The sequence below is a fragment of the Uranotaenia lowii genome, chromosome 1, assembly GCF_029784155.1.
Source record: "Uranotaenia lowii strain MFRU-FL chromosome 1, ASM2978415v1, whole genome shotgun sequence".
Classification (NCBI taxonomy): Eukaryota; Metazoa; Arthropoda; class Insecta; order Diptera; family Culicidae; genus Uranotaenia; species Uranotaenia lowii.
The window spans coordinates 214,744,565-215,032,922 of record NC_073691.1 but is presented as its reverse complement, the minus strand read 5'-3'; the positions used below and the strand labels follow the sequence as shown (position 1 = coordinate 215,032,922).

Below are 288,358 nucleotides of genomic sequence, written 5' to 3'. Positions count from 1 at the left end.
ACGGGCCTGTTTTGGTCACTTTTGTCATTTTTGTGATTTTTGGCATTTTTCTCATTTTGGTCAATTTTGTCACTTTAGTCATTTTTGTCATTATTATCATTTTTGTCTATTTGTCATTTTTGTCATTTATGTAATTTTATCATTTTCTGTGATTTTTGACATTTTTGTCAATTTTGCAAGTTTAGTTAGTTTTGTCATTTTTGTTATTTATGCCCTTTCTACCATTTCTGTAATTTTTGTCATTTTTGGCAATTTTATATTTTTTTAAATTTTTGTCATTTTTGTCATTTTAAGCTTTTTTAAGATTTGTTTTCATTTTCGCCATTTTTGACATTTTTGTCATTTATGTTATTTTTGTAGTTTTTGTCATTTTTGTGATTTTATAATTTTTTGTCATTATTGTGATTTTATCATTTTCGTCATTTTTGGGATTTTTGGCATTTTTCTCATTTTGTCAATTTTGTCACTTTAGTCTTCTTTGTCATTTATGTCCATTCTACCATTTTTGTGATTTTTGTGATGTTTGTCATTTTTGTCAATTTTGTAACTTTAGTATTTTTGTCATTTTTGTCATTTTTTCCATTTTTGTCGATTTTTTTCACTCTAGTCAATTTTGTCACTTTAGTCATTTTTGTCATTTCTTCATTTTTGTCATTTATGTTATTTTTGACATTATTGTCATTCTTGTCCTTTCTGTAATTTTCGTAATTTTTTTCAATTTTGTCGATTTTTCCATTTTTGCTATTTCTTTCATAGAATCATTTATGTCATTCTTTTGTCATTTTTGTCATTTCTGTAACTATTGTCATTTTTTTTTGTAATTAGGGCTTGTGATATAGCTCAGTTGGCAAGTCTGTTGTCTCCTGAGCCGATGTCCGCGAGTTCGAGCCCAAGAGTAAACATCGAACACAGTTGTACCGGATAAGTTTTTCAATAACGATCCGCCAACTGCAACGTTGATAATGTCGCGAATTCCTTATAGATGGTAAAACGATCGAAATCGAATAAAAAAAAATGTAATTTTTGAATTTGCATTTGCATTTTTGCAAAAAAAAAATGTAATTTTTGCATTTTGTCAGTTTTGTCATGTTTATTAATTTTGTCATTTTTGTAATTTTTGTTATTTTTGTCATTTTTGTCATTTGTTTGAACTTTGTCGATTCTGAAATGGGTTACTGGAATTTCGATAGAGCACCAGCACCCTCGATTGAACAATTTTAATCAAACGGATTAATATTGGTTTTTTTGCATAACATGCCTGCCAGCTCAGGGGGTCGTTGGATAGATTATACATACATACAAACATTGTTTGAATTTTGTCGATTTTTCAATTTTCTTCAGGGTGTCATTTTTGTTTTTTTGGTTATGTTTGTCATGTTTATCATATTTATGAATTTTGTCGATTTCGTCTATTTTTTAAATTTTGTCTTTTCTGTATGTTTTGTATTTTTTTTTTTATTTTTGTTATTATTTCCATATTTATAAATTTTGCCAATTTCTTCAATTTTGTCATTTTGGAAGAAGGAAGAGGAAAAAAAATCAATTTTCTTGAGATAAAAATCATTTTAATTGTGCAGCCCAGTTTTGCAAAAGCGTCGAAAACAAAGGGTACCAAAATTCAAACTAATACACACAAATACACAGACATCGTGCAAGAGGAAGAATGACTATGTCGGTTAAAATCCTTTTTTAAAAAACAAATTAGAATTAGACAGACATCATTAGAACTCGTCGAGTTGATTCGATATGTTTCTATGTATAAAGGTGTATCTAAGACCCATAATTAATTATCTCCGATAGGAAACTATTTCTAAAGAGAGCCTTACCCAATGGACGAGTGTCGTTTATTTAAAAATTTCAAACAAATATGAATTTCTTTTCTCAAGTTCGCAAGTGAAAAACCATAACTTAAATATCAACAATCAACAATTTACTTTGTACTAATATCACTTAGCCTTTTTGGTATCCTTAAAGCGGGGGTAAGGAAACTGTTCTATTTTTTTCTTGTCTCGTATAAAACAGCTAACAGGTAACTTGAAGAGCAAAAAAACACGTAGCCTCGATCCGGCAACTACCCTCAGTTTTATCGTTGTGCAGCGCGCCTTCAAGTTTCCGGAATGGAAAACGCCGCGATCACTTTTCCCTTTCCTGGTGCTGCTGCCGATTTCACAACCGATTGATGATGATGTGGATGGTGGTGTTGTTGTTTGGCATGATGATAGTGGGGTGGTGGCCGGTGGAACTTGTGGAAGTTCGGATGGGTCCTCTTGGCTCGCAGCGATTGTAGTCCCAATGGGCGGCTCAGCTTGATCAGCTTCTTGGGCGGCGATGATCCTCCACCGAGTGGTGCCAGTGGCGGATGGATGAAGGGTTTCTTCACAACAACAGTACTCGCGTGAGGTTTCTGTTGAAGAACTGCCGGTGGAGGTTTTTTCCGGAAGTTAACGGGGTACCTGTGGTGAGGATATTTCTTGCGATGCTCTGTGAAGTGGAGATCAGTTTGCGGGAAAAGGGAAGGGGAGGGCGAGGGGTTTTTCGGATTGGAATGTGGACGAGGGTTGTGGGTGTAAAAAAGTATGTCCGAAGGTCTTGATTAGTCTTTATTGTCCGGTAGTGGAGTTCAGTTTGTAGATATCTTTAGTAAATTGCTGTTAAGATCGATTTACATATGTACAAGTTCATTGTCACCTTGGCAAATCCGGTCTCAATGTGGTGGCGATTGTGGTGATTGTTTTGCGGTATCTATTCCAGGCGACGGTCTTAGAGAGAGAACCGGTTCTTGAGTTATTCCAATCAGTTGGGCTTGGGGCAGTTAAACAGAGCTCCCAGGAGTCGTTGGTTAGTATGTAGAATGTCGATCCAGATATTTACAGCGGGAAACTTTACGTCGAACGTCAAAAGTGGTAGTAATTACATAACTTCAGGTGTCGTAATGAATATTTACAAGTTGCGGACATCAGTCGCCTATTCAGTTAAATATTCTACAAAACAGTTCAACTCACTTGAGTCAGTTGGGTAAGCGATGGCGGGAAATATTTCTATAACTATGGGGATTTCCTTTACTAGAAACATTGGTTATATGAATATTGCTTGTCAATATTAACTTGAGATGACTATCAAAATTAAAAAGCAGAGCCATCAAAATGGGTAACAAATCGTTTACGCATTTTTATCAGTCGGTTTCTTGTTTGAATAAAAAAAAGTTATAAACTGCTGTCAATAAAATAGGACTACATTTATTAAAAAAAAAACTTGAAATGTAAACGATTCTCTGGAAATAGAATAGAAGTGGATGAACAGAATGTAGTTTCTTAAGCCACTTCCAGCAATTGAATCCATGTCAAACTGAAACGAGGGGAGGTATTTACATAGTTTTTTTTCCTCGCTTACAAAAGCGCGCACCTTCTTCGATCGAAGATTGCTTCGCTTGGAGCAATTATTGCACCACTAAATAGTAGGATTAGACATAGTAGGCGCTTAGCTCGCTACTATGTTCCTGCGTCGTCGAATCGAAGCAACCCAAGAAGATTCGAATCTCATCCGATCAATCGGCCTACTGCGCTATTAGAATAAAAAAAGAGGCTTGGTAATCTGCCCGAGGACCGCGTGAAGATTTTTACTTTATTGATCGGTCGGACATCGGAAGATAAATATTGCAAAGGCGCGCGCGCGCTTCTCCTCATATTACCTGAGCCCGAGATAGCCATCTGTCACAAACAGTGTACCTCAACATGGGGGCATGTTTGAAGTTTATTGAAAAGAAGAAAAATTGACCAACAATCTATAAGGTAACCACCAACAATCTTTCTAAATCAACCTACCCCTGATGCTGGTGGAATGTGACGCTAATTGGAAATTGCGCTTGCGAAAAATTCTTCATCCATAAATTTAACCCCAGGAGCTTTGTGACCTTGTCTTGTTGCGAACACATGACGGAAGCTGTTTGACATTTATGGAAAAGTGAAAGATTCCTCTCGTAACGGTAAACCGTGTAGTGCAAAATGTGGAGAATTCACTTTCTGGAGGGACCGATGACTTGATTTCATTTTTCAGCTAGCTATTTCAAATGAGAAATGTTTTTGAGAAACATTCTGTATCTCATAAACAGGTCAATATTTCTTTCAGCTAACTTGTAACCAAAATTTGAGTGTCCGTACTTACGAGTGTAAGAAACATTTAGAATATTTACTCAGCTGTTCAGTGATATGTTGGTGAACAAACTCTATGAGTTCCGCAGTTGTAAAGCCAAAATGGCTGAATTGGGAATTCTATATACGGTAACACCTCCTTTATAAACACCTTGGGTCGATACACGATGATTCCCTTTTGGGTGGACAGTTCGCAGGTCCTGTTTACAAAATTTGACGAACAAGAAATGAGGTGCGGCAAAATTTTTCGTGTGGGTGAACGTTCAAGAAATTTAACTAAAAACTCAGATTAAGGATAGCAAAAAAACCAATTCCAATTTTGTGAACTAAATTAACGCATTTTTTGGTTTCTTGGCTGATATCTCTCCGGGAATGTACAAAAAGTTGAAAGTTCTTGAAAAGTTTGAAAAGAACGTTCATTTTTTTAATTGTTTTAACATGTTTTTAAAACCCATTTTTCAACATATTTCTTTTGATCCCACCTTGTATTGAATATTCTGGGGCAGAATTTCTACTTGAATCAAAAAATTACACCAAATATCCAAATGTGGAAGCCTTTAAAGAATTCAAATGTGCCGGATCGAAAGTCCGAAACTTCTGGTGTAATTTTGATCGGAAGCTGTAAACAAATGCGCATACTTGTACGACGACCCTATTCAGGGACAGAAAATCCAATATAGGAAAATTATCCGGTAAACCAGTACTGTTAGAAAAGGCCGAACCCTTTTTCTCGTTCTTAAATTTTGTAAACAGGACCTGCGAACTTTCACCACAAAAGGGAATTACGTCACCATAAATCGACCCATGGTTGAGTGAAACAAATCAATAAAAAAAAATAGTCGAACTTGCTATATTTATAGTTGAGTGCATGAAAGCAAACATACATTTATAGCTGAATCTATTTCATGCATAGAGCTGAATGCATTGAAACAATCAGACAATTCAACTTCAATATATTATATTTATAGTCGAATTAACTTATTTCATATTCAACCGATAATCAATCAGAAATACAGTTGAAATTAAATGGTACATTATTGACAAAACTATATGCTTCTCTCCTTGATTCGAGAGTATTTTTTCGCAGAATCTGTCCAAATTGAATAGAAAAAAATGCGTCATTCATGGAAAATTGTTTGTTGTTTTATGAATTCCAGGAACTGAACCGTATTCGTGACTAAGTCGCTTCCACTATTCCGAAGTTAGCGTTGAGTCAGTTCACTCACCATAGTTGAAAAATAAAACAAATTTCGGTCTTCGTTTGTTTATGCTCTAATTTGACAACTAACAATAATTTATTACATCATTAAAAAACGGCAATTGATAAAACTTATATCCTATACCGCGTTGATCGGCTCTCTCGCTACGTGCACTCGTTTGTTTTGTTTTGTACAATTCTAAAATCCTAGGTATCTCATCATCGAAATACTATTTTCTGTTTTAAATTACGCTTATACGCACAGCTAGAATATCGTTAATCAGTAATTACAGGATAATAAATACAGCGGGATGGGCGGAATTGCTTCATTGCTAAACACAAAACTTAAACGAAAAAAAAAATAAAATAAAATAAAAATTGTAATGGAGGGGGGACAAATTTGATATGGCATCAAATTCGACGCTCGATCCGGATCAAGCTTCGGCTACCTGACACTTCCTAATACCTAGCGACTATTTGATTTATGTATAAATGTATTCGTTCGTCCCTTTCGCTACATGACGTTGTGGTTGGTTTTTTCTTCTTCTATGTATTGATCTTAGGAGAAATCAATTCTGTTAAGAATGGAAAAATACACTGCAGTTACAAAGACTGTAAAAATGGCCAACTTTTACAGTTCCTGTTTTGTTTTTGTTCCGAAATTTAGGTGATACGTCCTGTAAATTTTGGTTCAAAAAAGTATTTGATGCTCGAAACAGTCACTGACTTAGAAGTATCTTAGATTCCTGAAAACAGAAGTATACGCATCTGAAGAAAAAATGGGAAAAATTGGGTAAGGAAATACCAGAAAAAAGAACATCATTATTTTTAGATTACATTTCGTGCTAAGGTGGTTGGGAGATCTTTGGATGCACACCGATAAACAGTTAGTGATCCTACTACGTAGTATGCATATCTATAGATGTTGTATGTGTGTAAAAGTGCTGCGCATGCTAGTCAAAAACATAAAAAACGGTCGATTTCCACCGACTTGTTATTCACGTACACGCTCAAAAAAACATGCTAGGATTTGGGTTGAGGATTGGCTGTTGGTTTTCGATGGGTTCATCCACACTCAGTGGTCTTTGTTGTTCTTTTTGTTGCTGTTGTTGATGGTGGTTGTTGTGCTGGTGTTTGTCTGCTATTGTTACATGTTTGGTTGCTGCTAATTCGTTCATCTTTCGGGTTTTTTGGGAAGTTCGGGTTGGGTTTCGGGTGGGTAGTTTAGTACAGCACTATAAAACACAAAAATCACACGCACACAAATGGGAAATCAATTACACATATCGTTATTTACATGGATTGTTTGGGAGTGTTATATATGTTAAAGTGATTGCAAACTTTTCAGTTCATTTGTTAAAATTTCCAGCGATAAATTAATCAAAACTATCTATTGAGTTAAATTCAGATTGAAAATTCTTACTGCCTGTTTTGATTCCTTTTCTAATTGGACTTCGTTTTTCCGCATTCAAAACATTCAACCTTCGAAGGTTATTGAGGAAATCTAAAACTATGTTAACTATTCATTTAAGCAAATTGTTTCGGCACACATTCTACAGCATTTTTACGATCATGCGCTTGTTTTGTATGTTTTTTTTTTCGTTTCGTTTTGTTTGGAATTGCATTCATTCATTCATTTGTTATTACTGTTTCTTACATACCGCAGGCAAAGGCACAAAAGTCAAGCAATCAAAAAACAAAACAACAACGACAGTGGCGGTGGTTTGAGTTCGAGGCGCCGCCGACTGTGTTTTTTACGATCATGCGCTTGATAGTTTCCCACGTGGTGGGAAGCGCGTGCCAATAAACAGTCAGTTATGAGAGCCGTTTTGGCCAGACAACTTTAATTGGTATCGCTAGCATTCATATTTTTTTGTTTATTATTATTTTTTGATAGGCAGCTACCACCGCCAACGTCGGTGTCCAAAATTGCCTTAGGATTAAGAGAAAAAAACAGAGAAAATCACACATGCATTAACTACTTACTGGTAGAAGCAGATAGGTATCATTAGAATGTTAGAACGCGAACCGCAAAACTGTTCTTTAGTAAGCCCAATCCCAAAACATTGCTCGATTCGTTTCCATGCGGCAGCAGCGTAGGAGGCCATGAGATTTTGGTTAGTTGAGGCTCGCTCGCTCGCTCGCTGTTACCATAGTAGCGCCCCTAAAGCAATACACACAAACGAGTGTTGTGTTAATTCATAATACCGGCCCAAAGCACGTGGTAGTTATTAGATGGTGGTAAAATCGGTATTATTGTAGGCACTCGAAGTTCAACTTTTTTTTCTACAGAACACTCCACTTCTAGACCACATCATCATCCGAAGGCTTACTTTGAGGCGTGTTCGGAGGCACAAAACCATAGCCGGAAGCGCCGACGATCACTCCACTCGACTCCATTGGGCCGTCAGTTGGGGGCGGGGGGAATACGACTGGTCCTGGTGGTTGAAAGGGGCAAAAATAACAATCATAAACCGGTACGGTATCATATCTCTGGTTTTGAGAGGTGTTGTTCATTTTCCTAATCCCATACGCCTGCTTCGGTTGACCGCACATTCTGTTCAAGCTTTCAATGTTTCAAACACTGACCAATGGTTTTTAACCCTCCATTCTGTTCAGAACAATCCTTATGAGAGTGTTCTTGGGAAATTTTTCTATACAAAATCACTCCTTTAACCAATTAAAGTACCGTTTGGCAAGACGCTTCAGGCCTTTTACGATCTTTCTGCTCTATTCTGCTGAAAGTGACAGCCTTTCTTGGGTCCATGGAAAGAACGCGACACCCCCACGTGCACTCACAGTGTCATTCTTCCATTCAAAAGTGTCTTTAGAAACACGTTTAACAAGTAAACAATGAATGGAGTCCCTCGAACTGAAGAAATTGTAGGTATACATACCTCGGTTCTGTCGTGGATCACGACCGGTCGTCCCGGCCAAGCTGTTGGTGGTGGTGAAGTCTGGTCCGGTGCCGAATCCAGTCGAGCCTCCGAAAGCGGTTGGGCCGCCGAAGTCTCCCGTTAGTGTGCTCAGGCCGAAAGCGGGCAGCTGGGAACCGCCGTACCGCTGTGCCACCGTCAGAGCCAGGGATGCGACCAGGGCGATGCAGGCTGCCAGCTGCAAAAAAATAAGATTTTTTACTGGTCATTTTATGGGAATAAGAATGGGGCAATAGTGAACAGCTATTGACACACGAGACAGAAAGTTGTGACAAAAATATTTTTAGAACGGTCTACTTGTTGATTTTGATGGTAAATTTTTTTGATATTTTAAAAACAGAAAAAAACTAAATTATCGGTCACTCTGCCTAGGTACAGACTATATACAGCTTAACAGCTCTGGAACTAGCAAACATTTGTGATTTGGGGTTCGGTTTAATTGACCGATAGCTATAGGCAAGACTTCTAGCACAGGTTCTAGCTTCTTGACAAATTTGCTAGACATTTCAGCGGTCCACACATAGATTTATGCTTATTCATAATGCTGGTATGAGCATTGACTTCCCCGATGACCCTTAACCGCTTGTTTGGAATTTTGTGGAGAGTTTTGACAGCGTTTGCAAACTTTTTCATCACTCACCAGTCATTTTTTGTGTACAATTTTTTTTTTCTTCTATCAGAGCTGAAGTCGGAAATCAAGAAAATCAAGGAAAAAAAGGAATTAAAAAAAAATAAGAAAATTAAAAAAAATCAAGAAAACTAATGAAATCAAGGATTTTGAAAAAACTATAAAATTAAGAAAATAGACAAAATCAGGAAAATCAAGACAATCAAGAAAATCAATAACCTTAAGACAAACAACAAAATCAACAAAAATCAAGAAAATCAATAAAATCAAGACAAACAGAGAAATCGAGAAAACCTAAAAAATTAAAATAATCAAGAAAATCAAAAAAACTAGATAATAAAGAAAATAATGAAAAGCGCTGTGCTGAAGCCGAAAATCAAGAAAATAAAGGAATTCAAGAAAATCAATGAAATCAAGAGAATCGAAAAACTCAAGAAAATCAAGCAAATGAAAAAAAAATCTAGAAAATGAAGAAAATCAAGAAAACTAGATTGATTTTCTTTATTTTCTAGATTTTTTTTCATTTTCTTGATTTTCTTGAGTTTGTCGATTTTCTTGATTTCATTGATTTTTTTGGATTTTATTATTTTCTTGATTTTCGGCTTCAGCGGAAGGAATCAGGAAAATAAAGAAAATCAATAAACTCAGGACATTCAAGAAAATAAATAAAAATCTAAAAAATAAAGAAAATCAAAAAAAAAATAGAAAATTAGGAAAATCCAGTAAATCAAAAAAAAAATAAGAAAAACAAAAAAAAATAAGGACTATCTAAAAATTAAAATAAATCTAAGAAAACATGAAAATCGAGAAAACTAAAAATTTTTTTAAAAAATCAAGAAAATAACAGAACATAAAAAAACAAAAAAACATCAAGAAAATAAGTTAAATCAAGAAAATAAAAAAAATAAAAAAAAAATAAATTGAGAATATAATGAAACGCATATAATAATCAAGAAAATCAAGGAAATAATAAAAATCAATAATATCAAGAAAATCAAGAAAATAAAAAAAAATAAAAAATATGAAGAAAATCAATAAACTCAAGACAATTACTAAAATCAACAAAAATAAACAAAATCAAGACAATCAAAGAAATCAATAAAATCTATAAACTCAAAAAAATCAAGAAAACCAAATACTCAGAAATTAAAAAAAAATGAAAAAAACAAGAAAATCAAAAAAAAATAAAGAAAATAATAAAATTAAGAACAAAACAACTAAGATAATCAAGGAAATCATAAAAATCAAGAAAATCAAAAATTTGAAAAAATTAATAAATTCAGGAAAACCAACCAAAATCAAGAAAATAGACAATAAAAGTAAAGACAATAAAGAAGATCGAGAAAATAAAAAAATCTAAAAATCCAGAGAATCGGAAAATCAAGAAAAAAAAACAAAAAAAATCAAAATAAACAAAAATCTAGAAAATCAAAAAATAATAATAATAATGAATTCAGAACAATCAAGAAAATCAAAATGAATCGAAAAAATCGGAAAATAAAAAATATCAAAAAAATCAAGAAAATCAAGAACATCAAAAATATAAAAATAGGAAGTAAGGAAAATCAAGAAAATAAAAAAAAATAAATAAAAAACATAAGAAAATTAAAAAAAAACTTATATAATCAAGAAAATCAAGAAAATCAAAGAAAAACTAAGAATAATTTTCTTAATAATAATAAAAAAAAGAAATTAAAAAAAACTAAGGTAATCAAGAAAAAAGAAAAAAAATCAAAATATCAAGGAAATCAATAAACTCAGGAAAATCAACAAAAATCAAGACAATCAACGAAATAAAGAAAATCAAGAAAATCAATGAACAATCAAGAAAATCTAGATAATCGAGAAAATAAAAAAAAAAACTTGAAAATTAAGAAAATATACAAAAACAGGAAAATAATCCAAATTCCAAAAAAAACCAAGAAAAACATGAAAAATGAGAAAATCTAGGAAATCAAGAAAATAATGAAAATAAAGAAATTAAAAAAAAGTGTTCTATCGGATAGGCTGGCTCGAGTCTGGTAACCCAGGCAAACTGGGTTCGATTCCCAGTATCTGCAAGAAAATTCTTGTGTTCGAATTACCTGTACTACTTACCGGGCATACAGGTTATCTAAAGAGACTATTGCAAACGGAGGGGATTGCCAACCATTCATTGATGGTCTCTGGAGGTTGGATGCCTTCCCTCGACGAACACTCTATGGGGCAGTTCCATACAATGAGGCGGCAAAAAGTATGATTGGGTGTTTTGAAAATTTTGAATGAAAATTACTATTTTAACTAGAAACAACTAACTTAAAATAAATTCTTACAAAAAATTTGTATAAATACCGGGTTTTGGACTAATTTATCATTAAATGATAAATAACATCAAGACATTTCATGAAACTCAAGAGAAAAATGTGTGAAATGATTGATCAATCATGAGAAACATTTTTTTTTTTGACAAATCAACATCAACTTTGTTAAATTTATACTCATTAATGGGTAAAAATTACCCATTTGCATGATATGTTCAACTTTATTTGACTATAACTAAAAAAACGGTGCTTTAAGGTGCTTGGAATCTCTTTCATTGTATTTTTAGGACCTTAAACTAGATCTTGATAGTGAAAAGAGCATGGGGAAATGCGGGGATTTTTTTTTGGCAAGGCTTTAAAGTTTTTGACTTTTGAAAAAGAAAAATTATTTACTCATTTTTATCATAGATCAATTTAGTGTGTAAAAATGTTTAATGGTTCAAATGATAGCTTTTAATATAAGCTCTCAATTTAAGAAAATTAAATTTAAGAAAAAAATGTTTTCCATAGAAATAAATGTTATTCAAATTTTTTTCTTTATCATATAAATTTTTCAATTTTTCAAAATCTGATGTCTGTGGTGCGTTCAGTTTTCAAGATAATGAGTTGAAAAATGGGAACATCTTAGTCAAATATTAAGTTATTAACTAGTAAAAATAAAAAAGCGATCCAATAAAGTTCAGTTTTTGACTTTTTGCCGCCTCAAACCCCATAGTGGAACCTTCGGCCGTGGAAGCCCAAGAAGTCAATCCAAAAGCCAAACCACACAGACATAGGCTGGACCTTGCTACAATTATTAATTTTTTTTAGTGTCACCAATCAACAATCAACTCAATCAGCAACATAGAAATCGATTAGTAAGTATAAATTAAATTGTTCGAAAAACCAACTTTATTCATTGTTAAAATACGGAGATTTCATATATTCAAGTTGCTCGACAGTCTACGATTTACATTGAAATAAAGTGTCCATCACGTCGAAATTCAATTCATATATAAATTAGTTGACCAAATGATAAATGTTCCGTAACGTAGGTAACGTTAGGTAAGAATTAGGCTTGTTTATATCTCCCAACCCTAATAACTACACTAGCGCAAGTATTATTAGCACAGGAATTTTCCTTAGGATAGTGTTATATAGATTGCTTCATTCGAAATACAGCCAGCAAATAGAGTACATCGTTCTTCCTTCAAATAAAGAGTTTCTGTACAAGAAAATAACGCTTATCAACAGGGTCACACAATAGCTTCGTTCAATAGGGTACACGCGCTTTTCAAATTCAAAAGCTTTTGGATATGGCGGATGTCTTAAGCGCTTAACTCCCAGGTAGTCATTGGACCAAAAACGGAGACAGGTCCATCCTGGTCACGGCACCAAAATTATGTTGGGTCAATGTCCAATTTCCGACCTGTGACATTAACTTCCACTAACTGATCACTTCGGGTCACGGTTTAATGATTAGAATGCTTTCCGGGTCACCATAGGGGGAAACACATTTGACTCTTTTTCAACTATTTATTGGAGAAACAATTTTCTTGTACAGAAACTCTTTATTTGAAGGAAGAACGATGTACTCTATTTGCTGGCTGTATTTCGAATGAAGCAATCTATATAACATTATCCTAAGGAAAATTCCTGTGCTAATAATACTTGCGCTAGTGTAGTTATTAGGGTTGGGAGATATAAACAAGCCTAATTCTTACCTAACGTTACCTACGTTACGAAACACAGTGTTACAGTTGCTCTGAAAGATAGCTGAAAGCGATATATTTTATAAATATGGATTATGAATGGATTGTCCAATTTGAATGATCTAATTTGAAGAACCGTTCATTGAAATCTAGCGTCAAACTGTCATTACCCTAAATGGCTAGAAAATCTGTTCATTATTAGGGGATTTCTTCGCCCCTCAGAAACTACTCTTCGTTTATTGTTTTCACAAGATTGAAACTAATTTAATCGAAAACTATTACAGAGCGATTGTTGTTTTTTTTTGTGGTTGTATCCACATAGGGGAGAACTGTACAAGACGCACCAGCGAGGTAAAATGGCCCATGCCATTTTTTCTCAAAAATACAATAACCTTTGGGTCCGAATGGTGTTTTTCTTCATTTTCATTGTAGCAAATGAGCTTTTTCATCATTTTTTAGATGAAAAGTTCACAAAAACGACTTTAATTCTTAGAAACAGAAGGATTAATAGACTCTGCCTAAAACTTGTTATTTTTTATGGTTGATATATAAGGTTTTATGGTAAACCAGTCTGCGCTATCTGATCCAACTGCAGCTTTTCATTATAACACTCGTATTCACTTTCGAATGACTATTAGTATTTTATCATATTTCACTAACTTCCCACAAATTTTTACTTAAATTAATTATATCAAAATTGGGGCAGAATGCCTGCAAAACCACGTGTTTTAGGCTCAAATTTTGAATGCTGTTAACTTTTGAGAAAAACCAAATGTCAAAACAAAATGTCTTTCTTTTTATTTGCTAACTCCCAAATTACGATAAGTATGTATAGTTATAACAAATTTCGTCCTTGTTGGAGTTAAAAAGGTGCACCAATATTTGACTCGAAAAAATTATCTGCCGCCATGTTTGCCGTGATATCAGCCAAGAAATTGGAATTCGTTGCCTACCTGAAGGCCTTTGACCTATAAGGATATAAAAAAGTGAATTTTGAACAGCAAAATTTTCGTTAAATTAAGCAATAATAAATGATTTTTTGCCAAAGTATGGTTAGTTTGCAAAAATAAGATGAACATGTAATAAAAAAATTGATGTTTGAATTACTGTATTCCGTATAACCATTGTTCCATTTCTCACCAGCCATCCAGTATGGTGCGTTCTGTCCACTAGTTTTGGCGTTCTACCCCGTGACTTGTTTTCTGGCTGTTTAAGATTTTCACAAAAATGTTACCAAAATCGTGTTTTCAACATATTATTTCTTTTTGATAAGATGTAAATGTGATCACTAAATCGTCGTGAACTTTCAATTTGGTTCATAGATGATGGGTATCGCTGTAAATAGCGATTATGCTTAACTGGTGCGTCTTGTACAGTTCTCCCCTAATTACATTGGACGAAAAAAAATTGATGACCGCATATTCTGATCGTGTTTTCCGAGCTTCTAAACCAATAAACAAATCGAAACAACATTGGAGCCTAATTATTTTTTTTTTCGTTGAAAGTGATTTGCTTCTTCTCTCTTCCTAAGGTGAAACATCATTCGTCCTTGTGGAAGGGCCAGAACAGCGCCGGCTGGCTTCCAATGTCGTCGCCGGACACACCTCCTCAGAGCACCGGCGTCGTTTTTACCGTATAGGTACATATGCGTAAATCACCCGATTCGAGCATGAATTGGCGTTTCTCTCGCTTCAAATCCGATTTGAATGCTGCTGCGCTGTCGAAACCGGACCAGCAGCGGCGTGAATGATCCGATTTCGAACGAGTAGTTTTTCAATCAACGAGTGTGCGTATCGATCAATCGATAACCAATCGATTAAGCCGACCGCCCAATGTGGCATAATGAGGTGTTTACATTAACATTTTGATGTACCATCGATCATCGATCATTAGCCGGGTATAATTTCATGTTTGCCGATGTCGATCGGTTAATTTAGGGTTTTCGAAAAGACCACGATGGAAATTTGAATGGGGGAAAAATCCCTTCGTTGGTCAAGGTTATGGTAAACAACACCCACATTTTGTTACTATCATACAGCAAATGGTTCCAAGCCTCATTAGGCACTGTTGTAATAATAAAGGATCGAGGGCCCTTAGGACAAATGTAACCGACTAGCGGATACCTTCTAGTTGTAATTAATCACCAACAATCATCACCCGATCGTGTGTATCAGCTGCCACGATCAAGCACCGCTAGTCTTCCCTATAAGTGAGCCTCGCACAATTAACAGTTGATCCGTTTTTTTCTGAACTAGCTGCCTACAAGCCAAAGTTCAACGAGCCTCCATAGCTGATCGGCCAAATCGCCCGACCCGAATCAAATCGTCGAATGGATTGATAAATAATTCATTCAACCAACTGCGGCGCGGCACTGCACCTCAAGTGACAGGTCAAAATCTCAGCTCAGCGTGCCATGACCGCCGCCGGCTTGCTATGGTTCGCGATCAATAAGGTACCTGTAGCTTGATTCGGCGACGAATGGCATGCGTGCGTGTCGCACATGTTTTTGTTTTTGTTGTTGTTGTTGTTAGACTGTCGTGTCTCGATAGCGGTATCCGTGCACTTCCTTCCCGTCACCGACTTGTGTTGTGTGTGTCTTGTTGGCCTTGATCGTGAATTTTGTTATGTGCTTCCTTCTTTGGTGATTTGCTGGCACACCTGGCGCGGAATCGACGGTAGATTTATTGACTTTTAATTTTTAATTCCGTTAATCGTTAATCAACGACTCTCGATCGTGAAACCAGTTTTTGAAAGTTTATCTAAGCTGATAGGGAAGCCAAAAGGGGGGAATTTTGAGTCAAAATTTGGCTAATTAGTGAGCTTATGCGCTTTCTATTCAATATGGAAATTGACAGAAAGAAGCGCGATTCTGCTAATTTTGAATAAGTTCAGCTATCAATATCAATAAAAAAAATTTAAGATCCTGGGCTTAAAATAAATCTAATAATTAAATTCGAAAACAAAATTGCTGAAACTGAAATCTGCTAAAAGAAATATTTACAAATCGCAAAGCAAGACACATTTAGTATCAAGCATAATTTACCACCTGTCGTAATACGCAGGTGAAAATGACGCCGCACTTGGCGTCTGGTAGTAGGTAAGTATTGAAATTACGCAACGCGACGAGACTTAAGTTCGGTTAAAAATTCGGTTGATTCGTGCTGGTTCACCAGCGGATTAATGATCGGTTTGCTGCGAAGAAGGATCTCGCAACTGTTGCTGAAATGTTGACACCTTCCATCGATCGAAGCAGGCGCCTGCGCGAAAGAAGAAAAAAATGCCGAAAAAACGTATCGTTTACACAGACCGTTTAATGCTTGGTAGTAGGCTGTTTTTTCCTTCCCTGTACTGTGTAATTGAAGGTGAAGTTGAGAGGGTTTAAAATGCTCTATTGGTAATTTTTTTTTACTTAGTCAATTTCAAACTGAATTCTGTTAGGAAAATCTGAATTTATCCGAACAATTTGTTAGGAGTATCAAAACTACGTTACTATCTCAATCAATATTTCAAATTTCTATAGATTTTTGCAAGCATATAATGTTATTTTACATTCATAAGAAACCTATAAAACCTCATGTAAGGTACACCGGGGTAAGTGTGGACGGGTTTTCGTATAGTTCCACTTAAAAAAATCATTAAAAAATCAGCAGTGGAGCAATTTTGAAAAATTGACGTTCAATGTGATGCAGAACATGTTGTTTACAAAAGCTGAAGAGATGAGCTCGATAGAAGCAAAGCGAAAAAAGTTATCACGTAAATCGTAATGGACGGCTGGTGTCTTCACTTACCCCGCTTTATGGGGTAAGTGTGGACGGTAGATTTTCCCTTTGATTTCTCAGGAATTTTTCAAAAAAATTGTGTTTTCTTGGTTGAATACGTTACTTTATTGCTCGAACCGTCCAAAATTTTGAAAAAAGTTCATGATACTATAATTATAGTGTGTAATTTATGTTACAACACACGAGATCCGATTTTATCAAAAACACAGAACAAATAAGTACTTTACTCAAATTTTCATGATCCGAATGCTAAATATAGCTGAATAATACAACTCATAAAGGATGAAGGACAGAAAATTGAAAAAATGTGTAAACATCAAGTCTTTTTAAAGCCGTCCACACTTACCCCAAGTAGGGGTTGGAGACAAAATTTTAGTTTTTTGTAAATAAACTCTTTTTTCTTAATTTTTAACCGCCGTTTCTTTTCCTAACTGGTTGTTTGGAATGTAAGGATTGTTTCAATGTAGAGTTTTTCATCGAGAGCCAGCTAGTTTAGGAGAAATTTGAAATTGAAAAAGATGCACATCAACTTGACATCGTAGTTGAAAATAGAAAATTCCGAAAAAGTCGCTGTAAACATCCGTTATTGTCTGAATCGTATCTTTTTCACAGTTATTGGATAGATTACAAGTAAATTGAACATTCTGCATCAAAAGTTTGAAAAAATAGTGCACAGTATTGTTTTTATAGCCATCGTCCACACTTACCCCGGTGTACCTTATTTTGTTTTAGTGGTAATAATTGCTCCAATAAACTCCTCCAACATTTTTAAAGAAGAAGACTTTAAAAACTTTTTCAAAAGATCTCAATAGACCTCAAAAGGGCGTTAACCCTCATCCGTCCCTGAAATTTTCACCCGATTTCTATCAATCGATTTTTACAATCGATTTTAACAAAATTTATAGTTTTGGAAACCCCGTAATGTAACTCAAATATGTTTCCCAGACAATTTTCACCTACAACACTTCAGTTTTCCGTTATTCTAAGAAAAAAATCTGAAAAAAATTGTTACGGAACGCAAAAAAAATCACTTAGTATCCAAGAAAGCTGAACTTAGAAGCTATGCGGTGCACATAAAGATATATTTTGATTTTTTTTTTAAAGATTACGACCACGAAAAATGTAAAAATTTGTGTAAAAACATACTTTTCAATCTATGAACCGTTAAGATTGTTAAAGTCACACAAGATAAATTTTGAAAACTGGATTGAAAAATGGACATAATTTGGCACATTTTTGCATTTTTAGATTGTTAAAATACGAAGAACAGAATTTTTGATTATTTACAAATGTAACTGTTTTTTGAACTTTTTGTCAATTTGCAATTTCTCATATTTTCTAAGACTGAAATTTAACTTTGCACTGGATTTTGAGTCAACTTTTCAATCCTTTTTTTTCAAAATTTATCTGGTATGACTTTGACAATTTTGACGGTTTATTGATTGAATAGTACGGTTTTTACACCACTTTTTTACATTTTTGTGGTCATGATCTTAGAAAAAAATATCCTTATGGGCAACGTATAGTTTCTAACTTCAACTTTCTTGGACACTAAGTGATTTTTTTTAGCATTCGGTAGCTGATCATAGTTTTTTTCCCGAAATATATTTCTTCGGATTTTTTCTTAAACTTTGAATAACGGAAAACTGAACTGTGTTGTAGATGAATATTGTCTGAGAAAATATTTGAGTTACATTACGACGCTTCTAAAACTATAAAGTCTGTGAAAATCGGTTGAGATACAAGAGAGATATTGCGATTTTAAACGAGAATTGTCAAATTGGTCTGATATGACAGTTTTTTTCAGGCTGCGTCCATAAAAGCTTTGAAAAAACTTCCAAATAATCTTTATAAAGAGAGAGAACTTTGAATTTTCCAAAGGTTGTACTCCATTTACCCGAAAACCATTGCCCAGAATGAAAAATCCCCAGAATCCAGAAATCGCCAGAAAGAACTATTCCCCAGAATTTTTTTCCCCAGACGAACCATTCCCCAGAAAAATTTTCGCCAGAATGTACCATTTCCCAGAAATTTTTTCACCAGAATGAACCATGTACCAGAAATTTTTTCGCCAGAAGAACCATTTCCCAGAAAATTGAAAACATTTATCCTTACTAGAGAATTATTAAAAAAAAAAGGAATTGTTACAAAAAAATGGTGTTTCATAACTTTATTCTTTTGCGGCAAAGACGCAACCAACGAGGATGAAGGGGCTGAGGCGGCACAAAGCCGCCGAAGCTCCCAAATCCGAGGAGGCCGCCGACCCGCCGTCGGAAGCGGCGGCCCTAAGACATTGGTCTAGGTCTGCCGGGGCTTTCTAGGTCTGCGTGAAAGCTAGGGGTGATCCCTTAGTCCCGTCCGCCACGCGACAGCGTGAAGGACAAAACGTCTTTCAAGTTCGAACGCGCAGCGTGAGGAGTCAGATACCAAAACGGTTTTTTAAAGGACCATGGTAAGCATTGAATCAATTAAAATACCTAAACCATAAACAAAGCACAATATTGGTTCTAAAATAAATTTGTTTGGAAAATTTCAAAGTCGTAGTTTCATTTAAAAAATCATTTTGAAAAAATTAATTTCGAATCATCTGAAATATACAAGAATTCATTAGAAAAAAAAAACAAATAAAAATACTAGGGGAAAGAATCTGGGATTTGTGCCATTCTGGTAAATGTTCCATTCTGGGGAAAAAAATTCTGGGAAATGGTCCATTCTGGGGAGAAAAATCCTGGTAAATGGTGCATTCTGGGGAATTTTTTTCTGGGAAATGGTTCATTCTGGGGTTTGATTTCGGGTATTTGTCATTCTCGGAAAAATTCATTCTGGGCAATGGTTTTCGGGTAAATGGGATACAATCTTTTCCAAATAGCGCTTGTAAAGAAAAAAAAGCTAAAAAAGACATTCGTCAGCTTATATAAAATACAAACAGGCTGTCAAAAACCTTTAAAAAGCTACAAATATAAAAGAAGGCTTTAAAGACACACATTAATTTCAGTATAAGTTGACTAGCATTTAGAAACAATAGATTCACGTAAAAATAAGTATTTTTGTAATGAGAATTGATAATCTAGAAACTTATTTTGACAAATCCGATTTTAAACATTTTCGTTGTATAAAGTATTTAAAATTATTTCTTGCAAACCTCTTGAAAAGGGACTTTTTCATGCTTAAGTAGTGTATTATAGATGTTTATAAAGCTTAATAGCACAGTTTTAAAGCGACCTACCAGTTTCTTTTAGAACTTGATTTTTTCCTAGGACATATATGCTAATTACAGAGACATCGATTGCCAGCCTTTTGCCCCAAACGCCCCTTCTCATAAAGTCACCCGCAATGGATCACAGCGATCGATCAAGAATTTCTGCATGCCACCCAGATGTGAGTTGCATAATTTTCAATTGCAACAGCATCATCGACTGTTGTTGGCTGTCTGGCTTTCTGGTCGATCGGCCGGCCCTGGTCTGTCCCAGAATGAGGGAGATCACTTCGTTTAATAAACCTACCAACCGCATCGAGGCAAGCCATGTGTTTAAAAGGTGGAAAAATTAAATCCATCAACGGCATGGCAACCATTGATTGAGGTGAACCCTCAGCAGAATCTCAGCAAGCTATGCGGTATTTTCTCCCGTTTAATTATCTTCTAATTCAAGCGGACACATGCGATTGTAAGTACTCATTTAGGATTTGTCTTGTCTTACAGACTCCATTAAAATAATTTATTTTGAAAAACCATATCGTTCGCCTAGAAAAGTGAAGCACACAAACCCCTCAATCACTGATCCAAAATCACGCTTTTTTACCTTCTCTTTGCAGCCGTTGCCGGCCACACCGGTATGGAAACTGGTTATCGATAACCATAAATCATAGAATTTGGAATTAGTTCCTGATTGATTCCGGCTGATCAACTGCGAAAGGTCGCTCTTTTGATAGTATCAACAACGACAATTGATTCCGGACGCCTTTCGGACTGTTTTACGTAATTTATGGCTCTCTTAATTACCATGAAAACCGCTCGCTTTGTTTTCCAGTGAATCTCCAATGTGTGCGATGATTGAATGTCATAGATTTGCAAATCAGCATCTCGATGATAGCACCATTCAAAAGGTGCCGAAAATCAAGGTAAGTTTTTTCCCCTTATTTTTCCATCCGATTCGAAGGTGCTATTCGAAAACAATGAGCGAAATATAGAGCGTCGATTCGCCGATTCGTTGGCTACAAAATTTATTACAAAGGTATTATAACCTGTCCGGCAGCAGATCTGTCGTCTTTATGACCACACGGCGGCATTATGGCGGTCATAAATGACATTCCGAAAGCTGGCTACTGCTAGCTAGTTGTGAAAAGTCGCAACTCATGATCATTGCATAAAATTTGAAACCTAGCTGTGCGATCATCGCTTTGAGCTTTTTAAGATCAGGTGTTGTTTGACGTCGATCTTTACCTTAAATAAACCGCGGTTGCGTCACAGCTCTGTGAACAAATTTGCCCACTTTGACAGTTTTAATCAAGGTGAACCTTGAACGTCCTCCGAATTAATAACTGCTATTAAAGACACCGATCATTATGATTTTACTTAAACAAAATTATTATCCGATCCGCTGATTCTCAGCAGGAATGGATGTCAAATAATTGAAGAAACTAATCTCACCAAACTCGGGTGTTTGTTCCCAAGCCAGTTATGTGAAAACAAACTTCTAAAACAAGACGTATAATTACAAGCAATTGTGCATTTTCCTAAAGCCATAAGTCGAATCACTTCAAGACCTAGACTAGACTGCTCGACGAACAGCCGGGTGAGAAAATTATCTTCTTACTTCTTTTATCATCTAGTGGTGCTGCTTTATTAGGGAAAAACTCCCCATTTAGAAGGTAGTTGATTTTTCCTACCCAACCAATCCAATCGTACCAAATGCTAGTTCAAGTTCACTGGGTAACAGTGTTAGGGGGTAAAGGTTGAAAAATATTATTTAGCAATAAAGCAGTAGCGCGAGATTCGTTCGATTGTTTGTTTGTTTATTTCCCGGATGAGTTAGTTGGTTTTCCATAAACTGGCTGGGAACTTGGCATTTGGGACAACTCGAATATACATATCCACATACATACCAGTATGTATGAATAGATTGCTCAAATGAAGATTGAACTTGAGGGAAAATGGTATAATATGAATATCAGACCATAGTTGCCTCTTCGATTCCAGGTAATACGGGGAAGTTTTGAAATAAGAGCGACCCCATTATCGCTTAAATAATGCCAAGTTCGACTCATCAGAACATAAGCTTTAAAAAAAAACAAATATAGCTGAAGCTTCTGATTGGTCCGATAAAAAAAACGAAATCGCCAGTTGAGGATTTCTGTCGAATCTGGGACTTCGATTAGATTTGTACAAAAATTATAATTTGATACAGTAAAGGCAAAGCTGCCGGTTCATAACTTCGTTTCGTCTCGTCAGCTACTGACTGCGCTGATACCTATTTTGGAAATCTGCCGAAATATTAAGTCAGACTACCGCAACCTCCATTTACCGATCAGGAGGTGCTGAACGTTATCAGTACGCTCGATCCATCGAAAGGACCAGGGCCAGATTAAACTTCATCGTCGTTGGTTTCGAGAATAGCTGTTTTTTTTTGCAATACAACCAACCACACGCTTTGTCGATCTCAGAAGGTGTTTTTCCTGGTCGTTGAAAAATTGCATTAATTTCTCCAATTCATTAGTCTGGAATTGCTCATCATGTGAAAAACTACCGGTCAGTATCAATTCTCTGCTGCTTTTCAATAGTACTTGAACCCTTTATGTGCGTAAGGCTTTACTCAGCGGCTACTCGGATACTTGCCGAGGTTCAGCACGGGTTTATCCGGAAAAGGTCGACGTTTACCAACTTCATGTGCTATGCCAGTGAATTGCATCATGCAACTGATAAAAAACTGCAGGTGGACTGCATGGTCGTGCTGGAGAAAGGGCTGGTTTCGATATGCCTTCTGGCGTTCCAAAGGGAAGTCACTTAGGATCGCTTATCTTAGTGATTTTCATAATCGACCTAGCAACTTTTCTTCAATCACCAAAACTACTGTTCGCAGATGATTTGAAAACCTACATGATCGTTGACTCGAGAGTCCGCTTGAAAGAGTTGTCACCATTAAGGATCTAGGATTAACCTTTGATCAGAAGCTCTCGTTTAATCAGCATATCACGAAAACAACAGCTAAAGCTTCCGCTGTGTTTGGATTCCTGAGACGAAATAATTTGAGCTTTGAGGATCCACACGCTCTCAAGACAGTGTTTGGACACCCTACCACCCTGTTCATATTGAACGAATCGAACGACTTCTGAAAAAAATTCTTTTAAAATTCACTGTGTCAACTGCCCTGGCGAAACCCAGGCCTTGGTTATATAGACTGTTCCGATAATTATAGATAGACTTTAAAAAACCGTCATTTCAAACAATGTAGTATGTAGTGTGCAACCAAATTTTGGCTGCGTACTGCTGTTTACATCCAAGTGACGTAAGCGTTGTCATTTTTTGTCGTTTTCGTGTAGAAATCTGAAAATGCGAGGCCTTACTTCCGAGAAAAGGAGACGGATTGTGCAGAAATTGGGCACTGCGAGTTGTCTTTCAATCAGAAAACTAGCTAAGGAAGAAGGGGTGAGTCAGAGCAGTTCAAACCGCGTTGAGAAAGCATGGAGAACTGTGTATTTTCGCAAATTCCTCGAGACGCGGTAGGAAACCTGGCCTTGCTAACCCTAAAATGGACAAGAAAATCAAGGATTACTACAAACGTCATCCTTCGACATTAGTAAGGGTGGGGCTGAGAAACTAGGTACCTCATCGACTAACATTATGCGTGCCGAAGAGAGAATTGAACTTCAGATCCATCGCAAGCAGAAGCAGCATAAAAAAGCACAAATACAATGAATGGCAAAATTTACGAGCAGGAATGTTTACAAAAAAGGTTGCTACCCTTAATCAAACAGCATTACAATCCTACTATCTTTTGGCCTGATCTCGCTTCGTGTCACTACTCTAAGGATGTATTGAAGTGGTATGAAGTCAAAAAGGTCACATGTTTAACGAAAGACACGAACCCATCAAACTGTCCAGAGAATCGTCTAATTTATTGACGAATGCAAATCTTAGGAAATACATGAAACCAGCAGAGAGTGTTGAAAAATTTGAAAAAGATTGTTCTAAAGTGGTCAAAATGGTCGGAGAAAGCGCTTTGCAGAATCCAGCTTCTGCAAAGTGCTTTCTCCGACCAGTGTTAAGTGTAGTAGTGTTAAGAGAAAAGTAAGAGAACTCGCCTACCCTACAAAAACTTATGCTAAATGAATTGAATTATAAATTGAAAGAAAACACTATTTTGCAGTATAATTGAGAATGAAATGTTTTAAAAGAAACATTGTTTAATTTTTTTGTTTAGAAGTTTTTATAATTTTCGGAACAGTCTATAGCTATCTCTTCGGCGTATGTAAATGCCACTATTATTAAGAATGAAGGAAATATCGTTTATGTACAGAACAAAAATAAGTTGTCCTAAATGTGAGCCTTGTGGTACACCTGAAGCAATTTGAATTGTATAATTAGATTTCTTTTATCATTTGTTGTCTGTTCGTTAAACAGAATTCAAGCCATTCCGGGAGTTTCATTTTTTTTTGCGTCACAAATACAGAGCACACAAAATTATAACCGCCCAAGAAATATTTAAAGAAAGCAGTGTCGAGAGTTAGAATAAACACATTCCAGAACTAAAATAAACTTTTTTTATTGTATTTTAAGGCCTATGTTTGATTATGCTATAAGGTTTCTGGGACGTTTGAAGATTTTATTATGTTTGATTTTTATTTTATTATTGAATGCACTGATACCTTGAATCTAAAACGTGCAAAAATGAAAAAAAATCATCATTGAGTGTTCACCAGAATGTCATAATTTTATTCCAACAGGTATACACATACAATAGATGATTTGCAGAATTTTGAAGTTACGTTTATCAATTTTAACTTTCAGGTTTGTATGGGTAAATTGAACATTTTCAACTGAAAACTCTGAAACCGAGCCATCCAATCATTTTTGTGCTGATTTATAAATTCTTTGAATAAAATTTTCTACTGAACAACTTTGTCCAAAAGCGTTACTTAGTGTCTCTTCTGATAATCGAGTTATTGCCAGTTCACCATATTTTCGAACTTAGATCGTCTTGTTAAAAAAAACTCCATTTTTAGCCCCGCCATGAAAGCACAAGCAACTTTCTAGGATTACATGCTTTCAAAGTGAAAATTTTCAATGCAGAATAGAACAAATATCAACGACAAATTGAACTTTTCTTTTGAATCAATAGATTTTTCGTGATTGAGACGTCACAGTCCGTACCGATACTAAAGCAGGATTGCCTTGACACTACCTCCTTCAAAGTTTCGTGATAATCACCATGTTTTATTTACACGAAAGTTTAAAATTAATGCAATATTTTACCTAAATTCAGAAAAATGGGATAAATGTTTTGAAGCTATGTTTGATGTGGTTGCTTCATCCAAATTTATGGAAAATATTGACGACTTTCAGTCAAAAAGATTGACTTTGTTTGACATAAACATGTTATATACCAACAAAGACACTTCGAAACTGTGAAATACAGAATAATGCCCTCCACGCGTACACATGAAATGATGATTCATTTTTAAGCTCACTGAAGGCTGTGACTAAGCTACCCATCAAGGATTCAAATTCATCATCAGACATTGAACTTTCTTAGAACAGTCAAATAAATCGCTGTCACCCCAAACCTGATTGTGCAGGGATGCAATTTTACGACATTAGTTATCTAGTTGTTATTCCGCCGAACTCCGAAACATTCGCGTGCTTGTCAATGAGAGGCTATGCACTTGTCGCATCGATGACAGTTTCCAACCGATCGCACCACTTTGCCAACATGGCCGTCAAAACGGAAGCCGCCGCCATCAGTCAGTCGGTGTGCAAATTGTCAAGTCAGCGGACTCGACCGTCAAGGCGGCATCAACAAAATCCGATTGCCGATGATAAGTGGAATCGCATCGCATCGCAGCACAGCTGGACTTGACCCAGTAAGAAACGTTTACGACGATGATCGCGCCGTCGTCGTGGATGGATCGATATAATTCTATTCGGGTTTGGCTGGCCGCCGGTTGCGTTCTCGGCTGGCCTCCGCCCCAGTTTCGGGGGCGTATTCCGATCGTTTTTCCACGAACACGGTAGCTGCTGTGTGGCTTGTTTGTTTATTATTACAATTAACTTCTTGGGCGAGATAGGCCCATCGAGATCGCTCAATGACAGCCAGCACTCGTTGAGTTTAATAGGGGAAATATAATCGCGGTAAGTAGCGTTCTTGCACACATAGTTTGCGCTGTTCCACGGTCCAGTGGCCACAGCCACCTCGGAGCATATACGTAGGTATGACTTGGCCACCCCACCACCAAGACACTTCAATTAATAAAGTCGTTTTGGAAGGTGGAATTTAAAAGCAATTCCAGTGAGGTAGGGAATGCCGATTAGTCCCTGTCACCAATTCGCTGACAATCCCTTGATCTATCAAGAGCTTACATGCAGTTGTTACAAACGACAGTCTCTAAGTGTCTAACCAGCAGCGGTAGATCGATCAATCAGCGACTCATTCCGTCAGCTGTTGAGTTTTTCACACTTCCGAATTGCGACAGGCAAATTGCTCACCTTATTCGATGGAACGCACCCACGCTAATTACAAATCTCCGCACAGGGTGAGATAAAAAAAAAACAAACCCCGCTAGCTAAGTTCTAGAGTAGTTACAAGATCAACGCGATCTAACACAGCGAAAACATGGCGTTTGCAACGCTCGGTGGCACCTGTCAAGTTTTCAATGTGCAAAAATTAATCAGCGTGCGTAAGTCGGGTGGCTCGCTGTTGCACTGCTTGTGGTCTCCTCAAGTCGGAAACGAAACAACTCACACAGCGTTGGTTTTACGACTTCAAATAAACAGCTGCCCACCGCATAGCCCGGCGACGTCGGAAGTCAAGGATTTTTTGAGCCATTTATGGTACGGCGGCATTTATGAGAATTCCAGTGCGAAAATTTCCGTTATTTCCTACCACGACGAAGCTGGCGATTAGGTTCTAATTCAATTATCGCTAAGTAGGCGTCGCACCGGTGACAGTTGAATTCTTGACCGCCACCTTGGATCGAAAAGAATTCTCACGAAAATTGAACCCCCCAACGCCTGCTTAATAAATCATCTCCTTGTTAGCGCAGCAACGCAGGCAACGGTCATAAAGCATCTCGGTCTGATTTATAGATCAAAGTCACCCTTGACGCAACCTCTTCAGCACGAAACCAAACAACATTGTTGACAGTCGCCACCATGCGGAATCCAATTAATTCAGTTCCTATTTGACTAACTACAGGAAAAAAGTGCAAGCGGATCAACCGCTTCTGAACCGACCTGTAACGGCAGCTGACTGGAATGCGGTAAGGCTTTTACCCCCACGCGCAACTACCTTCCATACATATGAATATGGGGTCGGCAGCACTTAGCAACACGCTTAGGACACAAGCTAGGTAGTTAATCTAAGAACTATCCTCACCTGCCCTCCGCTCACTTTCCGATACAAGTAACCACCTACCAAGTACATACGTTACCATTGGAAACAGATCTGAGCAGCCTTGATATAGTTATGCGCGGCCAACTTCGACCGCAAGTATTTCAATTTTTCACCCATAACACCATAAACCAAACTGGGGTAGGACCTCTCTTAGTGCATACCTATAGCATACAACAGGAGAGAGAGGAGTGATCGGGTTAATTACCATAGCAACCAACAAGCAACCAAGTGCCAACTGCCTCGTCGTTGTTGATGAATACCTACACTGTAATTGTCGATTACTTCAATCAATTCGTTCAGATGCAAAACTAAGCTCTGTGCGCTTGGAAGGCAACTTTTTCTCACGGAGTCAGTTAACTCGAATGGTAGGTCAGCGTGAACCCCGTTGAACCGGGAAGATTCTACTCTCCGTAGGCACACCGTAGGTATGTAGCACGAATGATGCACTCGGCTGCTGCTCGAAATGCCACATTTAATTCGGAGTTTAATGATATTCAACAATTTCCACGCTTCAACGAACGGATCGAACCACACAATTGTAAGTATATGTGTGATGCCATCCATCTAGGGTGCCGCAGGGAAGTTGGCCCGTTCAATTCGACGGTACTTACTAATTAAGATCGAAATCAGTGACGTTATCCGATCCGATGACAAAATCCATCTGTTTGTTTTGCGGTACCGATCGAAGCAGGCTGCGCGGTTGATTTATTCCGCAACGGACTAAGCGAACGAAACCATTTTTCGATTAATTGGAGTAACTAAACTGTCAGTAATTGTTGTTTGTGTTGTGTTTAGTTTCTTGGCTGTAGGGAATGTTCCGTTACGGTAATGATGATGGGTACTTATTCTCCTTTCAGCGCTAATTGATGGTAGGTTTGGCGTGGTAATGGCTGCTATTATTTGCACGTTCGTGATCAAATTATCCTCTCGAGTGAATCATTTTGGTTTATCTAGATCTATTACAGAACACTTGACCAAGTCGTTGAACCAACCCCTAAAAATGCCTTTTTCAACTATCGTCAACTTTCGACCGCGATCAATTGATCCGGTCAAGTTCTTTACCAAGTTCTCGGTCCAAACTGGAATCATGAAAAAAAATCAACTTAAAAATGAACTGACAGTGGGCAAACCAGTCTTGCGACCAACCTAGGTTGTCCAACATTTCAATCTCTTACAGCTGGTACAGCGTACGCACATTTTCCGCAAATAGAAACGCGGCTGATCAACGCGCGTCACTGATCGATTGCGGTAGTCGTTAAGAAAAAGTCGTAGTATAGGAGGTAATTGATCGCACGCGTTCACATACGGAAACCAACAAAACTTCCGATAGTTAGTTACGATGTAAAATCCTATTTGCTTTGGAATCTACCGATTATTACCATCATCATCATCCGGATAATGGACCCTTTTTCATGGTTTGATCATTGTAAAAGGGCTTAAAATCGTTAAGCCCTACGCTAACGCGCCGGGCGTTCGTCGTTAAAACGCAACCAAATAATTTCGTCGCCTTCTGTGATTGATGAGCTGCGAGACTACTTTATCGACTTGGCTGGGCACCGGAATAAGCGACGAACCTTACTTTTCCGTTTTTTTCTTGGTGAATAAACACATGAAGATGGATGGTTCCTTCAAACCGACGACCGCAACGACCGCGGCTCGAGGTTGCGGAACAGATTTTTATTATTAGTACCTACTGTTTGTTGTTGGTTTTAATTAAAACCAAGTAGGCAACGACCGTCGTCGTCACACAGAACCATATGGTAGTATTGCCGGTCATCATCAAAACTTCGCTCATCCGTTTAGGCGTAGGTATGTTTTCCGTGGCAGTCGAATCGACGGACGTCCCAGATGGTTTAATTAAGGGTGCGTGGTTAAAAGGTTCATGTAAATTCGACATTGACACTGAAATCCGAAGATGGCGTGCAATTCGGCAAGGGACTAGCTACAATCACGCGATCACACTTGCTATCACCCGATCTCAGTTCATCAAAAGTTAAAACGAAAACGGAAATCTTTACGCGTGACAGATGATGCTCGTGAATCAAAATCAGATCACACATCGAACGGCGGCTGAAGAAAACCTCGCAGGAAAGCTGTCACCTAATCACTAAGACTTTAACGATGTGGAAGCTCATGAAAATTCAATCAAGCCGGTTTTGTTTCCGAGAAATGAGTGAGAGAGAGAGAGATAGTTTTTCTTTGAAAAACGAGTTTCTCTAACTTTCAGGTCACTTTGTCTTGTTGTTTTTAATGTCGATTTAAAAAAAGACCCATGTTTCTGGATAGGAATAGAAAATACTTGACTAACCAATTTATCAATGTCGACTCAGTGTGATTCTTGTTGATACTATGGATGTTTTTTGTGGTTGGGTCCAAGGTCACAATCATGTGCACTGGTTGACTGTATAAGTAACGATCAACGAAGTTTCATTTATCAACGAAGTTTGGTTTTTGCTCTATTTCGGAGCTCCGTGTGTCAGTTTAGAAATTTTTTTGAGTAGGCTGTGGTTGAAAAAGAACGTTGTTGACAGATGCTCCGGAAAAAATTGAAAATTTCTAGACAAATATGAAACTTTTGAAGCATTATAAAGCTAACGGCGTTCACAAGCATGGAGGTTCAGCTTATCAAGAATATTCAAGCTTCGGAAGATTCGATTGAAATTCGATTCGATTAGATTGGAAGATCTGGACTTACTGTAACGGATCCTCAAACAACTGACTTTTCATTGGTGAGTTCGTTCCGGGTTGTTCTTCCATAAGATCCAGCGTGACAAGTGGAAAATAACTAAATCGTTCTAAATGAAGTTTTCCAGATTGCCCTTTTTCATCTAGGTTTGCCCGAATATTTAATACAAAATTTGGAAACCGTCCGGCCCGGAAAATTGTGTTGTGAAATTTAGTAATTTCTGGATTTTGACAAAATTTGCCCGGATTTTTGGTCTTCAGTTTGGAAATCAAACGGCCGGATTTTATCAGGTTTTTATATAAAATTGCTCGGATTTGTCCGGCCCGGATGAGTGCTGAAAAAATTCTAGCAATCTTATTCTAAATCCCTTGTTTTTTAAACGTAGGTAGGTATTCACGGTACAAGGGCTTAGATTTTTCGTCATTTTTTCTACTTTGGGGTAGATAGAAAGTTAACCAAAATTCCAAAAATTACATAAGAAGACCACTGAAACATCAAAATATTGATTTAAAGTCAGTAAGCGTAAAGCGAAAATATTGAACTTTTATTTCGACTTTGAAAGCACATTGTAGGCAAGATTTCCGAAATCACATAAAAATCTATTAATTCACAGAATTTGAACCAATTTTCACTACAGAACTTTAGAAATATTCACAGATTTCACAGAATTTTAAAATTTTGGACGGTTTTTTAACTCAATTTTTTATGTCAATATTATTCTTAAACAAATGTAAAAAAAAGACGCAATTTAACATGACTTTGGAATGAAATTAATGGAAAAAGCATCACAGAAAACCGCCACAGAAATTTTGGGTAAAATCACAGAAATCCAGAATTTTTTTCGTCAAAACACAGATTTTCTTTTTCGGCAACCTTGATTGTAGGAAATACTTTAAGTCGTTTATATATTTGCATCAATACAGCTATTTGTTTTTTTATTTGTAGATATGTATAATTCAACAATATATTTATGTATTTATGTAATACTCGATGGTTTGGAGGCTATTCAGCAAAGTTAACAATAATCATATTTTAAAGTAGACAAAGAAGTAGGAGGCTAAGTATAGTAATAATGAACAAAAATTGTATACACTCTAAGTATATCCGAATATTTGAAAACTTTCTTAACTCTAAAATATTGTTAAAAATTTCTATTAAACTAAATACAAAAACAAGCCTTTCTATCAATTGAAGGCTCTCTAAAGGAACTAATAAGAGCTAGGAAAATAATCTTCATGATTCACCGTAACACTAATCAAAAGTGTCTCTCAATTTATCCCTTTCACTCTAACTCCAACGAAAATTATTTTGCCAGGATGCAGAGTTAACCACGGTCTCAAAGCGCAATTCTATATCTTTCATCCCTTTCTCTATTTTTCCTACTATCTATTGACTACTAGGACGTGGCCGGCGCCGTTATTAATGTTCAAAGAAGAGCATCAGTTTTGTACATTGAGAATAAGCCGGTCAATCACGGAGTAGCAATCATTGGCCAAGTGGAACTTGTGTTCTACTGAGCCCCGCCAGCGATTGTGGAACTCGAAGTGATTATTATCATAATTTGATTTTGGAATAAAGAATGTATACAATTTCTATAATCATACATTTCGGTTGTCATGGTTCAAGCTAAGGAGAGCTAAGCTATTTCGGAGCTCGTGTATCAGTTTGAATTTTACAGCGCCTACTGCGTCATCGCTATGATTTTTATATTTCTTAGATTTTGCTTTTAGACTTCAACAGATGATTTGTCTTTAAACAAACCGTTCTTCTGTGAAAATTAACTTACACAGCTCAACTAAATTCGAAATTTAGTTTACAGTTACAACTCGGATCAATTGCAAGAGCAGTTGTAATAAAAAAAATAGCCCTCCCTTAGCGTTGTTTCTCCGTGAATGTACTTTCAATTCAATCGAACACCACCCAAACCAACAACGTCATTGAACGGATTGAATTATTTTGTTTTGTACATTTTGACAACCCATTAATGGGTGTCATAAATAAAAAGAAAACGAAAACTGTTCACCACACGGTTCCAAACCAGATGCCGTGAATTCGCAGGTGAAATGTCTACGCGAGCTCTCTCGCATTTGGCGCACCCATTTCCATAGTAACTACTGTATGTTCGCGAATACACGAAGATACGAAAACGCTTACTTTGTTTTTCGTTGATGTTTTTGCCATTTGTTTATCTTCTATGCCCTAACCAATTATCACCTACAGTTATGTCGACAGAATGTAAAACATTGATTTGTTCGTTTTATTTTGGGGTGAGTAATTTTCCATGAACAGCGTTTTTATGTTCAAGAGGGTTATTATGTTTAGGGCTGAGGCATCCATCACTCGAGCATATTTTTTTCCGTGCGTCAAAAGGGCGTTTAGTCTTCTGAAAGCTGTTGCCTTGGGAGGGAAACAATGGCAACACTGGGAATTTACATTGAAGTAATAAATTTATGAAAATCGTTCAATCATTCCGTTTTGTCACAAACCTTTTATTTTACTCGTTTTTTTTTAAATGACCTAGTTAGTTTTTGATATTATTTTATTCTAGAATAAGCGGCTGCATCATGTACAAAAGTCACTAGAGTAGTATGACGCAAATAAGGTCCAAGTGTTGCCCAAGGACGTGAACCCTAGCAAAATGTTAGAGTTTTATAGAGGAATGGGACAGTGCCATAGCATCTGTTTACACTTTTTTTTAATAAACGGTCTGCATCCACAACTGAATAATGACAGACTAAGTAGCTATATGTGCAACATGTTAAATATAAATCTGTTATTTTTAAGCCATAAAACAGGTGAATAAAACTGTCGATCAAAATGATAATTGAATGAATCAAATTTGTATCTTTTGATTTGAAGAGCGACGTTATCGTTAAATGTTATCAAAGGTGAATTAACGAAGATAGGGGAACACAGATAGAAAGCAGAGTAGCGATTAATTCCATTCGTTCAAACCCAGTCAAGTTGATTGTCATTATTTTACTACATTTTTCTGAGAAAAACGGTCAACGGAAACTGAACCAATCCTCGAGTCATTACGTTTTTTTTTATCAATTCTACCCTGCGGTCAACCGGACCTTCCACTAAAACTTGAGCAGAAAAAAAACCATCAATGCAATTCCACATGAAAGTGAAATGTGCAGCTTAACTGTCACTTGTGGTAGGTAATAGGGGATGGATGTGTGTCTTTCTTTGCTCATATAAGAAACGACTTTGTTTTTTTTTTTCTCATTTCTATCTCGATCATCGGCACAGTTCGACATGTGTAGTAAGTGTGCAATGTGCATGTTGCATGGTAAAAAGTCTTAACAAACTGGTCTTCCTCTCAAAGTAACGACTAGGCTAGGCTAGGCCTAGTGCCACTCTTAAATAAGCCAGCCAGGCAAACAGGTCTGTGGGCTATGAGAGCAAAACTTCCGCGAGGATAATCATCTTCAGACGGCAGACCATCACGATCAATACGATCGAGCGAGCGATCTTCCACGATTCGAGTCGCTTTCTTTCGGTTGGATGCGTTTTGAAGAGCAGCTGTAAACGCCGATTATGATAACAATTTGTACCGAGCGACCAGCTCAGCTGGCTTACGTAAGTGCCCTATGATGCTAACTGACTCTCTTTGTGGCTTTTGGATGCACCCGTTTATCATCATCCGATGAAGGTAAACAATGAACATAATGCTGCTAAACCACTTATGATGGTAGGACGTCAACTAATATAAAAAAGTGGGCCCTAAACATCGAAATTGTGGTTTAGGTAAACAAAAGCTTTTCCACATCAAGTTACATTGTTGTTTCGAGAAACTTGCAGTTTATGACGATTAGGAAATCTTTTCGGTCACGAGCTACCGTATAAAAGCATTCGAAATCCACGCCTACTTCGCCAACTATTTACTGATCAAACAACAAGTTTAGTTCAAAAGTATTTTCATATATGATATATCCAACTTTTCCACTTCCACTTGGCAAGACAACCATCGAAAATTATCCAAACAATTTTAGTTTAGTGTTGTCCAGTTTGAGGAAAAAAAAATGGGGAAAAACTATGGAACCTAACTTTATTTTAAAATCAGTAGTAGGCGTTGATCAATATGTGAATTTTACAAAAACTGTCATAAAGTGTAACCATGAAATGGATCAAAATTTAAAATCCAGCATCAGGACTAAATTTCGAGTTTTCAGTAGTTCTGAGTTCCGAATTTCGAATTCCACGCTCTAAGTTCAAAAATCTTTGTTCTGAGTTTTGGGTATGAGAATTTCTGAATTTTGACTACTGAGTCATGAGCTCTAGGATATGAGTTCTGAGTTGTAAGTTTGGAACTCATTTGGAGCTGTATTATGAGATCTGATTTCTGAATTCCAAGTATTGTGTTTAGAATTTCTAAGATTTCACTTCTGAGTTCTGGGTATGATATTTGAGTTCTGAGTTCTGAGTACAGAGTTCTGATATCTAAGTTTATGGGTTCTGGGTTCAAAGTTTATAGTATCGATTTCATGATTTCCAAGTTCTGAGTAATGAGTTCTGAGTTTTGCATTAGAAGATTTGAATTTTGAGTTCAGAGCATTGAGTTCTGAGTTCTGTCTGCATTGGAAGATCTGATTTCTGAGTTCTGAATTTCGTGTTCTGAGTTCTCAGATATCAGTTCTGAGTTCCTTATAAAAGATTCAAGTTCTGAGATGTTTTCTAATTCAAGTTCTAAATTTTGAGTTCTGAGTTTTAAAGTTTAGAGTTTCAAGTTTTTGAGTTCTGAGTTCGAAGTTCTAAGTTATGAATTCTGATTTCTGAGTACTAATGATTGAGTTCTGCATTACGAGATCTGATGTCTAGAGTTTTTAGTTTCGTATTTTTTGTTCTGAGTTCTAAGTTCTGAGTTTTGAGTTCTGAGCTCTGAGAATTGTATTCTAAGATTCTAATTTTGAGGTCTGTGTTGTGAGTTTTGCGATCAGAGTTTGGAGATTTCTGAGTTCTGAATTCTAAGTTTTGAGTTCTGAATTCGAAGTTTAGAGTTCCAAGTTCTAAGTTCTGAGTTCTGAGAGCTGTATTCTGAGCTTCTAATTTTGAGGTCTGTTTTGTGAGTTTTGAGACCAGAGTTTAGAGAGTTCTGAGTTCTGGATTCCAAGTTTTGAGTTCTGAGTTCGAAGTTTAGAGTTCCAAGTTTTTGAGTTCTAGGTTCAGAGCTCTGAGAATTGTATTCTGGGGTTCTAATTTTAAGGTCTGTGCTGCGAGTTTTGAGATCAGAGTTTGGAGATTTCTGAGTTCTGAATTCTGAGTTCTGAGTTCGAAGTTTAGAGTTCCAAGTTTTTGAGTTCTAAGTTCTGAGTTCTGAGAGCTGAATTCTGAGGTTCTAATTTTGAGGTCTGAGTTGTGAGTTTTGAAATCAGAGTTTTGAAGAGTTATGAGTTCTGGATTCTAAGTTTTGAGTTCTGAGATCGAAGTTAAGAGTTTAGAGTTTTTGAATTCTAAGTTCAGAGCTCTGAGAATTGTATTCTGGGGTTCTAATTTTAAGGTCTGTGTTGTGAGTTTTGAGATCAGAGTTTGGAGATTTCTGAGTTCTGAATTCTAAGTTTTGAGTTCTGAGTTCGAAGTTTAGAGTTTCAAGTTTTTGAGTTCTAAGTTCTGAGTTCAGAGAGCTGTATTCTAAGGTTCTAATTTTGAGTTCTGAGTTGTGAGTTTTGAAATCAGAGTTTTGAAGAGTTATGAGTTCTGGATTCTAAGTTTTGAGTTCTGAGATCGAAGTTAAGAGTTTAGAGTATTTGAATTCTAAGTTCTAAATTCTGAAAATCATGTTCTGAGATCTAAGTTCAAAGTTATGAGTTGAAATTTACGTTCTGGAATTCTAATTTATGAGTTTTTAGTATTGAATCTTGAGTTGCATGTTCTGAGTTCTGAATTCAAAGTTCTTAGTTACGAGTTCCATATTTAAAGATCAGAGTTTGAAGTTCTAAATTCTTAGAATCATATTCTGAAATCTAGGTTCAAAGATGAGTTGAAATTTATATACCAAGTTCTGAGTTTTTAGTTTTGAGTTCTGAGCTTGAAGTTCTGACTTCTGAGTACTGTGTTATAAATTCATATTCATCGTTCTAATTTTGAATTTTCAATTCTGAATTCTATGTTCTGAGTTTTCTATGATATGAGTTCTGAGTTCTGGATTCTAAGTTTTGAGTTCTGAGTTCAAAGTTAAGAATTTTCGAGTTCTAAGTTCTGAGTTCTGAGAACTGTGTTCTGAGGTTCTAATTTTGAGGTCTGAATTGTAAGTTGTGAAAGTTGTGAAATCCGAGCTCAAAGCTTGATTTCTATTAACGAATTTTTAGTTCTGAGTCTTGAGTTATGAGTTGTATGTTCTGAGTTCTACGTTCTAAGTTAAGATCAGAGTTTTGAGCTTTGAATTCTGAGAATCATGTTCTAAGATCTAAGTTCAAAATTATGAGTTGAAACTCATATTCCGGTGTTCCAAGTCCGTAGTACTAAGTTCTTAGTTTTCAGTTCTGAACTTGAAGTTCTGAGTTCTGAATTTTCAGATTATGGTTTTGAGAATGAAGTTCTGAGTATAGGATTCTCAGTTTTGAATTATTAGTTCTCGATGAAAGTTTTGAGTACTAAGTTCATATTCTTGCGTTTTGAGTTATAAATTCAAAATTCTGGGTCTCAAGTTCTGATTTAAAATTTTAAGTTCTGAGTTATGAACTCTGTGATTTGATTTTTAGGTTCCGAGTCTAGGTTTTCACTTCCAAATTCTGAGTTCTAAGTCATTCATTAGTTTGGACATCAGAATTCTGAGATCTGAGATAAGAGTTCTAAGTTTTTTAGTTCTGAAATTAGAATGTAGAATTCAGATCCCAGAATTAAAAATTTAAACACTCAAAGTACCGGTAACATAACTTAAAAATCGTAAATAATAATTTTAAGTGATTTCATTTTTAAAAATAAATTTGAGTTCAAAATTTTGAATTCAGTATTTATTATCAAAATTATGGATTCCAAATTCAAATTTTGATTTATTAATTTGGAGTTTAATGGTCAAGATTCAAAATTCTGGATTCAGCATTCACAAATCAAAGTTCAGAATTCAGATTTCGGATTTCAAAATTCTGTATTAGACTTGTTATTCGTTGAGATAAATTTCACAAAATATTCATAGTTGTTATGAGCTCCTTTCAATACAAGCCCCGATATTTTGACTTTAAAAATAGAGCCATATCTCTCCATCATTATCATGATACCATTCAGTTATAAATAAATTTATTTAAACCTTTCTCACTCAGATCACCGTTGAACCACTCAGTTGTCATTTATATCAAACGACTGTTTGTTTTTCCAACCCCAATCACATCCATTATCATTAAGCCCCCCACACAATTAATACGACACATTATCACCACCCCTTGATGTCTAATTACAGTTTTCAATCCATCACTTTATTAGACCTGTCACTTCTCTTTCTGTCGATCGGTGTTAAAAAATTCGTACGAAAAATCACTTTAAATTTTCAACTTACAACTTTCATTTTGAGCTGAATTGTTGATTCGAACACACACTAACTAAAACAAATCACAGCAACCGTTGATGGCGTTGAGGACTGCTGATGGCAACACTGCTTAATCCTTGTGTGTAATCCAAGCAGGCGACAGGAAACGGCAGGAACGCTGCAACAAATGAGAAACCGGATCAAACCCAAAACCCGAAAAGACAGCACGGTTTAAACACACGGAACCGAAACTCACGCCACGAAAAAGGAAAAAGAAGGATTATTTCCGAACGAATCGAACGTTCTTCACTTCAGGAAATCCAAACGATGCAAGCACTGGACGTTAAATGACTAGCGGGCAGCCGACGATGGTTGATTTTATATTTTTTAAATGAAAATTCTTCGATGATGCGGATCTTTTTTCCGTTCGCTACTGCTGCGAGTTTTTCCCGCATCGGATCGACGACGGGTGGTGTAGGCGAGATCAATCGATCACACTCCGGCTGGAAGTCTCTCTTCGCGCGCGCGCGCCTAAAGCTTCCCTCAAACGTGAGAGCGCGAGCGTGAAGTTGAGCTTCTCTGGGGCGGCTAGCCGATTAGCGAAAGGTACGAGTTTGGAAATGATCGTTTTTTCCATTGTTGTGATGATGATCAGGAAATGTGCGATCGACTAACAACGAGAGTAATAGGAACTAATTAATCAATCAAAGTATCTATATGGAAAACAATCCCCATTTGGTTGAAAGTTTTTCCGAGAAAACCTTCCAATTGATAGTAGCAAGGATAATCATCCTCGTTAGGAATAACAATTTTATACGGTAGGTATCGTCGTCAGTCGGGTTGAAGTTATCGGTGGAAAACTCCTCTAAAGCTCGCTCAGAAACCTCTCTGTTATTCTCTCTGGCTCAGTGGACTGAAAACAACCCTTAAACCGAGAGAGTTTTCTCTATCCCCCGAGCACGTGTTGAGAACTTCGGAAGCTAAAGAATACCGATCTGTGGCGTACGTGACTGATTTGAAGCCACGCCGCCACTTGAAGCGGCTACTTGCTTTTAGTAGGTAGTTAGGTATGCATGCATCCAATAGTGACCATTCTAAATTTGTTTTATTCGCTTTGGTGCATAGTAGGCTTTTCCAGTTAGCTAAGAACTTTGCATTAAACATTACAATTTCTGGGTCCATTTCGCGCAATCGAGTAGGCGCTGGACTACATTCATACATTATGGCGCACCAACCAATTGATCGCGCCATTGTGCACCGCCAACTACTTGAATTGCAGTTTTCCCTTCCACTTCTGATACATACAGGCTGATGTTGCACATTCAGCAGAACTCGGTAGGTTTTGAAGTCTCCTGCCTACCTTAGACCGAAGAACCTTTTCAAGACCATTCCGCGTCGCCCGGACGGCGTGTTGTTATTGAGATTAAAACCGGAAAAGTGGCGGCCAACATGGATTTGTTTGGACGCTGTAATTGCCGTCGTCGTTGTTGTTATTGTTGTTTCCGATGCGGATCGTTACAACCAACCTGAACCAACCACCAACTATCGCAGTCAACATGCCGACAGCAGACGTTGGCCAACAGACGGACGTCAAATGAACTTGGGCCGTCGTGTTCTAAGGGATCTTTTTTTTTTATTTCGCACTTTGACAGTAGATCATATCCTTGTTAACTAGCAACAACAATACCGGCCACTACTCGGTGGTTGGCAGACGGTCAATGAATCAGAAAAAAAAATTACATTTGCGTTTAACAAATGCTTAACTTGTGTTAACGCTTCTAGAAGATTTTCATGAAAATACAGTAAATCATCCAGACAGCGTGAACAACCACTTTGGTGATTCATCAGAACCAACTCATATTCGTTTCAACAATCAGCAAAACTCAGCTACAACTGATTTGTTAAAGATACGAAGGGCGCAACTCGCAAGAAACATTTTCCGAGCAGTCGTGATTAAGTTTATTCAAAAAATTATGAGAATATTATTCAAAATCTTATTTGCACCATATTTAGATTATATTTCTTTTGTATGGCAAAGTTAAGTAGTGCTTTAAACTTTTTGATATTCAGCGCCTCAATAACTATATCATTAACCTGATATTTATTCATCAAGAAGTCAATGTGTAAAAAAACATTATTTCTTCCAAGAGAAATATACCATTTTTTGAAAGAGTGGGCGTGTACTAAACGGTCAGCACATGTTTTTTTTCGTGCGGAAAATTGCATTACAATTTAAAGAAAAAGCTAATAATTTAGATGTTTTTAAAAACCAAATTCAATTATGGATTGTTAAAAATAAGCGAATAAAGTTTTTTTTTCAGAAAGTTGCGCATGTGAAACATGCACAGTAGGGTGTCCCAAAATAGCATAACTTCTGGAAATCTGGGGGCTCAACCTCCAAATGGTATATTAGGATGTGGAGAACAAACTTTTGTATGGGGTCGACTAAAAAAATCATGTTTAGAGGTTCCGCAAGCGCAATCTTTGAAAAAAGACCATTTTAAAAATATTTGATTTTAAACAAACTCTGGGTTCAAAAATTTTCAAAAAATTTATATATTTAATATTAATAATTAGGTATTCAACTGACCAAAATCTGTACCTAGCGTAAAATTTTTTTGATACGAATGCCATCAAAAGATGCGACCAAAATACAATCTTTGAACAGCCATAACTTTTTTGTTTTCAGTCCAATCGAGTTGCAGTCTTCAGGTGAAATGTTAGTCTTAATTGAAATTTTAATAAAATAAACATAATCAGGCATTCGATGGGTAAAGAAAAAAATGTTATATGAAAAACCAGTTTTTTGTGCTTCTTCAGAACACTGTGTCTCAGAATCCCTTTCACACTTGAGCTTCAGTGCAACCCCTTCCTGTTGTCCGATTCCGCTCAAATTTGGCATATGGCCTTCTGATGATTCCCTCAAACCATCAAAGTCTTTTTTTGCAAGTATTTTGATTTTAAAGTAGGTATTTATTAAGACAAATTTGATAAATTAAATTAAAAAATATCCCAAATTGTGATTTTTATTACGGATTCAACCGAGAATAGCTCTTCACACGATGATACAAACAACAAGCTTTGTTCAGCAAAGTTTAGATGCACAAAAATCCGCATCTTTTGATGGTATTGGTATCATAAGTATTTTACGCTTGGTATAAATTTTGGTTAGTTGAATACCCAATTTTTGGATCAAAACATTTTTTTTTTTCATTAAAATAGCTTGCTTATTTTCCATTTCGAAACAAATTTGGTTCATTTTTCATTTTCTACGTGTAGTATTTAATCCACACAAAATTTAAAAAAAATATATATATAAATTGTGTGAGAATTTATTTAAAATCAAATATTTTGAAAGTGGTGTTTTTTCAAAGATTGCGCTTGCGGAACCTCTAAACATGATTTTTTTTAGTCGGCCCCATACAAAAGTTTGTTCTCCACATCCTAATCTACCATTTGGAGGTTGAACCCCCAGATTCCCAGAAGTTATGCAATTTCGGGACACCCTAAAGCACAGTAACCGTTCGTGAGCTGCCGAAAGAAATCGTCGATATTTTGTTTGCTTATGAAAATTGTTAGAAATTACAAAATATCTATTCAAGTAGAAATAATATGCAAAGTAACGAAAAAACCAAAATGTTTTTCAAAGAAAGAAAATTGAGTAGTCCTTTGGCCGCAAGTTTCGCAATTAGCCATCAATTAAAGCGAAAATAGTGTTGTGGAGTAGAAGGGTAGCAAGCTGAATTGAAGAAGCATCCGGAGGAACTTTATGGATGCTTGTGGGGTTGCATTTGCACCTGCTTTTAAATGTGATTCTTTCATATTATCAAACATGGCATCCTATTCAAGAGATTTCGCGAGGGTGGTATTTTCAAGAGATTTCGCGAAGGTGATGACAAACTATAATGAAAATGTTAGTCTTAATGATTGCTGCGATTTATTCAAATTTTCGGGAGAAAAGTTGTAAGCTTCGTTTGCTTGAAGACGTGTTTGACAGCTGCTCTGAACTGAACTGAAAAAGTTTCAAGTGAGATCAATCCATATTATATTTTTTCTGATTTCAACTTAACATTCTCAACATCACTTTATAATAATAAGAAACGTTTGGCAGGGAGCTCCGCTTCATTCCTCCCTTTTTCCTGTATCTTTTGCGTTTTTCATCACATGGATGGCCCGGCCGTAGTATAATCTGCAATGCATGTTCTATTAGACCGCTGCAAAAATTGAAGTATTGCTCCCTTTTTTCGATGCTCTTCGGGACACAAAGCATAAATGTAAAATTTCAGATGATTTGGTTGATTCTTCAATTAGCGCAACGCGTTTCAATTTTGTATGGAAATTTGTATGGGAGAAGAAATTTCTGCATATAAATTCAGCCAGAAAATTGAAATAAGCTTGAAATCATGTTTGACTTTAATTATTGGTTTTGTCTATTCTTGAGCTTCGTTTTTCGGTAACAAGAAAAGAAGTTAAGTAATTCATGATAAAAGTTATAAACTTTTCTAAATAAAAAAAACCGAATCCATTGAAAGGTGTTCGAAAATGGCAGTCTTTGCCTTCTAGGGCTTTCAATAATTTCATAAAATATTTTGGCAAAGGTTATTTAAATCAACAATCTCATTGGCTATGTAAAGCAGATTTTTGTGATTTTTTATTTTCATCCTACAGTAATAACTTTAAAATATGCAGTCAAGACTCTAAAATAATAAAAAAAAACATCTTTAAAAACACGTTTTTTTTGCATAACATCGAATATCTTTTCTAGGTTACATAAAAGGTTTGTGGTTTGTGTTCATGAATTGTACTACAAGCATCAAGGAATAATAATCATTCAAAGTTAAATTTTTGAATAAAACATTTTGTTTTCCCATACAAAATTAAAACTAATTCAGGACTCAATGAATCGCTTCCAAATATTTTATTGATATTATCAATAATCAAACCAACCAAAAAAAGTCACGGAAGGTGCAAAAATTTATAAACTGAAAATTCCCATATGTTTTTACCGGAATGAGCGATATCGGGCTTTTCGGGGGTAATAATTTAACGGCACTGTTAGTTGGACAAGACGTATAATATTCCACAGAAAATGAAATTAAAAACTACAGCGCGACGGTTCGGATCAACTGTAGAACGTTTATTTCTTTTAGACGGTACGAGACACATAACAAAGGGACAAAAATGCGGTTGTTCTGCTAGACGGTTTATTCTATTCTACCTAGGTTTGGTATGAGATGCTTCAAGTGGCGCCAAATTAAGGCAGCTAATTTTGGAGCGCGAGAGACTGACCGGTTGTTTGATGAATGACGGTGTTCGATAATCGAGATTTTAGATGGTTGGATTTTTGTTCAAACACCATACAAAGCTTGCAGCGATCTTATGTTCTATGTATCAAATACTGTGTAGAGAAGAAAAGCGAGGAATGTTAGAAGAAGAAGGAAAGAAATATAACAATTGTTTAGTGAAATTCATTGAAAAAATATAAATCACAACTGCATAAAATTGCAGATTGCGGTTTTCGTTTTTCTTTTAACCCTCATCCGTCCCAGAAATGTTTACCCGTTACAGTCCGTGCAGTGTCAATTTGACACTCCTGATTCCTGACTATAACCGATAAATCTCTCTTGTTTTTATCTTACGCAATTACACCACTAGAATCGATATGAAATTGCCTTTCTGGTAAATATGAATTGATTGCGAAAATCATTCATGAATATACTTAAAATCCAGTGAAAAGTTGAATTTAAGAGCAAGATAATCTGAGAAATTGCAAATTGGCAAAAGTTTCAAAACTACAGCTACCTTTGAAAATTCGTCAAAAATTCTGTGTTTTTTTAAATCTAAAGATGCGAAAAAAAAGTCGAATTACGTCAAGTTCCCAATACTTTTTTCAAAATTCATCTTGTAAGACTTAAACAATTTTGACGGATCATTGGTTCAAAAGTACGGTTTTTACACCTTTTTTTAAATTTTTGTGGTCATGATTTTAAAATTTAAAAAAAAATCCTTGTGTGAACGTATAGCTTCTTACTTAATCTTTTTTGGAAACTAAGTGATTTTTTAGCAGTCCGTAAGCTGATCTACAGTCTTTTTTCCGATGCATATTTTTTCGGATTTTTTTCTTAGACTTTGAATAACGGAAAACTGAAGTGTTGTAGGTGAATAATGTCTGGGAAACATATTTGAGTTACATTACGAAGTTTATAAAACTATAAATTTTGTAAAAATGGGTTTAGAAACAAGAGAGATATAACGGTGTCAAGCGAGGAGTGTCAAATCGACACTTAATGTCTGATTCGGGAGATTTTTATTGGGGCTTTTGGAGTGCGTCCATAAAAAAAGCAATGATGCAAAATTAAAAATTTCAAGAATTTATTGAGGGTCCTCGAAGATATTTTTCCATTTGGATGTACCCGAATAAAGTTGCAAGCCTTCAAATTACCAATAGTGTCATATTGACACCCAAGAGCGGGTTAGGGTTCAACATAATCCGGAATGAGCAGGGTTGTACCAAAATCGTGCTTAGACATACTGGGTGTTAAGTGCCAAAAACTCAGAAACAAGTAAGAAATCTCTTTTCTTTTTCTGTAGAAATGTAAGCAGTGAGAAGTATTCAAAGTGTGAAAAAACAGAACTGTTTTTCAGCATTGCTAGCAACTTAAGACTTTTGGATTTAAAATCCCTATAAGGCTTGGATTTTTTTGGCTTTAGAATCAGGGGAACTCAGAAGTTTTCAAAACCGTCACAGATTATTGGATTCCAGAGAAACCCGTAACCATTAAAAAGTTTTCAACTTTAGAACCGAGTCGGTCAAAACATTTTTTACACTCAATACAGACTTAACCAGAAAAATTATCCATTATCGTTTGAGCTAATAAATATCTACAATGATTCAATCATTGTTTTTGCTCATATTCTAATTCTGTTGAAAAATTGCGATCGAGACTTCCCGTACCGACTCGGGTCGAAAGACCTACCAGCCACTGGTGGGTCAAACATACATACATACATACATACATATTCTAATTCTGTTGAAAAATGTTGCAAATGTGGTCCTCAAAACACGAATTCTATCATTCAACATTTCATGAGTTTCTGACAGGTTTTCAACTGTCGTTTTCCCGCAGCTTCCTGTTTCTTATCCTACTGTTTAGATCGCATTCGAAATCACCAAAGCAGCATTCGAAATCAGGAAGTCGTTCTGTCAATCACATGCAATCCAAATAAATAATGATATATTTCACGCCTACTGAGAATTACTGATCGTTCTCACTTTTATTCTTCCTGTTTCCAGAAACACGAAAAAAAATCGAGATTCATTCGAGTAAGCAACGAAAAAAAAAACCTTTAAAATGTATATCATAAAAAAGCGTCTAAAAACAACGGTATCTGACAGACTAGCGGTTCTTGAAGCCCCATAGGGTACCGCAGCACCACCGTGACTAATTACGCGTTCGTAACAAACGCAAATTGGTTAATTTCGATTAGCAGCATCATGCAGCTCACTCGCAGACAGGATACTCGATACTTGATACTCACTCACTCACCAACAAATGTGAACGAAGGTGGAAGGAACTGAAAGCACCTGCACAAAAAAGTCTGGCTACTTGGATTGGATAGTGTGTTCCTTTAGCAGTTTTGTTTGCCCACACATAACATCGGGTCTTTGACGACGACCCCTTGGGGTTGAGCCAGAACGGACAGGGAAGAAAAAAAAGGTTATAATTGGTTTCTGACGGATTAGTATCTAGCAGGGGTGCTAGTCGAGAGTGCTGTCCAGCGAAACATTTTTTATTGACTTGAAATACTGGTTTTTGTTTTTTATTATTTGTTTATAGGAGAGCATGGCGTTTTTTTTTTCGTTCACTTTCAGTTTCGTGGAACAGCGAAACAAATATGGAAGTACCCCGATCGTACACTACATGGGTACACGCTTTGTTATTTTTTGCTCCATATAGTAGGAGCCTGCATACAGAAGTAGATATAGAGTGAGTAGAAGTATCCCTAAGAGGAGTGATGAAACTGGTTCTAACGGTCGAGCGAGATATGTAGCTTTCAGAATCCGGAGACTTCCTGTACTTTGGGGGCCCGAGACTAATGAACTTAAGAAGTGGTTGGCATTCAAGAGAATAACTCAACAACGAGATAAATTCGCCAATTGAACCGGTCTATCTGTAAAGCGGGCAGCTGCTGGCTGAAAAAAAAACATGACATGTTGGGAGGAATAGGAAGAACGTTTATCGTTTACATTTGTTCATTTCTTAAGTTAAAAACACGGAACATGACAATGCCATTTAGATTGAAAAATTTGCTTTACACATTTTGGAAGTCTTAGGAAAGAAATCATTCTATTATCGAATTAGTATTTTGAAAAATTTTCCTAACTTACAAAACTTATTCTACTGTTATTCTGTTGGCAAGTACAAGGAAACAAAAAAAAGTAAAGGGAAAAATACCACAGCAGTGTAATTTTTTTTAAGGGTGGTGTTCATCTCTGTTAATGAGGCGTTAGTATGTTCGACCGCCCGACTCACTAACATTGATCAAGCCTAATTACTTCTTTATCTTAACTCTTATCGAAATGCAGTCTTAGGATGAAATATTTCTCATGGTTTAGGCTTAAAGAAAAGCTGTATTCCAAAGAAATCGGTCAAAAGGAACCAAATTTATTGATGAAAAACAGGTTTTTCTTGTTTCTCCCGAACAAAATATCTCAATATCCCATACAAACTTAAGGCTCGTTGATCGACTCCTTCCCGTGATCCGATCTGACCCAAATTTTGCATGAGACCTCGTAGTAGGTCTAGGATCAATTTGAGCCTGCAGCGCATAACATTTACAGGTTTGAAATTTCCCATATAAATGTGGGCCAGTCTATTGCGCATGCTAACCGCAGCGCAGCTTCCAAACAGGAGAATAATCCTCTCTACTTGCATTCGTCACGTTACTCTAACGCTTTAACCATTTCGGAAACCTGGAAGGCAACGTACAGCAGCATGTGACCCATCTGGATATAATACATTCCTAAAGTTGCTGGCATTGATGCAGAAAACAAATCCTCCAAAACTACAGAAAAATCATACTGTAGGCTTGGATCAGCTCACGCGTGCTATCTGCAGCGTAGCTCTACACCTCGGGAGTAACGCTCTCGACATCCAGCTTCTTTCAACCGATGCGGGCTAGTCCACCATCAGGAGCTTTCGGACCTGACCAATCCTGGTTACAGGTCCCGAGAGTCCTCCTCCCGGCCGTCGGAAATGAACTCATGCTGATAACCGCAGCGTGACTCGTGACGATATCGAGAGTAACCCTATCGAACCCCGACATTCTGGACTCGAACTCCAGTGACACCTTCTGGCTGACCTGCAGCATCTCGCGGCCTCTGCACTGGCGATCCTCTACGCTGGTGGTCCTCTGAGCTTGGATCAGTTCATAATTGCTGACCACAACGCACACCAAAGCACGAGAGTAACCCTCTCGGCTATGAACACCACCCAATTAATCCGGGGTGTTGCTGCAGCTGGACCTGTCCATCTCTGCGCAGTCCGGTTGTAGATCCCGAGACTCCTCCCGGCCGTCGGATGTGAGCTCACGCTTGCTAACCGCAGCGTGGCTCGTGACGGCATTGAAAGCAACCCTCTCGGTCTACGAACCTCCCCGGACTCGAGCTCTGACGGAGACTCCTGGCTGGCCTGGAACATCTCGCAGGCTCGCCCGACTGCGGTGGTTCTTTGGCAAGTGGTTGGCACCTCGATAACCGCAAGTATTAATAAACTTGAGTGTACCCCTCTCACTAACTCGTTTATACAAAATCCAGACGTATCTGGGTCCATAACTTGTTTAAAACGCAGGTTCAGTGTTTGTAATAGAGTTAATCTTTATTCAGTTTCGTTCGTCTAGTCACTATAATATCACTCATTACACTAGCGATAGCTATTTGTCACTTTCCATTTCTCACCGGGGAAGTACGCATTTCTCAATGAGTATTCCGATTGATCTATTCATTCTTATCTGCCAACACTGCAGTTTGAGTAGAATTGCTTTACAGTGTGATGATGTAAACATTTGTACCACCAGTCAGCAGAAATCATAAATGATCAATTGCTATTGTTCTCCATAGACGAATTGACCAAAACAAATGGAGAACCAAAACAATGTGTTCTGGTTCAACGACGGTGCAGCAGAATGTTCTACTACCAGGATTCGATTTTCCCTGGAAGATTCCTCTCTACTTTTCGTCACTGTTATGGACAAGTTAGTGCTGATATGCGTACTAGACTGATTCGATTTGGGGTCATTTTTTAATGTCTCAAGCCCTGAGGATTCAGAAGCTCCATTTAAGTCCAAAACTCAGCCATGTTTCTCGCAGAATGTTCAAGAAACTTTAACATGAGTAAATTTCAACTTTTAGGTTTGTATGGGAAAATTTGATATATTGTTCTGAAAACTCAACATCATTTTTGTTTCTACTGTTTTGTCATTTTCGTCATATTTTTCATGTTTGTCATTTTAGTCGTTTTTATATTATCTTTTATGTCATTTTTGTCATTTTTGCCATATTTGTTCTTTTTGTCATTTTTGTCATTTTTTATCATTTCTATTATTATTGTCATTTTTGTCATATTTGTCATTTTTGACATTTCTGTAATTTTGTGTAATTTTTGTAATTTCTGTCATTTCTGTACTTTTTGTATTTTTTTTTGTCATTTATGTCACCTTTGTCATTGTTGTCATTTTTTCTTTGTTCGAAGAAAAAACTTCTAAACTTTCTGGCGTTTAGTTGTACATATTTAAAATGTTTTATTTCGAAAGTCCAAAAATGTGACGCTTGCAGTACCTGCTAGTTTCATCCAGAACGACGGCGCCGAGCGGTAAAAATTTACCAGTCAAGATCAAATTCCTCTACTCACAAAGTCAAAGTCAGCCGTCCGTCCATCAGACAGTGCAGTGGCCGATGTTGACGATGGGCCTACGATCTGATGCCTGTCAACGGACTATTAAAACGAAACCCTCGGCAAACAAAGAGAACAGAATAAAATATTTAAGGCACACACGCGTGTAATGCCATATTCGTTTTCATCTGGTGGAAAGATGGTTGTGCACCAACTGCTGTCATCTTCATATAAAAAAAACGCTTTGACAGCACTTGGTGCACTACCGGTGCACCACCAGGATGAAAACGAATATGGCATAAGTAATCTGGTTTCGCAAAAATCCGTGCCTAAAGCCGCTTGCTGCGATCCATCAGCGAATAAATATGTACCGAAATGTGGCGGATCGCACATGGCAAGAGTCTATAGGTAGGCTGGCAGCTAGCAGCATAAACAAAACAAACCATCCGGACCTTCGCTTTCGTCGATCCATGGTAGATTTGCACATAAAAATCGCCATCGCGTGACCTTGCTTCGTCTCCGCGACTAAATTTTTTGTCTGTTTTTCAGTTCTCAACTTCAGGTCTTTTGTTGGATACCTCACAAGTAAACCTTCCCACCGTTGCGTCCGCCAATTTGGCCTACCCTCGCTTGTCTGAGCGACATCTTGGAAATACCATGAGAACTGGGACCGGAATTGAGCTCAGAATAGGCAGCTCCCGAAACCAATAATCGTTCGAACACTTCTCAATCCCGGAATTGAATGTCTTGCAAATGAAATTATTGCTTCCCCATGAGCTGGACTTCACATGCTGTGAGTTGCGAAATTCTTTGCTACATTTAAGATTCCGGTTACTAACTGGATTCCTCTTAATTAGGGCTATAAAAACTACTCTACATGATCAATGAGATCAGCGCAGTGAATCCGAAGCCGGTTTGATATCAGGAAAATCGAGTGTACCACTAAAATATGGCTTGAGCAGTTTTTTTCCATACAAAAAAATTATTAAATAGTATAATTTCAATGGAACAAAAAACTCAAAAATTTTAATCGTTCGTAAAAGTCATAAGTCGTATTGAAAATTCACCACCAGATGTTTAACGGACCCATCAACTAAGCAACTTGCTTCAGGATCTAAATAGGCAGTAAAGGAGCTAGCATTATTTGAACCGAACAATCATCATATAGTCAGTAGGAACTTTTCGCCACCAGGTGACCGATCTTGAACTTGAGTGAGCAGCACGAGCCACAAAGTTCGACGCCGATGCCTACAACTTTCAAAGCACACAGCACACGTTACCATAGAGATTGGATGCCGTGTGTCTGTTAACTTTAAGAAACGTTAACAGCACCATGTGTCTCCCTTGAAAACGAACTGCGCAGGTTCCGTTTCGTTATAAGGATAGATGGCACGCTGCAAAATAATAACATTTTTCAAGTCTTGGCCATCTTGATCCATTTTGGTTTTTTTTCTTTTACCATTCTTCTCATTTGTGTCATTTTCGTCATATTTATCATTGTTCGTCAGTTTTTCTTTGACATTTTTGAAATTTTAATATTTTTTAACATTTTTGTTCTGTTGTCAATTTTTTATCATTTTTGTCTTTTTTGTCATTTTTGTCATTTTTGTCATTCTAATCTTTCTTGTCATTTTTGTAATTTTTGTCATTTTTGTCATTTTTGTTATTTTTGTCATTTTTGTCATTTTTGTTATTTTTGTCATTTTTGTCATTTTTGTCATTTTTGTCATTTTTGTCATTTTTGTCATTTTTGTCATTTTTGTCATTTTTGTCATTTTTGTCATTTTTGTCATTTTTGTCATTTTTGTCATTTTTGTCATTTTTGTCATTTTTGTCATTTTTGTCATTTATGTCATTTTTGTCATTTTTGTCATTTTTGTCATTTTTGTCATTTTTGTCATTTTTGTCATTTTTGTCATTTTTGTCATTTTTGTCATTTTTGTCATTTTTGTCATTTTTGTCATTTTTGTCATTTTTGTCATTTTTGTCATTTTTGTCATTTTTGTCATTTTTGTCATTTTTGTCATTTTTGTCATTTTTGTCATTTTTGTCATTTCTGTCGTTTTTGTCTTTTTTTTCATTGTTTGTCAATTTCTTAATTTTTTGTAAATTTTTGTCATTTTTGTCATTTTTTTCATTTTTGTCATTTTTGCATTCTTGTAATTTTTGTCATTTTGTATTTTATTTATTTTTTGTTTTTTTTTTTGTTTTTAGTAGTTTTTGTCATTTTTGTCATTTTTTCATCGTTATCATTTTTGTAATTTTATCAGTTTTGTCATTTTTCGCATTTATATATGTTTTTTATGAAGAACGCATCCCTGTAATATCTTTAATTTTGTTCAATACGATTGAAAAGCGATTCCATATTGATTGTTTAAGGAAGTATTGAATTATTAGTAGTTGTAAAACATGATGTTACGTTTTGTTGAGTTTTATTGTCAATTGAAAAACCATAAAACTTCCCTTGAATGAATTTAACTTATTTTTCAAAGGGGATTAAGTATTAACATTTATTAGCATCTTCTAAGGATAGTTGAGACCAAAATCACTCTATTAGTCTTAGTTTGATGTGAAATTACTTAATAACATTTGACAACGACTGACGACGTTTTTAAAATTAAACCTAACATAGAACTTCATTCCTTTCGATTGTTCTGTTGAGTTATACATGACAACTCGACTTAACAATTTAATCGATTCGGAAATACTTAAATCGCACCTCTTAACAATCACGTAACAGAAGGAGGCATTAAAATTGCTGATGACTTATTTAACGCTCGAACAATTCTCACTCCTTCTATTCTTGTAAGCAAACAAAAAAATAACTCAGTTTGGCAAAACAAAAAGAGACTGGCAGGTCTAAAAAGCCAAAGTAAATTCAAAAGAAGGAGTCGTACGCTCATCAGGAATGAAAAGGGAAAGGATCTACCGGTTCTACACTAGTGAGCTGATCGAACTTCTTCAATACGTATTCCATGGGTCAGTGAACTTTCTTTTCCATCCATCCAATTCGCCCTTGAACACGGCCAAGTTTTCCGATCGTAGCAGGCCGCCCAGCAGAAGTTTTCCGTATTGGTCATGCTTAATTAAATGTGACAGATAAAGTATGCGGCGGCGCCGGCCAAAAAACAAACCAAGTAATAGCAGGCTGTGACGGTTGAAGCGTGCACAAGTTATGTATTCTAAGTGAACCGATAGCGAGGGGCGAGTCTGTTTACTAGCTGTGAACTGCAGGAACGATTTAAAATTGCAATTCAGTTTTTCGCGAATCGATGCGGTTGAAAATTGAAAACCGGCGTCGCCCAGCGATATGATCGAGACCGCCCACGAGGAGTGCCATTTCCCTAATCGGTTAATGTTGGCTGTTGATGAATACGATGATTGCTATAGAATTGGCTCTAGGAAGAAATGGTAGAGCCGAAAATTGACAGGCAGCCGTAATTTAAATAGAGTGGTATGCCAAAAAAACCGTCCACGTGGATCTCAAAGGCATGATTCTTTCCAATTCGCTAGACCTCCAAACAATTTAATTGTTGTTTGGTAAAAATGTTAAATATCGACTATTTTTTTTAAATTCAACTAACTCTTCAAAATTCACTGATGCGTTATGATGGACCGGCATTGAATCGAGTGCTCGAACGAACAGAATTCAAAGTCAGGCAGATTCAATCAAAATCTCCATCCTAAATTGACAAAAAAAAAAATCTCCCATCATGCCAATGATGATGGCTTATTGGTCACAGCACATAAGCCACATGGTTGTCGACCATATGCCTAAAGCACGATGCGTTGCTGACTTCTAACGGATGTTTCCCTCCATTCTAAAAAATACCCACAACAATGATGCTTTGCTTTAACGGTTCACTAGATCGAGCCCGTTTTGAGCAATCTGTCACCTTCAGCTTTAGGCAGTGAGTAGTTGACACAAACTTGCATCGACACAAACTTGCATAGGCCTGTGTCTTGTTACAGTTTTTTTCATCTTCGAGTAGGCTAATTTATTAACGGAAATGTTCTTTTTTGACGCCCTGTCCACCACAACACAACGTCCATTCACATTTGTGGGCTTTTGCTTCACGACTTCAGTGTAAGTTCAGTCAGTTAGCCAGCCGCAGGGTCGATTATGATCTGGGTTGTGCCCCATGCGCGTTACGATCTCCGGTCACCGAATCTAGTCGGCGGCGTCGTGACCATCATCATCGCTGCGGTTCCGATTGGTCTGTGTGTATGTGTTTAAAGCGAGTTAATGTTTATTCTTAAGTATATAAAAATAAAACACTATAAAACTGAACGCCATTTGCTACGATGACTAAGAAGTTCTTAATTGCTGATAGCGTGTACCCCTACTATATGTAGTAGGCTGCATTTTCCTATGTTGCTATGGCAGCAACTATTTATGCCATGCCTTTTGCCTTAGTCGTATAGTCGGAACAACCGGCCTGCTGGGATCTGGTTGAAAGGGTTGGATGATGGTAACTGGGCTCATTCAGAATTTTGCTGCTGGTTACTAAGAAGTTCTATATGAATGGTTTGCGTGCACAATTCAGGGTAGACAATTTATTGATTCTTGGTTTCAAGTGCAATGCCGCGTCACGGTTCTGACTGGAAACGTTGCTTGTGTTTGTGCGTGACTTGTGTATGTGTGACTCTGTGCAGAAGTCACAGACGCCTTTTGCGATCATGGAAGCGTGAATGTTTCCGCATTTTATCCTCGATCGTTCGAAGAACGATGAACTGCACGATTTTTTTTCATTTAATGTTGAGCCCCATACTAGCACGATTTGTAATCACAGATAAAAAGCTACAGATGTTCTTGTAAGAAGCACGCGACTCGATGAATGAATTCATAGTAACTAACAGTGAAGCTGTAACTATTTTACATGAGTAGGTGTTCCTGTGTAGGAAAGATGATACATTTGACTATCTTAATTATTTTATACGAAAATGATCAAACAAACAATTTTATTCGGCCACCTTATCTTGATACAACACGCAGCAGTGTAACCGTACTCACTGAATCCATCAACTTAATCGCCTAAAGCTCCACCGCCCACCACCCCCATAGGCTTTGCTTGCGTGCCTATTCTAATCAAATTCGCGCCACTTAATCGCAATGGGAATATCGGAGACAGGTGGCTTGGAGGCTGCTTCATTGTGGAAAACAATTAGCGAGGTAGCCTTCTTATGATATTTCGCCCCCTTTCATTTCCTAACACGCAAAATCACCGTTCCTCAAACAACGACGGACAGATGTTGTGTCTACTCAACTGATGGAGACATTAAAGTTTTTTTTTCTCGTTTCTTGCACCAGGTCATCGAGTCGTTTGTTAACTCGATCCCAGAACCTTTGATTGTCAACACACTGAAATCACTCTTCTTCTCAGTGGAATAATTTGACTTCGAAGCATGACTTTGGTTCTTGATGGTTTTTCAATGAGCGACGAATTTATAAAGGGGTTGTTATACAATTAAGGTGAAGGTGGCTACTGTATAATTTAAGCAGCCTAACTATTTCTTACCTGATTATCAACAATGAAAGTATTTGAACATTGCGTTTCATTCATAACATCTCATGAACTAATAATATTTTTGTGATTAAAAAATAGGGATATATCCCGGAATCAAATCTTGGGGTTTGAATTGAGTTGAATTTTGACCAGCCAGAAGGTCCCATGTGAAATTTTAGCTCATTTGGTTGACTCTAATGTGTCTCTAAACGACGCTCAAGTTAATATGAAAATTTAACACTATTTGCTCTAGCTAAACTGCTAAATCCACTTTTGAATCCAACTTTTATGATTTCTTGTTGAGATTCATCTCATCGAAGCAATCGATGAGATGAATAGCAACACACGCATGGTGGTGTTTTTATAAATAAACAATAAGGAAATGTAACCATGAGATGGTTTTAGTATAAATAGAACATCATGCATTGTAATAAAGTTTTCCTAGTTCTACCACCAACCTGAACAAGTCTCTCCTTTCCACTGCCCAAGTGCTGCATCAACATTTCTCAACAAATTTGATTTTCTTTATCAAGACGTAATGTCACTCATTTCCTTTCAAGACCATGAAATGATCAGAATAACAAAAAAAATGATTAAGAAAGACGAGAATTATTTCACTCTCAAACGTTAGCGATAAGAATTCCTTTGCTGTTTGAAAAAAAAAAGACTAATCAGTTTTGGTAGTACACCCTTTAGATGGTCATACCCAAGGTCTTTTGATACACTAGGTTCTCCGACTTTCACAGTAAGTAGGCGAGGAGTGAGCGGGGCTCTCAATGAGTTTGTTTATTTTTTGCTCAGCTTTTCGGTGGTTTGTTGGTAAACAAACTTCATGAGTTCCGTATAGTTGCATAGCCTACATAGCCAAAATGGCTGAATCGGGATTTCGATATTCGGTAACACCTCCTGAATATATACACACCTTGGGCATACCTTTTTCCTACCCTTAATAATGTTTATGTCGTAATGGCGATCTTGAAGTCGATTACACCTTCGCATCGGAAGGCCTTTCCAAGTTGATGAAAGAAGATCATGTGTTTAAGTGGAAATGGGAGGGCATAAGCACTAGAAAATGCTCCAAATGAATGTCACAATCTGATATTGCTCGAGGAGGACCTGCGTACACTCGGAGTATTCGAGCGACGAGTGTTAAGAACCATCTTTGGCGGCGTACAGGAGAACGGAGTGTGGAGGCGAAGGATGAACCACGAGCTCGCGCGACTCTACGGCGAACCCAGTATCCAGAAGGTGGTGAAAGCTGGCCGGAAACGCTGGGCAGGACATGTTGCGAGAATGCCGGACGGCTGTCCTGCAAAACAGGTGTTCGCTACGAATCCGGTAGGAACAAGACAAGCGGGGGCGCAACGAGCGAGGTGGTTAGACCAAGTGGAGCGTGATCTGGCGAACGTGGGGTGCCCGAGAAATTGGAGAACGGTTGCTATGAACCGAGTGAATTTTAGGAATTATGTTCGTCAAGTTATGTCGTGAGACGGAATACTATGTAAATAAAATAAAAAATGAATGTCACAATCTAAGAGTCGTTCTACACTGTCTAGCTACTCCTCGTGAACGCGGCTTCACAACTTTAAAGGCCTTGACATAGTCTAATCAAATCATACTCTTTCAGGACTTTACGCTAGGCCCCATGTTGTACTAATCCTCAGATGTCGCAGTACAAGAGCTTTGATAGAAAGTCATTTGATCCCACCCGTAATCGCGATTAAGCTTTCCTTTTGATGTGGAGGTCACAAAGGCACCTTTAGCATCTACTTCAGCATACTCTTCTTGGTCACTGGATGCCTAACTTCTCCAAAGACGGCTTTCCGACATCTTCGCATTTTTTTATTTTCATCCCTTAGTATGGTTCATCTTTTAAACAACGACATCTTCGCGCAATGCATCGAGGTTCTATTTATCCCCACAACCCCTCCACCGAATGACCCAATACCTGCTGCGGACTGCAACTATTTTACAAGGCCATCAAACTCTGGTCGAAAAAATGACATATTTGATACATTTAGTAACTGACAAGCTCACTTTTAGCTATCAATAAACATTCAACTTTTAAAAAAATCGACAGTTAAAATAAAAGTTTGACATGAGCAATTAAAAAATTAAGCAGAAATAGCATATTTGGGTTTCGAATCGACAGACGAAGAAAGCCATAAAATTTCTTTTCCGTTCTACAGAAAGACACAAATTTGATCTTCAACAGTTTTATTATATGTACTAACCGAAAACAGAACAAGAAACTGGGCGAGTTGGAATGAAATTGTTCTAGATAAAAATATTGCCAAAAGGCTATATGAAATTTTTTTTTTGTTCTTAAAACATAACTAAAAACTCATCGAATACTTCACTTAATGCTTGTGAAACCGTTTAAATTATGTCAAATACTTGTCGTTTTATTGCATTTTATTATCTACTGAAAATTGCACATCTTGATAATTAAACTTTGATCATTTTCTAACAGAAACTCAAATAACCATTTATGTTTTTTTTAGTTTTAATGCTTTAAACGTTTTTAGATGAAGTATTAGGCATTTGTATGTTTCATTGTACAATAGCGGGAAAATGGAAAAAAATCCACGAACATTGTCCAACTGTAACAATATATAGTACATCTAACTTAACAATCATACTTACGTTAGCTGGTAGCGGACGACATCAACAGGCAGGCGTCATAGTCGGTGACTGTTCAAAGCTCTATTAAGTTGAATTTAGAACTTCTCGCAAGCAAAACCTCACAAAAACTGCGTGCGTAATTTGATATTCGGCATTTGGAATCTCTCGACAATTTTTCACTTATCTTTAAAGCACGAAACTCTTAAACCTGTGTCACTTTATGGCAATCCAACGCAACTCATTTGTTCGATACGCCTTTCAACATCACCGGCACTAGGTCTACGCAGTCGTTCCTGCAAACAGTCGTTTGCTAGCTCCAACAGCTGCCGACCAACAACGCTCCAAAGAGGAAGCTGTTCAGGTTCAATCTTCCTGTCAACCATAGCTTCCCAATCGGCATCACGGGCCGTGACCCGTTCTAGCAAATCGGGCTCATCGCTCTGGGAAAGTATTGCGTGCAGTACTGCTTCACCCGTAGCAACCTCAGCTATCACCACCCCAAATGAGTATATGTCCAAAGCAGGAGTAACGGTGCGTCGGAGGGCTTCCGGTGCTAAATATGGTCCCGTCCCCACAACTCCGGTTGTCGTTAGGCTGCTGATTGATTTAATTAAACCAAAATCACACAACTTAGCTATTTCTCCGTGAAGCAGAATATTTCTTAGCGTCACATCCCGATGAATTATGTTAACGGCAGGGTCGTGTAGGAATTTTATAGCCCGAGAAATCCCCAGAAGGTAGTTCAGTCTTCTGGCAACTGGCACTGGAAATCGTTTTTCGTTTGATTGTCTCAACAAATCCTCCAGCGTACCATCCGGTAGATATTCGTACACTAAACTGAGTTGATCATCATTTGAGTAGCCGAGTAACCGGACAATGTTCGGATGTTGATTTCGGGTCAGAAGGTCAAGTTCTCGATTATATTTTTCCTCGTATTTGTAGTTCGATGGAAAAAGTCGTTTGATGGCCGCTACAGGAATGTCTTCGGTGAGGTGTAATCCCAAGAAAACTTGACCGAAACCTCCGGATCCTAGAAGTCGCCCATTTGGGTTATTCCAAGCTCTGTTTGTGAATGGTCGACTGTCAAAGTTGGCAGTTGCCGATTGTAGATAGGCAAAACGGAATTGGATTGGAGTGTCCAGCTCAGCGCTAATAGTTGAAGAAAATTCTATCAAATTAGAACTGGACACTGGTTGAGGTTGTCCGAAAAATGATAGATTGGGTAAATCATTTGCTGATGCTTGATCAGGCCCGTTTAGCAAAGACGAAAGTGCTGGACCGTCAAAGGAACTGAAATTAAAAAATTATTAGAATGATTCACTAGAATCAAAACTCCAAGTTCTACTCACCGGTTCGTATTCGAAGATCCCTCCTCTTGGTCCTCACTTATCGATTCCAGTCGTTCACTACGACTTATGCTTTCGTTTCGATTGATACTGTGTTCACTGCTGTTACGGCCATTCGTAACGGTGCTTTCGCTACCGCTTGATTCGTTATTTGACGAGGACATCGAATCGCGATTCATGGAAGCTTGATTCGGCCCACTCAAGAGCCCGCTTAAATCAGGCAGCGGTGAATCATTTTTAGTGTCCGATAAAGTAGACGGAATACGACCATCGAGTATAGAATCCGGAGGAATCTCGTTGGGGAAATTTACAATGTCTTCACGTTTGGGTGTCGACGGACGATTTAAATTGTTTTCAAGCGTAAGTGATTGCATTCCGTTTTGCAACTGGGAAGAATTTGGGTAGGAGATCCGATCCAGATCTTTCTCCAGGAGCTCTTGAAGGACTAGTTCCGTATCGACTTCAGCTGCCGGACCTTTTGATGGTCTAACCGGGCGAGCTATTTTCAAAAAGTTATCCGCTATGTAATCGGCTGCTCTGAACAATTCCGCCGTTATCAAGAGTTGATAGAGATGGTTCAAAGTCGGCCTTTTTCTCCCCGAAGTTCCCCATTCTTCGAAAAGCAGTAAGATTGGTGAACTTCCTTGTCGGGTAGCTACCTCTTTAAGGTCTCTGGAATAGAATTAAAAATTTAAAAAACTACCCGATTTTTTTTTTAAGAAACATGACTCACTCCTCATGTTGACCGGTGTAGCGCAGCTGATAGCTCCGGGGTGGTTGACCGATGTCGTCCAAGTTTCGCGGGATCAGCTCCATGAGCGTGTGTAAATCACTCTTTAAGATTCCGGCCACGGAATCCAGCTCGAAGAGAATCCTTCGAAGTTCGGTATCCGCTTTATACTGCGGCATTGTAAATAGTTACCGATAACAATCAACAGGTCGAATATGCTGGCACTTAATCGTCGATAACAAACGTCATTGCAAGGAGCGATACTTTAAACTACGGCTTATTTTATTAGGCACTTGATGAAATTATAAAACAACTTAAACTCTTACAAAAATGGATAAACTGGCACGCGAACGCGATAAAAACCGAAAACGAATGGATTTTGTTTTGACTGAAACAATTTCAAAAACAAAACTTTCTCTGAAGGTGTAAGGCATAACTGGTCGAAATTCTGTGTGTGTTATAATAAGTTTGTAGACTATCGAATGCCGAACAATCAATAAATTAAAATGGCTCGGGAGCTTCCAATAAACTATACAAATCAAATTTAAAATTTGTGTAAGCCATTTGAATAAAACTCAAAAGCTCATAAGGCATTTCTAACTTGATTTTTCGAGAGTGTGATCCATTTATTTCAAACTCAGCTATTACAAAAAAAACAGCAAAAAAACACACAAACAAACAAAAATATATATATATAAACATGACGATTCACATTATCATGATGAGATTAAAAACCAATTTAAAAATCGATAAACAAGCGAAATAAGAAAAAAAAACAATATAACAATAATTTCCGAAAACTCAAAAAAACCCAAAAAAAAAAAATTAAAAGACTGGGAACAATTCGACCATATCGGTAAGTTTTTGTCATTAATGTTATTTTTGTCATTTAAGTATTTTCCTCATTTTTGTAATTTTCTTTTTTTGCATTTATTTAGGACCTTTTTTGGCATTCGGGTCCTGTAATTTTTGTAATTGTTGTAATTTTTGTATTTTTTATAATTTTTGTAATTTTTGTAATTTTTGTCATTTTTGTCATTTTTGTAATTTTTGTCATTTTTGTAATTTTTGCCATTGTTGATTTTTGTCATTTGTGTCATTTTTGTCAATTTTGTCATTTTTGTCAATTTTGTCATTTTTGTCATTTTTGTCATTTTTGTCATTTTTGTCATTTTTGTCAATTTTGTCATTTTTGTCATTTTTGTCATTTTTGTCGTTTTTGTCATTTTTGTTATTTTTGTCATTTTTGTCATTTTTGTCATTTTTGTCATTTTTGTCATTTTTGTCATTTTTGTCATTTTTGTCATTTTTGTCATTTTTGTCATTTTTGTCATTTTTGTCATTTTTGTCATTTTTGTCATTTTTGTCATTTTTGTCATTTTTGTCATTTTTGTCATTTTTGTCATTTTTGTCATTTTTGTCATTTTTGTCATTTTTGTCATTTTTGTCATTTTTGTTATTTTTGTCATTTTTGTCATTTTTGTCATTTTTGTCATTTTTGTCATTTTTGTCATTTTTGTCATTTTTGTCATTTTTGTCATTTTTGTCATTTTTGTCATTTTTGTCATTTTTGTCATTTTTGTCATTTTTGTCATTTTTGTCATTTTTGTCATTTTTGTCATTTTTGTCATTTTTGTCATTTTGTCATTTTTGTCATTTTTGTCATTTTTGTCATTTTTGTCGTTTTTGTAATTTTTGTCATTTTTGTCATTTTGTCATTTTTGTCGTTTTTGTCATTTTTGTCATTTTTGTCATTTTTGTCATTTTTGTCATTTTTGTCATTTTTGTCATTTTTGTCATTTTAGTCATTTTTGTCATTTTTGTCATTTTTGTCATTTTTGTCATTTTTGTCATTTATTTTTGTCATTTTTGTCATTTTTGTCATTTTTGTCATTTTTGTCATTTTTGTCATTTTTGTCATTTTTGTCATTTTTGTCATTTTTGTCATTTTTGTCATTTTTGTCATTTTTGTCATTTTTGTCATTTTTGTCATTTTTGTCATTTTTGTCATTTTTGTCATTTTTGTCATTTTTGTCATTTTTGTCATTTTTGTCATTTTTGTCATTTTTGTCATTTTTGTCATTTTTGTCATTTTTGTCATTTTTGTCATTTTTGTCATTTTTGTCATTTTTGTCATTTTTGTCATTTTTGTCATTTTTGTCATTTTTGTCATTTTTGTCATTTTTGTCATTTTTGTCATTTTTGTCATTTTTGTCATTTTTGTCATTTTTGTCATTTTTGTCATTTTTGTCATTTTTGTCATTTTTGTCATTTTTGTCATTTTTGTCATTTTTGTCATTTTTGTCATTTTTTGTCATTTTTGTCATTTTTGTCATTTTTGTCATTTTTGTCATTTTTGTCATTTTTGTCATTTTTGTCATTTTTGTCATTTTTGTCATTTTTGTCATTTTTGTCATTTTTGTCATTTTTGTCATTTTTGTCATTTTTGTCATTTTTGTCATTTTTGTCATTTTTGTCATTTTTGTCATTTTTGTCATTTTTGTCATTTTTGTCATTTTTGTCATTTTTGTCATTTTTGTCATTTTTGTCATTTTTGTCATTTTTGTCATTTTTGTCATTTTTGTCATTTTTGTCATTTTTGTCATTTTTGTCATTTTTGTCATTTTTGTCATTTTTGTCATTTTTGTCATTTTTGTCATTTTTGTCATTTTTGTCATTTTTGTCATTTTTGTCATTTTTGTCATTTTTGTCATTTTTGTCATTTTTGTCATTTTTGTCATTTTTGTCATTTTTGTCATTTTTGTCATTTTTGTCATTTTTGTCATTTTTGTCATTTTTGTCATTTTTGTCATTTTTGTCATTTTTGTCATTTTTGTCATTTTTGTCATTTTTGTCATTTTTGTCATTTTTGTCATTTTTGTCATTTTTGTCATTTTTGTCATTTTTGTCATTTTTGTCATTTTTGTCATTTTTGTCATTTTTGTCATTTTTGTCATTTTTGTCATTTTTGTCATTTTTGTCATTTTTGTCATTTTTGTCATTTTTGTCATTTTTGTCATTTTTGTCATTTTTGTCATTTTTGTCATTTTTGTCATTTTTGTCATTTTTGTCATTTTTGTCATTTTTGTCATTTTTGTCATTTTTGTCATTTTTGTCATTTTTGTCATTTTTGTCATTTTTGTCATTTTTGTCATTTTTGTCATTTTTGTCATTTTTGTCATTTTTGTCATTTTTGTCATTTTTGTCATTTTTGTCATTTTTGTCATTTTTGTCATTTTTGTCATTTTTGTCATTTTTGTCATTTTTGTCATTTTTGTCATTTTTGTCATTTTTGTCATTTTTGTCATTTTTGTCATTTTTGTCATTTTTGTCATTTTTGTCATTTTTGTCATTTTTGTCATTTTTGTCATTTTTGTCATTTTTGTCATTTTTGTCATTTTTGTCATTTTTGTCATTTTTGTCATTTTTGTCATTTTTGTCATTTTTGTCATTTTTGTCATTTTTGTCATTTTTGTCATTTTTGTCATTTTTGTCATTTTTGTCATTTTTGTCATTTTTGTCATTTTTGTCATTTTTGTCATTTTTGTCATTTTTGTCATTTTTGTCATTTTTGTCATTTTTGTCATTTTTGTCATTTTTGTCATTTTTGTCATTTTTGTCATTTTTGTCATTTTTGTCATTTTTGTCATTTTTGTCATTTTTGTCATTTTTGTCATTTTTGTCATTTTTGTCATTTTTGTCATTTTTGTCATTTTTGTCATTTTTGTCATTTTTGTCATTTTTGTCATTTTTGTCATTTTTGTCATTTTTGTCATTTTTGTCATTTTTGTCATTTTTGTCATTTTTGTCATTTTTGTCATTTTTGTCATTTTTGTCATTTTTGTCATTTTTGTCATTTTTGTCATTTTTGTCATTTTTGTCATTTTTGTCATTTTTGTCATTTTTGTCATTTTTGTCATTTTTGTCATTTTTGTCATTTTTGTCATTTTTGTCATTTTTGTCATTTTTGTCATTTTTGTCATTTTTGTCATTTTTGTCATTTTTGTCATTTTTGTCATTTTTGTCATTTTTGTCATTTTTGTCATTTTTGTCATTTTTGTCATTTTTGCTTTTTTGTCATTTTTGTCATTTTTGTCATTTTTGTCATTTTTGTCATTTTTGTCATTTTTGTCATTTTTGTCATTTTTGTCATTTTTGTCATTTTTGTCATTTTTGTCATTTTTGTCATTTTTGTCATTTTTGTCATTTTTGTAATTTTTGTCATTTTTGTCATTTTTGTCATTTTTGTCATTTTTGTCATTTTTGTCATTTTTGTAATTTTTGTCATTTTTGTCATTTTTGTCATTTTTGTCATTTTTGTCATTTTTGTCATTTTTGTCATTTTTGTCATTTTTGTCATTTTTGTCATTTTTGTCATTTTTGTCATTTTTGTCATTTTTGTCATTTTTGTCATTTTTGTCATTTTTGTCATTTTTGTCATTTTTGTCATTTTTGTCATTTTCGTCATTTTTGTCATTTTTGTCATTTTTGTCATTTTTGTCATTTTTGTCATTCTTGTCGCTTTTGTCATTTTTGTCATTTTTGTCATTTTTGTCATTTTTGTCATTTTTGTCATTTTTGTCATTTTTGTCATTTTTGTCATTTTTGTCATTTTTGTCATTTTTGACGTTTTTGTCATTTTTGTCATTTTTGTCATTTTTGTCATTTTTGTCATTTTTGTCATTTTTGTCATTTTTGTCATTTTTGTCATTTTTGTCATTTTTGTCATTTTTGTCATTTTTGTCATTTTTGTCATTTTTGTCATTTTTGTCATTTTTGTCATTTTTGTCATTTTTGTCATTTTTGTCATTTTTGTCATTTTTGTCATTTTTGTTATTTTGGTCATTTTTGTCATTTTTGTCATTTTTGTCATTTTTGTCATTTTTGTCATTTTTGTCATTTTTGTCATTTTTGTCATTTTTGTCATTTTTGTCATTTTTGTCATTTTTGTCATTTTTGTCATTTTTGTCATTTTTGTCATTTTTGTCATTTTTGTCTTTTATGTCATTTTTGTCATTTTTGTCATTTTTGTCATTTTTGTCATTTTTGTCATTTTTGTCATTTTTGTCTTTTATGTCATTTTTGTCATTTTTGTCATTTTTGTAATTTTTGTCATTTTTGTCGTTTTTGTCATTTTTGTCATTTTTGTCATTTTTGTCATTTTTGTCTTTTTGTCATTTTTGTCATTTTTGTCATTTTTGTCATTTTTGTCATTTTTGTCATTTTTGTCATTTTTGTCATTTTTGTCATTTTTGTCATTTTTGTCATTTTTGTCATTTTTGTCATTTTTGTCATTTTTGTCATTTTTGTCATTTTTGTCATTTTTGTCATTTTTGTCATTTTTGTCATTTTTGTCATTTTTGTCATTTTTGTCATTTTTGTCATTTTTGTCATTTTTGTCATTTTTGTCATTTTTGTCATTTTTGTCATTTTTGTCATTTTTGTCATTTTTGTCATTTTTGTCATTTTTGTCATTTTTGTCATTTTTGTCATTTTTGTCATTTTTGTCATTTTTGTCATTTTTGTCATTTTTGTCATTTTTGTCATTTTTGTCATTTTTGTCATTTTTGTCATTTTTGTCATTTTTGTCATTTTTGTCATTTTTGTCATTTTTGTCATTTTTGTCATTTTTGTCATTTTTGTCATTTTTGTCATTTTTGTCATTTTTGTCATTTTTGTCATTTTTGTCATTTTTGTCATTTTTGTCATTTTTGTCATTTTTGTCATTTTTGTCATTTTTGTCATTTTTGTCATTTTTGTCATTTTTGTCATTTTTGTCATTTTTGTTATTTTTGTTATTTTTGTCATTTTTGTCATTTTTGTCATTTTTGTCATTTTTGTCATTTTTGTCATTTTTGTCATTTTTGTCATTTTTGTCATTTTTGTCATTTTTGTCATTTTTGTCATTTTTGTCATTTTTGTCATTTTTGTCATTCTTGTCATTTTTGTCATTTTTGTCATTTTTGTCATTTTTGTCATTTTTGTCATTTTTGTCATTTTTGTCATTTTTGTCATTTTTGTCATTTTTGTCATTTTTGTCATTTTTGTCATTTTTGTCATTTTTGTCATTTTTGTCATTTTTGACGTTTTTGTCATTTTTGTCATTTTTGTCATTTTTGTCATTTTTGTCATTTTTGTCATTTTTGTCATTTTTGTCATTTTTGTCATTTTTGTCATTTTTGTCATTTTTGTCATTTTTGTCATTTTTGTTATTTTTGTCATTTTTGTCATTTTTGTCATTTTTGTCATTTTTGTCATTTTTGTCATTTTTGTCATTTTTGTCATTTTTGTCTTTTATGTCATTTTTGTCATTTTTGTCATTTTTGTCATTTTTGTCATTTTTGTCATTTTTGTCAGTTTTGTCTTTTATGTCATTTTTGTCATTTTTGTCATTTTTGTCATTTTTGTCATTTTTGTCATTTTTGTCATTTTTGTCATTTTTGTCATTTTTGTCTTTTATGTCATTTTTGTCATTTTTGTAATTTTTGTAATTTTTGTAATTTTTGTCATTTTTGTCGTTTTTGTCATTTTTGTCATTTTTGTCATTTTTGTCATTTTTGTCATTTTTGTCATTTTTGTCATTTTTGTCATTTTTGTCATTTTTGTCATTTTTGTCATTTTTGTCATTTTTGTCATTTTTGTCAATTTGGTCATTTTTGTCATTTTTGTCATTTTTGTCATTTTTGTCATTTTTGTCATTTTTGTCATTTTTGTCATTTTTGTAATTTTTGTCATTTTTGTCATTTTTGTCATTTTTGTCATTTTTGTCATTTTTGTCATTTTTGTCATTTTTGTCATTTTTGTCATTTTTGTCATTTTTGTCATTTTTGTCATTTTTGTCATTTTTGTCATTTTTGTCATTTTTGTCATTTTTGTCATTTTTGTCATTTTTGTCATTTTTGTCATTTTTGTCATTTTTGTCATTTTTGTCATTTTTGTCATTTTGGTCATTTTTGTCATTTTTGTCATTTTTGTCATTTTTGTCATTTTTGTCATTCTTGTCATTTTTGTCATTTTTGTCATTTTTGTCATTTTTGTCATTTTTGTCATTTTTGTCATTTTTGTCATTTTTGTCATTTTTGTCATTTTTGTCATTTTTGTCATTTTTGACGTTTTTGTCATTTTTGTCATTTTTGTCATTTTTGTCATTTTTGTCATTTTTGTCATTTTTGTCATTTTTGTCATTTTTGTTATTTTTGTCATTTTTGTCATTTTTGTCATTTTTGTCATTTTTGTCATTTTTGTCATTTTTGTCATTTTTGTCATTTTTGTCATTTTTGTCATTTTTGTCATTTTTGTCATTTTTGTCATTTTTGTCATTTTTGTCATTTTTGTCATTTTTGTCATTTTTGTCATTTTTGTCATTTTTGTCATTTTTGTCATTTTTGTCATTTTTGTCATTTTTGTCATTTTTGTCATTTTTGTCATTTTTGTCATTTTTGTCATTTTTGTCATTTTTGTCATTTTTGTCATTTTTGTCATTTTTGTCATTTTTGTCATTTTTGTCATTTTTGTCATTTTTGTCTTTTATGTCATTTTTGTCATTTTTTAATTTTTGTAATTTTTGTCATTTTTGTCGTTTTTGTCATTTTTGTCATTTTTGTCATTTTTGTCATTTTTGTCATTTTTGTCATTTTTGTCATTTTTGTCATTTTTGTCATTTTTGTCATTTTTGTCATTTTTGTCATTTTTGTCATTTTTGTCATTTTTGTCATTTTTGTCATTTTTGTCATTTTTGTCATTTTTGTCATTTTTGTCATTTTTGTCATTTTTGTCATTTTTGTCATTTTTGTCATTTTTGTCATTTTTGTCATTTTTGTCATTTTTGTCATTTTTGTCATTTTTGTCATTTTTGTCATTTTTGTCATTTTTGTCATTTTTGTCATTTTTGTCATTTTTGTCATTTTTGTCATTTTTGTCATTTTTGTCATTTTTGTCATTTTTGTCATTTTTGTCATTTTTGTCATTTTTGTCATTTTTGTCATTTTTGTCATTTTTGTCATTTTTGTCATTTTTGTCATTTTTGTCATTTTTGTCATTTTTGTCATTTTTGTCATTTTTGTCATTTTTGTCATTTTTGTCATTTTTGTCATTTTTGTCATTTTTGTCATTTTTGTCATTTTTGTCATTTTTGTCATTTTTGTCATTTTTGTCATTTTTGTCATTTTTGTCATTTTTGTCATTTTTGTCTTTTATGTCATTTTTGTCATTTTTGTAATTTTTGTCATTATTGTCATTATTGTCAGTTCTTGCCGTTCGTTGAATCGTCAAACTTAGTTTTTTTTACCAACGATATGATTATAGCTTTTCTTTTCTTAAAATATAAATTAAAAAAAATCTTGTATTAAAGCCCATTTACTGACTGTTTCAAAATGATTTAGAAAGTAATCCTGTTTTCCATGCTATTTTTTGTTTTCAAATTTGTTGAACTCTCCTACTATTCTACTTTTTCGACCAGTTTTGTCAAACCCATTGAATCGAACTGTCAAATCAGCTGATGAATGTTTACCGATGCAGCGTTGAATAAGGTTTTCGGGAACGTTTTTGCCGCACGCCGTTTTTACAATTTTTCGGTTTATTTGTTAATAAATGTCGTTTAAAGTGAACTAACAGATCCTACGAACAACCGGAGTGTTTCGTTGAAATAATAGTAGCAAATAGTCGACATAATTACTAGTAAGATGGAGCGAAACTATCGGGAAGATCAGTGCAACGAGATCGAAGCGCTCGATTCGATATACTGCGGTGAGCTGGAGGTTTTGGTTTCGGAACCTTTGCATAGGTTCAAACTGCCCATCCGAACCATCGATTATTCCTGTGGTGGTGGTGGCGGCGGCGAAGACGAGGAAGAGCAGGAAGATGATGGCCTAAACTGCATGCTCGTATTTTCATACACCGACAAATATCCGGACACTGCCCCGCTTGTTGAGATTGAAGACCCGGAAAATTTCCGGGACGGTTACGAAGAGGAGCTTCTGGCACATATTGAGGCTACGGTTAGTGTTGCTTCTATTTACTACTTGTTTAAATGTTGGAAATGATTATTTTTAATTGCAGATTCAGGAAAATATCGGAATTGAGATGATTTTTTCGTTGGTAAGTTCCGCTCAGGAATGGCTAAACTGCAAGTACGACCAGCTAAAGAGTGACGCCGAGAACGAGAAGGAAGAGGCAAAACGCCGGCAGGAGGAAATAGAACGCAAAAAGTTCGAGGGCACCCGAGTGACGGTGGAAACGTTCATGACCTGGAAGACCAAGTTCGAGCTCGAGATGGGCATCACGGAGCGGAAGGAGAAAACGGCCGGCGAGGCACGCAAACTGACCGGCAAAGAACTGTTCCTGCGAGACAACACGCTGAACGAGTCTGATCTCAAGTTCCTCATGGATGCAGGAGAACCGATCGAGAATGTGCGCATCGACGAATCGCTCTTCCAGAACATCGACGACCTGGAGCTGGACTCGGACGATGACGAGGACGACGAGGACTTCGTGCCAGATGAGAAGTGAGCTCCCATGATGGTACTCGAGCTCCGCCGTTGGAAAATGTTGTATTGTTTTTGAGAAACAAGAAACCTCTACTATATTTGCTTAATATGACGACTAAGCAGCAGTCGGAAAATATACATTTAGATGGTACGCTTCCTAATTGTTTTGTTTGGTTTATTCTTAATTTGTGAAATGAGTAAAAAATCATCAAATATGATAAACTCAGGGTGCATTTTGCAAGCGAGTTTTAAAATTCATTTCTTGATGGTGAAAATTGTTTCTATTTATAGTTAAGGCGATTTTGCAAAAACATACCTAATTGCTGATTAAGGATTTTGGGAGTTTTCAAGATTTATGGTTTCAAGGATTGATATTATTGCATTATGCAACATTTTTGTTCTTTTCGTCAAATATGTTATTTCGATCGATTTCGCTTTTTTGTCGATTTGTATTTTTTTTTGTTTTATGTCTTCCTGTGTCATGTTATTCTTCTCTTATCTCTCTTAGGATAAAAATGTCTTTAATAATTTCTTCAAAACTATGATAGGCCTCAGTAAAGATAATTTACTTTTACGATAAAAAGTCGATGTAGTGAATTTCTGCTTGTAAGTTGAACGCTGAAGTTGCATACATTCAGGCGGAAATCGTGTGTTCAAGACTTATTTCAGACACAGTATTTGAATATCGCCTGTATTTAGTTAAGTAATAACTAAACTGTTACAGAATTGTATCTTTTTTATTTTAACACGGTGGTGAAATAAAAAAACTGATTTTTTCGTTCTTGGGTACAGTTTTTTCTCCGTGTCGCAAAGTGTTAACGTAGCTGAACTTTTTCCAGGGTTGACGTTTTTCCATTCTGCTTTCATCTCGTGGCCGTTGCCGTGTCATCAAAATCCTTCAAAATCTTCAAAATCACCGAGCTGCTCGAGCCGCAGTCTGTTAAGAAAAAGCGAAAATTGTGGTCGTGTCGTAATTTAGCTGGTCCGCGACCGTTTTCTTGATCATTCGAAGGGTGTCGCGATTTTAGGTTTTGGGAATAAGTGCACAAATTTTAACGTTCTATGCTTAGGAAGTAGTGATTCAAAGATTTCAAATCGTAGTAGGACATCTAGGTAGAATCCCTGCAAAACCGGCACCATGGGACTGTTGCGATACATCCGGAACCGGATCATCAATTTTCTGGTATTCTTCTTCATTGTGGTTCTGTTACCCGGATTGCCACCGAAAACGACATTCCCGTTCGAAGGGTTTACGTAAGTACATCAATTATTACCATTTTGCATCATTTAGGAAAAAAACATGAACATGACGATACAGATCTTAAAATTCAGAATTGCCCAACTTGCACGAACGAATGCCACTGTTCTCTGTCCTTGTCAAGCTAATGGATAGACACGTCTTAACCTTGTCGTGCTGTACTGTTTACACCCGACCCGAGCGAATGCCATCTTCAGATTTGTTTTATGAACTGTTGAGTTTTTTTTTACCATCGGCTTTGAACTTGATATATGACGTACATTGTTAATTTTGCAATTTTACTATCTAATCGACTTTGGAGAAATTCTCGTTAATGGCTTGATATGATATGACTGTTTCTAATTTTCTAATAGGTTCTTTACAAAATGTCCAAAATCTTTTCTGAAAATTATTAAATTGAAACAAATTCCCTAGAAACATAAAATTTTTATATCTTTCGAAAGTGATTTTGGTAAAAAAATAAAAAAGGATTTAAATCCTGTTGAACGGTTTTTTTTTTAACTAAAATTGTCCAATTCAGAAATTTAATGTTCTAAAATCTCCTATCTCAGTCACTTCAGGTTTATAATTTCTGCTCTAAAGATTTACAAAAATAAATATTAAAATTAATTTTCAATTTTTTTTTATCCGTCAACAGCATCACTCCCCCGAAGGAGCTTAAAGGTGCCCTGGAACCGAACAATCACCTGGACAATGCCGAGCGACTGTTCGTGAACAAGCTGCTGGGACCGGAAGCGCTGCTGGTGCGTGGCAAGGATCTCTACACCACCATCAACGGGGGCGAGATCGTGCGCATCAACGGCCAACACATCACACACGTGGCAAAAGTGGGACGCGCTTGCGGTCAGTTCTGGCATTGAAATATTCTAATGCTAAGCTTGTCTAATTTTGTATGTGGTTTTCTTTCTTATAGAATCAATATATGAGCCAGAAATATGCGGAAGGCCGCTCGGAATTGCTTTTGACACTCAGGGTGATAACCTGATCGTTGCTGATGCGTACTACGGTATTTGGTCAGTCAGTCTGGTCAATGGAGATAAAATCCAGCTCGTTTCGCCAGATCTCGTCCTAGATGGCAAAGGAGTTAACCGCAAGGCACGTCTTTTCAACAGTGTTGCTGTTGCCAAAAATGGAGACATTTTCTGGACCGAATCTTCTTCCGATTTCGATCTACATGATGGAGTCTATACGATCTTCGGTAATCCATCTGGTCGTTTGTTCCGCTTTGATAGGAAAACAAAAAAGAACACGCTTTTGATTGACCGCTTGTATTTCGCCAATGGAGTTGTGCTGAGTCCGAACGAAGATTTTGTGGTGGTTTCCGAAACCATGACAGCTTCGCTACGTCGTTACTATCTAACTGGACCCAAAGCTGGTACCGAAGACATTTTCGTTGATGGACTTCCAGGTCTTACCGATAACCTGATTGCCGACGAAGAAGGAATTTGGACACCTTTGGTGTTGACAATTGATGAAGAATCTCCGTCCGTCACTCGTCTGTTATCTAGAGTACCTTTGATTCGTAAGTTCCTAGCCCGTATGTTGTTTGTTGCCGAAATGCCGTTCAAACTGATCCATCAAGTCATGCCCAATGAGCACACCAAACGATTGCTTTACACTATCGGTAACTTCGCAATGACGGAATTCATGAATCCTCCACGCACCACGATCGTTCGATTGGACTGGTCAGGAAACATCGTCGGTTCGCTGCATGGTTTTGACCAATCGGTGGCCTCGATTTCGCACGTGGCTGAGCTGGGTGACTATCTTTACCTTGGCTCGCCATACAACCCCTACTTGGCCCGTGTCAAGCTTCCTAAAGTGCCAAAGGTTCGTGTGCAGAGTGTACGATACGAACCAGTCGAATCTGCTCCAACCAAGAAACCGGAAACTGTAACTACACCTAAACCTGTTACTACTACCACTACAACAACAACGACTACACCGAAACCAACTACTACAACAACCACAACTACAACACCGAAACCAACGACTACCACCACAACCACCAAGAAGCCCGGTAAGTAATTTTTGAAAAAAAAAATTATCACAATTAATATAATTTGAGGAGCTTGGATCGGAGGCAAATATGAGCACGGAAGTCACTTTCAAAAAGCGCACATCGAATCAACAGATTCAGAATATTCGGTAGAAAATGTAATTCAATTGAAATCTTTTATCGAACCTATTTTTTTCTCCTAGCTACTACAACTACCACCACACCAAAACCAACCACAACAACCGCCACCACGACAACCACACCGAAACCCACTACGACGACACCAAAACCCACAACGACAACCCCGAAACCCACGACTACGACCGCACCTCCTAAACCGACCACCGAGAAACCTGCTGCCGCACCCGTAAAGCAAGAAACGAAACCCAAACCCGCAGCTGATGCCCCAAAACCACAACCCACAACCACCACCCCACCACCATCTAAACCGGCACCGATCCACGAAACTATCCCCAACGATACTCCCAAACCGAAGCAAGAGAAGCTTAAGGTCATCAAAAAGGGTGGTGAACAGGGCGAGCTATAAGGTCGTCTTCTAGAGGAAGGTGGGTAGGTTTTAGTCAGTATCCCGTAATTTTTTCAACTACGCACAACGGACATTCACTCAAACTTGAAACTTGTCGACTAAACTCTCATTCCATTCTCTTCAGCAAAACTACTGTACTGTAATCTTTACTTTTATTGGTAGATCTCTAAGTAAGTAGAAACTATGAAATTTTCAGACATTAGGTGGTAAAAGTGCAGCTTCTTGGCATTGTGCCGTATTTATATTCCAACGAGAGAAATTCGTACTGCTAGTTCTAAAAACTATTTAATCTATTTCTAAAAAAAATCTATAAATCTATTGAAATTATTTTCTGTTATTAAAGATTTGTCTAACGTAAACTTTCGTTAACACCATTAACCTTAGATTTATAACAGTTGGCATTAATTTGAGATTCCTTTTGATCCTCGAACAAAAAACGAACACGAAATACATCATTAAAATATCCTTTCAAGAGGGTAACAGATTATCGGGAAATTATTTCTCTCATAACTGTAAGGCGCTAGGTGAATTGATTAAACAAATATGAAAGTGGTGGGAAATTCCGAGTTGCAAAAACACAAACTATGAATGTAGGGGTAAAAATCGTAATAAATAAAAACAAATAAGAGCACTTCTTTATTCTTGTTAGGCAAAAATAAAACCAAGGCTATTAGGTACTGTATCGATATGGTAAGTTGCCAACCCAACACTGCATTCGCGATATAAGGATTTTTTCTATTTTGCAATTTTACCGATTCAAGTCAAAAGTCAGGAAAATGGTTTAGCATCGATCGCTTTTGCTAAGCTGTAGTGGTTAAAAATAAACAAACAAAAAAATAAAGTTGAAGCGCGACTGATTGATCCGAAACGTCATATGGGCAGTTCTCAATAACTTAAAATTTCCATTATGTGTTGCGGCCGTTATGGTATGATGACGATTGGAAGTTGGAACGAACAATTCGAAGAACGATTAGTGCCTACTGAATTTCGAGAAGCAGTTGCTTTGGCTTTAGAAAAATATGAAAGATTGAAATTGAAAAACCTTGCAGCTCTATAGACATGAAGAAGTAAAGTCACACTGGAAACAAGAAAACCTGACGAGCAAACGTAGCGCACAGTTACCAAGACCATGCGAGTTTTTTGTACTACAATTGACGAACTACAATTTTAACACCGAATTCACAAAATGTTAATCAGCCTGATGATTTGTTATGACCGATAAGACTGGGACTGTGAGGGCGTTATTCAGTTAAAAAATTACCGAAGCTTCGGTAAAATTCAACGAACAAACTGTAAAAAGTAAATCTATTAAGCATGAGGATTTCGAGCGTTCGATAATTTCTACCGAAATTTTGTTATTTTTTACAAAATCCTTTTTTTAATGAACATTTACAGTTTTTACGGACCGTTCGGTAAAACTAAAAATCCATTATCAAGATTAGATTTATGTATTGAACGAACATGTTTGTCTTTTTGTTGACCGTATTTGCACTGAATTTTATGGAAATTATTTTCTCCTTTATTCTATCCGTAGGTACATTCGGGTTAAAACTTTAGTATTTATATTTTTTTTAAATAATTTTTGGTATTAACCTCTTGTGAAAAATGAGTAATAAGTTGTGTATGTGTGTTTTTATTTTGCGAGCGTGCATTTGTTTGTAAACAACCCGGCTTATCAGTTGAGAGAACTTTTTTTATAAAATATTCCTACAGGTTCGAACTATTAGCATTATGGCCAGTTCGGGTTCCTCAATCCGGAGCACCGTATACGTTTCCAATCTACCTTTCGATCTAACAAACATAGACGTGCGGAGGATATTCGAACAGTACGGTCAAATTGCAAGGTAGGTGGCGATAGAATAATGTTCTCGACTCACCATGCTCAGCACTCTCTTTTCTAGGGTAACCATACTGAAGGAACGTGAAAGTCGCAAAAGTAAAGGAGTTGCTTTCATTATGTTTGGTTCTACGAAAGAAGCTGACCAATGTTGTGCTGCCGTAAATAATACCGAAGTGAGTTCCCTTTTGGTAGTTTTCTCGTTTTGATTAATAACAACTTAAAAAATATTTTAGATGTTCGGACGCACGCTGAAGGTCAGTATTGCCAAAGACAATGGGAAGGGTGAGGAGTTCGGCAAACGGAGAGATTATCCGGATAAAAGCCGTTGTTATGAGTGCGGCGAAGAGGGACATATGAGCTACAACTGTCCCAAGAATGTTCTGGGCGACAAATCACCTCCACGGAAGGTGGGAAAGTCGAGGAACGTTGACCGAAGCAAAAGGTATGCCGACGCTGCAATTGATTCCTCGGAATGGGATTGCAATGATGGCGAGGATGATAGATTACGTAGAATTACTGAAGGACAAAATGCTTCAGCTGCTGTTAAAAGGAAGAAGTACAAACAGAGTGCGTACTTCAGTGACGATGAAGAATTGGATGATTAAATAGTAAGCACATTGAACATACTCTTCTATTTTTTTTCTTCCGAAACAACACCATTCACGGTGAAATTTATCAGCGTTCAAAATTCACAAGTCAAATATAAATTCCGTGAAAATAGTACATCATTTTCCCACAGGCAAATAATTACGAAATGCCCCAATAAGCGGAATTCGAGATTCGATTGGTTTAACCCTAATTCGCTCTTGAGTGTAAGTTTGACACTATTGGAAGTTTGGCGGCTTGAAATTTTGCATCATTGCTTTTTATGGAAGCACCCTGAAAGCCCAGACAACAAAAAACTCCACAATCAGACCTTGAGTTACAATTTGACTCTCCTCGTTTAAAATTGCTCTTGTTTCTCAACCGATTTTTACAAAATTTGTAGTTTTGAAAATGTCTTAACGCAGCGCAAATATGCTTATTAGACAATATTCAGCTACAAGACTTCAGTTTTCCGTTATTCAAAATCAAAGAGAAAAAAATTCCGAAAATTAATGCTTCGGAAAAAGACTGTAACCCACCTTTGTTGGTGTACGTGAAATCGGCAGTGTCAACAGAAAACATCAAGCTGTCAAAAATCCATTACAGCTGGTATTTGTTTTCGTTTGATTTCGAAAATTGAAACAAATTTACTTTAGTTGATCATTGTCTAGTAAATAATATGAATATTTTAACATGAATTTATGTATTATGTTGAATTGTGAAGATTTCAGATTTATTTTGCTTGGTAGATTCGCCTCTGGCTCTGATGATAACTGCAATACCGGCTGATTCTGGGCGGTCTATGTTTGCTGCTGCTAGACTGCAGTTACCCCAGCTTGAAGGTTCCGGTATTTTGAACGTTTATTCCTCGCAAATCTCATCTTCGTTCGAGTACCTATTTCCGTTTCCAGATTACAAAAGAAAAATTCTTGGAAGTAAAATTGGCGAAGTCAGATCGCGGAAGTCGGGGGAGTAAATTTTCCTAACAGACCGAAACGAACGAAATTCAAGCTCCCATACGAGTGTAGTCTCGAACTAACGTTTTTGAAGGGCAACGGGTGGGAATCCGGGACTTGGCGCAACCGAGCATCGTCACCCTAAGGCACAGCTCGAAGCAGAGTAGCTTCGATGCAGCTGAACGATTCTTGCTGTGGAGACCAACTTATAGGACCCTCCCGAACAAGAAAACTTTTCGGTTTGGGCGATTCCACCAGATCTTTGGGTTGGCCTTTTTGCACTCGGATTTGCTGCTCTTTTTCGTCATCGCCTGGAACCGATTGCAGCAAGCCTTCTGGGCACATTTCTTCTTGGGAGCGTTGTTTGCTTTGAAACGTGCCATCCAGGTGAAATTCTCCGCCTCTGTTGGAAACGGCACTGGTATTGAATCCGGAACAAGTTTCGGTTCTTCGGGATAATAAAGAGAAAAAACAGCTCGAACGCAATTTTTGCGGTATAGAAATAAACCAACCAGCTGATATTTGTTTACATCGGGAAGCACGTGCTGTCAAAATTCATGATAGTATTGGTGAGAGCGCAAGCAACACCGAATATTTTCAGAGTGTTCCACCGTCCACTTTATGGTGCACTACCAGTGGACTACTCATCCTGAAAACGAGCATGAAAACAGCAAAAAGTGCACTACCGGTAGTGCCCCGGTGCACCACCACACGAAAACAAATTCTCTATTAGTGTCCAAAAAGCTGGAAATGTAGCAGATATTGTGAGTGTTAATGAACACACCATCTACGGCTCTCCTACCCGATAGGCTTTGTCGAGCTTTCTCATCTCTCTCGTCTTCTGTTCATTCACTCTCAGTTCACACATACAACCGGGAGACGCCGCCAATTGAATACGCGTCTCCCATTCCCAGTGAAATACGACGTTGAATTCCCACAATGGCGATCCTGCCATAAGACGAACACCTGGAATTTTCTGATCCGCATTTTTTGTGTAGAGGGGAGATGTGTAGCAGATAATTGCGAGTGTTCATGAACACACCATCTATGGCTCTCCTACCCGATAGGCTTTGTCGAGTTTTCTCATCAGTCTCGTCTTCTGCTCACTCACTCTCAGTTCACACACACAACCGGGAGACGTCGCCAGTTGAATACGAGTCATCTTTGAGACAAATCGTGCGTCTCCCGGACGAGAGAGATTAGAAAGTTCGGCAAAGCCTATTGGGTAGGAGAGCCGTAGATGGTGTGTTCATTAACACTCACAATATCTGCTACACTTCCAGCTTTTTGGACACAAAGTAAAAAAAAACTACAGTTTTTTTCCGAAGCATGAATTTTCGGATTTTTTTTCTCTTAGGCTTTGAATAATTGAAAACTGAAGTCTTGTAGCTGAATATTGGGGCTTATTTTGCGACGCGAGTGACGTGACTCACGAAATTTCACTTCTTCGTCCTGACCCAAAAAAATCATTCAGAAAAGATATTTGTGTATCGATGAGCTCTGAAGACCAATAACAGCTCATTCGAACGAAAAATTTTAGGTTAGAGACGCTGTTTAAGCCAGCAAAACGATATGAAATTTCGTAAGTCACGTCACTCGCGTCGCAGAATAAGCCCCATTGTCTAATAAGCATATTTGTGCTGCGTTTAGACATTTTCAAAAGTATTAGTTTTGTAAAAATCGGTTGGGAAACAAGAGAGATATATTGGTTTTAGTCAGGAGTGTCAAATTGACACTCCAGGGATTGTAACGGGTAAACATTTCAGAGACGGATGAGGGTTAAAAATATACATATATTCATAAAAATAAAACATCATGGCGTGATATTACGTTTGGGAAATCAATTCAACCATCCTTTTTTTTTATAATTTTAATCTTTATTTCAGCAACAAAACTGCAGTTTTAGTTCTTTCTGGTTTTTTTTCTTCAAATATACATTTTTCCACTTTTTATCTTCTTTGATCGTGTTTCTTCCTATCTCGTGTTCAATATTTTCACGTTTTCTTTTTTGTTGGTTTTATTTTCAGTTTTAATTTCGTACAACTTAACCACTATATTGTATTTCTGTTTTTTGCTTTCTCCTTTTTTTTTGTTTTCTTCGGATACAACAACAAATAAAAGGTAAATCAATATCAAAAAGTAAAACAACAACTTAACAACACTAGAGGAACCAAAACAATCATCCATCTGTATATCTTTCGTTCTCTATATATAATTAATTTATGTACTGTTATTGTGTTTGCTTTTGTGTTGTAATCTTTCGCCTTTTTTTTCTCTATGTCTTGTCTTCCGCTTCCATTTGCTTTCTGATAAGTTCCGACTTATTGGTTTAATTTTTCTTATGGTAGATAATTCACGTAACATCAACTTATACTGCCTAACATGAAAAAAGTCTTTGTGGTAAATTCTGTTTGCTTGCTTGCTTGCGTGACAGCTGCAGAGTCTGCGCGGGTTGTTGTTTTTTTGTTTTCTCGAGATTATTGATTTTTAGTTTTGTAGCCGTTTTTTTTTGTTTGAAATTTGAACTGTAAATGTGATTTCACCGATTTGTTTGTCAGTTTTTATGGTTGGATGCGAGCATGCTTTAGGGTCACGAATTTTGTGTATTGTTCAAATAGATTTCGACTTTCTATATCTCATCAAATTTGCATCATCGGTGTTTCGATTATTTTTGTGTTACACTGTTGAACGCCTCCGGTAATTATCAGTAGTTATTGTTTTTTTTACTGTTTTTGGTTTTATTTATTTGCACCTATATTTTTTATACAAATTCTACAACTTAGTAAATTAAATAACATGATGTTTTTCTATCGGATTTTATTACATTGTTTCATTTTTTTAGGTTTCAGTTTGTGTACTATCATTTATACGCAAGGAGAAGGGATTTGCTTTAAGCTTTTGATGCTGCATCATATGTTGGCTATTTTTGCTTAGGAGTTGTTTCAATACTCAACCAGAGCCGCCAGGGAGGAGGGAGTTTGGTAAATTTTGTCTGTGTAGGTAAGTTTTTCTTCTTCTTTAAACTTAAAGCTTCGTTCCTTACGCAATCCATCCTTTTAACTATTATTTCTTTAGTTTGCTATTCATTTCGCCTACTCTGATAAGCTTAACTATTTATGTGTTTGGTATGCAAGTGTATGTGTATGTTTTTGGTTTACAATATGTTTTTGCTTTTCCATTTTCCTATAAGTTGTCAGTCAAATCCTTTCACGCGCCCGGTTGAATTTCTTGTTTGTTTAACAGGGCTTAATCTATGTTTAGTTTAGACTTTTTCCATCTGAGGAATAGTGTCACTTGTATGACATTGTCTCTCAAAAAATGGGGGACCGGAAACAATTCGATGTTTTTGTTTGTAAGTTCAGGGAGGCAGGGTTCGATTCAACTAATTAATTCTACAGCTTCTTCTTGATTCTATTGAGGGAATAACATAAACATTTCAAAGAGCAAGAGTTCATTTGATCTACCTATCTAAAGATGAGATAAGAGAATTCGAGTGTAAACAGGGATACTTCCTATACAAATAGATTCTGATTTGGGGGCTTTTGAATCAATGGAGAGATTTCTTTCTTTAAGGGTGTCTTCATATTTGATTCGAATAGAGAGGGAAGGGAACAAGAGATCCAGAGAGTGAAGAAAGATAGCAGAGAGCGGGAAAGTCAATTTTTAAAGTGATTTGATTGTTTCTTTCGACAGGATTTTTCTTTTGTTTCTGAACTCAGTTTGATGTCTTATTGCATAAGCTAACTTTCCGCTCACTCTCTCCTATTGTTTTGCTTTACTTCATCAAAGTCAATGTCAAGTTCGAATTTTTGTAAGTATTTCATTATTCTTGTCTTTCCTAAAGAGGCTTCTGGTATAAAAACTGATATGTTGTTCCATATAAGATTCATATTCCTAAGTCGCTCGTTTAGATGCATTCTCAACTCTCTTGGTTTGTATGTTTTAATTTGATAGTATAGTTGTTTTGGCTGTAGGAAAGAAAATCTAAAATACTTATAAAAACAAGTTAATGAAGTTGAGTGGTTTGTAACTAAAGAGATTCTGGTATTCTATCATTTTGCTCTCTAATTGAAATCTGTAACAAAAGCCTTTTTTTTAATGCTTCAGTTCATGACTATGACCATCTTTTATATAGCCAAAAATGATAAAACGTGCTTACAGTATGCAAACCAAGTTTTTCCACTGCTTACCAATTAAAAAGGATCCGGAAGGTTGTCAAGCCGATGCCATGGAAGGTCGTCAAACCGGAAAGCCAAGTGGATATCGTCGGACTGGGACCAACCGGAGGCGTCAGGCCTCACGAAAGCCAGCGAGGTGGAAGGAAAGTTTCGAGCCGCAGGAAGAGCGTCGAGACTAGAGCCAGGGAAGGTCGTTGTGCCAGATTCATTGGGAAACCACTGGAAGGTCGTCGAACCAGTGCCATAGAAGGTCGTCGAGCTGCAACAAGAAGGACTAGAGCGTCGTGCAAATGAAGGCGACGATTGAGATCCGGTGCGACCGTTGAAGAGGAGCAGCCCCATTACCAGAAGCCACCGGAGGCAGTTAGAAGACTGCAGGAAGGCGTATTGAGATTCTCTCATCAAAGCAATCGTTGAGATGAATAACATCACACACATAGTGGTGTTTATCAGGAGTAAACAAATTATGATATGAACCATGAAAATGGTGAAATGATGAAAGTGGATGAAATTCTATAATCAGGTTCCAAGTTCAACCACACGAGAATGAACCCGCTGCCCGAAATGCTTCGTCAACAGATACTCTGAGTTAAGCTATCGAGGAGCTTTTCAAAGTGAAAAATGCGGAGTGCGAAATCGTCTTAAAAAAAGACTTGAAGATTGAAGTGAGCCAAAGACAACTTTTCATGGGCCTGTGATGACTGGAATAAGGTGATTGGGTCAAACGGATCGAAATTTATAATATTTGGGTCTTATGGTATCACAAGAAAATGGCGACTAATTAGTGAATGTTAGAAAAAAGGAGTGTTTGAAGCCACGACTCCATGTGAGTATCTTCAAAAACATTCATTTTTGAACCAACTGAGTATGTCTGAATTTCTTTTACAGGTAGAGTCTTGGTGTGGGGATTAATTACTACATCCTGTGTTGTAGAACTTGAGTTCATCGATAATATCGTAACCAAGGTGATTATTTTGGACATTTAGAAAAGAAAAACTATCAGTTCCTGCATAAAAAGTTATTGTTAGGATGCCGTTATACATTACAACAAAAAAAGATTTGTGAAAAATAGTTTTGCAGTGGTTCAAGTAAAAGTGTATCAGGTGTTCAAACAAATTTCCTTGGAGGCCCAGCATTAAAACAAACTAACAAGCATTCAGCAATTGTGGCAGGTAAGATCAAGCGAAAGGAACACAATCAATTTAAAACAAACAAAAAAATATTTCAAATGATTGGTCACGTTTGAAGAATATTTGACTTATGAGCAGACTGCAGTTTTTAATGAAAAAAAAAAAAAGATTGTAACCAGTGATGGTTTGAATCATTTGACTTAATTTTGAATCATTTGCTTATAACTTCTTTTGAAAACATTTTTCCCAGAAATGATGTTCTAAACTTTAGTAGAACTAGATCTTAGCTGCAACTTTTGTGACCAACACAAACCTGTATCTCTTATGCCTTATGAATGAGAAATCGAAAAGTTTAAATTTTTGAGCAATGATCGTAATCACAATCATTTGGATTAGCGGGTTGGATTAAATCCTACAATTCATACCACATTGAAGATACATATTTATGACATACAAGAAAGTTGTAGCTTAGATCTGTATCTACTAAAGTTTAGAACATCATTTCATGGAAAAATGTTTTCAAAAGAAGTTATAACCAAATGATTCAAAAATAAGTCAAATGATTCAAACCATCACTGATTGTAACATTTACTTTCTTCGTTTTCCAAATTTCGGTATCGTAATTCAAAGTTATTTTTTTTCGAAAACATTTCTGATCTATCCAATTGTAACAATTTCTAACATTCCTTGTTAGACCTGTTCCCTAGAGTATTTCAAGTCATTCGTAGGGAATCTCAGTTTAGAGTTGAGAAATAAGTCGTAGAGGAACCATGAAAGCACACAAAAGAAATCCTGTTTGCAGTCATGTTTAGTTGTGTGTTTGTGTTCGTGTGCTTGTGTGTATGTTATGTCTGTGTTTTCATGGAGAACTGTTATTGTGTGTGTATGTTTAAGTACTCATGGATACTTGGTCTGGGCTTAAGGACATTTACGATTTATTGTTCAATTTCAAGTTGTTCTTTTTACAATTTTTTTTTCACATAGGGAAGTATTACTTTACTGAGTGTGTTTGTGTTCTATCGTTTTTCTTGCAGTATGTTTCGAATGCCATCGATCTTTTTGTTCTTTTTTGAGAAGATAAAATAGCAGAGTTTTGGTTTGCTTCTGTCCAATTTATTTTTTTGCGAGTGTAAAAGTTGTGTGTGCTCTTTCATTAGTAAGTAACGGAGTTTTTTTTTATGTTTCTCATTCAAGTGCAAGAAGAAGATATTCATTTCTGGCAAAAAGAAACAAACAGTTTAATTTATGTGGTGACCTTAGTTTTGAGTTGAATAGTTGTTAACGTTTGAATTTGAAAGTTTCGTGTATTCAAATTGTCGGTAGGGTCGCTCTCGATAGAATAAAATGATCCTCTTAAGTGGTCGGTTCAAGTTTTTTTTTGTATTCTTGGAAAAAAATATTGCAGAGAAGATTGTTTGCTTCCGATACAAAAACTTATTCTTCCGAAATAGTTTTCTGGCTTGAGTTGGTAGTCAAAATAATCCGGCGGTTTCAAGTTTATGTTTTTCGATTTTTTTTTTCGTTTAGATTTTACTTACACATTGGTTGGTCGTAAGTCTCAAGAAATTTTAGAATTTGGGATTTCGTGTTGGCTTAAAGTGTTAGTGATTGTGTAAATATGTTGTTCTAGCTTTTTCTTATTTTCTGTAGAAACAAAGGCGGGAAGTTAATTTTTCTCCAATCCAAAACATAATTAACTAACTATGATTCTTAGAACATAAAAAAGAACAAACTTGAACGATATTTTTATCATAGATCGATTAAACTAGAACACTTGCCATGCCAGTTTGATTTTCACATTGAAGAAACTGGTAGCTTTATCGAGTTATTTTTCGTATCAAGTTCAATTAAAAATACGGTAGTTTTTGTTTTGCGTTTTTTGACGATTTTTGTTTTGTTTCGCTTAGTCTTAGTATTCTTAAATTTGTGCTCAAAAACAATTTGCTTGCTTAAAGATTTGATCTGGTTGTGATGTCCAGTTTTTTTTGGTATTTCAAAGATATTTTACAAGTGTAGTTCCTCTTCGTAAACTGCTCTGTACTAATCTCAAACTCACATGTGTCACGATTGGACACCTCAATCAATCAATCAATCATCGTCCGCAAATTTCAACGATAGGTTTTTACTTTGGTTATAGGAAAAAATCATCTCGCGGTGCAACATTTCACCAAAACGATTTGCGCCTAGCGACAGTTGTTTTTTTTGTTTGTTTAAATTCTTTTCAAACACCTTTTTGGAAAAGATGCGTCCAACAAAGAGTCACGGGGATTGTTGTTTTACAATGTTATTTTTTTTTCTTTTATTAAATTCGATTCCGTTTTCGGAGAGTTGAACATTTCTGCTGAATTTACCGAGCGAAAGAGTGAGAGAACTTTAATAATGAGAAGAAATAACATCCATTAAAGTCGAAGAAAAACAGTTTCGGTTACAATCTAAACAATGTCCATCTGTATTTTAGTTTTAAGTATTTTTCCTTACTTTTTTTTTGGCTCGGACGCTTGCAAGAGGCCAACCGCAATAACAAGTGTGCTTGTGTTTGTTTGTTTTCTTTCGGTAGCGTTTCAAATTTCATTCCATAATAAGGATTTCGCTTATGGGTTCCTTGCATTGCAAAGACTGTTTCTATGATGGCTGCGCGTTTTTTGAACACCTATATTTCACTTCTTCACTGTTTGGATTTTCCTCATATGCACTACAATCATTCGAACCTTGCTTTCGTTTGTACCCATTTTAATTTCTCAGTTTGTCTCTTTGTGTCTTTGTTGTCTTTTTTTTTCTTTTCTATTTACATTGTTTGCTTATATGCTAGTTGAATTTTTCTTCTGCTTCCATATTTTGGTTTGCTTTCTTCATTCTCAGTTTTAAGCCAAACTGTTCATCGGGGTCGCTTCTTATTTGGTAGGGTCCGTTGATAAACCTAGTTACGGCTTAGATTATCTGTCCATTATTTTTATTTCATCACAATCGTCTTTATTAGTATGATTAAGAGTAGTCAATGATGAATATAAATAAGTAAGGTGTGTTGTGGATGTGTGTAAGTTGGTGAAAGTGGGTTTTCACCATTACAGTTGTTTTCGCAGTGAAGAGATAAATATCATTTCTCTTATCTGATGCGCTCGTGTGTATTTGTTTTGTGTTTATCTTACTTTGCTTTGAGTTTCTGAGAGTGGTAGTGTTTTTTTTAGTAGTGTGCCCTTCGCGTTTTAGCTCATTTAGACGTACCATTCTTTTATGTCTTTGGAGTTTCGATTCTTGGATTTCTGTGATTGACCCATTCCACTGGATTGCATGCTGCCCCTATCGCTTCCACTGTATCCCATGTTTCCACCGCCGCCCATGCCCATATTTCCCCCTCCACCTCCTCCCATACCTCCGCCACCACCACCTCCTCCTCCATTGTTTCCTCCCATTCCGTTGCCTCCGTTGTGATAGTGTCGCAAAGATCCATTCAACGGTAGCGTACTTCCGCCATTGTGATGACCATTTCCTGCCATGGCACCTCCACCATTTCCGTTGCCATTGTAGTGTGGAGGTTGCTGGTGATGCGGTTGCTGTTGGTGTGTGTTGTAATGGGAGTTGTGTGCATTGGCGTGTGCTCCTCCCAACAGAGCTGCACTGGGTCCCTGTCCGTAGAGTCCACTCTTGTCGTGTTCCGTTTTGTACGATCGATCCCCGTTGGACTTGATCCACAACACAAGTAAAATGACTAGAATCACTGCTATCAATGCACCTGCTACGATTCCGATGATCATTGCCGTTCGTTCCTCTGCTTCCGAATTGATTCGTCCACTCTTATGTTTGGGTACCCTTGTCGGTGAATATGCCGGCGGATGATTAAATGGAGGTTCTGGTTCTGGATTTGGAGGCTCCATGACCTTCACTGGCGGTGGTCTTCTACCACCACTCGGCTTCTCATCGGTTTCAACATCATCGTCATCCGGTTCAGGTCGTCTAACATCGATAACCTCATCGTCTTCGGTTGTCGATGGTGTTTGAGGATACGTCGTTTCTCGAATATGATCCCTATCTCGATCGCGGTAGCTAACCGTCGTTTCTGAAGGTGTTTGTTGCTGTGTAGTCGAACCATAGGTGCTAGAGCCAGCCGTCGACCCTGTAGTGAAGGTCGTCCTACTGCTAGTTCCACCAGTCGTTCCACTCGTACTGCCCGTAGTGGTACCCATCGAAACAGTTGTTCCATAGCTGGTTGAACTACTTCCTCCACTACTGCTACTGCTACCGTAGCTACTACTGCTTCCATATGCCGTCGTTCCACTGCTGGTCGTATCTATCTCCCGAGTTGTTTCGCTCGGTTGATACGTATCCGATCGACCCTGTGTCGTCAGCGTAGTCGTTCCGTCCGTTTTCCTATCGAAGTCGATCGTGGTGTACGTCATCTCGGGACTCGTTTCTGAAATAAATTACATTAATGAACATGACCTAACCTAACCTATATGACTGCCACCCGACTAACCTGAGCTCTTGGCCGTCGACGTGGTAAACACCTCCGTTACTTCACCCGAACCTGACCCATGTATGCAGTCCTCATCGTCGCACAGCTTTCCGTCGTCCTTCTTGCGGCCACCTTTGCCACCCTGTGGAGTCGTTTGCTTTGTCGGTGGCACGTAGACCGGCGTAATGAGATCATCGCCGCTCCCGTTCTCGAAGGGCGGTGTGCACTCATCCTCGTCGTCTCCCCGGCAGCCAGATCCTGCTCCGCTGAAGATCAGATCGTCCATCACACCCGGATAGCCGCTTGCCGGTGTCTTGAAAGCATCCGAAGAATTCTTTAATTAACATTCACGATAGCGCCACGGTTCGATCAGCCGGGGTGAGACAGACGAACCGTGCCCATTAGAAATACATTCATATTGGTACAATGTGTGGAAAATGAGAGGTTACGCGATAGTGTGAGATATTCGATAGATAAGCGAAAGGAGGAAGAGTGATAGTGTGCGCGATTCACAAGGCGTATTTGGAAGGGAAGATGTGCGTTAAAAGATGATAAAACCTATTGTTTAAACACTACAAATGAGTTTTGTAAACCATACGGCAATGAAGCTGTGAATGAATTGAAATTCCTGAAAAAATCGAAACTCTTACTGTTTGAGGATTTTCAGTTCATTCATAAGACGCTGTTTTTGACTTTAAAACCAAACAAATGGAATGGTAATGAGTTTTGTGTGCATGATTAGAAGGAGTTTCATGGGACTTGTGTTGAGTGCTATTGTTTGTTTTGTGCTGTGCTTCGAAGAATTTATAATTAATTTTTTGATTCTCGTTGTGTGCGTGTGTTTCCGTAGGTTTTTTGGTGTGTAGCTGTTCGAAATTTGTTATTGTTGTAGGTTGAGCTGACGTGAGGTTTCTTGGGTTTTATAGCATTGAAAACGTGGGGTGAAATTCGGAAGGGGTTTTTAATTGACGAAAGTTGATTGCAGCTGGTTTACAAATTATAAATAAAAAACAATCATGCAACTTAGTTTCTTTTATCTGTTCTTTTATTACTCTCAGCTGGTTTTTCTTCGGTTAGAATTTTTCTAAAACAACACAAAAGCAGAAATATATACAGAAATCAAATGTGCTTGAATATTGTTCTTTAACTTTGAAGCGGTCTAAATAAACAGATGTTTTTCGTTGGGGTTTGTCGACTTTTGTCATCATTTTTTCCGGAATGTGGGTCGTCGAAACAGCTCTATATTGAAAGTTATTTAACCCGTTTGTGTGCAAAAAGTTAGAAATCTGTGCAGAATACGAGAACACACTCATCTAATCGATAAAGGTTTTACTGAATCACTCGCAAACAGGACAGCACAAAACAAACATTTAGAACGTTTTGAAAAAGAAAATCAAATAATTGAAAAATTACAATTTAGCATGATATTCATGTTGTGCCATCGTAGTGTGAACGTTGTTAGCTCAAAATGGAAGCCACAGTATTCGCTAAATTCAACTGGTAATAACGTTAAGATTTAATACTATACAAAAAATCAAAATTGTTTCACAGCTAGGTTCGAAACTTGTGTTGAAAGTTTCCACTCGATGGCACAAACTTCTGAACAAAACGATCAGAAATCAAGGGTTTTCTTCGAAAGAAAAAAAAAAACAATCAATAGATATTAAGAAGTTCAAGAGAATTTAAAAAAGAAAAAAACGAGCGATTTGTTTGTCATTGATATTTTTTGGTTGAAAAATTGCTTTTTGTTTAAAATTCTAACCTGCTGCATTCTTTGGTCATTTCTATCTAAAACGCCAGTTACCAATTGCACATCACCCCGCACGTTAATGTGCGGGTCACGTTCAGCCGCCAGGTCCAGCACCCGGAGTCGATTGACGGACAGTCCGGCAATGACCCCACCGAAGGGGCGCTCGATACGCGATCGGCCATTGCGCGAGATCTTACCGCCAACCTGAATGTTAGCCATCGAGGTGAACACGGTTGATTGATGGCCTGTGGGTTGGAAAAAAACCTATGTTAGCTTTGAACCCACTTCAAGAAGTTAGCACTTGGTTACCCGAGGGAAATAGTGTTTGGACGTTGTAGTCATCAATCTGGAGTGACGCATTAGCCCCGGACCGAGTAAATCGTACAACGTGATAATTATTGTCATTAACCTTGACACCAATTTCGCCCAACGGAAGATCGTTCGAACCAACGTTATAGACCATGAACACATTTCCTTCGACCTGGTGATGAAAAAAATAATTTAAAAATAATTCTAAACAGTACATTGATAAATTATAATTACAATTTCCATTTCAATGTAATCCTGTGTCGTGGAGCTTTCAATTCGTAGAAGCACAGCATCTGTTTTGGTAGTCACGAATCCAAGAGCAATGTTATCTTCCTCAGTGTCCGGTTGCCGACCGGGTGGAAAGCTGTACTGAATCAACCCTTTGTTGTTTCCAAACTCGTAAGAAATAGATTCTAGGGAAAAAACAATGTTAAAATCAATGATAACTTATTCCACAGGACGAAGACATACCGTCATAACAAGTTGGTCCAGTAAACGAGGTCATGTCACATTCACAGGCGTAGGCGTTCCATTGCTGCACACAAACCCCCCGATTGGCACAGGCATTCTGGCTACACTTGGTCGGTCCCTCACAGCCGGACACCACCAGCGAAGATGGCACCACAGCGTCCTCTGTCAAACTGGGTGAAGTATCCGCCAAATCTACCGATGCCATGCAACCTTCGAAGCCGATCCTCGATGCGATGCTCGACGGTAGTCTTGTATACATATCCTTGAATACACCTCCCACATACAGAATTCCTTCCAACTCCAGGTGCATATTGTTGCCGCTTGCCGTGTAGATCTCGATCGATTCATCCACCGCCAAAGTGTGTGTCTTGGGTCCCGGCCGTCGAATGCTAACCGAATGCCAGCGGTTGTCGTTCATGTGAATCCTTGCCTTGTCACGGATGGTAATCGGTCCATCACCCAAATCGAACACATAGTGGATGTGTCCATTGACCAGCTCCACGGCCAGGAAGTCGTTTCGTTTGCCTCCGTTGTAGAACAGCAACCCGTTCGGTTCGAGCGTTTTAAATCGGAAGTCAATGAAAACGGACGAGTAGGCCTTCAGCATCGGAAGACCTACGTACGAGTGCTTTGAGCGGTAAGTTGCCGGTTGATAGGGAGATCCGGGTGGGGAATTCACGAACCGGGCCGTCAACTTGAAGGATGTTGTCGGCAGAGCTGATAGTTCCGGTCCAAGCGTTTTTACCAAATCGACGTAACTGTGGGAAAGAAATGTAATTAGACTTTATCGGAATTTGTAAATCGAATGGCTAGCAAACGCATGCTAAAGTTGCGATTCCAAGTTTCGGTCTAATTTGCGACAAAACGCTTAGAAAGATTAGGAAACACAATTCAAATTAGTGATCCTAAATCTTATACATAAAGATGAGTCAGCTTGAAATTTGGTGTAGTAATGTCATTGGACACGAGAAAGGTCGTGGTAATAGTTTTGGACCCCTCCCACCCAAGAAAAGGGCCCCTCCAATACAACTTTTGTTTTTATTCCTCACGAACCAAAAGTCGTGGCACCCATTTTGTTTTCCTTTGGCGGGGTTGTTTTCACCATCATTATGGACCAGGCATTAGGAACGACTAAAGAGGCTACATAAACAAAGAGGCGTCATGTTTCGATTGGAATTTTGGAATAACTGACAGTGTCATTCCAATCGAGCAAAACCAAGTAGTCTTAAAGGCAGCCGGACAGCAGGGTTGCAAACTTTTTTTTTGGAAGGAATCAGCCGGCACTTTTTTGAATGTAGTCTCTTTAGAAACGACCACCCCGAGTTTACGTGTACTGGATAGCGAATCGAAGCTAGCTAAGCATTACAAATTTGAAAGGGAAAATTTTGGTGGGGTATTTTTGTTCCTTCTGCTGTGGTTCCAGTACAAAATATTTGGATGCAATAATGATCCTACATTTTGGATTAAAGAACACAACTATCCTGTTAGGAATATATTTACTAGAATTTGCTTGGAATAAATGTTTTCTATGTGCGAAATAGTTTTGGCTCCCAAATCCCTTCCACAAAAAGGTTAAGGCCTGCGGTTACTTCAATCTCAATGTTGACTTTTAAAACTTCAATTAACAATCCATGAAATTCAGTTTGGAAACCTACGTTATGGTGGCAGAAATTTGGCCAATCTGCATTACCAGCAAAATATATCACGGTTTGAATGGAGTTTACAGTAGACTTTCCGAAAACAGATAAATTAATCGACCTTTCATTAGATCTCCTGAATTTTGTTATTACTCTCTGGAGCCACCATTAACAAAAAAGTGACAGAAATAAATTGTTTCATAAAAGTTTATTCAGTTGTTTTTTCGTTATCGATTCGATTTTAATCGTTTAACATTTTCATATCATTAGTAACTTAATATTTTACGTTCTATGATCCAAGCATCGTTTCTACTCTCTGGAGCCACAAGCAACAAAACCGAAAAGCCAACGAATTTTTACTTCACTTTACTTTTTCCGTTCAAGTTTCAGGGCTACTCACCGGTGACCATTGTACACGAATCCCTGCAGCTGACCGACGAAGTTGGGCATCGCCGCCGTCATCTGGATTTCCTCCTCCGCATGAAACAACCCACCCAGATGCAGAGACTTCACCTCCAGGGTGCTGTGTCGGCCCAGGATTGCTTCCGCTAGTTTTTTTTGTTGTCGTTGGAGCGCATTTCGATATCGTTGTTGTTTTTGGTAAGTGATGCGATGTGTATGCATGTGAGTGTTGATGTTGTATGTGTGATGCATTTTATCGAGTGGATAATGTGTGTGTGTGCACGTGACAAGTTTAGATTGATTGTTTTCGATTTCGAACCGAACGAGCGGTTTTGTTTGCAAATTGCGATGCGATGTTGAGTTGTTTTTTTTCCGTTGCAGCATCATCGAACGTCGCGCGAATACATATGGTTTTGTTGATGGGGGTACATTGATGATGTGGACACAATGACGAAATACAATGGATTGTTGTTGTTGTTGTGCGGGATGAAGAGAAGAACAAGAGAGAATAAGAAGAGAAAGAAGAAGAGGACACATTCTAGTAAAAAACGATTGGTTTCGTTTCTCTCTCCTCTCGGTTGTGTAATTGTGATGCGAGAGCTGATGCTAGTTTTTTTTAATTGTTGGTTATAATAGAATATAAAAGTATACTTGGACTGTATTGTTAAATATATATGTAGGCAATCTTGAAAACAGGGGAGCATTTTTTTTTTGTTTCGGTTGCTATTGTTCTGTTTGATTCAGCCGGATCGGGTGAAGAAGTGGGTGGTGATGGTGGGAGGATGAATAAGATTGGTTACGGTGGACTTTTGAAACGCCATATATCTGAAATTTGTCTATGTTTGAAAAAAATTCATTTCAAATGTGCTGCATAACAATACATGCAATACATAATATTCAGAAGGAAAGCATCTAGGAAAGTGGAAGTTATACATTGAAATCTCGCTAAGTTGTGTTAAAGTTCATATCTTCATATTAAAATGAAGTGTATAAATATTAACTTTTTTCCATTTTATTTCAGTTAATGTCCCAAAAACGCCAAAAATGATACCAAGGAGCCATCCGTTTTTGGATATCGTTGGTTTCATTAAAAAGTCTCAGTAGCGGAAACTGTGATTAAATCAATCCATGCAATATGTTTATTATTCTAGAATGAAACACCACTTGGTTATCAAACGGGTAGAGGAAATCTACAGCTACCATCTCGTTACGAGCGCATGAAATGTGGTTTAACCTACTTCTCAAGAATCAAAATTGTTTCGGAAACCGAGAAAAGAGAATCCAATTTGTGCAATCAACTTTAGCATGAAAACACCTTCTTGAATCGAAACTTAGAACGTTTTGACCCTTGCTCAGCAAGGCAAACTGATTCAACTGGCTAGAGAGTCGCTGGCAAGTCGCCGCTAACTGGGAATATTGGGACTAAGCGAAATCTGTTGGTTCAACACTGAAGACTAAACAACGTGATTGGATAAATTCCTGACGTTTGGAGCTTCCAACCTAGGGCATATTCGAAGAACAGTGATCTGACATCAAAATATCTTTTATCAAGACTAACCATGAAACTCTTGATAAATAAAACGTCGATACAAGGACATTAAGTTAGTGACTTTTCAAAAAGGCTTCGTTAAAAAAGAAAAGGATTATAAGATTGGTCTCAGCCCCGATTGATTTCACCGAAGAGATTTCAAGATGGTCCACAGAAACTTTAATTGCTGTTGTGTATGAATAATTGAACGACAGTCGCTTAAGACCGGAAATGTAAACAATTTTTGATGGTTGCACTTATCAAGTACACCATATTGTTTTTTAGAACAATTGTTGTGCACGTGTAAAAAAAATGTTTGAAAAAAAAGGTCAGACTATCATGGAGATTCATTTCATCAGAAAAACGGTAACTTTCTTTTCTCCGTAGTGTTTGCGTGATTAGAAACCGATCAGCTGCCGGTTTTTCCACCGTTCTCTGGTTCTCCATACCTTAATCTTATATTATGTATTATCAAATAATTGTTCTTACATTACAGACGCAACCTTGTCAATGGCCACTTCGGAGAAAAAGTCCAGGCGCTCCTAAGCGCTAGAGATGAAAATTGAAATCCTCGACTGCCTTGCTTAAGACGAAACTTAGGCAGTGGTTAACAGAAAGTTCGCACTGAATTACGCTTTAGTGAAACGAAAAAAAGAATCCGTGATGCAATGGCAACTGGAACTGATATGTCGGCTAAAAATCGTTCCATAGTCGAAAAAAATGGAAAAGGCACTTGTTTGTGGATCGAGGAACATAACCTAAAGAGGGTTCCTGTTGTTCATCCAACAGTAGCCATCTTCGAGTGACTGAATCAAGTCGTTTAACGCTAGTGCCGGTTGGTTCGCTGGTTTTCTTGAGCGATGTTCTCTCCATAATATAAAGCTCCGGGAACAAAGCGCTTCAGCAGATGAAACCGCTGCAAGAAATTATCCAACAGAATTGGCTTCCATAATTTGGGAGGGAGGCTTCAATGCCCACCAGATTTTTAACGCATGTGAATCGGGTCTGTTCTGGAAACGCATACCGACCAGAACGCGGATTTAAAGCTGCGAAGGAAAGACTGTCGCTCTCTTTTTTTAGCTAATGCATCGGGAGACCATCTTTTTAAGCCACTTCTGATCAATCGTTCTTTGCGTCCTCGTACCTTGAAGAGCATGGATTTTGATCAGCTTCCGGTACATTGACTAACTAACCAAAAACCAGGGATCACGCAAACCGATTTTAGACAGTGGTTCGAAGAAATGTTCCTCAAGTCAAGAGACAAATCACTCACTCGAATGTGAAAGTGGTGTTTTTACCATCAAACACAACATTGTTGATCTAGCCCCTTGACCAGGGCATCATTGCAAGCTTCAAGAAGCTGTACATAGGCAGGACGATGCGATTTATTTAGAAAATGATAAAAAAAGCATCCGACATTGACCGTTCAAGAAGAATCTTTCACTATGAAAGAATGCTTGGAGCAAATTGGAGCGGTTCTACTAGACACCAGACCATCAACTCTTAAGGCTTGATGGCGTTCTCGACCGAATTTCAGCATGTAAACCACAGGTCGGAAATCATTTTCCTGGTTTATGTCATCGGTGGTGAAGGTTTCGACGATATGCCTGAAGAGGATGTTTTTGAATTGTTACAGGAACCAGTTCTTGAGGATGAGGATCTAAAAGAGATGTTACAAAACTGATCCAGAAGAAATCGCTGATGAAGAAAACTATTTTTTAGAAAACGATTCTGTCCCAAAAAGAGCTAAGGCGTTCTATAAAGATGTTCAATATTGCATGGCAAGGTACAGGGAACTTCGAAAACCATGAACAATTGATAAGTTGTCATGAAAATTTCCTTTTTTTTTCTATAAATAAGCTGTAGTTAGCTGTGCTAAGCTATCATGAAAACAACTAAAATTGATTTCAAAACGCCTCCGTACCAATCTCAACGATCATATATGGATAGATGTAGGATGGATGCGAATTCAAAACGAGTGGGAGTTGGATCGAAACTGATTGTGAACATAAGGCCGAACAAAGTGTTTCACATCAGCACATGATGCACTAGAAAGCTTGCGAACATTGTGGTTTTTTTTCATCATCAGGTGTCTGCTGTTCAAAGTAACAAACTAAACGGGAGTTCGGGGGGAGTGGTTGGTGACTAATTTGAAGGACTGATGAGAGAAGAAATGGCGTTCTGAATGGGGAAGCTCACGATTGGTGATTTCAGACAGTTTCGATGTGATGATAGAGGGGTGTCAGCGGTGAGGGAAAATCAAACAATCTATTCACAGCCAAAAAGCATGGTGCTCTTATTACTTTTTTAGATTTTTTTTTCATTTGCTACAGTTTGCCAAACATTTCTGGTCGGAAACTAATTTTTCGCCTCTGATTGCTTCTGATTTCAATCGCCATATCATCATAACAATAATAATAAACGGTGAAAATGGTGTCGACGAGTGCTGATTTTTGCTTGAATCTATTTTTTTCAGCTAAACTTTCAGATGCTAGAGCAAATACTATAAAACGGTGCTTTCATTTGAACGTTTATAAATATTTTTTTATTGGTTGGAAGTGAGGGTTGTGAGGGGAGTTGTGTGCGAGTCAGTGCGGTCAGTGAATATAAAAAAATATAGACGGGATCTAATTTTGCACGCGAACAGCATTTTTTCGGTTTGTGAGTGCAGGTGGTGCCCATTTTTCTTCAATCTAATCTATTAGTAACGGTGCACGAAAGCTGATAATATTATGGGGAATCAAATCTCGGTAATTTGAAACATTAGCCTGATTTGGAACATCCATCGTCTTGTTTTATTCGAACTGATGATTGGCAGTGCTGCCAGATGATTTACCTAGATTTGATTGAACAGATTGCATTTTTTAAACGAATGAAAATGTGAATAAACATACAATAGACATCTCTGGCGGAAATGGAATCACCTGGAAAGGGTTCGGGAGGGCAGAAACGAAAAATTGTTCTAATGAAACTAATCGCTTAACAATTGAAAAGGATTTTTTTTAATGTGTATTTTTCATCATCTAAACAGCGCACAAAAGTTTGTGATTGCATTGTCGGTTTCATCTCTAGTTGTTTGTACCCATTGAGTAAGCTCGTGTGTTTCTAATTTGGACAAGGGCTGCCAGCGAAAGGATTGACTTGAAACTACTAGGTACGCGACAAGATACGATTGATTGCTTCCGGCTTGAGGGAAGGTGCTTTAATACACACGCGCGGTTCCAAAATCAAGCTCAATATACAAAAACCAAACATTTGATAAACTAAAAAAATAAATCAAAACTCATTCGGATTCGATCAACGAGAATGCGAGAATAATGGGGGGTTCCTGATTGATGCTTTTTTTTAGTTCAATGTTTCCAATGAATTGAGGACTTTAAGCGGGTTGGGCTTTTCGATACTTGATGTTTTTTCTTTGGTTCAGTGTTCTGTTGGGGTCTTTGGTGATGAAAGTTCCAATCATTTGGGGGCCTTATTACTATTGAACACAAATGTGAATCTAGTGGCTGTTGTGAGATGCTTATTGATACATTTTTTGAATATTTTCAATGCATTCGGTGGTGATGCTGTGGGTTTGTTGGGTTCTGTATAACTGCAAATACAGTATCTTTTTTTAAGAAGCATGCATTGGTTTAGCTGGACCGGGGTAAATATAATTTTGGACATGCTTGTAAAGCCGCATTCAATTCCGAATAATACTAACTGAAATCATACGAAAATCAAAAGAAATATTAGAGAAAACAAGTTGAACAAAAGAAGATTTTGATAAGATTAGCATTGGCATTATTTAAATTGATTTAGGAGTTTTAATGAAGATTCATTATCTGACATAACAATCTGAAATCAGATAGAGTAATCGTTTGACACCCTTTGTTGAGAAGTGCATCGAAGATTGTGAATGTTCCTATCTGTTTTAGTTTTAGAATAATGTTTAAATTTTATATGATTTCGGACTTATCATGTGTCATCTTTTGTTCAACAATGAGAATAAAGATAGTAAAAAATGAGCATAATAAATGAATTCAAATGCAAGCTGGGTTTCAATTGACAAAGACAATAAAAATCGACCAACACAAAATAACATCAATCGAATGAACGAAAATGAGAAAATTTAAGAAACTATGAATGCAATATCCAGACCTAGGATATTGTTTGTAAAGAGAAACTCAACGGAGGAAGGTTAAAGAAGGGATCATCATATGGGAGCATTATTTCCCAACGACAAAACAAACAAACTATATCTTACTTAGAATAATACTCAATCATAATAACCATACCAATAATAAGAATAATAATTTAATAATAATAATACTTTTTTTTAATTTTTTTTTTGGTGCAAATAAATTAGCGCCCTGACGTTCGATTTGATTGATTTGTTGAGAATTGTTTCTTTTTTCTGGGTTTTTTTTCGTTTCCCGAAACCGTTTTTGGAGCTGTCCGGACCGCGGACCGAATCGCGATAGACGTTCTCAACTTTCGCTTCCAATCGAAGGATTTCCGAGCACTTCCGTTCGATTACAATGGAAAAGGGGTTTTGTTCTATTTTCGTTTTTTTTTATATGTTGGTATGTGTGTGTTGGTGTTTCATCTAGGGGGAAAATTCGTGTGATTCGCGTGACTAAAGTCGTTTTACAGAATTTGTTCAATATGGATACTTGTGGGGAACTTTGGTTACAAAAATAAAAACGAACTTTATGATGGTCAAGTCACTGTTATTAGTCCACTATGCTTGTGGTGCGGCTGTATGACGTATTTAAAAACAAAATCAACATGATGATGGTTTTGATACATTGATGAGAAAGGTGATTTGGCGATGATTAAATGGTTGATTTGACTTAAACACACGCAGAATTCTGCAAACGCAAAAAAATGAGCAGAAGTAGACAATGACCTTTCAAACTTTTTATTATAGGTCAGAAAGTGTGACATCATCTCAGAAAAAAAGGTTGTGCAATTTCCAAAAACTGTTATTTAAAAAAAACGGAGAGTTGCTGAGTAGCGCCAACCGAAGTTATAGGCGACTGTTATGCGAATGCGAAGTAGGCGTTGACCTTTTGGCAATGAATGAGCTTTTTCTCATTTCGCTGAGTTCTAAAAAAAGTTGAATTTCAAATATTTCAACCAATTATATGTTTTTAATCCTCAATTATGCTAAAGGTATTTTTGACTAAAACAGTGTTTGTTTCTTCTTTTTTTTAGATCGAACTAATCATCGTTGAGCGTTTAAAGACCCCCCCGAGCCCGTGTTGAGTTTTTCCCCCACCGGAAATAAATCCATAGCCATATTGTTGTGAACAGTTCCAATTAAAATTACGGCAACAATCAATTTGTGCCTCCATTGCACCGTTAAATTGCGTATGCAGCGGATTGCAAAAATTTATCGCCGATTGATGCTAAACCGTGTGGTAAGTACCAACCAGTTAAATTTTTGTGTTTTTCTTCCGTGTTGGATTTCAATTTTCCCAAACCTTTTTTTTCCGATGTAGAATTTAAAACGGCCCGCGTGTTGTTGAGAGCAGTGTAAAGCAAATGATAATCATGCTCTTTCTGGCGCTGGAGGCTGGGCTGGGCGAATGTGGAATTGGTTTTTCCCTTCGATTGGATTCGTAATGATGTAAATTGACTCTGACACTGCTGCTAGGTTCGACTCGGAACCGATTTATTTGTTTATCGTATAGATTATCAGGTTTTTTTTTTGTATTTTTAACAACCAGGTGAAAATTTTCAAACGACACACTGACACTTTAACACATGATGGATAATGATTTTTAACTGTAAAAAAGTCAACATTTGCATTAAAGGCATCAACTCCAAAAAGAGGGTTCTGTATTTTCCGTTTCTCCAGCGAAAGCTTTTAAGAAACAACACAGCTAGGGCATCGAACATACCAAAGAAGAAGAAAAAAGCTCGTCACAACAATGCCAATGGTGGATGCAGGTAATAAAATATAATCTCGTTGAATAAAATTAGCTGAAATTGCTCCTTCTGCCATCAAAGATTCTTTCTCGTTGGATGGTTGAAAACGAGAGTTGTCCTTGGAGTTTTTTCCTCTCTTTTCGTTTCTCATCGTTTCGTCAGGTTCAATCATGGCAAAGGAAGCGCATCGCTTGGCTCTGAGACATTACTTTTCCCCATAATTGGCCCTGATGGAGCCATTATTAAGAGGGGTGATTTTTTTTTATTAGTTACTTCTTGTGTGTATTGACACATTTTATGGCTGGCTGCCGCCCGTGCCGGGTTTAATCGAAATTCGATTTCGCACGTTAAGAATTTCGGAATATGAACGCTCTCTACGGTTTAGGATACATTTTGACGCTTTTCTTCTACTCGGCAATTTTCTTGGAATGTCCGAAATTGGGTTTTATCCTAGTCATATTCAGATTCGGAATCAAAAGGCTAACAAGCTTCTTACGGTTTTACTTCTGTTTTTCGGTAGCGTTTTCACAGAGTTTTAACCTGTTGCGTTTATTCATGTTCTTCGGCACCAATTGAACGTTGTTCATAGTAAAGCTTCATTTTAATTTTCTCTTCCACTCTAGTTCCAGACTTCGCCATCTCGCTGTAGCAGAGTGCTTATACAGCAGATACCCGATTTTTTCACGCATCGTAGTAAAACAACTCATGCTTCTAATGACAATTTCCCATAGTGCACTACATAGGTGCAACGTTCATAGTAAGCCAAAATGCTAAAATGATCATAGGGAGAGGGATATTCGCCTCTATTTTGGTTTTGTTCTAGTATGACAGTTGTTTTAAAATCACGAGTTCGAAGTAGGCCTTGGTTTAGTTAGCAGCGAACAATGTTTTATCCTGCCAAAATTCCTGAAATTTATTTTATGTTTTTGTTTGTGATAAAATATGAAAAATTAAATGATACTGTTAAGTTCAGTGCATAGTTGGGAGTAGCTTACCATCCATCAGTTTTGAAAACAAACCGGGTATGTGAAAATCTTAAGAGGAAGCCGCACTTTCCATGGATACTGCCAGAACATTCGGCAATTATAAGATGCACAAAGATATGCGAAAAATCTATCAGAAGCTAAAAAGCTAAAAGCTGCGGAATTATCAGGAGCTAAGTATCTTTATATCTTTTTAAACTTTGATATTTTTCGGTTGATGGAACAGTCAGGGCTTTTTTTTTCTTAAATGTTGCTCGAAAATTTTGCTACCTTATATTTTTTTACGTCTGAAGATTAGTGAAGAATGACAATCATAAATTTCATTTGTGAATAAACTAGTTATTTTACTACACAGCTAAAAAAGGTAACGATGGACGATGTAATTTCTTAAGATGATCTATTATTAGGGTATTCTGTTGCAATAATTCATCTGAACGATGTACACAATGCGATCACGTCGTTTAATGTAATATCACCAACTTCGCATCAAGCAGTCAATGTTTTCCTGAATTGACGTTGAAATTTTATTCATTTCAAAAAGAATGAAAAGAACTGCAGGCCTCATGTGTATTTTTTTGACTTGTAAGTACGATCAAAATTAAATAAAAATGTAAGCAAACCCACAGCTGTCACAAAATTGAACGACGCATTAGACATTTTTCCTGAACGTAAAGTGCAATGTATTCATTCAATTCAGCTGGTAAGAATGGCAAACAATATACTAAATAAATAGTTTGTTTTAAATTCAAAAACGTGTTTTGGTAGATGATTTGAGCGAAATGCTCCCGTTTTTTATTATATCAGCACAAATTCTTATGTTGTTTGAAAACAACATTGTGCATTCCATTGAGATTCATTGGTACATCTCTATTTTGTGTCACATATAATTTTCTTATTCTCTATTTATAGGATGCGTGATAAGGAACTGCAGCAATAACTAGAGAATTTATCAAATTCGGAAGATGGACGAAGGATATATACAAGTCATCGATGGGCCCAAGACAACAGGTAGCTCGAAGTCAAGTCGTAAGAAACTTCTTGACGTAGAGTTGCTCAAAAAAATCTTATACTCAGCCAAAGTGATCTTTAATTTGGCTTTCAAAGTAGTAATCTCATAGAATTGACGCCCTACGAGTTTTATTCCTATTTTTTTAACTTGATATCAAACAAAAAGTTGTTGATGAAAGTGATTTGTATGTCATGCAAAAGAATATTGCCAACACATTTCCATGCACACATCTGAATTAGATAAATTTGTTGGCTTTCTTGTCTATAGTTCAGTCATAAATTGCTCAAATGTACGTTCTTATTGGAATGCGTCCTTTGGATATGAACCAATAAGGTCAGCCATGTGTTTGAAAGATTTCGAACGCATTCGATCAAATCTCCACTTTACAAATAATGACGAGATTCTATCTAAACATCATCCACAATTTGATCGACTAGCCAAAGTTCGACCACTGATTTAACTTTTTCAACGAACGTTTCGGTCAATTACCCTTTGGACAGAAGCTTTCAGCAGATTAAAAAATGTGTGCCATGAATATGAGCTCCTATATAAAGCAATATTTACCAAATAAACCCTAAAATGGGGGTTTTAATTATTATTTGTGGAACGGATGAATTCGCTCACAAATTCGAAATTTGCACTGGATCTGGTTCAAAACCTTTACCCTGAGAAGAACCAGATTTAGGTGAAGTTGGAAACGTGGTAGTGCGATTGTGTCGGAACGTTCCAAGATATATGAACCACGTAATGTATGTGCGCACTCAAAGTCTACGAAATTGTCAGCTAATGGGTAAGCAAAAAATGATGCAAAAGGACATTCCGAGAGGCTTTTTCTGAGAAAGAACGTATAACATTGAAGGGACCGATGTCAGTGTTGTTGGATGAAAGGACAACAAACCGGCCACTTTGCTGTCTTCTTACGTTGAAGCAGAGCCAGTTGGTACTTTAAGTCGATTTGATAAGAAGCAGCTTATTCGTTTGATTGGTAGATTTAATTCAAGAGTAGCAAATGGACCAGACGTTTTTTTTTTTAAATTATTTTTTGGATATGGTAAACTGGCATGTCTACAAGAAGGTTGTGCTTCGAAACCAGCAAAATACCAAGATACTAATGCTATAGAAATTCAGGTTTGAATTGGCTGAAAGTTTGTGTAAGATTGGTGAAATCTCTCCAAAAAAAGGATGTCCAAGGAAGGATCTGCCTCTCAAACGATTACGTCGTGATCCATTCAATCCTGTCCGCCTCAAAAGGTAAAATTTGAACAAACTTCTCACTTGGAAATTTGCAAAAAAAAAAACAAGCAAGCAAGATGTAAATATGCCAATTGCCAAGGTTTATCGAAAGATTTAGCGATAAATGCAAATTATCACTTTGCGATTCTACCACCAACGACTTTTTTATCGTTATCATAACCCATATACAAGTACCATCGAATAAATTTTCAATTCGATAGTATAAAAAACAATTATCTAGTTTTATTTTTGAAACATTTCCATAAAAGAAACCATTAATCTCCGTGGAGTGCACCATTTTGTTTAAAACAACATACTAAAATTATATAAAAAATATAAACATTTGTCTTGGTTTTTTTTTAATATAATGAAGACTATTCGATAATTCAAAAAAAATGTTTGCAGAAAAAAGTCAACCATTAAAGGATTGAGAATTAAACAGCAGTTTGTCATTTTTATCAAAATTTTAAATTTAGGCACTGGGAAAAAATATTCCAAAAATTTTCTAAAGCATCAGTTTTAACTTTAATCCCCAACCAATAAGGTAGAAACTTGCAAGTAGTAAAAAGTTTGAAAATTTCATTTTTCACTAACTTATTCCTTCGTTCATATCTGCGTGATAATCATCAAGTTTAAAAATAATGTTGATATCTACATATATTTTGTTTTGATCAAATTGAAATTGGAAGTATGAGATTCTCAAAATTGTACAGTGAGATCGTAATGATTGTTCCCAGCAATCTGTCATTTGGTTCATTGGACAATGTTTATTTTGTCGGACCAATCACGAAGTGCAGCTAACATATATTTTCAAAAATCAGGGAACTGGTGAAATAAAAATCAGGCAAAATCAGGCTACATAAGTAAATTCCTCTAAAAGTGATGACCTTTTTTTTTTTTTGGTCATCACTCTACATTTTTACTGTGTTGTGGGCCTACTTGGTTGCATAATTCTACTGAATCAAAGCGAAAGATTCCTTTTCATTCCCTTTTAAAGATATGAATTAATGGGAATCTTTCGATTGGTTTCATTCAGCCACATTTTCGCTTTTTAACTTCAGTAATGGTACCTAATTTAGTTCCTTACTACCCATTTTTCATCACATTCGCAAAAATCAGGCAAAATCAGGCATTTTTTGAAAAATCAGGGAAATTCAATGGCTTTTCAGGTTGTCAGGCAGAGCCTCGAAAAATCAGGCAATCCCTGAAAAATCAGGCATATTGGCATCTCTGAGTGCAAGTATTATGACATTGGTGGACCATAGTTGATAGCAAGCTCAAGCTGAAGCTCAAGAATGACAGTTGTTTGTCAAATTGGTTAAAATCCAACGATGTTATTTTACCTCAAACAGTTCGTGTCCTATCGAAGAGGAAACAAGTTTGACCACATCGTTAGCTGTTTGCTTCCTTTTCGTCCATTCGAACTTTTCTTTTGGTCTCAATGTGGTTTTTTCGATTCTTCAAATTTTAGAACGCTTCACCAGCGAGGAGAGGAACTTTATTTACTTTGAATTCTGCTTGCTGTTTTGCTTTTGATGATAAGATTGATAACTTGAAATAAGAGAAAAAATAAGGATGATATTATGAGAGAAAGCCAGAAATTGTTGTATGAATCGTCCTGAGTATGTATGTTCAAAAGCGATAATCTAAGTTTATGAAAATGGTGAAAACTATATGTTATATTTATATGAACCGGTCCTTTGAGGGTTTTTTTTCGTTTTGACTACATGACGATGGCAGTTTTGCGATTATGGGTTGATAAAATAAATATGGCAACCGAAAAAAAAGAAATGAAACAAACTTAAACGGGGAATGGTTGTTTCGGACATCGTGAAATCACGGGGAAAGTGGGGGGAGCTAAGCGAGGGGACGGAGGGATGATAACAAAAGAAAGTTCATGATTTGGTTGTTGTTTTTCATCTCTCCCGTCCAGTTTTCCTTCCCAGTTACAGCAGCAGCAGCCAGCTAATGATGTTCCTGGGAAGGACAACCCCTGGATGGGGAACGAAAGATGAAAATTACAGATGAGCAATTTTCCGCGCTTGATTTCATATTGTGGTTTTGATGTTTCTTTTTTATTTTTGCTTTCGATGGTGGGTTTGCTTTTGAAGTTGTTGTGTCTTTATGGGAAATTTTTTGCGGTAGTGATTGGCAGTGAATGGACAAAATATACCGGAAAATGGAGCTTTGTTCAGTGTATTTTATCTTCTGTTTTTTTCACGTTGTTGTGTTGAGAAGGGGATAAATTTTGAAGAGTTGGTCTTGATTGAGTTTGGTGGGGGAGGTTTCTTCCTGTGCACGTCTTTGATTGCGTTCTGTATGCAGTAGAGTTTGGAGACCGATAAAGTTACACCGATTTTAGAACGTTTTCTGTGATTTTGTAGCTCGATCGATACCAATTCAGTAGTTATTATTATTGTTTGCTCAAAGTACGAGAAAGAAAGAGCGATGCAAGAATGATTCGACTTTTTGGTAATTCGTTCCTTCCGTTATCACTCTTTGCTGAGCACTTTTTCGTGTTTGTTTTCATCATTTTCATCATCATCATCATCATCAAACAAGAGAAACGACACGTCACGACACGTATTAGGGCAAAAATATGGTGCTGGTGATACATACATAACATACCCCTGACGGGAGCTGCCCCGTCAACTTGCAGTCGAAGATTGGACGCTCGCCGGGAAAATCTCACCGTGTGCCAGTTATTGTCATTGAGGACACCCTGGCCGGCCAGCAGGTTCTTCAGTTTCGGATACGGTGCGAGCAGCAGTGGAATGCATTCACATTAGGAAAGTTCGTTTTTTTTTAGTTTTTCACATGAGATGGGTAGATAAAACGAGAATTAAAATTGACATTAAGGTGCTGTTGGTTTTCTACTGAAGCCTTGTTGGCAAATTGTGAAGCAATCATATCAAATGAAAAGGGGCTTAATCAAACTGAAGAAAGTGATGGCAAAGCCTGCAATTGGTGCCGTTACCTTTTCGCGTTCACCCAGTCTTACGTTTGCCCGAACCCGGCCAGCTACCAGTCCGATTTCGAGACGATCCGACGAGCTAGATTCGGCACTGGTTAGCAGAAGCAGACCGGCAGGGCGAGAAGTTTTGAATCGGATAACGAGCTCCTCCGTCTGGGTTCGTGTTCCTTGGCTGCCACCGATCCAGATTGCCATATGTTGCGACCCGTTGAAGGCCAACGTAGCGGATTCCCTTCCACAAGTTGGTCCCGTGAACAGAGTGGCCGAACAATCACACAACGGCCTGTTCCAGCCTTCGGTACACTGTCCTCCGTTTTGGCAAGGCGACACCGATCCACCACATTGGTTGGCCACAACGTGACAAGACGGCTTAATGGCCCCTAAAAATCAAAACAAACATTATGAATCATTCAACCAGATTCACAACAAGGGCAATCTCCCAACCCGAATCCTGCTGTCTGGCGTAGGCCGCAATGTCTATCGGTTTTCCCGACAGAACCAAATCGCGTAGACATCCGACGAATCCCTGCCTCAGCGTAGCAGTCCAGATGGCCGGCGGAATCACCACCTCCGCATAGGGTGGCCCTATTCCACCAAAATACATCGGGCTGTCAAGTTCCAGCTGGGTCGAATCGCCCGGCGTTCGAAAATCGTTCCACTGACCATCGACTCCGACCTTGCCGTCACGTCCATTCCGCCTCAGCGATAGTTCGTGCCAAACTCCGTCGTCTACTCGGCGTCTAGATGCCCGAACCTTGACCGCTCCCGAGCCCAAATCCATGTGAATGTAGATGTGTCCATTCAGAAGCTCCACCGCGAAAAAGTCCGGCTGAATGTGAAAAACATTTTGAATTATCATTAAAGAGATTTCAATGCTTCGAGAAAAGAAACCCTCTTTTTAAATTAAACAGACTTTCTCGTCACCCTGGCCGAGGTCTGGTTTGGTCACTTACCCTCGGCTGGCGCGTCACGGTATTTAGGATAATTAATCCGTTCGGTTCATTTGTGCGGAACTTGAAGGACAGCATGCCCTGCTTCGAGACGTCCCACGGCGGAAGGAGCTGGGAAAAAAGTGAGAAAAGAAAACGAAGACAGTTAGTGAGGGGGAGAGTGAAAAACGGCGGAAAAGAAATGAAAAGGACCCACGAGCAGACAGATGAAGTTAAGCCCTGGAAGGATACCCACCGAACCGACCCCGAAATGAAGTAATTAAATTTGAATTTAAAATGATGTTGAGGATGATGGCGACGAAGATGACGACGACGACGATGGCCTCTTCAAATGACGGGTGGCTTGGCGGTGACTTTTGTGGCGCTTTTTGCACTTTGAGTTGTCGCTTTTTCCCCTTATTATTATTATTGTTATTACAAACTTCCCCTTCGTCCTTGCTCTTGTCCTCCTCAAAGCCACCGGAAGGCTCGGTGAAACTGTCAATCGGGTAAAGTGGTTTGCGGGTAATAATTGATGCGGATATAATTACGCTTCATAGAATTCGTAATTATATTTTCGTTGTAACGGGGCATTATCACGAAATTTGAAAATGTGCTGTTTTTTTTATTATCCTTTTCCTGTGAAGTATCGTAATTAATTCTCCGTTGCAATTTGAATTTGAAATTCCAATGGATGAAAATCATTCGATTTTTTGAATGGCGTTCCCTCAAATTTCACTGTTGGCTTTCAAGTTTTTAGAAAGAAGATTAAATTTTCCGTGGTGTTCAGTTCGTGAGCATTGTTGAAAACTAGCAAACAAGAACAACCCCACTGATGTGAAACAGCTTTGACCAGAGCAAAAATGACAAAAATGACACAACTAAAAAAAATGACAAAAATGACAAAAATGACAAAAATGACAAAAATGACAAAAATGACAAAAATGACAAAAATGACAAAAATGACAAAAATGACAAAAATTACAAAAATGACAAAAATGACAAAAATGACAAAAATGACAAAAATGACAAAAATGACAAAAATGACAAAAATGACAAAAATGACAAAAATGACAAAAATGACAACAATGTCAAAAATGACAAAAATGATCAAAATAATAAATATGAAAAAAATTACCAAAATGACAAGAATGATAAAAATGACAAAAATGAAAAAAAAAAGAAAAAAAATGACAAAAATTACAAGAATGAAAAAAAAAAACAAAAATGACAAAAATGTCCAAAATGACCAATATAACAAAAATGACAAAAATGACAAAAATGACAAAAATGACAAAAATGACAAAAATGACAAAAATGACAAAAATGACAAAAATGACAAAAATGACAAAAATGACAAAAATGACAAAAATGACAAAAATGACAAAAATGACAAAAATGACAAAAATGACAAAAATGACAAAAATGACAAAAGTGACAAAAGTGACAAAAGTGACCAAAATTACATAAATTCGGCGCTTAGAAAGAGACGAACCAGCCCAAGGCTGAAAGTCTCTATAATAAGAAAAAAAAAAAAAAAAAAAAAAACATAAATGACCAAAATGACCACATTGACTAAAATGACCACATTGACTGAAATGACAAAAATGACAAGTATGACAAAAATTACAAAAACGATAAAAATGATAATTATGACAAAAAATGAAAAAAATACCAAATTGACAAAAATGATAAAAATGACAAAAATGAAAAAATGGCAAAAATTAAATAAATGACAATATTGTCTAAAATGACCAAAATGTCAACAATAACAAAAATGATAAAAATGATAAAAATGATAAAAAGACAAAAATGACAAAAATGACAAAAATGATAAAAATGACAAAAATGAAAAAAGACAAAAATGTCATAAATTATATAAATGACGAAAATGACAAAAATGACAAGAATGAAAAAAATGACCAAAATTACATAGATGACCAAAATGTCCAAAATGACCCAATTGACTAAAATGACAAAAATGACAAGAATGACAAAAATTACAAAAATGATAAATATGACAAAAATGAAAAAAAAAAAAACCAAAATGACAAAAATGACAAAATTTAAATAAATGACAAAATTGTCTAAAATGACCAAAATAACAAAAATGACAAAAATGACAAAAATGATAAAAAAGACTAAAATGTCAAAAATGACAAAAATTACGAAAATGCCAAAAAATGACGATAATCACAAAAATGACGAAGAATGCCAAAAATTACAAAAATAACAATGACGATAAAATTCGCTTCGGTCATTTGTGTCAATAATGTCCATTTTGTCAGTTCTATCAATTTCGTAAATTTCTTCAATTTTGTATTTTTTTAAATTTTTTTAGTGTTGTCAAAAATGTTATTTTTATCAATGTGGTCAATTTTGTCAATTTTTTTTAAATTTTGTTAATTTTGTCAATTTGGTAACTTTCAACAATTTTCTTTCCATTTTTGACAGTTTTTTCAAGTTTTTAAAAATTTGATTAATTCTGTTAATGTAGCCATTTTTGTCAATTTTGCCAGTTTTATCATTCATGATTTTTTTTTTGTTATTTTTGCCTTATTTGTCGATTTTGTAGATTTTTCGAATTTTTCTCAGTTTAGTTAATTTTGCCAATTTGTGTTGTTTAATTTTGAATTTTCTCTGATTTATCTATTTTGTAAATTGCATAAAAAGTCATGCCGTTTACAAAAGTGATGAAATTGAAATAAAAAATACTCAAAATTCAAAATTTAGTTAAGGTTAAAATTCAAAATTTTAAACTTAACTAAATTGACAAAAATGCCAAAATTATTGTAAAAATTTTCAAATTGTCATATCAAAATTTCAAAAATCAATTGTTAATTCGACCGATTACCTACACTAGTTTACAAAATTTAAAAAAAAAATGTGAACTTCATCGATTGCCCCAAATTTTTAGTGTTAAATCGGGTGCTGAATCCGAAAATGGAGCGCTAAAATTAAAAAAAAAAACCTCAGTAGAACAGTTTTTGAGTTATGCTCCAAATATGGAATTTAGGAAAAAGAAAAAAAAGTACTTGTACTTATATTAGAATATCTCAAACTGCATAACATTAATTTTTGATCGCTTGTTTTTTTATATTGAAGGTAAATAAATTAACTATTGGTCATCTAAACTTCATTTTTGTGTATGATCAACAGTGTTGTTGACATTAGAGAAATTGTGATCAAAAAAATAATAAAAAATGCATATTTTTATGAAAAAAGTTTATTCATCCCCCCTACCATTTTTTTCATTACTTTGGTAAAAATCAAGATAATTAGACCAGTGTTTCTTCATGATTTAAAACTGTCATTTTTATGAAACGACACACCCCAGTAAACGCTTGTGTAGCGAAATTTACTTAAAAAAAAGAATAACAAATTCTCTGAATTTCATCTATGACAAACACACATCCATCACTGTCTCCAAACGGCGGCTATCCTGAGACAAGCTACTCTGCTCTAAGTTGATGCTCCATCATGCTGGAATGGAAAATGTGCGCTATTTGTTACTTGGCTTGCAGTGTGCCGCAGCACCCTTTCACTTACACCCACTTTTCCCTTTTGCTGCTTCTAATGATGGGTTTGGATTTCAGCGACCAATCACCAAACAAAGCCACTCAACAACCACCCTCTAGTTCTCACAAATCTCGGTGGAAGAAATTTCATCGTCGTACGTTCCTACCCTTTGAAGAAGCGGCCACTCCTCAAACACCTCGGCAGCACCGCACCAAGTCGAAGGAAGCAGACAAATGTGTGAGCTCATCCGCCTGATTAAGTTTTATGTGAATGTTCACTTGTTTGTACTTGGCTTTTGGTTTCTCGAAGTTAGCACGTTGTTTGAATTCTTTCGGAAAGGAATCTCGCACCGTGGGTTTGTTTCGTTCGGAATGTTCACCATAATGACACTTTCGAAATTCCATTTGTATTCCGCGAAATATGACCTTCATCGTTTCTAACGAGCGAGGCGAGCAGATAAACTCTATTCTCACTTTCGTTCGCATTTTCTTAAAGGAATCTGAGGAAATGCTCGAACTTTGCTACGCCATATTCGAACTAATAACTCACAAAGTTTACCGTAATTTCTCATCAGACATCAGCTCTTCCAGCAGCACAGAAAGTTTACTTTTCTATTGCCCCACCATTCACCATTTCCATGTGCTACTAAAGCAACTTCCTTCTTTCATGAGATGCGCCATATACCTACCACGGACAAGAGTCTCCGAAAATCCATTCGTTACGTTTTCAGAGCAGAGCGAAGCATATCCGTGCCTGGATCAGGATTAGATAAGCAATATCCCCGTACTCTTTCCTCTGACCCAGACTCAGCACACAGACACATCCCGTTTACATAAACCAATTCGTAATCTTCCGGGCACTTTTGCTGATGCGTTGCTAGTGAATTTTGTCCAGCAAAAGTCGCCCAAATTCCCTCGGTTTTATCAGTTGGTTATGATCATGATAGTTTATGAACTATTTCCAGTCGTTTACGTTCCTGGGAGTGAATAGAGAACGGATTCACACAAACCCAAGGCCCCCGCTTTATATTACATACAGCACTCTGTTTGCTCAGGACGAAGTTTGTTGGAACTGCTCAAGCAGGTCATCGACGAAAATTTTAGTTGGGACAGCAAATTTCAAAGAATCTCCTGAGAGACAGCTTTAAAATGAATTGATTTTATCACAACCCGAATCGCATCCCATATATCGGATCATCAAACAATTAAAAGTTGCATTCGAAATTCGAACTGATACTGTCTTTTCAGTTGGTCCACTTCCGGAGAATAAAACCAAAAAGCCCATCAAAAGCAGTCTCTCCCAAATGGGCATATTCCAAATTTCGAAATAAAACGAAAAAATAACGCTTCTGCGTATCATTATTCAAACTGACTCTCTCTCCCCCTTCGCTTCCAAAAAACAGAGAAAAAAATATCCAGCCCCCAAACCAAACTCGCGCGCGCCCCATTTGCGTTTCACATCCAGGCGAAATTGTGTAATGAATCCATTCCGTTCCACTCGAGCACAAATCCGGGCAAAATTAATGTGCCACAACATCAACGATATTTATTACCATCCGGGACTCGGTTCTCTATGTTAGTTAGTTACGACGACGGATGCCGCTGAACTGAACTGAACTAGTTCTGGTACAAATTTCCCCAGTTTGCGCCTGAATTCCGGCAACCAGACCATTGTGGATGCTGGCTGGGATGTAAGTAGGATCTGCGTGCGGGGGATGAATCTCGGGGACTCTGACAACAATTGTCTTCATCACGAATTGCGTTGAATGAAGGACGAACTGCTTGTGACTTGCGACTGCCTGTGTAGGGGGAGAGCGAGGTGGCTTAGCTCAATTTGACTGACTGACTGGCTGGCTGGCTGGCTAGCTTTCTAGTTGACTGACGTGGAAAGTCTGTGAACAACAACAACAACCGCCACAAAAACCGCAAACTGTGCAGCGCTTTTACTCCATTTTGCAAGACCACAATGGGGTTTCTCTGGGAAAGAATGAAGTTTGGAATCCCAGCATCTGGCTGTGGAACATCCTATAGTTTGTTGCACGACTACTGCTGATCGGTAAATGAAATTTCATCAGAATTATCCGTAGCAAAGTGTTTGAAATATTTCAATATTTTGTGGATTTCTGAGTAAAATCATCACTGCAACCTATTGCCTTTGCACAAAATTCGGAAAATTGTGTTTTGTAACAGTGCACTTCTGATTTGTATCAATTTTTAACAACAAAAATTGGCAAATTTTGTGATACGATGATTTTACAATTTGGCGAAGAGTTATGATGCTTAGTTTGCCGACCGACAAAAAAGTGGCACAACTAAAAAGATGAAGATTTGTTGCTCCTTAACCGAAAACTTTCATTCTGTACCGTGGAACTGGAAAGGCGACGACACGTAGCGGGCGGTGAGGAATAAGTTTTGCAATTTATTCTCATAAACCTCAACGTTTGGTGGCTCCCTTGGTGAATCTCAGCTCAGTTCCGTACAACCGCATGGCTGAGATCAACTTAAGCTCTAGACATCCTTAGTTATGATAAGATTATATGAGGATGATCTGATTGAAGCTTGAAATTATATTGAAATCCTATAGTTTTTAGTTGTCGCTTCACTGTGTATGGGCGTATTAAGGTGGCAGCCAAATAGGGCATGTCGAATTCCGATTTGCACATTCGTTCAAAGAACTGGCCTGTTCAAAATTTTTGCTCAATTGGACTTGATTTAGGGGTGCCTTGAAGCGTTAAAACTTTCGGTTGTTGACCCTTACAAATCATCAAAGGAGATAACTCGAATAATCGAAATATTAATTTTGATGCCAAATGACTTAGAAATGAAACTTCGAGATCCGGTGAGATATCGAAAAAAAAAAATCCCAAAAATCGGCTCCTTTCGTTTTCTGGGAAACGGGCTTTTTTATAGAAAACCAGATCTTGACGTTTCCTGCATTCCCAAGTAATTTTACATAAAATTTTATAAGCTCGATTTTTCGAATTTCTTATGGTGATTTTTAAATTTTTCAATTCGATTTTTGACAAAAAAAAAATTACAAAATAAAACCAGATGTCGATGTTTTATGCATTTTTAAGTCATTTGGCATCGAAATTTAAATTTCGATTTTTCCGATTTTCTTTAGGTGATTTTTGAGTAAGAAAAAACGAAACTTTTAGCGCTTTGAGGCACTCCTAAGTCAAGTCCGATTGAGCTGGAATTTTGCACAGGTCAGTTTTTGGGCCAATCTACACAATGTCCACGATCAGTTTTTCAAAATTTTTTCATTTTCACTTTTGTAAAGGTAAATTCTAAACCCAAAATTTAGCCTTGACTCCAATCATGAGTTCTCCATATTTCAACGTCATTGGCATAAGATGTGAACATCAGCGGCGATGATTCTATTTGAGACCGCCGGCATTAATCTCCTAGCTCAACCAAAATGCGTATGACTGAAGGAAACAAAATTAAAACGTTTTAATGTCCATCCCTGTCCCATCATAAGATTAAAGAGGATGGAAACATCCACCAGCATAGGATAAATTGATCTGCTTGGTCAATGCTCTGCGTGTGCAAAGGGTTGCCCGAAATTGAACTATATCTGGGATTCTAGGGGCTCAACCTTGAAATAATAACTTAGGGTGTAAAAAAATGTACATGGCGGCGACTTAGAAAAATGATGTTTAGAGTTCGCACTGATAGGATTTTTTGAAAAAAGTTCTTTTTTTCGACATGTGGACTCAAAGATACGCAATATTATGGAATAATATTATGAAAATATTATGAATAGCAACTTTGCAGAAGAATGTGTGTAGTTATAACTAGTTGGTTCAAAGTTATTCAAGTTTTACTGTGTGAAAAAGTCATAATAGTCAATTTTTCAATTTTTTGCTGAGGAGTTATTTGAATTACGATGCGGATAGGTTTAAGCCAATTTAAGAGTTAAAAGCACTCAAGATATCAAAATTTTCCATCTTCTATCGATTTTTGAATTACTTCTAAGATTCATGTCGAGTTTTTAGACTTTCGTTCTCAACTACTCTTTCCAGGCGAGATCTGAATAGGGATCATACTTTCGCAATATAAACCTTTGACATTATTGAAGCCAGTGATGCCACTTTAAAATCGGTATAAATACCGATTCTTTCAAATATTTTTAAACAAATTATTAAAAGGATACCGAAAAAAATGGTATTTTGCTAGTATCGCGATTTTAAAACATCATATTTTCTGTCGAAGTGCCTATTATCATTTACTATTTTCATGCTTCTCAATTCTTTATACTGAATACTATACATGGGAACAGCATTTTTGGTGCCTATGTTTTAAAAAAACTGATTTGGGAAAATTTTGGATTCTGAATTCAGAAAAACTAACGGATTTTTTTATCTATCACCTTTAGTTCTGGTGACATGGCATGTTGAAATTTCAAAATTGATCAGTTTTGGGTAAAATCGATCTATGATGACTAAAAACTGATAAACCTACATGAAAACTAAAAGCTGATTTTGAATATATCCTTCATTCAATCATCATTTTCGATTTTTTTAGATATTCTCGTTTCAGAGCTACAACGTTGTGAAAAAATGAATTTTACAATTGTTAGAAATTTGAGTTTTTACGATTACATCTATTTCTGACATCATTTAAGAAAGCCATTGAGTATTTGATATTCAAGATTTTAACTCATTTAACAACTTTGTTGAAAGCTGCGAAACGATTTGACTTATGGTTCTAAAAATAACAAAAACTTCGGAAAGTTCCCAGATAACCAGAAATCGTAATGAAGTGTTCATTGTAGATTGTATAAGCATCCAGTTTAAATAAGAATTGTATAAACATCAGAAACTTTAATCAGAAATCGGAATTTGAATCGGAATCTGAAATTAGAATCTGAAATTTGAAATTGAATCTGAATCTGAAATCGAAATCTGAATCTGAAATCTGAATCTGAAATCTGAAATCTGAATCTGAAATCTAAAATCTGAATCTGAAATCTGAATCTGAAATCTGAATCTGAAATCTAAATCTGAAATCTGAAATCTGAAATCTGAAATCTGAATCTGAAAACTGAATCTGAAATCTGAATCTGAAATCTGAATCTGAAATCTGAATCTGAAATCTGAATCTGAAATCTGAATCTGAAATCTGAATCTGAAATCTGAATCTGAAATCTGAATCTGAAATCTGAATCTGAAATCTGAATCTGAAATCTGAATCTGAAATCTGAATCTGAAATCTGAATCTGAAATCTGAATCTGAAATCTGAATCTGAAATCTGAATCTGAAATCTGAATCTGAAATCTGAATCTGAAATCTGAATCTGAAATCTGAATCTGAAATCTGAAATCTGAATCTGAAATCTGAATCTGAAATCTGAATCTGAAATCTGAATCTGAAATCTGAAATCTGAAATCTGAAATCTGAAATCTGAAATCTGAATCTGAAAACTGAATCTGAAATCTGAATCTGAAATCTGAATCTGAAATCTGAATCTGAAATCTGAATCTGAAATCTGAATCTGAAATCTGAATCTGAAATCTGAATCTGAAATCTGAATCTGAAATCTGAATCTGAAATCTGAATCTGAAATCTGAATCTGAAATCTGAATCTGAAATCTGAATCTGAAATCTGAATCTGAAATCTGAATCTGAAATCTGAATCTGAAATCTGAATCTGAAATCTGAATCTGAAATCTGAATCTGAAATCTGAATCTGAAATCTGAATCTGAAATCTGAATCTGAATCTGAAATCTGAATCTGAAATCTGAATCTGAAATCTGAATCTGAAATCTGAATCTGAAATCTGAATCTGAAATCTGAATCTGAAATCTGAAATCTGAATCTGAGATCTAAATCTGAATCTGAAATCTGAATCTGAAATCGGATCTTGAAATTTAAATCTGATATCTGAATCTGAAATCTGAAATCTGCAATCTGAAATCTGGAATCTGAATCTGAAATCATGGACGTGATCTTTAGAAATATTGCCCATCCATTAAAATATTAAATCAAAAAAGATTCAAGCAATTCCTACAACAATAAAGCATTCATTTCGTTATCAGCATCAGCACAATCAATCAACAAACCACGCGGCGAGACGGCAGTTCCTCCTGCTGCTGGGTTGGGTGGTAGATTTGGTGAGCGACAAAAAGAGAGCTAAAAGATTTGTTTCTCCCGCAGTTACGTGAGGGGTGCGAGATTGTACACCAACCTGTTGAAAACGTGGACCAAACTGGTTGAAATCTAGCAGCTTTCAGTAAATTCGAAAAACGTTGCTACAAGTTTTCAAAACACCACACAAAATGTATGTCAATCGAAAGAGGAGATTCTAATGAATCTCTAGGTATATAAAAAGTGACCAAATTGATTTCAAATTTTAGAGAAATCACGCTAACAAAATCCCGTAAACCCACCGGCACGAGGGGGAGTTTGAAAAATGACAAAAAAGATGTGAGTTTCATTACCATATACTGAACAACTGAGATTTTTGAGGAACCAACTATGTTCTACGAAAATAATAATAAAGTTAACGAAAAAAAACTAAAATTTGAATTTAGAGAATCGATCCATTGGTAACCGAGATACAGCAATGCAAAGCCAAAATTGGGTGACTTTTTTGAAGTAAGATTTTTTTCTACCGGAAGTTCCGGGATAGCGGCCAAAACTTCCTTTGGACCACCAAAAATTTATACATCTATGGATAGATTTATTCTTGACAATTCCAAATATTATAAAATTAGCGCAATATTTGAAACCTGTCTCAAGTTATAGGCATTCTAAAAAGAGCTCTTTTTCAGGACTTTTTTCATTCGGAATCAGCTACTGGTGATTTCGTAAAATATTTCGACTTTATTTTTCAATATTGAGAAACTAGAATAAATTATCTATACAATGAATTAAAATTCATCGAAATCGGTCAATATTTGCGGCCAGGCGAACTTAAGCAAACTCTCGGGTCATATAGACCAGCCAATATAGAACAGCCTAATTACGGATTTTTTTGAGGGAGCACTTCCGGTGGTCACAGGAAGTTGCCTGGTACTACAGATTGTGTATTTCGTGATTCCCCAGGGAGGTTTTTAAAATCAAATTTTTGCGATTTTTTCTCGAAGAGTTATGATGATCTGAATGTGCGCTTCGGGTCATATTGACCCGAACGACTTTGGAAGGTTAATATACAAGGTGTTCAACAAGTTCGAACATACTTTTTTGTCGCAACAAGTCGTGAAATGTAAGACTTTTTTGTTCAAAATTTGGACGGTAGGACAAAGAGTAAAAAAATAGGACATGTACTTTTAAAGTAGAACGTCTGACAACTCTATGAAGACAACAAACCGAGTGGTTAAGCTGACCAAATTGCAAGCAATGAAATTTGACCACTGATTGATCATAAGCCTGCAACGATGTTAAGATTGTTCTGGATTAATACATAAGTCCAGTAACTTTTATGATGAGTTTTAGCTGTGATAATTTTATTGAGTCCAACTTTCACAAAAAGGTGAACAGGGCTCAATTGTACGGTTTCTGTCTGTAACGATTCACAGTAGGGTAAACGTTATTCAATCTAGGAACGATTCTAGAATTATTGTTTCAACTGCAGTCAATAACCATTTAACTACAGCATCGAAAAGAAGTTTTCGATGACCATGTCACAAAGCGACCATCACTCATCTTGAACGATTTAGAAAGCCCGCTTACCTTACCAACTGATTCAAAAGACGCCCATAAACGATAAAAACTGGCCTCCTGGGATCGGGTGCACCATTTTTCTTTTGCCCTCGTAGAATTCTTCTGCCATAAAGCGAGAAAAAGGAAAAAAAAACTTTTGGATTGCTTCGATTTCAATCATTCTTCCGTTTCCGTGCTGCCTTTTGTGTGCCCCGCCATGTTGGTCCACCGTCGATTGACCCGCGGGGAATATTTGCGGATAATTCAGAACTTGGAGAGTTCATTACGGTGAAAGTTGATTTAATCATTGACGGAAATCGTGTTTTTCCCCTTGGCGGGTTTGGATTTTTTGTTGTTTGGTTGCAGGTGAACTGTTAAGTTTTGTAAAAAAAAGTTGTCTCAGGTATTGATAAAAATGACTTTAACTTATCACAAAATCCAAATGAAAGTTGGTGGAAGCTGAAGATTCACAAATTTTATCGAGGAAATGAACCCACGTGGCTGCTGGAATCAAGATGCTTTTTGCCTTGCTCACAGCATGCATCTAGAAGATATTTATGCCTAGGTAATAATTTATGAGGGCTTAACAATTCAGAACACAGCTGAATCTTAAAAAAAACAATTCAATTATAACATTGATACAGTTTTTTTTCTTCTAGGAACGAGTCGATTCGTCATTCAACCTTACGGGTGCAATCACAGAAAAACATCGCCTGTCATATTAAATATGAACTCGAAACGTGTTCAAATTATCAAAAACATCTAAGAACAATTTATGTCTTCCGTGCGAAGGCGAAGCGTTTCAACTCCACGAGCCAGCTCCAGCGTCAGACCCAGACCCGGTTCCTCCAGAACCGGAATGAAACCCCCGGGAAGATAATTTATTTATGAAAATGTTCAACCGTGGGTAATTAGCATACATTATGAACCCGTCCTTGTGTCCCCGTGGCAGTCGTTCTACTCCGGGGTTATTTTCCTCCACCGGGAACAGGCACCAAGCGTCATCGAAACTTCGGTCTGTCCCACCAGGACGTAAATGGCTGGCTGCACACATACACTCACTCACTTACTGGGCTGGCGGAGCGCCCGAAGAGGCCCAAATAGGATAAATAGGATTTGCCATTAGCATCCAACACCACGTTTTCCCTTCTTTGGTGGCACACAATGAAAATAATTACTTCATTGTTTTTCAACTAGGAAACTCGAGTTAAGCTGAAAATTTGTACCGATTTATGAGTTCGGGAAATGCACAATTGTCTGCCGAGTTACGGTAATTGGGGGTTAGAAATTTGCTGAGAATTTGTTATTTTTTCGTACAGTGTATAAAGCCTCCGCCGGCTGGTTTATTTATGTTGCGAGGACTTTTGATGAAGTATTCAGGGAAAGAACTCATTATTTTTGATTTGTCTAATATAAATACAAATCTCGGAGCTGAAGATGATTAGAGGAAGAGTAAACCTTGAGTTTATCAGCTTTGTTTTCGGATAGAACTGTCACCATCTACCCTACCACGGCTTCAGTTTTTGGGTCCTGTAACGGCTCTCTCTCTCCTCTTAATGATAGGCTTCTAGTCAGGATTTACTAGGGTTCTTGAATGGAAACAAGGTTGAACATTGCGGGAAAAACAAATCAGGAACGTGTAGCGCCTGAATGCACGCAACCACCCCTCTGTGGTGGATTTAAGATTTTTTCGTTTCAACCTGCCATCGATCCCAATTGCCACAGGATAGAAATTTATGATTCTTACTGGAACATGGACATTAGTCAAATAGCAATTTTGAATATGTGCTAACCTAGATTTACACGATTGACATTTCACAGATAATATTGTCAAATCAATGCATCAGTGATCACACTTACCAAGTACGATTCCCGGGTCGTGAAGGTAACCGGATCCTGGGGATCGCCACTGGGGCACTGATAGTCGACCCGTCCGGCAACCTGTATCAGCTTCGAACCGGTCCGGGCCAAATCGATCAGATTCAACCGTAGAGTGTCGGCCGAAAATTCCACCTGTTGGCGCGAAACGCAAAAACAAAAAACACAAAATTAACAATTCCGCCACCCAGAAACTACTCATTCATTAAATTATCCCTTCTTACCTTCCGCAGGCAGCCGACGAAGTTGTTGTGCACCCGGGCGCCCAGCAAGGCTCGCGGATTCACCGCACCACCCACGTAGACCCGGGACGACGACAGCATGGTGAATTTTCCGGCGATGTGCGAATGGTCGGTGTAGACGTCGTCCACCACGGCCACCAGCTGCGAAAAGTGGTAAGTTCCGCGAGAAACGGCAAAGAAACAAAAGTTATTCATAAGTTAGCGAAAATGGGAAAGGAAATGCGAATCGAATGGAAAGTTTGCCACCATCATCGTCGGCGTCGGGAGCTAAATAAGGATATCAACTTTTAATGATGTTTATTTGTTGAAGGATGTTGAAAAAATCGTAGAATCGGAAGCTTTTATGAGTCCAATTATTCGAAGCATAGACATTTTCAAACGTTATATTTTTTTTTTGTTTTATTTGGGATTTTAAGCCTCTAGGGTTTATTCATCCCAACGAACGTTATAATTACGATCTATACGAAAAATCTATAAAACATTTTAAAGAAATAGTTAATTATTGGAAGCATTATTCTGCTTTTACATACTTTGTTCAGTGAAAATAATTGCAATTACCTCCTTAGAAGGTATATTGACTGGATTAAAAAAAAACCTCCATAAAGAAAACAGATTGTTCCAGAACCTCTATAAAAATCAGCCAATGCAAGATGTGACATTTTCTTAATTGATTTTCCTTATTGATTGTGCGTCAGATAATTACGCTAAATTAGCACGCATTGATGGATGTGCACTACAGTTGCTATAGAAACTTATCACAAGGCTGAGCATTTTTTACCTTTTAAAACCTTTATGTTTGGTCGAAATTTTGACAATTATGTAGGTGCAGACATTCCAAAATTGCAATTTACGTCGAAACTTATGTAGGTACTCCTCGGAGAACTTACACAGCTGGCAATCTCCAGTTTCCATAACTTATCTCGTGCATACAACCTACTACTCTACTATCATCATTCATCTTGCTCACTAGAGAGATATAATTTATCTTTCCGTCGTTACAGCATCGATTCATTACCGGGGTCTCATCTGCTTATGCTTGGACAAGTATTGTGAGTGAGTTCAGACGGGTATCGTCCAAAGTTTCCGCTTAGCTGCTACCCAACAACCGTGCTGTCCGTCTCCCATCGAGACGAGGTAGGTACCAACAACTTTTTTCCCGGGGCATAATGTCAAAAAACAAATTTTCTATCTGCTATCGGGGGAACTTTGACCGAACTCATCCCCCGACTCCGAGAGCGATGAGAAGTGAAAAGCGAAAGAAATATAATGAGTAAACTTAATACCAATTAGCGTCTCATTATTTGCGTACCTACTCTTTCGTCGCGTTCCGGGAGGGTTTTCGGAAAAGGATGATGTGCTTTCGCGTGTCGGGAACTGCTGCGTTTGGAAGTGATGTTCCATCAAAAGCAACCCACATCTCCATTCAAGAGGTGGGGTTTGGCGAAGTTAGTTGGTGCGTGCTGTTGCTCATTAGGATGCCAGCAGCGCCAACTTCGTTCAATCACCTGTCAAACGGCATTAGGGAGAAAGTCAGCTTTCCACCAACAGTTGATAAACACTCTGCTGCTAGCTAGAACTATCCACCCACCCATTTACCGACTTATTTCAGAAGCGCTGCAGTCTTGCATAGGCAATACTAAAGTTTGAGCGGGCGTTCTCATTTCAGTTTTAGTAACGCCAAGAAGCGTCTCTTACACAGAAGAATTAATGTCTTCTCTGTCGGGGTAAACTTGAATCAACTACTATGTGACAACTCATTAATTCCCGCTCGTTGGGTTGCTTTGATGCATCACGTACCCGGTGGCTGTGCTGTGATGTGACACAACACCCGGCTTGCTTTGTAGCGGAGGAAATTGCCCAGCTGCTGTCAAAGGTTGCGATGAGGAGACAATTGTTTCCCAGTAGGGTTTAGCTACTCAGAGACAAACAATAGGACTAGAGACACTGTTTGTAAGGGGCTCCCTACTTCCATTAACTGTTGAGTTGGGTGAAGTAAAAGTTCTGAATTTGTCAGAGTATAACACTTCGAAGGGAAGGCACTGAAGCGGGAAAAAGAACGAGTCCTATGAACTATTTTGCCTGCTGAAATGAAAAGATCTATTCAGAGTGAGCAATGCTTTGATGCTGGAAGTGTGATGTAGTAATTTAAGCAATTCGAGTGTGCAAAAACGGGCTGACGTTGCACAATGAATGAATACGCAGTTGAAGGCTGTTTTGGACGTGTGATGAGCGCCAGGCCGTGTTCACTTATTTTAAAGTTGAGAGAAATCCATAAGTCCAATCAGTTCAGTTAGAGAACCGAAGATCATTTTTTTCAGTTCAAAATTTTGTCTTGTTTCGGCCTTGAAGATGTCACTTCTGTCCTTTTTATTTTTGATGGAACTGAACTTCTATTCTCCAAAAAAGGATTATCAGCTACGAAAGGATTGTTGACGATAGAAATTAGACACCTGTTTTTTAAGGTAAATTATTTTGACAATTTTGACAATCTTGAAAATTCTGACAATTCTGACAATATTGACAATTTTGTCAATTTCAACAATTTTGACAATTTTAACAACATTGAGAACTTTGACAATTTGACAATTTGAAAATTTGACAATTTTGACAATTTTGACAATTTTGACAATTTTGACAATTTTGACAACTTTGACAATTTTGACAATATGACCATTTTGACAATTTAGACAATTTTGTCAAATTTGACAATTTGGACAATTTATTTTGTCAAATTTGACAATTTTGCAATTTTGACAAATTTGACAATTTTGGACAATATTGACATTTTGAAAATTTTGACAATTTTGGACGAAATTGACAAATTTAACAATTTTGACAACTCAGGCAATTATTTTATTTATTTACATAGTATTCCGTCTCACGACATAACTTGACGAACATAATTCCTAAAATTCACTCGGTTCATAGCAACCGTTCTCCAATTTCTTGGGCACCCCACGTTCGCCAGATCACGCTCCACTTGGTCTAACCACCTCGCTCGTTGCGCCCCCGCTCGTCTTGTTCCTACCGGATTCGTAGCGAACACCTGTTTTGCAGGACAGTCATCCGGCATTCTCGCAACATGTCCCGCCCAGCGTATCCGGCCAGCCTTCACCATCTTCTGGATACTGGGTTCGCCGTAGAGTCGCGCGAGCTCGCGGTTCATCCTTCGCCTCCACACTCCGTTCTCCTGTACGCCGCCAAAGATGGACAACTCAGGCAAATCTGATAATTTTGACAATTTTGTTACTTTTGACAATTTTGACAATAATGACCATTTTTTCAATTTTGACATTATTGACAATTGTGACCATTTTGACAATTGACAATTTTGACAATTTTGATAATTTAGACGATTTTGACAATTTCCATTTGATGAAAATTTTGACAATTTTGATATTTAAACAATTTTGCCAACTCCGATAGCTCTGACAATTTTGACAATTTTGACAATGTTGACAATTTTGACAATGTTGACAATTTTGACAATGTTGACAATTTTGACAATTCCGACAATTTTGACAATTTTGGCAATTTTGACAAAGTTAAAGATTTTGACAATTCTGACAATTTTGACATAGTGAACAATTTTGACAATTTTGACAATTTGGACAATTTTGACAATTTGGACAATTTTGACAATTTTGATAATTTTGATAAATTTGATAATTTTTACAATTTTGGCAATTTTGGTAATTTTGACAATTTTGTCAATTTTAACAATTAATTGTAATTTGACAATTCTGACAATTTCGACAATTTTCACAATTTTTTGACAATTTTTACAATTTGTTCAATTTTGACAATTTTGTCAAATTTGACAATTTCTACAAATTTGACAGTTTTGACAATTTTGACAATTTCGATCAATTTGACAAGTTTGACAATTATGACAATTTTGACAATTAGGACAATTTTGACATTTTTGACAATTTAGATAATTTAGACAGTTTTTACGGTTTATTCAAATTTGTCAATTTCGACCAATTTGACATGTTTGGCATTTTTGACAATTTTGACAATTAGGACAATTTTGACAATTTGACAATTTTGACAATTTTGACAATTTTAACAATTTTGACAGTTTTGACGAAATTTTCAATTTTGACCAATTTGACAAGTTTGACAATTTTGACAATTAGGGCAATAAGGACAATGTTGACAATTTTGACAATTTTGACAATTTTGGCAGTTTTGACAATTTTGATAACCTCGACAATTCTGACAAATTTGACAATATCGATAGTATAGACAATTTTGACAATTTTGATAACTCTGACAATTTGGACAATTTCGACAATTTTGCCTATTTTGACAATTTTGACAATTTTCAAAGTTTGAATATTTGTGACAGTTTATAGTTTGTTGAGAATTTTGACAATTTTGACAAATTATAGTATTTTGAGAATTTCAGGAATTTTGACAATTTTGACATTGACGATTTTGACAATTTTGAAGTAAATTTTGACAATTGTGACAATTTTGACGGTTTTGACAATTTTGATCAATTTGACAAGTTAATTTTGACAATTTCGTCACTTTTGACAATTTTCACAATTTTGAAATTTTTAACAATTTTGACAGTTTTGACAATTTTGACAATTTTGACAATTTTAACATTTTTTATAATTTTGACAATTACCTCCCGATGTCCTTATTGTCTTTCTGGAGTACTAATTCAGTCCTAAACCGTTCTCACCGTGTGACCAATAACCAAAAGCTCCATTTATGACGATTCAAGCACAGTTCTCCCAACTTCACCAAAGTTAATGCTGCAGCCGCGTTCCATTCATCATCGTCGAAAATTTAAATGAAGATTATATCGCACCATTTCCGTGACAGCGGAAATGGATCAATTTATCCGATATGCATCAGGCAGCGCCAAGAAATCGTGTCGTGTGCTTTTGGAAAAGGTCAACCTTCGCTAAAACTTACGACTTCTTCTGGTGTGGAACCAACGTTTCAACCATTCAGCCCAAACTAAGCGGTTCTGAGCCGCTTTTCTCTCTCCTTCCTTTCTACGAAACACGACTCCCGAGGCAGCACAATCAATTGAATCAATTGATTGACTTTCGCATGTGAGCTTGGTTGCCTTCCTACGACGACCCAATCGACCGACTGTGGGGGTAGTAGAAACTTCGTAGAATTGAATTTTGCCAGCCAGTCAGCCAGCCATCGCTGGTTCCGATTCCGATGAACGGCAATATGTATTCTGTTTTGAAAGGACAGAATCCGTGGGTGAGCGAAGCAAAAATTAATTTAACTTTCAATTTCGAGCCTTGAACAATACTGACTGACTTGGCTGTCGGTTTTGTGCTTAAGCAGAGCACGATCAGACTTATGGTTTCGATAAGCAAGAGTAGTCCGAATTCGAAATGGGGTTCCCATTCATTAAACTTATTACCCGAAAAAGCAATTCAATTACTTGAAATTATGCGTCAAGTGAATTCATATGTTAATATTGAATTACAGAACCCCATTACCTCAAACCAATTGAAAGTTGCTAGAGTACAGGGTATCTCTCTTCAACAGACCTCAGTTATTAATTTCTGAAAATTTATCTATTTAAAAACTTTTTTCGCTTAAAACTTCTTTTTACAAGGAATAAAATTAAAAAAAAGACAAAAACTAAAACTCGTTACTTAAAGTTTGGGCGGATCCGAAAACCGTTAAAAATTAACCTGTCAAACTTCTGGAATGAATTCCATTACAAAAGAACTGTTCAAAATGCGAATGCTGTACGGCGGCTGCCTTCCGGGAGCAAGATATCTCAGTAGCTTCCGGGCACAAAAAGCGAAAGAAAGCGGCATCCCGGTTGTTCGTTCAAAATTCAACTCCTGGAAAAGTGAGAAAGTGAACATAAAGCGCCACCGATGCTATAGGCGAGTAGAGAACCTACACGGGAACTCGTAAGGATTTCGGTTTTTTTTCTCTCTCAACTTTACAGTCAGAAAGCTACTTCTTCTGGTGCTGGTGCTGCTGCTACTGTTACTGCTGCGGCTATTTGGTGGAGTAAATAAAAATGCAAATAACGTCATAAATTAGGGCACGGAATTCAGCAAAGCGGAAAACATCCCGTGAAATTTCAACTTACGAACCGAGGCAGGAGCAGAGCGAGTTTTGTTCACCTTTTTGGCTTGAAGCGTTAATTTGAAGTTGGCTTTCCGAGTTTTACGCGAGCTTTTTTTCTCTCTCTTCTGACAGTTGGTTGTTGTTGTTGGAAAATGAAGAAGTTGTAAATGGTATTTCGAAATTTGGCGTTTGCGAATATTTGTGAATCAAGTAGGCTTTGGCCAGTATAAGATGTGGTTTAAATGTTTGCAAGACATGTATCTGGTCGGTTGACAAAACACGTGTTTTGGTTATTTCCAGGAAATTATCGTTACTGGGTTGTTTTTTTTTTAAACTGGAAGATTCATAAAAAACAAACAAATTTTATGTATTGAAGAAAACTTCATGACAAAAGTTCCACAATTGATAGAATTTCCAACATCAAAAAGATAACTCAATTGATTTATCAATTAAATGAATAAAACTTTAAAAAATTTATCATTTTAGTCATTTCAAACCTGTGAATTTGGATAGTTTTGATATTTTGTTAATATTTAAATTCGATCAATTTAGTCGATATCATCCATTTGTAGTTTTTAACATTTTTGAAAATTTGGTTAAGTTTACCTATTTTGTCAGTTCAAAAAATGTTGTTTAGCTTAGCTTAACTGGCTTAACTAAGTTTATATGACTACTCACATCTCTCTCGAATCGTTGTACCCGAAATGCTTGAAAACTGTACTCAAAACGAATGTTAGTTAAAAAAAATGTTGGTTGTCTATTGAGTCAATTTTGACTTTTTGAAAAAGTTTCAAATCGTTAATACTGTTAGTTTGTAAATTTGTTCAATTGAAACCATTTGACTTTTTTTTTATTTATCATATTTGTCAATTTAGCCAACTTTGTCAATTTTGACAGGACAAATGATAAAAACTACACAACAAAAATTATGAAAATGATAAAAATGGCCAGAGAAATAAAATGAGTAAACTGACTGAATAATAAAAATTACATGATGAAAGCAGAGTGTCGCAAAATTGACGCAGAAAACCCAAATGACAAATATTAAATGCTTTTTTCATACAAAAAATTTTGTTTGTGTCATTTTCACTTTTTTTTAAATTTCTGTATTTTTGTGTTATTATTTTTTTATTTTCGTTTTTTTTTTCGGGGAGTTTTTTCGGCTTGCAGACTTGTTTTTAGCAAAAAACGACGCTTTGATTTACGTTTCCGTAAATCGAAGCGTCGTTTTTGCTAAAACAATAGTGCAAGCCGAAAAAACTCCTCGAAAAAACATATTTCCAGTCGAATTTTTCTACCTCAAAAAAAAAAAAAAAAAAAATTCGTAAATTTTTCGATTTTGTCATTTTTCACTCTATTTTCATTCTGTGATTTTTGGCGTTTTCGTCGATTCATTTTATCAATTTGCCATTTTTTCCCTATTTTATCAATTTTTGCTGATTTACAAATCTTGTTTATTTAATCAACTATGTATTTTGTCAATTCAGTAAATTTAGTTATTTTAGAAGTTTTGTTGATTTCGTCAATTTTGTGTTTTTTTCTCAATTTCTTGAATTCGGTCTTAATAATTTTGTCAGTTTTTTTTTATTTTGGAAAATTATAACACGTTAAAAAATTCTGTCAATTTTTTTTTCATAACTCCATTTTCCGGTGCGTACGTTGGCGTTTTTTCGGGAAAAATTACATAAGAGAGCTCTAATTTGGTTCAAAATTTTCAATTCCAAGGTTACTTTTTTCATAATTCAATGAGAAATATCGGGGAATCGAGGGTAGAATCAGCCATAACTCCATTTCCCGAAGATTGTATTGGCTTAAATTGTCCCAATTTGATTTCTCGGGAAAAATCACACACGAGAGGTTTGTTTTTGTGCAAATTTTTTCAGTTCAAGGTAGTGTTTTCTGAATTGTTCACAAAACAAAGGAGAATTATTGATTAAAAAGGCACTAAATCTCTGTTTGTAAGCTCGTGTGACGTCTGAAACTGTGTCCAATCGATTTTTCAGACATATTCACTAAAGCAAAGTATATTTTCATAAATTTGGTCCGTATAGGAAGGAAGATATTGAATTTTTCGCGGTTTATACACTTTTTTCCCTATTGCACAATGCAGCACAGTCATCCCAAAATTTAGACTGGGTTGTCATGTTAATCGGGTTTATTATTTTTAATTTTTATCATTTTTGTTAATTTTCCTTTTTTGGTGATTTATACCGTTTTACTATCAATGATGAATTTTATGTTTTTTGATGTGTATGTCATTATAGTTTATTCTTTATTTTATCAATCCTGAAAAGCTAGTTTTTTTTTTGTCATGTTGAAATTTTTTCACCTTTCGTTCTAGTCATTGTAGGCTTTTTTTGTTATTCATTTCATGTTTGTCAATTTGGGGAGTAGGCTTTGATTTTATTGACATCGCACGCATTTTATTCGAGATCCGTGACAATTTTTAATTAAATGAAGTTTTAAATGTTAGATTAAGAGTTTTTTCGGGTTGTATTTCTCTTAAATGTTTGTGAACTGCATATGGAGTTTATTGTGATATGGTGAAACAAAATATTTCCCCAACGCGGGTGAGCAATTGAAGTCAGAGAAATGTGCCATCATGGTAGTGAATTTTCCTCCAGATCTGTCGCTGTTTTCTTAGGAAAGATCGCCAATAGTTGGCCAAAAAGAAAAGTTGTTAGAAAAAAGATGCTGTAAACATGTGCAATATTGTAAAACAGTATAAATAATCCTACCAGCGTGGGTTCGCCATTGCTGTTTCTTGGGAAAAATGGAAAATATTTTGGCTAGTGAGTTGTCCCTCACATCTTCCACTGTTTTCTTGGAAAAGTCCGCCAATAAGCCAAAACAGAAAATCATTTTAGAAAAGTTGGTTCCCAATGAAACTGGATGTGCATTTCTCCAGATTTGACCGAATATGGAGCTTAAAAAATTGGGAAATGTTTTTCGGTAGAACAAACCAGGTTTAATGTTGCGAAAAAAGCGTTTTTATTTTCAGGTTTTCCAAACTTCCTGCTAAACCGGCTTACTGGGACCTGAAAAATTTCTATAGTTGTTATTCGAAGATTTCTTTCCTTTAGAGCAAGTTCACTGGTGTTGATTGAAAGTGGTAGAAATTATGACACTTGTAGCACGTTTTGAAAATTTTACTATGCAAAAATGTTTTCAAGATCTTTGGGCGTTAATTTTTTTTACAGCACGGTTTCCATTTCAGCAGTATGTGATAAAAAACGAGCTATTTTTGCATCACAGCATGTGAGAATATAACACCTGTTGTAAAAACTCTTGAAGGCCACGGATCTTGAAATGTTTTCCCATGGTAAAGTTTTCAAAATGTGCTAAAATGTCAAAATTTCTACCACTTTCTCCCAACACCAATGGACTTGCTCTTATAAATTCTGTTACATTGATAGTGTGGTAAGTTGTAATAATGATGAATAATATAAAGGATTTTTTTTAGTTCGAGCAGTTGGAAGGGGGTAAAATGGCTCAAACCTGTCCCAAGAAAGTGGTTGTCTGCAATTAACAATATTTGAATGTGGAATCGAGTCTTTCCGTATCGACTCGGGTCGAAAAACCTATCAGCCACTGGTGGGTTTTCATACATACATACATTCATGTTGTTTGGTATTTTCAATTTCATGTTGTTTGGTATTTTCTTTCGGTACCGTTTTTTTTATTTGAAAGTTTTGGCAATTTTACAGCTGTAATTTGATTTCTGTTTTGGTAATTTAAAGGTAGCTTGTCAACTTTTTTGGAATTTCACACTTGTAATTGCTTTAAATCTTGTAACCTTATTAATAACCTTACTGAGAATTGAAAAACGTTTTTTTTTCGACAATGTTGACAATTTACAAAAATGTACACAACTTCTTATTCTGAAATAATTTTTTCATTTATTTTTAGAATCAATTCCTTAAAGAATACGGGGTTTTATTTTTATTTTAACAAATTAAAGATTAGCTCCTTTGTTAAACTTTTCTATCAATTTGAGGAATTGTGCTAACTTGCTTTTTGTATTATTTCTTTCAAAACTTTCATATTTCGAAATTGATTAAATCTTCGAAACGTCAGGAATATTAAAGTGATGTTGGAAATACTCGAGGCATTTGAAATTTTTCAAGATTTTTAGTATAGAATTCGAGTGTCAGAATAGAATGCAAATTGTTAAAACATCATTCGGATGGCAAACTTTCTAAATTCAATTCGCTCCTACAATTGCCATCGTAGGTCTCAAAAATCGATTTGAATCGTAAATAGAATTTACTTACCCGACAGAAGCTGGTTATCGATGAAATCTATTACATCCACGGGAACGAGACGGCACAAGGCGGACGTTAAAGACACACGAAAAAAAAAAAACGAGAAGAAGAGAAAGAAAATGATGGCTATCGTCGTTGTCGTGAAATGGAATTTCAAAAATAGAACTGCTTGCAATTATCATTCACAACTGGGGCTGCTGCACACTGCACCGGATGCAGGTCGACAGGCAGCTTGCTCGCTGCAATGGGTCATCAAAATTTCATTAATTCGAGTTTTTTTTCTTCTGTGCTGTATGGTCGTTGCTAGAGCGTCTTCTATTGCACTGTTCGAAAAAGCTGATTAATGTTGCAAACAAAGTGGTTGATTTTTAATGTTATCGTTTTTGAAGTGGATCCATTTTGATTTTGTGCTATTGTTGCTAATTTTGTTGATGTAATCCCTATGGTCGCAGTCTCAGACACCTTAACTCCACTTTGTACGTAACTACTGTTTTTGAAGAATTTTTTTTGCTGTTCCCTTAAAAACTAAAGTTCGGAAGCTATTGAATTCGCTTTAACGCGAAAAAAACTGACAGTGCAAGAATGTAAGAGCCGATTTCGGTCATTCGAAAAAGAAGAAGAACCACATAAAATGAAGCTTACCTCCTGTATCCGCCGATGCACCGTAACTTTGTGCCACTGGTGGTCGTCGAAGCGAACCCGGGCCGGCTTGATGTGCATCTCCTGTTTGCCGTTGGACAATCCCATCGTAAGCGACACTCCGCCATCCCGGAGGGCCAGGTTCAGGTAATCGGTCCCGTGGCCTGGTTATTTTTTTTTTTCACCAGCAATTCCACGCCGCCACCGCAAGAATCGAGGAGGGAGGATGTTGATGGGGTGGGTGGGCAAGGAGAAGTTCGACCAGAAGCAGTAAATACAATCGATGTAGTCGGTAGTTTATTGTTGGCGTTGAGGGATGGAGGAGAAAAAGAAAACGAGATTAGGTTAGTCGTGTATTTATTTTAGTTGCTTGAGCGCTTTTCCGAAAGAAATCGATTCTTTCTCTAGGAAATAGCTTTCGATTGGTTATAACTAGGGAGGTTCTGCTGGCAAGAGTGTAAGAATTGTTTCCGCAATGGGAAGTTTAAATTTATGAGACACATTGATAAACGGTAGACCTAAGAACATTTGCTTGAAGCACGTGGTACTGGTTAAATTGTAAAACATCTTGACCCCAAACAATTGTTGAATCATGCAATTGCATTAAATTGAATCTTTATTGTTGATGAAAGCACCAACGAGTCGGACTCTATTACAAAGAAACTATATTCGTGATTGAGTTAAGCTTCGAATCCGAAAGCGCGCTTTACAAACTTAAGACGAAAGAGAAAAAATAAACCGAATTCGTGACAGATTTATTCGTCCCCCCGAACATTCCAAGAGTATGTATGGGGTTATTAGCTTTTCCTATAAGTTTTCGGGCCGCCATCGTCGTCTTCCTTTGTCGTCGTAAATCTCGCGGGCAATGAAGTTGGCCAAACAAATTGCATGTCGCGCTGTTAGCTAGCTTTTGGCAAAGGCTTTTCCTGGCTGCCTCAACTCGATTGGGTCACAGCCACGGGCCACAGCACTCATGATGATGATGATGGCGTGGCGATGATGATGACGATGATGATGATGATGATGATGTTTCCCCTAAAAGCTTTTTGATCGATTGGTTTTCGCGTTCCACAATTTGCTGTTGCCTCTCGGTTGCTTTTAGTTGAATGTGGACGATGCTTTAAGGATTCTTCACTTAGAACATTCCTAAATTAATCGAAATCCCTGCTGATATTTTTTTAAACTGCATTTAACACTTTATACAAGTTTGACATTCCAAATGTAATAAAAGTTATTCCAAAAATAATCTTAAACAAAGATTAGTGTCCGTATTCGACAAGTGCTATTGTTTGGATGGGGTCACCAGTGAAATCGCTTTTCCTGATGTTTGGCACACATGGGGAAGATTTTCCGGTAGGAGGTTTTGCCTTCATGTGGTTAGCAACAATGGGCAGCCCGAAGTTAATGAAAAGTGCATTGATTTGGTCGGTTGGCCGACTTTTAAGGGAAACAACTGAAGAATGAGGCTATATGGTGTCTGTTTCTGCTTCTATGTCAGTTATCATGAAGCCATATTGATGGATCAGAATTTTGGAGAATTAATTTGACACTCCTAACTAAAACCGCTACATTTCCGGTTTATACAAATTTTTATAGTTTTGAAAACCTTGTAACTCATAATGTCATACAATATTCAGCTAAAATTTTTCTATTTTTAAATTCTTTGAAAATTGATTGATATCATTATCTGAGAAAACTCTTCACTTACATACCTATCAACCGCAAGCAAAGTTCAATCTACGATCAAGCCGATTGGGTCAACTTTGAAAAATCCATAGAAGACCACCTTGATCCAGACATTGCGTATGGAATTGAAAAGCTTTACAGTTTTACAGAAGATGGAATGTTTGACCCTTGTCCAAGGTAAGCGACGAGACAAGAGAGCCGCACATTGAGAAAAAATGTAATGGCTTTCGCATTCCGTTTATGCCGTTGAGCTAAGTTTTGGTGCTCGCGTTGTTCGATTGGTAACTTATTTAATGTACATTCAAACTTTTAGAAACTTTCTGAGTGCTTAAAATTTAATTCGAGAGTAGTGAAAGTCGTTTTTTTAATCAACTGTGATAAATAATGCAAAATTCAAGGTGGCTTCAACCGATGAAGTTCGGAAATCGTGGCTCCAGAGAGTAATTGAAGCTGTCAGGAAAAGTTCCATCCAGTGGCTGATCCATTCTCGTAATCAGCCACTGGATACGTTAAGCAATTCAACAAGGTCAATCTTATGTGAATCTGAAGAATTTGGGTTATAAACTCTTATATTTTAGTCGTGGCTCCAGAGAGCTTCAATATTCGTTTCGTTTTTTTCGATAAAAGTCGTTTTACCATCTTTGTGGCATTTTTTATTACCATATTGTTGTACTTTTTGGCAACTTATCTCGCGCAGGATGTTCAAAGAGTACCATCTACTAAATGCTGATTTGAGTAGGGCCACAATCAAGTTTTAATTAATTTTCTGTTAAATCCGGCAGTTGATTCTTCTATCGCTTATCTAGTTCGTTTGCTTTACGATTCGCTCTTTTAAATTTCATTCATTAATACAGTGTCGGACAATAAAATAGGACCGCTCTAATGCAAAATATCCAAATCACCTTCAAACTGCCAATTCAAATATAATAATATGCGACACCTAGCGGCAAGCACTTATTGTAGTATGCCATCTTTGTATACTGCACGTTTGTTGCAATCAAAGCAACCCGTTTGTTCTACTCGACCAGAAAGCTGTCAGAGGGTGAAAAAAGTCGCGTCATAAAATAAGACCAGCTCATCGGTTTGGCTGTTCCGGCATTTTCAGCGCTCTAGATTTGAAGAAGAGGTGTTGTTTTCGGTGTTGTTTGTCCATTTTCGTGTCCTGGTAAGTATTTCCCATAAAATTAACCATGTAAATCATGAAAACAAACAAAAAATAAAGATTTCCTTCCTTCTACTCTGTTTTCAGCAAAAAAGCGATGGGTCGGGCACTGCACGGAGGTCCAGCGAGCGATCATCCGGAATCTGTACAAAGCTGGCAAAAGCCAACGCGAGATTGCCGACTACTTAGGAAAGTCGAAAACTTTCGTTTTCAACGCGCTTCACAGCACCGACAAACGGGAACTGACCAGCCGCCCCCGCAAATCGACGCCGAAGGACGATTCGGCAATCAAGCGGGCCTCGCAAAAGGACCTTTTCAAAGCGTCCAAGCAGATCAGAGACGAGCTGAACTTATCTGTGCGTCCCCGGAAGGTGCCGATGCTGGCGCCGAAGCACTTTAAGGCGCGGCTGAAGTATGCGAAGGGCCACTTCGATTGGGTCGGTCCGGAAAAGGAGAAACTATGGAGAAATGTGCTGTGGTCGGATTAGACCAAAGTGAACCTCATCGGCTCGGACGGAAAGAGTTGGGTCCATCGCTCACTCGGCTGTGCGTATATGCCCCAGTATACAAATAAAACATTCAAACATGGAGGAGGTAGCATCATGGTGTGGGGGTGCTTTTCTTGGTACGGGGTGGGTCCCTTGTACTGGATCGACCGGATTATGGACCAGCATCTCTCTACGCCCAGATACTTCGGGAAGTAATGCTGCCACACGCCGAGTAGGAGATGCCCCTAAAGTGGCAGTTCTAGCAGGACAACGACCCCAAACATACCGCTAAAATTGTTAAAAAATGGTCCCAGGATAATAAGGTAGACGTTATGGAGTGGCTAGCACAGTCCCCTGATCTAAATCCCATAGAGAACCTATGGGAAAAAGTTAAACGTAAGGTGTACACCGAAAATTAAAAAAAAAACAAGCAGCAGCTGTGGGAGAGAATCCAGGCGGTGTGGTACGCTATCCCGGTGAGAACGTGCCAAAAGCTGGTGGAGTCGATGCCGAACCGGGTGCGAGAAGTGATGCGTTTTTTAATTTTTTTTTACCATGAACGGATTTACGGATTTACGGATGATTTTAATTTCTTCGAAGAATGGAATCTACAATTTGTAAATGGTTTGATGCACTTAAATGAAATTTTTTTTCTCAAAGTTTTGTCACTTTCTGTTTTGGATTGAGCTGTGGTCCTATTCTATTGTCCGACACTGTACATAAAGTTTTCATCTCCATTTTCAAACAACTTTTTTGTTTTCGAAGTTGGAAAAATTTAAAAAAATATAAAAAAAATCTTTGAAATACAGACCCCGTTCGTTTTTGGCAACACGTTCACAATTGTTCAATTTTAATGTATTCAATACAAATTTTTTATGTTCTAATCGTAATGTGATCTAATTTAATACTGATACTAGTAATAACCTATTTGAAGTCAATAGGCAGTCTGTTAAACCACTCACTTCTAGGAGATCGACGATGGAAAAGGCACAAACTTAAGGTTATCTGTAAAACGAAACATAAAACTAGTCTAGCTCTCATACATATGTATATTCTCATGATCTTTTCATTCATCAGTCGATAAATTCAGAGACTCAATTGTAGTAAGACAGCAAATAATTAAACAACACACTGTCTTCGATTCCATACTCTGTCGTGTCATAAAACAACTCGAAAAAAAACTCAAACTTAAATTAAACCATTACTCTTCGTGTCAATATTGACGATAATTAGCAAATAGCGCTTGTAAACCCTGGCTGACGATCATCGGTATCGAATAACAGCCATCAGAAATATGCAAATGACTCGCGACAGCCGCCGCTTTTCGATGACAATATGGATTTGCAACAATGTTGAAAAAGTTGATAGGTAGTTGTAATGGTAGTGCATCAGCAGATGACGAGTTTTCTTTTTTTTCCTTCCGTTAACAGCCGCTTTTCCGTTAACAATTTTCGTTGAAGCCAACTGTACACCAACTAAAAGTGGAAGTATGATGGTATGCAACTGATGGATGGACAGGTTCGGGACAGCAGTCAATTATCGCATATCACGCGACCGACCAACCCATTCAACATGCACTTTCCCCCCAAGGATCTTTACTCAAATAGCATCATTAAATATAGCTAAATTACCATTTCATAGTTCGATCTCTGTGGCAGCCCTGCTCCTGATGATGATGATGATAATGATGATGGACCAGCCAGCATGAACAGAGCGTGCACTCCGAACAGAGCAGATCAGGGCTGCGTTCCATTTTTTTGCAACCACACAACCAACCAAATTATCGTGGGAACCCTATTCAGTGTAAAATTGGCCACATTAAACTTTCATTAAAGCCAGTACTGATGCTAGTTTTCGAGGGCTGGCGTGACATGCCATAGCAAGCTGGGATTTTTTTTTGAAATCGGCTGCTATATAGGTACTTCAAGTCGTCCTTGTTGCAGCCACTGGCTTCGTAGAAAGTAGGCGGGAAGATGGTGGAGGAACATGGTGGGTGACTTAATGTCATAGTGAATCGATTTTTTTTTATCGCAAGCCGTTTCGGGAGTGACATTGGTGGCTTAACTTGAGCACTTTGCATGGGAACTTGGAAAATTCCTTCAAAGGGCCGCCGCGAAAATGCTAACCGAAAACGATAGCACGATGACATGGTGATTTGACATAAAAGCGGAATACGAAATTTTCTCCAGCAAGCGAGAAAAAGGAAACGAGCATTTTTAAAATATATATATTTTCTGAACTTTTAATAGCGAGCAAGGGGCAGGAATCTCGCTTCGAGGAGCAAGAACCTTTCGCTGACGTTTTTATGCATAAAAAATGGAAACTGAAATGCACTTTTCATGCTTAGTTCACCAGCCTCGGTTTTGGGTGAAGGGGAAAATGAGAGATGACATTTCACCATTGCACGGCAGCCCATCGCCTACTAAGTGAAAAGTTTTGAATCCCACATTCGTACAAACACATGGAAACACATGACGAAAAAAGGTCCTAGGTATTCGAGTAGAAAATTTGCTGAATTTGGTCCTTTTTATTCCACCAGTAGAAGCGATACGGTGCATGAAATGATCCCACCCCTTCAACCCGAGAAGGGAGTCCCACCAGAGTTGGACGTGTTCACTGGAAGGCAGGCGGAAACTCGTGACACGCTTGGGAACTTGGGGTTGGTTTAAGCTGTCATACACTATGTGTGGCAAACGCTGAGTGGTCTGGGTTGGAACTTTTTTCTTCTTCTTCGATTCCAAATGCATACACGAAAAGAGGTAATTAGAGTGGGAAGTCGTTTTTTACCTCCTTGTATACCACCGAAACATGCAAGGATCTTCTACAACCTCATTGAAAAGCTGCTGTTTACGAGGTTTCGGTACTCTCGATAACAGTTCCTAACTTTAATGATGCAAATGTCATTCATGAACGTTTCATGAGAGGAGGTTAAGTATTCAGTTAGTGATTCCGTAATGTTTTCAACAACAAAACTGACCTGCTAACGACACGGTGCAAGAAAATCACGCTAGAAGAATCATTACCACCAAATGCTTACTTTGATTTTATACGTTCTTCAATAAGGTTTTGTTCTTGGAAAAATGTTTTAAATTTTAGTGAATAGTTAATGGCGAATTTAAACGAATATTTTTCGGAAGCCCCACAAATTTAATCAAATGAGAAAAGCCTCTCTATTTTTTTATTCTATCGAACGCAAAAGTCCCACTGGCCGGCCACTGGAAGTCGAAAACTCACGAGTGTGCACTTTAAAACTCATCAACAATTCATTCTCCAATTATCCAGCTTCGAATCCGGAGAAGTTCCAAACACATACACACACATTTACACACACCAAAAACTTGACCCGAGCCGATGGTTTCCCGTTTCTGGCGGGCACACGTACACACACCTACACATAGATCCCATTCACCTGGCATCCCTAGATCCAAGTCGATTGCGGACACGGAACCGGAAATCAATATTTTTTCTGCTATTTTTTCCTCACTCTTGGAGTTGAAGGTTATCAACTCGGGCTTTTGATTAATTTGTAGAATTGAAACAATGAATTCTCTCGAAACAAAGATTCTTTCTTGTGAAAATAATATAAAAATAACATTAAAATCATTTCTGTGTCCTCTGTAAAATTCGTGAAGAAATCCCACCCCGTTGAAATCAATTCATTTGGAAACAAACTTCACAAACGTCAAATCGAGTGACTGCGGGTGACATTGAACACTTGAAAATCTCACAGCGTCACCCATAATGCAAACAACTGACCAACTCTCGACTCCTCGTCAGTTTGGAAGTACACACCATTCATTGGAGTCGACGCCTACTTAGCTCCTACTTTTGAGCGCACACACAAACACACACGTGTCGTGTAGAACATGCTCCATTCATGCCGTTCTTCGTTTGGTTGGTCAAACAGCAGCAGCACTGACTGCCATGATGTAACTGAAGGATCATCGAGTTAATTGGCTTGTCCGGCAGTTGTCCTTTATTGTTTGGAGCTGCTGCTGCTGTTGCTGACAGACGAACACCATTGGTGGTGGAGGTGATGTTAGTAGGAAGTAGTTGAACACACCCTGGGCATTGGGCTGGGATTGGTGCCGCCGACACTTTCACTGAGCGAAGACTCGACTTTGATTATGGGACCCCGTTGTGAGACCGTACCCCTACTTACTTGACCGTAACGCTGCGGGACCAATATCATCATCTTTCAGTGTTTCAGTCACCCTGTCGCCCTAGTACCTATGTAGGCCTACCCACAAGTGAAGGGGATGTCGACACCCATAGCCTACTTTAGTGCCTGCTGACTGACAATCGAATTTATAAAAAAAAATGTGTGTGATCGTTATGAACAATAGTCGAGATTGTACAATAAGTAAGTTACACCTGAAACTACAGCTTTGTTCATCTGGAAAACCCATGATTCAATGTAATTTATGTAAATTTTCTGTTGGTTCCATATTGTATCATCACTTGGGAAGGAAGGACATGGAACATTTTTTGGGAAAGTACTTCTGATTAATTAACCAAAATTTCATACGCGTACAGAATATACTTTAAAACAGATACACGGTGTGTTCCGTAGATGAACTTGAAGAAGAAAAAATAGTAACGCTAATTTTTACATAGAAAGAAAGTACTGCTTTTTCTGGTTCATTTTCACCAAAAATTAAAATATTTGGTCGGTGATCTCCATACACTTTTTTTTTGAAAATTTTCTATTTGAAATATTTTAAAAAATATGTTTACATATTTTAGGTGTTTTATTATTTCAGAGGTGCTAACTCTATTACTTTTTAATATTTATATTATTAGGTACAACTAATTTACTCAACAATCTCATCAAAAGCTATGGAAATTAGCTATGGTCGGCGACAAATGAGGCACGTGTTGCTTGTCTGCGGGCTTGAAGGGTGTCGATATCTATGAGGTGGCATTGATTTTCGTAGCTAGGAAAACGAAAAGGGTCTTGTCAGTTCAGGTGTCTAAGGGCATATCGCAAGAATCGTCGCTGAATAGCCTCGAGCCGATCGACACCGTTCTGGTAGTAGGGACACCAGACAGCTGAAGCGTATTCAAGGATGGAACGAACAATGCTGCAGTATAAGCTTTTGCTTTGTCAATCACGTAGTTGGTGTGTGCCTTGAATTCCCGGCGCTGATCTAAGATTACGCCAAGATCGTTAACGTGGTTCACACGTGAGATGGGTTCGTCTCCAAGGAAGTACTCCGTAATTAAAGGGTGCCGCTTACGGGAAAAGCTGATGACTGCACATTTGCTGCGGTTTAATGGCAGGCAGTTAATGTCGCACCACTCAGCGAAGAGGTTGAATTGACATTGCAGAAAATTTATGTCGTCGTTGTCGTTTATGGTGTAAAATAGTTTTAGGTCATCAGCATAGTAAAGTTTGGGGACGTCGAGGAGTGACAACACGTTGTTGAAATAAATTAGGAAAACAATCGGTCCGAGATGGCTACCTTGGGGCACACCGGAGGTGGCAAGAAACTGCCTGGAAAAGGTGTCACCCGTTCGAACAATCAATTTACGACCAGTCAAGTAACTGCGGAACCAGCCGAGTAGAGTACCACTGAATCCTAAGCGTTCGAGTTTTCCGATGGCAATCTCATGATTCACCTTGTCGAATGCAGCGGACAGATCGGTATAGACTGCATCGTTTTGAGATTTGGCAGCAAAATTTTCATGCACAAAAGAAGTGAACGTTAGCAAGTTAGTTGTCGTAGAGCGTTTGGGCATGAATCCGTGTTGATCATTGGAGATGTTATTCTTGCAGTACGTGAAGAAAGGATCCAAAACCACCAATTCGAATAGTTTGGCAATCGATCGTAAGGCAGAGATTCCACGGTTAATGTTAACATAACTCCTATCTCCTTTTTTATGTACCGGGAACATGTAAGCTTCCTTCCATAGTAGAGGGAAGGTGGCTCTATCTAGCAAAGCTTGAAAAATGAGCCGAATAGGGGTCAGCAAAAAAAAAGCATAAAACTTTTTAAAAAAGCAGCTGGTATCCCGTCCGGGCCCGTAGAAAAGGAATTCTTAAGCTTCGCTGCTGCAGAGATGACTGCTTCCTCGATTTCAATACCATTTATTGAAAAGTCCAATAGCAAAACCAGGCCCGTGCGAAGGACCCGTCCATGGGGGGGGTTTTCGAATTTCAAATTCAGCTCAAAATAATAGCAATACCAAAAATAAACCATAAAAAAGGAAAGAAATTTCTAACACCGTTTTTCACTCATGATTACTACACAAACTAAAAATAAATTAGACTGTGAAAAAAAAACAGAGTATTCAATCATACCAGAATGAAAGTTTCAAATTTTTGGTAAGTCATTGATATTTTTTTTTTCAAAATTATGTTATGTTATTCTGAACTAGAAATTTGTTTCAAAAGAACTTCTAAGCTAATTTAAAGTAAACGTTTCCAAATCACAGAGCTTAAAAGAAATCTGGATTCTAAAATAAATATCCAATCTGGTAAAAAACTAGCCATGATTAGTTTTTAGGAAAATAATAATAATTGTTCATTTTTATCCATCGTTATCAAAATTCTGTTCTTAATTTTCAACTGAAAGGTGATTGAATAATTCCGCTGTAGTATTTTGAATTTATACACAAATATTCAATCGCGATTAAAAATGTGAGTTTTTGATAACTGAAAAAAATCTTTTTGAAATTTGGAGAATTTATTCAATTTTTGATGGTTTAATTTAATTTGATAAAAAGAAGAATAGATATATTTATTATTCTTTGCCAGTGCCAGTGCCAGTGAAAGAAGTCAGAGAAAAATCTTATTTATAGAAAAATAAATGGCTTAAATAGTTCATTTTGAAGTTCAAAATACTGACTTCATGTTCAATTATACTTACAAGGAAATGTTAGGAAATGGGTAATTTCATGAATGATCAATGAAAACTGATGAAAATTGAAAGAGTTCCAAGTTACAACAAAGATTGTAACAAAAAGCAAATACAAAGTTAGTTAACATTTCGCATGAAAATTAAGATTAAAGTTGCTACCTACTTCAAATCAAGTTTCAATTAAGACCTAAGGGCTTATGCGTCAAGTACACAAAAATTCAGAATTCAAAAAACAAATTTGTTAAAATTATTTCTAAAATTTAAATATTTCGACTGAAAAATTCGGCAAGTTAATAAAAGAATTAGAAAAAACTGCACTTTAAAATTCCGTTAATTTATTTGAAAATTTAAACAAAATTCAGATAATTTTTTTTGAACATTTCTGGAGGTTTTTTTTTTATTAAACACGTTTCACCATAAAAATTTACATAATTTAATTGATGACTCAAGGCAACAGCATTTTGGTGCTTTATTTTTAATGATTGATTTGGTAGATTTTAGGGGTAAGAACTTGAATCTTTTATTAAATTTGGTCGAACATGTTGAGTTTTGGTGATAAGGAGTTTTAAAATATATCAGTTTTAAGTGAAATCAAAAATTGATAACTGATTAACTAACAAGCCTAAATATACGTAAAAATCTAATTCTGATTCTGTTTATCATTCTTCATCCAATTAAAGGATATTATTATGATGAAAATGATGCATGATCTAAAAAATTTAAAATTCAACAATTTAAAAAAGGAAAGATATCATCACAAGTACTTTTAACATAACTGTAAAAAGTGTAAATAAAAATTGATTTTATTTAACACATTTTTTGAAACCTTCAAAAAGATTACATGATTTCTTAGAATAAATTAACGGAATTCTATGTTAATAAAATAAATAATTGATTTCTTAGAAATATTTAAAATTCAGTTTAGTTTAAAACTTTTTAAAAATTTTAAATGAAAAAAAGTTAAAAAAAAAACATAAAACTTTTTTCGCAGAACTCAAAAATACTTGAATTCTTGAGGAAAGTTGATAATCCATTTAAAACTTTAAGTTATGAATGATAGGTTTTGGATTTGATTTTTTGTATAAACAATGCAGAAATTTCTCAAATACTTTTGACTTATTTTCAAATGTCATTTTAATAACAAAAGTTGATAGAAATATCGCATATTCAGATTCAAGGTGTCCAAATTATTCGAAATTACCTTTTTAATTCATTGCACCTCCGGAAAATGAAAATTTTGTGGCCTTGTGTAAATTATGTGTTGTGTTGAACATTCAGAAAAACAAAAACACTTAATAAAATTTAGTCGAAATTGGTTTCTTGAATATTTTATATCAGCATAACATTTGTATTAAAATAACGGTTTTTTAAATAAAAAAAATAGTTCGTTTCAAACTCTGTGCTTATTTAGTTACACTTCTTAATAAAAACTAATTTTGAAGACGAAGTAGGGTTTTTGTACGTCAAGATTTGAGTTCCTATACAAAAGATTAATTTAATTGCAATTTAGAACCAAACTTAGTTTCAATTCGTAAACGTCGAATAGTATCGTAGATCGAAATGTCTCAAGTTAAGGGTGATTTATGATTAAATTCCGCCGGAGGCTAGAAAAATTCTTGACTTTTTTGTTAACACTTATTTTCAAATACATTTTAACATCAAGTAATTTTCCGTCGTTTCGGTGAAAATTTTACTTAGAAAAAATCTTCATGGGGGGGGGTTAAACCCCTAAAACCCCCCCCGTTCGCACGGCCTTGAGCAAAACGTTCCTGACAGCGCTAGCTAAATGTTCTGGGCATGTTGAAGCTGAAGTGAAGATACTGGAAAATTTTTGGGCGAAGAGATCGCAGATTCCACGGTCAGAGTTCGCCGTTATGCCGTCCAAAAATATGTTTGAAGGTATACCAGGTTCTTTCCGCTGACTATTTACGTGTTTCCAAAACGATTTTGGGCAAGACTTGAGGTTACGTTGTACGCGACGTAGATAGTTACGGTAACAAAGTTTACTGGCTTTTTATAAACGGAGTTAAGTCTACGATATATATCCCTAGTGTAGGATGATTTTTGCTTCTTGTAGTTTCGAAGAGCACATCTTTTTGCCGTCTTCAGTTGTCGCTGTTCAGTCGTGATCCAGGGGATTCGCATGTTTCCGTCTCCAGAGTGCTTTGGAACGTGGCGATCGATGACATAATTCAGAATGTGTGAAAAGGTATCAGCGGCAGCGTTGGGATTGATAAGATCAAGCTCAGATATCCAGTCAATAGTGCCCAGAATGTGAGAGATGTCGTCGGAGTTAGCGTTCTTGAAGTCGAGGTAGAAGTTCGCTGGTTTCTCTACTGTAGCGTTCAACCTAGTTACTTCAAGTGATGGCAATTAGAGCAGGGTGATGTGGGACTACTTTTACAAACGGTGCAGGAGCGAATTCGATGGTCGGTAAACGAGGCCCATCATTGGCAAAGCAGAGGTCCAGCGTACGACCGTATTCGTTCACCACGTCGTTGATCTGGCGCAAGGTCGCGGAACTCAGGGAGTCCAATAAGATGTTTGAAGGCGCCGAAAAAGTAGAGCGTGCTGGGTCTGGGTACAGAAAGCTGCCATGGTTGGAGCACCACTTCAAACCGGGCATATTAAAGTCGCCAATGGCAAGTAAGTCATCTTCTGGAGCGCAGAAGGAACTAACTTCGAAGATGTAGCGAGAAAACGACTCAGCGAGGGCAACATCTCTTGAGCGATCAGGTGGCAGATACACTACACATACGTAGAATTTTCGGTTTACAAGATCAATGCGAATCCATACAAGTTCCAGATCGCACCAGGGATTGTTGTCGATGAGCTGTGTTGGAAGATTCAACTTCACGGCAAGTAGCACCCCGCCTCCACTGGACTTTTTTGCTTCGGTCACAGCGGAACACTGCGTAATCAGAGCCGAAGATCTGACTTGATAGTGTGCGGTCATTCAGCCATGTTTCCGTGAAGGCGATGACGTCATATTAGGAACACGAAGTTGCGAGCAGGTTCACAGACGAACTCAGGACCGGGACGACTGATGACGCTGGCAGGAATCAGCGCGACTGAGTCGAACGGCTCAGGGGTCTCCGAAGTGCCTAGCTCGTTGCATCCCGGTGCAGAAATCCCAGAATAGTTGGAGATGTTCTCGTTGGGCGGGTGGTTGCCGAAGTAATACTGGCTGGAGTCAGCGCTGTTGGTACGACTGGAAACCGAAAAAGCGTCACGCGGTGTAAAAGTTCCAAAGGGCAACTTATACTTGCCTGACGATGCAGGCTGGAGAATCTCATCTCCGCAATCGAACTCAGGGCCGGGACGACTGATGCCGCTGGCTGGAAACAACGCGACTGAGTCGAAGGGCTCTGAGGTCTCCGAAAGGCCTGATACGTGAAATGTGAAAACGCTTATCTTGATGCGATCTGGTGTTTAAATGTTTGGCTTTATTTTGACTTTAGGAACATTAAGAAAATCATGATTCTTAAGTACAAGACATCAGTTTAATGCTTCTCCTGAGTCAAATGACTCAGAATTCATAAATTTATAAATTTTTCATCTTCTTTTGAGCCAATGAACATTATAAGAATGGAGTGATTTGCGTTGTGGGTATGGCTGTTTGATGTTTAGTAGGCTTTGATTTTTGATTAAAAAAACATACTATACTAAAGAATATATATATTGATAAATGTAAGTTTATTTATGTCTAGAAGGTGTTTATTTTTTTCTCTAAGTAATGTTACGCTTAGCTTCCAGGAGCAAACAATAATTCGATTTCCCAAGTTAATGTGAGTAAATCAAGAATCAGGTCCAACTCCTCCCTGAACACTACCCAGCATGAATGACAAACAGTCAAATGCAATTAGTTGCAGGAAGTGGACAGAGAGAGCCAGCAACCGAAAAGGAAAAAAAACCAACCGTTCATCAAATCAACCTACCAGTGATAGTTTTTTTTTCTGTTGATCGAGATTACGTTTTCACTTGGTCCAATGAGGAATTTTGTTGCAGTTCTAGAATCCACCATCTATCTACCCTAGACCAATCAAAATCTTATGCTCGAAATGGTGAATCGAAACTCTGCTGCCGGAGGATTAATTCTCACACGTTGACACTCATCTATTTTCATTAGTGTCCCCAGAGTCGGTCGAATAATAATATGTACATCTGCTTCATAGGACATATGCTCAATGCTGGTAAATATGGAATGGACCAAATGGCAAAAAGAGCGGCGCTTAAGGGCGAACGGGGGGAAATGCGATGAATTGATTGACTTACTGCCTGACTGCCAGCCTCTGCACCCCTTCCAGAATGATGTCCGTGGAAACGTCAACAACAACAAAGGTTGAACGGTTCATTTACTCTGGGGTGTTTGAGAGATAAAAAATAACTACCACGTAGATACTTACAAACACATAGGAGTATATCGATTGATTGATGAGCCTCCCGATTGACAGAGATTGCATTGGGTATGATAATTTTGGCCAAAATTGCTCATCATTATTCATCAGCGTTCATCGATTATGATGGCAGCTTTTATCAGCGGCTTGGTGGGAAAACAATTACCCAACTATGTAGCCGCCCTTCAACCTCAAAGTATCAGTGTTTGGATGAACGGCTCCCTGGTTTTGTTGTTCAATCGCCTCGATCAATTGGTCGAAGCTTAAAAGAAAATAAATAAACCGCACACAACACCGTTATCTTCGTTACAACCAATGTTCACCATTTTCTCTTAATGAATGGATGTTTTCCGGGTGGATTATTGGCTCCAAAGTGGGTGTGTGTATGTGTGTGCGTGTGCGTGGGTGTGTTTTAGGTTCCAATTCCAACTAAGCGCATTGAAACTGCCAAGCCAAGACGGTGGGAATTGTGAAAGGTCGCTGGACGATGATGATGGCTTAACCGTTTTCATCGACCGTTGTACGAGGATAAAAAGCAAAACAAAAAAAGAAACGTAGTGACCTGTGTTTTTTTATTCTCTTTGTTTGCGTGAACGTTCGCATGAACGAGTTGGAAAACTAAATCCGTGGGTTTTTTCCTGTACGGGTGGATGACTTGATTGGATTATCTCAGCTTACTAGGATCCGGTATCGGTGTGGTGTTGCAGTTAAAGGCAGAAAAAGAAACGACTTTCTCGTTCTTAATATGTACGGAGTGACCAGTGAGCAAAAAAAAGAAAGAAAAAGAAAAGTCGCGTCTGGTAACAATCGTTTTTTTCCTCGTAAAGCTTTTTCTCACAGCACGTTACTTTGGACAGTGTAGGTATCCACTTTTTTTTGCTGCTCCATTTCGCATCTTCCAGGTGGTAAGAGGTACCTATTTCACAGTAACCGTGCTGCCTGCCACAAAACGTCGAGGAGTGTTACACCAAATCCGGTTACACTGCTCTCTGTCAGAGGTGCAATTATCTTAATTATATTACCGACAGTAGTCAGCGCGATAGCACTTTTTATTTGTCGTTCCACGAATGCTTCTTCGCTTGAAGCTACTTTTGCTCGAACGAGTATTCATTCCATTGAGAAGTTCAATCTAAAATCAGTGCTCGAACTAAGACCTGAGATTTTAGTTATTGACAAAATTTTTGTATTGCACTTTTTTAATTGATTCAACGTTAAATTCAAAATTGCAACAATTTGAGGTTTTTTCACGTTCTTTATGTTCAGTGTTTACTAACTTTTTATATTTTTGTTCGTTCGGTAACCTCTTCTTGAAAGACATATTCAATCGCTGTAATCTCGTTGATCTGGCAGTGGTCTCATTCTTTCTCCTGTCAGAGAATAGATGGCAGATGGCTCTGCAGAAGGTCGGAGGTTACTATAACAACTTTGGCTGAAAGGCATGCCGAGGAAAGAATTACCTTCCCTTCAACTCTTCCCCATCGAACCATGAATATAAAGTGGCATTAGCAGGACACACTTGACGAGCGAGCGAAGCGAAGATCTTAAGATCTTAAACGCTGCGCTCCGGGGTGTAGGTGTAGGTGTTTGCTGGTTGACGTTGAATTGTGTGACTTTTGCCATTGTCTATCTATTTTCATTGTCGCACTTTAAGAGGAGAAGGAGGCGGTGAAAAATTGTGACCTTGGTTACGCAGCAGAGGCGTTCTGGAGTTTGTTGATACAATCCAGACATGCGTTGACGTTAGCAAAATTCGATGTTATGAAATTTTATAGTTCTTACATTCTGGAGCCAGTATGAATATGTTTAAATTTGTTTAATAATTTTCCCATACAACCGTTTGTTGATAAGTTTTAGTTTTTTCCAGGACTGGTATTATTGCACAGTTTTAGTTCTGAAAAAAGGTCAAACTCGGTATAACAGTTACATGAAGTTTGTAAGTGGCTTCAGAGACCTTGGATATCAATTTGAAAAAAAAAAATGAAATGGGGGTTCAGATGTGTCTTTGAAAATTTGAGCGTTCTATTTTATTTTTGAAGTTTTATGAGGTTATGGTTTCTCTCAAATGAAAGAAGTTTTTCTTTAGCGATAATGAGGAGATTTGATTTCTGGGCCAGGGAATTCCTTAGCCATACCTCATAACTGAAATATTAAGCACTAAAGGTTAAGAAAAATGTGCCAAGTAAAACAAACAAATTTAACTGTTATCTTTGAAACAGTGAATATTTTTTTGAGTAATTTGACTTTGGTTGATTTTTTTTCCGATGTGACAAAACGTTTTTTTTTTATCATTTTCAAATGCTTTCAATTGAAAGAAAACAACAATAACTTATATTCCAAGATGCCAATTGTTGAAAAATGATATGAACTTCTCAAGGTGATGAAAAAGAATATAAACCGCGAACAAATTCAATATCTTCCCTCCTACAAGAAACAAATTTATGAAAATATACTTTCCTTTGATGAAATTGTCCGGAAAATCGATTGGACAGAAAAAACACTGATTTGGACTAGACAATTTAGAACAAAAATAGACCTATCTTATGTGGTTTTTTTTTCGAGAAATCAAATGAAGACTGTTTGAGCCACTGCACGCTTCGGAAAATGGAATATTGGCTGATTTCGTCATCAATTCCCCAATACTTTTTCAATTAAGTATGATAAAAGTTAGTTCGGACTTGAAAATTTTGAGACAAATGAGACCTATCTTATGAGACTTTTTTCGAGAGGCTGGTTGAGCCACCACACGCATTGAGAAGTGGAGTTATGGCTGTTTTACTCATAATTTTCTTACATTTTTAATAGAATTCAGAAAAAAGATGTTCAGACTTAAAAATTTTGAACCAAATGAGACTTATCTTGTGTGATTTTTCCGAAGAATCGAATGAGGGCTGTTTGAGGCACCACACGCTGCTTAAGATGGAAATAAATTTTAGAAACTGTGAAAATTGTCAAAATTTTGGAAATTGTCAAAATTGTCAATTTTTTTTTAAATTTTCATAATTGTGAAAGTTGTAAAAATTTTTAATATTGTAAAAATTGTGAAAATTGTCAACACTGTCAAAATTGTCAAAATTGTTGAAATGGTCAAAACTGTCAAAATTGTCAAAAATGTCAAAATTGTCAAAATTGTAAAAATTGACAAAATGGTCAAAATGGTCAAAATTGACAAAATTTTCAAAATTGAACAAAAGTCTCAATATTCAAAATTGTCAAAATTGTCAAAATTGTCAAGTTTGTCGAAATTGTCGAAATTGTCAAACTTGTCCAAATTGTCAAAATTATCATAATTGTCAAAATTGACAAAATTGTCAAAATTGTCAAAATTGTCAAAATTATCAAAATTATCAAAATTGTCAAAATTGTCAAAATTGTCAAAATTGTCAAAATATTCAAAATATTCAAAATTGTCAAAATTGTCAAAATTGTCAAAATTGTCAAAATTGTAAAATTTGTAAAAATTGTCAAAATTGACAGAATCGTCAAAATTGTCAAAATGGTCAAAATTGACAAAATTGTCAAAATTGTTAAAATTGTCAAAATTGACAAAATTGTCAAAATTGTCAAAATGGTCAAAATTTTCAATATTTGCAAAATTGTCAAGATTGTCAAAATTGTCAAAATTGTCAAAATTGTCGAAATTGTCAAAATTGTCAAAATTATCAAAATTGTCAAAATTGTCAAAATAATCAAAATTGTTAAAATTGTCAAAATTTACAAAATTTACAAAATTGTCAAAATTGTCAAAACTGTCAAAATTGACAAAATTGACAAAATTGTCAAAATTGACATAATTGTCAAAATTGTGAAAATTGTGAAAGTTGTCAAAATTGTCAAAATTGTAAAAATTGTCAAAATTGTCAAAATTGTCAAAATGATCAAAATTGTCAAAATTGTCAAAATTGCCAAAATTGACAAAATTGTGAAAATTGTCAAAATTTTCATAATTGTCAAAATTGTCAAAATTGTCAAAATTGTCGAAATTGTCAAAATTGTCAAAATTGTCAAAATTGTCAAAATTATCAAAATTGTCAAAATGATCAAAATTGTCAAAATTGTCAAAATTGTCAAAACTGTCAAAATTGACAAAATTGTCAAAATTGTCAAAATTGTCAAAATTGTCAAAATTGTCAAAATTGTCAAATTTGTCAAAATTGTCAAAATTGTCAAAATTGTCAAAATTGTCAAAATTGTCGAAATTGTCAAAATTGTCAAAATTGTCAAAATTGTCAAAATTTTCAAAATTGTCAAAATTGTCAATGTTGTCGAAATTGTCAAAATTGTCAAAATTGTCAAAATTGTCAAAATTGTCAAAATTGTCAAAATTGTCAAAATTGTCGATATTTTCGAAATTGTCGAAATTGTCAAAATTGTCATAATTTACCGGAAAAAAATCTCTTTTGGTTCAAAATTTTAAATTCTTACTTTTATCATAATTGATTGAAAAGTTTAGGGGAATAAAGAGTAAAATCAGACAAAATTCTATTTCCTGAGAAAAAAAATTTCAGCTTCTTTGCTATGGTATAGAGTTTTAAGTAAACTTTTGAATCCTCTAAAACATGAGAAAAAATTTGGATAGAACTCGTCATTGGTCCTATCATTAATTAATTTTATTTTTGAAAAAAATAGTTTCTGAAAAAGGTTAAGGTCTCTTAAATAATGGATGTCTGTAGATGAGACAATCATCTACAGAGCCCTTTTTTCATGTCGTTTGAATAACCTCTCGGATATTTATTTGATCCCAACTTAGATATTTTTGAATTTCAATGACCTTATTTAGCGCGAATGACCATCATCTAAAATTAAAACAGTTTGTAATTTCCACTCTCTGGAGCCACTCTGACTATTCATCGTTATTCTCCAAAACGTTGAAGCACTGTTCACTCCGAACTTTATTTTTGAACAAAAAATTGCACAATTTAATGTTATGAATGTTTAAAGACTTTCATGGACTCAACAGAATGTCATATCTCGATCCTCATCAGACCATCGAATTCAATCTCTGGAGCCACTCCTAATTTTTTTCTATGTTATTCAATTCCTTCCTTTATCCAACCTTTTTTTTACAAGAGTTTTACTGGAGGTTTAATATTTTGCTATCTTTAGACTTGAAAACAAGCTAAATCAACCAATATTCAGAGACTAAAAGTGACTTCAGGTACACCAGTCTGATCTGAACCATTCTGTTTGAAAAATTGTTATTCATCAAAAATTTCACACTTTAACTCCTTGTTTCTCCATTTATCCAAAAGTGAAGGAACGCCTCTGTCTCATTCTTGGTTCCAATGCCAAAAAATAAATAAAAAGCCAGACCAAAGCTCCTGGCAAGCATTAAGTAATATTCTTATTACACTCCAGGTTATCATCATCGGCATCGTGTTGCTTGCTGCTGCTCATTTTGCATTCCTTTTTTTCCTCGGGGCTCCCTCTTTTTTCCGGTCCGTACATACATATTCATTCTTATCTGTCCACCGGACGACACCGGACCCATTCCTCGGATGAGGTTTTTTTATATTATTTATCGTCAGCTTTTTTCGGAAGGGAAGGAAAAAATCTTTCCATGGTGACATTTGCCATCTTGGAGCACCGAAAGGCGACTACTGGTGGCTACTGATGATGGTGAAATGTGTTTTGCGTGCAAATTTTTGCCCGTTTTTTTACGACATCCCCATTCAAAATGCGCGCTGCAGTGTCGAAACGAAAAAAAAAGAACTCCGCACTCCGGTGGGTGCAGTAAAAACTCAAAGGGGCATGGCCACCAGCTCCGGAGTAGTCGTAAAGCAAACGGATTGGGAAGAGGATGGTTCCCTGTTTTGGTCCCTTCCTTCCGTTCCTGGATTGGGATAGGTAAGGCAGGGAGGAAGACACTGAAAGCAAAATGAAATCCTCGCTTCGATAGTGGACTTTTGAGCAGGTTATTCCGTTCGCTGGGTTTTTATTCCCATTTTGAACTTTGCCTCCCTACCCCTTCATTCAACTGGAAAGGAGACACAAGCAGACAGACAGAGAGACGAATTAAGCTCGGTCAAACGGTTATGACAGGACAGTTGTTTTCTTTATGACTTTGCTGATTTCCGGCGCCACTTTTGCCTCAGGTGGGTTTTTCACTCGCCATTCGTTTGCTGTCTCTGGGGCTGACAGACCTCGGACAGTGGTGTGACATTCATTTCTGTTTTAAAGTGTCACTTCAACTCAGGGAGTATGAAAGGCAAAGGAAACTTATTTCCAAAATTGACAATTTTCGAAACATTGAAATTAATAGAAACTTATTTACTTATTGTATTTTTTGACAATTTTGACTATTTTTTCAATTTTGACAATTTTGACAATTTTGACAATTTTTTCTATTTTGACAATTTTGACAATTTTGACCATTTTGACAATTTTGACAATTTTGACAATTTTGACAATTTTGACAATTTTGACAATTTTGACAATTTTGAAAATTTTGACAATTTTGACAATTTTGACAATTTTAACAATTTTAACAATTTTGACAACTTTGGAAATTATGACATTTTGACAATTTTAACAATTTTGATAATTTTGACAATTCTGACAATTTTGACAATTTTGACAATTTTGAAAATTTTGACAATTCTGACCTTTTTGACAATTTTGACAATTTTGACAATTTTGACAATTTTGACAATTTTGACAATTTTGACAATTTTGACAATTTTGACAATTTTGACAATTTTGACAATTTTGACAATTTTGACAACTTTGATAATTTTGACAATTTAGACAATTTTGACAATTTTGACAATTTTGACAATTTTGACCATTTTGACAGTTAAAACAATTCTGATAATTTTGTCAATTTTGACAATTTTGACAATTTTGACAATTTTGACAATTTTGACAATTTTGACAATTTTGACAATTTTGACAATTTTGACAATTTTGACAATTTTGACAATTTTGACAATTTTGACAATTTTGACAATTTTGACAATTTTGACAATTTTGACAATTTTGACAATTTTGACAATTTTGACAATTTTGACAATTTTGACAATTTTGACAATTTTGACAATTTTGACAATATTGACAATTTTGACAATTTTAACAATTTTAAAAATTTTAACAATTTTAACAATTTTGACAATTTTGACAATTTTGACAATTTTGACAATTTTGACAATTTTGACAATTTTGACAATTTTGACAATTTTGACAATTTTGACAATTTTGACAATATTGACAATTTTGACAGTTTTGACAATTTTGACAATTTTGACAATTTTGACAATTTTGACAATTTTGACAATTTTGACAATTTTGACAATTTTGACAATTTTGACAATTTTGACAATTTTGACAATTTGACAATTTTGACAATTTTGACAATTTTGACAATTTTGACAATTTTGACAATTTTGACAATTTTGACAATTTTGACAATTTTGACAATTTTGACAATTTTGACAATTTTGACAATTTTGACAATTTTGACAGTTTTGACAATTTTGACAATTTTGACAATTTTGACAATTTTCACAATTTTGACAATTTTGACAATTTTGACAATTTTGACAATTTTGACAAATTTGGGAATTTGAACAATTTTGATAATTTTGACAATTTTCACCATTTTGACAGTTTCAAAACTTTCAAACTTTGAATTCAAATTTCAAACAAACAATTTTGACCATTTTGACAATTTTGACAATTTTGACAATTTTGACAATTTTGACAATTTTGACAATTTTGACAATTTAACAATTTTGACAATTTCGAGCATTTCGACAATTTTGACAATTTTGACAATTTGACAATTTTGATAATTTTGACAATTTTGACAGTTTTAACAATTTTGACAATTTTGACAATTTTGACAATTTTGACAATTTTGACAATTTTGACAATTTTGACAATTTTGACAATTTTGACAATTTTGACAATTTTGACAATTTTGACAATTTTGACAATTTTGACAATTTTGACAATTTTGACAATTTTGACAATTTTGACAATTTTGACAATTTTGACAATTTTGACAATTTTGACAATTTTGATAATTTTGACAATTTTGACAATTTTGACAATTTTGACAATTTTGACAATTTTGACAATTTTGACAATTTTGACAACTTTGACAATTTTGACAATTTTGACAATTTGGACAATTTTGACAATTTTGACAATTTTGACAATTTTGACAATTTTGACAATTTTGACAATTTTGACAATTTTGACAATTTTGACAATTTTCACAGCTTTGAAAATTTTGACAGTTTTGAAAATTTTGACAATTTTGACAATTTTGACAGTTTTGAAAATTTTGACAATTTTGACAGTTTTGAAAATTTTGACAATTTTGACAATTTTGACAGTTTTGACCATTTTGACAATTTGGCAATTTTGACAATTTTGACAATTTTGACAATTTTGACAGTTTTGACAATTTTGACAATTTTGACAATTTTGACAATTTTGACAATTTTGACAATTTTGACAATTTTGACAATTTTGACAATTTTAATAATTTTGACAATTTTAATAATTTTGACAATTTCGACAATTTTGACAATGTTTTCAATTTGACAATTTTGACAATTTTGACAATTTTGACAATTTTGACAATTTTGAGAATTTTGACAATTTTGAGAATTTTGACAATTTTGACAATTTTGACAATTTTGAAAATTTTGACAATTTTGACAGTTTTGAAAATTTTGACAGTTTTGAAAATTTTGACAATTTTGACAATTTTGACAATTTTGACAATTTGGACAATTTTGACAATTTTGACAATTTTGACAATTTTGACAATATTGACAATTTTGAAAATTTTGATAATTTTGACAATTTTGACAGTTTTGAAAATTTTGACAATTTTGACAATTTTGAAAATTTTGACAATTTTGACAATTTTGACAATTTTGACAGTTTTGACCATTTTGAAAATTTTGACAATTTGGCAATTTTGACAATTTTGACAATTTTGACAATTTTGACAGTTTTGACAATTTTGACAATTTTGACAATTTTGACAATTTTAACAATTTTGGCAATTTTGACAATTTTGACAATTTTGACAATTTTGACAATTTTGACAATTTTGACAATTTTGACAATTTTGACAATTTTGACAATTAGGACAATTTTGACAATTTTGACAATTTTGACAATTTTGACAGTTTTGACAATTTTGACATTTTGACAATTTTGACAATTTTGACCATTTTGACAATTTTGACAATTTTGATAATGTTGACAGTTTTGACAATTTTGACAATTTTGACAATTTTGACCAATTTAACAATTATGACAATTTTGACAACTTTGACAAATTTTGACAATTTTGACAATTTTGACAATTTTGACAATTTTGACAATTTTGACAATTTTGACAATTTTGACAATTTTGACAATTTTGACAATTTTGACAATTTTGACAATTTTGACCATTTTGATAATGTTGACAGTTTTGACAATTTTTGACAATTTTGACAATTTTGACCAATTTAACAATTATGACAATTTTGACAACTCTGACAAATTTTGACAATTTTGACAATTTTGACAATTTTGACAATTTTGACAATTTTGACAATTTGACAATTTTGACAATTTTGACAATATGACAATTTTGGAAATTTTGGCAATTTTGACAATTTTGACAATTTCTACAATGTTGACAATTTTGACAATTTTGACAATTTTGACAATTTTGACAATTTTGATAATTTTGACAATTTTGACAATTTTGACAATTTTGACAATTTTGACAATTTTGACAATTTTGACAATTTTGACAATTTTGACAATTTTGACAATTTTGACAATTTTGACAATTTTGACAATTTTGACAATTTTGACAATTTTGACAATTTTGACAATTTTGACAATTTTGACAATTTTGACAATTTTGACAATTTTGACAATTTTGACAATTTTGACAATTTTGACAATTTCGACAATTTTGACAATTTTGACAATTTTGACAATTTTGACAATTTTGACCATTTTGATCATATTGACAATTATGACAATTTTAACAATTTTGACAATTTTGACAATTTTGACAATTTTGACAATATCACAATTTTGACAATTTTAACAATTTTGGCAATTTGGACAATTTTGACAATTTTGGCAATTTTGACAATTTTGACAATTTTGACAATTTTGACAATTTTGACAATTTTGACAATATTGACAATATTGACAATATTGACAAAATTGACAATATTGACAATATTGACAATATTGACAATTTTGACAATTTTGACAATTTTGACAATTTTGACAATTTTGACAATTTTGACAATTTTGACAATTTTGACAATTTTGACAATTCTGACAATTTTAACAACTTTGACTATTTTGACAATTTTGACAATTTTAACATTTTGGACAATTTTGACAATTTTGACAATCTCGACAATTTTGACAATTTGGACAGTTTTGAAAATTTTGACAATTTTGATCATTTTGACAATTTTGACAATTTTCACAGTTTTGAAATTTTTTTAAATTTTGCCAGTTTTGACAATTTTGACACATATTTTACACATATTTAAATTTAAAAAATTTACAAAATTTACAAAATTTACCAAATTTACAAAATTTACAAAATTTACAAAATTTACAAAATTTACAAAATTTACAAAATTTACAAAATTTACAAAATTTACAAAATTTACAAAATTAACAAAATTTACAAAATTTACAAAATTTACAAAATTTACAAAATTTACAAAATTTACAAAATTTACAGAATTTACAAAATTTACAAAATTTACAAAATTTAAAAAATATACAAAACTTACAAAATTTACGAAATTTACAAAATTTACAAAATTTACAAATTTTACAAATTTACAAAATTTACAAAATTTACAAATTTTACAAATTTACAAAATTTACAAAATTTACAATATTTACAAAATTTATAAATTTCTCACAAATGACAATTTTGACATTTTTGACAATTTCGAATTTTTGATAATTTTGAGAATTTAATATTTTCGAAAGTTCGAATCACTTTGATTTTATTTTAAGAAGTTAACATCTCTGTTATGTTATCGTTCAAGAAGTGCCCTCAACTTCATTTTTTGTCCTTTACTCTAGCTTTGTTATCATCAGAAGATCTTTTGGAAGCGAATTTACCTCACTAGAATTCTTCACTCTTGCCAGCTTTTTGCAATTATTTTAAATAAAAATATTCAATCCAAGTTAGAGTAACATAATTTCTCCCGGGGGTGAAGTAAAAGTAAATCAAAACTCAACATAGTAGGAAAATACCCCCTTAAAAAATAAAAACCAGTCACTTACCCGTGTAGAAGAGCAATCCGTTGGGCTGCCGGGTCCGGAAGTAGAGCGTGATGGCGTCCTGTGCGCTGACGATCGGTTCGCCCCCCGTTTGGCCGAGATCGTACGAGAGAAACTCCGTGCCCCGAAAGGTGGCCTCCGATGGGGCCTTATCTGGTGAGCGCACAAAAAAAAAAGAAAAATTGGAAATTCGTTAGAAAATAGGTATATAGCAACGAGCGATGCTATTTTGGTTTGGATCCTTCGGAGAAAAATGCTGCACTTTGTGGGTGAAGAATTAAGTAAGGAGGAGGAGGGATGTTCCGGGATAAGAGACAACGGCACGACCTTGGTTATAAATTTGAATAAAATCTCATCCGGAAAGTTAGCTATTTACTTGTTTTTATTTTTGCACATTTCATAGCTTGAGCTAACTCGTCTTCGAGGGGACTTCTTGTTTCATTTTACACATTGAGGAAGAACCCTTCTATTGCTTTACCCTTGTATAGACAAATTTGAAGCGACCTTTACTCTTCATGGTAGCCAAACTGCAGTTCCTAAAATTAACTTTTCCCATGCTGAAGAATGTGTGGGACGATGCATTTCTAAATTGATATCGACAATCTGGTTCTACCGAACGTCAATTGTTTATCGAGTTCATCAGTTGTTCCGTTTTTGGAAACTGTATGTAGGTGGAGTACTTTTCCAAACCAATCAACGCCAGACTTTGTTGTAAGAGATTAATCAATTTAGAAGCAAAAAGCCATCCAGGGGATTTTGCCCTCATCGACATCGACTGTCGGCTACATATTTCCCAACAAATTTCCACCTTTGACATGGCAATAATTTTTCAGTCTCCCTCCAGATGAGTTGTTGTTATTGAAGTTGATGGATTTGAATAGAAGTCCGTTCCTTCGGAAAGGAAAATGGGACAGCATCTGGTAGAAGATTCGGTCTTCCACCTGTAACACCTGTCACATCTGCTCTCTCAGATTCAATAATGTTGTCAGATTTGCCCTTACTAAATACTTTTATATTTCAAGTTGAACTCTGAGTCAAAGCTTCCAACAAGAAAAATTATAAGGGTAAAACCAGTATTCTTCAGCGCTTTTAAAAAGATTCATGAACTCTACAATTGAGTTGTACTTACTTTATTCAATTTTTTAGTATTCTTTTGTCGGTCGCTCAACCATTCCACCAAATGCATAAATGTCCTACATACGGGGAACACATCAGCGCCCCGTTTGCTTATTTATCGTCTGCCCTGCCAAACAGCGAAGCGATAAATAATTGCACGAGCATCATAAAAAATGATAAAATTTGGAATGTCGCCAGCATCATCGCACCCCGGGAGGTCTCTTTAACAGACATACAACATATATACTCATATACTCATCCCAAACTACTGGATGTGGATATGTCTTTTTGGTCCCTTCTTCTCTGTAAGTAATAAGAATCATTTTTTCATGCCTACTGTTGTTTGAGTTGTTATTGTTTCAAGGGGGTTGGAATTTCCAAAAAGGGGGGACAACATTTTCGCAAGCACGGCCTGCTGCCTGCTGGATTTCGGTCGGTGTAATGCCGTTGATTTTTGTCGTTGTTGTTTTGTTTTCTTTACGATTTCAAGAGAAAGAAATCAAATCCGAAAGGGTTTCTGCTTTCGGCTCCGGGGGGTGAGACAGTGTCGTTTTTCTTTGAATATAAAATAGTTTATTATTTCAATGTTGCGTTCGGCGAACGGGATGATGGCAGTTGTGTTTGGGAGTACGAATGTGTTTGTGTTTGCGGATTGCTGCTTATGTAAGTGCTTTTGCGAACGCTCGCTCCAAAGTGGTTTACGATGCTAATGTTTTGCTGTCACAGATAAAATTGATGAGTGTTTCACTAAGCGCATTATTTCTTTACGGCCCGAAAATTTTACGCTTAATGTTTGATACGTACAGAAAATTGAACTCAACCCTCAAGTGTGCTTTCATTCAATGAAGCTAAATTAGAAGCTTAATTTATAAGTTTCTTTCAATTTTAAACAAAAAAAAACATAAGAAACGATTCCTCTGGAAAAACCTGCATAGTCTTCTTTAATTCTACCTAATGAGAAATTTCAACAATGCCGAATCCAAGCATTCAAGTCGAAATTTTCCACCGCAGTTTGTTGATGGAAACCGATGCAAACACTTATAAATTTAATTACATTTAGGATAAATATTTGGATAGGACTCTTTCGTGACCGAAGCTTAGCCGACCGGAAGGCTTCCATCTACACGGGAAACGCACCGGAATGAAAAGCAGAAAACCCGAAAATGGCTGACGAGCATCAGCCATTCCTACCTACACACGAGAGTGTGATCCTTCCTGGAAGCCTTCATTTTTACTACCTTCTCAAACCCACCCCCACAAAGCACGCACAAAGCAAAACACAAAGCAAGGTCGAATAAAACCCGAACACGCAGTTTATCGGTTATCAGTGACCGAAATCAGAAACAAAGCAACCCGGCAACCGACTGCCTCTCTCGGCCGATGTCATCCAATGTTGTGATAGTGTCACCACGAAAGGGCCAGTCAAGGCCTACTATGTATTTCCCTGCGGACGGACGTCTCTCTGCAGAAATACCTTCCTATAACATTCATTGTCGGCAGAGATAGGGCAAACCACGGAATTCCCGGTGCGAAAACGATTGCCACCGATCTAACTCTATAGCTAGTTATAGATACACCTACCTACATACATTGGACATCTACACGACAACGAAGGTTGGGAAAAGTTAGCCTTTTTCCTTTCTATTATTTTCCTTTTCACATTCCGATAATTTCGGATCTCTGTTGTCGTGTGCTCAGATGCAGGAAGGAGGAGCAATGTGTACACGACTTTGAGGGGGATGTGACGTGGGGTAAATGTCAAATTATTGCCACACCTGCGGCCAACTGTGATTTGCGGATAGGCCGTTTTCGGCTTTTCGTCGGAACGAACTAGTTAGCTAGCAACAAGGAACAGGTATCTTTTTATCTCATTATTAGCTTGGGTTAAATTGGTTTTTTTTCTCTCCTGTTGGATTTCATCTACCGGCTGAACTGAACTAATTTGTCCTTGAAACGAGCCGAGGATTTGTTTGGGTGTTGTGATGGTTGGATTTAGTGCCATTTGGGATCCCTAATCGGCCGAATGACACCATTACATTTAATTTGAGCTTCTGATGCCTCTTTAAGGTGGAATTTTATTAAGCTTGTTAAAGGTTAAAGATGCAGAGTTATAAAATATTTGCAAATTCATTTTATGCTTAAAATCGATAATTTTTTTAAAAACATTTGGTAGAATAAAATTGAAAAATCATGGCCAGCTCTAAATAAACTTCGGAAACACAGTGAACAGTTGCCAGCAAGATTTAGAAAAAAAAACTTCGAAAAAAGATTTGAAAAATAGAACACTTGGTTTTTACTGGCCAAGAGAAAGTAAAAATAAAAGGAATCAAACCCCCAACTCCTGAAAATGTGTAACTTATTCACAGCATCAAATCCCAATTGCTAAACAAGCCTTCGGAATCGAAAATAACGCTCAAATAAGGTCAACTCCAGCCGGATACACTCCAGAACCAAAGGAGAACCAACTCAATTAAATTTTAATATCCTTCTGTTGTTTTCCCTTTCCCCTATTTCAGTTTAGATTCCACAGCTCTGTACCCCTTTCTACAGGTGTTACAAGTGGAAGACCGAATCTTCTACCATGATGCTGTCCCTTTTCCCTTCCGATTGCTTTCAACTGGAAGGAATGGACCTCCATTCAAATCCATCAACTTCAAAACCAACAACTCATCTGAAAGGGAGCCTGAAAAATTATTGCCATGTCAGAGGTGAAAATTTGTTGAGAAATTTGTAGTAGACAGTCGTTGTCGATGAGGGCAAAACCCCATGGGTGACTTTTTGCTTCTAAATTGATTTATCTCTTACAACAAAGTCTGGCGTTGATTGGTTTGGAAAAGTACTCCACCTACATACAGTTTCCAAAAAACGGAACATCTGATGGACCCGATCAATAATTGACGTTTGGTAGAACCAGATTGTCGATATCAATTTAGAAATGCATCGTCCCACACATTCTTTCAACATGAGGTAAGTTAATTTTAGAACTGCAGTTTGGCCACCTGAGTGAAGTTCGCTTCGTTTTAGCAAAGGGCATGCAATGAAATCAAGAGTGCTCTCGAAAGTGCATTCAACGAATTGGTTTAGCATGAAAAATAGCAAAAAATTGAATAAATAGACTATATTAACGACTGTATTAACACTCTGGGTAACAAAACGTGACGTCGAACGAAATGAGATATTTTTTTTGTAAATTTAAACGTGATTGCTCCATGAAAGAGTTTCATCTAGAGCAATACCACAATATTTGAAATTGTTTACTCTTTCGATTACGATATCAGTGATTTTGAGATTATTATGAAGGCCATGAAGTGGTACGCCACCAACAACGTGCAGGTGGATCCCAAGGACAAGAACCCTCCCAACACGCCAGAGCTCTGCCCAATTGAGAAATACTGGGCTATTGTCAAGCGGAACCTAAAGAGGACCAAAAAAACTGCTAAGGACGAGCAGCAGTTCAAGGAAAACTGGCTTTCTGCGGCGAAGAAGGTGGACAAGGTGGCTGTACAAAATCTGATGGCAGGGGTTAAGCGTAAGTCCCGGCAATTCGGATTTGGAAAAGCGGAAGCCTAACTAAATATTTTTCCTGAATTTTATACCTACTAATAAAGCTTGAAAAAGAAATTTAATTTGATTTTAAATAAACGATTTCACCGATTTCTATAATACAGGTCGGACTCGATTATCCGGAGACTCGATTATCCGGAATTTTAGACTCGATTATCCGGAGTATTTTTTTTTACAACTTTTTTTTTAAATTTTTATTTTTATTTTTTAAATAATTTAGTACTATAATTCACAAAACAATATTTTTATCAGCTTCGGACGGAGTTAGGGGGGTCAGAGGCTAGTATAGTAGTTGTACTTTATATTAAAACTCGGTTATCCACAGTGTATTGTTCAAGATCAAACTCATTAACTCTATAATACATTATATAAATATGTGGTCAAGGAAGAACGTAGCTAGGAACAGGAGGGGTAAGAATAAGAGTTTTCAATGTGTTTAATCCTCTACATCCCATGGTAGCACAAGTGATCCACAACATTTGCGTCTTTATCAAGTTTGTAAATCTACTATGATGCAGTCATTGTGCTTGTCTGTAAGCCTTCTTGAAATTTAGATAGAGTAACTATTGAAAAACAATCTAGCAGCTATTGAAACAATCAAAAAAAATTTCAACGAATTACAACTTTTGAGGTCATGGGGAACAACTTTTGTTCAAGCTCTTTCCTTACAAAAGCTATTTTGTTGTTCAAATCTTTAAAAAAAACCGTGGGAAGTAACGGGTTAATTATTTATTATCTAGTTTAATTAATTATCGATTGTCTTCGGTTGAAAATGAGTGGATTTTGAAATGTATTTTAGATTATTTACAAAGTATGATCAAATGTACAAACGTGACAAAGTAAGAAAAAGAGGGACTTAAGCTAGGGTGTCATTTCACGGAAACACTACTTGAACACAGACGAAATTGCACAGAATGAAATCACCAACTTGAACTGTCAAAACAAGAGTCAGAATGAAGCTCGTCACACAATAGCGCGTAAAGCGGCACGCCGCGTCGTATAGGGTTCGTCCGTCAAATGACAGGAATAACGATGGGGCTTGGAGCGATACATTTTGACGTAGAACTACGCTGTCGTCGTATCGATATTGAATAGGACAATCAGGACAAATTTTGTCCCATGTTCTGCTTTCTTACGTTATAATGTCAAATGTCAAGCCTTGTTGAAACGCAAAATTTGACCAATCAGATCTGAGAAAAATGTAATAAACAGTTGTAGTTCAACGTCAACCTTGCGGTCGTGGTTTTGTACTCAACCCTTCTGATTTTAAATCACTTCCGAGATGTGTCAGGTCAAGATAAAGTGAAACCATTAATTGTTTAAGATTACATATTTGTTTTTTTCTTATCACGACTTAACCTCTTTTTCCTATAAAAATGATTTCTGGCTACGCCACTGCATTTTAGAAAAACAATGCACAAAAAAATTACAATTTAACGTCCTCAGACTGAAAAAAATTTTTTTTTTCTTGATTCGATTATCCGGAGAATTCGATTATCCGGAGTGAAAAAAAAATCTATACTCCGGATAATCGAGTCCGACCTGTAGTTACAAACCGCTCCGACTTGAGGGAGGGGGCTCCCATACAAAAATAACATAAAACATGATACAATTTGATTAATTTACATGTGATTTTTATCAAGTAAATGATTCATTATGTTGATTAGAAGGTTTTAATATATTTGATGAGTAATTGTGTTGATTTTTTGAAGAAGAGCGGGGGGGGAGGGTCCCTAATAAATTCATTGTAAAATGTTATAGAACTCGAACGATTTTCAAACGATTATGATCAAATTTTGCACAATATGTAGTTTTTAGTGTCATGAAATGATTCAAATTATTATCTAATCATTTTTATACAGGTGTGAACTAAACAAGTTACGAGCAACGATCCCGTTTTTCGCATTTTTGACCACTGTGCGTTGGTGAAATTGTGATTAAATGTTTTTGACTTTTAAGTTTTCTTGGAGTTGGTATGAGAACTGTATGGTGTTTTTCTAGATTATTGAATGGGGTGTGTTGTTTAAAATATCTTAGTAATAGTTTTTATTTACATTTCCTCTTGGTAACTTTAACTTTGTTTAAAATATGGTTCACTTAAAGTCCTCTTAAGTGAGCATCTTCAGGATACATTTTTACTCTTTTGATATAATTGTGTTTTATTATTATTAACGTATAGAGGTTTTTTTAAAACTATATGAAAATAATTAACAAGCAAAGGAGTAGGCGTGCATTTTTCGTAGCTGCAAAATTTCGATCTGAGAAAATCAACAAAGTTACATAAGTGAAAAATTGTTCTTTTGATGTTGAATAAGTGTACTATTCGAAAACTTTGTAGTGTAGCAGTGATTAATTACATTTTTTTTAAATTGGCAAATGTTCAATCGGTGTGAACTGTGAAGAAAGTGGCTTTCGAGGACCGCTCCTTCTAAATGAAAAAAAAAAACATTTCCCAATTTGCATGATGGAATCTACATTCCCAGAGAATTCGAAATATTCAAAACAGAATGATGCTTTGGGGGATAACATTTCGGAAAAAATTGTGAGTTTTACCGTGAAAAATGTATTAAGTTGTCAGTAATTTTGGTCACAAGGGCATCGTGCCAAAGAAATCTATTTTGCCCGATTGCTAAGACTGAGTGTAAATTCTTCGAAGAAAAACAAAGCACAGGCAACTGTCGAAAAATGTGATTCATAAACACTGGATTATCGAGGAACAGTGGCTGAAAGGTGCAGGGATGATCACCATTAGTACAACAGAACCATCCAATACAAATCAACACATGCTGCCTTTTTTCCCTTATCGCCTATATATGGACTTTAGTGAGATTGTTTCATTATATTTTAATTATTTTTTTACATATTTAGTCAATCCTATTTCCCTTCCATGACCACATGGACTTGTCACGGTGTGCATTGATCTTCAAGAGCACAACAATGAACATTGAATCCATATACTTATTTTGGTATCTTGTGTTGTGAAACAAGTTGAGCACCATTGACTTTCAGTGTGTGCTGCACGGCCAACTTTTACCCAAAACACAAACACGCAAAACCCAAAACTTTGTAGCAATAATTACCATTTACTCTTACGACATTCTCGAAACCTAAGCTAGCTTAACATAATTTCTACTCACGGGCTCGTTTCGTACCATAACATCAAAGACAACATCCAAAAGAACGAAAATTCGTATCACAGCTCGGTTTCCTCATGTATCACAGGAATATCTGGTATTCTGGCAACCCTGTCTGGCCGCACTGCTCTTCATGACAAAGACCCGGATCACATCCGACGTCTGCTTCCGGCTGGATCTGTTCCGGCTTGGCCATGCGACGGCTGATCGGCTCGCAAACAAACGATTTCAGATCCCAAACATCGGCCCCATCGAAAAACAAACGTTGGTTCGTTGTTTCTCAAGAGTTTCTTGCTGTTAATTCTTCACTCACCTAGTGGGGCCGTCGGTATCGGCAAGCTGGTTCTGCCTACCGCTTTGTTCGGTTTGGCCATGACCCATCGTGGCAGGATATTGTTGCCTTCAACTCTACCGTTTCCTGGGAGTTGGAAAGAATTAACATCCGATTCGTGCTAAACGACTTTTATTTGTGGTGGAGTGGAGTGGTCCGGTCTTTTACGGGCAACTGGTGCCAAAACAAACTTTGTCGTACAATTTTGCGTCTTTCTGGGCACGATGTTGTTTTGTTATTGTTTATTTTCCTGTTTGTGCGTGTTTGACATTCCGCACTCTTAATTCTAAACACTGAATTTTGTTTCGAATGAACCCAATCACTACACGCTCAAAATTAAACAACCACAAATGCTTAATTATAACGCTACAGTTGCTCTTTATTATCAGTTGTACCTCGTGTATCAGCCAATTCAAGATGTGTATAGTCAGCCTATGCTATGCTATGCTTTATTCTTATTAACGTCCAGAGATCAAAAGACATCCACGGACAGTAATCGCCTTTGAGTTTTACTGACTTAGTCACTTTTTTTTGAGCAAGTAGTAAGCAAGGAGTTATAAGTTGCCACATAATTTTGAATACATGTCCCAGCATTTTCGATTTCAAATTTTCATTCAGTTCCAAATAATTAATAATATTTTTGCTCAATTATAGCTATTGATTGTTTGAATTCAAATCAAAGGAAGTAACTACTTGGAGATGTTCACGTCGCTTTTCTCAAAACAGAAAGTTCAAAGTTCGCCAAATCAATAATTGTCGTCAGACTGTCGAACGGTACGGTTTTTCAATTACGTTGAATCAAATATTTGTGCGCTCCACTAGTCAAATGCAATCCATTTTCCGTGCAGCGACTTTCATTTGAGCGTATTCAAGTTGCATGAATCGAACGATATGCTCCAAAATACCTTTGCACTCAAACCCAATCATAAATATTTTTCAGCACTTTTGAATCAACCATCCACCTAGGCCGGGACCAACAACAGATTGAAATACGATAAAAATCCGATGACTGAAAATCAAAACCAAAATTCGCAGTGCTAGAAACGTGTGTACTGCATTTAATAGCAAATGTTCTCCGGCTAGCTGGCTGACTTGTCGGTGGAACCAGTCTTGTCCATTCAGATAAAACTCCGGTGACAAGTCGATAAAATCCCTGACTGTTGTGCAGGAGAGGATGTTGAAGGGAAACACACTAGAAAGCTTTGTGCGAAATCGGTCATCGTAGGTCGGTCTGTCGGTCTTTGACCATTCATTCATGTCGTGTAGGACGCGTGGCACAAAAATGCTGATCACAGCTCCGAGACGCCATCATTGATGCTAGCAGCAGCCGGAGAACCCCGGCTGGATTGAAATAGCTCACCCAAAAATGAGGTCATTGAATCGAAAATCATGTTTTGTGTATCGACTGGGGTATTTAGGATGAAGTTCGAGACAGTTGTGTGCGCTGACAATCGAATGAGGTTGAACTGGTCGATTTCCGCTTTAACGTTTCCGCGACTCACACCTGGCGATCCACCCCCATCGATTCCTGGACATTCAATAGTCGTCCAATACATAGAAAGGCACCAACCAAAGTCGTTATCGAAATGATGTGAACAACATCATCCCCCATTCCAGTCGGGTTGTGTGTGTGTGTGGGAGAAAAATGTGTTTTTATTTCCGCTATCGCTTGATGCGGTCATGTTTTTCACTGTCCCAGTCCCAGTTGTGGTTGTAGTACAAACGGTGAGGATATTGTCCACGTGACGCGTTCCTGTTTTGACGACGCTTATAAAGGGGCCAAGTATGGCCACAATGCATGATAAACACGTTCGATAGCGACGGTTAATTGGTTCATTTCATGAAACGCTGCTCAAGACACTTGTCATCAGATAACGACCTCCCGGTATTGATAGCGTGATGTTTGGTTTGCATTCATTCATTCATTCATGGGACATTCTCGAATTAACAGATGGATAACGTACGGTTTCCGATTGATATGGATTGAAAGCTAACGACACATTATCAAATTAATTGTTAATCGATTGTAATCTTTCAATTTCTCGTCAGTTTAGTCTCAGAAACGGAAGGCATATCAAAGACATTCCATTTTTACTGAAAATTTATGATCCTAAGATGATCGTTCAGAGATGCTTTCATTCTATCAGCCTCTCCCTGATGCGAAACGCAAGTTGACAGATAAACGATGATTGTTTATCGTTTTCGAATAGTCCCGTAGGCCTCGAGGCGGATCCGCAACCCCGATGGCCATCTATCGCTGACTGGGCCAAACAAGAGGCCGCCAAAAGCCCCAAAACGCGAAACGGATGCACCATCGCCAAGGTCCTTCTCCTCCAGTCAGTCCGTCGTGTGATGTTTGCGACCCGGATGAAACAAATAGGAATAAATCTCCCAACTCCGCGGGAACCGTTTGGCCGCGGTTCGTTCGTTCGTTCCTTCCCGGGGCCAAAGATTTATGGCCGCAATTTTCCGGTAGGCTGGAACGTTCGTTTCGTTTGGCAAAAAAGGCTGATTCTCTAGGTGCGGGAAATCTTTCCCGTTCGGTCTTCTTCTTTCGGACCGAACCTACCGTCCAAAAGTTTCTATAATGTTCCATAATGTAGTTTGAACGTTGCTGAAAATTGCTTAAATTAATTTTGCAACTGGAAATTTGCAGAGTCATGCTTTTCGGTGCTCGAACAGCGACGGTGATAAATCGAGATTTTTTGGGTTGTAAATCCTTGGAGTCGATTGAGCTGTTCAACCAAGCAGATGGTTTCGCGTCTCAATTGAGGTGATTTGATAAGTATATAATTGAACACGTTCTTTCTGGGTGTAGCGCGAAAAAAGTTTTTATGGTGATTAAATGGTTGTCAAAAGTTTTGGGAAAACAATGTACATATTTTATCTCTACCTCTAGGTATATCTGAATGAGTGATTCCTAATTCCAAGCTTTTTTTTATGGTACAACAAAATAAAACAATACTTGATTTGTTTTTAAGATTATATGCTCGTTTTTTCAATCATGATTTAAAAGTGCAAAAAATGTAATTAGAGGAATAAACATTTGATTTTTGCGATTTTTGCCATTTTTACCATTTTTATCATTTTTGTTATTTTTGTCATTTTTGTCATTTTTGTCATTTTTGTCGTTTTTGTCATTTTTGTCATTTTTGTCATTTTTGTCAGTTTTGTCATTTTTGTCATTTTTGTCATTTTTGTCATTTTTGTCATTTTTGTCATTTTTGTCATTTTTGTCATTTTTGTCATTTTTGTCATTTTTGTCATTTTTGTCATTTTTGTCATTTTTGTCATTTTTGTCATTTTTGTCATTTTTGTCATTTTTGTCATTTTTGTCATTTTTGTCATTTTTGTCATTTTTGTCATTTTTGTCATTTTTGTCATTTTTGTCATTTTTGTCATTTTTGTCATTTTTGTCATTTTTGTCATTTTTGTCATTTTTGTTATTTTTGTCATTTTTGTCATTTTTGTCATTTTTGTCATTTTTGTCATTTTTGTCATTTTTGTCATTTTTGTCATTTTTGTCATTTTTGTCATTTTTGTCATTTTTGTCATTTTTGTCATTTTTGTCATTTTTGTCATTTTTGTCATTTTTGTCATTTTTGTCATTTTTGTTATTTTTGTCATTTTTGTCATTTTTGTCATTTTTGTCATTTTTGTCATTTTTGTCATTTTTGTCATTTTTGTCATTTTTGTCATTTTTGTCATTTTTGTCATTTTTGTCATTTTTGTCATTTTTGTCATTTTTGTCATTTTTGTCATTTTTGTCATTTTTGTCATTTTTGTCATTTTTGTCATTTTTGTAATTTTTGTCATTTTTGTGATTTTTGTCATTTTTATGATTTTTGTAATTTTTGTCATGTTTGTCATTTTTGTCATTTTTGTCATTTTTGTCATTTTTGTCATTTTTGCCATTTTTGTCATTTTTGTCATTTTTGTCATTTTTGTCATTTTTGTCATTTTTGTCATTTTTGTCATTTTTGTCATTTTTGTCATTTTTGTCATTTTTGTCATTTTTGTCATTTTTGTCATTTTTGTTATTTTTGTCATTTTTGTCATTTTTGTCATTTTTGTCATTTTTGTCATTTTTGTCATTTTTGTCATTTTTGTCATTTTTGTCATTTTTGTCATTTTTGTCATTTTTGTCATTTTTGTCATTTTTGTCATTTTTGTCATTTTTGTCATTTTTGTCATTTTTGTGAATTCCATTTCCATTTCCATTTCCATTTGTCATTTTTGTCATTTTTGTCATTTTTGTCATTTTTGTCATTTTTGTCATTTTTATCATTTTTGTCATTTTTGTCATTTTTGTCATTTTTGTCATTTTTGTCATTTTTGTCATTTTTGTCATTTTTGTCATTTTTGTCATTTTTGTCATTTTTGTCATTTTTGTCATTTTTGTCATTTTTGTCATTTTTGTCATTTTTGTCATTTTTGTCATTTTTGTCATTTTTGTCATTTTTGTCATTTTTGTCATTTTTGTCATTTTTGTCATTTTTGTCATTTTTGTCATTTTTGTCATTTTTGTCATTTTTGTCATTTTTGTCATTTTTGTCATTTTTGTCATTTTTGTCATTTTTGTCATTTTTGTCATTTTTGTCATTTTTGTCATTTTTGTCATTTTTGTCATTTTTGTCATTTTTGTCATTTTTGTCATTTTTGTCATTTTTGTCATTTTTGTCATTTTTGTCATTTTTGTCATTTTTGTCATTTTTGTCATTTTTGTCATTTTTGTCATTTTTGTCATTTTTGTCATTTTTGTCATTTTTGTCATTTTTGTCATTTTTGTCATTTTTGTTATTTTTGTCATTTTTGTCATTTTTGTCATTTTTGTCATTTTTGTCATTTTTGTCATTTTTGTCATTTTTGTCATTTTTGTCATTTTTGTCATTTTTGTCATTTTTGTCATTTTTGTCATTTTTGTCATTTTTGTCATTTTTGTCATTTTTGTCATTTTTGTCATTTTTGTCATTTTTGTCATTTTTGTCATTTTTGTCATTTTTGTCATTTTTGTCATTTTTGTCATTTTTGTCATTTTTGTCATTTTTGTCATTTTTGTCATTTTTGTGATTTTTGTCATTTTTGTCATTTTTGTCATTTTTGTCATTTTTGTCATTTTTGTCATTTTTGTCATTTTTGTCATTTTTGTCATTTTTGTCATTTTTGTCATTTTTGTCATTTTTGTCATTTTTGTCATTTTTGTCATTTTTGTCATTTTTGTCATTTTTGTCATTTTTTGTCATTTTTGTCATTTTTGTCATTTTTGTCATTTTTGTCATTTTTGTCATTTTTGTCATTTTTGTCATTTTTGTCATTTTTGTCATTTTTGTCATTTTTGTCTTTTTTGTCATTTTTGTCATTTTTGTCATTTTTGTCATTTTTGTAATTTTTGTCATTTTTGTGATTTTTGTCATTTTTATGATTTTTGTAATTTTTGTAATTTTTGTCATTTTTGTCATTTTTGTCATTTTTGTCATTTTTGTCATTTTTATCATTTTTGTCATTTTTGTCATTTTTGTCATTTTTGTCATTTTTGTCATTTTTATCATTTTTGTCATTTTTGTCATTTTTGTCATTTTTGTCATTTTTGTCATTTTTGTCATTTTTGTCATTTTTGTCATTTTTGTCATTTTTGTCATTTTTGTAATTTTTGTCATTTTTGCCACTTTGGTCATTTTTGTCATTTTTGTCATTTTTGTCGTTTTTGTCATTTTTGTCATTTTTGTCATTTTTGTCATTTTTTTCATTTTTGTCATTTCTTTCGTTTTTGTCTCCTTCGATATTTTGGAAAAAACACTTTATTATTCTACATTAAAATTAGACAATTTTCACATAAATTCAATCCAGAAGTTAAAAAAATATTGGTTCTCAAACGCATTGATTATTATTTTAAGCATATTTTCCTATTCTACTGAACTTTAACCTCATTGAAACAGCGTTGCAAAAACTCAAACATCTGACTTTCAAATGCCTATGCAAACATGATGATGGCTACATGCATACATCCAGGCGTAATAATCAGTATCAATCCCATGGGTCAAATTAGTTCATGTTCCAGAAGCATGAGCAGGGCAGAATACAAAATATAACTAGACAGGAGGACAAAACTCGAACGATGAACTTCGAGACCGTAGACTCGATAAAGCCTCGATGGACCAACCACAGTCAGGGAGAGCGAGGAACGAATTTTAACAATGATAACGAATCCATAACCTCAGCCAGTAATCATCCCCCCTTTCTCAAATACCCACAATAGAAATGGCCAACTTTCGGGCTCGACGGAAATGAGTCAACCACATCAGAGTGAAGTTGGAAGGAGTTGTGTTGTTTACTTTCTGCCGGGTGGAGGAAGTTTGCATCTTTTCCCGGGATTGGAATGAAGACCGAAACGTTGTCGTGTTGTTCCGAGTTCAACTTCCAGTCAGCCAGTGATGCCAGCAGCAGCAACGTATTCTGGCCTGGAGGCAGAGAAATACACTTTCTAGCTAGTAGGTACCGAAACAATCTAATCAGGAGCCAAGTGAGTCGTGACCGAAATACAATTTCGAAAACGATTTCTGCGACAGGAATGCTTAATCCTGTGCCGATTTCCGTAAACAGGTACCAGCCCGTTGTTTTTTTTGTGGATGGTGCAGTGCATTTTATTTTGCCCTGGATGGGTTTAAAAACAACTCAGGTGAATGCTGCCGGGAATAGTTCCGAAACGAGAAGGTTCGACACCAAAGTGCTACTCAGGAATGCGCCTGCAAGGCAATTTAACTTTCGCATTTACCGTTTACCTCTCGCGGAACTTTCTCTTCACAGCGACATTTCCGTAGATGAAGTAGAAAAACCCCACTTCTCCGGACTAGAGACAAATGCAATCGAAACTGCTGCTGCAGCAAACTAAAAACTTCCACTTCACTTCCCGAGCTGGTTTGGCATGACTCTCTCGAAAATGGTATGACAGTTGAGAGTTGTTAATTGACTTCTGCCACTAACGGGTTGGGTTATTCGTCGAACAATGTATGCAGTTTGCAATCTTTTACCCAGGAACGATACACGAGAGTCCTCGATCGTCTCGGTTTTCCATCACGGTCAGAATCGTCCATCCATCAGACAAAATCCCCTCACCAACCCTCCACTTTATGTGAAATGGTTCTATTGCGAATCCCGACCCAGCAGTGATTGACGTTCGTTTCGCGTAGCGTAGAATATCACGTCATGTTTGATTTACGATGGTCACAATTACGGAAAATGGCGAATGGAAGCTGTGTGGGATGAACTGTGGGCTGGGCTGAGCGATTCAATAAGTTGATAAAGCGTTTCGAAGTTGATCATTCCGGTGTGAACGCAGGATGAGCACTCTCGCCCCCTTTCGAATTTTTTTCTCGGTTAGAGTGACTGAATGGAAATTTGCTTCCGAGCGACAATTGTCACTTGAAATCACTTTTTCGAGATAGGCTTGGAAATTATTTGTTGCGATCTCAGTTACGATTGATGCAGCTGAACGCATCTAACATCGAATTCTACATGAATTAAGCAATTAACGACAGAAAAAAAAATCGTCTTATACTTTTATGGTTTAAGAATCACAAAAATTCAACGAGTGAATAAAATCTGAAGTACATTAAACGATTTCTCATACCCAAATAGCCTCGCATGCCAAATTTGATTTCATTAGCGTCATTAGTTCTCGAGCTTAATAAAAAATTGGCTAGACCCACCTTCCCCCTTCCTATCTCCCCACTGCAAAGAAGGAGGGGTACCAAATATTCATAGACACATTCCTCGTACCAGAATACCCTCTTATGCCAAAATTGGTTTAATTTACTTGATCAGTTCTCGAGCTATATATGCAAACATTTGTCTTTTCTTTGAGAGACATCCTCCCCCTCCCCCTTCCAATGAAAGGGAGGGATCTCTAAAAAAAAATAAAACAGAGAAAAAATAAAAATAATAAAATTAAAAAATTTAAAAAATAAAAAAAAATCAAAAAAATATTTTTTTTTAAAGAAAAAGAAATTAAAAATGAATGTTGGTTGACACAAAAAATTTGAATTTTAGAAATATTTACAGATATTTAAAAATCTGTGAATTTTATCAAAAATTTTGTGTTCTGTGTTCTAAAAACAGTCTTTCTTCTTCTTCTGAATATAAAATTTCACCGCATTTAATTTTTAAAGTTTCAACACACTACGTGAACACGTTTTTTTTGTGTTTTAAAGATATGAACGTGAAATAAACATTTGGATTTGAATTTTAAATTTTTCAATTCCTGCTTCCCTCTGATTGTAACTTTGATTCTCAATTTTTGTATCTGAAACTCACTTCTTATTTGATAGTACGATTTTCATTTGAGCACGATTTTCATTAATTTGATAATACGATTTATCATTCATTTCACTTCATTTGCCTTTAAGTCAATTCTAACAGCTCGACGCAAGCTACAAAGTTGCAACATGATTCTTTTCCCCCTTACGAACAGAACAACGAACATGCCTGCAAGTAGGTATTTGTCAGCCGTGTGATAGAATCCTTTGACTGCACGTTCCGTAAAATTCAAACGGTAGAGGAGTAGGCGATGACTTTTGCTCTTATCGCACGCCTTTTTCCTTTCCGTCCGCGAAAATTTTACAAAATTATTTATTTCAGTACGTAAAACAGTCGAGAATAAACTAGAACTGGCTTGAAGTGAAAGCTGGAAGAAAGTGCAGAAGTGGAAGTTCCAAAAATTTAGAGGGAAATTACTGTTATTCTTTAAAAAGAAAAGAATTTCAAACCGGTAGCTGCAGAAACGGAGTGTTTACACATTGAATTTAAATTTGAATCTTGTGTGGAAGTCTGGGATTGTTAAGGGGAGCGCTTATTGTGATGAGTGCAAGTGTATCGCGGAATTTTTCAATAAACTATTCCATTAAAAATAAAAAAAAAATTAAATAAAGATAATTAACAATTCTTTAATAAATAACCTGATCTGAAACTTATTTTGGAATTTATATCTATTTTATTTTCAAATCTGGTGTTCTATTTTATGTTGATATTCTATTTCTGTGCTCTAATGCTTCTGTCCGAAGTCTTAAATTGTGATTTTATTCAGAGTATTAATTAGTATTCGTTTTCTAATGTTCCGAAAAGAAACGATTTAAAATTTGTTTAATATGCTGCCTAAAATTGGTTGTCAAGCGAATTTATAATTCAGGATAAGGAACATAATTTTGAAAAAAAAAATATTCATGACTTACCGCAAAAAATAATGTTGTTCTTGAAAAACTTAAAAATGGGAGATGAGCTAAAATGATTACATCTAACATGTTGTTTGTCCAGGAATTTCGTTGTCAATATCAAAAGCAAACTTATTTTTACCACAAAAGTAATGAGCGATTTGACCAACACATATCCACAAAAATCTTACATTTGAAAATCATTTGGGAAAAGTCTAAACAAACAGCAACCAATCGACCAGGAAAATCCTAATAAATATTGTCATGGTTTTTCCCAATTACATGCGTTCATACGATCCATGGAGTAGTTTTTAAAAGTTTCCTACATATTAGGAATGAATTATCCTTCTTGGCGTGTTCGTGAGTTGAAATTCGACTTATGAAGTGAAATAAGTTCTTGTTATAATTTTTTTCAGTACTGCCTGAAGCTGCGCACAGTTTGTTGAAAAACATTTGAATTTTTTTTTAACGTTGTTGGTAAATGAATATTTTTTTTAATAAAACTATTTTTGGCTATAGTATAACAATAAGCGAGTATTTGAGAATGGTAAGAAATAAAGCATAAATACTCTCATTCGACCGGCAAAATGTGATTCAAATGAAAATTTAAACACATAATTTTTGTGTTAACTGCATTTTATTTCCCCATATTTCCCCCCCTTTTTTTGCCAATTAATTTTGTGTTAACAGTTTAACAGCGCTGGTTTATGATTTTTAATTTAATGATTAATGGCATTTCGGTGAATTATACATTCTAATAGGAAGAATTTCAAATGAAAGTAATGAAAATTATAGACGGATAGATTAGATTAAGAAGCATGAAAGGTGTTGAAAATGAGCCAAGAGCGTGATTTGAGAAAGCTTCTTGCCGCACAAGACCAAGGCCGTGCGAACGGGGGGGGGGGGAGTTAGGGGTTTAACCCCCCCCCCCCATGAAGATTTTTTCCAAGTAAAACTTTCGAAGTAGTAAAAAGAAATTACTAGATCTAAAAAAATGTTAAATAAGTGTTAACCAGAAATCCAGAATTTTTTCTCGCCTCCGGCGGAAATTTGTCTTAAATCGTTATAGGCTTGAGACGTTTTACCTTACGGCATACAAATATGCCGATCACGAATTGAAACTAATTTTTAATTGTAAATTTCGATTTGCAATGTTGTTATTGTACATTTATTTTAAGAGGATTTTTAGTCAATTTGCAATAGAATCAATATTTTGCATTGAATCTTTAATCTTAACATACAAAACACCGATGTGGTCTTAAGAATGGGTTTTTGTTCGGAAGTGTACCCAAATAAATTCAGAATTTGAAACCAACCATTTTTACTTCAAAATTAATTTATCGAACACTAATTTTATACATCAACATGTTGGAAGCCACGATGGTCATCACAGTTAGCAAATTAAATCTAAAACCTAGTATCTTCTACTTTGTTATTAAAAATTTTGATTTACAAAAAACTGTTCTGATATGAATAATTCGTCAAGAAACCAATTTCAGTCAAAATTATACTTAATTGGATTAAATAAGTACAATAAACAAACTCAGAATCAGATTTTTTTTCTGTAACCGTAGATTTGTTACTTTATTAGTTATCTATGATAGATTTTAGTTAAAACTGATACATTTTAAAGCTTATAAACTCCATAGCACCAAATCGCAAGGTGATGGACAAAATTTTATAAATGATTGGAGTTCAGAACGCTTAAATCTACCAAATCAATCATAGGCATCAAAATGCTGTTCCTTTAAGATATCTATTAAATTCTTGTTTTTATTTTTTGTTTAAATGATAATCCTTCTATAATATTAAAAAATTTATGTTTTTCATCTTCATTTTTCGTTTTAACTTTCCGTTGTTCCGTAGTTAATTTACCGAATTTTAAAGTAAAACTATTTAAATTTCATAAAATATTTTTCATAAGTTTGTCTTTGTTTTTTCAAATCTGAGTTTTTCTGCTTTTAAAACATAATCTTCTGTTTTGGAACTAAATATTCAATAAGAAAAACAAAGTTTTCACCTTCTGTAGTTTTCATTACCTAATATTCCAATTGATAGCGACAAAGTATTCAGATCTTGAAATTTATATTTTTTTAACCTTAGATTGAAAATTTATAAAACTTTCTCAAATTGTCATTATATTATACCATGTTTTTTAATCGATCATGGTTTTAATTTACCATATCTATAATGAATATGATTCGAAGCAGCAACTTTTACGTTGAATTTTAATGTGCAATCTTAAATTAACTTATTTTATCTTGGGCTTTCAATATTTACAACAAAACTTGGTATTCATTTTTTTTTATTTCATCAAACTCTTGTAATCTGTAATTTGTCTGTCTGTGTGTGTCTCGCAATCTGTAATTTGTCAGTATCCTAATTGAACATGTTGTATTATAAATTTCTAAAGTTTTCTATCGAACTTCAGAACTTTATTAGCTTTTCATTTTAATAACTGGACGAATTTTAATATAGAAAAGGGTTTTATCTTTGACTTTTATCACTGGCAGTCTTGGAATACAAATAAACGTTTTCTTCTTTTTATCAAACAAAATTCAATTATAAACTATTGAATGAACTTTTCCAAATTCAAAATGGTTTTGTTTCTAATGGAGATTTCACATTTCTAATCGTGATAATTTTTTCTTTCAATGAAAATGAAGAAATGAAACGTAAAATTAGATAAATAATAAATAACAATCAATACAATTTTTCTAACAATTTTTAATCATGGTGAATTTTAAACGCGATCTAACATTTATTTTAGAATTCAGATTTTTTTTAAATCTGGTATAATATTTTATGTATTCTATATCTGTGCATTAATTCTTTTGTCCGAAGCTTCATTCGAAATTTTGATTTGCATAGTTTTTCTGATGTTTCGGAAATATTGATTTCAAATTTGAAATATAGGTTGCTTAGAATTTATTTTCAAGCAAATTTGTAGTTCTAAATAGGGAAAATCATTTTGAATGATTTATCAATATTGGGGCTTATTCTGCGACTCGAGTGACGTGACTCACGAAATTTCACTACTTCGTCCTGCCTCCAGAAAATGCTTCAGAAAAGAAATTTGTGTATCGATGAGCTCTGAAGTCAAAAAGCATCTCATTCAAACAAAAATTTCGAGGCTAGAAAGGCTATTTCAGTCAGTCACGTCTCACTCGAGTCGCAGAATAAGCCCCATTGACTTCCCAGAAATAGCATTGATTTGAAACATTCATTCTGATCCGTTTTGAAAACTTTGAATAATTTTATTAGTAAATAATTATAATAATTTCAGATAATTTGACCCTTTTAGACTGCTGACAGAATTTGCCAGCTGATTTTTTAATTTTAGAATAAATTTTTTTTCTAAGCAATTTTCGTTGTTTTAATAGCTCTGTAATTAGTTTGAAATATTTTTCAAAAGTTTTTGATGAGATTGTTGAGTTACCAGTCCAATTTAAAATATTTAAAGTCAAAACTAAGAGAATTAGCACCTCGGATTTCATAAAACACTTAAAACATTGTATTTAACTTTGGTAAAAATGAACCGGGAAAAGCTCTTCTTTCTGCCCCTGAAAAAATTAGCGTTACTGTATATTTATTTTAATGTCCTCCTACGAAAAACGCCGTGATTTGAGTACCTTTGTACCTAATTTTATCGGCGAGTTGAAATTGCTTTTACTAGTTTGCTTGTAGCTATGAAAAAGTCGTGAAATTGAAAAAAAAACGTAAAACAATATCATTTCTAATAAAACTGCTTATATTTTTAAACAACGTTTCCGTTCTTTGAACGTTTGACCATATTTATGCCTAATATTCTTTCAATTATTCACAACTCTTGACATTGATAAAAAAACATTGCTCGACATTTTGTAACTTCTGGAATCTCGATGTCATTGTTTAGTTGAATAATACTGGTTTGACCTCTTTTCTTCCGAGGCCAAGGCCAAATTGTATTCCAAGAAACCCGTTCTTATCGGTTGTCCGGCTAGTAAAAAGCCATTCAATTCCTTCGCAGCACGTCTCGCATCTTCGATTTTACGGAACTGGTGAGATGGTTAAAAATTATCCATTACTCTAAGGTATTGAAACTACAAGACTATTCGTCTGAGTTGCAACCTCAACTTACCGTGACACTTGCAAGTATAATTTTCCGCGTAGATACTCTCCACGTTATAACACAGTCTTCAATTTCGCCAAACGGTTCAAAAGTACTCCTTAGCAATTCCTTGGTCACATCGTTGCTCAAACCTTGCACGGACACACATCTCTGGAGTTTTTCCATAACTAGGTAATCTTGACTTGGAAAAGATATCCGTAGTTCACGAGAATAGAACAACAACTGATGCAGTTCTATCCGACACACAATGAAACTCAATCCATAGTTCAGTTTGCCATGATGCGTCATTTCGAAGCGCAAATCAAGCGCTCTCTTCAGTTCATTGAGTGATTCATAACAAGGTACTCGATTGAATAATATTAACTACTCAGCGCATGCAACTTTGTTGCTAGTTGTAGATAAGATGGTTTCAGGGATGCTAGCAATTTTTACGTTCGGTCCGGTCTCTTTTCCTTTCAAACTATCAAAAGGCCAAATTATTCGCTCCCCTCACGTTCTAAACCGATTACTCCCAAATTCTAACTTTATATAGAATAATCACCTCATGTTCCCACGAACAAACGTCCTACATTGTTAGACAAAGTTGATGCGGTGTACTCTTAGCCCGTTGATGTGATGTTGTTGTGGGGCTGGGTTCCTTTGAAGATTACCTGATGTAAATTAGGTGAACCCATCTCTGACCATTTATGATAGTAAGGTGGGTAGGACCGTGTAAGAGGATTACACGATGAAAGCCCATTTTGGACGATAGGACTCGTCCGTCCTTCAATGGGGACTACCGACCGGAGACGGACTGCTCCGAATTCCAAACGACAAATTACAATCATTTTACTTTTGATTGTGTACCTATGTGTGTAGGACTACGTAATGGAGCTTAGAAGGCATCCGAGTGAAGGCTGTCGCAGTTGGCCGAGGAATGTCAGAATGTAAATAGGTACCATCTCACCACATCAAAGTAAGCCTTGTCTTGGCTCTTCTTGCCTTGCTTGATGGTGTAATGTATAAAATATGCACCCATTAAAGGGACCGATGGAACCGGCAATAAACTGTTCACAAGCCAATCAAAGATGGCCATGGCTCAGGGGAAGGACTGCGAGGGAAATCGCAGACATTTTGTTTCGCACATGTATGAGCTTCTTGGGATATATATTTGGTATGCAAATTTCCAACGGGACGACAGCACGACACCGAAGAAGGACGACGGAGAAGAAGTCAAATAAGCCGACGATGGTTGTGTTTCCTTCTACGAGACGCCAGTCTGTTTCTCGTTTGGTTCATATCGCAGTTTCCAGGCAAAGGAAGGACATGAAAGTGTTGCCACCATCCCATCGCATTGTAACAGCATATCGTAGAACGCATATCGCATGGAGGTTGGTGGATGGCGGTGGCAATAATGCTGTGTCGTTTGGCGGAAAGTGAACCAAACCGTTTTGCATAGTACAAGGATGAGGCGGAACTTGGTGCTTCTGGAAGATGGGATTTGATGTTGCAACCAACCGTCGTCGGCGTCGTCGTTCGATGCTCCGTTACCCGGGTGATTGAAGCAGCAGCAGTGAGCCGATAAGGGTTCTCTGGGCAAGAAGAATAAATTTGCTGCCCAATCTTTGAGCGTCGTTGTCTTGTTTGACTGCAACAAGAATTATTAAACTGGTTGCCAATTTTGCAAAAATTGTCTTGGCAGTTCTTTTAATACTTACAACATTTTTATCTGTAGGAATGCGAAATAATTGTTTTGAATTTCTGTCAATTAACTGTATTTTTACACTGAAACTCCTATTATTGCAAGAAGAAATTTTAAATGATAATTTGGCAACACGGATCTTCTATCAATCAAAGAAACATAAGAAATTTTCATACTTCTACAAACAGCACTTGCCGTTTTTTTTTATTTTTAAAATTAAACTAAAAAAAACTCACACCTGAAAACTGGTTATTTTTTATGCATTAAAAATAGATTTAAAAGGATAGTGAAAAAATACTAAGTGATGTGATCTATCCCACATTACCCCAGATTGTTCACCAGTATATGTGGAGTAAACTACCGGGCGTCAAGAAAAAAAAGGAAAAAAAATGTTCAAATAAAGCAAAATTGTGTGTGCAATCGTCAGGAAAGAAGAAGCAATTGGGGAGGGCGGTGGATGGTAATATTTTTCTCGCCTAGCCTTTCTGCCGGGCGAAAAGAATTTAAATTGGAAATGCTTTGTGACGATCGGATTATGTTTGTTGACCGACCGTAGTTGGTCTGGTTAAATGGTCGTCGTGTGTGCTCCGAGGATGTGTCATCATCGTCGTCGTTGAAGAGGAAAAAGTAAGAATGTAAAGAGTTCCTCAACTTACCCCGCTCACAGTATGGTCCTTCGTACTCGAGATTGCGACACTCGCAGATTGGTCCGGAGTCGGTCGATATGCAGATGCCGCCATGTTGGCAGGGATCGTGTCGCTCGCAGGCATCGGTGACGTTACTTCGTAGTCCCTGTTAGAGAAATAGAAAGAAAAAAAAAACAAACAATGGAATGACGTTAGAAAAATGGTCGTTGGGTTCTTTGGAAGATTTTCATGAAGTAGGAAATACTTTTGTGAAACCATCATGTTTCTTTGATGATGCAAAATTGAATAAAAAAACTCGTGTTTGAGAATGCTTTTATGAAGAGAAGGCATAAGTCAAGAATTATACGCATTCCACATTTTAATTTGATTCATAATATCAGATTGATTGGAGCTCCACTCTTTTAAAGGCCACAAACTACTCTTTGAAATAGTAGATAAAATGATTAAATATTCTTCTGGAATCGAAGAGTTTACAAAAACGGGTGATAAAATGAAAACGAGGTCCATAATAATGGAAAACAACAATAAAGGGAGCTTCAAACAATGTCCCTTGCAAGAACCTAACTGAAAAATCACCAGAATAAAAAATTACAAAAATTTCATAGTAACCACAATAAAAAAAAACTCTGAAAATTTCAATCATGACAAGAATTTAAAAATTCAAAACAAAAATCCTAGTTTTGAAAAAAAAAACAAAAAATGACAAAAATGGCAAAAACGACAAAAATGACAAAAATGACAAAAATGACAAAAATGACAAAAATGACAAAAATGACAAAAATGACAAAAATGACAAAAATGACAAAAATGACAAAAATGACAAAAATGACAAAAATGACAAAAATGACAAAAATGACAAAAATGGCAAAAATGACAAAAATGATAAAATGTATGTATGTATGTTGGTAATTCACCATGGGAAAAATGACAAAAATGACAAAAATGACAAAAATGACAAAAATGACAAAAATGACAAAAATGACAAAAATGACAAAAGTGACAAAAATGACAAAAATGACAAAAATGACAAAAATGACAAAATTAACAAAAATGACAAAAAATGACAAAAAAGACAAAAATGACAAAAATGACTAAAATGACAAAAATGACAAAAATGACAAAAATGACAAAAATGACAAAAATGACAAAAATAGCAAAAATGACAAAAATGACAAAAATGATAAAATGTATGTATGTATGTTGGTAATTCACCATGGGAAAAATGACAAAAATGACAAAAATGACAAAAATGACAAAAATGACAAAAGTGACAAAAATGACAAAAATGACAAAAATGACAAAAATGACAAAATTAACAAAAATGACAAAAATGACAAAAAAGACAAAAATGACAAAAATGACAAAAATGACAAAAATGACAAAAATGACAAAAATGACAAAAATGACAAAAATGACAAAAATGACAAAAATGACAAAAATGACAAAAATGACAAAAATGACAAAAATGACAAAAATGACAAAAATGACAAAAATGACAAAAATGACAAAAATGACAAAAATGACAAAAATGACAAAAATGACAAAAATGACAAAAATGACAAAAATGACAAAAATGACAAAAATGACAAAAATGACAAAAATGACAAAAATGACAAAAATGACAAAAATGACAAAAATGACAAAAATGACAAAAATGACAAAAATGACAAAAATGACAAAAATGACAAAAATGACAAAAATGACAAAAATGACAAAAATGACAAAAATGACAAAAATGACAAAAATGACAAAAATGACAAAAATGACAAAAATGACAAAAATGACAAAAATGACAAAAATGACAAAAATGACAAAAATGACAAAAATGACAAAAATGACAAAAATGACAAAAATGACAAAAATGACAAAAATGACAAAAATGACAAAAATGACAAAAAAGACAAAAATGACAAATATGACAAAAATGACAAAAATGACAAAAATGACAAAAATGACAAAAATGACAAAAATGACAAAAATGACAAAAATGACAAAAATGACAAAAATGACAAAAATGACAAAAATGACAAAAATGACAAAAATGACAAAAATGACAAAAATGACAAAAATGACAAAAATGACAAAAATGACAAAAATGACAAAAATGACAAAAATGACAAAAATGACAAAAATGACAAAAATGACAAAAATGACAAAAATGACAAAAATGACAAAAATGACAAAAATGACAAAAATGACAAAAATGACAAAAATGACAAAAATGACAAAAATGATAAAATGTATGTATGTATGTATGTTGGTAATTCACCATGGGAAAAATGACAAAAATGACAAAAATGACAAAAATGACAAAAATGACAAAAATGACAAAAATGACAAAAATGACAAAAATGACAAAAATGACAAAAATGACAAAAATGACAAAAATGACAAAAATGACAAAAATGACAAAAATGACAAAAATGACAAAAATGACAAAAATGACAAAAATGACAAAAATGACAAAAATGACAAAAATGACAAAAATGACAAAAATGACAAAAATGACAAAAATGACAAAAATGACAAAAATGACAAAAATGACAAAAATGACAAAAATGACAAAAATGACAAAAATGACAAAAATGACAAAAATGACAAAAATGACAAAAATGACAAAAATGACAAAAATGACAAAAATTATGAATTTGTTATAAAAAGTTCCAAAATTTACAAATGTTACATAACTTTTAATACACCGAAATTATCCTTTTTGGTGAAAATTTTGGTTTGACGAATAGATTGTTAATCTATGAAATCTCCAATCGATTAAATTCATCTAAAGCCTCGCCACCTAGATGTTCATGCACAAAACGTTGTTGTAACAGTTAAAATTGCTTCCGGCGCCTACTTGGATGATTCGCTCTTGCTGCCACTTTTCACGATTCGTGGGACTGACTAGGATACCAAAAAAAAAAAAAATCAACAAAGTAAAATTGTGTGAAAAACTTATGTTTACTTTGTTCGCTGCTGCTGTATCATTGCGGCAAGAAAAGAAAAGTTCAGGTCGAAAGTAAGACAACCATTAGGAGAGGCGAAAACAAAAAAACCCCTGGAACCTGATCCTGGCATATGATTTCCATCATTGCAAAACAGACAAAATCGAAAGCCGGAAAAGCTTGGCCGAAACTTTTTCCTCTTCAAGGACGAGAAAAACCTGAAAAGGAAACGATTTTGAAGGAGCACCACACCAAAGTTAAGGTGGAAATTTGGGGGTTTTCGGGTTTCCCAAGGACTTCTTTAACTTTCTTCCTTTTTTTTGTTCGCCTGGAAAACTTCTTGGTTTATCTGGAGGGGACACATTGGGAAGATTGGTTCGGTTTCCTTTTCTTTTCGTGAGTGTTCAAACGAATGTTCTCCTGATTTCTTCTGGGATCGTGTTTTGGCTGGATAGATAACGCTGAAAAAGATCACCACGTTTTTGTTTTGGTATCTGGCGAATCAAAAAAGTTCTACTTTTTTATTGTCCGTAGAAAATTGCAGCATAAAACGGTGACGTTTTTTGAGTTTTTAGCGATTGATTTCGGATCAACAAATTTGTAAACAACATTTCTAAACAATGTTTGGTGTTATGTGAGGTTTCTTCAACATCTTTCATTTAATCCTACAAAAATTAGATTCTGTTCAATTAAAGTTAACTCAAAGAAAGAAAACCCTTCTATCATCTGACAACTATCTGCAGCCAGTAAACAAAACGAGCTTTTTCATTTCCCTCAGTCTAGTATTGATCTGCCACCTCATCAACCCCAACAAACGCTGGCTCTATAAAATTATGAAAATTAATCATATCTTCAATTTTTCCTTTGCCACAACCAACGAAGTTTTTATTTAACATTTTCCCTCAGCAATTTTCACCATGATAGAGAACTCCATAGAAAACGACAGAAAAAAACGTCACCATCTTGAGATTTTTTATGCCTTCTGTCGCCTCCATTTTTCGATTATATTCTTACACTTTCATAAAGAAACATGAGAGAACGATTCTCATTCAGGAGCAAAGCATGTGCCATGAATTTTGTCGCCTACTCGACGAATTTGAATGCAATTCACCGCAGGGTTGCTTTGGTTTTTCCCACGAAAAGCACACAAACATTCATGTCAGTTACCTTCTTGTTCATCAACCCTTTCTGGCAGCGAAACGAACGCCATCAAGGCCACCTTCCTGTCTCAAGGTGAGGCAAATGGGTGAAAAGTGCTTCTCATGCTTCAGTCAGAGGCTTGTAGTAGGCCAGAACCGAAGGAAGTCGAAGGAAGGAATCGAGGCAGGCGTGTAGATTTTTATCAGCAAACGAAAAACCATGGCATGCCGCGCTTTCGTCAAACAGAATTTTCGACATCACGAACGCGCGAACCTGTCGCTGAGTGCCTTCAATTATTATTTGCATTGATTGTTTAATATTTCCTGAGCCTTCCAGTCGAGTCAAGCCAACCTACATACATAGGAAAAATGTCGTGGAACGCGAAATTGTAATTTATAATATACGATGCCGGAGTGACTTTTTTTTCGGGGAAATAACCGTATGACGAGGTGCCTCGTGTTTTTGGGTGAAAAAGAAAACTCAACTTTGGGTGTTTGTAAACCGTGAGTCGGGCAGTTTTCCTTGATGTGGTATTTACCTTGCAAAGTCACGCACACGTGTTGAAAATTACTACTGCTGTGGAAAAGCCTTGCGTAAATCCACTTGAAAATCGGGTTTTCCCCGCTCAGAGGGAACTCCTCTCGGTAATTGTTTGTAATTTTTATTGGAAAAGCATAAATTTGAGTTTCAACTCAATTTTAATTATTTTGGGCACCATAATAATTTGTCTTTATACTCTAAAGTAGTGTTTTACATCCACAGATGGTTATAATTTTTCCAAGCTACTTCTACTGATAATACCTTTAAATCGAATGAACACATTTTTACCGAATTCATTACCCGAACTCGGTAAAATCCAACAAGGGAGCTAAACTTTCCTAGAACATTTCGTTTCAACTCATCACTTATGCGACCGAAATTCAATTTTGAAAGCTTCTCACTCAGAATAATCCCAGCAGCATACACATCGGATCCAATTACGGTTAGCGCAGAGTGTTTCCCAGAATGTGGTTTGTATTCCGATGGAACGAGGGGTCAACAGTCAACGGCTTTACCTTACACCGAACCCAATCGAAGTGCGTTCAGTTGAAAGGTTTCCAGAATTCGAATGCTTTTGGTATTAACTAAATTCCTCCTACAAACTTTGAGCTCCACCTGGTTGCATAACAAAAAAAGGAGTCGTTTCAGGTGCATCACCACCCTGTTTACTACACAACTATCCACGCTTGCTTGGATTGACTCGGACTGGCGGCAAAAACTATAGTTTGGTGCGTTCGCCTACTAGATATCTGCGAAACGTCTGAGGTCTGATGGGCCAACCGGAGAGAGAGATTTTCAATTTGACCAAACAACAATTTACATTTTCAGCTTTCGGGCTCTCGACTGGCTCTGCACCAAATCCGGATCGGCTGCAAGCTTGGATCAGGAGGACTCGTTCCAACAGCCAGCCAGTCAGCCTAGTTCAGGCATTGTCGTTCTGGTTCGTCCTGTGTAGGCTATTGCATCGATGTTTGTCTTCAATAAGCATGGTTTTTTCTCGTTTGGCTTTTGTTGAATTTTTGGAACGATCTAATCCGATGATGAAGCTACTGTCTGGTTTTGGGGCGGGAATGTTATTATTTGATATTTTGTTGCTTACTGTTTGGGGTGGATTTGGGGAATTTTGGAGCCGGTTGATTGATGATAACTTCTGTATATACGGTGAAATATTTTGGGAGGTAATCGGTTTTAATCAATTTGTTCGAAATATGAGAATACATTGTTTAAAAAAAAAAGCTATGAAAATAAATAAAACAAATATATGGCAAAACTGGAAATGGAGCTACGAAGTGTAAAACACAAGTGAGTCATTGATATATTCTAGTGTGGGGCAGACGTGTCTGAGTGAATCTCTGAGTTGAGATTCATAAGAACCGTGAAACCACGACAATGGCGCAGTTGGTAAGATGAGCAAAGATTTTAAAGACTCAGATTGTTTGAGAATGGTTTCGGCTCGGTAAATGAGACGGAGTGACTGGAAAAGCGCAGATTGTTAAGGCTGCTGTTATGAATTTTTGTTCCCGCGATCAATAAGACGAAGAGACGGAAAAGCGGAGATTTTTAAGGCTGCTTCTATGATTGTATGATCTTCCGGTAAATAAGACAGAAAGACTAGAAAGTGCAGATTGTACAGGCTGCAGCTTTGATTGTTTGCTCCTCCGGTAAATAAGACTAGAAATATGTAGATTTTTAAGGCTGCTACTGATTGTTTGTTTCTTAATTGGCCTTCCGGTGAAAAAAGACGAATTGGCTCAGGAAGCGCGGATTTTAAAGACTACTGTTGCTGTTTAGTTGTGTTGCCTTCCGATGGAAAAAGACGGATTAGCTCAGGAAGCGCAGATTTTTAAGGCTATTGCTGCTGTTCGTTTGTTTTGATTTGACCTTACGATGGAAAAATACGAATTGACAAAAATGACAAAAATGACAAAAATGACAAAAATGACAAAAATGACAAAAATGACAAAAATGACAAAAATGACAAAAATGACAAAAATGACAAAAATGACAAAAATGACAAAAATGACAAAAATGACAAAAATGACAAAAATGACAAAAATGACAAAAATGACAAAAATGACAAAAATGACAAAAATGACAAAAATGACAAAAATGACAAAAATGACAAAAATGACAAAAATGACAAAAATGACAAAAATGACAAAAATGACAAAAATGACAAAAATGACAAAAATGACAAAAATGACAAAAATGACAAAAATGACAAAAATGACAAAAATGACAAAAATGACAAAAATGACAAAAATGACAAAAATTACAAAAATTACAAAAATTACAAAAATTACAAAAATTACAAAAATGACAAAAATGACAAAAATGACAAAAATGACAAAAATGACAAAAATGACAAAAATGACAAAAATGACAAAAATGACAAAAATGACAAAAATGACAAAAATGACAAAAATGACAAAAATGACAAAAATGACAAAAATGACAAAAATGACAAAAATGACCAAAATGACCAAAATGACAAAAATGACAAAAATGACAAAAATGACAAAAATGAAAAAAATGACAAAAATGACAAAAATGACAAAAATGACAAAAATGACAAAAATGACAAAAATGACAAAAATGACAAAAATGACAAAAATGACAAAAATGACAAAAATGACAAAAATGACAAAAATGACGAAAATGACAAAAATGACAAAAATGACGAAAATGACAAACATGAAAAAAATGACAAAAATGACAAAAATGACAAAAATGACAAAAATGACAAAAATGACAAAAATGACAAAAATGACAAAAATGACAAAAATGACAAAAATGACAAAAATGACAAAAATGACAAAAATGACAAAAATGACAAAAATGACAAAAATGACAAAAATGACAAAAATGACAAAAATGACAAAAATGACAAAAATGACAAAAATGACAAAAATGACAAAAATGACAAAAATGACAAAAATGACAAAAATGACAAAAATGACAAAAATGACAAAAATGACAAAAATGACAAAAATGACAAAAATGACAAAAATGACAAAAATGACAAAAATGACAAAAATGACAAAAATGAAAAAAATGACAAAAATGACAAAAATGACAAAAATGACAAAAATGACAAAAATGACAAAAATGACAAAAATGACAAAAATGACAAAAATGACAAAAATGACAAAAATGACAAAAATGACAAAAATGACAAAAATGACAAAAATGACAAAAATGACAAAAATGACAAAAATGACAAAAATGACAAAAATGACAAAAATGACAAAAATGACAAAAATGGCAAAAATGACAAAAATGACAAAAATGACAAAAATGACAAAAATGACAAAAATGACAAAACTGACAAAAAATTACAAAAAAGACAAAAATGACAAAATGACAAGAATGACAAAAATGACAAAAATGAAAAAAAAATGGCAAAAATGACAAAAATGACAAAAATCACAAAAATGACAAAAATGGCAAAAATGGCAAAAATGACAAAAATGACAAAAATGACAAAAATGACAAAAATGACAAAAATGACAAAAATGACAAAAATGACAAAAATGACAAAAATGACAAAAATGACAAAAATGACAAAAATGACAAAAATGACAAAAATGACAAAAATGACAAAAATGACAAAAATGACAAAAATGACAAAAATGACAAAAATGACAAAAATGACAAAAATGACAAAAATGACAAAAATGACAAAAATGACAAAAATGACAAAAATGACAAAAATGACAAAAATGACAAAAATGACAAAAATGACAAAAATGACAAAAATGACAAAAATGACAAAAATGACAAAAATGACAAAAATGACAAAAATGACAAAAATGACAAAAATGACAAAAATGACAAAAATGACAAAAATGACAAAAATGACAAAAATGACAAAAATGACAAAAATGACAAAAATGACAAAAATGACAAAAATGACAAAAATGACAAAAATGACAAAAATGACAAAAATGAAAAAAATGACAAAAATGACAAAAATGACAAAAATGAAAAAATGACAAAAATGAAAAAATGACAAAAATGACAAAAATGACAAAAATGACAAAAATGACAAAAATGACAAAAATGACAAAAATGACAAAAATGACAAAAATGACAAAAATGACATCAATGACAAAAATGACATCAATGACAAAAATGACAAAAATGACAAAAATGACAAAAATGACAAAAATGATAGAAATGATAGAAATGTTGAAAATTAAAATAAAAAAATTTGACATTTTTGAAGTTTTTAACTTTTTTTTACTGTTTGAAATTTTTGACATTTTTGACATTTTTGACATTTTTGAATTTTTGACATTTTTGACATTTTTGACATTTTTGACATTTTTGACATTTTTGACATTTTTGACATTTTTGTGACATTTTTAACATTTTTGACATTTTTGAAAGAAATGATAAACCAGTATAAAATTTTTATAGCTGAAAAAAAAAACGCGTGATGACACTTTGGCATTCGTCTACTCGATACTTGTCTCTTGTGTCATTGATGCACAAATTGAACGATAAGAGTCCAAAGTGACTTTCCTAAGGGTCTTTTTTATGGATGAGTCTTTGCGACAATGAGGTGCAATTTAGTCTTCATATTTTTGTTCTAATTGTTTGGTACGACTTCAAATGGATTTTAGAACCTAATAAATTTTTCAAAAAATTTCCCAATTGATAACGGATGCTCTCAATTCCGCATACAAAGACCTCTGTAAAGGGTATCAACCCGGAAAAAAATGGAAAGTCCAATAAAAACGAGACAAATGTTGCACATAAAGATGTCAGATGTGTGCAGGACCTCTACAAAAATGACAAAGAAGGAGGAAAAAGCAAAAAAAAAAACTAACCGAAAACCATAACGACTATAAGCCGAAATAACCACACCACACCAAGTGAAGCCAAAGGCAAAGCCAAGGGCAAAACTTAATCCTCACAACATATGTAACAAATGGAAATAGATTAAGATAAAACTGGCAAATATTATTTTTTCTGGTTTTGGTACAACATTGCACCCGTTCGTAACGCCAGAAGAACTGCGCGAGCTTTTGCCTTGTGAGTTTGGCTTCTGCAAAAGTGGATGCTGGGGAACTAAATTCAAATAAAAATTTCCACAACCAGCTGTCGTCGTTTTTCTCCTTGGGATTTTTAGGTGGAATTGAACTCTTTTTTTGTGTGTTCTTTCCTTCCTTGGGTCTTCCTCCACGGAAGAGGACAGTTAGTGGGGAGTTTTTTTGCCGCTTCTGTGTTTGCCGTTCCTTATTTCTGCGTTGCTCCCTTAACGACAGTTTGTGTAACTTGACGAAGGTTTTCGGGTGGGTTCTCTGCGATTGGTGAACCATTTTGGCCTTGCTTTTTACTTATTCGGTGTCCTTCTTCCTTTCAAATGAAGGTTTTGTTGCTTCTCGAGACACTCACAACCTGCTGCTGGCGGTGGCACTTTTCATGTGTGGAATTTTAATCGTCGCTTACGGGGGATCATCGGTCTGTTTCGATGAAATTGGAAGAGTTTTGTCCCAATATTTTGGAGGCCATTTTTTTTTCTTTTTGAGCAAAACCAAAGGCGTGCTGCTGTTTTCAAAGTTTTTATTCGCATCCAATAGATGGAACCGTTTTATTTTCCAGTTCAGTCTTCCCGGAGATGATTATGTAAGGTTTTCGTGAAAAATAAAAAAAAAACGTCAAGAATAGGGCGTCTTCCCTAGGGTAACGAACGACTACGTGATCTAATTTAGTGTCTTCATCTATTGGTTTAAGTTATTTTGGAAAAGAGGAAAGAAACATTTCGGTTTTGAATGATCAGCTTTAAGCTTCACCTTTTTCCCTCCAAATGTCAAGGGAGGTCAAAAATCTACCCATTGATCTCTCAGCCATCGAACAATAGCATCTAGCCTACAAGTTGAAAAGGCTTCTTCATCCGACAAGTGTAGAAAATCACTTCAAAGCTTTCGATCGGCGCTTCGAGGCACTGTAAGAAATGTACTCGAAAATAATGCAACACTTTTTTTTTGTAAATAATTTCTGAACGCATGGATGGAAATTTATGAAGTTCTCAATAAAAATACCTGGTTGTATAATGTTTGTAGTTTTTTTTTTATTTTGAGAAAAGTCAAGCTCCAGGAAACAGAGAAAGTCTTTAAAAATAACCTTGATTGAAAAATAGCAGGTTCATAGTTAAAAGATAGACGGCATACGAGGCACACACAAATTAAAGTCGATTTAATATTTTTTTTGGACGCTTTCAAAATCACTAGACAGATCTACTCCAGAACATCTCAAAAACTCGATGTTACGACAGATGAAGCAGATTATCCTCCTTCGGCAAAAAATCCTGGACATTCTATCACTCCTTCACAATTTTCGTGTACTTGCACGATCCCAGATCCAACCAAAACAGATTTTCAACTTTGTGAGACCCATGCAAGTGCTATGGAAGTAAAGCGGCCGCTTCTGGGACATTCTTTGTATATTTGGCCATTTTTTTCTTCGTTCTTCTCTGGAACATTCAGTCAAGATTTGCGAACGAATTTTTTTTCATTAATGATATCCCAGGTACCCGTGCTGTCCAATACGAAATTTTTCTTAATTTCACCGCACTAGCGGTCCAAATATTTTGCACATGATTTGACCACCACATTTTGTTTATTTTTCATCGGTAGACAGCATTTTCACCTTAAGGCATGATTTCAGGATTGATTATTTTCGTCAACTGGATGAACCAGACCTTGAACGATTGACCTTACGAACTTGAGTCGAATAAAGTTGATTTCTAGCTGTTATGGGGTCTCGCACTGTAACTTTCCCGGACCTTTCACGATCCTGCCCAACATTTTTCGTCCATTTGCGTTCGACTCTTGACTGAATGTCACAACATTTACACAGGTAAACTTTACATTACTAGCTAGTTTCAATAAAAATCTCATCAATTTCCATCCATGTGTTCGAAAGTTTTCCACATTAGAAAGTGTTGCATTAATTTCAGGTACAGTCCTTACACAAAACCTACAAGCAAAAGCTGCGTATTCATGCAGGTGATGTATCACGGTTTTCGAACAAAAACAGAAAAATTGAAATAAAAACAACACCATGTGCTTTGTTGCTGTGTGTAGGCAACCAACCTATGTACCTACTCTTGTGTCGTGAGAGCTTTTGCACCTGACGTGTGCGAGATTTTGGTGTAGAAAGAAACGCCTCTATTGAAGAGGAAAAACAATGGCCTCTTCTCGGAGGCAACACACAGAGCAGCAGCACATCACACAAAAGAAAGTCCCTCGAGGGAAAAATATTCCTAAAATTGAATTACTTTCACTTGGATGCGATGGTGAAGCTGCTCCGTGATTCCATTCTGGGGGCTCTGGGCTCACATTAGGTTGAATATGCTCTGGCTGGCCAATCTATTCGGTGGGCTTTAGGTTGTTTGGGCTATTTTTTGCTTTGTTCAAGCGGGTTCAAAGGACATTCGTAGGCATCACAACAAAAGGACAGAGAGCTGACAGAGTTTTGATTTACAGTTTCTGATTACTGGAAGACAACATTGATGTGTACGTACGTGCATTTATTTGTTGCTCTCCTTGAACCATCATTTTTTTTCTTTAAGTAATGCCTAATAAGTGTATATAGCTTCGCGTATTGTTATGACCTTTGTTTTTTTTCTCATAGTCAGTCTCCACCCGGTATTGTATTGTCGTTGATTCATTGTTATCTTTCAGGTGAGAGTCATTCATTTGAAACAAAAGTGAAAGCTTGAAATCAATAGACAGGAAAAAACCTTTAGTGGATGGATTCACATTTCATTTTTGTTATTTTTACAATTTTGCTTGTTGATAGTTTTTGTGACATGGAAATATTTTTAATATTATTTTTGTCATATTTAATTCATCCTTGAATAATTTTTGTATAAAGCTTAAATCATTTAGTGATACATATTTCGCTTGATTCACGTGTCTTTTATGAGTCATTTACCCGTTTTTTGGGAACTGTTTTTGTAATACTTGTGCTATTGTCATATAGTTTTTGTGTTACTGATTTTCGAGTCATGTGTGTTAATTTGTTTTGCAATTTTTGTGTCATTTTTGTCATTTTTGGGATTTTTGTCATTTTTGTGATTTTTGTGATTTTTATGATTTTTGTGATTTTTGCCATTTTTGTCATTTTTGTCATTTTTGTCATTTTTGTCATTTTTGTTATTTTTGTCATTTTTGTTATTTTTGTCATTTTTGTCATTTTTGTCATTTTTGTCATTTTTGTCATTTGTGTCATTTTTGTCATTTTTGTCATTTTTGTCATTTTTGTCATTTTTGTTATTTTTGTCATTTTTGTCATTTTTGTCATTTTTGTCATTTTTGTCATTTTTGTCATTTTTGTCATTTTTGTCATTTTTGTCATTTTTGTCATTTTTGTCATTTTTGTCATTTTTGTCATTTTTGTCATTTTTGTCATTTTTGTCATTTTTGTCATTTTTGTCATTTTTGTGATTTTTGTGATTTTTGTCATTTCTGTCATTTTTGTCATTTTTGTCATTTTTGTCATTTTTGTCATTTTTGTCATTTTAGTCTTTTTTATCATTTTTGTCATTTTTGTCATTTTCGCATTTTTGTCATTTTTGTCATTTTTGTCATTTTTGTCATTTTTGTCATTTTTGTCATTTTTGTCATTTTTGTCATTTTTGTCATTTTTGTCATTTTTGTCATTTTTGTCATTTTTGTCATTTTTGTCATTTTTGTCATTTTTGTCATTTTTGTCATTTTTGTCATTTTTGTCATTTTTGTCATTTTTGTCATTTTTGTCATTTTTGTCATTTTTGTCATTTTTGTCATTTTTGTCATTTTTGTCATTTTTGTCATTTTTGTCATTTTTGTCATTTTTGTCATTTTTGTCATTTTTGTCATTTTTGTCATTTTTGTCATTTTTGTCATTTTTGTCGTTTTTGTCATTTTTGTCATTTTTGTCATTTTTGTCATTTTTGTCATTTTTGTCATTTTTGTCATTTTTGTCATTTTTGTCATTTTTGTCATTTTTGTCATTTTTGTCATTTTTGTCATTTTTGTCATTTTTGTCATTTTTGTCATTTTTGTCATTTTTGTGATTTTTGTCATTTTTGTCATTTTTGTCATTTTTGTCATTTTTGTCATTTTTGTCATTTTTGTCATTTTTGTCATTTTTGTCATTTTTGTCATTTTTGTCATTTTCGTCAATTTTGTCATTTTTGTCATTTTTGTCATTTTTGTCATTTTTGTCATTTTTGTCATTTTTGTCATTTTTGTCATTTTTGTCATTTTTGTCATTTTTGTTATTTTTTGGTGAATTTTTCTAATTTTTTTAATTATTGAAATTTTTGTCATTTTTGTCATTTTTGTCATTTTTGTCATTTTTGTCATTTTTGTCATTTTAGTTATTTTTGTCATTTTTGTCATTTTTGTCATTTTAGTTATTTTTGTCATTTTTGTCATTTTTGTCATTTTTTTTCATTTTTGTCATTTTTGTCATTTTTGTAATTTTAGTTATTTTTGTCATTTTTGTCATTTTTGTCATTTTTGTCATTTTTGTCATTTTTGTCATTTTTGTCATTTTTGTCATTTTTGTCATTTTTGTCATTTTTGTCATTTTTGTCATTTTTGTCATTTTTGTCATTTTTGTCATTTTTGTCATTTTTGTCATTTTTGTCATTTTTGTCATTTTTGTCATTTTTGTCATTTTTGTCATTTTTGTAATTTTTGTAATTTTTGTAATTTTTGTCTTTTTTGTCATTTTTGTCATTTTTGTCATTTTTGTCATTTTTGTCATTTTTGTCATTTTTGTCATTTTTGTCATTTTTGTCATTTTTGTCATTTTTGTCATTTTTGTCATTTTTGTCATTTTTGTCATTTTTGTCATTTTTGTCATTTTTGTCATTTTTGTCATTTTTGTCATTTTTGTCATTTTTGTCATTTTTGTCATTTTTGTCATTTTTGTCATTTTTGTCATTTTTGTCATTTTTGTCATTTTTGTCATTTTTGTCATTTTTGTCATTTTTGTCATTTTTGTCATTTTTGTCATTTTTGTCATTTTTGTCATTTTTGTCATTTTTGTTATTTTTGTCATTTTTGTCATTTTTGTCATTTTTGTCATTTTTGTCATTTTTGTCATTTTTGTCATTTTTGTCATTTTTGTCATTTTTGTCATTTTTGTCATTTTTGTCATTTTTGTCATTTTTGTCATTTTTGTCATTTTTGTCATTTTTGTCATTTTTGTCATTTTTGTCATTTTTGTCACTTTTGATTTTTTTGTCATTTTTGTCATTTTTGTCATTTTTGTTATTTTTGTCATTTTTGTCATTTTTGTCATTTAAATATTTCAATACGTACGTAAAAAACTAGAGGATTTTCCAAAGATGTTAAAAAGCAAAGCCTAATGTGTTTCCAGAATTTTTCAGAAATTGGGGAAACTTTTTGTTGAAACTTACGGTTTTCCTTGGTAGCAGCCAGCAGCAACTTCCACGAGCAGAACCAAAACAGTTTGTTTTGGTTCCGCATGCTTTGAGTCAATTCGCAATTGAAACAATAGCGGTGATGATTGATGATGACAGCTGATGATGGTAAACACGGTAGAAATGTTCACATCATCACACTGTGAAGCCAAACAACTCAACTTAGGTTCGTGGTAACACAACAGTGTTGCCAGATATTCTGGGTAAGAATATCAAAGTACTCATTGAGAAATGAGTACTTTCCCGGTTAGGGAATATAAGATGTGGAAGTGACAATTAGCTATCGCTAATTAATATAGTTGTAATCTAATGACCTCATAGACGAAACATGAATAAAGATAACTCTATTCCACCACTGAAACCTGCGTTTTCAACAGGTTATGGGCCCAGATACATCTGGATACGGAAATTACGAGTTAGTTCGAGAGAGGTACTCTCAAGTATTAAACTTGCGGTTAGCAAGTGGAGCAGCCAGCAGCCAGAGGACCACCAAGAAGAGGGCCACCAGCCAGAAGGACCAGCCTGCGCCGAGACGACCCAGCCCAGAGGGATTAGCCGGAGAACTACCAGGCAGCGAGATGTCCCAGGCCAGCCAGGAGGTGCCGCCAACGGTCGAGCCCGGGATGTTTCGCGGATCGAGAGGGTTACTCTCGATGCCGTCACGAGCCACGCTGCGGTTAGCATGCGTGAGCTCACGTCCGACGGCCGGGAGGAGTCTCTGGATCCGCAACCGGGCAGCGCGAAGGTTCGAAGGTCAACCTGGAGGAACACCCTGGAGGAGTTGGTTGGAGCTGCTAGCCGAGAGGGTTACTCTCGTGCTCTGGCTGTGCGCTGCTGTTAGCATGCTCGAGCACAGCTGGAAGCAATTTCTGGACTCTTTGAGGAGGTGGTTTGGGCTATGGTTAGTTGCCAGCGACTTTAACCACCCCATGCTGCTGAATCTTAAGGTTTCTCGAAATCATCGGGAAACGGCGTTGATGGCCAAGAGAGGTTGTTCTTCTGGGGTTACCAGAAAACAGCCTGCTAGAAGGTCCCACCGCTCGCAAGCTGAGGTTATCAGCCACCAGAATCGACGTAAAGTTCGATTTGTCATCGATTCTAGTGCCACTCAGCACATGGTGCGAGATCAGAGCCTGTTGGTTGTTGTCAAGACTCTGGAAGAGCCATATGTCATCAACACAGCTAAGACTGGCGAGTGTTTGAGAGCCAAGCGAACTGGAACAATGCATCCGAGCAGTGTAATTGGAAAGTCCATTGTTCCAATTATCTTCATGCAGTTGCCAAACGATGACGTGGGAAAATCGAAGGTCGTTCGATTGCAGAAAAGCCTGTACGGCTGGAAGCAAGCGGGTCGTGCTTGGAACCAGCGATTCGACGACGAGATAAGAAAGCTTGGTTTCTATCCGTTGAAGAGTGACTGCTGCGTTTACCGATCCTGCAAGCGAGGACTCACCCTCATCCTGTACGTGGATGATATCCTGATTGCCGGAAAAGACGTTTCAGAGGTTATTTGGATCAAGACCGAGCTTGGGAGACTATTCCAGATGAAGGATCTCCTGGAAGTCAAGACTTTCTTGGGGATGGCCATCGAGCGAGACTTCCCGAATAGCATTATCGAGATTTCGCAATCAGGATACGTCGAGAAGGTTCTGCAACGATTCGGTATGGCCGATTGTAAACCCGTAAGCACACCGCTTGACACAAACGTTCGCTGGACGAAGCTGAACGATGGTGAGGCTATCACCGAACAACCATTCAAAGAATTGATCGGTTGTCTACAATATCTGGCAACATCTTCGAGACCAGATATCTGTGCTACGGTTAGCGCACTGAGCAAGTACCAGGCCAGCCCGGTGGATAGGCACTGACAAGGCCTGAAGCGTATTCTGCGGTACCTTCGAGGTACGACCGATACGGCGTTGGTATACCGCAGAAACGCGAATACGGATAGACATTTCGAGAATCTTATTTCGTGGTCAACGAAACGTCATCGACTGGAGCCTTGTGACATGCGGTGAAGAAAGGTTTGTGGTTAACAAACTTCCTAAGTGAATTGGCTGTGGTTAGCACTCATTTCACTTCGATGGAGTACAACATCTCATGCACCCAGTATTTATCTGGAAGAGGCGCGGACCTATCAGCGAATGAAGCATTTGGATGTGAAGTATGCATTCATCAGGGAGATCAGCTTTCATTGAGACACATCTCTACTGAATATCAGCCAGCTGATGCGTTCACGATGGCGTTATCAAGGGCGAGGCACGTGAAGCTATTCAGCATTCTCAATCTGCGAATTGAGGGGAGGTGTTGAAACTTACGGTTTTCCTTGGTAGCAGCCAGCAGCAACTTCCACGAGCAGAACCAAAACAGTTTGTTTTGGTTCCGCATGCTTTGAGTCAATTCGCAATTGAAACAATAGCGGTGATGATTGATGATGACAGCTGATGATGGTAAACACGGTAGAAATGTTTACATCATCACACTGTGAAGCCAAACAACTCAACTTAGGTTCGTGGTAACACAACAGTGTTGCCAGATATTCTGGGTAAGAATATCAAAGTACTCATTGAGAAATGAGTACTTTCCCGGTTAGGGAATATAAGATGTGGAAAGGACAATTAGCTATCGCTAATTAATATAGATGTAATCTAATGACCTCATAGACGAAACATGAATAAAGATAACTCTATTCCACCACTGAAACCTGCGTTTTCAACACTTTTCAAATATTCAAACAAATCCAAAGGTTGCACTTGGGACTTTTTGACATTCAAAATCACATCTCATGTGTTTTTTGTGTGTTAAATCTCATAAGGTGCTGAAATTGAACTTTTTTCTCAATGGATTATGCAATTCTGCAATGTTTCATTTGCAATTCTTCATTTTCGCTCCCATATCTTCGAAAAAGCTTCCCATAAGAAAAATGGAATAGAATTCAATTCCTTAAATCGTGTTGGTGGGGTTCAGATGGCTGCCATTTCTCCTCGATGTGAACAAGGAGGAAGAAGAAGTTCCCGGCACCAACCGCCTGAAATGTGTGTCATCCTCGAATTGGTTCAAACAGCCGGTGGGAAGAGTGAGGGCTATTAACATTCCAATTTACATGCAGCGCGTCCCATTTTTCCGGGGCTTTTCTAATTCTCGTAAAAGCTCTCGTCGAAGTCGTTCTTTTAACGAGCAAAAGAGGGCGCCGCGCAAAAGTGTTCAATCTCTTCCCATTTTTCGCCGGGCATCGCCACTTTGCCACCTTTTCCCCATCTCTGGTGCAAATTAGAACAATGAGGTAGCGCGCCAAGTGACGATTCCATCATCAAGATTGCCGTCGCTGGCTGGAGACGACGACGGTGCTCGTAAATATAAAATTTAATACAAGTCTTCCCCCCTGCTCCCTCAACTTAACCTCCCAAGACAGGTCACAAGCCACAAGCAGTCGACCTTTTTGTCTTCGGTGGAAAGGCCTAGGGATGCTCTTCCGATTTTCTTAATGAGTCTAAAGTAGTTTATGTAATTAATGTGAACACCAGGCGGCGATGGGTGTGAGCGAGTGAGGAAGCAAAATAAGATGCCTGCCTACTTCGATGGTCGCCTTGGTGATGCTACTGGTGGTGGGAAAATCGTCGCCACCGCCCGCCTACTTGGATTGCACTTTTCGAAGCCATAGAGCACACCATCGACCGCTTGAGATTTGCCAGGAGGGCGTGTTAGTAAATGACCTGGCGCCTTTTTTGTCCCATTTGACCTCTTCTCTTCGTGCTGCTCTTCACGTGGGTTGGGATGACTTGCTTTCCCACGCCACACCATCCAGAGCAAGATAGCTTATGATGGCAGTTAGGATGCTGCTGAAACCAACCAGCGAACTGCTGCTCAAGCGTTCCAAGTTGTGATTTAGCTAGCGTACATGGAGGAGAGAACCGAAACCAGCAGTGTACCGCGGTAATAGAACTTGAAGTTAAGGAGAACAAGGTTCAACGGGTTATCCCCCCGTGGGGCAATCCTGCTATTGAACGGTCAAGTAGATCGGGAAGAGAAAAGCGGCATAGAAGGGACAACTTGGCTGCGAACGATAATCGCCGTTTTCATGCTTTGTCTTCATGAGGGAGATTCGGAACATGGAACATAGATTTTTCAATCAAAACAAATACTTAATACGTATATCACAGATATGAGATATGCAAAACTTTTTGGAGATTTTGTATACGGATCCGAATCTAAAACTTGGCCAGGTCTGTAGATTCAGAATGTTGGTTACGATCCATGTCTTTAGTGTAAAGATTCACATCGTTAAATTAAGGCTTTGGTTAAATGAAAATTCAAATTCAGTGCTTCAGATAAAACCTCGAGAAAAAAGATAAACGAGCCCTCCATAGCCAAAATGGTATAAGTGTAAACAAAAAAAGCACTTTAAAGTTTTTGTGTTGTTTCCCAACGAATCCCAAGAATCCAAAAATTGCACAAAATACAGCATTTTTTGGTGCTGTAGATATTATTTTATTATTTTGTCTCGAATAACGAAACAGAGTAAAAAGCAAGAAGACGATATTATAAGTCATGTGAAAGTTATTATGCATCAAAGTTCAATTATATTTTATGCAATTTAGTGTTGCAAAGGCAACGTTTCGACATTGAAAACAATATCTAAAAGTGCTAATTTTTGGCACAGAATTCACACGGCACACGACCTACTTGATCACAAATTTTCAGTCATTATCATCCTTTCAGTCATTATCGTCTTCATTGTCGTAATCTGAGGGGTTTCCTTGTCTCGTTGGCCGCCTTCGCGTGGTCCCGTTCCCTAGAAGTGATATTTAATTCCCAAAATCCAATTTAAGAATGACCAGCTTTGCACTAGTGCCGTTCTGTTTATAGGTAAAAGTTATCGCGCAACAATCAACGCAATGAACATATTTTTCAATCGAAGTAGGCAAGTTCTCTCTAATTCCGCATGTTGTTCACTTGTCCGTCAATCATTAGTGTGTGTTGAGAAATTTCGAATTATGCAATTTCTTTCTTTTCTACTAATATATCTTATTTGATTCCATATTTTCCATTATCTCATATCTATCCTACACACAAGTTGTTATTTGTTGAGATGCGCTTCTTTTTGATAAATTATTTAGCTTTCTAGGGATTTTTTTTTAAATTTGCATAAAATTGTGTATTCAAGTCGTTGAAAACTCGAGTTTTTCAGCACTTGACGTAATTATCGAACGAGGCTTGCCGACTTTCTCGGTTAGGAAATTTGAGAAGTGGAAAATGACAGCTATCGCAAATGTAATGGGTAGTTATTTATGGACTGACAATCAAATGTGGATAAAAGACAACTCTATTCAACCACTGAAACCTGCGTTGAATCTTTTCATTTCAACAAAAACAATTTGGAAATTTTTACTAAACATTGTTCTTAACATCTTCTAACAAGCCACAAACATGTTTTTAACAGGTTTTTAGCTTAGCTTGATTGACTACTCACGTCTACCTTAAATCGTTGAACCAGAAATGATTTATCAATTTATAATCCATGTGTTTTTTTGCATCTTATCACACCTTGCTCGATTAAAAATAAATTCCATGAATGAAGACATCATTACAACTTATGCATTTTAAATTCCACGATCGCAGGCATGGCTCAGTAGAACAAGTTCCACATCACCAATGGTTGCCACTCCGTGATTGACCGTCCAAAACTGATGCACTCTCTTTAAACTTCAATAACGGTGCCGGCAACGTCTAGCAGTCAATAAATAGAATAGGAAAAAGAGAAAGGGATGAAAGAATGATTTCGTACTGTAAGACCGAGGTCACCTAGGGTTTTTTTTATTACTTACTATTTATTCATTTCGATAGATCAAGATTATTCAGGTTAGTTTTTTTCTGTAAGAGTTAAAAAACAGTAAATTTAACCTGAACAAATAAAATGAAATTAGAAAAATGGTTTTTAATAGATTTTGGTACTTATATTTTTCAAAAATCTAAAAATGATGACGCAGGTCCAAATCTTTTTTTTCCTTCAGTGCTATTTTTGTGAAAACTAAAATACATTCCCGAGATTCTGAGATAGTTTGACGCATATTAGAGTGTTCTTCAGAAAATTTCCTCAAGAGCGTGCATAAATTGGCAGGAAAACGCTTACATGCCTCGTTTCCAAAGTTTAAGTAAAACATGTTTGTTTTCCAGAACAGAATATTTAATTTACCCATACAAACCTAAAGTTGGAATTCTCTCATGAAAACAACACTTCAAAATTCTGAAAATAAAACATTATGAATGAGTCTTGAACCAAACTGAAGATTTTTACACCTCAGGGATTGAGAAATTCGAAAATGACCCCAAATCGACTCAGTCTAATGGCCAAGTTAAAAAAAGCTTTCATTACTTCAAACAATTTTTTTCTCTCTACATAAAAACTTTTTCCAGTGATCAGATAGTTCCGGATCAGATATTCTACAAAGTCAACGGATTTTGAGTCAACTTTACAGAAAACACCTCATAGATATGACGATTTGTAAGCGATTTATGATTTGTTGAATGTTGCAATGTTAGGGTGTGTCGAAAAAAAACTGTATTATTGTTTTAACTTTTGTGAATGAACTCATATAAGAACAGTGTTTTCTAAGCATTTGTATGAAATAAAAATGCGCACACTTTTCTCTCGGAGACCAAACTTGTATCTGGAGACGTCAGTAAGTTATACCGAATTTTTTAAGCAAAAATTCGTACCTTTTTAACTGTCATGTCTCGGATTGGTGCAAATAAAAAAAAAAAAAAAATTATGACGGCATTATTTAGTTCAAATATCAAATATTTGATTGTAAAATTATGGGATATAGGTTATTTTTTTAACGTTTGACAAAAATCCCACAGTTTGTAATTTTTCAATACAAATTCTAACGCTTAAAGACCCTTATAAAGAGAACATCTCCTTGTCAAAAGTCGAGTTTTCTTGCGCAAAAGTCGAATTTTCATCGTTTTTTCATTGCCCAAGATCATTACGATGCTTAAATAAACGATTTAGCATATTTTTCTCGCTTTTATACAGTTTTGTAAAAATGACAAATTTTTAACAATAATATTTTATCAGTATTCAATTATTTTATTTTATTTGATTGAATGTGTTAAATCGTTTATTTATGCATTGTAATGGATTCAGACAATAACAAAACGATGAAATTTCGACTTTTGCCAGAGAAATGGGGATGAACGAACTTGTATTGAAAAATTTATAAATTTTGGATATTTTATGTCGAGTTAGAAAAATAACCTATCTCCCGTTATTTCACAATCAAATATTTGATATTTGAACTAAATAATTTCGTCATAAAATAATTTTTGGTTTGCACCAATTCGAGATATGACAGTTGAAAATGTACAAATTTTTGCTTAAAAATCTCGTTTTACTTAACGTCTCCAGATACAAAATTGCTCTTCGAGAGAAAAGTGAGCGTATTTTTATTTTATAAAAACGCTTAGAGAACATTTTTCTTGTATGAGTTCATTCACAAAAGTTAAAGACAAAGTTTTTTCGACATACTCTTACATGTCAACATTCAAAAAATCACAACTCGCTTACAAATCGTCACATGTATGTAATGTCTTCTGTAAAGTTGCTCAAAAACCGTTGGCTACAACTTTGTAGAATACAGTTTGGCTTTATCTGATCATTGGAAAAAGTTTTCATGTGTAAATCATGTAAAAATGACACTCCCTAATAGTTGATTTAAAATTATTGAATTTCATTGCAATGCACCATTTTTCTGTCTCTTGAAGTATCTTCGTAATTAATTTTGTAACGAAGAAGTTCCATCCTGGACCACTGTGCCATTTTTAAGATTTTTTTTGTCAAAAAAGTCATTTTTCAGTGGGATCAACTCCAGTCTCTTAGTTTTAATTTTTACTGAGATTCTTTCTCTGTACCGCGTGTTTTTGTCATTCTTCTTGTTACCTAGTTTGTAATTGATTAAATTAAAACGATCCCAAGAACAACGTCCTTCCATCAACATGGATCAGATGCTGATCCAGCACGAAAGACCTGGAGGGGAGCATTCCGATTCGAATGTAGGAATGATTTCAATTAACGATTGTGCTGGAAGACTCGACGAGACAGTTTGGTTTGGCAGTTAAATCCAAAACGAATCGAGTCGAATCGAACTTGTGCTGACACTAAAACATTGGCTAAATCAATTAAGATTTTCGTCAAGACCTTGCGTTCTATCACTGTTTGTCTGTCTGTCTGTTTGGCTGTCTTTTTCTATTTGGAGATTTGTTCTTGACAAGCTTTTCGGGGGGACCTTTTTCCACTTTTCTTCTGTATTAATTTTGGAACTAATGGCAGAAAAAGCTTCTTCAATATGAACGTGTTCTTCTAAGCTAAGTAGTTACTAATTGGTTTTTTGTCCTCACTGAAGTCTACATCTATAATTATATAGAATAAATTGAAAAAAAAATCTTAAATCCTACTGTTGTGATGATTTTTTTTTATGAAAAGGGATCATTTTGTTCACTCCGTAAGCTGTCAGCGAAAACATAAACACAAAATGCCTGATGAATGCCGCCTATCATTTTCCGCCAATCGCTAGCGAAGCGCTTTTGTGATTTCAAAAAAAAAATGGCAGAAGTTCACAATCCATCCGTTTGCTCGGAAAAAGGCTTTAAAAAAGAAAATTGATGCTGATGGAGGAACTGCCTTACTACACTCACTGTGATTTACTTGACTGAATGATACTACTTTTTTTTTCCTTTCTATATCGACAGCAACATTTCGTTCGACCGAATCGAGTTGATCGGTTTACTGCGGCATGTTCCTTTCTCATTCGTTCGCGGGGTCCTTCCTTCCTTTTTTCTCCATCCTTTCCCGGAGTTTGGGGGCTAAACGGCAGCAATCCAATTTCGAGAGGCGAAAGGAATTTATGGTATTCCACAAATTGGATTCTGTGCACTTCAGACCACCCTCAGAGACATCCAGCCACAGCCAGCGTGCTGCTTCCCCAGTCGAATTTTCCAATAAGCTCCAGGAGGAGTGAACAGAACAAGAAAAAACCAGAAGCTACTTCACACGGGAAGGGATAGGAATGGTTCGAATAAGTTAGTGTGAGCAAGTAGGAAAGAAAAGAAATGGAACGATTTTCTTCCATTCTTTTTTCAAACTTGACTCAGCCAGTGGAGACCGAAGTCGATCGAGCCCCTCTACGAAATCCCACATCAATTTAATGAACGGGCTCAACTTGTCAACTGGCGTGTTGTTCTACCTTCAAGTCTTTTGTTGTAGGTATCATTTTGCGAATGTGTTATGTTTTTGAAAACATTATTCAGAGATCTAATGGGTACTGTATGATTGGTTCGGCCATTTAACATTTTATATTGAAATTAAATATAGAACATTAAATGGCAGAACCAATCATGCAGTCTTCGGATGAAATATTTGCCATAGTTTAGGCTTTAAGAAAAACCGTTTTCAAAAGAAATCGACCGAAGGGGACCAAAGTTGTTGGTAAAAAACTGATTTTTCATTTTCCTTTCGAGCTAAATGTCTCAAAATCCCCCTCGTTGAGCGACCCTTTCCCGTGATCCGATCTGACCCAAATTTGGCGTGAGACCTTGTACTAGACGTAGGATCAATTATAGCCTGCAGCGCATAACATTTCACAAGCTTGAAATTTCTCATAAAAATTTGGGGCAGTCTAGTGTGCACACATTCCCTTTTGAACAGCAGAGGAAATATGCTGATCTAACGTATCTATGTATTAAAAAATGGACTTTTTTCGGATGATGATCAAAATAACACCAAGACAGATTATTCAGTTCTAGCTTAGCTTAGCTTGACTAACTACTCACATCCACCTTAAACCGTAAAACTCGAAATGCATGGTTTTAGAAATTGTATGTATTAATTTTTCCAAATTAAAATTATGATTATAATCACTTCGATTTCCACGATCGCTGATGCGGCTCAGTAGAACAAGTTCCACATCGCCAATGGTTGCTAGTCCGTGATTGACTGAGGCCGTCAGTTTGTTCAGAGGTCAAATGAATGGTGCTTGGGATAAGCAGCTCATTCACACTGCACAAAACTCTTTAAACGTCAATAACGGTGCCGGCCACGCCCTAGTATTACCAAATATAATCTCTGATAAGCATTTAAATTCTGGTTAATATATTAAAGAAATACTTATTTTTCAATTTTTTGACAGAAAATCAAATAAGTTTCAATTGAAAATTACTTTGTATCTTTTTTTATCATCAAATTGTTCAAAATGATAATTTTTTATTGAAAGAATTTGTTCCATTATAATTGATATAAATTTTCATTGAAATTCAAAAAAAACTAATTTACCGAATCGTAAAATTAAAGATTTTTCATAAAACCTTTAGATAAAAATGAAAGATTTTATTAAATACATAACCAAACTTGTATTCAAAAATCTAGACATGCTTCAATCCTCTTATTTAAGATTAATTTAAATAAAACTGGAAAACCAAAGGGAAAAAAATCAATTGGAGAGCAAATTATGTGACAAAAATTTATTTTTGTAACTAATTATTTCGTTCGATATTCATTTTGGTCCACCCATTGAATCAATTTGTTCTGATTCGGTACCTTAACATAGGATCAGCAACAAAATTACTTATTTTTGAACATTTTTGAGCGGCTTTATCGGTGAGTATTATAAATTTGAAGTGATAAACGGATATAGACCATAGGAAAAAAGTTACTAAGGTGTTAAAAAGAGCGAGGAGCATTTCGAAAAGAAGCTTGACCACATACTGAATTTGTATGTGGTCAATCTTCTATTCAGAATGCTCCTCGCTCTTTTCAACACCTTAATTACTTTCTTGCTATGGTTTATCCGTCTATCACTTCAAATCTATATTACCCACCGGTAAAGCCTCTCATAAATTTCCAAAAACATATCCACGATGAATTCTCCTTTAAAGAACAGTTACTTATGTTCGTGATTTATTGATTTATCTTTCATTTTCGTCCTAATATAATCCGAAATGCGCCTAATCTGTTTTTGAATCCACTTCGTATGCAGGAACTATTCGAATTTATTTCGAGAAAAAAGTTACTTTTCTTGGTTCAATTTTTTGAATGAAAAACAATTTTAAAGGCCAAGAGCAGCACTTCTAGAATTTAAATGTCTTACCAAAGAAGTCAGCGACGATACTCATCCGTTGTTATCGGTTCCGGTTCCGGTTATCCGGTTCCTTGGTTCTACTCTTGAAAGTTCAATTTGTTGATGTCGTCGACTGATCTTGCTGCACCTCTTCGTTCTAATCCGGTGATCATCATTTGAAATTCCGCTGTTCAGTGTAAATAAGCCTTCGATGGTTCCCTACGTGAAAATTTTCCAGGCGCTCCTGTTTACCGCAAAATCCGGGATGCGATCCAAATGAAAAAAAAACTGATTATTCTTCAAAACTTGATCCTATTAAACTTTCATAATTTCCCAGCTTCGAAAAACGTGACTGTCACTCACAAGCACAGCCTACTGAGTCTATTGTTGATATTTGAGCAATTGGTGGACATTTGGACACTTGAACCACATGTGCAAATATTTTAATTTAAAGACAAAACTTTCAATGACCATTAACCAATAAATGAGTTATGTAAATTTTAAATGATAAGTAAAGATTTGACTTGAAAAAATATGCATTACCCTTCCAAGCAACCTTCCGGCATTTTATCGGAAAATTCGTTATCAAAAACTTTCGCGTGGAAATGTTCTGGTCTTATTTTTGCGTTTTCTTTATTAAATTTTCGAAAAAAGATTGTTCAAAATGTTCAGTTACTGGAAATTTTCCAATGGAAGACACAAAATTTGCGAATTGGCCTCTTCCTGCCCAGCGCCAGCAGCAATGTATCCACTTTTCCCTCGATTTTCCTATTCAGCATGTTTTGGAGCTTTTTGTCGCCCAGGACCGTCGGCCGTCCGGAACCAGCCTTCTTTCGATGTCTGATTAGAGTATAAGACGTTTTTTTTTTAAATACATACGTTACCGGCGCAACTGAAAAAATGTTAGTTTTGGTTTCCACTTGTTCCATGCAAATCGCAATTGCGAACAATACACGGAAATGAGAATATTAATAGTGAGGATACCACATCCGTGTAAGAGTGATAAATGCACACTTATATCGCCAATGTTATTGACTGTAGCTTAACGACTCAACCGACAATTATGAATCAACGGTAACACTATTCCACCATTGAAACCTGCGGTGAATTATCTGCGTTCAACAGATTGATATTTTGATTATATATTATCTCTGCAATTTTGAGAACAGATTCTGGAATATATTCTGATCCGATTTTTTGTTAAATAACTTTTAAATTACTTTTAAAGAATGTGTTTGCAGAGCCTAAGTTCTGTGAATCGGATTCTGGATTATGCTATGCTAATGCTAATGGTAATAAGCTAATATTGATCTACTTAAATTCTGGGTCTGCATTTTAAAGCCGATTTCAAAAATGTATATTTTAATTCGAATTCACAATTTGATATCACAATCCAAATTTTCAATTTATTCTTAGACTGCAGTTCGCATTTTGAATGATAATTTTTCGTGATAAATTTTGAATGCTTACAATTTAAAAATTTTGAAACGAGATTCCGTAGCTCTTACTCTCATGATCTGTAGTTTTTTACATTTTCTTACCAGCAAAATGGCAAAATGTGTAATGGAATCACACAAAAACTTGGTATCTTATACCATTTGCTATGCATCCGTCAATGAGCCAAATAACATGGTGGCCACTAAATTAATGTTTTTGTTCTCGTACTCTTTTCCTACATAGCCTTATGAATTTCAGATTCTAAAATGGTAAAAATGGAGTTTAATCGTACAAACAAAATTTTCGAAAGCATATAAGACGGGTAACACGAGATTTTACTATTTGCAAGCTATTTGGTTTTTCATGTACCCAATTGAGTTTAGAAAAAAGTCTTCAGATTTCCGAAGGTGATGGAGAGCATTAGATCAACATGACATGTCAAAGAAAGAAAGAACATAAGCCGTGAATGTCGTGAACTTTTCAAAACAGATACAACTGCTCACCGACAGGACTTGAACCCGCAATTTCCGATCCAGTACAACGGCGCGTTAGCCAATTTCACCACGGTGAACGTGATGAAATAAGCTCCAGAATGCATATTAGTCAAGCTTCATTGGTCGACTGCTGGATCTCTTATCGACACACTATATATCTCGTATGCGCTCTTGCGCTAAACTAAAAAAACCTTGATTTTTGAGAGACAAAACACTACTTTTTTCCGCCTTTTCCCCATGAAATTAAAATTCCGATCCCATCCAGTTTTTCCCTGAAATAAAATAGTCATGATGAAGTGATTTCACTTTAGAGTAGAGTGAATGAAAAAACAATCCATGAAAAATCTTTTCCGGTTTTGACTCGAAATTCCATGTTTTTCTTGGTTTTCCCGGTTCCCGGTTTGGTTAATCTTACAATGTTGTTGATAAATACATGTAATTCACTTCAAGATGCGATAGTGATTAAAATAAAACCATAAAGTGTTATGCGCAAATTACCTGAAAAAGTCAAACACACAAATAAAGGGAGAGATTAAAAATCTCAAACCGAATCAAAGTAGGCACGTAAACTTGATAAGATGATCCGGAAAACTGCAAGCAAACAAACACATACTAATCGCAGTAGGATATAAAATTTTGAGACGGTCTGATGAATTGGCATGTTTTTTTTTATTTCAACTAAGACAAAAAATCATGAAAAAATAGTTTGTTACAGTATACATATATTTTCACAAACTGGTAAAATAAACTAGCTTTTATACAATAGTCTACAATGGGCGCGTGGCGATACAGAGAGATGCGGGAAGAGAAGATGACCATTTGAGAGAAAAACAACAAACGAAACTCGGAACATCAACAACAACAGGTAGATGGTAAGAGTTTTTTTTTCCTGGGATTTTCATCCTGTAGGATGATTCATCCCTAAGAGGTGGTGAGAGTGAACTAGATGGAGCAATAACACTATTTTGGTGGATCGCAATTCACCTTGTCCGATGGCAGCCCGCGGATACAGTTGTGCACCAGGTCGTAGTTGGGCGGATACATTCCGGTTTGGGCGAATTGTGCGTTTTCGGTGTAATCGCCGTCAGTGGATGTGGAGGACGCCCGTGACGGTGGCAGTGGCAGTGTTGGCAGTTTTACTATTTGCGGTGGCGATTGTGGTGCTGCAGAAACAGGCAGTGCTGAGGATGATTGCTTCGGTCGACTAAGCGCGTGTCGACTTTGCTGTGCTATCGGTTGCTGCGATTGGCGATCGCTTTTGTTGTAGTAACTGTGATTGAGCTTGTGCGTGTCCTGTTTTCTCCACCCACAGCACAGTAGGCCAAATGTTTAAAAACGAAGCACACAAACACAAAAACAATAACACGAAAGTGCCGTCGATTGAGTATTTTTTTAAATTTTTGTGAACAAACAAGAGTGATCAAATCGTGCGTGTTTTGTGATTCGATTTTTAATGGCAGTTGCAAAAAACGTTCAACGCAAAAGAGACGAAAAAGAAAAGAAACGAACCGAAAAAGACAAAATTAGTGCAAATTGGTGATATCTTTCGATTTGTGAGTTACTCTATGTACAGTCGACTAATCTATATACCGATATGTGCAGTACGATAAGTGCAGTGTTTCTAACATGATACTAAGTGCTATGAATACAAAATATTATGAAATAATAATGCAAGATGTGTAAAGTTATTTCAGAGCATTGATACAGTGTTCAGGAAGAGACCTTCTTAATTTGCACAATTATTTTGAAGGTGTTGAAAACAGTCACACGGAGAAGAAAAATATAAAATGCAAGATACGAAGGTTAAAATAGGAAGAAATGTTGGGCATTGTAGACTCATAAATGAATATTTTGAATACACCCTGTTGGATCTCAGGGTCTCAAAAACAAAAACAAAAAATCAGCGTTTTATTCAAATGATTGGATAACAGGATTTGAACTCGCGATCTCTGACTTTCAAGGCCAACGCATGACCATTAGAGTGCCCCAAATGACCCGACTTTTGAAAAAGTTATGCGCTGCAGGCTAAAATTGATCCTTGGCCTAGTACAAGATCTCATGCCAAATTTGGGCCAGATCGGATCACGGGAAGGGGTCGCTCAACGAGCCTGAAGTTTGTATGGGATTTCGAGACATTTTGTTCGGGAGAAACATGAAAAACCAGTTTTTCATCAATAACTGTTGTTTCCGTCTGCAGATTTCTTTCAAAAACGAGTTTTCTTGAAGCCTTAATTATGAAAAACATTTCATCCCAAGACTGCATTTCGATAAGAGTTAAGATAAAAAAGTTATTAAGCTTCAAAAATGGGCTAACTTTTTTAACGGTGGTATTCAGCACTGTTAATAAGGCGTCAATATGTTCGACCGCCTCGACTCATTAACAGTGATGAATACCATCCTTAAAAAAGTTAGCTCATTTTTAAAGCCTAATAACTTTCTTATCTTAACTCTAATTGAAATGCAGTCTTCGGATGAAATGTTTTTCATAGTTTAGTCTTTAAGAAAACCCGTTTTTGAAAGAAATCGGCCGACGGTAACCAAAGTTATTGATGAAAAACTGGTTTCTCATGTTTCTCCCGAACAAAATGTCTCGAAATCCCATACAAACTTCAGGCTCGTTGAGCGACCCCTTCCCGTGATCCGATCCGGCCCAAATTTGGCATGAGATCTTCTACTAGGACTAGGATCAATTTCAGCCTGCAGCGCATAACATTTCACAGGTTTTGAATTTCCCATACAAATTTGGGGCAGTCTAATGACCATGCTACAGTATTCTGTTCTATACCGAGTGAATCCGGGGCAGATAGTCAATCTTACCCAGGCAAGGAGAATTGACAACCAATTTTTGTCATTTTTGTAATGTTTTGTCATTTTTGTAATTTTTTGTAATTTTTGTCAGTTTTGTCAGTTTTATGAATACGAGTCTTATTGGATTAAATTCAACTTAAGTATTTCTGATTGAAATAACAATTTCAACCACATTTCATAACGCTCAATTTTCCAAATCAAATTATCATTCCCACCGAGTGGCAGCCAAGCATCCTCGTTATGCGCATCAGGGAAGGCAGCTTCACAAATTCCCTCCCTAGCAGTTTCCTGGTGCACTGCAATTATTGAGTGAGGGTAGTGCATCCGTTTGCCGTACTTCGATCTGAGTAGGAAAGTCCAGCTACTAACAGCACAACACAACGATGCGTATCTAATCGAATTCCTGTTGCTTATTAATTGTCGTAAAATCACATTAATACCCCACTCACTGGCGTGCAATGGACTGCGAAAATCATTCTCTGAGATAAAGAGAGTTGAGAGGAACCACCAGTCGTTTGACTAATAGACCGGAACAAGAAGGGAACTCAACTATCATGGGTCGTGAAATTTGAGTTTAACAGAACGACGAGATGTTTTTTTTTCTTTTTCTTCGAACTAACATGAGATGAACCGTTTCACTTCGGCAAAATTTAACTCATTTATGAATAAAACGTTGGTCCTAATTAGTCTTACAGTATTAATTTACACCTGAGGACCGATGAGAGTTGCATGTTGAGTCAATTGAGGTGCTTCTACCATATATGTATATTTATAACATTTAGGAGGGGAGAGGAGTTTTGCTCCCCAACACACTTACTTACAAACAAACTCACACCCGGACTCGGAAACCCTACACCGGAATATGTTCGTTGAAGAGTAATTTGTTTATCCCACGCTAGGGATTAATGAATGTCGAGTTTCCCACCCCGAGTCCGTCGCAGCGTCCTGGACCACCTTTTTCCCCTTTTTCCGATTACATATTCCAGGAATAAGTTCACCACAAAAGCATTTTATGGGATGCTGCTGTTGTGAAATTGCACCAGTCAGTTCCTTTCATCGTGTGTGCGCCTGTTTTACGCCCAGCTTAACCCACTTTAACCTGTTGGTGTGGTTGTTGTAGTAGTTGTTGTTTTCTGCTGATGTTTCTTCCCCGACCCGGCCAAGCGACTCAGAATCCTTTGCCCTTTTACGTTTCACTTCGTTTTGATCCGCTTCGTTCCATTCCGGTGCAATGAAAGTCAGGTGCCATGTTATATGTACATATGATGCGGTGCAGCGCACATTATCTACCTTGCGAAGTGCCCCCATCTACCTACTTGCTACCAATCCTTGCGGTTGACTGTGAATAATGTGGTTTCAGTCATGAGCTTTGCAGCGTAAATTGGTAGTAAACATAGATTACATCGTTCATCCCGAGCATCTTGTCTTGGCAGCTTGGTGCTCTTAAGCCCCGTCGTGGTTATCCCCAGAGGATTATTTTGTTTTGGAATTAGGTGATCAGAAATGAGCTAATCTCCGAGGATTAACTTGAATTCCAACTTTAATAACTACTTTTTTGTAATCAAAATTTGAAATAAATATCGCCATTAATTGACGAGGCTATCTTACTAAGCTGGCTTTGTTTAAACCTCCCATTAAGGTCGATGATTATCAAGCGAGATATTCTATTAGGTACTCAAAGTTTCTTATTCTTAATAAAATTTTGATAAATCACAAAGTGAAGAATTTTAACCACAAAAGGACCAATTTTGTGATAGAACTGATTGAATTCATAATAAATGATTGATTTTAAAATATTGAAAATCATTCTTTCAAAATTACGAAATGTTTTGCGACATTGTTAATGTGGCACAAATATTCTTGAATAGTTTCTACATTGACAACATAGAGGTATTTAAGTTAAATTTCCGAATCTTGATTGATTGATTACTATAAAAATAAGAGAATACTTAGCTTTAACATTTTTGGATGCCAAACATGGTTAGATGATTCTGAAGGTTTCATCCCCGATTAGTATGAGAGACCGACAACATTCCAAGAAGACGGGACAAATAAACTTTTGAAATAAGGGTTCGAGAGCACTTGAAAATTTTTCCGCTGAAAAAAAAAACCACTTCCGTCATCGACGGTCACAGCCTACCCCGATCATGAAAATAGTGAAGAACCATTTAAATCTTTAGAGCAAGTTCACTGGTGTTGGGAGAAAGTGGTAGAAATTTTGACACTTTTGAAAATTTTACTATGCAAAAATGTTTTCAAGATCTTTGAGCGTTGTAAAAATACAACACGTGTTGTAAAACAAACTTGAAGGCCACAGATCTTGAAAATGTTTTTGCATGGCAAAATTTTCAAAACGTGCTAAAAGTATCAAAATATCAACCACTTTTTCCCAACATCAGTGAACTTGCTTTTAATAAATTATTTTTTTTAGTAACCTCTATCGGAAGAAGTAGTTCTTCTCAAGCTCTGCTGATAAATCAAATACGTAAAACCATCATAGCAATCCAGAAAACAAACATCGTGGGCAAGCGAACACAATCGGGGGCCATTACATTGGGTGAGTAGAAAATAAAAACAAAAACCACTTTCAATGTCCCAATAAAATTATTTTTCAAACTACACTTTCTATTCTTAGTATTTAAGGAAGTTCCTGTCTGAACTCCTGCACTTTCCCATACTTTTTTGACCATTTTTCTTTTGGACCAACTAATGGCGGACTTTAGAAATAAACAGCAATAAATCTAGGGAGGAATTCACTAACCCTACGAAAATAATTCTTAGCACTAAATCACAATATTACACAGTTCACAAACAAACAATCTTCCTCGGGTTTATGTTGATATCACTTATCAACTAAAATTCACAATTTTCCGAATAAACTATTAATATTCAATTATTTTTCCGAGAAGCGAAAAAAAAAATCACGGACGATGTCATCCGGTCATCGCCTACTTTTCAGATTGATTTCAACAACTCGATTTATATAAAATAGAAATAGAATAGGATTAACTTTATCCAGAAAAGCAAAATGTGACTCTAATGAATTCTTTATACTTACTTGAACTTATTGGATAAAGTGATGCAAAACGCTCTTTGATCGAACAAAATCATTTAGAAATTTTGACCAAATACATATGATTCTTTGAAGCATTCTAAAAAACCCACCTGCGAGATGCTTCCCCAATTGAAAGAAAGAACTTTTTTCGAATTGCAAAGATATGATGCTCTGCTTTTCTTCTGCTTGGGATGAAAAAAAAAATGAAGGTCGGTACCATTTTCTCAAAACGAACGAACGGAAGTGAAATGAAGCTTTAACAGGCAAAAGAGAAAAAAAACACCTACGTACAACCATGGCTTCTGAACTGATTGATGAAACTTGTCGATTGGGAGTGATACTGAAAAATCCAAAACATTTCTTTTTTTTCGGTTTTTAAAATCTAATCTTAGTTCTCAAAATTTAAAAATTTAAATCCCAACCTTCCACCTTTTTTTTTAATCTGACTTTGTAAATTGAGACACGACCTAGCTTTCACTTCAAGGAATAATTCACTGAAAAGGAGAAAACATGTTGAAAGGATATATATTCTCTAATGCCGAACTGTTGTGTACTACCTATACCTTTTTGATTTTTTTTCGTCCTCTTCCAAATGGACCAAATTCACCTTTTATGAAATTTTTCTTCTTGATCAACCCTCGTCGTCGTCGTCGCTGCCCTTTCTCAGCCAACAGAATGGGAAAATAAAATCACCTCCAAAGAAAGGTGTAGGTAGAGGCACGACCATCATCGTTCAAAGTACTTTCAATCCGGCTGCTCTTGAATGTTTTGCTAGGATTTATTTTATTTTTTTTTGGTGTGGCTCTTTCCAACGATGGACGACTATGGCTTGGTCTAGCCGTTCGAAACACAAAAAATAGACATTAAGAGCTATTACGTAAACATGTTCCTTCGTCCGGAGATTGAAGCAAGAAGAAATAGTTATACCAGCAGCAGCAGTAATAAAAACATCTTGGAAAAACGAACCAAACCCCTTCTGCGAAAATATTTTGCCCATGCAAAATGATGGTCCATTAAATATTCAAATCTGGCTAGCATCGATTTCGTCTCTCCGAGGGTGCTAGTTTTGATGCTCGTTGAACGGTTCAAATGCACGCTAAATTTGAGTGAAATTTCAACTTACTTCAGATTTCTTTTTGGAATAGGAGTTCAGAATTAGCAATTCTGGTAATGTGATACCAGATTCTTTTTGTCCAATGATTTAACGATTCGTTCCGTTTCCATTCAACAATATACATACGTTCTGTTCCCTTCAAGATGACTTTAGCTAGCACACATTCTCTCTTGCATTTCAATATCTCATGCTTCTTTAAGAATTTCAAGGAGTTTAGAATTCAGAATTCAGCCTTCATACTCAGTATCAACTCGGCAAAGAGCTCCTACCATTTTTACTCATTATTTATACCAATGAAACTGGTCAATCGAACGATTGTTACGAGAGCAACTTTCCAGCGTTGTCGTCTGCTTCAAAAAATATGCCAATGAACCCTTAAAATTTTATTCTCATCAACCACAGCTAGGCGGATCAGGCTAACTTGCAACACCTTTAGGTAGGTACATGTTAGATGGGGTTCAGATTGAGAGCTAAATTCATCCACCCACTTACAGTAAGTTACACCAACCGCAACCCAAACACACATCGATTTTCCCTTCGTCAAACAAAGTCGCAGTCGAAACCTCCGAAAGCAAGAGCAAAAAATTTCCCCTGAAATCGATTTTCTTATTTTAGGAATTCCATCGTCTTTGATCATGATTATCCAATTCATTCGACCGCGTTCGTCTGTGGCTGATATTTGGGGTGGTGGGTGTACCAAAAAGTGGCACTGTTCGTTGAAGCTGATTCATGAGAAACTTTCACCAAAACTGTAGGAAGAAAAAAGGTGAAAGAACGTCAACCATATAACATTCATAAGATGATGGTTAAGCTTTGAGATTTTTTTTTGTTATAGTTTGTTTTGACTGATTAAATCGCTTCAAAAAAGTTTTACTGTATACGCAGAGAGATCTAAGTAGTCTGTGACAAGAAACTGACGTGTTTTTTTTTCAAGCTCTTCATTTCAAGCTTGTGAAAAAAGTTTCAAAAATAATTTAAAATCAAGTGCAAACCGTTTCTCCAAGACAGAAGACCCCAGTTGTAGACAGAAAACACCAGTAATGGAGCGACCAATAAGGGAAAAAAGCGGCCCTCCGGAGTCCAGGAACTTGATGCTCAATCTGGTATCTTTGCTGATTCCGTCAGTTATTGGAGAAACTTTGACTCAGCAGTGAAAAGTAACTAAGCTAAGTATTTATTTTTATGAAGTTTTCGGAATTTACTCTTAACGAGGGATGAGCAACCCGCAGCCCGCGAGACCCTTTCGAGCGGCTCGCGAAGCTTTTTTTCAAATTTGTATGCCTTAACTATTTTTTACAATGGATTGTTAGGAAAATTTATAAGACTTTGATTAAGTCTGCACTTATCTGTATTTGTCCCACAGTCACTCGGATTGTGAACTTTTTTCTGGCATTTTAGGCATTGATTATGTTCTGTTCAATGCATAAATGCCATATTATATACTGGCATAAGGTAATATTGGAGTTTTTCTTATTCAGGATACATTTTTGCTAATAATTTAACTTCTACCACTTTGACAAAGCAAAATTCAAGGAGCAGCCAAAAATCGAAAAATACACATGATCGAAGGAATTTCGAAGTCCGTCAGTGAAGTCATTATTTTTGTTTCAAGCAAAAATAAAGTTGTTAATATTATAAATTATCATAAAATTACGTTAACGAATTCGGCAAAAAGGCTTGTTCTGTTAGCATTCAAATTATGACATAAACATTTAAACCAAAACCTTGTAAAATATTTTTCATTTCTAAATATTGATAAAAATCACGAAAGTTAAATAAATAAGCCTGGGTGAACGATTTTAGATTTTTTATGAACATGAATTTGCCAGCATCAAAGTTGCCTATAAAAACTATTAGTTCTTGATTGAAACAATAGATATCTGAAATTCTGTGATTTGATCCAAAAGGTCTTTGACGATTACCTGTGATGATTTTTTCAGAAATTTGATACAAAATTTATAACAAACATCGATAAATTGAATTGTTTCACTTATAATTCGCAATCCACATTACCACACCACCATATCCAAATGATATCTCAAAAAGATAATAAACTGTAAAAATCTGGAAAAAATTCAATATTCAAGAATGTAGTTTTGAAGAAAGTTGCTTAAAATTATGTGAAATTGAATAATTTTCTGTGATTTGGACAACCTTGTTCAACATTTCAATGCACAGAAATTCAAACAGAGATAGTAGCAGTAGACAGTAGCAGCAGAGTAGTAAATCTAGCTTTTGAGGTCAAGTTTTGATTATGAAAAAAAAAATCACAGAAAGTCAATCAGCGTTAGTAGCAAAAAAAATATAGGTTTTGAGGACAGTTTTGATTATGGAAAAAAATCATAGAAAGTCAATAAGCGATTCAACGTCCAGCGCTAAGAAGACGGTAGTTTCTTTAAATACATATGTATTTTTCCCACTCTTACCCCTCAAATGCGGCACTGTAATTGTCAAATTAGTCACAGTAGTTATATCTAACATTTTGAAACAAATGCCAGATTAAACTGAACCAATTTTAGATGTTTGATGCAGTTAAATTATTTTTCAATTTCAAAACTCCCAAATTAATTCAAACTCAAAAAATCCCTGTAAAAAGCTTGACTTATCATCGTATCTTCTATGGTATATTTTTGGATTTTAAAGTGCAACTTTCAGTGCCGTTTTTATTTAGCCTTCCAACGGCAGATATTGTCTGTAGTCTTTAGTGACCTTTTCCAAACACTTTTTTCAATAACTCCTTTTTACAATAATTTAGATAAGTCATACGCGCCGTATTTTTTAATTATGAAAATTAACTTTTGGTGCACTAGAAATCTAAACTTTCTCTAACTATCATGTTACATTAAAAAATACAAAATAGACAACTACCTTTTTGGAACCTTACGAACTGGTTTGAGAGAGCTTCAAGTCGCTATAACAGGATTATAAAATCATTAAATTGAAAAACATTAATTTGTATTATTTTACCAAATTGAATGTTTCGTTCACTCATTTCTTTGCAAGGAAAAAAAAATATTTGAAATTTAAAAAATGAGTTTCCATTGCGAGTTTATTGCTAGTTGAAAGGCCTTTTGATTTATAACTTGTGAATTGCATCATAGAATACGATAGAAGTTTCACTGAGAAACACTCTGGAGCTCCGGAGTATAGATTTTTCTTTGATCACTAAAAATCAGCGTGAAATTTGTGGAAGGATGACGCGTACAGCCAGTCTCCACAAAACAAATAATCAAATGCACTGCACTTCCTTTCCTCTATTGACTTATCATCGTATCTTCTATGGTATATTTTTGGATTTTAAAGTGCAACTTTCAGTGCCGTTTTTATTTAGCCTTCCAACGGCAGATATTGTCTGTAGTCTTTAGTGACCTTTTCCAAACACTTTTTTCAATAACTCCTTTTTACAATAATTTAGATAAGTCATACGCGCCGTATTTTTTAATTATGAAAATTAACTTTTGGTGCACTAGAAATCTAAACTTTCTCTAACTATCATGTTACATTAAAAAATACAAAATAGACAACTACCTTTTTGGAACCTTACGAACTGGTTTGAGAGAGCTTCAAGTCGCTATAACAGGATTATAAAATCATTAAATTGAAAAACATTAATTTGTATTATTTTACCAAATTGAATGTTTCGTTCACTCATTTCTTTGCAAGGAAAAAAAAATATTTGAAATTTAAAAAATGAGTTTCCATTGCGAGTTTATTGCTAGTTGAAAGGCCTTTTGATTTATAACTTGTGAATTGCATCATAGAATACGATAGAAGTTTCACTGAGAAACACTCTGGAGCTCCGGAGTATAGATTTTTCTTTGATCACTAAAAATCAGCGTGAAATTTGTGGAAGGATGACGCGTACAGCCAGTCTCCACAAAACAAATAATCAAATGCACTGCACTTCCTTTCCTCTATCGGCTACACGGACTTGGCCGGCGTCGTTTATGGTTCATTTGAAAGAAGAAGCTTCTCAAAATTGTATAGTGAGATTGTATTGCTTGTCCCAGTAATCTTTCAATTGGTTCATTGTGCAACGTTGATTATCTCGATTCAATCACGGAGTGCAACCATTGGCCAGGAGGGGTCGTGGAGGACCGTAAATAGTTGATAGCAAACCTAAGCTCAAGTTCAAATTGGTTCTACTGTATACAAAAGATTCAATAAGAAAGAAAAAAATAAAACATTCTTAAAAATTGATTCAGTTCTTGATTTTTATCCAAAAACTTGCATTGATAAGAGTTCCCACATCACAATACTTTATCAGAATAATCTCATCACTCGAGGAAACGTTTCATTCAAATTTCACTACCATCCAAATTAATGAACTTAGGAGGAAATACTCCCCCATGAATGAAACACGTCCCCAGGTAATCAAACACAGTGTCGGTTCTCAATATTATTTGCGCTGGAGGAAATTCTCAGAAGCAATTGAAAGCCATCCATCATTTTTAGGATCTCCTTCCTCGAAGAGCCACGATCGCACACAAAAGGAAGGAATCTCTTGCCCTGGAGAAGGAAGCAACTGAACTGAAATAAAAAAAAAATCAAAGAAAAATGAAGCGCCGAATCTTTTCATCGCCATCATTTGTTTTTATATGCTGATGAATGAAGTCATCGCTCAATGGGGCTCAATGTATGCAGAAAAGAAAAAAAAACTCGTAGAGACTGATAGAAGGCAGGCCTTTTGCTGCCACCACGAAAGAAAAGATGTCGGGGGAAAAATATCACACGCGTCAAGATAATCGCAAGAAACCGGAAGTTGAGAAACGAAAAAAAAAAGAAATCGTATGAAAGAAGCATGGAAGGCATGAACGAAACCATTCTTTCGCGCTGCCTGTAAAGAATGGTGTTGGAACGGAATTTCCTCACCACGCCATTAGATTGAGCCCAACCCACACGGACAAAATATCGTAAAGAGAGGCCAGCCAAAGAAAAGGAAAAAGAAAAAAAACTGGGACGAACAAAAGTGCACAAAGCTATTTTTCCCTTCATCATTTTCGACAGAGCCTTCATTCCGCTCTCCTAACCTAGAGCTCCTAGAATGTTAGGCGATCCAACCAAAAGATGTATTGTGAAAGTTTGGTGGATCTTTCCGCAGCATGAGCTCGGGAAAGGAAAGTTCGTCTTACGGGTCATGATGCTTATCGGCCGGGTATCCTCCCTTTCTTCAACGACCTCACCTCAACTATTGAAGAATTGAAGCCTGCCGGGTGGGGGTGTGGTGTGGTGGAAGGCCCATTATTGACTCTACTCTAAGCAGCTGAACTTTGCCACTTGCTCTCCCCGACATTAGCAGTAGGTATAAGTTGTGTTTCTAGTTTCTCCAGCAGGAGATATTGAACCGCTGCCAGCCAAAGCCATCCAGAACAGAACAGAATAGACCAGAACAGATATGGGTGAATGAAAACAGACCGAATCGGTGAATTGGTGAGTAAAAAAGTGGTGGAGATTTATTGAGCATCGATTTTCTTCGAGGTTGGATGGAAGTGAATTCTGTTCGTTTCGGGATGACTTATCCCTTAAATGAGAGGGTGCATTTAAAAAGATGTTCATTTATTGTGGATGAAATTACAGGATGAAATGAAAAAAAAATTGTTCGAAGAAATATAAATTTCAAGTAATTTCCTTTCACTCCTCCATTTTATGTTTCGCTTTTTTCATTTAAATCTTTATACTCTCTGGAGCCACTTGTAAAAATTTTTTCAATAAAAATTCTATAAGGTTGATTATATTGTGGGATTTTCGTTCAATTAGAAAAAAATAATTTATAATTGAACTATGATAATGATTTGGTTGCTGGACAGTTTACTTTGAATATTTGCAATATTATTAGCGTACCTACATGCCAATTTAAGAACAACATACTTTTTAAAGTTTATTTTTAGCTAAGTTACATTCAATTCAAAGAGATGCTCTTAAGTCTTAGGAAGTGTACGTGTGGATGTGTACGTATATATTTGTTTCTCAATAAAAAAAAGCACTACAGCTAAATTATTATAGTGCCAATATCAATAAACAGACAGATTTCACACCTTTTTTCAAACGATCTGCTCTTGTTTACGACCAAGATTTATTCTCAGGTCCCAGGAACGTAAGAAAATTGTATATTATGTACCCTCTTCTTTTGTTCAGATAACGCTGCCCCATTGGGAAGACTTTGAAGGCTCTTTGTTCCTGAAATAACTCAAAATGCATAAATGCATTCTCCAATGCTCAAAGGAAGTCGGTCCACATAGATGATCCACTTTTGTTAGGTAGAAAATTTGATAACATTTTTCATGCATTTCTGTTACACACGAACACGAAACATTTTTATCACTTTGCATACCAAAGAGCAGCACAGTCACTACAAAGAGGAGAAAATGATGGAAGAAAATTGCACCAGCCAACAAACAGCAACGGCAATAATCTCTTCCCAACTGACTGACAGAAGTGAGAAAGGTCGAAGACAGGGGAGCGGGATGGAGGCATAAATGTGGTCAAAGATTGCAGCATTGCACACACTGACTGGAGCGAATAAAATTTGCGGTTTGCAAAAGTGAAGTGCATTTTAACCAACCACGATTGAGCCATACATTTTGTTCGAACGGCTTTCGAGCATTTCATTTTTTTTAGTTGCTGTCTTGTGTTGTGGCTCAAAATTTTCACCATAGCGTACTTCATCGATATTCGCCCCACTTCGAGTCAGTTTAGCTCAGCTGAGCTAAAGCAAATGGAGGGGGTGTGTACGAAAAGGAGAATCCTTTGACAGGGTGAGTATCCTTTATTGGTATTTTTTCTTGTTTCCATCAGGTGCTATGCATAACATTCAACGAACGTTCGAACACTTTTGGGGAGGTCGACCTTGCAAGGTTTTTTCGCCTTTCATTCCATTCTGGAAGCGGTGCTTCAATTTTTGTTTTTATTATGTGTGTAGTACATGTATTTAAAAGAAGCGAAAAAGGTGGAGAAAACAACCTACTCCTCCACCTTTGTAACATGTGAGCACGTGAAAGTATTTTTCTTTTTTTGCATATTGGGTTCGACTGGCAGCTGTAATTGAAATTTTTGAAATATGAACCACCAGTCGTTGTCTCAGGTGACTCAGAGGTGAAAACAGGCGCCACAAATTAGTTTCAAAACTAGTACAATGCAAGCTAATGTAAGAAAAGTATCCATGTTATAATGCTTAAATTTCGAAAGAATGGAAATGTTATGGAAAATTTGCATTTTTTAAATGAATATTAAACGAAAAAGTTTAAAAACGCGAATGTGAGCTGCTAATTTTATTTATTTCTGTTTGGACGTCTTTCTAAAGATTTTATGAAAAAGTTACAACTGGAAATAACTTTCTTTTAAAATATTAAGGGAAGCTTTACATCAAAACTTTGAAAGTCACTCTCTGGAGCCACCATCTTAAGGGGGGGGGGTAGGGTCTAACACTTTTAAAAAAATCGATTTTTTTATTTTTTTATTTTCTTATTGTAAAACATTTCAAGAATGTTGTGTCAAATTTTCAAGTCAATTGAAGCAAAACTGTAGAAATTATAGGCCTTTATCTCCTCCTATTTAATACTGCAAGAAAGCAAGAGCAGAAACTTCAAACGCGTTTTTCTCGAAAGCACATTTTTCAAGTCCGTGGACATCGTCATTTGAAAACTACTTATCCGATTCTTTTCAAATTTGGAACATATTTTCTACATATGAAATACCAGACCCCAACGTTTTTCTTTTTTGTTTTTTTTTTACTTTGGGGAGATTTTACAGGTGAAAAATGGCGGATTTTTTCGTGAAAAATCGTAGTTTTTACTTCAAACAGCCACAAAAATTTCATAAAAAAATTTTTAAGTTAAATAAAAACGTTGGGGTCCAGAAAAACATCTATTAAAAATATTTTGCTCTGATTTTTTGACTTCAGATGATTCTGTGCTGAGATACAGTGTCCACCGCAAATCCTGTTTTTCTAAAAGGCATCCTCGAAAGTGCTCCGTCACCGGCTCATTTTTCAATATTTTTCTACGAAAAAATACTAAATGTTCTTTTAATAATGCTTTGTATAATGCAAAAAAAATTTGAATACATTTGTGTTGTGTCAGACCATTCCGGATATGGGATTAAAAACAACTTATTTGAAGAACGGTTAACACGAAAGAGAGTTTTTATTTGATTCGAACTCATAATTACAACTTTTCCCGCGATTTTGAACAATACAGGAAGATATTAACTGAGTGGCAACATTATAGCGTTTAAAATCTGATGATTCATAGCTTGTCTACTTTTAGGCGGGTGACCAATACATTCGAGATCGAACAATTTGTTTGAACGATAGCTCTAGAAAAAAAAATCGTGAAAATCGTGTTTTTTTATACCCGTTAGACCCTACCCCCCCCTTAACGTTAATATAATTTTTTAATGAAATCTAAACGCTTCCTGGATTTTTTTTAAAGTTTTTAAATCATACTTTTGTTTTATATTTTTATAACAGGGTGATGTTAGATTTTCTCAAAACCTCTACCTCATACTCTCTAGAGCCACCACTAAATTTGTTACCCATGTAATTCTAAGCAACTGGCAAAAAATATTCTAAAGTTAAAGTGACGAAACTAATCAGTCAGAAGTGTGTAGAGAGATTCTTGTAAGAACAACACCAAATCGTTTTCTTTTACTTATATAAACAAGAGTTTAATTCATCAGATCAAAAGATCTGGCAGGAAGAGTTTGAAATAGAATTAATCTTAAAATTTACAGAAAGTACAATTAAACAAACCTAGTGAGAGGCAATCCGAATAAGCTAACTAACCCAATAAAAGGTCGAGCGTTTTCCATTTCTTTTGAATCGATTTGTCCGACGAACTTTGGAATTTCGGCTTTCATTAGTTGTGATTACTTTTTCTCGCTCTGCTTTACATACCTACATAAGCCAAAGGCGAAAGAAATCAAACACGACGACGACCACCCTCTTTCGCCATTTGCTCTGATGAATTAATTAATCATGGGAGATGGTTTGGTGTTGTGTGAATTTAGGTAGGTAGGTACGGAAAGTATTTTCTCCCCATCTTTTTTCTTTGGTTTCAGGATAAAACCAAAAAAGGGGGAAAATCGACAACACTACCCCCATTAGTGTAATTGATTCAAGTCGAATTGGTTTTGGATGTGACCCATCCCCTTTTATTTGTTTGTTTCTGGATAGTTTACAAGTTTTTTTTTCGTTAAAAAATACAAGGTCTCATGCTTGGAAATTATTTTGTTTTAGAAAATATCAGGAAGTAGTTACATGGTTTTTATGGAGTTTATATTGAGTATTAACCGTTAAAAGAGATAGAAATTCAAACTCGAGCTAGTATTGTATCTGAAAGAATGAGATTTACAACCTAGCCTAATGATAAATGGTCAATAACTTAGCGATATCATGAATCGAGTATGTATCATTTTTGGAGCAATAAGTAAAGATATAATGTTTTTTAAATAGTTTCAATGTAAAATAAATGTATAATTTACTTACTCTCGTAACTTTTTCCCTTGGGATGGCTGTCAAGTCGCATGGAGAATCACCGCACTGGAAAAAAAAATGAAAGAGAATATTAAAATATTTTGATACATATTAGTAAACTATCAATTTCGATTTTAAGAGCTACTGTAAAAAACATAAAATTAATTCCATGACCAGCTGAAATAAATTTCAACACCCTGCATAATCTTCTCTCGGTGGAGTAATTTTGCGTAGGTACGTTTCATGATTGATTGCTTTGCTGCAGCAGAGCAAATAACTGCTCTGCCGTAATCTGGCAATCTGACGTATGCGCCAGCGAGTTAAATTTTCAGTACGAAGCTTTTTGCAAAAACGTTTTTTTAATGAGCCTCCGAGTAAATTTCAGTAATCAAATCTGTACACTATGAGTTTAAATGATGACAAAACATGGCCAAATACATAATTTGTGGAAAAAGGTTTATTAACGGAAGTTATGTTACCAACGTCATTTTGTTGTAGAAACAGCTATTATTTTTCACTGTTTCCAAGACCAAATGACGTACATCCATCGTAGCATGTGACAAACCATTTCCAGATATTTTCTTTCACAATCAGTCAAATATTCGCGGCTCGTGGAGCTGTATCCGAACCAAAAGAAATGGAGTTTATTGCTGAGTACGGTATAGCCTGACCGAGAGTGAGCCTGAGGATAATCCGGTAATAGAATAGGTGTCTGGACTAAAGAAGCGTATTTTTCAATAGGTTATCCAACTTCCGCGAATGGAACGTTTCAAGGACGTAATATTTTCCACGTGAATCGTTACTCTTAATGAGACTTCTTGGAGGGTGAAAGAACGGAGTTCTGTGGAATGACTTCTTTCAACCCAGCATTCAGGTGAAACAATCTGTTCTGAGCAAACTGAAACCTCGCCCGAAACTGTACGACGTGAAACAGGTCCGATTCACGCAAAGATGTTTCGATTTAAGTTACAAGACACGTTTTGGAGGAGAATTCTGGAAAGTTAAAATGTTTACTCAATCGCAGTTGAAGGAAGTACAAAAGTCAACACTCAGTCTTCAATCAACTCTATCAAAAAGTCAAGATAGGAATATATTATTAAGAAACTCTGTCCTTTGATGCCAGAAGACAAACGACAGTATTGGGAAGAAAGTCCGCACTAAAACGCGTCTTTCATGATGCATGCATGCATGATGCAAAACATATGAAACACAAGGACTTAATTAAGACCCAAACCAACCTCCTTCTGCCCTTCCCAACCTCCTCATGAATAGGCAAAGCCATTGACACCTTTTGAAATTAATAATCATTTTACAAGTATAATGGTATAAAGGTTTTGTCCGTCATTTCTATTAGTCCTGAAGCTGCCACTGGCAATTTTCTAGTAATTTTAATTCATAGAATTTAAGAATTAGACAAAGACAGTCTTTTATTATGGTCCTCACCCTCACTGTTACTTTGAGACGTAATCAAAGCGTTCCAAACATGTTTTTTATTAAACTTACGTCACTTTGAGTAGAAATGGCGCATACGTCATTTTGTTTTCATAATGTTATGTTGGTATTTTTTATCATTTCTGAACATATTTTTATGTAATTAGGTCGAGTTTGGTATCTTCTATCGTTCAACTGCAAAAAACACAAATCGGTAATGTTGGCGCATACGTCAGTTTGCCAGATTACGGCAGTGCTGCAATCGAACGTCACTAGATAACATAAAAAACAACATCAGCCGAAAAATTTGATGTTCACATTTGATGCAGTAAGCTAGAAATTAGTCTATCTTTTCTCAATTTAATCTAAAAATGCTTTTGTTAAAATAAAAAAGTCAAGTCAGACTTAGCTTGTTTTCCTTAGTCTGAATTCTGTTTTATAATCATTTTCATTTTAAATTCTTGAAGTCAATCCTCGATTCAAACCAAAATTTGGCCCCTCACTCTCTGGAGCCACCATACTATTGTTAGTTCTCTGGTTGGTAATGAACTTGTTCTTCAATCCATTGAGATTCGTAATATTTTTTTTTTGTACGATTTTCACAGAGATATAGACGAAAAATGACGACAACGAATGAAGACGACTAGAGCCAGAAGCGTTCTTGGATTGTCTTGGATGATTTATGACATGCTTCTGCCCCATGAAGTTGTGATGGATGCAGAAGTGATGGTCGGACGAGCTCTGGGTGGGGATTATTCCAACTTGACGTGGAGGTCACGGGACGGTTCATTCTGTCATCCTGACAGTGGAACAGTGGGGGACACTTTTTTTTCAGCAATTCCATTTGGAGATGGTCCTCGAAGACACATGTTCGGGAAATGTTTCTTCGAATTTTTAAACTTGAACCAAAAAAAAAATATTACAATCTTTCTTAATTCTCCTAATACGCGTAATGAGCTTTTTTCCTACTCTTAATTCCTCTTAATTAAAACGAGCGCATGGATTCTTTTGTTGACAGGTCCGTAATTAATTTGCTTGAAAGTTTTCTGCGTCCAAACCCGAGCTCTCCGAGCTTTTCCTACTCATTCCAGTTTCCAGCTTGGTTTGGGTATCGAGTTTTTTTATGAGATAGAAACTTTTTTACACCCCCAGCAGCGGCGGGAAGAAACGAATTAAAAAATATATAAATAATGCATACGTGATTTGTAAAATAATGTTATAAAAATGTTATAAAATTTGTGATATTTGAACGTATAACGATATAGAAAAAATAAAACTTTTTTCTTTTTAGGACTTTTTATAATTCGAGAACGCTGTCTTTTCTCTTTATTCATATCCTTTTAAAAAAAATTTTTTTTAAAGTATTTGAAAAATGTTATCTTAAAAAATTGCTTGCTTTTCAAAAATTTTGGAAAATTATAAATCGAAACGATCCAAAGTAACTCTCTGGAGCCCACGTTGAAACAATAAAGGTATCTCTTTAAATTGACACCCAGAGGCCTTTTAAACTCATTCCAGATTTCGACTAAATTTTAAATCGTTCATAGAAAACAATTTTTTTAATTGCTTGGATTGATTTTCTAAAAATTCCTAAAAACTCTCTGGAGCCACCACTAAACTCGTTTCCCGAAAAGTTCTTAGAAAGAATCAAAAAACAACCCAAAATTTTGAAAAACATCCTTTGAAATGCCATAGAATCCAATGAAAAGAAGCATGAAAAAGACAATAAAAAAATTGTGTTTTTTGTCATTTTTGTCATTTTTGTCATTTTTGTCATTTTTGTCATTTTTGTCATTTTTGTCATTTTTGTCATTTTTGTCATTTTTGTCATTTTTGTCATTTTTGTCATTTTTGTCATTTTTGTCATTTTTGTCATTTTTGTCATTTTTGTCATTTTTGTCATTTTTGTCATTTTTGTCATTTTTGTCATTTTTGTCATTTTTGTCATTTTTGTCATTTTTGTCATTTTTGTCATTTTTGTCATTTTTGTCATTTTTGTCATTTTTGTCATTTTTGTCATTTTTGTCATTTTTGTCATTTTTGTCATTTTTGTCATTTTTGTCATTTTTGTCATTTTTGTCATTTTTGTCATTTTTGTCATTTTTGTCATTTTTGTCATTTTTGTCATTTTTGTCATTTTTGTCATTTTTGTCATTTTTGTCATTTTTGTCATTTTTGTCATTTTTGTCATTTTTGTCATTTTTGTCATTTTTGTCATTTTTGTCATTTTTGTCATTTTTGTCATTTTTGTCATTTTTGTCATTTTTGTCATTTTTGTCATTTTTGTCATTTTTGTCATTTTTGTCATTTTTGTCATTTTTGTCATTTTTGTCATTTTTGTCATTTTTGTCATTTTTGTCATTTTTGTTTTGCAAATTCTTATGTAGAAAATATTCTGTGAATTTTTTTTCTGAAAGAATTGAATTAATGATTCCAAATTTAAGGGTTTCAGGAACGAAGAGCAAAAATCATAGCGCTATTTTTTGGACACAAATTGTACAAGCTGTTACAACAAAAATCCCCCCTAAGATTACGGAGGGCTTCATTTTCATTTCTTTAACAGAAAAGAGAAAAAAATTGTATCAAAGAAAAAAAAAACGAGAGCAGCTCTTCGTAATAGCATTAGAGGCACTCAATTAAAAGAAGATGAGAAATAAAACCACTGAGACGGTACAGCAAATAATCTTGCAATCCTCCGACATCACACAACCTCACCATCTTCTTATTTATCCGTCAAACACGAGTCCCCCCAACAATTCTTGCAACCGCTAAGCACAGACAAGCAGACGCCAAATGGCCAGTTATTTACCTTTCTCATCAACGAGAACAGATGCTTGGTGGGTCTGGAGAGCAAAAAATAAAATTGGTACATTGGAAGCACTTCACAATTTTTGCTATCGCTCATTTCACGACTCAGCTAGTTTATTTGTATATTTTTTTCTGGCAAAATTAAAACAAATGTGATGTGAAAATTTCGCCAAATGCTTGGGAGCATTTTGACGAAAACCTACAACACTTCAAGCCTCGGTAGGAGTATCCATCCTTATGTAGAAGCTTTGCTTAGCCTGCGAACAGAAACACATGGCTCTATGGAGCCACCTTTGCCCCCAAAAGCTCCATGTTACCCATGTTCTCGTCACCGCCACCATACATATTTATATGTATGATACCAGCAAACGGCTTCCTTCTCTTAGGTGGATACGTGTAGATAGCACTCGCCATAGTGTAGGAGATGATGCTTTTTATCGCATTAGAGAGCGAGATGCGAACGAAAGAACGTTGTTGCTTTTGCTTTTGCCACTGCTTTCCCCCAGGCATGAACGTAACTTCGTACTACCTACCAAGTGGGGGGTTTTTGCTTCCGGTGTGTTTTCTTGGATTTGAAACACACAGCGGAGCTGGCAGCTGGCATCAGGCAGAAAGCAGGTAGCTTGAAGCTAAGCTTTGGAAAGGGCTTTTAGATTTTTGACTTTAAGGAAACCAAAAAAAAGCGATCTCAAATTTTCAATGAGTAAATAATGTTGGCAAGCTGTTTGCACATTGATACACATGTACATACAACCGAAGCTGGAGTTTTCAATTGACTCGGGATCTCGTTTACATTTGAGTCCTTCATTTTCAATCATTACTTAATGTTTCTTGGGAATGATCATCAAGCGAGATTTCAGCCTCTTCGAGATGTTTCAACAGTACGAATGTTTGTCATCATACACGCTAAACTAAGCCAACACAGCATGTGGTTATTAGTTCCCCGGCAGTGTTAGCAGTTTATTTTGGGAGGTTATCCAACAAAACGATAGTATTTAAGGAATGATTCAGAGTTTGAGAACTATTTAGAATATGCGACAAGATTGTTATCGCTTTAGTGCTAAGTTAGCTACTTTTTGAAATTCGAGATACGAGTTCGGTTCGGTTCGGTAGTAACACCAGTGATGTCAACCTTCCCGATTTTGTCTGGATCTTCGAGATACGAGTAATTTGTACGAGCAAGGTTGCGGAACGAATTAAACTCGAATGTCGAGGTACCACTGTATACTTTCTTGAAGACCAAGAATAAGTTCTGAAATAAACGCCATTGAACTGCCATAGATGGAATCTATAGCCAGATTTGAATTCTGGGCGTAAATTCCTTCTAAATATGATTTTATAAATCAGAAATATACAATGATGATTCCGATATTTTGAACCCGTCATCAAGATTGGTAATCGAAAAGAAAGATTGAGTAAGGTGGGGTAAAAGTACGTTTTAAAATTATCAAAAACTGAGAACAGTAAAATTCAATACACTGGAGTGGATTTAAATTTAACGATTTTGACAGCCTACATCCAGACATAAAGTTGAAATACTCCGAAAAATTAAATAGCATCCGACTCGATTTAGATTCTGTATTTTTTGCCTTGAACCAAACTTTATTAAAAGAAAAAAAAAATAGAAAGGGGTTTTCACTATCAATTCTTGAACATTAATTTTTGTTCTCCTCCGAGTGGGCTTACAGTTGCTTGTTCATTTTAGCTTCCAAACTAGGAGGCAAACTACTGCATAGTTTTTCGCTTTGCAGATATTTTTTTTCTTCAAATTTTCGAAAGTGAGGGAAAGTATTAGAGAAACATGATCAAAGAAAGGACATAAGCCGTAAATATAACGAATTTTTCGAAAAAGATGCAACGACTCACCGGCAGGACTTGAACCCGCAATATCCGCTTTAGTACAACGGCGCGGTAGCCAATTTCACCACGGTGAACGTGATGGAACCGACCGACAGGAGCGTACATGTTGAGCTCCGCCGATCAACTGCTGGATGGACCTTCTTTCGAAACATCATGTCAAAACATCGTCCAAAATCCTATAGAAATCGCATTTCTAGGTTCTAGCCAGAGATATTGTACCTCACGTAACTTTCGATCCCATAGATAGAATTTTCAAAAACTTCAGACATGCTAGCTTTATATTTCAACAATCACTCTAAAAAATTTCAATAAAAAATGTAGCGTAGTGTCTGAGATATAGCAGTTTGAACGGTAAACTTTGAAAAATATTTAGTTAAAATGTGTCACCGTTCGCAGCAGTTTAAATTACTTTTGTTCCTTCTTTCGCCAAAATCATGTTGAAAGAATTTGTTGAGTGCAAAACCACTGGGCAGCACCGACTGTCCCTGTAGGAAAGTGAGAACTGTACCAAACTTGTAGATATGTTACACCACTATTTGAAGTTATGCCAAACAACACTTGTCAGAGTATGAAATTTGGCGATTTTATTATGTTTAAAAACTATGTTTTAAATTTATTCAAGCAACATAAAGTAATTTGAATTTATATTTGTTATGACGCAATAAACCAAAAAACGTGTTGGTCCTGTAGGAGAAAAAATAATGTGTAGAGTGCTTGATATTGCGATCACAACATTTTTTTTCCATTTGCGATTCACTTTCATAACAAGGCTTAACGTTGATCTGTACAACCCTCAAAGTACTCTGCAAAGTGATCCTGAACAGGATCCAGGAGAAAATCGACGCTACACTCCGACGGCAACAAGCTGGATTACGATCCGGACGATCATGTGTGGACCACATCACAACGCTACGAATCATACTGGAACAAATCAACGAATTCCAGGACTCTCTTCTGCTGGTGTTCGTTGATTTCGAAAAAGCATTCGACCGACTTAACCATGAAAACATCTGGGCGGCTCTAAGGCGAGGGGTCCCAGAGAAACTAGTCCATCTCATCGAAGCACAATACGATGCAATTTCGTGCAAGGTCTTGCACGACGGTGTCTTGTCCGAACCAATCCCGGTAACTGCTGGAGTGAGACAAGGATGTATTTTATCACCGCTACTTTTTCTAATCATAATGGATGAGATTCTGACTGGATCGATCGACTGTGCACCGAACCGAGGATTGCCGTGGAATCCTTCAACAATGGAGCATCTGAACGACCTTGACTTTGCTGACGATATTGTTTTGCTCGCCCAAACGCAACTGGATATGCAGAGCAAACTCGACGACCTCACCGAAAGTTCCAAGGCAGCAGGTCTCAAAGTCAATGTCGGAAAGACCAAGTTGATGGAGATCAACACAGGAAATCCCTCCAGTTTCATGGTAGCTGGGCAACAAGTTGAGAAAGTGGAGTGCTTCCTGTATCTTGGTAGCCAGATAACGCCTGATGGTGGTACCAGGAAAGACATTGAAGCCCGGATCAGAAAGGCCCGATTTGCGGTTGCGAGTCTCCGAAACATCTGGCGGTCACGCCAGATCTCTCTACGAACAAAAATCCGAATCTTCAACTCAAACGTCAAATCCGTATTGCTGTACGGGTGCGAAACCTGGTGCACATATGCGGTGACGACGCGAAAACTGCAAGTATTTGAAAACCGCTGCCTTCGGAATATCATCCGCGCTTGGTGGCCTGGCAACTGGATCTCGAATGAGGAACTACATCGCCGGTGTCATCAAAGGGCGCTAGAAATCGAGGTTCGGGAACGTAAGTGGAGATGGATTGGGCACACGCTGCGAAAAGATGAAAACGAGATTTGCAGAGAGGCGCTAGATTGGAATCCAGAAGGTCATCGAAGAAGAGGCAGGCCTAGAAACTCGTGGCGGCGAAGCCTAGCCGCTGAAATCTGAACTGTCGACGAGCATCTTGACTGGGACCAGGTGAAAACGCTGGCTCCGGATCGTCAACAGTGGAGGTTTTTTACCACGGCCCTATCGGTGGATCGGCGCGGGATCATTAAGTAAGTAAGTAAGTAAGATTCACTTTCATGTCCCTATTCACTCAATTTTACGGTACAAAATTCATCTGGAAGTTACAAATTTAAAATAAAATTTGAGTTGATTTTGCCATTTTTCTTAATAAAAAATTTATTTATTTTATTACTAAACGTAACCTTATGTAAGTATAGCTAACAAGCTTTTTCTGAAATACATTAAAAACATCTGCGCCCACCTGCTCGCTCGAAGAATTGCACAGAATCGATGGGCAGTTAGGCATTTTTACAACAGCAATCAAATCTGTTCTTGTAATATTTGGAAAACAACTGTCAAATTTTTCCTAGCTCTATCTAAACTTACCTCATATTAAGAATTCTTCACTAAGAAGCTTTTTCTTAAAAAAAAACTTAGCACTAGAGAATGCTCAATTTGGTAAAGAAAGAAAAGTTTAAAAAAAGATTTATTCTAGAAATGGTTTCAGTGATGGCTCCAGAGAGTAAAAAGAGAATCTGTGAGAATCAAATCCTAATGCTGACAAATTAATTGCAGAGAATAGTAATATCTAAATATTTGCGGATGTAAATTCCGATGTTGAGGAGACCTTTCATATCATGTGATGTCAATAATTATAAATGTAAGTTCAGTTTCTTCATATTATTTGTGAAAAGTGAATACCATCTTAAACCCATCTTTACCCATAAAAAAAACGGTGGTGGCGTTTCAAATATGTTTAACCTCAGCCCCTGTTTGGTGGGCTCATCGATGGCTTAGCGCCGAGCTCAAAGGATTGTTTCTCTGGATACCTAACTACCCAAAAAAAAACCGGTGGTGGTTTCTGTCAACTGACGGTTTGCATCCCTTCTGGTTTGTTTTTCTTCTCCGAGAAGGGAACTTCTTACTCTCGGGGCACCAAAATAGGGTCATAAAATGTTTCAATATTATACTGTTATTGTGCTCAGCAGCTTACACTTTATGGTTCCGTGAGAATCGCTTTTTGGGAGGACGACTTTTTTTTTGGTTAGATGTTTCCCTTTGTGGGCTAAACATTTTACTGGTCGGGTTGATTTCCGAAGAAAACGGTTTGACGAGTTTTGCTGCTCCCTTGTTGAATTATTGAATCCATAATCTTTTTTGATGATGAATAAATATCAATAACGTGGGACCTCGTCATCATCGTCATCGAGTCTCGATTGGCATATGGGGATGCTGAAGTGTTGCTCGAGTGTTTCAATATTTGATATTTGGGATTGTGATTGAGGATACCAGGAACAGACGACGGCGGTGACACCTTCAGCAGGAAGCAGTTCAGCAAACGTAATAGGAAAAAAAGTCCACTGAACTGACAAAGAAATGGCAGCTCATTTTTATTTATTTCGCCACTTATTTGTCCCATTTTCCATTGTGCTGAATTACACCTGAGCTTTTTCTCGCTCGGTTTGGCAAAGGAGCAAAACACAGAATCCTCTCAAACACTACAACTGATGCTGCTTCTTCTGCTTCTACTACATACAGACAACAACAACAATTGCCGTGACTGATAACACAAATAAAAATGGCAAACATCATCTTCCTCTCGTTGGGCTTGAGCCAGATTCAGAGCCAAGTGAGTGGGAGCCTCGTAGCACTCCATTGTTGAATCTCTGTGTGACACATAAAAATGTGAAATAAAACACCTTCCGGACAAGAGCAAGACTCAACAAAAAAAAATAGAAGAGAAGCAAAACTGGATAAAAGATAGCCATCAGTTTGTGTGTTTCCCCAGGATCCCCGGATATGATGGAGGTTAAGGTTGCACCCGGCCCATGGCAGTAATACAGTACAGGGCGTCAAAAAAGGACATGTTGGCTGAGCTTTTATGATGGGTTACTTTTTTTTGTGTTGAGAAAACGGTTCCTTCTTAACATTCGTTTTACGATTGAGATTTTTTAATTCAATGTTGAAATGTTGACCGAGCTTTAGTTGAGCTGCTGCCAAAATGAAATTCAAATATCGGGTGCATATGAATTTTTAAAATTCTTTAAAAACTATGTTCCTACACATTCGTTCGATACAGGCCGTAAAACAATGATTACATTATGTTCTATTGATATTGGAAAGCAACTACCGCACACAGGCCACTCGAACCAAGTTCAGCGCAAAAACTTGAGGGGGAAGTTCAAATAGTGGGTGAATAAAAATACAAAACAAAACCGTGGGGAACACAGAACAGAGTTGATGCTTGAAATAATAATTCAGAAAAGTGCCCGATACCACGCAAAGGTCAGGAACGTATGTGTTGCGTTCGATTTTTTCGATTTCTGGTCGACCGCTGCAAACTGCAATAATGGTGTTTGAAAAAGTGGTAAAGTTCATTGGAAGGTTTTCATTATTGATATATTCTGAGCTTTTTTCAATTACACTTGCACCTTGATCTACTGTTCTCTGAAATCATTTTGTTAACATTTAGATTTTTTTAGAGTCCTTAGGGTAAATCTTTTTTACAGACTTTCCTTCCTTTATCAGTTCGAGCATTCTCAATTTTTTTTTTTTCTAAAGCTTCTTAGTAAAGAATTTTACATTTAAAGTAAGTTTAGATAGGGCTAGGTCAAAGTTCAATCTCAAATGATACACTTTTTTAAAGAAAATTTTGTCAGTTGTTTTTCAAACAACCAAAAACAGCATTTGATTCCTGAGACTTTTATCTTATGGTTGCCACAATTTTTCAGCATATAGCCGGGCTGGACCATTCTGGGCAATTTTATCTAAGAACCTGGCAATATCTGGGCCAAATTCTATTTCGAATTTAATGACCAATTCTGCCAAATTTTGTCAAAACCCGGAAATAACTCATCAAAATTCAAGAAAAAAAACCAAAAATTTTTCTTTTCACCAAATCTCATCGACAAATTTCAAATTGTATTTTAAGCTTCCAAAACACCTTTCATGATTATTTTCATAAAACTTGCTCAAAAAAATTATTTTGGAGGCATAAAGAGAAAAAAATGTTTACAACACAATTCGTTTTTTTCTTGTTTACAAATTTTGTATTAAATACCCGACCAAACCCGGACATAGCCGAACAATCTGACAATCTTATTTAATCTCTTAAAAAATAATATAGATAATAGAATGAAGGATTTGATAGTAGTAGTAAAAATGTCTACATTTCATCGAAACGTAGTTTTATCTCATCTCTGAGGCAAGTTAGTTTTTTATTTGATAGTTTGTCTAATCACAATTCTTATTTTTCGAAATAAATAATAAGAAAAACGGTTCAAGCCTGCGATTTCTCTACTGCTACTTCTATGGCGACCGTCATAAAACGATAAAAAGTTTCAGCAATCCCGAACGAACTCAAAATGTCCCTACTTGACTCCAAACAAAACGTTCCATTGTAAGACCATTTGTTTTTGGTCATATTTACCGAAAAAAGGTCGTTTACGAATTCATAAAATTTATTTCGTATTTTACGTTTTTAAAGATTGATTACTCAACAAAAATTCTATTTTCAAAATTTCCAATTTTTTTTAATTCATGCTTTTAAATTTTCAGATTTGATTGAATTCTTCTATGAATCAATTACAGTATGTGATGAATCGAATAAATTTCACTACACAATGGCGTATAAGCCATTCATTCGATTCATTCCCAGTCACAGTGCAGTGCATCACATCACAGATGTGTGTGCTCGCACACGTTTTCCACGGCCCAACGATCTTTCACCCTTGGACAAACTGGTAACATAATAAAGGGTGGGTGGGTGAAGGAACAACGAAAGGTTATTTTGTGTTGGTGTGTAATGGTTTGCTGCTGATGTGAGTAGGGTTTTTACACAATGTTTTTTCCTTCAATTCCATTCTTTCTTTTTGGGATTCAATTTATTTCAGTGGGTTTGTTCCGAGAGGGCAATGGATAAAAGTATTCTGTTTCATTTCATGTTTTTTCGTTGTTCTTTTATCATAAAGTGCGATTTATTTATAATTGGAATGAAAATGTCTGCTGCTTTTGGCTGCTATTGGATGCAACTTGAAACTGCTGTGGTGCAGCTGGCAGAATAAACCCTACGCCGAACACATGTTTCAATAACAATAATTGCTTTCTCTGGCGAGGATCGTTATGGAAAAAAACATAATAGTTGGGATTTATTTATCTCATAGTTGGTCCGGGTCGACCATTTTTCAATCACCAGCGAATGGGTGGGTGGTTAGTTAATGGGAAAGGTCAAATGCGAAAGTTGTGAAAGTAATGAGTGATATTTTTACTGACCTTGATGTCCCGCGGTTGTCGCATCTCCTGTCTCCGGGGGGACACCCCCGGCTGATCGGAATAGACCAGATTCCGCACCGATCCACGGAATCGGGGCTCGAATATGACACTCGGCAGTGCGAGAAGGGCCAGCTTGGAATTGTACCTGAAAAAAAAAGAAAACATCAAAACGTGCTTTAATACTCAACGATGTTGAAAAAATGAACTAACATCAATTCAGAGCGGCAGTCAAACAAAATGAAAAAAAAACGCCGAGTACAAATATTCAATTATGTAACGATCGGCTTCCGAATGGAAATAAGAATTAAATATTTACGCAACGGGGTTGAACCTGCTTTTTGGTTCCGTTTGCAATTTTTTCTGCTTCTTTTGAATAATGAAGAATAGAAGAAAAATAAACCCAACACAAATCATAACAGTGTCCATAGGGTGAACCTTCAAAATTCAACGAAATTTATTTTTTAAATTTGGCTTCTTTAGAAAAATATAGAAATACAATAAGAAACCGAATGAGTTCAATGGCATATTGTTAATCCAGTTTCTACGTTCCGTTCCAAAAAACTGTCATCAAGATCAATTAATAGACATTATAAAAAATTTTGGAAATTGGGACAAATTGTTCAAATCTTAAAAATCTTCAGATTTTCAAAATTGCCAAAAGAGTCAAAATTGTCAAAATTGTCAAAATTGTCAAAATTATCAAAACTGTCAAAATTGCCAAAATTGTCAAAATTGTCAAAATTGTCAAAATTGTCAAAATTGTCAAAATTGTCAAAATTGTCAAAATTGTCAAAATTGTCAAAATTGTCAAAATTGTCAAAATTGTCAAAATTGTCAAAATTGTCAAAATTGTCAAAATTGTCAAAATTGTCAAAATTGTCAAAATTGTCAAAATTGTCAAAATTGTCAAAATTGTCAAAATTGTCAAAATTGTCAAAATTGTCAAAATTGTCAAAATTGTAAAAATTGTCAAAACTGTCAAAATTGTCAAAATTGTTAAAATTGTCAAAATTGTAAAAATTGTCAAAATCGTCAAAATTGTCAAAATTGTCAAAATTGTCAAAATTGTCAAAATTGTCAAAATTGTCAAAATTGTCAAAATTGTCAAAATTGTCAAAATTGTCAAAATGGTCAAAATTGTCAAAATTGTCAAAATTGTCAAAATTTTTGTAATTGTCAAAATTGTCAAAATTGTGAAAATTGTGAAAATTGTCAAAATTGTCAAAATTGTCAAAATTGTCAAAATTGTCAAAATTGTCAAAATTGTCAAAATTGTCAAAATTGTCAAAATTGTCAAAATTGTCAAAATTGTCAAAATTGTCAAAATTGTCAAAATTGTCAAAATTGTCAAAATTGTCAAAATTGTCAAAATTGTCAAAATTGTCAAAATTGTCAAAATTGTCAAAATTGTCAAAATTGTCAAAATTGTCAAAATTGTCAAAATTGTCAAAATTGTCAAAATTGTAAAAATTGTCAAAACTGTCAAAATTGTCAAAATTGTTAAAATTGTCAAAATTGTAAAAATTGTCAAAATCGTCAAAATTGTCAAAATTGTCAAAATTGTCAAAATTGTCAAAATTGTCAAAATTGTCAAAATTGTCAAAATTGTCAAAATTGTCAAAATTGTCAAAATTGTCAAAATTGTCAAAATTGTCAAAATTGTCAAAATTGTCAAAATTGTCAAAATTGTCAAAATTGTCAAAATTGTCAAAATTGTCAAAATTGTTAAAATTATCAAAATTGTCAAAATTGTCAAAATTGTCAAAATTGTCAAAATTGTCAAAATTGTTAAAATTGCCAAAATTGTCAAAATTGTCAAAATTGTCAAAATTGTCAAAATTGTCAAAATTGTCAAAATTGTCAAAATTGTCAAAATTGTCAAAATTGTCAAAATTGTCAAAATTGTCAAAATTGTCAAAATTGTCAAAATTGTCAAAATTGTCAAAATTGTCAAAATTGTCAAAATTGTCAAAATTGTCAAAATTGTCAAAATTGTCAAAATTGTCAAAATTGTCAAAATTGTCAAAATTGTCAAAATTGTCAAAATTGTCAAAATTGTCAAAATTGTCAAAATTGTCAAAATTGTCAAAATTGTCAAAATTGTCAAAATTGTCAAAATTGTCAAAATTGTCAAAATTGTCAAAATTGCCAAAATTGTCAAAATTGTCAAAATTGTCAAAATTGTCAAAATTGTCAAAACTGTCAAAATTGTAAAAATTGTCAAAATTTTTGTAATTGTCAAAATTGTCAAAATTGTTAAAATTGTCAAAATTGTAAAAATTGTCAAAATCGTCAAAATTGTCAAAATTGTCAAAATTGTCAAAATTGTCAAAATTGTCAAAATTGTCAAAATTGTCAAAATTGTCAAAATTGTCAAAATTGTCAAAATTGTCAAAATTGTCAAAATTGTCAAAATTGTCAAAATTGTCAAAATTGTCAAAATTGTCAAAATTGTCAAAATTGTCAAAATTGTCAAAATTGTCAAAATTGTCAAAATTGTCAAAATTGTCAAAATTGTCAAAATTGTCAAAATTGTCAAAATTGTCAAAATTGTCAAAATTGTCAAAATTGTAAAAATTGTCAAAACTGTCAAAATTGTCAAAATTTGTTAAAATTGTCAAAATTGTAAAAATGGTCAAAATCGTCAAAATTGTCAAAATTGTCAAAATTGTCAAAATTGTCAAAATTGTCAAAATTGTCAAAATTGTCAAAATTGTCAAAATTGTCAAAATTGTCAAAATTGTCAAAATTGTCAAAATTGTCAAAATTGTCAAAATTGTCAAAATTGTCAAAATTGTCAAAATTGTCAAAATTGTCAAAATTGTCAAAATTGTCAAAATTGTCAAAATTGTCAAAATTGTCAAAATTGTCAAAATTGTCAAAATTGTCAAAATTGTCAAAATTGTCAAAATTTTCGTAATTGTCAAAATTGTCAAAATTGTGAAAATTGTGAAAATTGTCAAAATTGTCAAAATTGTCAAAATTGTCAAAATTGTCAAAATTGTCAAAATTGTCAAAATTGTCAAAATTGTCAAAATTGTCAAAATTGTCAAAATTGTCAAAATTGTCAAAATTGTCAAAATTGTCAAAATTGTCAAAATTGTCAAAATTGTCAAAATTGTCAAAATTGTCAAAATTGTCAAAATTGTCAAAATTGTCAAAATTGTCAAAATTGTCAAAATTGTCAAAATTGTCAAAATTGTCAAAATTGTCAAAATTGTCAAAATTGTCAAAATTGTCAAAATTGTCAAAATTGTCAAAATTGTCAAAATTGTCAAAATTGTCAAAATTGTCAAAATTGTCAAAATTGTCAAAATTGTCAAAATTGTCAAAATTGTCAAAATTGTAAAAATTGTCAAAACTGTCAAAATTGTCAAAATTTGTTAAAATTGTCAAAATTGTAAAAATGGTCAAAATCGTCAAAATTGTCAAAATTGTCAAAATTGTCAAAATTGTCAAAATTGTCAAAATTGTCAAAATTGTCAAAATTGTCAAAATTGTCAAAATTGTCAAAATTGTCAAAATTGTCAAAATTGTCAAAATTGTCAAAATTGTCAAAATTGTCAAAATTGTCAAAATTGTCAAAATTGTCAAAATTGTCAAAATTGTCAAAATTGTCAAAATTGTCAAAATTGTCAAAATTGTCAAAATTGTCAAAATTGTCAAAATTTTCGTAATTGTCAAAATTGTCAAAATTGTGAAAATTGTGAAAATTGTCAAAATTGTCAAAATTGTCAAAATTGTCAAAATTGTCAAAATTGTCAAAATTGTCAAAATTGTCAAAATTGTCAAAATTGTCAAAATTGTCAAAATTGTCAAAATTGTCAAAATTGTCAAAATTGTCAAAATTGTCAAAATTGTCAAAATTGTCAAAATTGTCAAAATTGTCAAAATTGTCAAAATTGTCAAAATTGTCAAAATTGTCAAAATTGTCAAAATTGTCAAAATTGTAAAAATTGTCAAAACTGTCAAAATTGTCAAAATTGTTAAAATTGTCAAAATTGTCAAAATTGTAAAAATTGTCAAATTTGTCAAAATTGTCAAAATTGTCAAAATTGTCAAAATTGTCAAAATTGTCAAAATTGTCAAAATTGTCAAAATTGTCAAAATTGTCAAAATTGTCAAAATTGTCAAAATTGTCAAAATTGTTAAAATTATCAAAATTGTCAAAATTGTCAAAATTGTCAAAATTGTCAAAATTGTCAAAATTGTCAAAATTGTTAAAATTGTCAAAATTGTCAAAATTGTCAAAATTGTCAAAATTGTCAAAATTGTCAAAATTGTCAAAATTGTCAAAATTGTCAAAATTGTCAAAATTGTCAAAATTGTCAAAATTGTCAAAATTGTCAAAATTGTCAAAATTGTCAAAATTGTCAAAATTGTCAAAATTGTCAAAATTGTCAAAATTGTCAAAATTGTCAAAATTGTCAAAATTGTCAAAATTGTCAAAATTGTCAAAATTGTCAAAATTGTCAAAATTGTCAAAATTGTCAAAATTGTCAAAATTGTCAAAATTGTCAAAATTGTCAAAATTGTCAAAATTGTCAAAATTGTCAAAATTGTCAAAATTGTCAAAATTGTCAAAATTGTCAAAATTGTCAAAATTGTCAAAATTGTCAAAATTGTCAAAATTGTCAAAATTGTCAAAATTGCCAAATTGTCAAAATTGTCGAAATTGTCAAAATTGTCGAAATTGTCTAAGTCCAAGTCACTTGGACAAGTCCAAGTCCAAGTCCAAGTCCAAGTCCAAGTCCAAGTCCAAGTCCAAGTCCAAGTCCAAGTCCAAGTCCAAGTCCAAGTCCAAGTCCAAGTCCAAGTCCAAGTCCAAGTCCAAGTCCAAGTCTAAGTAAAAGTCCAAGTCCAAGTCCAAGTCCAAGTTTGTTTCTAAAAAAGACATAATATTTATCCAGTACCCGATTCCCGATATCAAAGTGCAGAACAGGAAATTTATGGATATGCTCAGGAATAGGTTATACTTCCTCAAAGACTTCCTGCGAGCGCTACGTGATTACGAGGCAGCTCAAGCTTCTGTTGCGTAAATACATTTTTTCATATACGTGTGCGTGAAAAAATCACCCATATATGAGTGTTTATAATCTGATTTCCAAGCTCTTCCGAACTAACAATGATGTTGATGGTTTTTTTCTTGTCTATCTCTCTCGATTCATGCTGTTGCTATGGTTGATGATGATGATGATGATGATGATGATCGTGATACTTGATGTGAAAAATACGGAAAAAAGAAATCACCTCTCACTCATTGCCCCGAACAAGCAACAACAGCTCAGCAGAATAAACAGTGATTTTCGCCGTGTTTTCCATCAGCTGGAAACAATACTGGGAAGATGATTGAGGGGGAAATCTTTTTGTTCACATACATTTGTATGTACGTATGTGTTTGAATCCAAATAAGGGAGCGAAAACGCCACTTTGAGTGTTAACTTTTTGACTTAGGGTTTCTCCTGAAAATATTTTCAATTTTATATTTTTCACAAGCCATAGGAATAGTCTATTTTTCAAAAATTCGTAAATTTACCGAGAACGTCAGAACAAACTCAAAGGCAATTTTCACCAAAGTACATAAACGGATAGACTAGTTTGGTGCGAAATCTAAGAAGCGAGAGAAAAAAAAGCGCTGCCAGGAAAGAAATTGATATCGGGGATAATCTATGGCAAAATAAATATAAATAATATTCTTGCCCTTCGCGTCCTCTGGCCTGGAGGCAAACCTTCATTTTTTTTTCTTTTGGAGAAGTCCTTCCCAAAATGCTTCCAGGAAGAAAGCGCCTGCTGGACTAAGTGATAAAGCTCAGCCTCTCTGGGAAAAGAAGAAAATCAGATGGCAGGGGGCCTGGAGGAAGAAAAATGAGCGTACTTTTGCAAGTTTTTCCTCGGAACTGAGCGAGGGATTTTTTTATGATTCATTGAATTTCCGTTTGCCTTCGGCTCCTGAAACGAGCAAGGAAACCTAAATCAACCAGAGCGCGTAGAAAGCAAACGAGCCCCTGATCGATTTGCTGGTGTTTTCCACTGTTGATCGAGGAAAGACTCAGCCTTGGTGAAAAGGAGAAAGCATGAGCGAAAAATGGAACGGATTAATTTCCCCGATGGTTATTTGTCGGATTTGATTAACATTGTGCCGAGGACTTTTTTACGCACAGCTACACGGAATAAATCGCCCCGGAGCAGATGAAGTGGTTACGCAATGTAACAAGTGGATGATTTAGGATCAGGGAAAAAAATCTCGTGGAAGATTTTTTCCAGCTATTGAATAAGTACGCCACTCGATAGTTATCGATTGTTGAATTGTTTGAACAGGGAGGGTGAATGTTTAACTTAACGTTCAAATTAGATTTTTTCTGAAATAAAAAAAAAAGCTAGTAGAGTAGGTGGATTTCAAAGGAAGCCAACATTAAAATTCTTCCATCAAATGATACCGCACTTTTCGGAAGGCATCTGCTACTTACTTCCCATTGAACTCCAAAGTGAGAATCTAAAGTTTCGTGGAATTTTTCTCGGGTTTCTCGTATTGAAGAATTTGTACGGAAAAACAACGAACAAAAACACCCAACAGCAGGGTACAGCAAATGAAAACTAAACTTTCCAAATGCTTAGGGTTTTCATTCTCTGTTGCCATTCCTTTTTTTTCATTCACTGACTACAAATAGTCTACTTTCTGCCTTCTTTTTTGTGTAGGCGGATTTTTTTTTTCTCAGGTCAAATTTTATACAACCCTTTACTCAGTTTTTCGATAGCAGGTTTGCACTGCACTTTTCGGATCGTATTATTCTGCAAAAGGTGGACGGGAAAAAAGTTCTTGATTCTTTGCCCTCAAATTGAAGGGAATTTGTATTTGAGTTTTTCCTGCAGCAGCCATTTCTTTTTGACATTTTTGGGCTGTAACGTTTTTACTTTTGACGAACTGTTACTTGGGCTTAAAGTTTTTACTTAAGACAATATCAATCCAATTTTTAAGAACAAAGTGAGGCCATTCAGAAATCTAAGAATGATTTTTAAAAGTTTGACGTCACTAACCTAACTGAAATATTAAAAACTGTTTTAAAATTTTTTAAAGCTTTTACATTTTTAACATTAATGAATTTTTTGAATGACAACATATTTTGTCATTTTCATGTTTTGATATATTTGTACATATTTATACTTTATTTGTCATTTATTTATTTTGATTTTTTTAACATTTTTTACAATTTTGACTATATATGAATTTTCGGAATTTTTATTTTAATCATTATTTGCATTTTTGACATTTTTGACATTTTTGACATTTTTGACACTTTTCACATTTTTGACATTTTAGACATTTTTGACATTTTTGACATTTTTGACATTTTTGACATTTTTGACATTTTTGACATTTTTGACATTTTCGATATTTTTGACAATTTTGACATTTTTGACATTTTTGACAATTTTGACATTATTGACATTTTTGACATGTTTGACATTTTTGACATTTTTGACATTTTTGACATTTTTGACATTTTTGACAGTTTTGACATTTTTGACATTTTTGACATTTTTGACATTTTTGACATTTTTGACATTTTTGACATTTTTGACATTTTTGACATTTTTGACATTTTTGACATTTTTGACATTTTTGACATTTTTGACATTTTTGACATTTTTGACATTTGTGACATTTTTGAAATTTTTGAAATTTTGGACGTTTCTGACATTTTTTACATTTTTGACAAATTTGACATATTTGACAATTTTGTCATTTTTGACATTTTTGACATTTTTGACATTTGTGACATCTTTGACATTGTTGACATTTTTGAAATTATTGACATATTTAAAAATTTTGAACATATCTGACATTTTCTAAATTTTGATCGTGGGTTTGTCTGTCTGTATTTTTTAAAGAGTTTCCACATTGAAGAGACGTTACAAGTATTTTACTTCGTCGTGAAACTTCGTCAGTTAATCACAAAAAGTAAGTAGCAGCTTCTTAGAATGGGGACAAATCAAACACGACTCTTATTTCCAAGCGTCCTTTCCTTTGTCTTCTTCCTGCTGCAGGAAAACTTTTCAACTCTCTTCCGGTTCTTGGTCACGTTCTGTCGATGAAAGTACTTTATGTGTAAGGTGTGGGTGTTTGGGTAGGTGTGGGTTGAATTGCCTAGGAGAAAGCCTAAAACTTCCAAAATAGGATGAAAATTTCCTTCAGAGGTCAATGCGTTTTTATGGCCGTTTACTTTGGCCACCTGAACGAAGGCAGTTTTCTCTCTATGAAATTACTTTTACGATGTTCTACTTCCTGATAAAGCTGTAGCTGTAGGTAGGTGTGTTGAATAGCAAATTTCGGTCATTTTTTCTAGCTTAAATTAGGGCAGAAGTTTCTTATTTTTATTTCAATGATCGTCAATGCAGAAATTAAGTAAACCTTACAAATATAAAATTTTCTTAAAAACATTTCTGATATCACAAAATTATTATTTATGAGTTTACTTCGTTTGTTGCCAACACAATTATATGCAAATGTGACGTTTTGAGAACGCTTTAACTGAACATGTTAATCCATCATCCAAAGGCCCCACTAACTGAGGCAAAGTTCCAAAAGCTTGACTTTAATGTGATCGCAAATTTTCCGCAAATTATGCCAGTGGTTTTGGTCAAGTACCTTTCGGAGAAACTCAACTCGGCCGAATTCATGTCGTGTCAAAGTACCATTCATCAGTTCTTGCCTAGACCCTCTAGCTCCGAGTCACTTGCCTCTGTGCCGTGTGTCCCGCTCAATAAATGTACCATGAGCCGAATAAAGGTGGCAAATTGCGAATCGAGTTTTGCTGATTTCATCTAATAAGATTTTCCGGGAAGCTTTCTTGGGGAGGCCTGGATTGGATTGTTGGGCCAATCAGAATGTCATCTCAGAAGAGTGATTTTGCCTTTGATGTTCATAGCTGTATTTGATGCGGCGATTGTTAGAAGACATACAAACCTCGGATATGTTGAAGATTATACAATCTAGTTCTTCAGTTCATGACATTTTAAAGTACCATCAAAATTCTACTGAATTATTTTTGTCCTTTTTTCCTGCAATTTTAAAGCCTATTCATCTTACGTCGATGGAACACTTGAATTTTGTTCAACTTCTTTCAAGGCTTTTAAAGTCATTCACTGTGGGAAGCATCCGTTTTTTGAAAACGAAAAAACCCATCTCCTGTTCATGTTTTGTCGTGGATGTGACATTTCGTTCACTTTAGAAGCTCAAGCCGGCCAAACTACATCCAGACAGAAAAATCGCCGTGGGAGAGCCCTCGTCGTACTCTACCGTATCGTACCGAATCGTTCGAGTTGGATGGTTGGTTTATTGAAATTTCTTCACGTCGCTCGGCCCAATGTCGGCTGTCATTCAAAGGCGTTAGAGGTCTGAGTGGGGGCACAAGCGAATTTTCCCCCGCCCGAAATGGTGGCTCTTTATTCCGTACCTACTTACTACTTTTTGCTCGATTCTCGACGACACAGTGACATTCCAGACTTGCTCAGGCCCCGCACTCACCCTCAAACTATTGAGAATTCGCCAGCTGTCTGAAATATGTACGAGCTCCAAACTGCTGTTGGTTGGTTGGGGTTTTGAGTTAGGAAGCCACTTGCGAGAGCATATTTTGGGGATGACGAAATTTCAGGAATGTCTGCTAGAAGAACGATTGTCGTCAGCATTCTCGCTGCTATTTCACTCTTTACGCCGCTATGTCGAGCACACAACAGATTCGGAATTTCAATTAGATTGTTTCTGACTTGTTAATTGATTATTTTCGCTTAGACCATGCCCACCAATGGTTGCTAAACCTCGAATCGAGTACATTCAGCAACATATCTATCAACCCATCATCGCACCAACAGTTGCTAACTTGATTCGAGAAATAGCATTCGAGCAGTAGGTTGTTACAGGATTCGTTTATGTAGCAACCCGGTAGCAACGCAGCCGGTCGTCGCCTTCAGAAAATAAACAAACACAAATACCAACCTGGATGGCAACAATGGGTGCGAAAATCAGTAAATAGATAAAAACGCAACCAATCAAACCATCTAAAATACCGACCGAAATAGCAACGCTCAGTGGGCTTGGTCTTAGAGATGAGAAAGTTTAAATTTCGGGAAACGGGAATCAATCTTCAAGTTAGCGAATCATTTCCGAAGTTTTATCAAAGTAGGCAGCGACTACCTTGGACGATTTTAAATTCCATTCTAAATATTTTTTTTTTTGATGATAAAACTCAATCTATAAGAGTAGGCATTGACTTGTTCGCAATTCAAGTGTTTATTTGTGCTATCGCAAAACGAGTGTTTTATTGAGAACAATTGTAAAACTTTGTAAACAAATTTATAGCAAAAAGTGTCAACAACTCCAAAAAATTATTAGAATTTCTGAAGTAAGTGACTTTAAATTAACTTGGACTGGACTTGGACTGAACTTAGACTGGACTTAGTCTGGACTTGGACTGGACTGGACTGGACTGGGCTTGGACTTGGACTTGAACTTTGACTTGGACTTGGACTTGGATTTGGACTTGGACTTGGACTTGGACTTGGACTTGGACTTTGGACTTGGACTGAACTTAGACTGGACTTAGTCTGGACTTGGACTGGACTGGACTGGACTGGGCTTGGACTTGGACTTGGATTTGGACTTGGACTTGGACTTGGACTTGGACTTGGACTTGGATTTGGACTTGGACTTGGACTTGGACTTGGACTTGGACTTGGACTTGGACTTGGACTTGGACTTGGACTTGGACTTGGACTTGGACTTGGACTTGGACTTGGACTTGGACTTGGACTTGGACTTGGACTTGGACTTGGACTTGGACTTGGACTTGGACTTGGACTTGGACTTGGACTTGGACTTGGACTTGGACTTGGACTTGGACTTGGACTTGGACTTGGACTTGGACTTGGACTTGGACTTGGACTTGGACTTGGACTTGGACTTGGACTTGGACTTGGACTTGGACTTGGACTTGGACTTGGACTTGGACTTGGACTTGGACTTGGACTTGGACTTGGACTTGGACTTGGACTTGGACTTGGACTTGGACTTGGACTTGGACTTGGACTTGGACTTGGACTTGGACTTGGACTTGGACTTGGACTTGGACTTGGACTTGGACTTGGACTTGGACTTGGACTTGGACTTGGACTTGGACTTGGACTTGGACTTGGACTTGGACTTGGACTTGGACTTGGACTTGGACTTGGACTTGGACTTGGACTTGGACTTGGACTTGGACTTGGACTTGGACTTGGACTTGGACTTGGACTTGGACTTGGACTTGGACTTGGACTTGGACTTGGACTTGGACTTGGACTTGGACTTGGACTTGGACTTGGACTTGGACTTGGACTTGGACTTGGACTTGGACTTGGACTTGGACTTGGACTTGGACTTGGACTTGGACTTGGACTTGGACTTGGACTTGGACTTGGACTTGGACTTGGACTTGGACTTGGACTTGGACTTGGACTTGGACTTGGACTTGGACTTGGACTTGGACTTGGACTTGGACTTGGACTTGGACTTGGACTTGGACTTGGACTTGGACTTGGACTTGGACTTGGACTTGGACTTGGACTTGGACTTGGACTTGGACTTGGACTTGGACTTGGACTTGGACTTGGACTTGGACTTGGACTTGGACTTGGACTTGGACTTGGACTTGGACTTGGACTTGGACTTGGACTTGGACTTGGACTTGGACTTGGACTTGGACTTGGACTTGGACTTGGACTTGGACTTGGACTTGGACTTAAACTGAATTTTGACAATTTTGACAATTTTGACAATTTTGACAATTTTGACAATTTTGACAATTTTGACAATTTTGACAATTTTGACAATTTTGACAATTTTGACAATTTTGACAATTTTGACAATTTTGACAATTTTGACAATTTTGACAATTTTGACAATTTTGACAATTTTGACAATTTTGACAATTTTGACAATTTTGACAATTTTGACAATTTTGACAATTTTGACAATTTTGACAATTTTGACAATTTTGACAATTTTGACAATTTTGACAATTTTGACAATTTTGACAATTTTGACAATTTTGAAAATTTTGACAACTTTGACAATTTTTACAATTTTGACAATTTTGACAATTTTGACAATTTTGACAATTTTGACAATTTTGACAATTTTGACAATTTTGACAATTTTGACAATTTTGACAATTTTGACAATTTTGACAATTTTGACAATTTTGACAATTTTGACAATTTCGACAATTTCGACAATTTTGACAATTTTGACAATTTTGAAAATTTTGAAAATTTTGACAATTTTGATAATTTTGACAATTTTGACAATTTTGACAATTTTGACAATTTTGACAATTTTGACAATTTTGACAATTTTGACAATTTTGACAATTTTGACAATTTTGACAATTTTGACAATTTTGACAATTTTGACAATTTTGACAATTTTGACAATTTTGACAATTTTGACAATTTTGACAATTTTGACAATTTTGACAATTTTGACAATTTTGACAATTTTGACAATTTTGACAATTTTGACAATTTTGACAATTTTGACAATTTTGACAATTTTGACAATTTTGACAATTTTGACAATTTTGACAATTTTGACAATTTTGACAATTTTGACAATTTTGACAATTTTGACAATTTTGACAATTTTGACAATTTTGACAATTTTGACAATTTTGACAATTTTGACAATTTTGACAATTTTGACAATTTTGACAATTTTGACAATTTTGACAATTTTGACAATTTTGACAATTTTGACAATTTTGACAATTTTGACAATTTTGACAATTTTGACAATTTTGACAATTTTGACAATTTTGACAATTTTGACAATTTTGACAATTTTGACAATTTTGACAATTTTGACAATTTGACAATTTTGACAATCTTGACAATTTTAACAATTTTGACAATTTTGACAATTTTGACAATTTTGACAATTTTGACAATTTTGACAATTTTGACAATTTTGATATTTTTAACAATTTTGACAATTTTGACAATTTTGAAAATTTCATAATTTTGACAATTTTGACAATTTTGACAATTTTGACAATTTTGACAATTTCGACAATTTTGACAATTTTGACAATTTTGACAATTTTGACAATTTTGACAATTTTGACAATTTTGACAATTTTGACAATTTTGACAATTTTGAAAATTTTGTATGGTGGCGGCCCCTTTTTCTAAAGAGGGGGGGGGGCTTAAAACTTCGAAGGAATCATTCCCGGCGTCAAAAACTTCCCCATGCCAATTTTCTCGTCGACCAGCTCAGTTTCCGGGTCCATACAAACATACCAAGTCTTTTATATATTAGATTTAAAATAAAAATATTTGTACGCTTTACTCCTTTTTTGACTTACCAATTTGGCATCCCTCCGACGAAGACGTCCGAGTTGGTGGCAAACTTGCCGAATAGGAACTCCTTCCCTCGGGACGTTCGACTCTGGGACACCCCATCGACGGTGAGGGTCGTGTGCTCATCGTTGCGGAGGACCTGCAAGTAATGGGAAAGAAAAGGAACATTTAAGTATTGAATAATCTCATTGACCATCTCAATTCGATACTGGTTAGAAGGATAAGCGCCCGGGATAGTGAAAAGTCGCCCGGAAGGTCCTTATTTAGGCCGCTACGATAAAGCCTCCAGAAAAAGGAAATCAAATGCACTAACGGTCACGAAATTAGTTCACCAATGCGAAGCAATATGCAATGTACGTTGCTCCACGTACGCCCTCGATTCGTCGTCGTCGTCGGAAATAGACCTCATTTTATGGGTCATTGTAGCCCGGACTTTCTTATTTGTCTTTTTTTTCTCTCTCTCAATCCCACCGAATAAATGTCCAACAATCGGAACACAGTTGTTGGTTTGGTTTCCAAAACAGACCGAGAAGAAGAGAAAAAATCAATTTGTCCCAGGCTTCCAGCTTATTTTCAGTGCTTCCTGCTTGTTTGCTTGCTGATATTTGATCCTGGGAATGGCACTTGTTTCCCTGTATTAGAAGAGCCGGGATCAGGGGCTTTTCCCCTTTCCTCTAGGTGCTATGACTACGGATTTTCCCGGGAAAAAGGTGACAGTTTTATTCCAATTCGATGGCATTTATTACGTCCGCCCAGTTTGTGGAGCATTGTGTGGTGGAATAATATCAGTAGTGCGTTAACTTTCTCCGGAAATGAAACTGATTTTCACATTAATTTTAGTAGAGCACTGTTTGATCGCTCAAATGGAAACAGTTTTTTCCCAATATTTTCACTTAAACACATTCGGGGAAAATTAGATTTCCATTTGCGATAAATCAAGCCTTTTTCAGCATCCTGACTTGATACACCATAGGGAGCAAAGCACAGAGAAAATCTCATAACGATAATTTCCGACAAGCTTCATCCGACAATAATTCGATAATCGCATACATCCTTCCATGATCACATTCACATTCCATACACACAGACAGTCACACACACACAAACGAACCGAAGCGTGCGCCTACTGCGATGGTTCCGGAGATGATGTAATCTTCATCAGCCTACTAGAAGCAGCAGCACCATCTGAGCTGTGCAGCGATATTTCAGCTGTAAATTTCTATCAGTGTATGAACGTAGATGGCACTGTGCTTGCTACACTGGGCGAAATGTGGCTTTTATGATCCACGAAAAATTTCAGCTCGTTTCTTCCACACTGTCAAATCTAGGACTTGTATTCCTACTTATATCGTTTCGAGTGTGTGTCGTGGTGTGGTGATAGCACCACCAAAAATCATTACCCCAATTGTTCTCTCCCAATTTTTTTTTGACTCCAGCTGGTGATTTTTTCTTTCTTTTTTTTGGGCAGCCGTTCCTCAAGAGTCGTCTCGTATCCGCGCTTGTTGGCCGGATATGTACGATTTGCCGTATCATGGAGCAGTAATGGTTTCTTTTCCTTTTTTTTGGAAGCTCTCCGCTGAAAGACGGCTGGTGTTCTGGTGTTGCACTGATGGAGGAGCGATCCGTATCATTGTTACGAAACATAAAGCCAATTTCCGCCTGGAAGCTTCCGGTCGGTCGGTTTTTTCTTCTTCTCGGGGTTTCCCTCTCCAGATTCGCGGGAGTTTTAGGTTACGGGGCCTCAACCCACCCCTTCTGTGATGTGAGGGGGTAAAAGTTCCTCAGGGCAGTTTTAGATCAACGACAAAACGCCCTGAGTGAGGAGATAGATTGAGAAAATGATGGCGATATATCCCAAGCGATACACACACCCGAATCGAGCCGCGGAGAGGTGTTGGGAAATTTTCACGATCACTATCGCGAAGCATCATTAATTCATTTCATTCCAAGGAAGAGGCGCTGCTCCGGCCGCTCCAATTCGAGGGCGAATGGGGTGTGTAAAAATCATGGTAAAACATTGAATGATGGGATTAGGTTCAGTGATATTCTTTTCTGAGCCCCCCTGTTGGAAAATGGGAAGGAAAAAGTCCATCTGAGGCGTCCTTTGAAATATTCAAAGTCGCGTGCGCGATGGAAATCCGTAAAAGAGCTAAGTGTAAAATGGAAATGAACAGAAAACGAGATCTTCGGGCCCTGAAGTCCAAGATGTATCTTTTCTGAATGGTGGCTCCAGAGAGTGATCGGGTAAAATTGAAAGAACTAACTTGAAATTGTTGATTTAGATAATCGAAAAAAAACATAGAATTGAAATTGATATATGCGAAATTTGAAAAGGGAAAATTAAGTTATTCATTTCTGTCTGTTCTTGTCTCTTTTTTTAATTTTTGACATTTTTGTTATTTTTGTCATTTTTGTCATTTTTGCTATTCATGCAACTTTTGTCATTTTTGTCATTTTTGTCATTTTCGACTTTTTTGTCATTTTTGTCATTTTTGTCATTTTTGTCATTTTTGTGATTTTCGTCATTTTTCGCAATTATAATCCTCAACATAATTGAAATGTTTTAAGTTTGCTAAGTTATTTCTACGACAACACAAAGAGACGCCTTGTTGTGGCTCGCTGTCACAAAACGCCTGTACCGTGTCATGTTCCAAAGACATTTGTCTACCAGTAGGAGTAGTAGCAAACTGGAAGATCTCATCTAAGTGAGCATTGCTTTTCGCAAAGAAAACAGCAAAAATAACAAAAATGTCGACTAATTTATGTTTCTTTGAGCGTCGTTACCATGGCAATGAAGACCGAAACCCTAAGAGCAACAAATTTGGTTTTGTTGGATCCAACATTTATTTTTTTTTTGCACGTTTGCTTTTCTTTATCGTTTCGGTTTTCGCATCTTCCCTCACAACATGAGCCAGTCGACGAAGAAGCTTTCGCTTGATCTTAAGAAGGGATGGAAGCCATTTTTTCTGTCTTTTTTTGGGAAGTCTCAACTTCCAACTCCTGACGAATATTTGCCATGTTTTCTCGAGCACGGGGTTATTTGATGCAAACGCAGCTTGACAAAGAACATCACAACGCCGACGCTGGCACAGCTGGATGAAATCACTTTCTACAACTGAGGTTTTATTAAAATATGAGCGAAAAGTGAGTGGAATGAATTTTAAGCGCGAAATGGCCATTAATGGTGGCAAGTGGTTTGCTTTTTTGCTTGCTGCTCGTCTTCTTCCGTTCTTGTTGGGCTCGGAAATCGGAAATGTTAATGAATTAAATTTTATTAGAGTAACAGCTGCCGGGCTCGGTTTACGAGCTGCTTCGACAGCGAAGTTTGATCATTATCAACCATGAATTAAGGATTTATGGAGTACAACAAATCACCGGATCATTATTGTCAAGGGTGGTAAATAAAATTTGACAACATTGGGGTTGGAAAATGATTGGAGTATATTTACAAGATTTAACAAAGCAGGCTGAGTACAGTGTGAATAACGAATAAAAGCACAACAGTTAACCACAGCTTACTTTGTTCGTTGATTTTTCCATATACGATCCCAAGAGCGCTCCGGGCTCCATTAGTGGTCATAACTTTAGCAATGTAGGACGATATTTCCACCCACGTTTGCGAATATTTGCTCAATCTGTAATAGCTCGACTAGAGCAGGAGTCGAAAACGGACATTCGGCCAACTGGGGGCCACGTGTGGGTTGGTGTGAGAACTTTACCATCAGCTCGACTCATATTCCGGCTTGATTTTTCCCCGGCGCGTGAGTGGGTGGTTGACCTAACTTTTTTTGGTTAGAAAAACAAAGCTCCCTCAATGACGGGTAAGAAAAACATTCGCTTTAGAAAATTTGTCTAGGAAAGTTTTATATTTTCAACGAGGAACAAAGAATGGTTTCAAACTGCTACCGCCCCCTTGGGAGAACTAACTGAACAATAGAGAAACATTTTATGTAATTCCAAAAGATGAAGTTTTTCAAATATTTTTCCCTACTCTCACAAGAAAAGTAACAGCAGTCGTCTCGGCTGGATTCGATCTGAATCCTCCCTCTGACAGATGTAGCTGTCAGTGGGTGCGTGTCTCCCGCAGCCTACTACTTTGACATGCCTGTTGACATTGAGCCACACGCAGCTTTGCCGTTCTTCGTTTCGTGGTAAATTTATACACATGAATGAACGGCAGCCCTCCCCCAAATAAGTGACAACAGGGGAGATTAGTGTGAGATTTCCTTCCATTTCTGACCAAACACGCTATCAAGCGTCGTCGTCGTCGTCACCGTTACTGCTGTGGGGTCTTATTCATCGATATATCTGTGCCTGCATGTCGGGTAACGTGAGTCTGGCCGAACGTGGGTGGCTGCTGAGTGGAATAATAAAAAGTTCACCACCCGAGCTCAGGATCAAGATCGGTAGTTTAATTACTTACGGAACAAAGGCAATTATGCGTTTTCTCAGACTTCGAGAAACGAGCGAACATGCTGCTGCTGCACGTCTATGGTGTTTTCTTACACGCAAAACATTTCTGCTTGCTTGCGTGGGAGTTTCTTGGTAAGGATTTTCCGGCTCATCCGCTTCGACATCCATCCACAATGTGACACCCACGCTTGGCTGGCGAAATTTTTCCCTCGTGTGTGGGTGGTGGTTTCAACAAAAATGGATTTCAATACAGGCAGGTTCGCTTCGCTCGTTGGTCGACCTTTTGGGAGAAATTTTCTAAAAGCGATGGCAGCTGTCTTCCAGTGTTTTGATTACTCGGGGCTCGGCTCAGACTAACAGCAAAATGGTGAATGTTGTTTTAATTAGTGCCACTTCACTTGACGAGTTGTCCTTTCTGTTGCCGGTCGGTATAAATATTTGAGCAGGGCAGCCGGTCGGTGGAAAAACTTTGAAGGTGGTTTTGATTTTCTTGACTCTCTCGGTACAGAGCGCACAGACCGGATGATCGCATTAATTCGGTGGAATAGGGATTAGATCATGTTTTTTCTGTGTGTTTTAAGACCGAAGAGCAACAAACTCAACCACAGACTTCAATTGTTAAAAGATTATTTCCATCAAAGCGATGTGACAGTCTCAAATTTTCTTCAAATGCAGGTTGAAAGTTAATCAAAATTAAGCCTCAGAAGTGAGTACATTCAATAAGATATTTCAAAAAGCCATGTTGAAAATATTGATGCATTTATAACACTGTCAATATTAAAAAAAATCATATCTTATCTTGTCATACATGCAGAATAATTTTTCACTTAAAAAATCATCATTGGATTACCAAGCAGGAGCGATCCTACCATTTTTATTAATATCTACTTAAATCCTTGAATCGTAGTTCGCAGCAGGCTGTGTTCGAGAACGGTGGCATTTTTTTTGTCGTCGCGTTCGTTTTCACGTTTTTTTGCGGTGTAGAAATTTGTTCGCCAACCGGTTGCGCTTAGAATATTCAATGGAATTGTGGATTCTTAGTTACTGCTTGTGCGAATTATTAATTAAAGCAATTGAAAACAAATCATGTGATAAAAGAATCTAACTTTAAACGCGTACGCTTTTTTTGTGAGTGGAACTTGAAATTCATTGATATTTATTGTGCTACCATACGCGAAGGAATCAGTATGCATTTTTGTCAGTTGTGAAAAATGGATGCAATCGGTTAATAAAATTTTTAATATTGTTGTGCAGTGACTGGCAAAATTAGAACGTGTTCTAGAAAATTTGAATGTAACAAGCAGAAAATTAATCATCAATCGACAAGATTCACGACTGGGGTGACGAACTTTTTGAAAATGATACGGATTGCTGTGATTTGATTTTAATTATTCCTAAAAGGTGGCTGGAGGGTTTTTTAGCGCTTCAAAAATTTATTGATAGCTTTCAATTTATTGAAAAATATTCTGATATCAATTCTCAATTGATAACGATTTTTTTAGCAAGTTCTTACTTAAGGTTGCCAAATTGTCCGGTTTTATCCGGTTTTGCCCGGACATTTAATACAAAATTTGGGAATAGTACGGCCCGGCCCGGGTGCCTGGATTTCATTGAAAAAAGCCCGGATTTTGCCCGGATTTATTCACCTTATTTGGTAAATCAAACAAACAAAAAACAAATGGTATTGTAAAAATTTTCTATTTATGCGTCCAAAACGAAATTTTGTTGAGTAAGTTTTACAAAAATAATCATAAAAGGTTTTTGTAAGCCTAAAATACGAATTAAAATCTGTCGATAAATTTAGATGATTATTTTAATTTTTTTTTCGTTGAATAATTTCTGGGTTTTGGCAAAATTTGCCCGGATATTGCTCGGATTTTTGGTCGTTAATTTTGAAAACAAATGCCCGGATGAAAAAATTCTGGCAACCTTATTTAATCTACATAATCATGAACAGTTTTTCGGAAGCCTAAAATACTATTTAAAATCTGCTGATGTGATTTGATGGAAAAATATATTTTCAAGTGAATTCTTTTTTACTTTTATTGAATAATTTCGCGGTTTGGACGAAATTTTCCCGGATATTGTCCTGATTTCGGGTTGAAAATTTTGAAATCATATGTCCGGATTTTTCCAGGTTTTAAGATAAAATTTACCAGATTAGTTCGGTCCAGTTTGGATAAGTCTGGGAAGTATTTTGGAATCCCTTAATGCTAAGAATTAATTTATTGAATCTTGTCATATATGTACAAACTTTGAAAAAATGCTGCTAATTTCGAGAAAAAAACACAAAACAAAACATAACATTTGAATGATTTTCTGTGTTGAATCAATGAAATTAAATTGAGGCTAAATTTCCCCGAATGACGTTCTTCGTAAGATAGCTTTGGATGAAACGAAAGGACCTGGCCCTGATGGAATTCCCCCATTCCTGGTAAAAAAATGCGCTGATTTCTTATCGATAACTCTTTCGTTCATCTTCAACCAGTCGTTAATCTAGGGTATTTTTCCCGGTGCCTGGAAAACTGCATATACACTGCCGGCCAAAAGTTTGGGATCACCCACTAAAAAACATACAAATTTTGATCGTTCATATCTCAGCCGTCTTAGGACATATTGAAAATCTTCTGATCTCATTTGAAAGATAATGAGCAATAGCTATCTCGGATGTATTTTGCCCAAATAAAATGTTTTAGTTTTGAACTTAAAACTTAACCTAAAGTTATAACATTTTCAAAAAATCGCACTCAATATTCAAAGCCGATCATCTCGGGATAGAGTGGACCAGTGGAACTTAACCTAAAGTTATAACATTTTCAAAAAATCGCACTCAATATTCAAAGCCTATCATCTCGGGATAGGGTGGACCAAATCTCAAAATTTGAGTGGCATTAGAATTCCTGTTCTTTACTTCTCAAAACACAATCAAAAAAATTTGAGAAAAAAATCAAGAATGTATTTTTAATTAATAAAATAGACACTTGAGTTATCGTCCAAAAGTTTGGGATCACCTCTTTGTATGGTGAGTTAGGGATCATTCTTATAAAAACATGCAAATTTATTTTATTCATATCTTTCTCATCTAACATCGTATTGCAGATCTCAAGGGTTCATTTGGAAGCTAAGGAATTGTTGTTTTTTAATAAATTCATTCAAAAATTATATTTTGAAGTGATAACCATAAAAAAATCACCTAAAATTAATTGTTTTTATGAAAGTACCCGGATTTTTTTATAGTTCTCACCTTAAAATATAATTTTTGAATGAACTTATTAGAAAACAACAATTCCTTAGCTTCCAAATGAACCCTTCAGATCTGCAATACGATATTAGATGAGAAAGATATGAATAAAATAAATTTGCATGTTTTTATAAGAATGATCCCAAACTCAACATACAAAGAGGTGATCCCAAACTTTTGGGCGATAACTCAAGTGTCTATTTTATTAATTAAAAATACATTCTTGATTTTTTTCTCAAATTTTTTTGATTGTGTTTTGAGAAGTAAAGAACAGGAATTCTAATGCCACTCAAATTTTGAGATTTGGTCCACCCTATCCCGAGATGATAGGCTTTGAATATTGAGTGCGATTTTTTGAAAATGTTATAACTTTAGGTTAAGTTTTAAGTTCAAAACTAAAACATTTTATTTGGGCAAAATACATCCGAGATAGCTATTGCTCATTATCTTTCAAATGAGATCAGAAGATTTTCAATATGTCCTAAGACGGCTGAGATATGAACGATCAAAATTTGCATGTTTTTTAGTGGGTGATCCCAAACTTTTGGCCGGCAGTGTATAACACCAGGCGGAAATCTATCGTGGGATATCGATTCTGAGTTGTTTTCTGAAATTGTTCGAGAGCCTTGTCTATGATTCACTGTACCAATCTGTAAGTCTTACTGTCTCAGAAAATCAATATGGATTTATGAAGCGCAGATCTACGACCACCAACCTTATGACGTACGTTTCAAAGTTAATAAGGAGACTGGACAAACGTCAGAAAATCGACGCCGTGTATGTTGACTTGAGCAAGGCCTTCGATAAGGTGTCACACGTATTGGGTGTAGAAATAATGCGTCGTCTAGGTCTTCCTAGTTGGATTTGTAAATGGATCCATTCATACCTGGAAGGCTGTACTGCTTTCGTACGACTCGATGCAGTGAACTCGACACCATTTGAGATCACATCTGGTGTTCCCCAAGGGAGCCACTTGGGACCATTGATCTTCCTTATTTCCATCAACGACTTATGCGCAATTCTTGAGTCGGAAAACCTACTATACGCCGATGATTAAAAAAAAATTCCAAATAATTTCATCTCTAGTGGATTGCTGCTCGCTTCAAAAGGACATCGATTTTCTTCAGGCTTGGTGTCATCACAACGGTATGGCTCCAAATATTGCCAAATGCACTACCATCTCATTCACTCGTCACGATATCCCATCAACTTCGAATATAAAATGTCAACGACCGTTTTGAGCCACACATTAGTCTTCAAGGACCTTGGAATCACTCTAATAATTGTCTAATAATGTTGATTGCCCAGAACTGTTATCGTTGTTTCCGTTCAATACTCCTGTGAGTACAACTCGATCCCAGGAATTCTTCATGCTTGCTGTTCGACGAACCCAGAATGGTCAAAACAATTCTTTAGATAGATGTTGTGCTCGTTTTAATGAAGTAGTTAGTGTTTTCGATTTTAATATTTCTAAGAGTGTGTTTAAATCTAGAATAAAGCTTAGTTCTTTTAGAAATGGGACACTTTCATTTGCTAATAGCTCGTTAACTAGTTATTGGATATTAAAAATTTTGAGAGCATTTTGTTGCCTGTAAAAAGTACTATTCGGCCTATTTTTTTCAAAATTTAAAATTTACGCGTTTTTGAGATATGTACGATGCAAGAGAAAAACAAAAAAATAATTGTGCACAATTGCCTTTAAAATTCGTCATTATCAAATTGATAGCTGACAAAACCGTTGATTATTCAAAGAATTACTAAGTTTTTGTGGTGGATAAGTATGCAAACACTGTCAATAATGTCCGCAAAGTTCAAATCAAGCATTGGAGTGAATCACATGATTGGCAACAACGGTTAAGGATCATCAAGGAAGTCAAGTCTCATATCAGCATTTTTAATTTTCAATAAACGAAAAATTAAGGGTAGATCGCTGAAATGTCCAAAACAATTTTCTCCGATAAGCTGAAAGTGTTGCCTAGTGATGACTCATAGAAATCCAACCTCAAACAACCATTTTTTGATAGTTCCAAAGCTCTTAAGCTGTAAAACCGGTACCCAAAAAAAACGTTCAAAAATGTGGTCAAAAATAATCAAATTTGTTCATTTCGAAACAACTGTTTCCACTAAAATGCTTCCAGTTTCCAGTTTCCAGAGAAGTATTGGACCAAAAAGTATTAGAAATTGAAGAAGGAGGGTGAAGCCACCTAAAATATAGATTTTACGAAGTATAAGTTGGAGAAACTGATCAATACCATGACCGAAAAAAGTGTGCGCCGGCCAATGGGAGATACCAAGAATAAAGTAGAAATTTCTTTAACAAAAAACGGAAAATATTTTTTTTTCAAATTTTTTCATGAAAAATCATAACATTACCTTCTTTTTCTTCATAGAAAGTATTTGGTTCAAACGAATGGTTTTTGAGATACAGGCATTCGTAACTGTCCCATTTCTAAAAGAACTAAGCTTTAGAATAGTTTTTTAATTTTTTAAACTCTGTGAACCATCTGCGGAGATTAAATAAATAAATTGAGGCTAAATTTAGGCTTATCGTTGAATGTCATGTTCTTTCAGTGAGAACATTTCTCGTTTTGAAAATCATTGATAGATAAAACAAAGGTTAGAAAAAAATGACAGGAGTTGAAAAAGATCGAGGAGAGATTTTGTAAAATACGTTTTCATCAAGCACGGACCAACTATTTTTAAGTGACAGAATTCTAGAGGGTTGAGTCTACCACAAATGTGTTCTCAGAAAAAAAAAACCGGGACATTTTGAGAAAAAAGCGGGACGGCGGGACATTCAACATGTCCCGCTTTAGCAGGACGGATGGCAACCCTAGTTTAACTGTCTTTTCCAGCTCCGCATATTATAAGCGGGCGGTTGCTCTGGCTGACCCGGTGTATGGCTGCTCAACTCCGACCTTCGCATTTCCTCGATCTCCATCCTCCAGGTTTCATAAAGTGAGTAGTTTTTCAAAATGTTTTTAGCCATATATTTCTTAACAAGGTGAAAATGCACAGTCCCGAATGCAATCGATAAACTCTCCGCTGCCTCACGAGAGTCACCATTGCATTGTCAAGAGCTGAAAACGATAAAGTTTACACTTTCATATTGCCATCTACCTAAACATGCATGAAGTAGACTTGCAATTTTCCTAAGTGCAGTTGGACTTGAAGTTTCTTGGGAACGCCTCAAGTAGGTAGCGTTCTGGATACCAAATGCACAAAACCAAAAATGAAAGGAAAACAAAAGCAGCCCAAAATGTGCACCATGATTTTCTACCTACTTCTTGAGAACTTGTTTGGAAATCATCATTATAGTTTGCTAGGAAACATTTCTTCCTTTCTTATTGAAGGTGGGATCAAATTGTCTGTCTTTTTTTATTTCTTATCAATTAAATTTTTGATTTAAATTAAAGCAAGCTTACACTTTTGAGAATCCACCTACGCAACTTCAGTAATTATTCTAACCAATCTTGCTGAATCACCCTACTATAGTAGCATCGCTCGTCTAGTGGCAGTATACTTAAAGCAGACAAGAATGAAATTCCAACCTACAAACAACTTGACGGTAATTTACCACCCACGTAATGCCACACTTGGATGTGGGCCGGCGAGAAGAAAAAAAAAATAAAAAAAGGATGTGAAAAAATCCTTCCCCCGCAAGGATGATTGAAGTTTACGAAATCCAAACTGGCTGCTTTTGGCCTTGCCGTAAAACTCATTTCGGTCGGGCGGAAGGAATTTCATGATGTTCACACACACGAGCTGATCCACCCCTTCGAATGTACACACATATGTACGTACAGACATACACAAACGTATACGAATCCGGGACAGACTAAGTGGGACAAGCTCCAGCTGGAATGCTGAAGCAGCCAGCTCTAGCCTTAGCTTTTATCCTCGGCAATTCACCGCTGCTGAGCTGAGCTGAACTGAGCTCCTCCTAGGTTGGTTGTTGGTGCCTGTTGGTGATTGTTGCTGTTGTTGCTGTCGTTGATGACACACGTGTGGCGGTATTCCCGTGGCCTAGACATTCAACCCATTCTCCGGAGAAATGGGACCTGTGTTGAGTCTTCTGTGCGGTTTGCCGGAGATGGATGTTAACGGTTTGCTGCTCTCATTACTGAAAGGAACGACATTATTTGCGAGTTTCGAGTTTCTGAAACAAGACATGTGGGGCAAGTCAATTTGGAATTTAATAGCGCTATGTGGTGTGCTGGAGCTGGAGCAAGCAGGGAAGGTACTTACTTACTTTCCGGGAAACCTGGCATTTTATATTCAAGGTCGTGGAGACACTCAACGACGGAAGGAAAGAAGTCAGCGATGATGGAAATATTTCAAATTTTAAAATGGGAAAAACTTTCTTAATGCTCAAGATACGGAAACATCAAACCAATTTTGATGGTCGCCATAGAAGAGGAAGAGTAGTTGAAGATGGATGTATTTGCTCTAAATAGATACAAATTTATAAGTTTAGTTGAAAGAATTAACAATCATTCGTTTTTAGATATTATATCTTGTTCCGAACGATCCGAACAATTCTCAGTTTGGTAACTAGCTGAAGCAAATCACCAGCTAGCTGGTTGATTTGTCATTCATTTAATTTTCTTTGTCATTGATGATGGCAAACAGCTGTTTAATTTCGCCATTATTGGCAACTGTCAGCAGCGACCGTCCGTCGACAAGCAATCAAAAGCAATGTGCCTAAATATTGGCTTTTTCAGCGCCAACCATCCTCGGCTAGAAGGAGGCGCACAAGCACTAACAACAACCAAAAAATCATAACCTTTCGACCGAGCAACCGCTCTCGTTCGAAATCATGATGGAGAAGCAACAACCCGCGAACAATAAATAATCAGTTTCGCTCCACCAGCCCCCTTCGGCAGGCCATTTTTTATGACAAATATCGCGCCGAACCGTTGCGTTGCGTTGTTGGTGGTGCCCCAGAATATTACGATCGACACAAAACGTTTCCCGAACGAACCTATTTCGTATTCATTTCGCTGTGATTTTTTCCAAAACTTCCACTGACGACTGATGTCGCAACTAGCCTAGCTTAGCTTGATTGACTGCTCACATCCACCTTAAGTCGTTGAACTTGAAATGCTTTATCAACAAAACTCAATTTATAATGCATGTATTTTCTCCCTCTTTCCAAAACCTCGCTCAATAAAAAATAAATTACCTTAATGAACCTATTTCGTATTCATTTCGCTGCGATTTTTTCCAAAACTTCCACTGACGACTGATGTCGCAACTTGTTAAAAACTCTTTTTGATCTGCGCCCCGGCAAAGTCTTTCGGTGTCACGATTCTTTAATAAAAAAAAAGCAAATTTCAACTCACCACTCCATGGCATTCTGTTTAGTAGTAGGCGTCGTCATCTACCTACAGAGGCAGCAGGGAAAAAGCGATGGTTCCTTAGTAGGAACTCGGAGCCGTTGAAAGAGCTCAGCAGCATCAGGATTACGAATTATGCTGCAGCCTACTTTTCTAACGATAATATGTGATGAAAATAAGGTACATTAAATCGTATTAGAATAATGTTATATTTTTTCTTAACCAGGAGAAGCCAGAGAGTTTCCAAAAAAAAAAACCGAGATTATTCAAAACATCTGTGCCGAAAATGAAATGAATAAAACAAACAGTCGACAACTGTTAACCAACATTCTGATTCTCATGTTTTTGGAAGTGTAATATACGGTTCGAAACACGAGAAAGTTTGAATGGGACCAAGAAAATCTACCGGGGGAGAAAGAAGATATAAATTGAGGAATTGTATTTTTTTTCAATGAAAAAGTGGCAAAGTTGTTCAGCTATCGGGTCTGTACTTTATAAAGCTTAGTTCTTTTAGAAATGGGACACTTTCTTTCGCTAATAGCTCATTTACTAGTTATTGGACATTCAAAGTTTTGACAGCATTTTGCTGCCTGTGAAAATTAGTATCAGACCAATTTTTTTCAAAGTTTAAAATTCACGAGTTTTTGAGAGAAAAAGAAAAAAATTATTTGGCACAATTTCTTTTAAAATCCTTCATTATCAAACTGATAGCTGACAAAACCGTTGTTTGTTCAAAGAACTACTGTGTTTGAGTGGTGAAAAAGTATGCAAACACTGTCCAATATGTCCACAATGTTCAAATCAATCATTAGAGTGAAGCACTTGTTCGAAAAATATGGTTATTGGTCATCAGGTAAGTCAAGTCTCGTACCAGCATTTTTAATTTTGTATAAGCGAAAAACTAAGTGTAGATAGCTAAAATTTCTGGAAAAAAATTCTCCGATTAGCTGAAAGTGTTGCCTAGTTATGAGTCATTCATACCTAGCCTCAAAAAACAATTGTTTTGCTGTTCCAAAGCTGTTCCAAAGCTGTTCCAAAATGTATAGCCGATACCGAGGCAATGAGACAGGTGATTTCTAATCGACAACAAAACTAAAAAAAACCATATTCCAGACAAATTTCAGCGGTTGAATCCTATAACATCTCTGATCATGGCAAGGTCGCTTCTAGCATATTAAAGTATGTATTTGCTAGTTGTTTTTTTTATAAAATATAACGATTGGCAAAGATTCTGCTTTAGTGAAAAAAAAACATCAATTTTCAAAATGAACTTAAATTTTCGATGTTTTTAAAAGCCTAAGAAAAGTAATCTTGTACGGACCCTTCGCAACTTACGATCTATACTAACCAGTTATACTTCAATTTCAATCTCATGATGGTTTTGCTTCGTTATTGTCAGATTCTGTCAGCAGATAGTCAATTAAAATCGCTTTGAGGTGGCTGATAAATAATAAAGTTTTGTTAATTTCGAAACAGCTGTATCCACTAAATTGTCCTAAGTTTTTTTTAAAAGAGAAGTATTGGACCGAAAAGTAGCAGAAATTGAACGAGGAGTATGCAGCCACCTAAAATACAGATTAGTCGCAATATAAGTGGGAAAAACTGATCAACTGAAAAAAGTGTGCGCCGGCCGATGGGAGATACCAAGAAGAAAGTAGAATTTTTTCTTACTTCTTACTTCTTAAAAACTTCAATTTTTTTTTCAATTTTTTTCATGAATTATCATAAGATTACCTATATTTCCCTCATATAAAGTATTTCGATCAAACGAACTGTTTTTGAGATCCACGCGTTCGTAACTATCCCATTTCTAAATGCACTAAGCTTTAATACCGAAATCAACTTTTTTTTCGTTTAATTAATTTTTTTTCTCCCATGGCAGATTGTTAGGCCCCATACTGACTTTTTCTTTTCTCGTCAAGATCTCGTCACATCCATGTACATCTGAAAACAAGCTTCATACATTTTTGCCCAGTAGGATGTGACGTTTTGAAACTTTTATCGAATTTCAAAAAACACACTAGTTTTAAAAAGTTTCCTTTATAATAAAATCAAACGACGGAATTTTTGCAGTTTTTTAAATGAAATTTAGGTTTTAATTTAAAATTTTGTATGGATAATCGCAAAAATTTGTTCGAAGAATGTCACTTTTTTGTTTTACTTGAGTATTTTGTTCTCACGCATCGCAAATGAAATTTCAATATATGGAGCTTATGGGAAAACTCTCTGGCTACAACTTTCCCCCAGACAGAAAGCAGTAAGAATAGAGAAAAAATAGTTATAACACCCCAAACAGAACATTCTTGTTTTCATGAAAAGAAACAAGCAGCACTGACAGATTTTCCGTCCAATTGAAGAAGTATTATTCTTTCAAGAAAGCATTTTAGAGCATTGAAATGTTCTAGATTAGATTCTCCATATTTGGATCATCAGATTCTCCATAATTTGCAAAAAAAAGGGTTACCGGAATTTTGGAATCACAAGATGCCATGGTTTTCCAAAAATGGAACAAACATTGCATGGAGCTGTCATTTCTAATTATTTTAATCGCATTTTTCAGATGTTGATTTGCTATGGAACCCCGTCCCTTCCGAGGTGTGAGGGGTTTGTAAATTATCAGAAACGATTTCCGGTCAAAAAAAAAACCTTTCTACCAACTTTCACGACAATCGAACCAACCAATTTTAATGACACGAAAACATTACTACAAATGGAAAAACACGTCATCGCAAGTCATCAAAATAAGCACAGTTGTTATTGAGCCCAAAAGGAACTGAACCCGTTTGATATTTTTTCGGCCCGATTTTTATCAGTCTATTGTTTATGTGACACGATCTATGTCAGAAAGTACGATATCGAATTTTAATTCTCAACGAAATTGAAATGTTTAAGTTTTTGAAATTCCTTATACGGCAACACGAATAGACACACGTTTGTTGTAATTCACTGTCACAAAATGCCTGAATTGTGTCATGTTCCGAAGACATTTCTTTTCTTGCTGCTTTAGCAACCAAAATCATCAAAAATAACCAAAGTGTCGATTAATTAAGCATTATGTATTACAAATAAGTGTTTCAAGTTAATCTTCCGTGCTCCACCAGGCGAAAGATTTTATAACACACGAATGTTTAACCTTCCGCAAACATTTGCAAAAAATATTCTGAGCATACTAGCGAACCCAAGCTATTTTCAATTAAACATTTATTAGTTTGAGCGTCTTTTTCCCCCTAATTTTTCCTAAGATAGCCCGAGCAGACTTTTATGGCAAAATTATAGCAAATTTTGCTATCACGCCCTGAGAGTTGAATTTGCTCTCATTATGCTTGACATAAGGTGGTACACAGCAAAAATGAGAGCACAATTTTTCATACTTGGTTAGCAAAGTGATACCAAATTTTGCTAAAACTGAGTCCCCAATTACACCTCGTTTTCCGAGAGCTTGGAGAGCATAATGATGCCAATATAGGGCATCAAAACATTTTCTTTGAAAGCAAAATTTGCGATCAATATGCTCTCGAAACTTTTTCTCACGAGAAGCGTAATTTGGCATCATTCTGCTAATTAACGTACGAAAAGTTTACTTCCATTTTAACTGTCAGTCGAATGAAGAGCAAATTCTGTTCTCATGACGTGATAGCCAAATAAGATTTTAAATTGCTGTAAAAATTTACTCAAGAAGAAGAATTTCAATTTTCCTTCACCAATTTCTCTAGTGCATGGTTTTTGAAGAAATCTTCAATTTAAATAATTCTATTCGCTCCAAGAATAAAATGGATAGTATACATAAAGGCGTTTTATCATGCACGGCGTGCCTGGCTGTTCATATCATGAACATTATGCTGTAACAATTAGTTGCATAAACAAAGGCGCTTTTGTTACCAAGCAAATAACATGAAAATTCCATCGACATTTAGTTTCAGTTAGGGGCCGTTCACTAATTACGTAAGCACAATTTTGGAAATTTTATACCCTCCCTCCCCCCCTGGTAAGAAAAAGTAAGATATTTCAAAACCCCCCCTCCCCCCCCTAGTAAGATCTTACGTTTTTGATTCTTTGAGAAATTGACACGTTTTTACAAAAAGAGCTCAAATATTGAGAGTTAAGCGTCCATGCTTCAAAGCAAAGCACTTTTTAAGTAAAATTTAATATATTAATTTGAAAAGCACAATTTAAACAAAACAACAGACGAAATGTCACAAATGATTACAGAAAAAAATATTTAAGACATAGCATGTTCGTAGCAGCATAATTTTCAATAAATTTCCACAATCGAATAAACAATACAAAATCTTAATTCCAAATGAAAGAAAGAGTGGTTAAGGTTAACAAGATACCATAAACATGATTATGTTTTGACCTCAAAATTATAAAAATCTAAAAAAATTCATTCTATACTACTAGAATTGGTGCAAAAATGTTTAACGACAATTACGTTTGTTAGTTAACCCAAAAGCTCAGACTAATTTCAGCAGTGAGCGATAAAGTTTAAGGGTTTTTTTTGGTAACTCTTTTGTTAAGTGGAGTTTTTTTTATTTACTCAAAAGCATTGAAAGATAAATAACATAACATCAAAAATACCCAACAAAAAGGTAGTGATAAGAAAAAAAAACCTGAGCAATATGTAGTAGGGCTCTGATGAATTATCAATGTAACATTTCTTACGTAAGATTTATGAAAACCCCCCCTACCCCCCTAGTAAGAGATCGTAAGCAAATGTGAAACCCCCCCACCCCCCTATGTGCTTACGTAATTAGTGAACAGCCCCTTAGAAGGTTATTCGTCAGTCTTCTGTAGAATTAGAATTAAGTTTTTCAAAAAAGTTTTTAATTTCCAATTCAATGTTATGAGATTCGGATAAAATCTGGTGTTACTGTTTCAATTGCTGGTCATCCTAATAAAAAATAAGTTGCTGTATTGGAAAACCTTATAAACTGTTCTTATGAACACGATTTGATAAACCGTAAGTCAAATTCTAAACCTGAATTAATTAAAAATTTGAAAATTTTCAGTTTGATTTAGATAAAAACATTACTTTTATAAATCTTGTTATTATGGGCGGTATATTACAAAGTAAATATTGCTTTCTAATATGAAACTAAATATGAAGTTACTTTGCGAGGTTATAATAGCGCCTTCACTTATGCAACTTATAGTTCATGCAATGTTCATGATAGGAGCAATGATGTATACCGTGCATGGTAAAATGCTTAAGTGTATGCTTCAAAAAACTGTTGTTTCTTGGAGCAAATGATTGTGACTATTTTTTTAATTGATTTTCTTTTAAACCTTGAGAAAATGGTGACGGCATATTGATATTTAAAACTTATTTAATAGTTATGACTCATCCTATCTGTTACTAAAAGTTAATTTTTCCTAATGATAAAAATAATAAAAGTTGCGTCTTACCAGTTTCAGGTTGTACGTCATCTTTTGACCACTGTTCCAAATGATAGGTTGGGTTATCAAATTGATAATTGTTAGGGACAAATTTTCCATCAGCAAAAGCAGTTGTTGCATTATTGGGAACATGTTTATGTGCTGCTGAGTCAGATTCGCAAATATTTCCCTCCTAAGCTATGGCGGATTTTCACTGCTTCATTGGCGGATAAGAACGTATCCTTCATGCTGCTAACATACCAGCCTTTAAATTTGTTCCGGGATTTGAAACTTACTGGGATTATTCAGCGATAAGCGCTTTAAGCATTTTGCTTACAATTGTCATTAAATGAAATGGCCGGGTGTTGATACGCCGCTCATCATTCGGTGTTGTAACATTCCAGTGTCGCTCATGAAAATTGTGATGTTCCGGATCAAAAATGATCTTTCGATAACTGCCATTTTAATGTATTAAAATGCCTGGAAGTAAAATAAAACAATCCCAGTGAATTGGATAACTAAACTGGGTAAGTTACCTTGACATATTTGTGAAAACTTGGCCCCAAGGGTGATTGGTCGAATAGAACAGACACTTGTGAGCCAGGTAACCAGCTTCAGTGGAATAATTTTCCTTGCGAAGGAGTAACGCATACACCAAATCCAGAAAGGAAACCGCTGGGCCGCATCTTCGAGCTCATCGATGGAATGAAGATGGGCTGTCCAGATAGGAGAATACGGTGACCTGTAGGATAATCACTTTAAATCTTGCACGTCCATTTAATTCTTAAGATTCTTACCTGAAAATCAATCGCAATGCTGCAACACTGGAATCCCAAAAAATCTTGCACAATTTCACGAACCAACGGTCACCGGTTCCGGTCGAATTGTTCACATTCCACCTTTTCGGGCGACTCGACGTCCCATCCGTACCCAGCAGTTTCTACTATTTTGGCACGACGAATGGCACACGAAACAAACAAGCAAATTTGTTCAGCTGGCACAAAAATTTACTAGGTATGTTTTTGTTTACATTTCTCCTCATTGAGCTTTGAACTACACTGTGATAAATCACATAGTCGTTTTTTTAAATAACATAGGGTACTAACAATTGTGAAGCTACACATAATTTTTATTATCGACTTGAAATTAGTTAGATTAAACCATATGAAATAGTTCAAAATGAATAACAATCTTTCGAAGGACAGCTTATTTTGATATTGTCAATGGCCCTAATATTGATTATTTTTCATTTTGATTTCATTTACATCGAAACCTTTTCTAAAAATAGAAACTTTCAGCGAATCGGGCCCAAGCAAATAATTATTATAACGTATTAAAAAAAACAGCGCTTTAAGATTCTCTGGGATCAACTATAAGTGTGTAATTATGCTAAAATAATGATAAAAATATATTTAAAAATCTTTCTCATCGCCCAGCCTAGAAGATTTTTAATGGATTTTCTAATTGGTAATTGATTCAAGTATGTTCATTGACACGTGCGATGAAATGCTAGGTAGAACAATTTTGTAAAGGAATGAAGAACAGGCATCAGATTAGCATCGAAGGATAAAGTTTTGGATAGGTGTTGAAAATTGTATGTCTAGGGCATTTTTGTATTGGAAATCATGAAAGTGTGGTGGTACACCTTTGCCTTAAAACAGACTACCTTGTATAGGAAGCGTGATTGACTTTTGATCACACATTCCTAAAGGCAGCAGGCCAGTTGGATTGTGTAGTGTGAATACACAATCGGGCATCGGCGATTAAAACTTATCATCAACCAATAATTGATGATTGTAAATTGAAGAAAAATCTCTCAAAATATTCCTGGGATTGTATGAAGTACAGTAAATCAAAATTTCTTTGCTTATTGCTGTGTTAAGAAAAGTATGGATAAAAATGATTTTTATTCTCATAATTTTTGATAAAAATATGTTCATATTTAAGTTTAAGAATAATAATAATAACCTTTGTTAACCATTATTTGGTGCATTTTCTTTTATAATAAATTCTGAAGTCACAGTGGAAACTTTGGTAGTGCTGATAAGAAAAATTGAAATTTAGTTTTATTCTGGTCACAGTTTGATTTCTTAACATATTATGGGCCGTGAAGAAATTTAAGCCCAAATACACCAATATTCGGCATTCTCAATCTCAGAAACGGCTGGACCAAATTTTGCAAATTTAGTATCTTAGAGTTATCGAAAGTGTGTGCTGTACACAATTATGTAGAGTAAATTTTTTTTATGAAATGCATCATATTTAAGCTATGCTTCTCACTGGAGTACTCACGCGTTAAGCAAAAAATGAAATATCTCGTATTTGGACCGCAATGTTTTATCATAGATACCTAAACGATGCCAAGTTTTGCTATCAGATTAAATTTAACACCACCTTACTTTTAATTATGCTTGCTAGCAAATTAAAACTGTCGAAATCTTATTGATGTCAAATTTTGCTCTTGAAGAACATCAACATCGAATAATGCTATCATTTTGCCATCGATACCTTTTTTTCGTACCAGTTAGCCTACAAATAAATTTTTTTGACACCCTAATTATGCCTAGTTTTGCTATCATTAAAAAATGAACACCAAATTATACTATCAACTTGCTGTTAAGACCTTATTTTGGTCCCAGTTTGCTATCGATTTGGGCATCAAAGTCTGCTCGGGAGCCAAGCATTTACTAAGAATTTGTGTGTTCAAAAAAGTAGGTTTTCATTATTCCTGGTAGTTGATTGAATACATTTTAAAAACATTTTAAAGGAGTGCAGTCAATGTTCCGAAAATGCCAAAAAAAAACTGAATTAAGAAAATTTGGTTCTAAATAAGTTGTGAAACGACAAAAAAAGATTTTTAACCATTTTAGAGTGAAAAACAGGTTTAAGATTTTTTTTACAATTGCCTACTCCTAAATATGTGCGTCGTTACCATGGCAATGAAGACCGAAACGCTAAGAGCAACAAAGTTGCTTCGGTTGGAATCCACATTTTATTTTTTTGAGTATTTGCTTTTCTTTATCGTTTCGGTTCAGACATTTTTAGATCATTTGGCATCAAAATAAAAAATTCCCTGAAATTTCCCCGATTCTCTTTGGACCCCCTTTGGTGATTTTTTTAAAATTTCTTCTTCTTGTAACATCAACATGGCCAAACTTGTAAGCATCCTGGAAAATGATGAATGTTTTTTTGATGTCTTTTGGGTCACCAAGCATCAGTGTAAAATTTGAGATGATTTGGTTGATTTCTGAGCTAGCGCAACGCGTTTCAATTTTGTCTGGAAATTTGCATGAAAGATGAAATTTTTGCACAGAAAATTAAAAAAAAACAGGAAATTCAAATAAGCTTGAAATGAAGTTGGTCTTTGATTTTTGGTTTTAACAATTCTTAAACTTCATTTTTCGCTAGCATGACAAGCAGCTAAGCATTTCATGAGAAAAGTTATAACCATTTCAAAATAAAAAAAAACCTTAATCCAATGACAAGTATTTAAAAATGGCAGACTTTGCTTGCTAGAGCTTCTAATAATTTCTTGAAATGTTTTGCAAAGCTTTTTGTCGAGATTTTTTTTATTCTCATCCTACTTTTACGCAGCTTTCAAATAAGCAGTTAAATAAAACCGCTAAAATAAAAAAAAAAACCTGAAAAAATTGTATAACATCGAAAAGCTTTTCTGGAGTACATGTTAGGTTTGTGCTTTGTTTACATGAATTGTACTGTAAGAATAAAGAAATATTTTTCTTCCAAAGTTATATTTTTTGAAACTTTGAATACATCTCTGGCGATTTTTTAATGAAAAATTTTGTTGTTACATAGAAGGTTATTTAAAAGGAGAGATTATAAAAATAACAAAAATATTGGATACATCACACCAAAACCTACCGAAGCTTGACGTAGATACAAATGTTGATTGGTTGGTGACATCTGGAATCCTTTTACCGTTGTCTTTTCTTGCGGACTTCAGCTGTCTTAAGAATTTTGTTGACCATAGCTTTTCCATCGTGATATTATTTTAATTTGTCCAGCGAACCAATTCACAATTCCCTCCACAAAACTTCTTTTCCAGGTTAATTTTATCATATCTTTCACTATACCACGAGCATGTTCAAAAGTTATTCCTGCAATTCCAACTGGAATATTTCACACAAATGGTAACTCTTAACACGTTAATTGAATTTGTTTGTTTAAAATTTGCTATTTTCCATGAATTCAGTATAAAACTTGCGGAGCCCAAACAAACGCGTGATGTCAGTTTGGCATACGCCTACTTCGCCTACGGGCCCGTCCGGAGTATACGTGTTCACCACATGTGGACTTCGGACCAACCAGAAATCATTGTATAGGTTAAGGTACTGCCACCTCTATCCCGGTACTACTTCTCCTAAATATTGAAATGTTGCGGGGTAAAGTATGGTATACGTTAATAAGTTTTCCACGCAAAAAATGCTCTTTCGCTCTTTTCAACATCTAATAAATTTTCTCCTCACTTCTCTATCCATCTTTATCAATTTTCAGTTCTGATATTCTTTCTTCAAGAATATATATTTCACCGATATGCCGAAAAATAAATTTACAAAATTAATTAACGGTGGTTAACTTATCTTAAAAATCATATCTTCATGGTTGCAAGCGAAACTATATTAGATCGCGATCAGCTTGTATTACATACACATATGATTTTGTTTTGTCTTATTATCACGTATCATTGATTGTAATTTTGTATAGGAAGGCAACCTGAACAAACAACTTCTTTTTGTATCATAGCTTTGGAGAAAATCAGAGCTAATATTATGTTGATGACACCAAACTGCTAGCTTCACTCAAACAAACCTCGGCTCACGTAATCGGACGCATTACCGCACTTTTGTCCAACCGATAATTTGCCAAGTGCGATAGCATCTATGCTCATCAGATCGGGGCACGTTATAATTACCGAGCTATTATCGGCAGATGGCACAAGTTGTAACCCCGGTTGTGGGGTCCTTAAACATGACTGGAACCGATAGTCGTCGTCCTGTCGCGTCGCGACCATCATTGGAATAATGAAGCTCGTTATTTTCTCCGGCAAATGGCAAATCGTGAGATTGTATGAAGCGAACAGAAATTAAAAATCAACAAATTGTTTTTTTTTTTCGTTCTGTTTGCGAACCTTTCGAAGGCGGAACGTGCTCCTGAATGCTTTCAATTACGCCATTACGGACGCACGATATTTACCCGCGCTTCGATTGAATGAAGTGGGGAGGGGGTCATATGCAATTCAGCAGCAAGGAAACAAGCAACATCACTCTGTTTGGGAAGAATCCTTTTTCATTAAACATCATAAATTCGCTATCTACTCGGTAAACATGCGGAGCACAATTTTGCCGGCATTATCATTCAACTGAAGGCTAATTCTCCCTATCAACGCCACTTCCGGTAGAGATGAAACGAATTTTTTACCCGTCCAACCTAACGTCTTTTAGCTGGGCCGCTGCTTTACCTCTCCCTATACTCAACAAACAACTCCCACTCATGTGGAAACGTGAAACGGCTGAAGGGCTGGATGAAACTTCGAAAGAATGCAGTATTCCACTTGGGCGGAGGAGAACACATGTATCAAAGTGAAATTTCCCGCTTTTCTGAATGAAAATAAAAAAAAAAAAAGAGAAAACTGACGCGTTCAAAATGCGAAAATATTCACGGGTGCTTCCGAATGAGGACATTTTACAGCTCAAAGGCAGTAGGTACCTACATATGAGAAGCGTTAACGTTGTTTTTTTTTTTGCTCTCTCGCCATCAGCAGTGGAAAACATACACACTTTCAAGTAGAGGATCTTGGACAAGGCAAAAGCAACAACAAAATTATTACAAGCTCAAAGTGGGGTGTGAAATTAAAACTGTGCACATGTAAAATGTAAATTTTCGCGCTCCGAGGAAAAAAGTGAGCAATCGCGAAATGTTACTAGCTAATACAGTCGGTACATGTGGAGGACATTTTCGCCAAACGAACAAAAACACGAACGCCAGAGAACAAAAAAACATTCCATTTTTATGAAACGAAAACATTATTATTGCATTAATTCACACTACCCGGGGTGGTTTTCTTTCAAACGATTACTTTACAGGGGAAATATTTTGTCAACAGCATTCCCAGCTCGGATAATCGTTAGGATTATGGTTGCAGTTTGAATGTGATTTGTTTGGTTTCTAAGTAGAATATTATTTTCATAAATCAGTGCTCTTTTTCAACTCTATCCTGACATAGAAAAGAGTTTTTATGCGAAGAGAAGTTTAGACTGTTTTGTGGTACGGTCGAAATTCTTTAATATGTTTCCAAGTAGGCCTTGTTCGGGTGCGGACGCGTCTTTCTGTCTCCTCGTTGCTCTGCAGATTATATTTTTTTTCATAATTAAATTCCTAATGGTTTAAGAAATTGATGAAAGTGGAATGTAGAAGTAATAGAAAGATTGTTTTATCGTGTCAATCAGAACTGATGTGGTGAGTGAAGTAAAAAGTGTTCGAGTGACTTGTAGCAGGAAAAGTTGGACATGCAGCAATAATGGATGTCTCAATACGGCGGCGGCAGTCGACAACGACGGTAAGGACAGCAAATCCCGGTGAGAGCTTTCCAATTTTTTGTGCAATACTTTGGATACTTTTACTCTGCTATGACTTTTGCTGTGTGCTGCACTGAAATTTGGTAAACAACAAAGGTTTCCACATCCGAGAGATTTCGGAAGTTATTTTTTTCATGCTTGTTTTCAGAAGCTAGTGTAAATGTTACAAAGTTCGGTTGCTTTGATCGTTGAAATACTAGATGCTGAAAGCTTAAATAAATAATCATGCATTTTAGATTTTTTCTCTCATCATCATTTGTCTTGACGTTTTAAAAATATGCTTTGCACAATGCTTTTGAAATGCAACATTGCTCTAAATCAGAATAACAAATGCAATATTTTCTAAGCATTAAATTGGCATAGGGCTTGTGATATAGCTCAGTTGGCAAGTCTGTTGTCTCCTGAGCCGATGTCCGTGAGTTCGAGCCCAAGAGTAAACATCGAACGCAGTTGTACCGGATAAGTTTTTCAATAACGATCCGCCAACTGCAACGTTGATAAAGTCGCGAATGCCATAAAGGTGGTAAAACGACTATAATCGAAACAAAAAAAAAAATTAAATTGGCATCACACAAGCTTGCTTTAATGATTTTAAGCACTATGTAAATGTAAGCACTACAGTGGCCTTTGGCCAAAGCATATTAGAATTGATTGATGCTGAATCAATGCAAATTCAGGGCACCGGTTATTAGAAATTTGATTCAAATAGGTCTTTTTTTCAAAGGTTTAACGCGGACCTGATAGGTTCACAGGCAGAGTCAATTTCAAATGTCAGAGCCACATATGTCATGAGTTCGATTCCAGGTCATTTTCAGCTGAAAATAAAAAAAAATATCATGTAGAAAATTCAATCCAAGAGATCTCCTCAATATGCATAAGCGAATATAAAAATAATTACAAATTAAGTATCATGGCAGAAAAATGAACCAAACAAAAATCCGACATAATTTTTTTTTCGCATGGTCGAACCTCATTCGAACGCCATTTGCATTTTCCCAGTATTTTGCCCGCCAACGCTGTAGCATCAACCGATGCTATAACAGTGCTTTTATAGGGTTATACCAGTTTCTGCACTAATGCAGCAGTTAATTTCGCCAAACCTGGATCACAGAGCTAAAATGATGCACAGAATCAAACTCTATAGCTGACGCTAGAGCAGAGTTGATGCTAGATTTTAGTGTTTATGATTACTTGGGTTCATAGGCTGCTTTTCCACGTATTCAAGGTATTCCAACGATTCAGAAGCATTAACTTGATTAAATTTGTGCAGTTGCAGTGATTTATAAAGTTGTTTATGTTTTCATTAGTTAGATTTTTAGATCCCAGGAAACCGGTTAGTCTCGTTGTGTCTATTCATTATAAGGCTCTATTTATATAAGAACTGTATCGAAAAGTCATAAGCTACTTTTAAAACTAGTTTACTCAAAAAACGGGAGAACTTTTTTCTGTGTGCATGCAGCCGAAAGTTTGCTTACATACTTTAAAAGTGTTGTGCAATCAATTTGTTCGGATAAGTTTTTTCATCTTTGGTATGGTTCGTATTTAGGTATCTTGAATCTTGAAAGAAAATGCTGCATACTTGGTGCACTGAAAAGGTTGTTACTGGTTCAAAGTACACCACACCAGCGTAAAACATATCATCGACTAATATGCCGTTCTTGAAGAATCTGCCAAGATCCCGAAGAAAACCTGGTTCCAGTCAACTCTAGTTGGATGCTAAAGTAGTCACTCATATCAAACGTAATCGAGGACGTAGTGATCAACTGTCCGAGGTTTGGAAGGGACGCGCTAACATGCTTGCCGCCTGCGGACCGTAGTGTCTGGTCGACAACATCGTGAGTATGCCGAGCTGCCTGGTACGTCCCGCGTCTGTGTGTAGGACGTTACCGTCGCAGAGTATCCGAGTCGACGCGTCCTCTGCGACAGAGGCTGTGGGGATAAGACTTGACCTTCTTTGCAGTCGAACTCGTAGGGGGAAGAGTATTTACGCCGCGAAATACTCTCGGGTAGAGTGACTTCACGTCGTTGGCGGATGAGTCACTCGAGTCGGTGTAGAATGACGTCTTCGCCGGAAATCATCTGAGTGGTTTCGTAAAGCCCCGGACGTGTGCTGTGACAGGTGCGGTTTCCAGGATAAGCTGCCCTCGATTCGGCACACGGACGGGCAAAAAGGAGAGGGCCTTGAGCCAAACCAAGAGGAGCCAAGACCTCAGGTCGTTAGAGGAGAGGTCATTGGTCTTTTGCAGTGACCTCGAACAGAGGCGGAGCGCACGATAGTCATGCAAACCAAGCGAGCCTCGAGTTACGATTAAAGGCCGGACCTCGAGTCGTCAGAGGAGATGTCCTTAGTCTTGAATCGTAACAAGAGGCAGGGTATGTATGCTGGAGTTTAGACTTGAAATTGAGTAAGCCAATGAGCTTGGTCTCCCTTCTCAGGTACAGCCTTCGATGCCGGTCTGGAAGGGAGCTATGACCAGAGGGCCCTGGTGGACTTAATGGTGTGTTGTATTTGTTTTTGTTTTTTTTAGAATTTACCACCTGGGTGATCAACTAAAAAAAAACTGCAGTGACTTTCAGACAATAACATTCAACTCGTCGAGAAAAACATCAATCCACCAAATTGTCCAGATCTCCGACCGATTGAACGATACTTGTCGATTGTGAACAGGATCTTTAGGATGGAGGGACAGTTTCTCAAAGCATGGAAGAATTCAAGAAAAGTTGGAAGACAGCATCCATGAAAAACACAAAAGCTACTGTGCAGAACTTGATGGAAGACATTTCATTAGATGTTTTCACCTGGTTGCAGATCGAATTTATTGGAATTCTTGGTATCCCGCCCGTCTATTTGGAAATTGATCATTAAAAAAATGGGTAAGTATGCCTAGGAAAGGGTCGGAAAATACGAGGAGGCCCTTATTTTTCGATCGCTAAATTTCCCTTTTTCTATTCCTGGTATAAATTTTTAAAGATACCTTTTATAAATTTTGCGAATTATGCACTTTAAACACAGCAGAATTAAATTGAAAGGAAAAACGATTTCGACACTCACCTGCACCTTGTGCCAGTGGCCGTCGTGCAGGTCCCGGCCCACGGTGATGATCTGGGCACCTCCACCAAGATTGTACCGCAACCGGAGCGCACCTTCTACGAGCTTTAGCTCGAAGAAGTCGTACGTTCCGCCGTCGTCCGTGTACAGTACCAGCCCGTTGGGTTGCTCCGTTTTGAACTCCAACTCCAGCGTTCCATTAAGGCCGGTGTACCACTTGCGGAACTGTGCGAAACTATTCTGGGAACCATCCAGAACGAACCCACTACAGCTGGGCACGACGAAGCCGGAGGTGACCAATATCAGTGCCGCCAGCAGGAAAAACCGCCGCGGCCTCTGGATATGGTGGTTGTGGAATGATTGTTGCATCTGCCTTGGCAGCTGATCACTCATAAGAACGTTTTGCGATTGTAGGTCGGGATGCGGTGGGCTGGCAACACTGCTGATGTCACCAAGCTGGCCGTCGTAGCTGTCAGGATTTTGTTGAATTTTATCGAGTTTGTTACGATTATGGCAATTGTTATTACGGCCATTGCGAATGCAGCCTTCACTTCCGATGGAGACCGTCGTCAGAAACGTCGGGCAGTAGTGGGTGGAGGAAGTTTCCTCGTCGTCAATTGCTTTCGGCGCCGACGCCATCTTGTTCTCACTAGCACGCGGTTGCAGTGAGTTTTCGGAGAGATGATATCCGGAGATGGTTTGGTTGAGCTTTTCACGAAACGGCACCGAAGGAGAACGGTTCTAGTTCTCTGGCACTCGCTTAACCACTCGGGCACTCACACGAAGCGCCATCCGATGGGCACTCATTCAGCTGCTTTGGTTTTTTTGTTTCGATTTCACTTTCCAACTAGCTTTTTCGACTCACAGTCTTTTGCATACTTTTGGATTCGTTTTCCCCTTGGCCTTATCATTATTAATTTACACAACAAACAAATATTCCGAGCTGTAAAAAAACAACTTCCAAGATTAGATATGCTATTTTTGTTTTCTTCTTTCTTCACTACTTGACACAGTAACACTTTTCTGTTCATCTCATCCTTTGAGCATTTGCAGTTTCACTGGTTTTGGAAGGAATCTGAATAAATTCAAATTTTCTCATGAATTTTCATCATTTTTCACCCCTCTTCAGCTTCTACTCTTATGTTTATTTTTCGCTTGGTTTTTCTTACGAATTCAACGCTACACCATTAAGCACAATTTACAAATCCAAACGAGCCGCAGAATTTTCTCGCTTTATAGCTTTACTGCTCCGTGGTGGTTCTACAATCAAACTGACTACCATTTGTCCTCTTCGAATGTCCTTTCAGATGATAGCAACCCGTTCCGACTCTGGAAGCTCCAACGAGATGCACAAAAATGCACTCACAATACTGCAGTTACTTTCGCACCATGAAAGAGGGAAAAAAAACTAGAAAAAACGAGCTTTCACACATCATCCAGGACTTTCCGGTACATCCTGTCCGTGAAGAGCAACGGGAACACCAACGTGCCCTCATCACAAAGTAGTAGTTGTAGTCATACTATGCACTCGCTATAGAGATCCCTCTTCAAAATTTTCTTCACCAACAATTTTTGTTTGCTTTTCTTTTCTGTTGAACGAAAATCCCCAGTAACATCAGCAGCCGAAGCATGCCATGAAATTAAGTTAGATAATAACATTTCACGTGTAGGTTGTTTTACGCACCTGAATGAATCGAAACACGCACATGCCACCAAACCAAACCCAAAAACTAAGGCAATTGTCAGGTTGTTTTCGTCAAGCCAGGATGAAAATTTACGACTCAGTGAAGTTTGGCTGGCTGGCTCAAAGTTTTTCATCCCCCACCTAAATACATACGTACACCCATAAACACAATCCAGGTGAGCGCGCACAAACAAACACACACACAGCCACACAAACTCCAAACTCACGTCATCGTTCTTCGGTTGACTACGACGAGGAAAACATCCATCCTGAATGAATGTTGAATAATGAAAATCTGGCGTCGATAACGAAAATGGCGTAACTTAGAATGATTTTTTTCGGCTACGAATTCTCTGAAAAAAGTTAGAGATGTATTACTTTTCGATCAACTGTAAAAGTTATTCTCAAAGATTTTTTTATTTGTTCTACAGGTTATTTCTAAAAAGCTACTATACATAATATTATAAAAACCATCTTCGAATGATTTTTTTCCTACACGAATTCAAACCATTTATCTTTTCGATTTAGACCATTTTTCATTTTTATGATCTGGAAAAAGAGGAATGTGCTTGCTCCTTCTGGAATGTGAACACCAGTAGGAAACAGCAACAATGATCACGTAACATATTCCCATGCATGATTCCGGATTCTATGGGGAAAATATGGGTGGTGCGTGTGAAATTTCATCTAAGTTTAGTTTGTCACAAAACCTACGTCACTGTAAAAGTTTTTCTCCTGATTAGGAAATGACAACTTCAAACAAATTTAACACAAACACAGTGAAAACCTTAAAGGTTTTTTGTTCCTGATTTAAATTAGCCCAATTAAAGTGATTTCTGAGTTAGGAATAATGAATCAAGAATCTCAATTGAACATCTAAATCTGAAACTAAAATCTGAATCTGAAATCTGAATCTGAAATCTGAATCTGAAATCTGAATCTGAAATCTGAATCTGAAATCTGAAATCTGAATCTGAAATCTGAATCTGAAATCTGAATCTGAAATCTGAATCTGAAATCTGAATCTGAAATCTGAATCTGAAATCTGAATCTGAAATCTGAATCTGAATCTGAATCTGAAATCTGAATCTTAAATCTGAATCTGAAATCTGAATCTGAAATCTGAATTTGAAATCTGAATCTGAAATCTGAATCTGAAATCTGAATCTGAAATCTGAATCTGAAATCTGAATCTGAAATCTGAATCTGAAATCTGAAATCTGAATCTGAAATCTGAATCTGAAATCTGAATCTGAAATCTGAATCTGAAATCTGAATCTGAAATCTGAATCTGAAATCTGAATCTGAAATCTGAATCTGAAATCTGAATCTGAAATCTGAATCTGAAATCTGAATCTGAAATCTGAATCTGAAATCTGAATCTGAAATCTGAATCTGAAATCTGAATCTGAAATCTGAATCTGAAATCTGAAATCTGAAATCTGAATCTGAAATCTGAATCTGAAAACTGAATCTGAAATCTGAATCTGAAATCTGAATCTGAAATCTGAATCTGAAATCTGAATCTGAAATCTGAATCTGAATCTGAAATCTGAATCTTAAATCTGAATCTGAAATCTGAATCTGAAATCTGAATTTGAAATCTGAATCTGAAATCTGAATCTGAAATCTGAATCTGAAATCTGAATCTGAAATCTGAATCTGAAATCTGAATCTGAAATCTGAATCTGAAATCTGAATCTGAAATCTGAATCTGAAATCTGAATCTGAAATCTGAATCTGAAATCTGAATCTGAAATCTGAATCTGAAATCTGAATCTGAAATCTGAATCTGAAATCTGAATCTGAAATCTGAATCTGAAATCTGAATCTGAAATCTGAATCTGAAATCTGAATCTGAAATCTGAATCTGAAATCTGAATCTGAAATCTGAATCTGAAATCTGAATCTGAAATCTGAATCTGAAATCTGAATCTGAAATCTGAATCTGAAATCTGAAATCTGAATCTGAAATCTGAATCTGAAATCTGAATCTGAAATCTGAATCTGAAATCTGAATCTGAAATCTGAATCTGAAATCTGAATCTGAAATCTGAATCTGAAATCTGAATCTGAAATCTGAATCTGAAATCTGAATCTGAAATCTGAATCTGAAATCTGAATCTGAAATCTGAATCTGAAATCTGAATCTGAAATCTGAATCTGAAATCTGAATCTGAAATCTGAATCTGAAATCTGAATCTGAAATCTGAATCTGAACCTGTATCTAAAATCTGGATCTGAAATCTGAATCTGAATCTGAAATCTGAATCTGAAATCAGAATCTGAAATCTGAATCTGAAATCTGAATCTGAAATCTGAATCTGAATCTGAAATCTGAATCTAAAATCTGAATCTGAATCTGAAATCTGAATCTAGAATCTGAATCTGAAAACCGAATCTGAAATCTGAATCTAGAATCTGAATCTGAAATCTGAATCTGAAATTTGAATCTGAATCTGAAATCTTTTGATTTATCGGCCTAGCGGTGAAAAGTGATGTCCTTTTTAGTAGGGACATCTAAAGATTATGAAATTTTTTTTATATAGATGGATAGAAGGTTAGAAGAAATGAAAGATGGTGAAAATGAGCGGGTAGAATTTGTTTAGAAGCATTACCATCACATACCAAATTTTTGTTCCTCACGAGCCTACTACTATGAAGTGGTAGATACAGATAGAGTTGCATCTACCACCACACATTAGTAGGCTTAGCGTGGTCCGCCCCACAAGCGAGAACTTGTAGTGCGGACGAACAAAAAGATGATATGTGATCGCTCAGATAAGCTCCCTTTAACTCAGAAACGCATCTATCGATGTTTAAGTCTTCTCAGTTTGTTATCTTCGCATTCGTTACATGCGGGGTTTGCATGCGAAACGGTACGGTCGATAGTCTGATAGTGACCAACCACCGATGCTATGATGTCGTGTTTTTATTTCTTTTTGGCCAAAGTTATTTAATTTTATGAAGAGATTAACCACCGTAATTTTTGTTTGTTACTTTTGATTTATCGGCCTAGCGGTGAAAAGTGATTTCCTTTTTAGTAGGGACATCTAAAGATTATGAAATTTTTTTTATATAGATGGATAGAAGGTTAGAAGAAATGAAAGATGGTGAAAATGAGCGGGTAGAATTTGTTTAGAAGCATTACCATCACATACCAAATTTTTGTTCCTCACGAGCCTACTACTATGAAGTGGTAGATACAGATAGAGTTGCATCTACCACCACACATTAGTAGGCTTAGCGTGGTCCGCCCCACAAGCGAGAACTTGTAGTGCGGACGAACAAAAAGATGATATGTGATCGCTCAGATAAGCTCCCTTTAACTCAGAAACGCATCTATCGATGTTTAAGTCTTCTCAGTTTGTTATCTTCGCATTCGTTACATGCGGGGTTTGCATGCGAAACGGTACGGTCGATAGTCTGATAGTGACCAACCACCGATGCTATGATGTCGTGTTTTTATTTCTTTTTGGCCAAAGTTATTTAATTTTATGAAGAGATTAACCACCGTAATTTTTGTTTGTTACTTTTGATTTATCGGCCTAGCGGTGAAAAGTGATGTCCTTTTTAGTAGGGACATCTAAAGATTATGAACACGACATCATAGCATCGGTGGTTGGTCACTATCAGACTATCGACCGTACCGTTTCGCATGCAAACCCCGCATGTAACGAATGCGAAGATAACAAACTGAGAAGACTTAAACATCGATAGATGCGTTTCTGAGTTAAAGGGAGCTTATCTGAGCGATCACATATCATCTTTTTGTTCGTCCGCACTACAAGTTCTCGCTTGTGGGGCGAAACCACGCTAAGCCTACTAATGTGTGGTGGTAGATGCAACTCTATCTGTATCTACCACTTCATAGTAGTAGGCTCGTGAGGAACAAAAATTTGGTATGTGATGGTAATGCTTCTAAACAAATTCTACCCGCTCATTTTCACCATCTTTCATTTCTTCTAACCTTCTATCCAACTATATAAAAAAAATTTCATAATCTTTAGATGTCCCTACTAAAAAGGACATCACTTTTCACCGCTAGGCCGATAAATCAAAAGTAACAAACAAAAATTACGGTGGTTAATCTCTTCATAGAATCTGAAATCTGAATCTGAAATCTGAATTTGAAATCTGAATCTAAAATCTGAATCTGAAATCTGAATCTGAATCTGAAATCTGAATCTGAAATCTGAATCTGAAATCTGAATCTAAAACCTGAAATCTGAATCTGAAATCTGAAGTCTTAATCTGAAATATGAATCTAAAACCTGAAATCTGAATGTTAAATCTTAAATCGGAATATGAAATCTCAATCTGAAAGTTGAATCTGAAATTTCAAATCTGAATCGAATCTGAATTTTAAACAGAAACCAGCATCTGAAATTTGAATTCTGCATCAGCATTTCACATTTGAATTTGAAAATCTGCAATCTCCGAAAAAATAATGAAAAAAAACCTTTATTAAGTAATTGGTAGTTTCTAAAATTAAAAAATGACAAATCGTTCTGATTATTTATTTCAATTCAATGAGTTGTATTCGCTCAGAACCTTCTAGCCTTATATTTCTGATTTTTTATTTTGAAATTCATTTTTTTAAGGTTTGGGATCGATAGGATTTCCAAAATAAATTTCAAGTTCTCAAGCCCGTTTCTAAAAAACTACAGATTCAATAAATATTCATTGGTCAATGATTCTTAGATTTGGCTGGGCTCATATCCCGTCTTACGTTTCAAAAGCGATTGTACGAATTTTCCACGAAACGCGAACAGTTCCTAGTAATCCTTCAATGTTGGCTCCTCGAATTTCATAGTTTATTTCAGCAACAGCAACAACGGCGCCTCTAGTCGTAGAAACTAGCGAGTGAGTTATAGTAGTAGAATAAAAACAAGTAGTACTAGTGATAGTAACGTCACAACAGTTGTATTAGTAGTAGCATTAGTAGTAGTAGTAGTGTCATTGATTCGACAGGGCTTATAAACGAGCAACTTTCACCACCGATACATAAACAATTCCATTGATTGGCTGTGTTTCGCGAGGACACATTCTGACGGAATCAGAGATGAGTAAAAGCTCACTCGAACCCAAATCGCACTCACGAGTTCACGCACTCACTCGGTAACTCATTCCGAACTTCCGCAGAGTAGTAGCAGGCTTTGCTTCGGGAAAAACAGCAAGAACGCTGAAGAATTTTATTTTCCGAGTTCCACCGAGCGTTTTGTCTTTTCAGAAGGTTTGAATGCTGGGAGAGAGAAATCGATACCAGAAATCCTTGACAGAAACAACCAATTTTCTACTGTTCTTTTTTCGATGCCACTACACAATGTTCCCCGATTCACTGATTTTCATTTTCTCTGGAACACTGATTTGTGTTTTTATCCCTGCGTAATTCAAAGTTTTTCAGAATACATTTTTATCGTATAACTATTTTTCGGAGAATTATTCGATGAGTTAAGAAGCTAAAATTTATCAAAACACAGGTCAATGTTCCAAAATTCCCGCGAAAATATCGTTTTACGCTTCCAAGAGATCAACTTAAGTTTCAGATTCCTTCCATTCGATGAGACAGCTAAACACAAATCTTTACCCTTCCAAAACCGATGTTTTCCACTGTTTATTTTTATCGTTTTTCAGCTTTCCCAAACCCGACACAATTCAGAACTATTTTTACAACATCCAAGCGAAATCACGTAATCCTTGATGATGGAAGAGGAAAATCTCCACTAGCAACCAGGCCTACTCTTCCTCTTGCTCACGGTTCTCACTACCAATTTTTTTTCTTCCAGAGGTGACTTGGATGGCGAAAAAATGAATTATCCCCTCTGAACGCTGTCGCCATGGGTCGATTTTAGGCGACATTTCACTATTTTAAACACGGTTAGAGCTCCCATTTTTCACTAGTAGTTTTACAACCTTATAGACGAACACTTTCGAGATATTTTTATCCTATTTTTGATTCTTTTTCCACACAGCAACAGAACAAACTCTCCGCGTAGTTGCTTGTTCTTCTTTTTCCCAGCAGAATTTGTCCCCCAATGCAGTAACACCAAAACCCTAGTCCAGGAAAATCCGCACAAATCAAGCCCCAGGCGTTGATTCCCAGCACCAAAACCAAGCGGCCAACGACGGCACGGACCACTTCGAAACTCGCGGAAACGCCAAAGTTCACTTTTAGCACCGAAACACGGTCACAAAAGGGTTTTTTCCCAACTAGAGCTCCCGGGACTGACTGTTATCCAGAAAGAATGGGGTGAGGAAAAACCGTAAAGAGGAGATTATTGCCGTCGTGATGTCCTCCGCGTTGCCGTCGTTCTGCATTGGGTTTCAAAGCTCAACTGCACGCGAGTTCGGTCGGACGATTGGAGAGAAGCGCTTTTCCATCATGGCCAAAAGTTCCTTTTTCGTGAGTGACCGAGCCCCCGACTTCGGCGAAAGAGAGTTTTCATCCAACCCCACGATATGGGTGGAGCCACTCACCGCATCATCCCGGGCACTCACACGACGTTCCTTGACATTTACAGCTTTGCCACCCACCACCACCCTTTTCACTCACCGAGAATGCATTGGAATGCGTGCTTGCAAAACCGCGTGTGCATTCACAAACGTGCGTCTTCGACGCTCTGTTTTGGAACCTTGCTAGCGAGCGATTCGGCGCAGCAGGATCGTCAAGTTCAGTCAAGTCTCTCTTCAACGAGGATATCACACCAATACACACTTAACAGATGTATGTTTTTTCTCGTTGAAGTGGGAAAATCAACTGCCTGATGATTGTTGTTTAGAAGCAAGTTGTGAAAATGGGGAAAAAAGCTGAAACGGAACAAAAAGTTTCGTAACATTCCGTTGGTTAGTGGTTGTGATGTGGTGGATGTTGTTTGACATTGCGTTTGGTCGATGACATTTGTGCAAGTTGTTTTTCCTCCACCTCACGGTTGGGTGATTTTTTTTTTTCGTTAAAGGGTTCTTTGAACTGATCGTTGGAAAGCCGCAGCTGTTAGTTCATTAATCTATGTAGAGCGGAATTAAGTTCGAATATTAAGAAGCATTTTCTTGGTTTTTTGTGGGATTGGAGAAACGGTAGAGAAGAGATTGGAGATTTGATCGCCGGGATGACTTGTTACCTCAGTAATATCTTATCTTTTAACTGGAACGTCTTAAGTACAAAGATCTAGAAAAATGTGCCGAATAAAGAAAAAGCAAATTTGCTGTTATTTAAAAAAAAAATATTTGATTTTTTTTTAATTTATCAAATTTTGGAAAAACTTGAACAAAATGTGACAGAAACATTTTTTTTCATAATTTTTGAACGTTTCCGATTTGAAGTAGAAATTTAAATTGTTGAAAATTGTTTGTCCAATCGGTGAGTTAATAGATGGATCAGCCGACAACTGCTTGAGTAGGTACCTTAACTGTACGCTCACAAGTATCGACCAATTTTTGTAACTCAGGACCGTTTTGAGATTTCATTTTTGGAAAGTCATAGAGGATCTGCACATGACGCTTTTTGAGAACCTTAGGGTTTTAATTACGCTTATTCAAGCGATCCCAAGCAACTAAGTAGTTGTGTAAGGGAGTTCTAATATTTCGCGCACGATTTGACCACCTTATTTTGTTTATTTCTACAGCGGGCAGCTTTTTTTCTTGCAGAGATGAAGTCAGGTCTGTTTATAAGTAAGCTAGATGAACTAGCAAAAAAAATCTTCTAATTTGCGCTTAAAAAAACCTCTAATATTTCCTACCTTCATGGAATCAAACATCATCACTTCATGAATAGTGGAAAATAGATAGCATTAGCGCACGTTTAGATCTTCTGGACTTCTTAAACGAATTTTTCGTGATCCTGCCCAAAACAATTATTCAATGACCTTCTTCACCCATAGAAGAGGTTGCAAAAATCCAATGCCTATTTAGCACATCTCTGTGCCGATAATGCGCTGAAATGTGCACTGTGCCGAAGATGATATGTTTGAAAAACCGTAACTGGCATAAGGACTCGGCTCCCAACTAAAATGATGCATGACCACTACATTCAAGCAAAACAAGAAAAAACATTTTATGGGATTTCGTTCCTATTGGATAATTCATCCCAGAAACAAGAAAATAAAAATATAAACCACGCCCGTAGGGAGATTCGAACTCAATTCACTAACTAAATGGTCTTGCCAGACCGACATCTTAACCAGTGTACTATTTGAGCTTCATGCAGGAAGAGGGATATTTGTCATAGGCATTCTGCCACCGATCAATCACAAAAGAAACGCACGACAGTGGCTTCCCGGCGTTAGGCCTCCTTTCAAGGTATTCATTTGTCTTGCGATGGAAACGGGAAAGGGAACGGGAGTGGAGGAAACGGGAAACCCATTGAATGAGAACTGTGCTTTGCTTACTGCCTGCTATTACATACACACGCTACATATACACAGCTGCTAAAGCCGGGCAGCTTGGCCGATGCTTGTTTGCCGGTGAATTGAAGGAATATATTCTTGTTGCTTTTGCTACATACACACGCACAGCTTAGCCGTGGTTGTTTGCCGGCGAATTGAATTGAAGGAATGTTTTTTTTGTTGTTGCTTTTACTGCATACACACGCACAGCTCGGCCCTGGTTGTTTGCCGGTGGATTGAAGGGATTGAATTAGAAGGATGTTTTTCTTGTTGCTTTTGCTACATTCACACGCACAGTGCTCGGTTCGCTGGCTGCCTGGTGTTGGCCGGTATTTATTTCCATCCTTCTTCGTCTTGTGATGCGATAGGGAGGGTCGTGAAAGCGTTTTTTTTTTGTTTCTTTCAGACATACGCAATTCGGTTAACTTGGGAGATTAATGCCGGTGGGAGCAAATCGAATCAGCACCGATCGCGTTATCTTCTTGTACCAATGATGCTATGTAATTGACTACACGCCATTGGCACAGAGGCTGAATTTTGGGTGTTGTAATGGACGATATCTCAAAATGCACTTGACAGAACGTCACGAAAATTTGCTCTTGTACATATATATTATACTAGTAGCTAGCATCACAGAAAATTAGATCAACTTTCATTCATACATGCAGACGTTATTAACAATTTTTAATTTAATTTTTTTTCGAATACACTCCTTAAGTGAGTCACCACCGAATGGCCCGGGAGCTCAACAGGTCAGATAAGTATAAAGAAGTGGGAAGGTCAAGGCAGTGTCAAGGTAATGGCAATAATAATATTGTTGAATGAAGCTATTTTACAATAAGAAGTCACCTCTAGCGCGTAGAGCTGTCACATCTCACGATCAGAAAAACGATTCGCGTAACATTTCATGAGAGCGAAAACAGCGCTTGGCTCAAATCGAAAAAAAAAACGTTTTTGAGAATAATCATGAAAATCTTTCAGACTCTTTGTTCAAAAAAGAATGCTAAATATTCACTTATTGATCGTTGATTATCAAAGATACTGCATTTTTTCAGCAAGTTTCTGATATGTGCGAGTTTTGTCGTTCTACTCTAACAACTAATTATGCCGTTGTAACGTTTGGTGATGCAGAGTTAAAAAAGGTAAAACAAATTTTGTGTTTGTGTTATAAATATATAAAAGAGAAGGCCATTAAATTAATCGATTGAGAAGCGCAAGAATTTTTTGAGTTTTTTTCCTTTCAGTGCATCTGATATTCCCTGCGATTTTGTATTTGGATAAGCGTGGCGCCCTGAGGCCCAAAAAGGGAGTCTCTGACACGCCGGCGGAAGTGGTAAGACGAGTTTTACAATCGCGTTCAAACTCTAAATAATTTGAGGTATAAAAGCTGCTTACGAGAGAAAACGTTTTAAAGATTCCGTATTCAATTTTCCAAACAGTTTTTGAAAAGTTGTGATTTTCGTATTCCCATTTGGTCCGGAAGGCTTTAAAAAATTAGAATAAAAAATTTAAGATGGTTCAAATTTTTCAAATCGAATAAAAAATGTTGAAAGTAATACTGAGTTTAAAGATTATGAATCCTTGATATTGGGAGATTGAATTTAAACGTTTAATTTGACGTTCATTATTTAATTCTACAGTTACAGTACCGTTCATAATTGTATAGAAATTGGAAACACGTGCACTGTCACTTTGACTTTGAACTTCCATAATTTTTTTCTATAATGTTTTTTTTTTTGATCAAATTTTCTGCGTAAGATATATCATCTATCACAATATCATATCACGAAGTTTGAGCTTTCTAAAGATTGTGTAGCCAGAGATAAAGAAATTCTACGAAAATTGGGCTTTTTGGACTTTTAACATTCAAACTGCAATATCTCAGAAACTACGTAACGCTTT

General features: G+C 35.9%; 5 protein-coding genes across 18 annotated transcripts; 3 read left to right on the top strand and 2 right to left on the bottom strand.

The window, feature by feature from the left end:
* Window positions 1-1,908: 1,908 nt before the first annotated feature.
* LOC129747589 (uncharacterized) lies at window positions 1,909-58,907 on the bottom strand. 4 transcript variants are annotated; one of them, XM_055741891.1, is made up of 5 exons: window positions 37,695-37,820; window positions 37,469-37,616; window positions 8,244-8,460; window positions 7,680-7,784; window positions 1,909-2,481 (listed from the first exon to the last, which is right to left on the bottom strand). In XM_055741891.1, the coding sequence occupies exons 2-5, from the start codon at window positions 37,475-37,477 to the stop codon at window positions 2,105-2,107; spliced, it is 708 nt and encodes a 235-aa protein (XP_055597866.1). In that variant the 5' UTR covers window positions 37,478-37,616; window positions 37,695-37,820; the 3' UTR covers window positions 1,909-2,104. The 4 variants fall into 4 exon arrangements, with proteins under 4 accessions (XP_055597866.1, XP_055597873.1, XP_055597878.1 ...); XM_055741898.1 differs by having other exon boundaries at window positions 37,680-37,781; XM_055741903.1 differs by lacking the exon at window positions 1,909-2,481 and adding an exon at window positions 5,405-6,114.
* An 8,118-nt stretch (window positions 58,908-67,025) lies between these two features.
* Window positions 67,026-68,184, top strand: LOC129739882 (RWD domain-containing protein 1-like). Its single transcript, XM_055731425.1, has 2 exons — window positions 67,026-67,534; window positions 67,596-68,184. Exons 1-2 carry the CDS (start codon window positions 67,220-67,222, stop codon window positions 68,043-68,045), a joined length of 765 nt encoding a protein of 254 aa, XP_055587400.1. The 5' UTR covers window positions 67,026-67,219; the 3' UTR covers window positions 68,046-68,184.
* Window positions 68,185-68,922: 738 nt separating this feature from the next.
* LOC129739880 (adipocyte plasma membrane-associated protein Hemomucin-like) lies at window positions 68,923-72,662 on the top strand. Its single transcript, XM_055731424.1, has 4 exons — window positions 68,923-69,277; window positions 69,919-70,124; window positions 70,195-71,301; window positions 71,484-72,662. Exons 1-4 carry the CDS (start codon window positions 69,162-69,164, stop codon window positions 71,825-71,827), a joined length of 1,773 nt encoding a protein of 590 aa, XP_055587399.1. The 5' UTR covers window positions 68,923-69,161; the 3' UTR covers window positions 71,828-72,662.
* A 767-nt stretch (window positions 72,663-73,429) lies between these two features.
* LOC129739879 (zinc finger CCHC-type and RNA-binding motif-containing protein 1-like) lies at window positions 73,430-74,273 on the top strand. Its single transcript, XM_055731423.1, has 3 exons — window positions 73,430-73,671; window positions 73,729-73,840; window positions 73,901-74,273. Exons 1-3 carry the CDS (start codon window positions 73,559-73,561, stop codon window positions 74,270-74,272), a joined length of 597 nt encoding a protein of 198 aa, XP_055587398.1. The 5' UTR covers window positions 73,430-73,558; the 3' UTR covers window position 74,273.
* Window positions 74,274-83,613: 9,340 nt separating this feature from the next.
* LOC129747528 (neurexin-3a) lies at window positions 83,614-284,409 on the bottom strand. Of its 11 annotated transcripts, none has more exons than XM_055741795.1 (23): window positions 283,663-284,409; window positions 276,392-277,331; window positions 248,380-248,513; window positions 234,983-235,127; window positions 222,608-222,661; window positions 207,131-207,439; window positions 178,045-178,180; window positions 154,252-154,401; window positions 128,376-128,536; window positions 127,743-127,769; window positions 117,379-117,537; window positions 117,137-117,289; window positions 104,132-104,239; window positions 103,623-104,007; window positions 103,182-103,558; window positions 102,824-102,944; window positions 89,534-89,681; window positions 87,497-88,254; window positions 87,260-87,438; window positions 87,026-87,197; window positions 86,729-86,961; window positions 84,988-85,300; window positions 83,614-84,924 (listed from the first exon to the last, which is right to left on the bottom strand). In XM_055741795.1, the coding sequence occupies exons 2-23, from the start codon at window positions 277,025-277,027 to the stop codon at window positions 83,729-83,731; spliced, it is 6,054 nt and encodes a 2,017-aa protein (XP_055597770.1). In that variant the 5' UTR covers window positions 277,028-277,331; window positions 283,663-284,409; the 3' UTR covers window positions 83,614-83,728. The 11 variants fall into 11 exon arrangements, with proteins under 11 accessions (XP_055597770.1, XP_055597794.1, XP_055597810.1 ...); XM_055741819.1 differs by having other exon boundaries at window positions 84,988-85,279; XM_055741835.1 differs by having other exon boundaries at window positions 86,771-86,961.
* Between the last annotated feature and the right edge of the window lie 3,949 nt (window positions 284,410-288,358).

Bases quoted from the DNA above. Each gene is read 5' to 3' on its own strand.
- LOC129747589 (XM_055741882.1), bottom strand. From the start codon at position 58,717: ATGCCGCAGTATAAAGCGGATACCGAACTTCGAAGGATTCTCTTCGAG. The intron at 58,481-58,541 runs GTGAGTCATGTT...ATTCTATTCCAG, and splicing joins TACACCGGTCAACATGAGGA to AGACCTTAAAGAGGTAGCTA. The intron at 57,753-57,811 runs GTGAGTAGAACT...TTTTAATTTCAG, and splicing joins GGATCTTCGAATACGAACCG to TTCCTTTGACGGTCCAGCAC.
- LOC129739882 (XM_055731425.1), top strand. From the start codon at position 67,220: ATGGAGCGAAACTATCGGGAAGATCAGTGCAACGAGATCGAAGCGCTC. The intron at 67,535-67,595 runs GTTAGTGTTGCT...TTTTAATTGCAG, and splicing joins TGGCACATATTGAGGCTACG to ATTCAGGAAAATATCGGAAT.
- LOC129739880 (XM_055731424.1), top strand. From the start codon at position 69,162: ATGGGACTGTTGCGATACATCCGGAACCGGATCATCAATTTTCTGGTA. The intron at 69,278-69,918 runs GTAAGTACATCA...ATCCGTCAACAG, and splicing joins TTCCCGTTCGAAGGGTTTAC to CATCACTCCCCCGAAGGAGC. The intron at 70,125-70,194 runs GTCAGTTCTGGC...TCTTTCTTATAG, and splicing joins AAAAGTGGGACGCGCTTGCG to AATCAATATATGAGCCAGAA.
- LOC129739879 (XM_055731423.1), top strand. From the start codon at position 73,559: ATGGCCAGTTCGGGTTCCTCAATCCGGAGCACCGTATACGTTTCCAAT. The intron at 73,672-73,728 runs GTAGGTGGCGAT...TCTCTTTTCTAG, and splicing joins CAGTACGGTCAAATTGCAAG to GGTAACCATACTGAAGGAAC. The intron at 73,841-73,900 runs GTGAGTTCCCTT...AAAATATTTTAG, and splicing joins CTGCCGTAAATAATACCGAA to ATGTTCGGACGCACGCTGAA.
- LOC129747528 (XM_055741795.1), bottom strand. From the start codon at position 277,027: ATGGCGTCGGCGCCGAAAGCAATTGACGACGAGGAAACTTCCTCCACC. The intron at 104,240-117,136 runs GTAAGTGTGATC...CTTTTTTCCCAG, and splicing joins CGACCCGGGAATCGTACTTG to CTCCTTCCGCCGTGGGACGT. The intron at 86,962-87,025 runs GTAACCAAGTGC...TCCAACCCACAG, and splicing joins CCAAACACTATTTCCCTCGG to GCCATCAATCAACCGTGTTC.